The 228,736-nt window shown below is 43.7% G+C and overlaps 3 protein-coding genes across 4 annotated transcripts; all 3 read left to right on the top strand.

Annotated features, from left to right (window-relative positions):
* The first annotated feature begins 15,901 nt into the window (after positions 1-15,901).
* LOC124037674 (single-stranded DNA-binding protein 3-like) lies at positions 15,902-153,540 on the top strand. 2 transcript variants are annotated; one of them, XM_046352620.1, is made up of 18 exons: positions 15,902-16,077; positions 34,947-35,019; positions 48,427-48,488; positions 69,980-70,064; positions 123,900-123,989; positions 134,449-134,532; positions 137,040-137,099; positions 137,236-137,302; positions 138,845-138,912; positions 143,649-143,713; positions 143,934-143,979; positions 144,100-144,135; positions 145,654-145,708; positions 148,230-148,300; positions 148,444-148,522; positions 149,038-149,066; positions 149,274-149,375; positions 149,974-153,540. In XM_046352620.1, exons 1-18 carry the CDS (start codon positions 16,022-16,024, stop codon positions 150,133-150,135), a joined length of 1,290 nt encoding a protein of 429 aa, XP_046208576.1. In that variant the 5' UTR covers positions 15,902-16,021; the 3' UTR covers positions 150,136-153,540. The 2 variants fall into 2 exon arrangements, with proteins under 2 accessions (XP_046208576.1, XP_046208577.1); XM_046352621.1 differs by having other exon boundaries at positions 15,903-16,077; positions 149,750-150,113.
* Positions 153,541-159,704: 6,164 nt separating this feature from the next.
* Positions 159,705-168,619, top strand: LOC124037673 (peptidyl-prolyl cis-trans isomerase FKBP8-like). Its single transcript, XM_046352618.1, has 9 exons — positions 159,705-159,837; positions 161,937-162,195; positions 162,282-162,451; positions 162,661-162,749; positions 163,542-163,762; positions 163,854-164,026; positions 164,116-164,193; positions 167,289-167,429; positions 167,582-168,619. Exons 2-9 carry the CDS (start codon positions 161,949-161,951, stop codon positions 167,666-167,668), a joined length of 1,206 nt encoding a protein of 401 aa, XP_046208574.1. The 5' UTR covers positions 159,705-159,837; positions 161,937-161,948; the 3' UTR covers positions 167,669-168,619.
* Positions 168,620-169,338: 719 nt separating this feature from the next.
* Positions 169,339-211,660, top strand: ell (elongation factor RNA polymerase II). Its single transcript, XM_046352617.1, has 12 exons — positions 169,339-169,529; positions 186,751-186,795; positions 191,610-191,731; positions 192,721-192,884; positions 194,047-194,297; positions 199,914-200,038; positions 206,278-206,404; positions 207,454-208,036; positions 208,424-208,490; positions 208,648-208,819; positions 208,982-209,026; positions 209,120-211,660. Exons 1-12 carry the CDS (start codon positions 169,395-169,397, stop codon positions 209,234-209,236), a joined length of 1,953 nt encoding a protein of 650 aa, XP_046208573.1. The 5' UTR covers positions 169,339-169,394; the 3' UTR covers positions 209,237-211,660.
* Positions 211,661-228,736: the final 17,076 nt, after the last annotated feature.

Raw genomic sequence — 228,736 nt, 5'->3', positions numbered from 1 at the left:
TGAGATGAATAATAATGTAGGGTAAGTAACATTATATAAGGTAGCATTGTTTAAAGTGGCTAGTGATATATTTACATCATTTCCCATCAATTCCCATTATTAGAATGGCTGGAGTTGGGTCAGTGTCAATGACAGTGTGTTGGCAGCAGCCACTCAGTGTTAGTGGTGGCTGTTTAACAGTCTGATGGCCTTGAGATAGAAGCTGTTTTTCAGTCTCTCGGTCCCAGCTTTGATGCACCTGTACTGACCTCGCCTTCTGGATGATAGCGGGGTGAACAGGCAGTGGTTCGGGTGGTTGATGTCCTTGATGATCTTTATGGCCTTCCTGTAACAACGGGTGGTGTAGGTGTCCTGGAGGGCAGGTAGTTTGACCCCGGTGATGCGTTGTGCAGTCCTCACTACCCTCTGGAGAGCCTTACGGTTGAGGGCGGAGCAGTTGCCGTACCAGGCGGTGATACAGCCCGCCAGGATGCTCTCGATTGTGCATCTGTAGAAGTTTGTGAGTGCTTTTGGTGACAAGCCGAATTTCTTCAGCCTCCTGAGGTTGAATAGGCGCTGCTGCGCCTTCTTCACGACGCTGTCAGTGTGAGTGGACCAATTCAGTTTGTCTGTGATGTGTATGCCGAGGAACTTAAAACTAGCTACCCTCTCCACTACTGTTCCATCGATGTGGATAGGGGGTGTTCCCTCTGCTGTTTCCTGAAGTCCACAATCATCTCCTTAGTTTTGTTGACGTTGAGTGTGAGGTTATTTTCCTGACACCACACTCCGAGGGCCCTCACCTCCTCCCTGTAGGCCGTCTCGTCGTTGTTGGTAATCAAGCCTACCACTGTTGTGTCGTCCGCAAACTTGATGATTGAGTTGGAGGCGTGCGTGGCCACGCAGTCGTGGGTGAACAGGGAGTACAGGAGAGGGCTCAGAACGCACCCTTGTGGGGCCCCCGTGTTGAGGATCAGCGGGGAGGAGATGTTGTTGCCTACCCTCACCACCTGGGGGCGGCCCGTCAGGAAGTCCAGTACCCAGTTGCACAGGGCGGGTCGAGACCCAGGGTCTCGAGCTTGATGACGAGCTTGGAGGGTACTATGGTGTTGAATGCCGAGCTGTAGTCGATGAACAGCATTCTCACATAGGTATTCCTCTTGTCCAGGTGGGTTAGGGCAGTGTGCAGTGTGGTTGAGATTGCATCGTCTGTGGACCTATTTGGGCGGTAAGCAAATTGGAGTGGGTCTAGGGTGTCAGGTAGGGTGGAGGTGATATGGTCCTTGACTAGTCTCTCAAAGCACTTCATGATGACGGAAGTGAGTGCTACGGGGCGGTAGTCGTTTAGCTCAGTTACCTTAGCTTTCTTGGGAACAGGAACAATGGTGGCCCTCTTGAAGCATGTGGGAACAGCAGACTGGTATAGGGATTGATTGAATATGTCCGTAAACACACCGGCCAGCTGGTCTGCGCATGCTCTGAGGGCGCGGCTGGGGATGCCGTCTGGGCCTGCAGCCTTGCGAGGGTTAACACGTTTAAATGTCTTACTCACCTCGGCTGCAGTGAAGGAGAGACCGCATGTTTCCGTTGCAGGCCGTGTCAGTGGCACTGTATTGTCCTCAAAGCGGGCAAAAAGTTATTTAGTCTGCCTGGGAGCAAGACATCCTGGTCCGTGACTGGGCTGGATTTCATCTTGTAGTCCGTGATTGACTGTAGACCCTGCCACATGCCTCTTGTGTCTGAGCCATTGAATTGAGATTCCACTTTGTCTCTGTACTGATGCTTAGCTTGTTTAATAGCCTTACGGAGGGAATAGCTGCACTGTTTGTATTCAGTCATGTTGCCAGACACCTTGCCCTGATTAAAAGCAGTGGTTCGCGCTTTCAGTTTCACGCGAATGCTGCCATCAATCCACGGTTTCTGGTTAGGGAATGTTTTTATCGTTGCTATGGGAACGACATCTTTGACGCACGTTCTAATGAACTCGCACACCGAATCAGCGTATTCGTCAATATTCCCATCTGACGCAATACGAAACATGTCCCAGTCCGCGTGATGGAAGCAGTCTTGGAGTGTAGAGTCAGCTTGGTCTGACCAGCGTTGGACAGACCTCAGCGTGGGAGCCTCTTGTTTTAATTTCTGCCTGTAGGCAGGGATCAGCAAAATGGAGTCGTGGTCAGCTTTTCCGAAAGGGGGCGGGGCAGGGCCTTATATGCGTCGCGGAAGTTAGAGTAACAATGATCCAAGGTTTTACCACCCCTGGTTGCGCAATCGATATGCTGATAAAATTTAGGGAGTCTTGTTTTCAGATTGGCTTTGTTAAAATCCCCAGCTACAATGAATGCAGCCTCCGGATAAATGTTTTCCAGTTTGCAAAGAGTTAAATAAAGTTCGTTCAGAGCCATCGATGTGTCTGCTTGGGGGGATATATACGGCTGTGATTATAATCGAAGAGAATTCTCTTGGAAGATAATGCGGTCTACATTTGATTGTGAGGAATTCTAAATCAGGTGAACAGAAGGATTTGAGTTCCTGTATGTTTCCTTCATCACACCATGTCCCGTTAGTCATGAGGCATACGCCCCCGCCACTCTTCTTACCAGATAGATATTTGTTTCTGTCGGCGCGATGCGTGGAGAAACCCGTTGTCTGCACCGCCCTGGATAGCGTTTTCCCAGTAAGCCATGTCTCCGTAAAGCAAAGAACGTTGCAGTCTCTGATGTCCCTCTGGAATGCCACCCTTGCTCGGATTTCATCAACCTTGTTGTCGAGAGACTGGACATTGGCAAGAAGAATACTGGGAAGTGGTGCGCGATGTGCCCTTTTTCGGAGTCTGACCAGAACACCGCCGCGTTTCCCTCTTTTTCGGAGTCGTTTCCTTGGGTCGCTGCATGCGATCCATTCCGTTGTCCTGTTTGTAAGGCAGAACACAGGATCCGCGTCGCGATCCTAGTGAAGTTACTAGTTACACTTTGGATGGTGTATCAATATACAGGTGTCCTTCCTAACAAATATACAAATATACAGGCGTCCTTCCTAACTCAGTTGCTGGAGAGGAAGAACCACTCAGGGATTTCACCATGAGGCCAATAGTGACTTTAAAACAGTTACAGAGCTTAATGGCTGTGATGGGGAAAAAAACTGAGGATGGATCAACAACATTGCAGTTCCTCTACAATACTAACCTAAACGACAGAGTGAATAGAAGGAAGCCTGTACAGAATACAAATATTCCAAAACATTCATCCTGTTTGTAACGAGGCACTAAAGTAATACTGCAAATAACGTTTTGTCCTAAATACAAAGTGGTATGTTTAGGGTAAATCAATCCAATATATTACTGAGTACCACTCCATATTTTCAAGCACAGTGGTGGTTGCATCATGTATGGGTATGCGCGTAATTGTTAAGGACCGGGAGTTCTTCAGGATAAAAAAATAAAAGAATGGAGCTAAACACAGGCAAAATCCTAGAGGAAAACCTGGTTCAGTCTGCTTTCCACCAGACACTGGTAGATTTATTCACCTTTCAGCAGGACAATAACCAAAAACACAAGGCCAAATCTACACTGGAGTCGCTTACCAAGAAGACAGTGAATGTTCCTGAGTGGCCGAGTTACAGTTTTGACTTAAATCTACTTTATAATCTATGGCAAGACCTGAAAATGGTTGTCTAGCAAGGATCAACAACCAATTTGACAGAACTTGAAGAATTTTGAAAAGAATAATGGGCAAATGTTGCACAATCCAGATTTACCTAGAAATACACACAGCTGTAATCGTTACCAAAGGTGCTTCTAGAAAGTATTGACTCAGGGTTGTGAATACTAATGTAAATGATATTTCTGTATTTCATTTTCAATACATTTGCAAACATTTCTAAAAACATGTTTTCACTTTGTCTTTATGGAGAATTGTGTGTAGATGGGTAAGATTATTTTCTTTAACCTTTTGAATTCAGGCTGTAACACAACAAAATGTTAAATACGGCAAGTGGTATGAATTCTTTCAGAAGGTACTGTATATAACCTTAAGCATGTATATAACCTTAAGCATGTATATAACCTTAAGCATATATATAACCTTAAACATGTATATAACCTTAAGCATGTATATAACCTTAAGCATGTATATAACCTTAAGCATATATATAACCTTAAGCATATATATAACCTTAAGCATGTATATAACCTTAAGCATATATATAACCTTAAGCATGTATATAACCTTAAGCATATATATAACCTTAAGCATGTATATAACCTTAAGCATGTATATAACCATTATATAACCTTAAGCATATATATAACCTTAAGCATATATATAACCTTAAGCATGTATATAACCTTAAGCATGTATATAACCTTAAGCATGTATATAACCTTAAGCATGTATATAACCTTAAGCATGTATATAACCTTAAGCATATATATAACCTTAAGCATGTATATAACCTTAAGCATGTATATAACCTTAAGCATATATATAACCTTAAGCATGTATATAACCTTAAGCATGTATATAACCTTATGTATATAACCTTAAGCATGTATATAACCTTAAGCATGTATATAACCTTAAGCATGTATATAACCTTAAGCATGTATATAACCTTAAGCATATATATAACCTTAAGCATGTATATAACCTTAAGCATGTATATAACCTTAAGCATGTATATAACCTTAAGCATGTATATAACCTTAAGCATGTATATAACCTTAAGCATGTATATAACCTTAAGCATGTATGACAGTATGCCTGATTATGCTGTTCAAGGCCTCAGGTTTGTAGTTTTACAAGTACAAAAAGGAGTTTGAGTCTCCAAAGTGAAAGAGAGAGAAGGATCAGGGTGCCATTTGAGTCAGTGGTGAGCCAGAGAGGAGGTTTCAGTACTGCCTTGTGTTGACTTGTTTTGGGATCTGTTTCTATTTTAGTTAACCTTTATTTCATCAGGGAGTCATACCGAGATCAAGGTCTCTTTTACAGATGAGGCATAAAGGACAGAAATTAACAAAAATACATACGTCAAAATATAAATACAAATTGCAAGAAGAAAGAAAAACAACAAACACATTCAACAGTAAAAAGGTCCTTAATCAGCTTTATGAATTGGTCACCAAAAAAGAGACACCAAAACATCAAATTTAAGAACATTGTTCCACAAATAAGGTTCTCCGTAGAGGCCAAAGGAATTTCTAGTTAGCCATCCCTGAGATGAAAACATAACAAAGTATCAACCTACTATGCGTGACATCAAAGAGGGCCAACCAACTTTCTGGTAGAGAATGCAGTGATGAGTACTAAAATGGTTGCCTGTAATGAAACGCAGCATGATATAATAAACTGCATCTAATGGCTTTAAGGAAGTGGCAGCTGTGTTCATATAGATGATGTCACCATAGGCTAGGACCGATAGGAACCTGGACTGAATATTCTGCTTTCTACTATTTAATGAGAGGCAGGACCTATTTCTACAGAAGAAGACCATTTTTGTTTTCAGCTTCTCATCAATATGCTTTTTAAAATACAGCTTTTCATCTATCCAGATGTCCAGATATTTGTAAGCAGAGACACGATCAATATGGACTCCATCTAAAGTAAATACGCTAAAATAATCTGAGTTATTTTGATACACACAAGAGAACAATATACACCACATGACCACAAGTATGTGGACACCTGCTTGTCGAACATCTCATTCCAAAATCATGGGCATTAATATGGAGTTGGTCCCCCCTTTGCTGCTTTAACAGCCTCCACTCTTCTGGGAAGGCTTTCCACTAGATGTTGGAACATTGCTGCGGGGACTTGCTTCCATTCAGCCACAAGAGCATTTATGAGGTCGGCACTGATGTTGGGCAATTAGGCTTGGCTCGCAGTCGGCTTTCCAATTCATCCCAAAGGTATTAGATGAGGTTGAGGTCAGGGCTTTGTGCAGGCCAGTCAAGTTTTTCTACAGCGATCTCGACAAACCATTTCTCTGTGTGGACCTCACTTTGTGCACATTGTCATGCTGAAACAGAAAGGGCCTTCCCCAAACTGTTGCCACAAAGTAGGAAGCACAGAATGGTCTAGAATGTCATTGTATGCTGTAGTGTTAAGATTTCCCTTCACTGGAACTAAGGGGCCTAGCCTGAACCATTAAAAAAACAGCACCAGACCATTATTCCTCCTCCACCAAACTTTACAGTTGGCACTATGCATTGGGACAGGTAGCGCTCTCCTGGCATCCGCCAAACTCTGATACATCCGTCAGACTGCCAGATGGTGAATTGTGATTCATCACTCCAGAGAACGGGTTTCCAATGCTCCAGAGTCCAATGGCGGCAAGCTTTACACCACTCCAGGTGACGCTTGGCATTGTGCATGGTGATCTTAGGCTTGTGTGCGGCCATGGAAACCCATTTCATGAAGCTCTCGACGAACAGTTCTTGTGCTGACGTTGCTTCCAGAGGCAGTTTGAACTCCGTTTGGAATTCAGTAGTGAGTGTTATAACCAAGGACAGACATTTTTACGTACTATGCACTTCAGTACTCAGCGGTCCCGTTCTGTTTAAAAATATATATATTTGTACCTGGCCAAGATAAAGCAAAAATATATATATTTGTACCTGGCCAAGATAAAGCAAAGCAGTGCGACAAAAACAACAACACAGAGTTACACATGGGATAAACAAACATACAGTCAATAACACAATAGAAAAATCTGTATACAGTGTGTGCAAATTAAGTAAGGAGGTAAGGCAATAAATAGGCCAATAGTGGTGAAGTAATTACAATTTAGCAATTTACACTGGAGTGATATATGAGCAGATGAGGATGTGCAAGCAGAAATACTGGTGTGCAAAAGAGCAGAAAAACAAAAACAAATATGGGGATGAGGTAGGTAGTTGGTTGGATGTTCTATTTACAGATGGGATGTGTACAGCTGCAGTGATCTGTAAGCTGCTCTGACAGCTGACGCTTAAAGTTAGTGAGGTCGATATAAGTCTCCGACTTCAGTGATTTTTTGCAATTCGTTACAGTCATTGGCAGCAGAGAAATGGAAGGAAATGCGGCTTTGGGGATGAAATATACCTGCTGGAGTGCGTGCTACGGGTGGGTGTTGCTATGGTGACCAGTGAGTTGAGATAAGGCATGGCTTTACCTAACAAAGACTTATAGATGACCTGGAGCCAGTGGGTTTGGCGACAAATATGTAGCGAGGACCAGCCAACGAGCGCATACAGGTCGCAATGGTGGGTAGTATATGGGGCTTTGGTGACAAAACAGATAGCACTGTGATAGACCGCATCCAATTTGCTGAGTAGAGTGTTGGAGGCTATTTTGTAAATTACATCGCTAAAGTCATGGATCGGTAGGATAGTCAATTTGTTTGGCAGCATGAGTGAAGGATGCTTTTAGATTTAACTTTGGATTTTTTTTAGTTATTTTTTTTATTTCACCTTTATTTAACCAGGTAGGCTAGTTGAGAACAAGTTCTCATTTGTAACTGCGACCTGGCCAAAATAAAGCATAGCAGTGTGAACAGACAACACAGAGTTACACATGGAGTAAACAATTAACAAGTCAATAACACAGTAGGAAAAAAAAATGGGCAGTCTATATACAATGTGTGCAAAAGGCATGAGGAGGTAGGCGAATAATACAATTTTGCAGATTAACACTGGAGTGATAAATGATCAGATGGTCATGTACAGGTAGAGATATTGGTGTGCAAAAGAGCAGAAAAGTAAATAAATAAAAAACAGTATAAAAACAGTATGGGGATGAGGTAGGTGAAAATGGGTGGGCTATTTACCAATAGACTATGTACAGCTGCAGCGATCGGTTAGCTGCTCGGATAGCTGATGTTTGAATTTGGTGAGGGAGATAAAAGTCTCCAACTTCAGCAATTTTTGCAGTTCGTTCCAGTCACAGGCAGCAGAGTACTGGAACGAAAGGCGGCCAAATGAGGTGTTGGCTTTAGGGATGATCAGTGAGATACACCTGCTGGAGCGCGTGCTACGGATGGGTGTTGCCATCGTGACCAGTGAACTGAGATAAGGCGGAGCTTTACCTAGCATGGACTTGTAGATGACCTGGAGCCAGTGGGTCTGGCGACGAATATGTAGTGAGGGCCAGCCGACTAGAGCATACAAGTCGCAGTGGTGGGTGGTATAAGGTGCTTTAGTGACAAAACGGATGGCACTGTGATAAACTGCATCCAGTTTGCTGAGTAGAGTGTTGGAAGCCATTTTGTAGATGACATCGCCGAAGTCGAGGATCGGTAGGATAGTCAGTTTTACTAGGGTAAGCTTGGCGGCATGAGTGAAGGAGGCTTTGTTGCGGAATAGAAAGCCGACTCTTGATTTGATTTTCGATTGGAGATGTTTGATGTGAGTCTGGAAGGAGAGTTTGCAGTCTAGCCAGACACCTAGGTATTTATAGTTATCCACATATTCTAAGTCAGAACCTTCCAGAATAGTGCTGCTAGTCGGGCGGGTGGGTGCGGGCAGCAATCGGTTGACGAACATGCATTTAGTTTTACTAGCATTTAAGAGCAGTTGGAGGCAACGGAAGGAGTTTTGTATGGCGTTGAAGCTCATTTGGAGTTTTGTTAACACAGTGTCCAAAGGGCCAGATATATACAGAATGGTGTTGTCTGTGTGGAGGTGGATCAAAGGATCACCTGCAGCAAGAACGACATCATTGATATATACAGAGAAGAGAGTCATTGAACCCTACCCCTAGAGACTGCAGAGGGCTGGAGATTTGACACACTGAACTCTATTTATTTTATTTAACTAGGCAAGTCAGTTAAGTTCTTATTTTCAATGGCGGCCTAGGAACAGTGGGTTAACTGCCTGTTCAGGGGCAGAACGACAGATTTGTACCTTGTCAGCTCATTTGAACTTGCAACCTTTCTGTAACTAGTCCAACGCTCTAACCACTAGGCTATCCTGCCGCCCCTCTATCTGAGAAGTAGTTTTTGAACCAGGTTAGGCAGTCATTTGAGAAACCAAGGCTGAGTCTGCCGATAAGAATACGGTGATTGACAGAATCGAAAGCCTTGGCCAGGTCGATGAAGACAGTTGCACAGTACTGTCTTTTATCAATTGCGGTTATGATATCGTTTATGACCTTGAGCGTGGCTGAGGTGCACCCATGAGCAGCTCGGAAACCAGATTGCATAGTGGAGAAGGTACGGTGGGATTCGAAATGGTCGGTGATCTGTTTGTTCACTTGGCTTTCGAAGACTTTAGAAAGGCTGGGAAGGATAGATATAGGTCTGTAACAGTTTGGGTCTAGAGTGTCTCCCCCTTTGAAGAGGGGGATGTCCGCGGCCGCTTTCCAATCTTCTGGAATCTCAGACAATATGAAAGAGAGGTTGAACAGACTAGTAATAGGGGTTGAAACAATGGCGGCGGATCATTTTAGAAAGAGCGGGTCCAGATTGTCTAGCCCAGGTGATTTGTAGGGATCCAGATTTTGCAGCTCTTTCAGAACATCAGCTATCTGGATTTGGGTGAAGGAGAAGCAGGGGGGCTGGGTCAGCTACTGCGGGGGTGCAAAGCTATTGGCTGGGAAATGTTTCTTGATATTCTAGATTATCGTGGATTTATCAGTGGTGACAGTGTTTCCTAGTCTCAGTGCAGTGGGCATATGGGAGCAGGTGCTCTTATTCTCCATGCTTTACAGTGTCCCAAAACGTTTTGGAATTAGTGCTGCAGGATGCAAATTTCCATTTGAACAAGCTAGCCTTTGCTTTCCTTACTGACTGTGTGTATTGTTTCCTGACTTTCCAGAAAAGTTGCATATCACAGGGACTATTCGATGCTAATGCAGTATTCCACAGGGTGTTTTTGTGCTGGTCAATGGCAGTCAAGTCTGGAGTAAACCAAGGGCTATATCTGTTCTTAGTTCTACATTTTTTGAAAGGTGCATGCTTATTTTAGATGGTGAGGAATGCACTTTTAAAGAAAAAACAGGCATCCTCTACTGACGGGATGAGGTAAACATCCTTCCAGGATACCCGGGCCAGGTTGATTCGAATGGTCTGCTCGCTGAAGAGATTTAGAGAGCGTTTGACAGTGATGAAGGGTGGTTGTTTGACCACGGACTCATAACGGATGCAGGCAATGAGGCAGTGATCGCTGAGATCCTGGTTGAAAACAGCAGAGTTGTATTTAGAGGGCAAGTTGGTCAGGATGATATCTATGAGGGTGCCCATGTTTACGGATTTGGGGTTGTACCTGGTAGGTTCCTTGATAATTTGTGTGAGATTGAGGTCATCTAGCTTCGATTATAGGATGGTCAGGGTGTTAAGAATATCCCAATTTAGGTTACCTAGCAGTACGAATTCTGATGATAGATGGGAGGCAATCAATTCACATATGGTGTCCAGAGCACAGCTGGGAGCTGAGGGGGGTCTATAACAAGCGACAACAGTGAGGGAGAGATGGATCTTTAAAATTAGAAGCTCGACCTGTTTGGGCGTAGACCTGGATAGTATGACAGAACTCTGCAGGCTTTCTCTACAGTAGACTGAAATTCCACCCCCTTTAGCAGTTCTGTCTTTTCTGAAAATGTTGTAATTGGGGATAGAAATGTCAGAAGTTTTGGTGGCCTTCCTAAGCCAGGATTCAGACACGGCTAGGACATCGGGGTTGGCGGAGAGTGCTAAAGCAGTGAATAAAGCAAACATATGGAGGAGGCTTCTGATAATAACATGCATGAACCCAAGGCTTTTACAGTTGCAGAAGTCAACAAATGAGAGTGCCTAGGGACACACAGGGCCTGGGTTAACCTCTACATCACCAGAGGAATAGAGGAGGAGTAGGATGAGGGTACGGCTCAAGGCTATAAGAACTGGTCATCTAGTGCTTTGGGAACAGAGAATAAAAGGAGCAGATTTCTGGGCGTGGTAGGATAGATTCAGGGCATAGTGTACAGACAAGGCATTTAGTGACGATTAGAGAGGTTGCATCTCTGGAGGCGCCAGTTAACCTCTTGCTCCTACCTGACACGCAGGCGTCCCATCTAGACATCTGGAAATGCAAATGCGCTATGCTAAATGCTAATAGTACTAGTTAAAACTCAAACGTTCATTAAAATACACATGCAGGGTATTGAATTAAAGCTACACTCGTTGTGAATCCAGGCAACGAGTCTGATTTTTAAAATGCTTTTCGGCGAAAGCATGAGAAGCTATTATCTCATAGCATTTAACACCCCAAAAGACCCGCAGGGGACGTAAACAAAATAATTAGCATAGTCGTCGCTACACAAACCGCACAAATAAAATATAAAACATTCATTACCTTTGACCATCTTCTTTGTTGGCACTCCTAGATATCCCATAATCACTATTGGGTCTTTTTTCCGATTAAATCGGTCCATATATAGCCTAGATATCGATCTATGAAGACTGTGATAAACGGAAAAAAATAGCGTCTTGTAACGTCATTTTTTTAAATTAAAAAAGTCGACGATAAACTTTCACAAAACACTTCGAAATACTTTTGTAATGCAACTTTAAGTATTAGTACACGTTAATAAGCGACCAAATTGATCACGAGGCGATGTATATTCTTTAGCTGTCCGTCTGGAAATAATGTCCGGGTAAATCTCAACCAAAATATCCGGTCGGAGACCAAAAGAACTGCGCTGCCTTGCGTCTGTTTGACCAAGAAACAAATAGTAGGCAAATGACAAGACTCTAGACATCGTGTAGGAAGCTGTAGGTATTGCAACCTCAGCCCCATTAAATGTGGTTCACCTTTATCAATGGGTTCAAGTCGCGCATGGGATATATTTTTCCATTTTCAGTGATCAGATTTTCCTGCACTTTTCGATGAAACGCACGTTCTGTTATAGTCACAGCCGTGATTTAACCAGTTTTATAAACGTCTGAGTGTTCTCTATCCACACATACTAATCATATGCATATACTATATTCCTGGCATGAGCATCAGGGCGCTGAAATGTTGCGGGTTTTTTAACAGAATGTTTGAATAAGTAGGGGGTAGGAGTAACAGGTTAAGCTAGGTGCAGTCTCCGCATGTGTGGGAAGTGGGACAAGGGGGCTATCTGAGGCATGTTGAGCAGGATGAGGGGCTCCGCAGTAAAATAAAACAATGAGAGCTACCCTAAACAACAGTATTCAAGGCATATTGACTTTAGAGAGAGGCATAAAGCAAGCACAGGTGTAGATTGGGAGAACTAAGACAACGGGTGAGACAACAGCGGGTAAACAGCTAAGACAACAACAACAGGTTAATGGCGATGAATGGGCAGAGAGGGTCAGTTAGCTACACACAGGGCCTGAGTTCGAGGCTGGGGTCGACAAATAAACAAAATGAAGTACCGTGTTAATGAACAGTCCAGTAGGCATCAGCTGTGTAGCCGAGTGATCATAGGGTCCAATGAGCAGCACTAGATTAAACAGGGAGCAGTTCGGTAGTCGGTTATTGGGTGGGAGACACAACGTTCAGGAAGCTAGCGGGCTGGGGCTAGCAGATGGATCATGACCAACATCCATGATTCAGAGGCCGGTTGAGAGCACATCGGCCGAATTAAGTCAGCAGACCAGTCGTGTTGGATCGGCGGGGCTCCGTGTTGACAAAGGGTCCAGGCCAATTGGCAAGAGAGGTATTGTAGTTGGTGTACTTCGTTTGCTAGCCGGGAGATGGGCCTAGCTCGAGGCTAACTGCTGCATGCTTCTGGACAAGAGCGTTAGCCACAATAGCCACTCAGTAGCAGCTAGCTAGCTGTGAAGATCCAGTGTAATGGTCCAGAGCTTGCGGCAAGAATCTGGTGATGTAGTGGGGGAAAAAGCAGTCTGATATGCTCAGGGCTGATATCGCGCTGTGCAGATAGGCAAGTATTATCCGGGCTAAAGCGGCTGGTGTCCGAGTTAAAGTTAAAGACCGCTAACAATGACTAAATAGTTCATAGCTAATTAGCTGGCTAGCTTTTGATGTCTAGCTTCTGATGAAGGCTCCAGTTATAAGGTCTAAAAAATAGCAGATCTGTACCACATTGGGTGAGGCGGGTTGCAGGAAGGTATGTCTAATTCGAAAATGGAAGAAAGAAATTGAAATATAATGAAATGTATACAAAAAAGGAAAAAACGGAATATTTACATGGGACAAAAACAAACACGTCTTACTGCTGCGCCATCTTGGGATATGGGCTGTGAGCTTGTGTGGCCTACCACTTCGCGTCTGAGCAAAGTTTTCCAACATTTACTGTTTTCCAACATTTAGAAGGATCCCCAGCAGCTAAAGATAGAGCTTAAAAAGTAGCTTGATTTAGCTTTCTTAATCGAGATATTACATCTGTTTCTCAATTGTCTGAAAGTTGCCAGTCCACTACAGAGTCAGTTTTCCTTGCTTTGGTCCAGGCCTGATTTCTTGTCTGAATGAGCTGAGATAGATCTAACCCTTGGTTTTCTTCTGAGCTATCTTTGACTCTGAATTGTTTAAAAGGTGCGTGTTTATCTGCCAGAGGAATAAATATGGAGATATTTTCAAGAGCCAACTCAGGATCAGGAATACAGGAGACAGTGGCAGAGTAGAACATGTCAAATTCCTCGAGGAGAAAACTTTAAAAAATGTCTCTTATTAATCAATTAAACAAGGATTAGTATTTTGCTGTTTCATATCTCTAATATATACTATGGGAAAATGATCACTGAGATCAAATGCAAATTTTCCACTAGACAATATTTATAGGCGTTATTTGTAAGATTTAAATCAATCAATGAGGAGTTAATAGAGTTTTTCAAATTTCGCCGTGTGGGTTTTGAGATCAGTCGAGTCAGATTAAAATCAATGCATATACTCTTATATTGATTTGAGGCCGGGGATAGCCAATCTAGATTGGCTATCCCCGGCAAACTCCAAAGACAGAAAAGGTGGTAAATGCTCAGATATAGTACCCACAGCATCCGCAATGGCAGCAGGGGTCGGTAAATCCCAGCAACAATTAATGTGTATTCTGGTTTATGGACACATCTTCAACCAAATTTGTGTGTTTGATGACCTTGGGAACAGAAATATTTAAAGATTGGGATGCCAAGAACTTATATTTGACATATATGGCCACTCCTCCCCTTTCTGTAATCTGTCACATCTAAATACATTATAATAATTTACTTCAATGTCTTTATTAGAGACAGAACCATTTAACCATGTTTGAATGTCAGGACACGAGTCCTGTACCCAAATGTCAATTTCATCCATGTTTGAAATCATACTTTACACATTTACGTGCATTAGCCCAAGCCCCCTACAAGATGTGCTCTGCGCTCCCTGTCTCTGGACCCAAAAGAGGCCCCAGCACCAACACACACACACACACACACACACACACACACACACACACACACACACACACACACACACACACACACACACACACACACACACACACACACACACACACACACACACACACACACACACACACACACACACACACACACACACACCTTTCCTAAGGCAGGTGCTGAGAAATGTGCTGGGGAAGGAATCCATTGGCTCTGCATTAAATTATTCAACCTGTGATTAATTATCATTTGGCCCCCCCACAATGGGAGGTGCTGGGGGAATTCCTCTGCTGGACAGCAATTTATAGATTTTTTTCTTCCAACTGTAGAATATCTGAAATGGTTGCTACACTACACATATCCATTGTGTTTATATTGACCTTGTATAACAAAGACGTTTGCTACAGAGGAAGGTTGCTCTGTGCAGTGTGGTGGTCTATGAGGGTTATTTTTAACCATATCAAAAACATAAATAATTGAACCTGAGTAGCTTCACCCTCAGCCACTTAGGATCTTAACGATAGAGGCAGAACGTAGCTATTCAATTCGATCATTAGGTTGACAATGAGAGTAAGTTGAGGCAACAACTGACAATAAGAAGGGGGGGGTCAGTTGACTTTTTAGGTCTCTAGGTGGAGGTTACTCGACAGGCAAAGGCTACAACTCTCCAGACTAGCTGCCTGCTTTACATTCACTCCCCTTTAAACCCCTCTCATCATCAACCTCAGCTCTTTGATACAGGTCATGGCACCAATGTAACCGACTGGTTTACACCCTGGCTGTTGATGCTCACCACTCCAACTAGCTTTTGGTCTGGAGACTACAATGTTTTTTATGTCTCAGACAAGGTTCCTCATCATGTGATTCTATGAATCGCTAAAGAATTGCTACAACACAAAGCAAAAGATGACAACAACTGCTACAACACTAAGCACGCACTAAATATCTACTTTGGCTCACCAACAGGCAAACTTATGTCCTCATTCAAAAATAATAATACATACTTGACTCAGTTGCGAAGCACAACACTGTAACTGCTACATTTGGGGAGACTGCGACTCATTATTTTGATACGTTTTCACGCAGGCAGTAGCCTTTCACATCATGGTCAGTTTGGCTATTTGTGTAATTCAATTAGCTACCATGAAATGTATTTGTCCAACCCCTCAGCTACCTAGGACTGCTCAGTAAATTAAGTCAATGTTGCTGTGCGGATAAAACGGGCTTGAGCCTTTGGTCAATCCAGTAGTCTTTTTGAATTTATGATTTGAGAAATGTAAACCATCAATTAGTGATAGGGCAAAAACCAAAACGTGCCCCCCTTGGGATCCCAATGGGCGAGTTTGGGAAATGCTGGCCTAAATGGAAGACTTCAGTTTTTCCTACCTCAATTCTTACATGTTTCTGAGGTCAGTAAACAAGAAGCGTGTGCGTTCCCCTTTAAGAAGCCCCCACCTTCCTTTAGCGGAGGGAGTGTGAATGCATTCTCGAACAGCGGTTGAGGGGGAAAAAAATCCACCATCGGTCTGTTTCAAGTTCCCCCAATAGAAACTGTGCCTGATTTGTGGCCAATGTTGGAGATGTGAAAAAAAGGAGGAGGAGGGGGGAGGAGGAGGAGGAGGATAAGGAAAAACACTAAAGGGGTAGCTATGGAGATAGAACGTTTGGCTGGCTGCTTTCTTTGACAGGTGTTGAGTGGGGTAAAAGTCTTAAAACAGAATCCAGCATGTACGCTAAAGGTAAAGGAGCTGTCGTCCCTTCCGATAGCCAAGCGAGAGAAAAGTAAGTGAATTATGCACTATTTAAGAGTTTTACCTGGTTAAAAGGAAGCTCCAACTTTCTAAACTATAGCTACCATAATGTATAGGTCTGTACATTACTCGCTTGCTCTCCTGAGTGTTGTTTTCTCCCGCGATGGTACGTCTCTAACTTTTTTTTTTTTTTTTTAACTTTGTCGTTATTTTAGATATTTATTAAAACATGATCGCAACATTATCGCAATCAACCGAATAGTTGTTCATTTGGGGTTATAAATGTATCGTTGTCTAGAATTTAAATATCAAATATAGCGCTCATGCAGCGATTGCAATAAATAACATAATTGCTACTTCGAACAACGATGTTGTGCATGACATTCTATTTTAGAAGATATGGAATCTGAGTGTTGTTTTTCCTGTAAGCAGTTGCATGCAGCATGGACGCTGACTCACATATTGTTTGAATGTGCAAAGTTTTGAGACTCGTTTCTAGTGATTTTTAAAAATGCAATTGACCCATACAGTAGGTTTACTAGATCTTCTCTACACGTCTTATTATAGATTTCCTCTTACTCTATTCGTGTTAATGAAGAATTTGTGCTGGACATCCCACCTGAGCAAATGAAGGGAAGTTCTGACTTGTCTGTTAAATAAACTTTAGTTACAGCTACGTAAACTTGTAAGCGTGGTATATGTAAGCAATGCAGCCGAGCATCAATGTTAAGAGGAGTGTTACTGTAAAATGTGTGTAAATATACAACTGATACATGTTTGAAAAGCCTTGGACTAACACTTACAAACGAAATAACCTCAATCCTTTTGAAATAATTTGTCCAAATATCAAAGTGTCTAATGTATGTGGCTTTGAATATTAATAACGGCTATATCATAGTACAAGCTAAGCCTTTATCCTCTTTGGGGGAAGGCAAAGAAACTGCCATAACTTTTAAAGTGTCAAATGAACGATTTTGATTATAAGTGGAGGCACAGATTTTAACCAGTGCTTTGCATAAAGGCAACATCTCATGTACTTCGTTGCTTTCTTTGCGACACAAGCTATTGTGTTGTGATCCTGATATGATCTTCACTTCGTTACATTTTTAGCCTTCACACACGATGTAACGATGACTGTTACAACTATGAACCGAGTTTCTTGTCCCAAGATCACAAAGATAATGTGGAGACTTCATCAAGACACCCGTATAGCAGTGCTATCTCGTGTTGCTTTTTTTTTCTCCTGCATGAATAAATACAGTACGTTTATCATGGAGAAACAGTACCTAATTTAAAACTCTCCTATGTAGGTTTTTGATGCTTATCCAGATGTTTGTATTTTGTTTAAAATATACAGTACCAGTCAAGTTTCGACACACCTACTCATTCAAGGGTTTTTCTTTATCTGACTATTTTCTACATTGTAGAATAATAGTAAAAGCTCAACACTATGAAATACCACATGTGGAATCATGTAGTAACCAAAAAACTGTTAAACAAATAAAAAATATATTTTATATTCTTCAAAGTAGCCACCCTTTGCCTTGATGACAGCTTTGCATGCTCTTGGCATTCTCTCAACCAGCTTAACCTGGAATGCTTTGTCGAAGTTGCCTTCATCCTATGGCTGACTGTGTGGGGATCATGATGATGAGGATTACTTGTAGGCTTTCCTGGGTAAAAATTCACATTAGGAAATCAGTCAATTGAAACCAATTAGAATTAGTCCCCCCACACACACACACACTAAAGGGATTTATTACAGACAGATACTCCTCAGCACCCCCCTTGGGCTGGTGTGGTTACACGTGGTCTGCGGTTTTGAGGCCAGTGGGACATTCTCTAACATGACGTTGGTGGCGGCTTATGGTTGAGAAATTATCATTACATCTCTGGCAACAGCTCTTGTTGACATTCCTGCGGACAGCATGTCAATTGCATGCTCTCTCAACTTGAGACATCTATGGCATTGTGTTGTGACAAAACTGCACATTTTAGATACCTTTTATTGTCCCCAGCACAAGGTGCATCTGTGTAATGATCTTGCTGTTTTAATTCGTTTCTTGATATGCCACACCTGTTAGGTGGATGGATTATCTTGACAAAGGAGAAATGCTTACGAACAGGGATGTAAACAAATGTGTGTACAAAGTTTGAGAGAAATGAGCTTTTTGTGTGTATGGAACATTTCTGGGATCTTTTATTTCAGCTCGTGAGACATTGGACCAACACTTTCATTTTTTTGTTTTTTTTGTTCAGTGCCTTCGGAAAGTATTCAGATCCCTTGACTTTTTCCACATTTTGTTACTTTACAGCCTTATTCTAAAATTGATTAAATTGTTTTTTGTCCCTCATCAATACCTCATAATGACGAAGCAAGAAAAGGTGTTTAGAATTTTTAATAGATAATGGGTCATAAATAAAAAAACACTGAAATATTACACAATATTCAGTACTTTGTTGAAGCACCTTTGGCAACGATTACAGCATAAAGTCTTCTTGGGTTTGACGCTACAAGCTTGGCACACCTGTATTTGGGGAGTTTCTCCCATTGTTCTCAAGCTCTGTCAGGTTGGATGGGGAGCGTTGCTGCAGAGCTAATTTCAGGTCTCTCCAGAGATGTTTGATTGGGGTCAAGTTCGGGCTCTGGCTGGGCCACTCAAGGACATATCAGAGACTTGTCCAGAAGCCACTCCTGCGTTGTCTTGGTTGTCTGATGTCCTAAGAACTAAAGCAGGTTTTCATCGAGGATCACCCTCTGTACTTTGCTCCATTCATTGCCTCGATCCTGACTAGTCTCCCAGTCCCTGCCACTGAAAAACATCTGCACAACATGATGCTTTCACCATCATGCTTCAAAGTGCCAGGTTTCTTCCAGACGTGACGACTGGCATTCAGGCCAAATAGTTCAATTTTGGTTCCATCAGACCAGAGAATGTTGTTTCTCATGGTCTGAGAGTCTTTAGGTGCCTTTTGGCAAACTCCAAGCAGTCTGTCATGTGCCTTTTACTGAGGAATGGCTTGCATCTGGCCACTCTGCCATAAAGGCCTGATTGGTGGAGTGCTGCAGAGATGAGAACCTTCCAGAAGGACAACCATCTCCACAGAGGAGGAACTCTAGAGCTCTGTCAAGAGTGGCCATCAGGTTCTTGGTCACCTCCCTGACCAAGAATAATGAAGGCCATTGTGTTCTTGGGGACCTTCAATGCTGCTGAAATGTTTTGGGACACTTCCCCAGATCTGTGCCTGGACACAATCCTGTCTCGGTGCTCTGTGGACAATTCCATCGACCTCATGGCTTGGTTTTTGCTCTGACATGCACTGTCACCTGTGGGACCTTATATAGACAGGTGTGTGCCTTTCCAAATCATATTCAATCAATTGAATTTACCACAGGTGGACTCCAATGATGTTGTAGAAACATCTCAAGGATGATTAATGGAAACAGGATGCACCTGAGCTCGATTTAGAGTCTCATAGCAAAGGGTCTGAATAGGGTGTGTTTATTTTTAATACATTTGCAAAAACCTGGGGGGTATAGTGTGTAGATTGATGAGGAACAAAATGTATTTAATACATTTTAGAATAAGACTGTAACGTAACAAAATGTGGAAAAAGGGCAGGGGTCTGAATACTTTCCGAATGCACTGTACATACTATGAGATTGGAATGATACTGTGAAAGTTATGATAACGCTCTTTTAGTATAAGAGCTGTTTGAAAAGACTGCCTAAAATGTTTTTGCATTGGTATTATGGGGCATTGGTATTATGGGGCATTGGTATTATGGGGCATTGGTATTATGGGGCATTGGTATTATGGGGCATTGGTATTATGGGGCATTGGTATTATGGGGCATTGGTATTATGGGGCATTGGTATTATGGGGGGCATTGGTATTATGGGGCATTGGTATTATGGGGCATTGGTATTATGGGGCATTGGTATTATGGGGCATTGGTATTATGGGGCATTGGTATGGGGCATTATTATGGGGCATTGGTATTATGGGGCATTGGTATTATGGGGCATTGGTATTATGGGGCATTGGTATTATGGGGCATTGGTATTATGGGGCATTGGTATTATGGGGCATTGGTATTATGGGGCATTGGTATTATGGGGCATTGGTATTATGGGGCATTGGTATTATGGGGCATTGGTATTATGGGGCATTGGTATTATGGGGCATTGGTATTATGGGGCATTGGTATTATGGGGCATTGGTATTATGGGGCATTGGTATTATGGGGCATTGGTATTATGGGGCATTGGTATTATGGGGCATTGGTATTATGGGGCATTGGTATTATGGGGCATTGGTATTATGGGGCATTGGTATTATGGGGCATTGGTATTATGGGGCATTGGTATTATGGGGCATTGGTATTATGGGGCATTGGTATTATGGGGCATTGGTATTATGGGGCATTGGTATTATGGGGCATTGGTATTATGGGGCATTGGTATTATGGGGCATTGGTATTATGGGGCATTGGTATTATGGGGCATTGGTATTATGGGGCATTGGTATTATGGGGCATTGGTATTATGGGGCATTGGTATTATGGGGCATTGGTATTATGGGGCATTGGTATTATGGGGCATTGGTATTATGGGGCATTGGTATTATGAGGCATTGGTATTATGAGGCATTGGTATTATGGGGCATTGGTATTATGGGGCATTGGTATTATGGGGCATTGGTATTATGGGGCATTGGTATTATGAGGCATTGGTATTATGGGGCATTGGTATTATGGGGCATTGGTATTATGGGGCATTATGGGGCATTATGGGGCATTGGTATTATGGGGCATTGGTATTATGGGGCATTGGTATTATGGGGCATTGGTATTATGGGGCATTGGTATTATGGGGCATTGGTATTATTATGGGGCATTGGTATTATGGGGCATTGGTATTATGGGGCATTGGTATTATGGGGCATTGGCATTGGTTGGTATTATGGGGCATTGGTATTATGGGGCATTGGTATTATGGGGCATTGGTATTATGGGGTATTATGGGGCATATTATGAGGCATTGGTATTATGGGGCATTGGTATTATGGGGCATTGGTATTATGGGGCATTGGTATTATGGGGCATTGGTATTATGGGGCATTGGTATTATGGGGCATTGGTATTATGGGGCATTGGTATTATGGGGCATTGGTATTATGGGGCATTGGTATTATGGGGCATTGGTATTATGGGGCATTGGTATTATGAGGCATTGGTATTATGGGGCATTGGTATTATGGGGCATTGGTATTATGGGGCATTGGTATTATGGGGCATTGGTATTATGGGGCATTGGTATTATGGGGCATTGGTATTATGGGGCATTGGTATTATGGGGGTATTGGTATTATGGGGCATTGGTATTATGGGGCATTGGTATTATGGGGCATTGGTATTATGGGGCATTGGTATTATGGGGCATTGGTATTATGGGGCATTGGTATTATGGGGCATTGGTATTATGGGGCATTGGTATTATGGGGCATTGGTATTATGGGGCATTGGTATTATGGGGCATTGGTATTATGGGGCATTGGTATTATGGGGCATTGGTATTATGGGGCATTGGTATTATGGGGCATTGCATGTAGATTGCAGAGTTTATTTATTATTATTTTGAATCCATTTCATAATAAGGCTGTAATGTAACAAAATGTTGAAAAGTCAAGAAGTCTGAATACTTTCCGAAGGCACTGTAGATCCACTTGTCCCGTATGTCCCTTGTCTTGTTGTACATACCACTCCACACATTTCCCTAACAAGGAACATTCACTTATTTGATTGATTGTCATCAGTTTAAGCATCGAACCTTCTGACAGACACTGCTTCATGCTTGTTGGGTGTCTGTGTGTGAGTCAGGTAAGTAGCTGATGGCCAGAGTGAGGATTCAATGCCATTATCACCTAACTAATGACTCTGCCATGCACTGTAAGACAAACACTTGTTTCACTCTCTTTACACTATTGTTAGTCATGATGCTGTCCATGTTGTCTGAAAGCTTGTTAGATTAACTCCTACTTCATTTGGAAATTGAAATGAAAAACCCATATGGTCTCTGTTTGTGCAGGTAGTCCAATTTTTGGCAGAGCGAAGGGGAGACTGGAGAGTCAAGGTGTCTAGTGTATATAACCAATAGTAGAGAATATTCAAAATGGTATAATGGCTAATAAAAGCATTGGAGGAATCTAGGAGTTTGTTGACATAATTACTAACATGTTAAAAAATTAGGGTTGTCAAATGATTAAAATAATTAATCAAGGTGGTGGCATTAGTTAGTTACAAATTCAAATTTGGTCCTGAAGAATGACTTTTCCAGTTAAAAAGTACCTAATTGAGTTACAGGCATACTGTGCTTTGATTGTAAGGGGTGGAAACAATTCTATTCATCAGTATGGTTTAATATCATTTTCACCATAAACAACACAAAAGTCATTGTAACATACAGCTAGCTATATAAGTAGGCCTACTTCCTCTTATCAATGTTCTTGAAGTTTAACACTTGCACACATATTCTCTCTCTCACACACACTCACTCACACAGGCCTACACGCTCTCCCTCCCGAAAAAGACTGTTTCAATTACTGCTGCTTCACACACATCCTCTCACACACATGCACACAATCTTGCACACCCCATTCTTGCATATGCAGCCTACCTTTTGAAGCATCTCTTTGAGTAGCCTATTCCTTTTCAGTTCTTCCTGTGCCATCTAAATTTGTGCATAGCCTAGTCAGTGGTCAAGTTATCATGTTGCTAGCTAGGTAACATGACTAGCTAGCTAAACAATGTTTGTTATCAAACCAAAAAATATTGTCTTGAGTAGTTTAAAACATGTCTGCGACATTAGCACCACGAATACAAGGCAGAAATAAGAAACATAGTTCTGGTAATATTGGGTGTAACTTTTACATATTTTTGGCTAGAGGCAAAACAATGAGACTGATATTTCATCACATGTATAAATGTGAATCATCTGCTTTGTGTTTCCACTCACTACCAAATATGATGGTGAGAGGAAGCCCACTGGCCGGAAGTGGGAGAAGATGGAATGAGATTTAATTTTGTCTGACAAATTTTCTCATCGATGAAACATTTGATCTCAATACAGTTTCTATTCCCCAAACTAAAACCTGTTACGAAAAGAGTGGAATAAGTTTTGTAGAATTGACCCTTTGCCAAAGTTTTAAAAAATTGCATTGTTTAGGAGTGCAAAGGTGAATTGAGTTGTTGCACACATGCACTTCAGATGTATAACAGAAATATGCATTCTAGAACACGCCAGAATGATATTACTAGCTTGTGCTTGGCTCTGCCCGCCATCTTGCTTGTTCGGCCCACTATGACACATCCGTTCCCATTGGAAACGACAGACTATAGCCCATCTTGGGTTAGTTCTAAGAATGTTTGGGCACGGTCTTCAGCGATGTAAAGACGCAGCATTGACTATAGCTGTGTTCCGTGTTGTGTTCTGCACTTAAGTGTCTGTGTGGAAATACATGCACTTAAAATGTTATGTGTAGTGAAGAAATGGAGACGCAGATAAACATGTAACTTTGAAAGTCCTAGATTGAGGGATGGTGTCATTCAAGAAAGTGCTTGTGTAGGTGAGGAAGCGGCCGACGCCTGTGGAACAAGGTAGAACAAGAACGCTGTGCCCTTGTGACGAGAGGAATTAATTACACCTCACACTCACTCTTTCAGCATTGATTTAATTTGATTTGAACTGGGGTTGAATTAGAGGCTCCAACATTCATATGACCTGTTTGTTAACTACAACTCTTGAAGTGTGCTGAGAAACCGGCCATCGCTGTCACAGGGCCCTTCCATTGGATTAATAAAATATATGTTTTTCATCATGAAAGTTGGTAGTGCTTGACCCTGTCACACATGTTGTAGAAGATGAATCCATTTGATTTGAATTTGTGTCTTTACATCCACACCCTCCCCTCAACGCCCCTATATTTGTATTTAGTTCTTGAGGTCTGAATGCAGGGTTTTTGATTTGACACAGATGGTATTGCCGTCTGCGTTTTGGCCTTTTGAGAGACAAAGAACCACAAACTCACGTACGCAAAAACACGCCACTATTTTGTAAAGAACCTCTGATTTCCTCTGCTTTGCTTGAAATAATTATGCTCATATTCAGAGGTGTTAGCAGTCCATTAATTTAGCTTTTTGTTGGATGCTATTCATGCATCCGCACATATTTGTTTTCCCACTTGAAATAAGTGAGACAGTGTAAATATTGAGGCTACGTGCATTAAGTCAGTAATGGGGTTGGTCACAACACAGACAAACTTATGAAGTGCATGTGTGTATGCTGTTTATTACACTGGCCCCCGTATTATAGAAATGTTATAGAGACATGATACACTACGTGACATGGACACCTGCTCGTCGAACATCTCATACCAAAATGATGGGCATTAATATGGAGTTTGTCCCCCCTTTGCTGCTATAACAGCCTCCACTCTTCTGTGAAGGCTTTCCACTAGATGTTGGAACATCGCTGAAGGGACTTGCTTCCATTCAGCCACAAGGCATTTATGAGGTCGGCATGGATGTTGGATGATTAGGCCTGGCTCGCAGCCGACCTTCCAATTCATCCCAAAGGTGTTTGATGAGATTGAGGTCAGGGTTCTGTGCAGGCCAGTCAAGTTCTTCCACACTGATCTCAACAAACCAACTCTGTATCGACCTCGCTTTGTTCACGAGGATATTGTCATGCTGAAACAGAAAGGGCCTTCCCCAAACTGTTGCCATAAAGTTGGAAGCACAGAATGGTCTCGAATGTCATTGTATGCTGTAGCGTTAAGATTTCCCTTCACTGGAACTAAGGGACCTAATCCAAACCATGAAAAAAAACAGCCCCCTCCACCAAACGTTACAGTTGGCACTATACATTAGGGCAGGTAGCGCTCTCCTGGCATCTGCCAAACCCAGATTCGCCTGTCGGATTGCCAGAGGGGGAAGAGTGATTAATCACTCCAGAGAACGCATTTCCACTGCTCCAGAGTCCAATGGTGGTGAGCTTTACACCACTCCAGCCGACGCTTGGCATTGCGCATGGTGATCTTAGGCTGGTGTGCTGCTGCTCGGCCATGGAAACCCATTTCAAGAAGCTCCCGACGAACAGTTCCTTTGCTGTTGCTTCCAGAGGCAGTTTGTAACTCTGTAGTGAGTGTTGTCTGTCCTCGGTTACAATCTTTACACGCTACGCTCTTCAGCACTCACGGGTCTGTTCTCTGAGCTTGTGTGGCCTCCCACTTTGCGGCTGAGCCATTGTTGCTCCTATACGTTTGTACTTCACAATAACAGCACTTAGAGTTGTCCGGGGCAGCTCTAGCAGGACAGAAATTTGATGAAATGTGGCATCCTATGACGGTGCCACGTTGAGTCACCTGTGCTCCTCAGTAAGGCCATTCTATGGCCAATGTTTGTCTATGGTGATTGAATGTCTGTGTGCTCGATTTTATACACCTGTCAGCAGCTGGTGTGGGTGAAATAGCCAAATCCACTCATTTGGAGGGGTGTCCACATACTTTGTGTATATTTAATGTACCTTTTTATTTTTATGTAGCTAATTAATTATTACCTATAGACAGTGTACTGTAGTAGTAACTGTATTATTAACTTAACAAGACCTATTAACTGCTTATTCCATGTATAAACCCTGTATATTTATATTCTGTTGGTATTCTTTCCCACAGAATAAAACTTAAATCTTAATGTATCAATTGCCCCAAAATGAAGACTTTCAGGTTAGAATACAATGGCATCCTTTCAAGCAGAGCATGTCCATAGTTGTAGAGTCAATTTAGCTGCAGGCTAGCTCCTCCTGGTAAAGAAACAGATGACTTTGGCAATGGGAATCCAGCTCATTAAGTGTGTGTGTGTGGATGTGGATTAACCCATGCTGATTTAAGCCATGCAAAAAATGACCGCCAATGTAGGAAATGTTAGTTCTTAGGCTACCTGTTTATGGGATGGAACTCTTAACATATTGGGAATGATGTGCCTCGTCTACGCCTCCTCCTTTGCTTACAAAACTTGTCATTACACATAAATCAAATTGTATTTGTCACATACGCTGAATACAACAGTGTATTACTTACAAGCCCCTAATAACCAACAATGCAGTATAAGAAATAGTTAAAATATTTACAGAATAAATTTAAGTAAAAAATAAAGTAACACAATAAGATGACACAACAATAATGAGACTATGTACACGGGGTGCCGGTACAGAGTCATTTTGCAGGGGTACAGGTTAGTCAAGGTAGTTTGTACATGTAGGTTGTGGTAAGGTGACTTTGCAGAGATAATAAACAGTGAGTAGCAGCAGTGTAAAAACAAAGGGGGAAGGGGGGGGGGTCAATGTAAATAGTCCGGGTGGCCATTTGATTAATTGTTCAGCAGTCTTATAGCTTGGGGGTTAAGCCTTTTGGACTTGCCGTGTGGTAGCAGAGAGAAAAGTCTATGACTTGGATGACCGGAGTCTTTGACAATTTTGTGGGGCCTTCCTCTGACACCGCCTAGTATATAGGTCCTGAATGGCAGGAAGCTTGGCCCCAGTCATGTATTGGTCCGTACGCACTACCTTCTGTAGCGGCTGAACGGTCGGATGCCAAGCAGTTGCCATACCAGGCGGTGATGAAACGGGTCAGGATGCTCTTGATGGTGCAGCTGTAGAACATTTTGAGGATCTGGGTACCCATGCCAAATCTTTTCAGTCTCCTGGGCGGGAAGATGTTTTCGTGCCCTCTTCACACCTTTTTTGGTGTGTTTGGACCCTGATAGTTTGTAGGTGATGTCGACACCAAGGTACTTGAAACTCTCAACCCACTTCACTTACAGCCCTGTTGATGTTAATGGGGCCTTTCTTTTCCTGTAGTCCACCATCAATTCCTTTGTCTTGCTCATATTGAGGAAGAGGTTGTTGTCCTGGCCTCTGACCTCTCTATTGGCTGTCTCATCATTGTCGGTGATCAGGCCTACCACTGTTGTGTTGCCAGCAAACTTAATGAACTTAATGGTGTTGGAGTTGTGCTTGGCCACGTAGTTGTGGGTGAACAGGGAGTACAGGAGGGGACAAAGCACGCACCGCTGTGGGGCCTCGGTGTTGAGGATCAGCGTGGCAGATGTGTTGTTGCTTACCACCTGGGGGCGGCCCGTCAGGAAGTCCAAGATCTTGTTGCAGAGGGAGGTGTTTAGTCCCAGGGCCCTTAGCTTAGTGATGAGCTTTGGTGTTGAACACTATGGTGTTGAACTCTGAGCTGTAGTCAATGAACAGCTTTCTCACACAGGTGTTCCTTTCGTCCAGGTGGGAAAGGGCAGTGTGGAGTGCGATTGAGATTGCGTCATCTCTGGATCTGTTGGGGCGGTATGAAAATTGGAGTGGGTTTTCGGGATGATGGTGTTGTGAGCCATGACCAGCCTTTCAAAGCACTTGATTGCCGACGTGAGTGCTATGGGGCGGTAGTCATTTAGGCAGGTTATCTTCGCTTTGTTGGGCACAGGGACTATGGTGGTCTGCTTGAAATGTGGGTATTACAGACTCAGTCAGGGAGAGGTTGAAAATGTCAGTGAAGAAACTTGCCAGTTGATCCACGCATGTGCTGAGTACACGCCCTGGTAATCTGTCTGTCTGGCCCAGCAGCCTTGTGAATGTTGACCTGTTTTTAAGGTCCTGCTGTCATCGGCTACGGAGAGTGTGATCACACAGTTGTCCGGAACAGCTGGTGCTGTCATGCATGCTTTAGTGTTGCTTGCCTCGAAGCAAGCATAAAACGCATTTAGCTCATCTGGTAGGCTTGCGTCAGTGGGCAGCTGGCGGCTGGGTTTCCCTTTGTCCATAATAGTTTGCAAGCCCTGCCACATCCGACGAGCATCCGAGCCGGTGTAGTAGGATTCAATCTTAGTCCTGTATTGACGCTTTGCCTGTTTGATGGTTCGTCTAAAGGGGCATAGCGGGATTTCTTACAAGCGTCTGGATTATTGTCCCGCTCCTTGAAAGCGGCAACTCTAGCCTTTAGCTCAACGCAGTTGTTGCCGGTAATATAAGGCTTCTGGTTGGGATGTTTACGTACTGTCACTGTGGGGACGATGTCGCCAATGTACTTATTGATGAAGCCATTGACTGAGATGGTATACTCCTCAATGCCATTGGATAAATCTTTGAACATATTCCAGTCTGTGCTAGCAAAACAGTCCTATAGCATCCGCGTCATCTGACCACTTCCGTATTGAGCGAGTCACTGGTACTTCCTGCTTTAGTTTTTGCTTGTAAGCGAGAATCAAGAGGATAGAATTATGGTCAGATTTGCCAAATGGAGGGTGTGGGAGAGCTTTGTATGCGTCTCTGTGTGTGGAGTTGTTTTTATTTTTTTCTTCCTCTGGTTGTACATGTGACATGCTGGTAGAAATGAGGTAAAACGGATTTAAGTTTGCCTGCATTAAAGTCCCCGGCCACTTGGAGCACCGCTTCTGAATGAACATTTTCTTGTTTGCTTATGGCCTTATACAGCTCGTTGAGTGCAGTCTTAGTGCCAGCATCAGTTTGTGGTGGTAAATAGACGACTACGAATAATATAGATGACAACTCTCTTGGTAGATAGTGTGGTCTACAACTTATCATGAGGTACTCTACCTCAAGAGAGCAATTCCTAGAGACTTCTTTAATATTAGACAACGCACACCAGCTGTGATTCAACATTGGCCAGTAGAACCGAGGGTAATTGTGATTTATTCACTCGCATATGAATCTTAGCAAGGCACCCCGATCTTCTCCCTCTGTATCTCCACCTTTTTGTCATGCAAATTACTTGGATTTAGGCCTGGTCTCCGGAGAGCAGTATATACTTTGCGTCGGACTCATTAAAGAAAAAATCTTCAAGTTTTTTTATTTGATTTATTTAACCTTTATTTAACCAGGCAAGTTAGTTAATTAAGAACAAATTCTTGCAATGGCGGCCTACCAAAAGGCATCCTGTGGGGACGGGGGCTGGGATAAAAAAATATATAAATATAGGGCAAAACACACATCACGACAAGAGAGACAACACTACATAAAGAGAGACCTAAAAAGACAACAACATAGCAAGGCAGCAGCACATGACAACACAGCATGGTAGCAGCACAAAACATGGTACAAACATTATTGGGCTCAGACAACAGCACAAATGGCAAGAAGGTATAGACAACAATGCATCACACAAAGCAGCCACAGCTGTCAGAGTGTCCATGATTGAGTCTTTGAATGAAGAGATTTAGATAAAACTGTCCAGTTTGAGTGTTTGTTGCAGCTCGTTCCAGTCGCTGTCTGCAGCGAACTGAAAAGACGAGCGACCCAGGAATGTGTGTGCTTTGGGGACCTTTAACAGAATTTGACTTGTAGAACGGGTGTGGTTTGTGGAGGATGAGGGCTGCAGTAGATATCTCAGATAGGGGTTAGTTTTGTTAGGCGAGTAATCACTTAAGATACGGTAGCGTCAACTTTATGTGCAAAATAAGTTACAAACAATGCGAAAAAATTAACAAAATAGCACAGTTGGTTTGGAGCCCATAAAACGGCAGGCATCCCCTCTGGCGCCATTCCTGTCAACTGTGTCCACATTGTCCAATACACTCTTAATTACTGTAGGCTTTTGTGAAATGACTATCTTGCATTTACTTTCACTCCCTTCTCCATCACTTCTCCTGCGTACCTTATCTAACCAAGGCCATGCTTTCACTGCTGAATTATTGAAATCAAGACCGGAAAGTTAATTTGCTAACAGACTGTGCGTTAGCTGGCTAAACTTGGCGGAGGTGCTTTCATGTCTAGCGGGAGCGTAGTCTGGGAGCCTGGGGCGAGATGTCAGGACAGGTGTGTTCCTGGGTTGAGGTGGGAGATCTCCCCTTGAAGTGTGGACATAGTGCAAAGCTCCGAGCTTGCTGGAGGCTGCTGCCTCCCTCCCTGGCCCTCTAATGTTAAGGCTAGCACACATCGCACCATATTTGGATCACTTGTTCGTCTGCCAATTGTTCACCACACTGTGTTTTTAGGAACCACCCACTTTTCTAAGTGTAAAATCGTTTCACATTGCAAATTGCGTTCAGAGGTGCTAAGTACTCTCGTCCAGCGAACGCTATTGGTGTGTCTGAGCCCTTAGTCACTACAGAGGGGGACCAAACTCAACCACCTACTCAATAGTCATTCTCTGACTGAGAGAAGTCAGCTGGCCTCTGATTTCCTCATCTTTCCGCAGCATGTCATTTGTATGAACATTATCCATGATATGATGGTTTCAGTGGCCTCTGACCTCTTTACCTGGAGTGTCACAGCAGGGCAGAGATAATTAGGTGAGAGGGGTAGAGGGGTGGATAAGACCAGCTGATCAATCAACTAGGATGTTGAGATTCTTTTCTAGGCACCTGAGACAACACTATGACAGACAGGAGAAGAATGAGCAACACACTTGTTACTCAGGGGTTGTAAATATATTATTATGGAGATGTTCCCATTGGGAGGTCAGAGGACATGGTGTGTGCGCTAGCTGTTTCTAGTTTCAGAGAAGGCTTTTGTATGAACATATGCCTTGTGTTTGGTGTCGTGTCTCTGTCTCCTGTCATGTCTGGCCCTGTGGTTTCCACTACGGTCGTTAGCCCTTTTGTCATCACACAGTAGTCTTAACGCCTAGAGTTTCTCGCTCTCTCTTTCCCTCTCCACTGATTCATCTACCTGCACAGGAAGAGTCTCCACAACCCTCTTCCCTTGGCGGAGTTACACTCAGTGCTTCTGACAGTGCAACAAAAGGTGTCCCCCGAAGCCAGGATTGAATGAGTGTTTTTAAATAATGCATTAGAGAAGGGGCAGGTGCCCATCACCAGGGCATAGAACCCCAGATCACACCAGTCTAGCCATGAAAATTTAATCAACTCATAGGAATCTCATAGGAATCTCTGTTCGATCCAGTTCAGCGTGGACCAGCTTATATAAGCCGACGCATGCCGCTGGTTATTACACACAGCCAAGAGGTAGTCTTCTTACATTTTACACCAACTGCCTCCAGTCTTTACCAGAAAACAGAAGAGTTTAAACAGCCGCACTATCACTCTGAGAGGAAGAGCACAGGTACTTCCTGGTTAACCTCTCCGGGATATGTGGGACGCTAGCGTACCACCTGCCCAAAAGCCAGTGAAAATGCAGAGCGCCAAATTCAAATAAATTACTATAAAAATCAAACTTTCATGTAATCACACATGTAAGATACCAAATTAAAGCTACACTTGTTGTGAATCCAGCCAACATGTCAGATTTTAAAAAGGTTTTTCAGTGAAAGCAAACAATGCTATTATCTGAGGATAGCACCTCTGTAAACAAAGCGAGAAAACATATTTCAACCCTGCAGGCGCGACACAAAACGCAGAAATAAAAATATTAGTCATGCCTTACCTTTGATGAGCTTCTTTTGTTGGCACTCTAATATGTTCCATAAACATCACAAATATTTGATTAATTCCGTTGATATATATCTAAAATGTCCATTTATTTGGCGCGTTTGATCCAGAAAAACACCGGTTCCAACTTGCGCAACGTGACTACAAAATATCTCTAAGGTTACCTGTAAACTTTGCCAAAACTTTTCAAACTACTTTTGTAATACAACTTTAGGTATTTTTTTATGTAAATAATCAATAAAATTGAAGACTGGATGATCTGTGTTCAATACAGGAGGAAAACAAACTGTAGCTAGCTTTTCTGGTCACGCGCCTCTGTCTAACAGTACACTTGAAGTGACCCTCGTTTTGAACAGTGCTACTTCTTCATTACACAAAGGGAAAACCTCAACCAATTTCTAAAGACTGGGGACATCCAGTGGAAACGGTAGGAACTGCAAGAATGTCCCTTAGAAATCTGCATTTCCAATGAAATTTTGTTGGCACATTGAAAAAGAGTGACCTCCAAAAACAAATCTGAATGTTTTGCCTGCTACATAAGTGCTGTTATACTCAAAGACATGATTCAAACAGTAGAAACTTCAGAGTTTTCTATCCAAATCTACTACTAATATGCATATCTTATCTTCTGGGGATGAGTAGCAGGCAGTTGAATTTGGGCATGCATTTGATCCGGACATGAAAATACTGTCACCAAGAAGTTAAAGGAGTGCCTAATTTTTGACTGGTTGCATTAAGCTATTTCAGAGCACACTCCCAGCGCTCAGTTCTCGCTGGCTGGTTTGAATTGAAGGTGAGACCTGATTACTAAACAGCACCAAACATTTTGTTTTCCCAGGAACAGTAGTGTCATGAGACAGTCGTCTCTAAGATCAGATAAGTATGAAAATATTTCAGCCAGCAATTTGCTCCATCGCGTCATTGGGGGCGGCAGCGTAGCCTAGTGGTTAGAGCGTTGGACTAGTAACCGGAAGGTTGCGAGTTCAAACCCCCGAGCTGACGAGGTACAAATCTGTCGTTCTGCTCTTTAACAGGCAGTTAACCCACTGTTCCCAGGCCGTCATTGAAAATAAGAATATGTTTTTAACTGACTTGCCTGGTTAAATAAAGGTTAAAAAAAAATTTTTTTTTAAATCATTTGTTTATCATGCCATTACCTATAATCCATTGTTCGGCGACCATCACCTTTGACCTACCCTCTAAGAAGTCGCTCCTCTAAGCAGTCACTCCACCGTAAAGAATACACAACCATCAAACAGAGACCGAGCAGATAAAACACTCAAGACATAATTGCGTTCATTGCTTCCAGAACCGTTTGTTTAAAATTGATTACTGAATTTAAAGGTGTAATTAATATCTGATGTAACAATGAGAAATTAAGGTGCAGTATGCAGAAATCGCCCCGCCATTTCCTTTAGTTCACCTAATTTCAGTTTGTGACAAAACAAGCAATGAAGAGAATCATTGTACCATCTAAACCGCTGTGAAATATCTTTTCAATAACAACAAATATTGTATTTTCACCTGTTTGAAGCTGGTGTACAAAACTGACACAAAAACAAAACTTAACAATGGGAAGCATAGAAATAGCGCACATAGAATATATCTACCACTTCTTACACTTGCTTTCAATGAGAATGACAGATGAATTTGGTCAGGTACCCCAAAAGGTGACATTTTGCAGCTTTAAGAAGATAGGTCCCCCTTTAACTAATGTCTAACGTTAGTCAGAACTGGTTTTTGGCAGACAGTGGAAGAGAGGTCTCCCACATGAAAAACAGGCATATCGAAGGAATGATTACTTCGAGAAAATTATGTCCCTGGTGCTTGGTTCAACACAATTCATTATCATAGGCCCAAGTGTTTCTGAGCCTCTGCTGCTACAGTGGACGTAATCTGATGTGACCAGACTGACAGGGTCCCTGTCCTCCCTAAAACCACACTGTTACTGAGCTGCCTTGTTGTCCACTCTGTTCAGTCTAGCTGGGGAGAACAGGGGATGTTTCCCCCCCCTAGCAGTGTGGTTTCAGCATTAGTCCAGGAGCATTGGGAGCACAGTAATTGCCAGCACAGGCGGCAAAATGACAGTCGTAATGGATACCAAAAATGACAAAAATGCATGCGGCAGTGTGGCTTGTCAGATAGTGTGGCTCCGAGCCTTACTTGGCTGTCTCTACTTGCCTCTTGTTTTCACCAGCCTTCATGTTAAAGGAGGAGCTCCTTAAACCACAGAGTTGTGGCATCATGCCACAAAGTTTAAAACATGTTTTTTTCTAGAGCGTCCCAATGGCTGTTCCTTAGAGTCAGCAATGTTTTTCTGCCTATCCTCATAGTGAAACAGTCTCTGGTTCTTACTGTACATGTCAATACCGTGTGCATCAGGGTTCCCTAACTGGCGGCACGCGGGTTTTCTGAGCAAAATATTTAAATATTGAAGATGCCTTTTTGTTGAATTTTCATTTTTGGACATAAACTGTAAAAACACCAAGAAATTTGCTCTAATGGATTTTAATTTGGGAAATCTGTTCCCCAAGTATTTCCACACATAATAGAGAGAAACGTGATCATATACAAATGTAAGCAAGATTTGAAATGTTTCAGTCAAATATTATACAGTATCATGGCCTCCCGAGTGGCACAGCGGTCTAAGGCACTGCATCGTAGTGCTTAAGGCATCATTACAGACCCGGGTTTGATCATACGCTTTCACAACCGGCCCTGACCGGGAGACCCATGAGGTGGCGCACAGTTGGCCCAGCCTTGTCCAGTTTAGGGGAGGGTTTGGACCGACCGGGATTTATTTCTTCCATCATGCTCTAGCGGCTCCTTGTGGTGGGCCCGGGGCGCCTGCAAGCTGACTTCGGGCGCCAGCTGGATGGTGTTCCCTCCAACACATTGGTGCGGCTGGCTTCCGGGTTAAGGGAACAGTGTGTCAAGAAGCAGTGAGGCTTGGCAGAGTTGTGTTTCGGAGGAAGCATGGTTCTTGAGCTTCGCCTCTCCCTAGTCCGTCCGGGAAATGCAGCGATGGGACGAAAGCACAAGAAAAAGAAACGTATACAGTATCTGTGTTGGCTTCTTGTGGGCAATTTGCAGTCTATAAATGATTTGTAATTATGTTCCGACCATCCGCTCAAGAAAAAAATTGGCTGTGACTGAATCTAGTTGATGGTCCCTGGTGTACATACTACAGGTCTGAACTCAAATACGATTGTGTTTGTGATTGTGACAAAGCCTTCCTTCTCCTGGTTAATTCCACTGGCCTGTAAGGAGAGATCCAGTAAAGCCACATTTTTCACCTGAGTACCAGTGGGTTAGGCTGCCTGCTACCCCAGGAGGGAGGGTGAGAGATTCTCCAGAGTGAGGAGGAGGGGAAGGAGGAATGGAGGAGGTGTGAGATGGAGCCTCAATGCTGACACTTTTCTCTTTGTTTTACAGGTTAGCTTTATATGTGTATGAGTATTTGCTGCACGTCGGTGCACAGAAATCAGCACAGACCTTCCTGTCAGAGGTAAGAAACAGCTTTAGAATAACTTTGAGGTGAATGGATGAATGGGATTTTTCTCTGTTGTATAGCGAGGGATGGAATTTACATTTAGAGGTAGCTGGGGTCAAGGAACAGTTTGGTAATCTCTGCTTTGTAACACCAAGTAATCGGATCCTAAAATGTTGTATACAATGATTTAAATGTAATGGGCCAAGACTAAGCTGATGAATAACAGCAGTATTAGTCTTAAGATTTCTATAAGGACAATACAATAGCTATTCTATTTGCTTTCCATAACAACACCTAGGCCACACACTTCCCCTATTAGTCTGAACTGTCAGTGAGGTAAAGCCCTTCTAATGTTTTGCATCATCTTCCTTAATGGACATCCTTCCTCATAATGGCCTAGTATTCAGGCCTTCCCCTCTATAACACCTCCACGTCTTAAGCAGCTTACTTAATATCATACCGTTATAGCTGTGGATACACAAATCACTGTGGACTATATTATTCATGTTAAAGACAAATATTTATATTATGTGGCCGATGTTCCCTTTCCCTAGGGCCAGGAGAATTCCTGACCACTTATCTTGTGCAGGAAGCCATAAGTAGGGCCAAGAGTTTTTCCTTCCCAGGTTACTTGGTCAGGACAAATTCATGTCCCCGCTTATACCTCTCTATGTGCCTCTGAAACATTTAGCAGTTAGGTTAAAACCTCTTAAGGATCCACCCCTTTTTAAAATTTTCACCTAAAATGACATACCCAAATCTAACTGCCTGTAGCTCAGGACCGGAAGCACGGATATGCATATTCTTCATACCATTTGAAAAGAAACACTTTCAAGTTTGTGGAAATGTGAAATTAATGTAGGAAAATATAACACATTAGATCTGGTAAAAGATTAAAAAAACGAAAAAAAACTACCTTTTCTTTTGTACCATCATATTTGAAATGCAAGAGAAAGGCCATAATGTATTATTCCAGCCCAGGTGCAATTTAGATTTTGGTCAATAGATGGCAGCAGTGTATGTGCAACAATTTAGACTGATCCCATGAACGTCCCATTTTCTGTTGAAATGTTTGTATCAAGATTGCCCAAATGTGCCTAATTGGTTTATTAATAACTTTTTAAGTTCATAACTGTTCACTCTCCTCAAACAATAGCATGGTATTCTTTCACTGTAATAGCTACTGTAAATTGGACAGTGCTGTTAAATTAACAAGAATGTAAGCTTTCTGACAATATCAGAAATGTCTATGTAATAATATATAATAATATATGCCATTTAGCAGACGCTTTTATCCAAAGCGACTTACAGTCATGCGTGCATACATTCTACGTATGGGTGGTCCCGGGGATCAAACCCACTACCCTGGCGTTACAAGCGCCATGCTCTACCAACTGAGCTACACAGGACCACAGGACGTCCTGGGAAATGTTCTTGTTACTTACAACCTCATGCTAATCACATTAGCCTACGTTAGCTCAACCGTCCCGTGGTCGGGACACCGATCTGTTGAGATCCTTAAGAGGTTTAATTAAACTCCAGTATCCTTGATCAGTGATACCCTGAATGCTCATACTAGTCTATTTAGCTCATATATTCTTTACCATTCATTTAGCCAGCAGTGAGAGCTTGACACCTCTAGAGTGGTGTTGATGCCTCTGTTCATTTGTTTCATAACTGTTCTTAAACACTTGCCTGGCTACCCAAACTACTTGTTCCTGCGAAACGCCAAGACCACAGACATTAGATTTACTCCGCAACGAGTCTGGATCGGAGTACCTCTTGACGATTTCTAGAACGCAAACATGTTCTAACTGTTCTGATTGGTCCCAGAAACTGATGGTTTGAGCCAGAACACGCGTAGGTAAAGCAGCCTTTTAGAAAATGTGTCATTGGCTTTGATACTCTGATTGGTTAGACATTATCCAATTGCTGATGACTTTGTTTTGTACAACACCCCTAATTTTGTGATCACCACAAACAACTTCAATGATGGCAGTCTTCGACAGACGTATGTAGCGATCATAGAGCAGCTGAATAATTCAGTTTGAGTCGTCAGGCAATTTAAACACTCCCATGTGTTAGTCAGATTAAATACGTGTAGTTTGATGGGTGAATGGGTACACTTAATAATAGTTAATAATAGTGTTCTTAAACCCCCGGACCTGCTAAGGTGATCCCTTTCATGTGCAATGAAAGGTTGCGAGGTTTCTAATTTATTGAATATAAAACACTCTCTGGCCTGTGTTCAAGCACAGAACTATGCCAGTGGTGTGATTCACCCAGCTCACATTTCCACATTTCTCCTCGCTGTATTATAATCTGTTCAGCTGTTATCGTGTATTACAGCATTGATGTTCCACTACTGTTCATGACTGTACCTGTGTGTCATTGTGTTCAAACATGCTTTGAGGTACAGGTATGGAGCATGGCCCAGGCCTACATGAAATATTTGGAAGATACAGACACAACATTGTTTGCCTCAGTTGGGTTTTCCTTTGTCAACCACACAGGAGGAGGAACATTAGACGACGGTTTTCTAAAACGGCCTCATTTTCTTTGAGATACTCTCAAGACGCACAACGTTATACACAGTATGCTATATTAATTGATTTCCCCTCGAGCCTTACAGTGTAGGTAACATAAACGTCACAACATGTAACATATGGATTTAGATTACTATACACATCAAAAGTCCCAGTGCAAAGTTACACCCCAATTTTTCTATTTTTTGAGTTATAACATAAAACCAATCTAAAAGTCTTGTCGGAAAAGTTTTTTTCTGGGGTGTGGTGTAATACGTAGGCCCCGACAAGCCAGCCTATACCCTATAATGTAAACTCCAACAGAAATAACTTTTAAATGTATAACTTCAAATTGTTTGCGCTGATGACAACTAGTTTCAATTACATTTTCAACCAACTTACAAGCAAATACGTAATAAATGTATTTTTACAAATCAACCTGTAAGGTTGCTAGCCAACTAGCCTGCTAACATTAGGCTTACCAGCCTGCCAACCTTACATTAGCAGTGCATGAGGTAGCCAGTTGCTATCAACCCCTAGCTTACAGCTACATTAAAGTAAACCAAAGTTTTGGAACTACATAATGCCATCTAACCAGTTATGAAGGAATATTAACTGCATATAGCCATCTTAGCCAGCAGCCAGCCAACATTAACTATTTAGTCAACTAGCTAGTAGCCTACCCAACTACCACAGTCATGGTCGGCAAGCTAGAGCCCAACTACTGGAGATGAACTAGAACACAACTAACACAACACAACCAAAACATAACCTCAGATTGAAAGAGTTAGAGCTATTGATCGCTGGGGTCCATCCGATTTGTAAAACTTTTAAAAGCGTGCATGCTGAGTTGGCTACCAAAGCAAGGGGGAGGCGGGCACTTCGCCGGGCAGAGGGAGAGTCAGGGAAATATTAAATGGATAGATTCCAGATGTCCGTCAGGTAGTGCGCTAGAACTAAGCTAAGGTGGAAAATCCTCCATTGATCCTCCATATGACATTGACAAATAGTGCATTGTGGGTAGCTTAGAAGATATCGGGAAATAAGTTCATAAATATGTAATATTCCAAAAACATAACTGTTTATACTTATAGGTAACCCGATCGTGACTACAACTAAGTTATTTACTAAGTCTTTGACCACACTGTTTTATTTATTACATTGGTGAGTAAAACTCAAGGTTCCTACCCTTTAAGCTTAATTGTTGCTCGTTATCTTTCACAATTAATCATAAATTCCATATATGTGGAAGTATTATAAAAACATAACTGACCTGTTATAAGAGAGCAGCCTTCAATGGAACTGAAATCTGTCACTCTCAGGTTAATGGTCATATTATAAAAGGGTGGATATCAAGGTAGCTGTTCAGGTGTTAAGTGTGTTTGCAAGGCTAAATCAAGCCACAACCGGGCCAAGTTTGGTCCTGTGTAGCTCAATTGGTAGAGCATGGCGCTTGTAACGCCAGGGTAGTGGGTTCGATCCCCGGGACCACCCATACGTAGAATGTATGCACGCATGACTGTAAGTCGCTTTGGATAAAAGCGTCTGCTAAATGGCATATATTATTATATTATATTATTATAGAACGTCATACAGTAGTCGAGTCAATCACAATGCTGAGAAATCAATCCATCAAACACCTAACTTGCCCAAATGCTTTTGCCTCCCTCTGCCTTAAACCTTTCAGTACAGCAGCAGGGTTTGACTAAGTGCCAACAGGGCACAGAAGTGGACTAAAATATTAATTACAGATCTGGGACAAGCTCCGAGTGATTAAAGGACCAATGCAGCCTTTTTTTTATCTCAATATCAAATACAATAAATTCTTATTTACAATGACATGAGGTGATGGCGGCAGATGAATGGCATGACAATGGGCCTCAGGATCTCACCACGGTATCTCTGTGCATTCAAATTGCCATCGATAAAATGCTATTGTGTTTATTGTCTGTAGCTAATGCCGGTCCATACTATAACCCCACTGCCACCATGGGGCACTCTGTTCACAATGTTGACATCTGCAAACCACTCGCCCATACACACTGTCTGACATCTGCCATGTACAGTCGAAACTGGGATTCATCCGTGAAGAGCACACTTCTTCAGTGTGCCAGAGGCCATCGAAGGTGAGCATTTGCCCACTGAAGTCAGTTACAATGCTGAACTGCAGTCAGGTCAAGATCCTGGTGACGATGACGAGCACGCAGATGAGCTTCCTGAGATGGTTTCTGACGGTTTGTGCAGAAATTCTTTGGTTGCACAAACCCATCAGCTGTGTGGGTGGCTGGTCTCGGAAGATCCCACAGGTGAAGAAGCCGGATGTGGAGGTCCTGGGCTGGTGTGGTTAGATGTGGTTTGCGGTTTGTAGGCAGTTTGGACGTTCTGCCAAATTCTTGAAAACGACGTTGGGAGGCAGGTTATGGTAGAAAAATTAACATTTAATTATCTGGCAACAGCTCTGGTGGATGTTCCTGCAGTCAGCATGCCAATTCCACACTCCCTCAAAACTTGAGTCATTTGTGGCATTGTGTTGTGACACAACTGCACATTTCAGTGGACTTTTATTGTCACCAGCACAAGGTGCTTCTGTGTAATGATCATGCTGTTTAGTCAGCTTCTTGATATGCCACACCTGTCAGGTAGCTGGATTATCTTGGCAAAGGAGAAACACTTACTAACAGGGATGTAAACAAATGTGCTTATGGAACATTTCTGGGATATTTTATTTCATCTCATAAAACATGGGACCAACACTTTACATGTTGCATTTCATATTTTTCTTTGGTGTAATTTATGGCCTGGTGATGTCATCAGGCAGGTGTCATGACTCTCCTGTGAGGATCCAAGAGATCAGGTTTACAGTGGATCAGCTCTACAGAGCTCTCCCTCTCCCGTAGAGGGGGAGAGGGATGGATGTGGGGGTTTTATGACACCTCACGTCGATCGTAAACCATTAGGCAGCAGACGAGTCCTTTGGGGCCTAGTTTTGGTGATCGGAATGTCTGCTTGCCTCATGAAGTGTTAACCAACCCAAAACTAAAACATCAAACAATGGCCAAAGGGACAATATTTCATCCTCAGAAATTTTGGTAATGAGGGATCTCAGTGCAAGAAGCATCACTACAGTCCCTGGTTCAAATCCAGGCTGTATCACATCCAGCCATGATTAGGAGTCCCATAGGGCGATGCACAATTGGCCCGGCGTCATCCAGGTTTGGCTAGGGTAGTCTGTCATTGTAAATATGAATTAGTTCTCAACTTGCCTGTGGGGCAAAAAAGTATTTAGTCAGCCACCAATTGTGCAAGTTCTCCCACTTAAAAAGATGCGAGAGGCCTGTAATATTCATCATAGGTACACTTCAACTATGACAGACAAAATGAGAAAAAAAATCCAGAAAATCACATTGTAGGATTTTTAATGAATTTATTTGCAAATTATGGTGGAAAATAAGTATTTGGTCAATAACAAAAGTTCATCTCAATACTTTTTTATATACCCTTTGTTGGCAATGACAGAGATCAAACGTTTTCTGTAAGTCTTCACAAGGTTCTCATACACTGTTGCTGGTATTTTGACCCATTCCTCCATGCAGATCTCCTCTAGAGCAGTGATGTTTTTGGGCTGTTGCTGGGCAACACAGACTTTCAACTCCATCCAAAGATTTTCTATGGGGTTGAGATCTAGAGACTGGCTAGGCCACTGCAGGACCTTGAAATGCTTCTTACGAAACCACTCATTTGTTGCCCGGGCGGTGTGTTTGGGATCATTGTCATGCTGAAAGACCCAGCCACGTTTCATCTTAAATGCCCTTGCTGATGGAAGGTTTTCACTCAAAATCTCACGATACATGGCCCCATTTATTATTTCCTTTACACAGATCAGTCGTCCTGGTCCCTTTGCAGAAAAACAGCCCCAAAGCATGATATTTCCACCCCCATGCTTCACAGTAGCTATGGTGTTCTTTGGATGCAACTCAGCATTCTTTGTCCTCCAAACACGATGAGTTGCGTTTTTACCAAAAAAGTATATTTTGGTTTCATCTGTTCATGTAACATTCTCCCAATCTTCTTCTGGATCATCCAAATGCTCTCTAGCAAACTTCAGACGGGCCTGGACATGTACTGGCTTAAACAGGGGGACACGTCTGGCACTGCAGGATTTGAGTCCCTGGCGGCGTGGTGTGTTACTGATGGTAGGCTTTGTTTCTTTGGTCCCAGCTCTCTGCAGGTCATTCACTAGGTCCCCCCGTGTGGTTCTGGGATTTTTGCTCACCGTTCTTGTGATCATTTTGACCCCACAGGGTGAGATCTTGCGTGGAGCCCCAGATCGAGGGAGATTATCAGTGGTCTTGTATGTCTTCCATTTCCTAATAATTGCTCACACAGTTGATTTCTTCAAACCAAGCTGCTTACCTATTGCAGATTCAGTCTTCCCAGCCTGGTGCATGTCTACAATTTTGTTTCTGGTGTCCTTTGACAGCTCTTTGGTCTTGGCCATAGTGGAGTTTGGAGTGTGACTGTTGTGGACAGGTGTCTTTTATACTGATAACAAACAGGTGCCATTAATACAGGTAACAAGTGGAGGACAGAGGAGCATCTTAAAGATGGTCTGTGAGAGCCAGAAATCTTGCTTGTTTGTCAGTGACCAAATACTTATTTTCTACCATAATTTGCAAATAAATTCATTAAAATACCTACAATGTGATTTTCTGGATTTTATTTCTCATTTTGTCTGTCGTTGAAGTGTACCTATGATGAAAATTACAGGCCTCCCCTCTTAAGTGGGAGAACTTGCACAATTGGTGGCTGACTAAATACTTTTTGGAGAAATGTCCTCTGGTCTGATGAAACATTATGTTTGGAAGAAAAAAGGGGGTGGCTTGCAAGCCGAAGAACACCATCCCAACCGTGAAGCACGGGGGTTGCAGCATCATTTTGTGGGGGTGCTTTGCTGCAGGTGGGACGGGTGCACTTCACAAAATAGATGACATCACGAGGCAGGGAAATTATGTGGATATATTGAAGCAACATCTCAAGACATCAGTCGGGGAGTTAAAGCTTGGTCACAGATCGGTCTTCCAAATGGACAATGACCCCAAGCATACTTCCAAGTTGTGGCAAAATGGCTTAAGGACAACAAAGTCAAGGTATTGGAGAGGTCGCCACAAAGCCCTGACCTCAGTCCTATAGAAAATTTGAGCAGTACTGAAAAAGTGTGTGCGATCAAGGAGGCAAAGAGGAATGGCCAAAATTCACCCAACTTATTGTGGGATGCTTGTGGAAGGTTACCTGAAACATTTGACCCAAGTTAAACAATTTTAAAGGCAATGATACCAAATGCTAATTGAGTGCATGTAAACTTCTGACCCACTAGGAATGTAATATAATAATAATAATATATGCCATTTAGCAGACGCTTTTATCCAAAGCGACTTACAGTCATGTGTAATGTGATGAAAGATATAAAAGCTGAACAAAAATCATTCTCTACTATCATTCTGACATTTCACATTCTTAAAATAAAGTGGTGGTCCTAACTGACAGGGCATTTTTACTAGGATTAAATGTCAGGAATTGTGAAAAACTGAGTTTAAATGTTGTTGGCTAAGGTGTATGTAAACTTCCAACTTGTATGCCTGCCTGCCTGCCTGCCTGCCTGCCTGCCTGCCTGCCTGCCTGCCTGCCTGCCTGCCTGCCTGCCTGCCCTGCCTGCCTGCCTGCCTGCCCGCCTGCCCGCCCACCTCTGGAGAGTCCTGAAAATACAGTGCCTTGCGAAAGTATTCGGCCCCCTTGAACTTTGCGACCTTTTGCCACATTTCAGGCTTCAAACATAAAGATATAAAACTGTATTTTTTTTGTGAAGAATCAACAACAAGTGGGACACATTCATGAAGTGTAACGACATTTATTGGATATTTCAAACTTTTTTAACAAATCAATAACTGAAAATTTGGGCGTGCAAAATTATTCAGCCCCTTTACTTTCAGTGCAGCAAACTCTCTCCAGAAGTTCAGTGAGGATCTCTGAATGATCCAATGTTGACCTAAATGACTAATGATGATAAATACAATCCACCTGTGTGTAACCAAGTCTCTGTATAAATGCACCTGCACTGTGATAGTCTCAGAGGTCTGTTAAAAGCGCAGAGAGCATCATGAAAAACAAGAAACACACCAGGCAGGTCAGAGATACTGTTGTGAAGAAGTTTAAAGTCGGATTTGGATACAAAAAGATTTCCCAAGCTTTAAATGATTGTGTCCCACTTGTTGTTGATTCTTCACAAAAAAATACAGTTTTATATCTTTGTTTGAAGCCTGAAATGTGGCAAAAGGTCACAAAGTTCAAGGGGGCCGAATACTTTCGCAAGGCACTGTACATGTTTTTCTTTTATCACTATGGGGTATTTTGTGTAGATTGATGAGGGGGAAGATTTTTTTTATTTTATATATATATATATATAAGTCTGTAACATAACTGAATATGAATTCAGAAAGTGTTCAGTCCCCTTGACTTTTTCCACATTTGGTAAAGTTAGACTTATTATTCTTTAAAAAAATCTTTTACCCCTTTTTCTCCACGATTTTGTGATATCCAATTGGTCGTTACAGTCTTGTCCCATCACTTCAACTCCCCTACGGACTCGGGAGAGGCAAAGGTCGAGAGCCATGCGTTCTCCGAAACACGACCCTGCCAAGCCGCACTGACACACGGATGCCAGCCGCACCTGTGTGTCGGAGGAAACATCGAGCTGGCAACCGAGGTCAGCTTGCTGTCGCCTGTCCCGCCACAAGGAGTCGATAGATCACGATGGGACAAGGAAATCCCGGCCGGCCATACACTTCCTAACCCGGATGATGGCCAATTGTGCGCTGCCTCATGGGTCTCCTGGTCACGGCCGGCTGTGACACAGCCTGGGATCAAACCCGGGGCTGTAGTGATGCCGCAGACACTGCGATGGAGTGCGTTAGACCGCTGCGCCACCCGGGCGGTCCTTCATTACAGCCTTATTCTAAAATGGATAATATGACCGGTGTCAGTAAAACTTAGGCAAAAAAAGTAATAGTTAATAGTCACTATAGAACATGTAAGCAGCCTAACCAGCTCTACTAGCACGAGTAACATGGTCAGTGAGGTATTCTCAGTTGTATCTGGAAGTAGCTAGGCAATTCGTTTTGGTGCTTGGTTGGGACAACGCATGCATTGGCAGGCGAGCTACAGAAGGACGTGCAGGCTATTCCCCATTGTTTATCGGTGCAATTTCGATGGTTAACTATACTGAAAAAAATATAAGGGCAAACATTCTTGATCCCATGTTTCATGAGCTGAAAAACAAATTCCAGTGTATTTTCCGTACTCACATTTTCCATATTCTTCTCTTATTTTGTTTGACTCACAACCTTGATTTGGTCTTGTGTAGCAACATTTGAAATTGTGTTTTTTTTTTACATTGGATAAAAGTTTTGACTTTTTGAAAGTTGATAAACTTATAAACTTACTTTTGAGAAAATGGCCTTTGAATGTTTTAGTATCTAGTGAAGAGCTCTTCTTTGTTGTCTACACCCATTCAGCATAGTTTACACCCGCTTAAGCTTTAGCCTCACACATCTCGTTTCGCTCTTGGAGTGTTCCGAGCACACACTTGGCGTTCTGGCCGATGGTTTGTTTACCTCTGGATAACATGAACAGCCTAACCAGCTCTGCTAGCATCAATTTCATTACTCTTTTTTGCCGACGTTTACAGACACTGGCCATATTCAATTGGCGTTGTACCCTTTAGCTTAAGACACGTAGCTAGGTAAACAACATGTAAGATCACACACGTAACGTTAGCTAGTTAAACAACAATGAACATAGTGCCAAATCATGTCGTTACTAACCTGCATAAATCTGCTGGGATCTAACCAACCAGGTTCAATGTCAGCTAGCTAACATTAGGCTCTAGCAAATCAAACGGTTTGGGATACGAATAATGTCATACACTTAACGTTAGCTAGGGAGCCAGCCAGCTAACGTTAGCTAGCTAACAGTACACTTTAGCTTGAAATGAAACTACTTTCTGTCTCGAAGGTCCTTTTGTGAGGAAAAACTCATTTTGATTGGCTGGGCCTGACTCCCCAGTGCGCCCCTGCCCAGTCATGTGAAATCCATAAATTAGGGCCTAATGAATGTATTTCAATTGACTGATTTCCTTAACTGTAGCTAAGTAAAATCTTTGAAATAGTTTCATTTTGCATTTTATATTTTTGTTCAGTATAGCTGAAAACGTTTGAGAGGGTTTATCTAATGTTCCTTTGTTAGATTTGAGCTCCTCTTGCTCTGGCTAGCATTAAATGTTGATATTGTTGATGTGCATATAGGGAAATATAGCCAACCTTTTTCATTGTTGTTTGATCAATAGGACTGTAAAGTTCCCAAATGTAGGAGGACTCAAATCAAATCAAATGTTATTGGTCACATACACATGTTTAGCAGATGTCATTGCAGGTGTAGCAAAGGTGTGCTTGTGTTTCTAGCTCCAACAGTGCAGTAATATCTAACATGTAATATCTAACAATTTCCCAACATATGCACACAAGTCTAAGTAAAGGAATGGATTAAAGAATATATAAATATATGGATGATCAATGTCAGAATGGCATAGACTAAGATACAGTATGTACATATGAGTTGAGTAATACAAATATGTAAACTTTATTGGAGTGACTAGTATTAATTTATTCAAGTGGCCAGTGATTTAAAGTATATGTATATAGGCAGCAGCCTCTAATGTGCTAGTGACGTCTATGTAACAGTCTGTTGGCCTTGAGATAGAAGCTGTTTTTCTGTCTCTCGGTCCTAGCTTTTATGCACGGGGTGAACAGGCAGTGGCTCGGTTGGTTGTCGTCCTTGGTGATCTTCCTGTTACATCGGGTGCTGTAGGTGTCCTGGAGGGCAGCTAGTTTGTCCCTGGTGATGCGTTGGGCAGACCGCACCACCCTCTGGAGAGCCCTGCGGTTGCAGGCGGTGCAGTTGCCTTACCAGGTGGTGATACAGCCTAACAGGATGCTCTCCATTGTGCATCTGTAAAAGTTTGAGGGTTTTAGGTGACTCCTGTGGTATTTAGCTAAATATTTGCTTTCCATTCAAGTGTATTTTATGGCTTTTGATGAATGCGTTCTAATCTAAAGTCACGCTGTTGCAACTGCTTGTAAACACGCAGTCCAGTTCAAAGTGAATAATGGCAGGCCCTTGTGGCAAATGGCTTGTTTGCATGTAGGCTTACTGTACCTCTGCGCAGATTGTGGTCCTGGACGAGACAATGTTTTTATTAGGTTTTGTTTACTGCCATGTCTATTAATTGTCCAAGCGCACAGCCACTTTCCCACACTATATTGCTATAGAATTTTCACAAATGCATTAGTATATGTAATACCCAAACACGCTTGTCAGAAAATGTAAAAATATATATATATATATATATTCCTGGGAGTGTATATGAACAGATTTGAATGTTGCTAAAATGCTGTCTGTTCCACTTTAAGAAGCAGGGCTGAAGTGAGGTTCTGATAGCAGAACCCTCCTGGGTGAATCTCCTCCCTGAGATGGAGTGTTAATGGTGTGCTGCTGGATAGGGGTTAAGTTATGGGTCACAGGCAATGGGACGAAGACACCGATCCTCACAAAGTCCACGTCCATGAGACATGCATGCAGAGGACAGGGTCAAGGTCATTTGCTTGTCCTGTAGTTGTGTCTTGAATGTATGAAATCTCATACAAAGTATAATGCAGAGATGCTTATCAGGGATGTTTTCAAACCATTATTTTCTGGTACTCTGCTTGTCCTTCATAGGCTATGAGTAAGTACACAATATAAAAAATAAAATGCTTTTATAACTTATCCTGGTAATGATACTTCCAACTATATTGTCTCTTTCATTCAAATAGATGTCAACAGTTCTACAGTCAGCCACGTCACTCCCATTCAATTACTACATTAATATAGGCCTGTCAGTCTCAGGACCTCTCCAAAGCATGTTCATCCCGTCCCATTCCAACCCTCCTCTCCCCCCACCCTCCCTGAACAGATAAGAAAATTCAGTCCCCACAGGTACGCTGAAGAAAAACACACCTGCTCAGTGCATCTAATGAGAGCTATCGCTTGGACTCTCCTACTGCCTCTCAATTAACCTCCCCCTGCACACGGCCCTGTCCCCCAGGGACACAGTCAGTCCCCACAGCCCCTCCCCTTCACAGCAGAACACCTCCTAAAACAGCTTCTCTGTCCCACACACAACTCAGTCTCGTCCACCAGCTGTGGGGTTTATAGGAGATTATCCACCTACAATATAGTGTAGATCACAAGACATATGCCTTAGCACTACAGTGCATTGCAGGTAGCCTCTATTACATGCCACGTTTTAAGGCTCACTTGTATGAGTTTTTGCCCGATCATGTGACCCTGACCAAGAAAAGGTCCTGGCCCTAGCTAGTTACATGAACTTTTCCTGGTCAAGTCACAAAGGCAAGAACCCTGGGTCCTACTTATGAGATGAGAGGCAGAGAAACCTTCGTACACAAGGGAGGCTACGCACAGTACCTGCAATATACTGAAGCTTACACAGTGGCCACAGACGGTGATAATAGGGCTGAGTGTGGTTGCTAGCAATCTCTGGGTTGATCTTATCTCAGTGACCAGATATGGGGAGTAGGTGTTTGAAGCGTGAGGAGCTGCTCCTAAGATGTTTTTAGAGTCAGAACCACACTCTCTGCACTCCATTCTTACTGCGTGTCTGTCTGAGGTGGAAGTGGAGTGAGATGTGGTTTTTTTATGCATTATGGATGCACATGCAGTGGAGTCTTAACTCTCTCTCCCTCTTTGTATCACTCTCTGTCTCTCCACTATCTTCCTCCTCTCCTAGATCCGATGGGAGAAGAACATTACACTGGGGGAGCCCCCTGGATTCCTTCACTCATGGTGGTGGTACGTGCACTGTCTATGTACATTTGACATTTGAGTCATTTAGCAGACATTCTAATCCAGAGCGATTTTTACAAAGATGCCCATTTAACACCACACACTGTAAACACACTCACAGCTGCAATTTATTCACGACATGAAAGCACACATCATGACATGAAAGAATGTGTAGGAGTGAGGAGGAGGTCATTTCTGGGGAATGCTAAGCGCAACGTCTTCTGACGTCAGTGCTGTGGGTTCACTGTACTCTCTTCACTGGAAGATGAACTGGCCCTGATAATAAAATGGAACCCAACTCAAATAACTTCCATTTCCCTCAAATTGGAGCATAGTCAGTATTACTTTAAAAGTGAAGTTATGCTTACTGCGTATGTACCGTAGTGGCCAAAAGTTTTGAGAATGACACAAATATTAATTTTCACAAAGTTTGCTGCTTCAGTGTCTAGATATTTTTGTCAGATGTTACTATGGAATACTGAAGTATAATTACAAGCATTTCATGAGTGTCAAAGGCTTTTATTGACAATTACATGAAGTTGATGCAAAGAGTCAATATTTGCAGTGTTCACCCTTCTTTTTCAAGACCTCTGCAATTTACCCTGGCATGCTATCATTGTGTTCTGGGCCACATCCTGACTGATGGCAGCCCATTCTTGCATAATCAATGCTTGGAGTTTGTCAGAATTTGTGGGTTTTTGTTTGTCCACCCACCTCTTGAGGATTGACCACACGTCCTCAATGGGATTAAGGTCTGGGGAGTTTCCTGGTCATGGATCCAAGATATTGATGTTTTGCCTTATGGCAAGGTGCTCCATCATGCTGGAAAAGGCATTGTTCGTCACCAAACTGTTCCTGGATGGTAGGGAGAAGTTGCTCTCGGAGGATGTGTTGGTACCACTCTTTATTCATGGCTGTGTTCTTATGCAAAATTGTGAGTGAGCCCACTACCTTGGCTGAAAAGAAACCCCACACATGAATTGTCTCAGGATGCTTTACTGTTGGCATGACACAGGACTGATGGTAGAGCTCACCTTGTCTTCTCCGGACAAACTTTTTTCCGGATGCCCCAAACAATCGGAAAGGGTATTCATCAGAGAAAATGACTGCTACTTGAACTCAATCAGCTTAACAGAGTGATCTCCAGCCTTGTCCTCGTCAACACTCACACCTGTGTTAATTAGAGAGTCACTGACATGATGTCAGCTGGTCTTTTTGAGGCAGGGCTGAAATGCAGTGGAAATGTTTTTTGGGGATTCAGTTCATTTGCATGGCAAAGAGGGACTTTGCAATTAATTGCAATTCATCTGATCACTCTTCATAACATTCTGGAGTATATGCAAATTGCCATCGTACAAACTGAAGCAGCAGACTTTGAAAATTAATATTTGTGTCATTCTCAAAACTTTTGGCCACGACTGTATACCTGTTATACTGTAAATAGCTTTTATAGATTCTGGCCAGAGTAAAAAAAACAGATAACTCATTATGATCTCTATCCATGATATTCGTAGAACCAGCTTGTGCTGTCTATGTTTTAGCCGACCTTTCAGAGTGTTAATGCCCAAATAATTCTTCAGTGTATTTGCTATCTGGAAGTGGTCTGCCTCTGGACTGACAGGCTGACACGTATTTCTCTCAGTCTCACTGGATGAGAAGGAAACGCCCATGCCTGGGTTCTCCTCCAGTTGACAGATGAAGAGGCAGAGAGAGATCGAAGGAAAGAGAGAGAGACTGGGAGAAAGAGAGAGGGAGTGAGTTCACAGGCAGTCATTGTTTGTCCAGCGCTGCTCATCCCGAAAAGCCCCTCTACCCTCAATCTCTGAACAGGGGTCTTTCAGCTGCATTCTTCTCCCTGAATCGCCAACATGCTTTAATTGTGAATCATGTTTACACAGCTCATAATGGCCCTTAAGAGAGCCTGTGTTCCCTCTGTCTGACAGATTTCACTTGAAAAGCTACCAAAGTTGCAGACAGATTGACATATACAAACATACCTTTTTTAGACAAAGTTTACTTTCACGTTGCCTAACCCTCTAGAGAAGTTGTAAAGTCTCAGGGTTTGTTGATGTGCTGAGACATGGTTTGAGGGAGCCTCGTGTGTGTGTGTGTGTGTGTGTGTGTGTGTGTGTGTGTGTGTGTGTGTGTGTGTGTGTGTGTGTGTGTGTGTGTGTGTGTGTGTGTGTGTGTGTGTGTGTGTGTGTGTGTGTGTGTGTGTGTGTGTGTGTGTGTGTGTGTGTGTGTGTGTGTGTGTGTGTGTGTGTGAGCAGTCGGAGAGTAGGCAGGTTATTAGCTGAGCAGGGCCCCAGTGGAGGGTTCCCAGCTAGCACAGTTGGTTCATTGGAAGTTGTGGGAACGTATGTATTTGGGTTTCGCATTGGTTGTGGTAACGAAGCCATGTTTTCTGACTGTTTAAAAAACATTCAATTTTACTGTCCTTATTATAGAAAATATTTTTTCAGTTGCAGGGAGGTTCAGAGAGCATTTTACTCCAGTTCCTTAAGTTTTCCTGGGAGGTTTTATTGACGCTCTGAAAGTGTTTTAATAACACAGCTAGCATATTTTGGGTTAATTTTTTAAAATACCAAGCACTGCTACTGAATAGGACACATTGAAATTAATTTCCTTAGGCATTAATCGTGGAAATGCATTCCTTTTTTTATCAGTGAGATTCAAAGCTATAATCTTCTGTTCTCTATCCATGGAATGAGTCCACTTCGCCATCAGGAGTTAGCATGCCATGTTTTTTAACATATACAAAGCTGTTACATTTTTGTATATTCAAACAGACCCCATTTCAAACTAAACAAGCACTCATTAAGGTGTGGCCAAGATTAGTGGCTGCGCCAACACACCTGAACACACTTAACAAGAGTTGAAAAAAATATCCTAGAAATTGTCCATAAGCATCAAAAGCTTATTTATCTCAAATGTTGTGCAGAAAATGGGTTACATCCCTTTTAGTGAGTCGTTTTCTTTTTCCAAGATCATCCATCCATCCAACTGACAGGTGTGCGTGCCAAGAAGCTGATTAAACAACATGATCATTACACAGGTGTACCTTGTGCAAGGGACAATAAAAGGCCACTCTAAAATGTGTAGTTTGGTCACACAACACAATGCCACAGATATCTCAAGTTTTTAAGGAGCGTGTAATTGGAATGTTGACTGCAAGAATGTCTATCAGAGCTGTTGACAGATCATTTAATGTAAATCTTTCTAGCATAAGCTGCCTCCAACATCGTTTTAGAGAATTTGGTAGTATGTCCAACACGTGTAACCATGCCAGCCCAGGACTTCCCCATCCGGCTTCCTCACCTGCGGGATCGTCAGACCAGCCAACTGGGTTTGCACAACCAAAGAATTTCTGCACAAACTGTCAGAAACATCTCAGGGAAGCTCATCTGTGTGCTCTTCGTCCTCACCAGGGACTTGACCTGACTGCAGTTTGGCGTCGTACTGGCACGCTGGAGAAGTGTGCTCTTCACGGATGAATCCTGGTTTTAACTATACTGGGCAGATGGCAGACCAGAGGTATGGCGTCATGTGGGCGAGCGCTTTGCTGATGTCAACTTTGTGAACAGAGAGCCCCATGGTGGCGGAGGGGTTATGGTATGGAAAGGCATAAGCGATGGACAATGAACACAATTGCATTTTATCGATGGCAATGTCATTTTTTAAAATTTAACCTTCATTTAACTAGGCAAGTCAGTTAATAACCTCTTAGAGCTACCCCCTACTTTTTTCAATTTCCGCCTGAAGACATACCCAAATCTAACTGCCTGTAGCTCAGGCACAGAACCAAGGATATGCATGTTCTTGTACCATTTGAAAGAAGTTTGTGTAAATGTTAATTGAATGTAGGAGAATATAACACAATAGATCTGGTTTAGATAATACAATGAAAAAAACATGTGTTTTTTATTTTTATTGTTGTATCATCTTTAAAATGAACAAGATAAAACAAACAGTCAGATAGGATGATGGGGACAATTTCAGTGAAAAACATAAGAGGGCAACAGTACTTGTGCAAAGTTTCAGAATGATAACTTCTAAAATGAGTGTGCTACATGACATTTATCATGAAGTCACCCAGGTGTCCCACACAAGTAGCCCAAATGTACCAAAGTGGCCAAATTGGTAAAGTTATACATTTTGAATGGAATAACTATATACAAAATACCAAAATGGTATTCAAACCCCCCCCCCAAATGGAGAAAAAACATGAAAAAAAGATATACATTTACTAAAAAACACTTTCAATATTAGGAAGACCCTCAGTCCTCTACACAATATTATTCTGCTGATGCCAGGTGCCATAGCACATCCATGCCTGCAGAAATACATTTGGGCAGATGAACACCACTTGTGACAGGAGCTGGATGAACCAAGTTCAGTGGGGGATGGACACCTTGGCACTGGGGGCTCCCATTCAGAGTCAGTGTCACTGGGAAAGAAAATGTTCAGTTAGAATTGTAGAGTAGAGGGAACATAAGGTTGAATATATTATTATAGACCTGCTAGATCTACTGTCTCTATTATATTATGACAGACCAGCTAGATCAAATCAAATCAAATCAAATCAAATTTTTATTTGTCACATACACATGGTTAGCAGATGTTAATGCGAGTGTAGCGAAATGCTTGTGCTTCTAGTTCCGACAATGCAGTGATAACCAACAAGTAATCTAACTAACAATTCCAAAACTACTGTCTTATACACAGTGTAAGGGGATAAGGAACATGTACATAAGGATATATGAATGAGTGATGGTACAGAGCAGCATACAGTAGATGGTATCGAGTACAGTATATACATATGAGATGAGTGTGTAGACAAAGTAAACAAAGTGGCATAGTTAAAGTGGCTAGTGATACATGTGTTACATAAGGATGCAGTCGATGTTGTAGAGTACAGTATATACATATGCATATGAGATGAATAATGTAGGGTAAGTAACATTATATAAGGTAGCATTGTTTAAAGTGGCTAGTGATATATTTACATCATTTCCCATCAATTCCCATTATTAAAATGGCTGGAGTTGGGTCAGTGTCAATGACAGTGTGTTGGCAGCAGCCACTCAATGTTAGTGGTGGCTATTTAACAGTCTGATGGCCTTGAGATAGAAGCTGTTTTTCAGTCTCTCGGTCCCAGCTTTGATGCACCTGTACTGACCTCGCCTTCTGGATGATAGCGGGGTGAACAGGCAGTGGTTCGGGTGGTTGATGTCCTTGATGATCTTTATGGCCTTCCTGTAACAACGGGTGGTGTAGGTGTCCTGGAGGGCAGGTAGTTTGCCCCCGGTGATGCGTTGTGCAGTCCTCACTACCCTCTGGAGAGCCTTACGGTTGAGGGCGGAGCAGTTGCCGTACCAGGCGGTGATACAGCCCGCCAGGATGCTCTCGATTGTGCATCTGTAGAAGTTTGTGAGTGCTTTTGGTGACAAGCCGAATTTCTTCAGCCTCCTGAGGTTGAATAGGCGCTGCTGCGCCTTCTTCACGACGCTGTCAGTGTGAGTGGACCAATTCAGTTTGTCTGTGATGTGTATGCCGAGGAACTTAAAACTAGCTACCCTCTCCACTACTGTTCCATCGATGTGGATAGGGGGTGTTCCCTCTGCTGTTTCCTGAAGTCCACAATCATCTCCTTAGTTTTGTTGACGTTGAGTGTGAGGTTATTTTCCTGACACCACACTCCAAGGGCCCTCACCTCCTCCCTGTAGGCCGTCTCGTCGTTGTTGGTAATCAAGCCTACCACTGTTGTGTCGTCCGCAAACTTGATGATTGAGTTGGAGGCGTGCGTGGCCACGCAGTCGTGGGTGAACAGGGAGTACAGGAGAGGGCTCAGAACGCACCCTTGTGGGGCCCCCGTGTTGAGGATCAGCGGGGAGGAGATGTTGTTGCCTGCCCTCACCACCTGGGGGCGGCCCGTCAGGAAGTCCAGTACCCAGTTGCACAGGGCGGGGTCGAGACCCAGGGTCTCGAGCTTGATGACGAGCTTGGAGGGTACTATGGTGTTGAATGCCGAGCTGTAGTCGATGAACAGCATTCTCACATAGGTATTCCTCTTGTCCAGGTGGGTTAGGGCAGTGTGCAGTGTGTCTTTATTATATTACAACAGACCAGCTGTATCTACTGTCTCCATTTCACTTTGGCCATTGTTGTGGGCCTGACCTCCCCTCAACAGCCTCAAATAGGCTATTTCATTTCACAAATAATATTTTATATTATTAATTTCAAACAACGGCATTAGCATGCGAAGAACTTACCAGTCCAAAACGATGTCCTCTCCGTTCAAAAAACATTCCTCCATCTGGGAATCGCTAAATGAATCGTCCTCCAACAATCTCTGTCTCACTTTCCCGATCAATTGAATCTAAAATTGTGTGTACATCTGTATATCTAGACTTAGATTTAGCTTTTCCTGACTTAGTCACCATACTGATTGATATATGAACAGCTGAATATGCACTTTACCAAAACAATGCTGTGCGCAACATGCGTTGCTCCTTCCGGTATGAATCGTCAATGGCGAATGAACCTCTTCACGCCGGAGTTTACTACATGGGTTGGTCTTCCAACACATAAACATTACATATTGCCGTTTACCTCAGCTCATTGGCTATCGACCCAGCTAGATTTCAAGACGATCAGTGGTCATTGGGTTAAAATACAGTCAATCAACGAAACAGCGGGCAAATCATTGGTGCACAATGATGTCATTACTTGTTGTCTTCAAATCGGTTTCTTTCAGTCAATACATCCCGCGAAATGACCCATCAGGTTTGGTTGTGTTACAAACAAACAAACCAGTTGATTGCAATGAAACCGAACATGACTGGAAAAGTCACGTTTTGTGTGTGTATTTACCTCGAATGTGCCGTCGTCAAATGGAATGAGACGGAATTCACGACACAGGCGGTTCACAAAATGGATTTTATCAAACAAAAGACCATTCATTGTGTAACAATTAGCATTGGGATTGCAAACAGAGGAAGATCGTCAAAGGTAAACTATTTATTTTATTGCAGTTTGTGATTTTGTTACGCCTGTGCTGGTTGAAATAGTAGTTTTTTTATGGGGCTTTATCCTCAGATAATCACATCGTATTCTTTAGCAGTAAATCCTTTTTTAAATCTGACAATGCAGTTGGATTAGCAAGATTCTAGGCTTTCGAAACACGTGAGACACTTGTATTTTCATGAATGTTTAATATGACTATTTATGTAGCGATCACCGTACGTTGTCGAATTTCATCCCGCTACCGGGTTCCGTGCTCAGAGATGACGAACAAATTCTTATTTACCCTGGCCAAACCCTCCCCTAACCCAGACAATACTGGGCCAATTGTGCGCCACCCTATGGGACTCCCGATCACAGCTGGTTGTGATACAGCCTGAGATCGAACCCGAGTCCGTAGTGACTCCTCTAGCACTGTTAAAGTAATGAAATACCAAGAAAATTGTGTTTTTTTCAAGTGCCTTAAATGTGCTGAGAATGTTACAGAGCCAAGCAATTATTCTGCACCATTTCCAGTTGTTTGCAAAATAACCATAGGACAACCACATTCTAAGAAACATATGGTTCTCAGAATGTTATGTGCTAGCTGGGTTGTCTGTCTGGGGCTGCAGCACTGGATGGGGAGGCTCACTGGCCCCTCCCCCCTTCACCAGGACACCTCCCCCTTCACCAACCTCCTCCCCCAAACAAAGGGTCCAGATGGTAAGGGAAAGCCACCCCCCCCCTCTGCTCCCACTCCCTCAACCTTTGTCTGGAGGCTTGTCCTTTGTTTGCAGAGAGACCCCTAACAGATTAACTCCTTGCATTCCAGTCTCTTTTGTGTTAACCCAGGGTGGGGGATTTGGCTATTTTTCCCTGATTCTGTCTCAAGCAGTTTCCAGTTTGGCCGTGCAGGCCTGAATGGGCTGAGGGGGGGGGGGGGGGGGGGGTACAGGTTGCGGTGGGTTGGAGGTGGGGGTAGGTCATCCACATCTGTTGTTATGGACGCAGGGATAAAGCCAGGGTTCCGAGAGGGGTGCAGGTGTTGATTGTTTCATTAGCCCTCTTCATTTGTTGACCAAATGAATTGTTTTAACCAGTTTTCAATGGACATCCACTCGGTCACCCTCTCAGAACCTCACCACAATACTATGTACACGGATCATCCCTCAAATTGCTTCCAGCTGAAATTCATCCTTGTAAGGGGCCAAGAAAAGAAGTCAAGCAAAACAGACTTACCCCAACCTAAATCGTCTGGTTATATTTTATAAAACAGGTATAATCAGGCTGAAAGTGGGGCTTTGTGGTTACTTTCAGCCCATACAGTGGGGCAAAAAAGTATTTAGTCAGCCATCAATTGTGAAAATTCTCCCACTTAAAAAGATGAGAGGCCTGTAATTTCCATCATAGGTACACTTCAACTATGACAGACAAAATGAGAAAAAAATTCCAGAAAATCACATTGTAGGATTTTTAATGAATTTATTTGCAAATTATGGTAGAAAATAAGTATTTGGTCACTGACAAACAAGCAAGATTTCTGGCTCTCACAGACCTGTAACTTCCTCTTTAAGAGGCTCCTCTGTCCTCCACTCGTTACCTGTATTAATGACACCTGTTTGAACTTGTTATCAGTATATAAGACACCTGTCCACAACCTCAAACAGTCACACTCCAAACTCCACTATGGCCAAGACCAAAGAACTGTCAAAGGACACCAGAAAACAAATTGTAGACATGCACCAGGCTGGGAAGACTGAATCTGCAATAGGTAAGCAGCTTGGTTTGAAGAAATCAACTGTGGGAGCAATTATTAGGAAATGGAAGACATACAAGACCACTAATAATCTCCCTCAATCTGGGGCTCCACGCAAGATCTCACCCCGTGGGGTCAAAATGATCACAAAAGGGCCTAGTGAATGACCTGCAGAGAGCTGGGACCAAAGTAACAAAGCCTACCATCAGTAACACACTACGCCGCCAAGGACTCAAATCCTGCAGTGCCAGACGTGTCCACCTGCTTAAGCCAGTACATGTCCAGGCCCATCTGAAGTTTGCTAGAGATCATTTGGATGATCCAGAAGAAGATTGGGAGAATGTCATATGGTCAGATGAAACCAAAATATAACTTTTTGGTAAAAACTCAACTCGTCGTGTTTGGAGGACAAAGAATGCATCCAAAGAACAGCATACCTACTGTGAAGCATGGGGGTGGAAACATCATGCTTTGGGGCTGTTTTTCTGCAAAGGGACCAGGACGACTGATCCGTGTAAAGGAAAGCATGAATAGGCCATGTATCGTGAGATTTTGAGTGAAAACCTCCTTCCATCAGCAAGGGCATTGAAGATGAAACGTGCCTGGGTCTTTCAGTATGACAATGATCCCAAACACACCTCCCGGGCAATGAAGGAGTGGCTTCGTAAGAAGCATTTCAAGGTCCTTGAGTGGCCTAGCCAGTCTCCAGATCTCAACCCCATTGAAAATCTTTGGAGGGAGTTGAAAGTCCGTGTTGCCCAGCAACAGCCCCAAAACATCACTGCTCTAGAGGAGATCTGCATGGAGGAATGGGCCAAAATACCAGCAACCGTGTGTGAAAACCTTGTGAAGACAGAAAACGTTTGACCTCTGTCATTGCCAACTAAGGGTATATAACAAAGTATTGAGAAACTTTTGTTATTGACCAAATACTTATTTTCCACCATAATTTGCAAATAAATTCATTAAAAATCCTACAATGTGATTTTCTGGATTTTTTTTCTCATTTTGTCTGTCATAGTTGAAGTGTACCTATGATGAAAATTACAGGCCTCTCTCATCTTTTTAAGTGGGAGAACTTGAACAGTTGGTGGCTGACTAAATACTTTTTTGCCCCACTGTATATGTCAAGCAGAGTAGATCTGTTATAACTGACAGAAAGAGAGAGACACTAGATCAGGTATGGGCAACTTTGATCGGAGTCGGGGCCACAAAAAATCTACTCATCATAAGGGGCCGCAGTGGCTCGCGGGTCTGCATACCCACGTCCATAACCACACATTCAGAAAGTATTCAGACCCCTTAACTTTTTCTACGTTTTGTCACATTACAGCCTTATTTTAAAATTGATAAAATACATTTACCCTCATTAATCTACACACAATACGCCATAATAACAAAGCAAAAATAGATTTGTGTACATTTTTGCAAATGTATTAAAAATAAAAAATACCTTATTTTCATTAGTATTCAGACCCTTTATGAGACTTTAAATTGAGCTCAGGTACTTCCTGTTTCCATTGATCATCCTAGGGTAGCCTAGTGGTTAGAACGTTGGGCTAGTTATCGAACAAGGCAGTTAGCCCAAATAAGAATTTGTTCTTAACTGACTTGCCTAGTTAAATAAAGGTAAAATAAGAAATGATTGGAGTCCACCCGTGGTAAATTATATTTATTAGACATGATTTGGAAATGCACACACCTGTGTATACAATTGAAGTCGGAAGTTTACATACACCTTAGCCAAATACATTTAAACTCAGTTTTTCACAATTCCTGACATTTAATCCTCGTAAAAATTCCCTGTCTTAGGTCAGTTAGGATCACTACTTTTATTTTAAGAATGTGAAATGTTAGAATAATAGAAGAGTGATTTATTTCAGCTTTTATTTATTTCCTCACATTCCCAGTGGGTCAGAGGTTTACGTACACTCAATTTATATTTGGTAGCATTGCCTTTAAATTGTTTAACTGAGTCAAACATTTCGGGTAGCCTTCCACAAGCTTCCCACAATAAGTTGGGTGGATTTTTACAGAGCTGGTGTAACTGAGTCAGGTTTGTAGGCCTCCTTGCTCGCACACATTTTTCCAGTTCTGCCCACCATTTTTCTACGGGATTGCGGTCAGGGCTTTATGATTGCCACTCCAATACCTTGACTTTGTTGTCCTTAAGCCATTTTGCCACAACTTTGGAAGTATGCTTGGTGTCATTGTCCATTAGGAAGACCCATTTGCGAGCAAGCTTTAACTTCCTGACTGATGTCTTGAGATGTTGCTTCAACATATCTGCATTATTTTCCATTCTCATGATGCCATCTATTTTGTGAAGTGCACCAATCCCTCCTGCAGCAAAGCACCCCCACAACATGATTCTGCCACCCCCGTGCTTCACGGTTGGGATGGTGTTCTTCAGCTTGTAAGCCTCCCCCGTTTTTCTCCACACATAACGATGGTCATTATGGCCAAACAGTTCTATTTTTGTTTCATCAGACCACAGGATATTTCTCCAAAAAGTACAATCTTGGTCCCCATGTGTAGTTGCAAACTGGCAGTTTTGGGGCAGTGGCTTCTTCCTTGCTGAGTGGACTTTCAGGTTATGTCGATATAGGACTCGTTTTACTGTGGATATAGAAACTTTTGTACCAGTTTCCTCCAGCATCTTCACAAGGTCAAAGCTCAAACCAAGCCATGAGGTCGAAGGAATGGTCCTCGAGCACCGAGACAGGATTGTGTCGAAGCACAGATCTGGGGAAGGGTACCAAAAAGATTCTGCAGTATTGAAGGTCCCCAACAACACAGTGGCCTCCATTATTCTTAAATGGAAGAAGATTGGAACCACCAAGACTCCTCCTAGAGCTGGCTGCCCCCGGCCAAAGTGAGCACCTGAACCTGATGGTCACTCTGGCAGAGCTCTACAGTTCCTCTGTGGAGATGGAAGAAACTTCCAGAAGGACAGCACTCATTCAGGCCTTTATGGTAGAGTGGCCTGGTGGAAGCCACTCCTCAGTAAAATGCACATGACAGCCCACTTGGAGTTTGCCAAAAGGAACCTAAAGACTCTCAGACCATGAGAAACAAGATTATCTGCTCTGATGAAACCAAGATTGGCCTGAATGCCAAGCGTCACGTCTGGAGGAAACCTGGCACCATCCCTACGGTGAAGCGTGGTGGTGTCGGCATCATTCTGTGGGGATGTTTTTCAGTGGCAGGGACTGGGAGACTAATCATGATCGAGGGAAAGATGAACAGAGCAAAGTACAGAGAGATCCTTGATGAAAACCTGCCCCAGGGCGCTCAGGACCTCAGACTGGGGTGAAGGTTCACCTTCCAACAGGACAATGACCCTAAGCACGCAGCCAAGACAACGCAGGAGTGGCTTCGGGACAAGTCTCTGAATGTCCTCGTGTGGCCCAGCTAGAGCCCGGACTTGAACCCGATCAAACATCTCTGGAGAGACCTGAAAATACCTGTGCAGCGACGCTCCGCATCCAACCTGACGGAGCTTGAGAGGATCTGCAGAGAAGAATGGGAGAAACTCCCCAAATACAGGTGTGCTTGTAGCATCATACCCAAGAAGACTCAAATCAAATCAAATTTTATTTGTCACATACACATGGTTAGCAGATGTTAATGCGAGTGTAGCGAAATGCTTGTGCTTCTAGTTCCGACAATGCAGTGATAACCAACAAGTAATCTAACTAACAATTCCAAAACTATTGTCTTATACACAGTATAAGGGGATAAAGAATATGTACATAAGGATATATGAATGAGTGATGGTACAGAGCAGCATACAGTAGATGGTATCGAGTACAGTATATACATATTAGATGAGTATGTAGACAAAGTAAACAAAGTGGCATAGTTAAAGTGGCTAGTGATACATGTGTTACATAAGGATGCAGTCGATGATGTAGAGTACAGTATAAACGTATGCATATGAGATGAATAATGTAGGGTAAGTAACATTATATAAGGTAGCATTGTTTAAAGTGGCTAGTGATATATTTACATCATTTCCCATCAATTCCCATTATTAAAGTGGCTGGAGTTGGGTCAGTGTCAATGACAGTGTGTTGGCAGCAGCCACTCAATGTTAGTGGTGGCTGTTTAACAGTCTGATGGCCTTGAGATAGAAGCTGTTTTTCAGTCTCCCGGTCCCAGCTTTGATGCACCTGTACTGACCTCGCCTTCTGGATGATAGCGGGGTGAACAGGCAGTGGCTCGGGTGGTTGATGTCCTTGATGATCTTTATGGCCTTCCTGTAACATCGGGTGGTGTAGGTGTCCTGGAGGGCAGGTAGTTTGCCCCCGGTGATGCGTTGTGCAGACCTCACTACCCTCTGGAGAGCCTTACAGTTGAGGGCGGAGCAGTTGCCGTACCAGGCGGTGATACAGCCCGCCAGGATGCTCTCGATTGTGCATCTGTAGAAGTTTGTGAGTGCTTTTGGTGACAAGCCAAATTTCTTCAGCCTCCTGAGGTTGAAGAGGCGCTGCTGCGCCTTCTTCACGACGCTGTCAGTGTGAGTGGACCAATTCAGTTTGTCTGTGATGTGTATGACGAGGAACTTAAAACTTGCTACCCTCTCCACTACTGTTCCATCGATGTGGATAGGGGTGTGTTCCCTCTGCTGTTTCCTGAAGTCCACAATCATCTCCTTAGTTTTGTTGACGTTGAGTGTGAGGTTATTTTCCTGACACCACACTCCGAGGGCCCTCACCTCCTCCCTGTAGGCCGTCTCGTCGTTGTTGGTAATCAAGCCTACCACTGTTGTGTCGTCCGCAAACTTGATGATTGAGTTGGAGGCGTGCGTGGCCACGCAGTCGTGGGTGAACAGGGAGTACAGGAGAGGGCTCAGAACGCACCCTTGTGGGGCCCCCGTGTTGAGGATCAGCGGGGAGGAGATGTTGTTGCCTACCCTCACCACCTGCGGGCGGCCCGTCAGGAAGTCCAGTACCCAGTTGCACAGGGCGGGGTCGAGACCCAGGGTCTCGAGCTTGATGACGAGCTTGGAGGGTACTATGGTGTTGAATGCCGAGCTGTAGTCGATGAACAGCATTCTCACATAGGTATTCCTCTTGTCCAGGTGGGTTAGGGCAGTGTGCAGTGTGGTTGAGATTGCATCGTCTGTGGTCCTATTTGGGTGGTAAGCAAATTGGAGTGGGTCTAGGGTGTCAGGTAGGGTGGAGGTGATATGGTCCTTGACTAGTCTCTCAAAGCACTTAATGATGACGGAATTGAGTGCTACGGGGCGGTAGTCGTTTAGCTCAGTTACCTTAGCTTTCGTGGGAACAGGAACAATGGTGGCCCTCTTGAAGCATGTGGGAACAGCAGACTGCTATAGGGATTGATTGAATATGTCCGTAAACACACCGGCCAGCTGGTCTGCGCATGCTCTGAGGGCGCGGCTGGGGATGCCGTCTGGGCCTGCAGCCTTGCGAGGGTTAACACGTTTAAATGTCTTACTCACTTACTGCAGTGAAGGAGACTCGACTGTAATCGCTGCCAAAGGTGCTTCAACAAAGTACTCAGTAAAGGGTCTGAATTCTTATGTAAATGTGATATTTCCATTTTTATTTTTGGTAAAGTTGCTGAAGTTTCTAAAAAAAAAGTTTTTGATTTTGCTTATTGGGTATTGTGTGTAGATTGAAGGTGGAAAAAAACAACTGAATACATTTTTGAATAAGGCTGTATATATTTCACTACTGTATACCCCTTTTGGCGTGGCAGGTAGCTTAGTTGTTAGAGCGTTGCACCAGTAACTGAAAGGTTGCTAGATCGAATCCCGAGCTGACAAGGTAAAAATGTCGTTCTGCCCCCAAACACTTTTCCCCGGTAGGCCGTCATTGTAAATAAGAATTTGTTCTTAACTGACTTGCCTGACTTTCCGAGTTAAATAAAATAAAAAATATCCAGAGGAAATTCAGGTGTCTTGTCACAGCTGTGTACATACCGCCACAAGCAAGCAAGCACAGCGCACTCAGCAAACTGTACAAGATCATTAGCCAGCAATGATACTCTCATCCGGTAGCAGTCTTTGTTGGTGGTGACTAAAACTAAGCCCGTCTAAAACACATTTCCCCAAAATATCACCAACATCTATCCTGTCACACATGAGGATTCAGTGTGCTTGACCATGTATACACCAACATCCGTGACGCTTACAACACCAGTCAGAACACGTCTCTCTGTTCCTCCTCCCCGCCTACAAGCAGCAACTCAAGAAAGAGCCATCAACACAGAGAATATTGAGGTGCTGGACAGATGAGGCAGTCTCAATGCTGCAGGATTATTTTGAGAATGCTGATTGGAACATGTTCAAATTTTCACCAAGGACTCATCCATCAACATTTGAGGAATATATATTGTCAGTCACAGGCCTCATTAGGAAATGTGTTGTTGATGTTGTACCCACAATTACAATCCGGACATACCCTAACCAAAAACCCTGGATGAACAGAGATATCCGTACAATGCTGAAAGCCTGAACTGCAGCATTCAATGTCAGTAGAACAAACCCTGATGAGTCATTCAAGGCAAGCAGGTACGTGCTCCGCAAATCCATTAGGGATGCAAAAATACAAAGGCATATCCAGCAGTGCCCACTGAAGCCTTCCTCCCAGACGTGCTTAACACATTCTATGCTCCCTTCAAGGCAGACAATACCGAGCCATCCAGGAAGAGACTCGCTTCTCCAGACCACTAGGTGCTTTTACACACTGAGGCTGCCATGAGTAAAACTCTCAAAAGCTTGAATACTAACATAGCCACCTTGCTCAGGTGGCATCTCTGGCCGCATCTTCCAAGTGGGTGCCAACCAAATGGGTGGTGTCTTCTCAGACATCTTCATCCTGTCAATCTGCTCCGGACCTCTCACTAAACGGATCTCCGTTTTGCAGCATGCGGCTGCCTTTGCTTTCCACGACTTGTGACATGGGACCAGTGCTGATTGGAACTATCCTCTTGCTATTCTCCATCTACTCCACTACAAGATGGAGGAGAAGCAGATTGAAACAACTTCCTTAGCAGGAAAATTCCAGGTAGCATAGCCCATTCGGATAGGGACAGATGACAATGCAGGGATACATCCATTAAGCCCAAGCTGCGTCTTGCCACAGGAGCTGAGGACTTTTTTTGCGTTTTCCCCATAAGTTCACGCAGAATTTAAATTTGCTTGCTAAGGATAGCCACCTGATTCCTGTAATCCCCCCCGCAAGCAAACAATTGCCACATTTGAAATTCCGGATTGTTAATATTGTCCCGGACAAGAGCATAATAAAGACTGCTTCTACAGCATTGGAAATATTTGTTAGCCATTCCAGGCGTAGCGGGCTCCATTGCTAGCTAGCTGGCTAGGTAACTAGCTAGCTGGCTAGTTGGTAAACATTCAGTCCAAACCAGCAGGTTTTAACACAAACACTTATGAACAAAATAAAACTTCTGAAATAAATGGCTGAAACAACAGGTCGAGGCACAGGTGTCATAACAACCTCTCCCTCAACGTCAGCAAAACAAAGGAGTTGATTGTTGACTTCAGGAAGCAGAGTAGGGAATATGCCCCAATCCACATCAACGGGACTACAGTACAGAGTCACGAGTTAAGTTCCTGGGCGTCCACATCACCGAGGACTTGTCATGAACCAACAACACCACCTCTCTTGTCAAGAGGGCGCAACAGCGTCTCTGCTTCCTAAGGCGGCTGAAGAAATTCAGAATGCCGCCCCGGTTCCTCTCCAAATACTACCGCTGCACCATTGAGACCATCCTGACCAGTTGCATCATGGCCTGGTATGAGAATTGCTCCTTCACGACCACAAGGCCCTTCATCGGGGGGTGAAGACTGCCCAGTACATCACTGTGACCGTGCATCCACACATCCGGGACATCAACCCAAAACGGTGCCTGAGGAAGGCACGCAGCATATTCAAGGACCCCACACTCCCCAGCCACAAGTTGTTCTCTCCCTTACCACCGGGCAGACTATCGGAGTATAATGTCTGATAGAAACTGTCTCTGAGTCTGTTGGTATCTGCCAGCCATCAGACAGCTGAAAATTGAACTGGACTGACCCCCTGCTCTGATTCTCCACACCATAGCACACATGCACTTACTCATGCACACACCCACACAAACATACACTGAGTGTACAAAACATTAAGAACACCTTCCTAATATTTACTCTTATTATACTGCTCAATTCATACACTTGCCCCTCCTTTCCCCCAATACACATTTATATCTTGGACTGGAAATTGCGCCTTCCTGTATTATACTAATGCTAAAATGTATATTTCTTATAGTGTTTGTTTGTATCATTGTCGAGAAAGAACCTGCAAGTAAGCGCTTTGTTGGACGACCAAAAAAACTTGTAACTTGAAATTCTAACTCTCAACAGTAAGTTGAGGTCCTGACTGAGTTGCAAAATAAGAATACTTGTTTAGGGTGGAGGGAATTGATCCGGGGTCCGCCAGTTCCCCATCCCTGCGCTAGAGCATCTGGCCTGACCATTGAGCCTCCCCATGTTACAATAGAATAATAAAGGAGTTATTCTATCTCTTCTTCAACAATATGCACACAACATACATTCCCTTTTATTCTTTCCTTCTTTGGCCCTTGTCAGATGTTGAATATATTAGCGAAGTCCGAGGGGAGTGTTCCCAGGGAATTATAGAACAGCTGATTTACATGGCGTGCTGTTTTAAGAGCTACGGAGTGCCTGTTTCTCTTGTTGCCGCACAATGCAAGCATTAATACCAGGAGAATAGCAAACTTCAGTGGTGTAGTAAACACTCTGAAAGGTTTTGTTTTCTTCTGCCTTTGATTGTAGTGTTTTGTCCCATTAAGAGCAGCTCAGGCTGATAAGAGTAGTAGCAGCCATAGTCAACCTGGCTTTCCCTCTTCTCTTCTTTCTCCTCTCCTTAGCATGGCTTCTCTGTTGCCTGACAGGAACTCACCCCAGCCTAGAGTGTGTGGATTAATGCCTAGGCCCCTTCAACCATGTGTCTCTGTTTACTCTGCCCATTATGGCGGAAGGCACATTGTTACCTCCAGGCGTTGTCAGACTACAGTTAATTGCAATAATTATCATGATGGTATTTAATTGTTGTAATTGTCTTGTGAATGTGGATGCTAATCCGCTGTTCGGGACACAATGAAGTGGAAAGTGTGTATGTTTTGTTTATGCTGTCAGTCCACATTTCCACATTGTTTTGACTGGCATTTAATTTGAATATGGCAGAATTTGCATGCCTTCTAACCTGGACTATGAATCTCACACCCAGATTGATTTTAGGGATTCCACACAGCCTAGTAAATGTATTTAAAGGAGTCTGAGGAGAGAGTGCATCCACAGTATGGAAATCTTCAGTTGACAAAAAGAAACTGCTGACCTTCTCAACCTGTAGGTAGCTAGTCTTAACTAGTCGTGGTGTACCTTTTTAGCCGTGTTGCATGAGCAGTCCCACCCAGATATGATCTACTTAAGCAATAAGGCCCGAGGGGGTGTGGTATATGGCCAAAATACCTCGGCTAAGGGCTGTTCTTAGGCACAACGCAACATGGTATAATGACCATATACCGCAAACACCCAAGTTACCTTATTGCTATTATAAACTGGTTACCAGCGTAATTAGAGCAGTGAAAAAACGTGTTTTGTCATATTCGATCTGATATACCACGGCAGTCAGTCAATTAGCATTCAGGGCACAAACCACACAGTTTATAAGTTACTATTTGAAACGTTGGTGGGTGTCAGGTTATGATTACCCTGCTCTCCAGTCCCCATCCCCTGTTTGCACCTAGTTGTGGCTTTTCAGTAACAAACTCTAACGTGTGTCTTATTTCATTTCCCAGAGAGCTGATTGGATTTGAGATGATCCCGCTGTCTCCCTCCGGCAGGCAGGCACGGCTCTGACAAAGCTGCAATCTCTTTAACGGCAGTTGATAGATATGATAATGCAGCCTGGCTTTATTGTCAAGTGACTGAGGGGCAGGCTTCATGACCCCTTCAACACACACGCATGCACACATAAAACATGCACGTACGTACGCACGCACAAACACACACACACCTCTGTCCTCGATCTCTCCCTCTCCTCTCTGTTTCTCTGTGCTGTGCATCAGCCTGTCCAGCTGACCCAGACAGTGCACACCTGAGAGCAAAGGCCAGGGGCTTGTAGAAAATAGCATTTCTTCAGCAGAAATGCTTTGTTGTGATATAAAACAGGGAAGTTGTATATTCACTACTTTACTGTGCTTACACAGTAAGAAGACAGTACATGTAAATGTACCTTCCATATGCAGTAAATACATATGTTTAGTATCACTCTATATGAATTGTAACAAAATATCTTACACACGGTTATGGGTGATCAGCTAATGTTTTCTGCTCTATTTTGCAGTCATATCAAGTGCTCAGTGTATCACACGTTGTTAGAAGTCTGGTTTCGCCGCCTCAGCAGAAAGCATGCATATCGTGGAATCTTCGTCTTTGAAATGATTGGAAAAAGCGTAACATTGGTCTTGAGCCCAAGTCAGATCAGCAGCTTTTATGTGCTATCCATTAAATCAATATCTTAGGTGAAAGAACAATTTAATGTGGACCAGTTAAACAGGTGCTTAATTAAGTAATTAAGAGTGTATTTGGATTAGAACTTGGTGCCCCTTCCAGCCCTTAAGTGCTGGATTTGCCTTAATTAACAAATATAATGCCTAATAGATCATTAGCCTGCAGCTCTGGCCAAGCAGAACGACAGCTACATGAAATGGTTCGATTAGATGACCTCACTTTGCTGAAGCTCTGAGGCGAGCGGTGGACTAAAATAGTTTTTTTTTCATTCCCTTTATAACTTCAGCTTGATCAAGTTTCACTTTGTGATAGATGGTATTTTAGCGTTACGTTTCACACATACACATGTATACAGTCAGTATGTGTCCCATGAGGGAATCAAACCCACAATCAATCAATCAATCAATCAATCAAATGTATTTATAAGCCCTTTTTACATCAGACGATGTCACAAAGTGCTCTACAGAAACCCAGCCTAAAACCCCAAACAGCAAGCAATGCAGATGTAGAAGCACGGTGGCTAGGAAAAACGTCCTAGAAAGGCAGGAACCTAGGAAGAAACCTAAAGAGGAACCAGGCTCTGAGGGGTGGCCAGTCCTCTTCTGGCTGTGGCGGGTGGAGATTATAACAGTTCATGGCCAAGATGTTCATAGATGACCAGCAGGGTGAAATAAGAATATTCACGGTGGTTGTCAGTTGGCTTTTCATAGCCAATTATTCAGAGATAGAGACAGCAGGTTGCGGTAGAGAGAGCGAATAGAAAACAGCAGGTCCGGGACAAGGTAGCACGTCCGATGAACAGGTCAGAGTTCCATAGCCACAGGCAGAACAGTTGAAACTGGATCAGCAGCACAACCAGGTGGACCGGTGACAGCAAGGAGTCTTCAGGCTGGGTAGTCCTGTGGCATGGTCCTAAGGCTGAGAGAGATTTCTCAAATAAAGACTTAAAGGTTGAGACAGAGTCTGCTTCTCTCACATAAATAGGCAGACCATTCCATAAAAATGGAGTTCTATAGGCCCTGCCTCCAGCTGTTTGCTTAGAAATTCTAGAGGCAATAGGAGGCCTGCGTCTTGTGACTGTAGCGTACATGTAGGTATGTACGGCAGGACCAAATAGGAGAGATAGGTAGGAGCAAACCCATGTAATGCGTTGTAGGTTAGCAGTAAAACCTTGAAATCAGCCCTAGCCTTAACAGGAAGCCAGTGTAGAGAGGCTAGCACTGGAGTAATATGATCACATGTTTTGCTTCTAGTCAAGATTCTAGCAGCCGTGTTTAGCACTAACTAAAGTTTATTTAGTGCTTTATCAGGGTAGCCGGAAAGTAGAGCATTGCAGTTGTCTAATCTAGAAGTGACAAAAGTATGGATGGACTTTTCTGCATAATTTTGGTACAGAAATGTTCTGATTTTTTTATTCGGCAAAAGAGAGATCGGGGGTCCAGAGTAACGCCGAGGTCCTTCAGTTTTAATTGAGATGACTGTACAACCATCAAGATTAATTGTCAGATCCAACAGATCTCTGTCAGATCCAACAGATCTCTGTATCTTGGGACAAAGAACTAGCATCTCTGTTTTGTCCGAGTTTAAAAATAAAACATTTTCCGCCATCCACTTCGTTATGTCTGAAACACAGGGTTCCAGGCAATTTTGAGCCTTCACCATGTTTCATTGAAATGTACAGCTGTGTATCGTCCGCATAGCAGTGAATGTTAACTTTATGTTTGCGAATGACATCACCAAGGTAAAATATATATTGAAAACAATAGTGGTCCTAAAACGGAACCTTGAGGAACACCGAAACTTACAGTTGATTTGTCAGAGGACAAACCATCCACAGAGACAAACTGATATCTTTCTGACAGATAAGATCTAAACGAGGCCAGAACTTGTCCGCATTTTTTATGTTCAACATAGGAGGGCCAAGCACAGTAAGCAGCTCTTTCAGTAGTTTAGTTGGAATCGGGTTCAGTATGCAGTTCGAATGTTTAGAGGCAATTACTATTTTCATGAATGTGTTAAGAGATGGGATTAGCACCATGCTCCAACCAACTCAGTCATGTGAACCATCCCCAACTGTTAATAATGTTGTGTAAACTGAAACTATCTGCGTGTTTGCTGTACTCTGATGTCTATGTCCAACCATGTTCTCTGTCTCTCCTCTTCTCCCCATAGTGTATTCTGGGATCTGTACTGCGCTGCTCCAGACCGGAGGGAGACATGTGAACATTCCAGCGAGGCCAAGGCTTTCCACGATTATGTGAGTCAACCTGTCACTGGTGTTGTGTCAGAGGCACGGGTGGCCATCGTGTGTGTGTGTGTGTGCGCTATAGAATGTCTATCTGTAATCCATGTTAGTTTCTCAATATCAATTTAAGACATTTGCATACATGATTGTTTTAGTCACAATATGAATGTAGTTTTGTTTTGTAGCGTCTCTTACTGCAATAGGTTCTATCCTCCTAAACTCGGCGAAACAGTGTCTGGGCCTCCCTCACTTCCTCCCTGTGACCCCTTAGAGCTTTACCTAAACTGTCGGCTGAAGGTGAAATGCCAGGCTGCTACAAGGCTTTTATTGGCCTTCTCATGTTTTCAATAAAGGTCGGAGCAAATAAAGCAGCTGGGTGAGCTGTTGGCCTGGATTAAGTACAATGCTGTGGCCGATGGATGGGGGACGATTGGGGGTGGCTTGGGGGTCATGGGCTTGCCCTCCCTGACCCTCTCATCTGTAGAAGAGCTGGAGCTTCCACTGATGTGCTGCTTGAACATGTGTGGAGGGCCTCAGAGTGGCCTGCTTACAAAAGGAGGCTCTTTGTTGACACAGCCCTTGGACTGCAAATGACCATGTTAATGAGCCCACTAATTGTGACCTCTAACTCAGTGCCAGGACCTGAATGATTGAAGGTTAAGCTGCAGTCCTCTTACTTCATCTGCCTCACTCAAGTCAAGTCCGTTCAAGTCACTGCTATACTTTAGCGTGCAATTATCATTTTCTGGTGTTTTGGCTATGCTAAGTAGTGGTATTAAATACATACCCTTTAATACATTTAAAGTAAGGATTATGCAGCTAATAGGTTATGTTGGTCAGACTGTATTACTACTAGCTTATCGTTCACCTGGGCCGTTAGGGAAGGAGCTCTGGAAATGGATCATGATGGTTCTATTCCTGCACTGGACATTAAATTTAGCCGGTTTCTAAATTCTCTGCAGTTCCGCACTCCCATGTAGTCTGATAAGTATGAACAGACCAGACCTCATCAGAACAGACTCATTTGTTGTGAGTGTATATTACACCAGCATAAGATTAATTACATGGTTAATTAAACCCCATGGTTAATTAAATCTGACAAGTGTCTCCAATTAATCTATATGCCTAATCATTCCCAACACCTAGCCTATCTCCCGAGGTATCTAGCTACCTGGGTGTCTCAACAGTCAGCTGCCCTGCATGCTAACTCTGACCACCAACTAACTAGGTTGGTAGCAGGACTGGTGGTTACGACATCCTAGAAAAGAGAGTACTTACACACATCTAAATGTGACATAAGGCACTGAACAAATAAATAAAGCAACAAGCTTTTAGTGACGCGCGCGCACACAACGTTTCTCATCTAACATGGTCTTCGTTTGCCACCACACACACACACACACACACACACACACACACACACACACACACACACACACACACACACACACACACACACACACACACACACACACACACACACACACACACACACACACACACACACACACACACACACACACACACACGCGTGTCCTTGAGACTTCCTCCCTCTGCTCCATTGTCCAGATGTGGGGCTCCATTCCAAGGTCCTCTGAGGGGGTCTGTCCTACCCAGTGGTAGGGTGGTCAATCAGTGTGGACGCAGTGGGTCTCTGGGGAATGTCACTGGGGCTCAGATGTCCTGCTCTTTTGTTCTAGTTCATGGATTAAAGTCCAGTTTGCCTTGACCTCTGACCTGGCTGAAGTTTAAAGGGTCAGAGTGTATCGGTCTGTCCGGCGACCTCCAGATTGATGGACTGAGAGGGCTCTGTGTGTGCGAAAGGAGTACATCAATATCACTGGTCATCAATATCATTAGACAGTAAATTATTGTTGTTGTTGGTCGGCAAGTTTGTTGTAATTCGAGATGTTTATCTGTATATTTGTATTGGATGGATTGAGCAGGTTATTGAGAAGGTTGGACTGTATGAAAATGTATAACCATGAAATGTTTCAATGAGTTTGTCTATAGTCAAATCTTCCCCATCCGCCAGTCCTGTTCATTTCCATAACTCTGTCAGTGTTGCTGGTGAACCCGGCGTGTCTGTGTGTGTTGGCGTTATGGACAGACAGACACAGGGCTAATGTTGTGCGAAGAACCTTATCTGGGGCTGTGACGTGGCTGTGGCGGGGGGACCGGGGTGTGGGGGTGGAGGCGTGAATCCCCTGGGTCGCTGCTCTGCGGCCTGTCTCTGTCTGATTAACTCCAGCCCCTCCGATCCCTCTGGACCAGCAGCCTGACCAAGTAGCTATCGCGGCCCGGCTGATAACAGCCCTAATCCCTCGACGTGTCTCCCAGGATCACATGGACTCGAAAAAACACGACTCCAGTAAGTCACTCTCACAGGAGAAACAGAAGACCTACTCTCTGGTGTTAGACTGGATATGTATGGGTCCACACATTTAGATGCCGTCTCTGACTGACTGGTTCAGTGTCAGGGTATTGTTGAGGAGTGGGGCTGTTGTCCACAGACATGATGGTGGCCCTGGCTGGGTTAGAAGGAATCCACCATGACCCAGGGTGGAAGACTTTGTAGGCCCTCCAGTTTGGAGAATATAATGTGCTAATCTTAAAATCTGAGGGATGGTTCATGGCTAATCCCTGGATTTTGGTGGGATTGTGACTCTGGCTGGGCTCCCGGAACTGGAGGACTCTGCACCCCTGGATGGGAGAACCAATGTGGTACAAACCTACACACACACACCCTAAACATACCACAATGTTATACTGAACATGGAAGTGAAACACAGCCTTAGTAGATTTGTTTAAGTTATATTTTCCTTTCTTCCTAATTGTTGAAACTGTTTACTTACTGAGAGAAAATCCACACTCCTATGTCATTCCCACTTGAATGCGGATGTTCCTCAAAAGAGGAGTGGTTTGTGGAGTAAATGTTTTCTTTATTGAAATAATGAGACGTCTTTTGGTAATTCAGACTGAGTGATGAGCGGAATAGAGGCATAAATGATGAAGAAAGTCAGAAACGCACGACACACACAAACACACTAGCAGGAAATCATCATGCTGGGAGGCCCCCATCGTTACAGACTTTGTTCTTTGCACAAGCTAGAGGTCATGACCCCACACATCTGCGGTTCTTGCTACTGTGACATCAGCGTCTCCGGAGTGTCACTGATTTACTGACAGTAGTGCGTCATTGTAAAAGCAATGCCTTAGTGCTCCTCTCTGCATAAAGCTCCATGCTTGTCTATATGATTTGTGGATTGACTGATCATTCAGACCGCTATGAGGGAGACTCTCCTGTCAATGGAGGTGGGGAACCTTTCAATGAACAAGTAAAGGCAGATAATAAAGGCATTTTTTTTTGTTTCTGATAATTATCAATGAACTCTCTGAAGTTTTCATTTTAAGCGTTGATTTGGCTTGTCGCTGGGCCGTTGAGTTGTGAGCCGTGACCAGAACTCCTCAGCCACACAAAGAACTCCAGAATTCTCCTCTGTCTACTGTGTGCCTCAAAACAGGTCCTCTTGCATCAGGCAGTAATGACATTCATTATGTTGGTCTGTGTGACAGGATTTTCTATTGTAAAATGTCACTTTGACACCTGCGCTGACTTGAATACCGAAGTGTGATAACACTTATATACAGTCCAGGATGGTATAATGTAGGGGTTTGCTGGGTGTCAGGGCAGGCAAATGACGGGGGATGTGTCTGGGATTACACTTTTCTTTTCCCTTTTATGGTTCAGTCAGAAGTGCACTTGATAGGGAATAGTGTGTCATTTGAGATGTAGCCAAGCTGTAACAGACTTGAGTGTCCAGCAGGACTGAAACAGGTGGCTGGGGGGGGCTTCTCTGTAAGCAACAACCATTGAGAGGCCACCCTTTTCTCTCATCCACAACAGGTGCTCACTTTAAAACCATTCTCTTTGCCTCTATTCCCTCCCTCTCACCTTCTGTCCTTGAAAGAAAAATCTCTCATCCTACGCCTTTCTCTTGCCTCAATTTCTCTTAGGTGTAGAACACAGTCTTTCTCACTCTGCTACCCCCCCATTCCTCGTCTCTGTCCCCTCCTTATTCCTCTCCATCTCGTCTTCCTCCCTCTCTCTCTCTGAGGAGATTGATTGGGTAATCTGTCTCGCTCGGGGGGGAAGGAGAGAAGCGGGATGACGACATGGAGGAGAGAGATCTTATTCATACATATCCCCCTGCATTACGGTGATATGTACACACTGTAATGGCATGCTCTCTCTCTCTCTCTCTCTCTCTCTCTCTCTCTCTCTCTCTCTCTCTCTCTCTCTCTCTCTCTCTCTCTCTCTCTCTCTCTCTCTCGCTATCTCGCTCTCTCTCGCAGCGCTCGCTCGCTCTCTGTGCTACTCTTCTCCTCCTCTCTTCCTGTCCTCTGTTTTCCCTAGCTTTCAAACAGTTTGTCTCTTGGCTGTGGGCTGACACCTGTGAATGAGTGGGGCTTTCTTTCTGCTTTGTGTTTACTGTTGTCTCCCATCCTCTCTCTGCTTGGAATGAAAGAGTCAGTCCACTTCTCATGTCTCTGTATGTATCTCTGTGTAGACGTTTCCTAGCTGAACTTCAGAACAAACGGTTGAAATCTGTGCCCCCGAGCTGTATGGTCGACAGTAGTTCTGGGATTACACAAATAATGCTGCTGCGTCTGCTTTTGGGAAGCTTAACATTTCCGTAGGCAAAGTTCTGACACGGGCCACCCTCTCGCTGAGGGGGGAGACGGGAATAGAGGGCAACCTGTTGTTATTACGGTGCACTTACCCCTCTTGCTAGGGGGGAGATGGGAATAGAGGGCAACCTGTTGTTATTACGGTGCACTTACCCCTCTTGCTGAGGGGGGAGATGGGAATAGAGGGCAACCTGTTGTTTTACGGTGCACTTACCCCTCTTGCTGAGGGGGGAGATGGGAATAGAGGGCAACCTGTTGTTATTACGGTGCACTTACCCCTCTTGCTAGGGGGGGATATGGAATAGAGGGCAACCTGTTGTTATTACGGTGCACTTACCCCTCTTGCTGAGGGGGGGATATGGGATAGAGGGCAACCTGTTGTTATTACGGTGCACTTACCCCTCTTGCTGAGGGGGGAGACGGGAATAGAGGGCAACCTGTTGTTATTACGGTGCACTTACCCCTCTTGCTGAGGGGGATATGGAATAGAGGGCAACCTGTTGTTATTACGGTGCACTTACCCCTCTTGCTAGGGGGGGATATGGGAATAGAGGGCAACCTGTTGTTATTATGGTTCACTTACCCCTCTTGCTGAGGGGGGAGACGGGAATAGAGGGCAACCTGTTGTTATTATGGTGCACTTACCCCTCTTGCTAGGGGGGGATATGGGATAGAGGGCAACCTGTTGTTATTACGGTGCACTTACCCCTCTTGCTGAGGGGGGATATGGGAATAGAGGGCAACCTGTTGTTATTATGGTGCACTTACCCCTCTTGCTGAGGGGGGATATGGGAATAGAGGGCAACCTGTTGTTATTACGGTGCACTTACCCCTCTTGCTGAGGGGGGAGACGGGAAGAGAGGGCAACCTGTTGTTATTACGGTGCACTTACCCCTCTTGCTGAGGGGGGATATGGGAATAGAGGGCAACCTGTTGTTATTACGGTGCACTTACCCCTCTTGCTGAGGGGGGAGACGGGAAGAGAGGGCAACCTGTTGTTATTACGGTGCACTTACCCCTCTTGCTGAGGGGGGATATGGGAATAGAGGGCAACCTGTTGTTATTACGGTGCACTTACCCCTCTTGCTGAGGGGGGGATATGGGAAGAGAGGGCAACCTGTTGTTATTACAGTGCACTTACCCCTCTTGCTGAGGGGGGGATATGGGAAGAGAGGGCAACCTGTTGTTATTACGGTGCACTTACCCCTCTTGCTGAGGGGGGAGATGGGAATAGAGGGCAACCTGTTGTTATTATGGTGCACCTACCCCTCTTGCTAGGGGGGGATATGGAATAGAGGGCAACCTCTTTGAGATGGTAATGAGTGTCCACACCAGCTCTTGTGTAGAATGCCCATGGTCAACCTGCTCATGCCATATAATCACTCCAACACCTGCGAGGCTAGGAAGAAACACAGTGGAGGTGCCATCTCTGATTAGAGAGCAAACACTGATGGTTCTATGGATTGTCAGTTAATTCCACGGGAATGAAATGGATCTTCAAACATACGTTTGTTATTGCTGTTGGGAGTTGTAGAGGGAAGGCTTTTTTTCTCCCACACAAATCCCCAATTGAATCTACTCATGTTTGAGCTACTGCTTCAGTTAATATAACACAAGTTTGATTGCGTTTTATGGTCCAAGAGTACACATCACAATCCAGCTAGGTGTATGACAACTTTAAAAAGATGAGCAGGGGAGTATCTAGGCATATGAAGTGTATACAGAGTAGTGGTTTGTTGCTGATTTAGTGATTGAGCTAACATGCATCTTTGATATTATCTTAGCTTTTTCCCATTCTGACCCCTTCTACACTTCCTCTCCTTGATTAACATCATCTGCTTTTTTTTCCTGTTTCAACTATACTCTGTTTGTTCATGATTCTCTGCTCAACAATCTCCTCACTCACTCTCACTCCCAGACAGCGAGAGAGAGGGGTCAGTGGGCAGCCGTGTAGTTGGCAGGGTTGGCAGTGCTGCTATGTTGCTGTAGTGCTGCCTAGCTGTGCCACTCAAGGCCTACCAATGTAACAGTCTCAATTACCAGCTGGGCACCCCAACTCATAATACAAATAAACTTGCCTCTTTTAATATCTGTGTGTGTGTCAGTTGTATACCATACTTATTAAGTAGCGACACAAACCCACTCCTCCTGAGAATGAATGGCAACTTCACATTACACTGACGCCCTCCCTGCTAGGATTAAAGACAAAAACAATTAGTCTTATTTAAATTCTCTAAATGCAGACGTAATCCCCATATTTTGAATAGGCAGAGTAAACACAGAGAGATTGAATTCAAGCCTCTGTCTGGATATTACTTTGTTGCTATAATAACATTTAAATGTTATAATGGATAATGAAGGTGCTTTTGGTTAGGTTTGTCTATATTTGGAAAACAACATTTTCCTTGTTGAAGCGTTTTGCCAATATGATGGAAAGAATGCAAAAGAATCAGGATGAAAAGTGAGTACCTCATCCCTCACAGCTCCGCACACACATCCTCGGGGCCTTGAGAAGAACCTGGGGGTGTTGGCGAGGCGTCTCTCCAGTAGGTAAAGGAGGGAGCCAGGGGGAGGCCGGCGTGGGGAGCCAGGTACTTTGGAAGCCAACAAGGTAATCACTAGGTCAGTGGGGAGCTGTTAGACTCTCAGTAAAAGGCTGAGGAAATACATGGTATAAAAATAGTCATTACTGTGCATTAAAGTCACTGTCTGTAAATATGCCCAGGATAGCAGTAAAGGGAAGCATGTGCGCCGGGGTAGAGCTTCTATCAGCACCTCATCCCCACGCACACACACACACCATGTGGGAGCTACTGGGCCCTGTGTGTGTGTGTGTGTGTGTACTCTCGAGAGTGGGTGTGTGAGCAAGCAAGTGCCTTTTCAGGAGCTTTGGCTCCAATTCATGCCGAATCAGCCAAAATCGCACAAAAACATGCAACAACGTATTTTTTTCCATGATTTAATCCAGCTCTCTCCCTTTGGTCAGTAAGAAGCAGTACTCATTATCAACATAACAGTGCGTCTTCATCTGTGTGGTGTGACACAGCCATGTGTTTTATTAGTCGTATGTGCAGGACACACATGGTATACACCGTCCATGAAATGCTGACTTGCAGGTTCCTTCTTGACAATGCAACAACAATAAGAAATATAGGAACGTGAAGTAAATGGTTCAGTAGAATAGAGTAAATGTGTGTATATGCTTAAGTATAGTACAGAAGGGCACAAGTTATCGTCCAATATTTACACATGTTTGGAGGAATGGGGGGGGGCAATTGAAATCTCTTCCTATGGCCTGTAGTTAACTTGTCATTAGCCTGGACCTCGGACAGAGGTGTAGGAGATGAGGTGACACATCTGACAGCACTGAGGATCTCTCTCTGGGTCTCTGCCATGGGCGCCCAGCACTCCTCTCCCCCCAGACAGCAGATCACATAGAATCAGGCTGGGCTAATGGAAGACTGGCAGGACACACATACACACACACACACACGCAGAGTTAGACCACTGTCCCAGCATGGTACTGTTCCCTGTCAAGTCAACCACTGTGTCCTAACATGCTGACCAAACCGGCCACTCGCGCACGCATGTTAATTTTGTCCACCCACACCAGAGGCTATCAGGACATACACGTTGAAATATTAAAACAAACTCTTGACCAATTCAATTAATTTGGGGACAGGTCGAAAAGCAAACATTTAAGGCAATTTAGCTTGCTGTTGCTACCTAATTTGTCCTGGGATCTAAATGTTGTGTTGTTATTTTACCTGAAATGCACAAGGTCCTCTACTCTGACAATTAATCTACAGATAAAATGGGAAACCGAGTTTGTTTCTAGTAATCTCTCCTCCTTCAGGCTTCTTCTTCTTTGGACTTTATATGGCAGTTGGCAACCAACTTTAAGGTGCATTACCACCACCAACTGGACTCTGTGGAGTCGTGTTGTTGCCTACCCTTACCACCTGGGTGTGGCCCGTCAAGAAGTCCAGGATCCAGTTACTGAAGGCGTTTAGTCCCAGGGTCCATAGCTTAGTGATGAGCCTTGAGGGCACTATGGTGTTGAACACTGAGCTGTAGTCAATGAACAGCATTCTCATATAGATGTTCCTTTTGTCCAGGTGGGAAAGGGCAGTGTGGAGTGGAGTGGAGTGCGATTGAGATTGTGTGATCTGTGGATCTGTTGGGGCGGTATGCGAATTGGAGTGGGTCTAGGGTATCTGGGATGATACATAGCACTCTTGCACTGTGTAAAGAGTCATGTCATCCTGTGCCGTCAGTCCCAGTTTGTGTTTTTTTATGTGGCTTTTGCTGCTGTTGTGTTGTGTTCGTCAGGCAGGCCAGGTGTTATCCAGGGGTCAGAGCAGAGCTGTCCCATTGTTAATCTTAGTTCTTTTAATTCTGAGAGGACTGGAATCCTACATTTTAAATCACACATTGCTTTAACTTTGCCATGTCCTCGACGGTACATTGCCTGAGCTTCCAACCTTTTGTAGTTCAGTTGCTGAGTGAAAGCTTTAGATCAGATAACGTTCTTTATAAACTGTGTGGTTCAAGCCCTGAATGCTGATTGGCTGACAGCTGTGATATAGCAGAACGTATACCACTGGTATGATGTATGGTCAATATGCCACGGCTGTATCCAAGCAATCCGCGTTACGTCGTGCATAAGAACAATCCTTAGCTGTGGTATATTGGCAAGACACCACACCCCTCAGGTCTTATTTATATATAAGATGCTGTTGTTATATAGTAGCACATGGCATTCTTGCATGTTATAGACTAAGCTGGTTTTGACCCATCTGGGCTGATCTATGCTGGCCTTTGCCATACACTGGGCTGACCTGGTTTTGGTGGCTGCTGTGTTGATCTAGGCTGTACTTACTGGACTGGATTAGTCCGGACCGAGAGAGGCTGGTCTGACCTGGTTTAGGGGCTGATATGCTGTGCTGTGCAGTATTTGCCTTTCTGCGGAGGCTCTGTGCTACGTTGGGACTAGCCTGACCTTGTTTGGGGGCTTCTGTGCTGTGCTGTGGAGGCTCTAATCCCCTCAGTGCATGGCCAGATTACTGTCTGCTCCATATTGTCTGGGGGCGGCAGGAGGCTGCTCTAAAAGGCTCAGCATGGATCTCCCCTCCGACAGGGAGATGGCTCTTTATTTATGTATACTGCTAGCCACTTGTTTAATTATTTGTTTATTTATGCACATGTTGACTTCACAACATCACATATTCAAAAATAATATGGGTTCTATAGTAGGAGAGTTTAGGTTACGGTCTGGTCCCATATCCACTGTTTCCATGGTATTGAATATTGCCTTGACTTTATTCCTCATTTAGTCTAATCAATAGTAGTGGATGTACAGTAAGTTTATTAGCAGTGTTAATGTGTGTCTGTTAACTGACTGACTGGTACACTAATGAAGTAACAATAGAATATTCACGTGTACATTTCAATGACAAAGGTGATGATGTATTTTCATGGCCACAGTTATACCTATGATGATGTACTACATGTGTATTGAGAGGTGAACCTCTTTCAAACCGAACACTCTTGATGTTGGTTGTTCATATTTCTGACCTCTCAATACCAGAATAATTTAGTGTTATGTTTTACAATGTATTTTCATATGAATTTGTAATATGTCTTATACTCTGCACTTCATGGACTAAATCTCTAAACGGTATGTGTTTTTATACTTTTATATTATACTGAAGTATTATACCAAAATCTAGATTGATTACACCACCTTCTATCATACAATTAACACTGGCAACTATCAAATAATTGTCTGTAGATCTAGAGCATAGACTGCTACCCAAATAACCAACTTTACACTCCTTATGATAATATACTGAACATCTCAATGCCATGAATGTTAAGACTTCTCTCTCTCTCTCTCTCTCTCTCTCTCTCTCTCTCTCTCTCTCTCTCTCTCTCTCTCTCTCTCTCTCTCTCTCTCTCTCTCTCTCTCTCTCTCTCTCTCTCTCTCTCTCTCTCTCGTGCACTCCTCCTCTCCATAGCTCTCATCTCCTGTGCACTCCATGCAGAAATGATTTCAATTTCTGAATTAATGAGGTTCTGCTGAACTGAGAAACGGCAAACACACACACACACACACACACACACACACACACACACACACACACACACACACACACACACACACACACACACACACACACACACACACACACACACACACACACACACACACACACACACACACACACACACACACACACACACACACACACAGCTTTTAAATACCAGTAGGTGCACACTTACATGCAAACTCCTGCAAATCCACATTCCTATATGCACATGCAAACAGACTCTTACTGATGGTTGAATGCTCAATACAATTTATATTCACATATATTATTTCTCCTAAAAAGTTGGCATGAGTAAATATACACATTGCATGGAAAAATAGGGGGGAAATCAAAACAACATATGCGTGTATATATATATATGCGTTGTAGTTGAATCGTAGTAAACATGTTTGCACCAAATCTCTCAATTGAATCTGAAGACATTCATGCGTTCCACATAGAACCCTTACATTGCCTATTTGTATTTTATATATTTGCGAGTCTCCAAGTGTACTGACTAGTATACAGGCTCAGATCACAGTACCATACAGTACATGTACAGAGGCAGGCACTGCCTCATGGGTCAGGCCCCAGAACTGGGCCTAGTCACTATGGTAACACTGTGCCCTGTATGTAAAACACTACAGAGCTTTGGGATCGGTGGCGGGTGTTAACCCCCCTTCTGCACACACACACACACACACACACACACACACACACACACACACACACACACACACACACACACACACACACACACACACACACACACACACACACACACACACACACACACACACACACACACACACACACACACACACACTTCCACCCCCCTCATTTCTCAGCAGCCTCTTCTCCCCCTTCTCTCTGTTCTTTGTGCTACAACCTTTCTAAGCAACGCTCCCATGATGAGGAGTTGATATGATCCACAGCCACTCAGGCTGTATGTTAGTACAGTATATCAAATCAAATCAAATGTATTTATATAGCCCTTCGTACATCAGCTGATATCTCAAAGTGCTGTATATGTTGGTCTGAGATCCCAGGGGGTAGAAGGCTGTGTTGGCACGGTGTTTCATTATTTTTATTGGACTCCTATCTACATCAGCTAAACTGTGGTTAGTAAGTCTTTAAACAGTATCGAACCGGCACACTTCTTCTCTCGCTCCACGTGCAGTGTGTCGATGCTGACTCAAGGACAGAGCCTAGCTTCTAATCCAATTTTGTATTTGTAAACCTGCAGAATTTGTGGAAAAACAGGCACAGAGGGAACCACAGGAGCGCACACACTCTGTCCTGCCTCAGTGTGCTTTCCTATCCCATTCATCATCAGTGATCCACAGGAACAGATTCCAATTTCATTTGTTTTCATTTCATTATTTTATTAGCTTATTTCTCTCCATTCCCTTTTATTTTAAACCCTGGAAGAACTAGTCAACAGTTAATAATCTGTTAAAAAGCATTGATCGCCACCATTTAGTTTCCTGGCCAGCAACTTAGGCTCTAAAGCTGATCAATGCGTTTGAATGGGAACCGCCAAGATGGGGGATTGACTGCTGTGCTCGCAGTGCAATCATACCATTTGTCTTCATTTGGCATTCAATTATTTGTTGTAATGGCTTCCGTCAGAAACGGCCTCATGCAGCCCGGACGCAGACACACACTCCCTCTCCAAACTGGAATGTGTGTGTTGTATGCACCCCTCCTTATCCCTCCTCACCCCTCACCCCCTCCTTATCCCTCCTCATACCTCACCCCCTCCTTATCCCTCCTCACCCCTCACCTCCTCCTTATCCCTCCTCACCCCTCCACCTCCTCCTTATCCCTCCTCACCCCTCACCCCCTCCTTATCCCTCTGCCTAGAGGTATCTGCCCTGTGTTGCCCAATAATGGCTGTCACTGCTTTACTGACGTGTGTCGGTGTGTGTGTCAGCCTGTGTGTTTGAGTATGTTCAGTCGTGGAATGGTTTGATTATATGCTTTCTGGTAAAAATATATACAATATGAAAAATGAAAAAAGTGGTCTGTGTCTCTTGACTGCTGTGAGGCGTTGTGTGGAGAGTGTAAGTGTGGGGATGAGGTGGTGGCCCTCTGAGCACGTGCTGACGGTGCCCATACCGAGGCCAGTGTCTGTGGACTGTGACTGACCCAGAATGGACTTTCCGAGCTGAAGAGTCCTTTCCTGAACCCATCAATCCCTAACCTGTGTGTGTGTGTGTGTGTGTGTGTGTGTGTGTGTGTGTGTGTGTGTGTGTGTGTGTGTGTGTGTGTGTGTGTGTGTGTGTGTGTGTGTGTGTGTGTGTGTGTGTGTGTGTGTGTGTGTGTGTGTGTGTGTGTGTGTGTGTGTGTGTGTGTGTGTGTGTGTGCGCAGGGGGTGACAACCCCTCAACACACCAGCCCTTATCCACTCCACACGACAAGCAGCCCTGTTTCCATCACTCCGATTTGAAATTGACGTTCAGAAAACTGTTGTCGGGGTCACTTGACGTGGCTCATTTCAACATAAAAGGCACCCATTGGTGTCAGTCTGTAGGTGCCCCCTACTATACTCACACACAGCTTTACTTTGAGGGGATTTTCCAAAGTGCCATTTTTATAGCATGCTATAGGGGACTATCACTTCCTACCTAGAAACATTAAAGGACTCCCCCCCCAGAGGAAGTTGCCGTCACTATTTCAACCTAATTCCTGCCCTAGTGAGGAAATGCTTGTTTTCTTCCAAACCCCGAACACCGACTTCAGGCTCCATTATAAATATTGGCATGTCTCCACCTTCCTCCGAGTGCACAGCCCATATGTTCTCAGGCACAGCCAACACTCCGTGATCTGTAAACAAATCAGAAAAAGTCAGGGTAGTTTCGCTAATCACTACGGAGCACAGCTAACGGTAGCTACGACAAGGAAAAGGAACATTCACTCTCCTCTCTCTTCTGCAATGGAAATGAATGACCAGGGATGAATACAGAGTTTAGCGGTAATGCTGGAGTTTTATAGGCGACGCGAGAGGCTAGCTAACCTAGTCCCTGCACCAATAAAGGACCAAACCATCTTACCAGCCAAACTTGGGTAGTTAGGGAGCAAGCAACTGCTACTTGCTAGCTAACTCCACTCTTGCTATAACATGTCTCCAGAAATGACGACGAGTCCCAGCTGTGTTGACATTTCAGCTATCCACGTCATCCACTCATCAGAATAATATAGCTATTTTCTTAACATTTCACTGGTATTAGCCCATCCGACATCTCCCAACAGTCGAAGTGCATTGCTGACTGGTAGTAAGCCACAGTAGCCGGTTTCCACTAGTCAAAATTGCGTTAAAAAAATCATGAAAACGAAAATGTCTTCCTTGGTCTTAATTTAAGGTTGGGGTTAGGAATAAGGTTAGCAGTGTGGTTATATTTAGGGTTAAGGTTTGGTTTAAAATCACATTTTAAGAAGATAAATTGTAGCAACAGTTTGTCAACAGGAAGTAAGGAGCCCACACGTGTTAGCTCTAACATTTTGTAGGTGGTTCAAAAATAATTTAAGCCAGCACTATAACGATCACGGCCTCTGGGCATCGTTTTCCAGCAACAACAAAAAGGTTTCTGGCCACCGTCTTGAGCACGAACTGAATCTTACTTAGTGCTTTATCCAGGTAGCCAGAGAGTGGGGGCTGCAGGGTAGCCTTGTGGTTAGAGCATTGGACTAGTAATCGGAAGGTTACAAGTTCAAATCCCCGAGCTAACAAGGTACAAATCTTCTGCCCCTGAACAGGCAGTTAACTCACTGTTCCTAGGCCGTCATTGAAAATAAGAATTTGTTCTTAACGGACTTGCCTAGTAAAATAAAATAAAAAAACACACAAAAAAAACAATAGCCTAATATTATTAATATACCATAAACTGTTGTTTTTTAAGTTTCGCTAATTCATTCTAATTAACTGAATCATTACGACACACCCCTCACTATTTGCATCGTTTGTCTACATAACCTGGTTCAAGTAGTCATGTCATTACCCTGAAGAAGGAACAGTGATCCCGAAACATTGGTAAATACCCAATAAATAACTGGGAGTTTATATATGGAGTTTGCGACTCTTCTTTATTTTGATAGTTTCAAGTTTGAAAGGAAAACATTTGTCGCCATCCACTTCCTTAAGTCTGAAACACAGGCTTCCAGGGTAGGCCATGTTTCATCGAAATGTACAGCTGTGTGTTGTCTGCATAGCAGGGAAACTTGACATTGTGTTCCAAATTCCAAATTATATCACCAAGAGGTAGAATATATAGTGAAAACCATAGTGGTCCTAAAATGGAGCCTTGAACATCGACACTTACCATTGATTTGTCAGAGGACAAACCATCCACAGATACATTTCTGACAGATGAGCTCTAAGCCATGCAATAACTTGTCCCTGTAGACCAATTAGGGTTTCCAGTCTTTCCAAAAGAATGTGGTCATCGATGGTGTCAAAAGCAGCACTAAGGTTTAGGGGCACGAGGACAGATGCAGAGCCTTGGTCTCATGCCATTATAAGGTAATATACCGCCTTCACGAGTGCAGTGTCAGTACTGTGATGGGCTCTAAACCCAGACTGGAGCATTTCGTGTACATTATTTGTCTTCAGGAAGGGGATGATTTTTATTTATTATTTCAAAGAGTTGGGTCAAGGTTTGGCTTTTTCAGCAGAGAGTTTATTACTGACACTGTTAGTGAGGTTGGTACACATCCGAAGGATAGATAGCCGCTTATTATGTTCAACATAGGAGGGCCAAGCACAAGAAGCAACTCTTTCAGTAGTTTAGTTGGAATCGGGTCCAGTAGGCAGCTGAAAGGTTTTAGAGGCCATTACTATTTTCGTGAATGTCTCGAGGGATACAGGATTAAAAAACGTGAGTGTCTCCATTGATCCTAGGTCTTGTGCAGACTCAGGACAACTACAAAACTCAGAATTACACCGATTCAAAGTCAGTAATTTGCTTTCTAATGATCATGATCTTTTTGTCCAAGTTCATGAATTCATTGCTGAAGTGAAGGCCATCCTAACTTTGGGGATGCTGCTTTTCAGTTAGCTTTGAAACAGTATCAGAAATAAATGTTGGATTGTTTTGTTGATCAGGTTGGAAAAGTAGGCTGATCGAGCAGCAGTAAGGGCTCTTCGATATTGCACGTTACTGTCTTTCCAAGCTAGTCTGAATACTTCTAGTTTGGTGGAGCGCCGTTTCCATTCCAATTTTTTGGAACCTTGCTTCAGGGCGCGGGTATTTTCTGTATACCCCTCCCCTCTTTTTCTCACAGGATATCCTCCTACTTCCTGTCTGACTCTCCCTAGGCTAGCTCTATTCCCCCTCTCTCTCTCTCGTTCAGCCCACGGGATAGAGGTATGGAGGGGGGGGGGGGGCTGAGGGGAATACCTGTTAACTCTATTTCTTCTCCACACTTTAGCAGTCTTCCCAAATACCCTGCGGAAATGCTCCCACAACCAGAGAGAGAGGATGTATAGATGCTTAGAGTATGCTATTAGGAAGGAGCAGTCTTAGTTCTGTATTTTTCGATTGAAGGTCTATGTTGGTTCTACTTGGGCCCATCTATTTCATCCATCGTTGTCAATTATATGACAATGAACATGCAGGAGGTCTTATGGCTGGTTGAGATGAAATCAAATTGTATCTGTCACATGCGCCGAATACAACAGGTGTAGTAGACCTTACAGTGAAATGCTTGCTTACAAGTCCTTAACCAACAATGAATGCAGTTCAAGAAATAGAGTCAAGAAAATATTTACAAAATAAAGTAAAGTAATAAAATCAAATAGTAACACAAGAAAATGACATAACAATAATGAGGCTACATACAGGGGGTACCGGTACCGAGTCAATGTGCGGGGGTACAAGTTAGTCGCAGTACTTTGTAAAGTGACTATGCATAGATAATAAACAGTGAGTAGCAGCAGTGTAAAATAAAAACAAAGGGGGGGTCAATGTAAGTAGGTCAGGTGTCAATTTGATTAATTGTTCAACAGTCTTATGGCTTGGGGGTAGAAGCTGTTAAGGAGCGTTTTGGTCCTAGACTTGGCACTCCGGTACCGCATGCCGTGCGGTAGCAGAGAGAACAGTCTATGACTTGGGTGATTGGAGTCTTTGACAATTTTTTGGGGACCTTCCTCTGACACCGCCTAGTATATGTCAGGAAGTTGGCCCCGGTGATGTACTGGGCCATATGCACTACCCTCTGTAGCGCCTTACGGTCAGATGCCGAGCAGTTGCCATACCAGGCAGTGATGCAACCGGTCAGGATGCTCTCGATGGTGCAGCTGTAGAACTTGTTTAGGATCTGGGGACCATTGCCAAATCTTTTCCGTTTCCTGAAGTGGAAAAGGTACTTCCATGGCCTCTTCATAACTGTCTTGGTGTGTTTGGACCATGATAGTTTGTTAGTGATGTGGACACCAAGGAACTTAACTCTCAACCCGCTCCACTTAAGCCCTGTCGATGTTAATGGGGGCCTGTTTGGCCCTCCTTTTCCTATATTCCATAATCCGCTCCTTTGTCTTGCTCACATTAAGGGAGAGGTTGTTGTCCTGGCACCACACTGCCCAATCTCTGACCTCCCTATAGTATAATCGTTGTCAGTGATCAGGCCCACCACTGTTGTGTCGTCAACTTAATGATGGTGTTGGAGTCGTGCTTGGATATGCAGTCGTGGGTGAACAGGAAGTACAGGAGGGGACTAAGCACCCACCCCTGAGGAGCCCCCGTGTTGAAGATCAGCATGGCAGATGTGTTGATGCCTACCCTTACCACCTGGGGGAAACCCGTCAGGAAGTCCAGGATCCAGTTGCAGAGGGAGGTGTTTAGTCCCAGGGTCCTTAGCTTAGTGATGAGCTTCATGGACACTATGGTGATGAACCATGGTGCCCACTCAGGCTCCCGGGTAGCGCAATAGCCTAAGGCACTATCTCAGTGCTGGAGGTGTGACTACAGGCCCTGGTTCGAATACTGGCTGTATCACAACCTGCCATCATTGGGAATCCCATAGGGCGGCGCACAATTGGCCCAGCGCCGTCCGGGTTAGGGTTTGGCCGAGTTAGGCAGTCATTGTAAATAAGATTTTATTCTTTCCTTACTTGTCACGTTACATAAAGGTTAAATTGTAAGAAATTAAAGTCAATGAACAGATGGTGTGGTCTACAGTTGAACCTCTCTGGGATATTCGGGACGGTAGCGTCCCACCCTGCCAACAGCCAGTGAAAGTGCAGGGCACCAAATTCAAAGCAACAAAAATCTCACAATTAACATTCCTCAAGCATACAAGTATTTTACACCATTTTAAAGATACAATTATCATTAATCCATCCACAGTGTCTGATTTCAAAAAGGCTTTACAGCAAAAGCACCACAAACGATTATGTTAGGTCACCACCAAGTCACAGAAAAACACAGCCATTTTTTCCAGCCAAAGAGAGGAGTCACAAAAAGCAGAAATATAGATCAAATTAATCACTAACCTTTGATCTTCATCAGAAGACACTCACAGGACTTCATGTTACACAATAGATGTATGTTTTGTTCGATAAAGTGCATATTTATATAAAAAAATCCCGGTATACATTGGCGTGTTATGTTCAGTAGTTCCAAAACATGCAGTGATTTTGCAGAGAGCCACATCAATTTACAGAAATACTCAAAATAAACATTGATAAAAGATACAACTATTATACATGAAACTTTAGATAAACTTATTCTTAATGCAACCAGTGTCAGATTTTTAAAAAACTTTATAGAAAAAGCATACCATGCAATAATCTGAGTACGGCTCTCAAGAGCAACAAGCCAAAAATATATCCGCCATATTGTGCATTCAACAGAAGTCAGAAATAACACTATAAATATCCACTTACCTTTGATGATCTTCATCAGAATCCACTCCCAGGAATCCCAGTTCCATAATAAACTTGATGGAAGTTCATCATTTATGTCCAAGTGGTTGTGTTAGGGCATTTGGTAAACAAATCCAAACGCGCGTGCAAATCCAGCAGCGAGGTCAGACGAAAAGTCAAAAAAGTTATATTACAGGTCGTAGAAACATGTCAAACGAAGTATAGAATCAATCTTTAGGATGTTTTTATCATAAATCTTCAATAATGTTCCAACCGGAGAATTCCTTTGTCTGTAGAAAAGCAATGGAACGCAAGCTAACTTTCACATGATCGTGCGTCACGAGCTCGTGGCAATCTGCCAGACACCTGGCTCAATCCCCTCTCATTTTCCCCCACTTCACAGTAGAAGCATCAAACAAGGTTCTAAAGACTGTTGACATCTAGTGGAAGCCTTAGGAAGTGTAACATGACCAATACCCCACTGTATCTTCGATAGGCTATGAGTTGAAAACCTACAACCTTCCGATTTCCCACTTCCTGGTTCGATTTTTCTCAGGTTTTCACCTGCCATATGAGTTTTGTTATACTCAGACACCATTCAAACAGTTTTAGAAACTTCAGAGTGGTTTCTATCCATATATGCATATTCTAGATTCTATGGCTGAGTAGCAGGCAGTTTACTCTGGGCGCCTCTGGGCACCTTATTCATCCAAGCTACTCAATACTGCCCCCCAGTCACGAAGAAGTTAACATGAGGTATTCGATCTCAGGCGAGCAATACCTCGAGACTTCTTTAATGTTAGACATCGCACACCAGCAGTTTTTGACAACTAGACACACACCCCCGCCTCTCGTCTTGTCAGACGTAGCTGCACTGACCTGCCAATGCACTGAGAAGGCAGCCAGCTCTATATTATCTGTGTCATTGTACAGCCACGTCTCGGTGAAACATAAGATATTCGTTCTTAATGTCCCGTTGGTAGCGTACTCTTAATCGTAGATCGTCCAGTTTGTTTTCCAATGATTGCACGTTGGCCAATAATAGGGAGGGTGGTGGTGGTTTCCCTACTCGTCAGTGAATTCTTACAAGGCACCCTGCCCTCCTCCCCCTTTTTCTCTGTCTTTTCTTCACGCTGATGACAGGGATTTGGGCCTTGACAAAGCAGTATATCCTTTGCGTCAGACTCATTAAATAAATCATCTTCGTCCAAACTATGTTTATTGAGATTATCTAAACTATGTTTATTGAGATTATATAGACTATGTTCATTGAGATTGTCTAGACTATATGTTTATTGAGTGGCACTGGTTACAGTGTATATTGTTGTGCAATTCGCTATAAGAATAGACAATCCTTGCTAAGGGCCCACATCAGGTTTCAATGCTGCGATGGATATTATTACATGGTCTGCAACTGTTACGTTCTTACCCTCCGTTTCCAGCGTTCCTCCTCTCTTCTACACTCCCTTCATATGTCTTTTACAGCATTCATTATTTTGAAGCTCTTCAAATTCTTCCGTGAGTGAAAAAATTGTTCTTCTGTTTTTCTCTGTGCCCTTATTGTCATTTACCTCCCTCTCATCTCCATCTCACTATTCCTCTTCCCTCCCGCTTCTTCTCTCTTCCTCACCCCTTTCTCCACCTCTTCTCTCTCTCCACCTCCATCTCGCTCTTGTTCGCCCTCCGTCCCTCTTTCCCTCCAGCCCTCTCTCCCTGCGTCCCTCTCTCCCTCCAGCCCTCTCTCCCTGCGTCCCTCTTTCCCTCCAGCCCTCTCTCCCTGCGTCCCTCTTTCCCTCCAGCCCTCTCTCCCTGCGTCCCTCTTTCCCTCCAGTCCTCTCTCCCTGCGTCCCTCTTTCCCTCCAGTCCTCTCTCCCTGCGTCCCTCTTTCCCTCCGTCCCTCTCTCCCTGCGTCCCTCTTTCCCTCCAGTCCTCTTTCCCTCCGTCCCTCTTTCCCTCCGTCCCTCTCTCCCTGCGTCCCTCTTTCCCTCCAGCCCTCTCTCCCTGCGTCCCTCTCTCCCTCCAGTCCTCTCTCCCTGCGTCCCTCTTTCCCTCCGTCCCTCTTTCCCTCCAGTCCTCTCTCCCTGCGTCCCTCTTTCCCTCCGTCCCTCTTTCCCTCCAGCCCTCTCTCCCTGCGTCCCTCTTTCCCTCCGTCCCTCTCTCCCTGCGTCCCTCTTTCCCTCCAGTCCTCTCTCCCTGCGTCCCTCTTTCCCTCCAGTCCTGTCTCCCTGCGTCCCTCTTTCCCTCCAGTCCTCTCTCCCTGCGTCCCTCTTTCCCTCCAGCCCTCTCTCCCTGCGTCCCTCTTTCCCTCCGTCCCTCTCTCCCTGCGTCCCTCTTTCCCTCCAGTCCCTCTCTCCCTGCGTCCCTCTTTCCCTCCAGTCCTCTTTCCCTCCGTCCCTCTTTCCCTCCGTCCCTCTCTCCCTGCGTCCCTCTTTCCCTCCAGCCCTCTCTCCCTGCGTCCCTCTTTCCCTCCGTCCCTCTTTCCCTCCGTCCCTCTTTCCCTCCGTCCCTCTTTCCCTCCAGTCCTCTCTCCCTGCGTCCCTCTTTCCCTCCGTCCCTCTTTCCCTCCAGCCCTCTCTCCCTCGTCCCTCTTTCCCTCCAGCCCTCTCTCCCTGCATCCCTCTTCCCTCCAGTCCTCTCTTTCCCTCCAGCCCTCTCCCTCGTCTCTCCCAGCCCTGCGTCCCTCTTTCCCTCCAGCCCTCTCTCCCTGCATCCCTCTCTCCCTCCAGTCCTCTCTCCCTGCGTCCCTCTGTCCCTCCAGTCCTCTCTCCCTGCGTCCCTCTTTCCCTCCAGCCCTCTCTCCCTGCGTCCCTCTTTCCCTCCAGTCCTCTCTCCCTGCGTCCCTCTCTCCCTCCAGCCCTCTCTCCCTGCGTCCCTCTCTCCCTCCAGCCCTCTCTCCCTGCGTCCCTCTTTCCCTCCAGCCCTCTCTTCCTGCGTCCCTCTTTCCCTCCGTCCCTCTCTCCCTGCGTCCCTCTTTCCCTCCAGCCCTCTCTCCCTGCGTCCCTCTTTCCCTCCAGCCCTCTCTCCCTGCGTCCCTCTTTCCCTCCAGCCCTCTCTCCCTGCGTCCCTCTTTCCCTCCAGCCCTCTCTCCCTGCGTCCCTCTTTCCCTCCAGCCCTCTCTCCCTGCGTCCCTCTCTCCCTCCAGCCCTCTCTCCCTGCGTCCCTCTCTCCCTCCAGCCCTCTCTCCCTGCGTCCCTCTCTCCCTCCAGCCCTCTCTCCCTCTCCCTCGTCCCTCTCTCCCCTCCAGCCCTCTCTCCAGCCCTGCGTCCCTCTCTCCCTCCAGCCCTCTCTCCCTGCGTCCCTCTCTCCCTCCAGCCCTCTCTCCCCTGCGTCCCTCTTTCCCTCCAGCCCTCTCTCCCTGCGTCCCTCTTTTCCCTCCAGCCCTTCCCTCCAGCCCTCTCTCCCCTGCGTCCCTCTCTCCCTCCAGCCCTCTCTCCCTCCAGCGTCCCTCTTTCCCTCCAGCCCTCTCTCCCTGCGTCCCTCTTTCCCTCCAGCCCTCTCTCCCTGCGTCCCTCTTCCCTCCAGCCCTCTCTCCCTCGTCCCTCTCTCCCTCCAGCCCTCTCCCCCTCGTCCCTCCCTCCGCCCTCTCTCCCTGCGTCCCTCTCTCCCTCCAGCCCTCTCTCCCTGCGTCCCTCTTTCCCTCCAGCCCTCTCCCTCTCCCTCCGTCCCTCTCTCCCTCCCCTCCCCTCCAGCCCTCTCTCCCTCCGTCCCTCTTTCCCTCCGTCCCTCTCTCCCTCCGTCCCTCTTTCCCTCCAGCCCTCTCTCCCTGCGTCCCTCTTTCCCTCCGTCCCTCTTTCCTCCGTCCCTCTTTCCCTCCGTCCCTCTTTCCCTCCAGTCCTCTCTCCCCCTCGTCCCTCTTTCCCTCCAGTCCCTCTTTCCCTCCAGCCCTCTTTCCCTCCGTCCCCTCTCTCCCTGCGTCCCTCTTTCCCTCCAGCCCTCTTTCCCTCCGTCCCTCTTTCCCTCCAGCCCTCTTTCCCTCCGTCCCTCTTTCCCTCCAGCCCTCTCTCCCTGCGTCCCTCTTTCCCTCCAGCCCTCTTTCCCTCCGTCCCTCCCTTTCCCTCCCTGCGTCCCTCTTTCCCTCCAGCCCTCTCTCCCTGCGTCCCTCTTCCCTCCAGCCCTCCTCCCTGTCCCTCTTTCCCTCCAGCCCTCTCTCCCTGCGTCCCTCTCCCCTCCAGCCCTCTCTCCCTGCATCCCTCTTTCCCTCCAGCCCTCTCTCCCTGCAGTCCCCCTCTTTCCCCTCCAGCCCTCTCTCCCTGCGTCCCTCTTTCCCTCCAGCCCTCTCACCCTGCGTCCCTCTCCCCTCCCTCCAGCCCTCTCTCCCTGCGTCCCTCTTTCCCTCCAGCCCTCTCTCCCTGCGCCCTCCCTCCCTCTCCCTCCAGCCCTCTCTCCCTGCGTCCCTCTTTCCCTCCAGCCCTCTCTCCCTGCGTCCCTCTCTCCCTCCAGCCCTCTCTCCCTGCATCCCTCTTTCCTCCAGCCCTCTCTCCCTGCATCCCTCTTTCCCTCCAGCCCTCTCTCCCTGCGTCCCTCTTCCCCAGCCCTCTCCAGCCCTCTCTCCCCTGCATCCCTCTCTCCCTCCAGCCCTCTCTCCCTGCGTCCCTCTCTCCCTCCAGCCCTCTCTCCCTGCGTCCCTCTTTCCTCCAGCCCTCTCTCCCTGCGTCCCTCTCTCCCTCCAGCCCTCTCTCCCTGCGTCCCTCTCTCCCTCCAGCCCTCTCTCCCTGCGTCCCTCTCTCCGTCCAGCCCTCTCTCCCTGCGTCCCTCTTTCCCTCCAGCCCTCTCTCCCTCCAGCCCTCTCTCCCACTCTCTTCGGTTGAGGACAAGAAGGTGAAAGCCAAGCCGATTACAGTGGCAGTTTAATCTGGCCGTCCCACCAAGGGATTTCTCTCTATTTTTCCTTGATGCTGCAGGGCTGCATGAGGGGAAGGCCTTTGTTTAGAGTATTGTTCCTGTTTGGACCAGGTGAAGCCGCAACACACACGGGCGCACGCATGCACTCACGCACCCACACACTCACACACATACAGTGGGAGGGTGGGTGGCAGGCAGGCACATGACAGTTAGGGGAGTGTTGGGTTGGGGTTTAAGAGATGGAATATTAATGCTACTTTGCCATTAATCTGTATCTATCTGTTATCAAGTTGTCTTACGTCTGTGGTTGTACGTTGCTCAGATATTACAACACCAATAATTAAACACAGCATATCAAAGTAGATATGAAAACAGATGGATAAACAAATATATTTTTATACATCAATATCACATTTTTCTGTCTTGTCAGAATCATTCTAATTCCACCATTAGTCAAATTTGTACTTTTAATTGTTACTTTTATAAATTATTATGTTGATGTGAACCGAGGTTTGAGCTATTTATTTTTGACATTTTGGTGGTAACAACCACCGCAGTAGTAGAACATTTGTTCCTGTAGACAGAGGTCTGTCTTAATAGCTGTATCAGGTGGCTTTTAACATTCACAACAGAGGCTCGTATCCAGGTATGTGTTGGATGGCTGCCCTTCTCCAAATAACAAAATGACTTGAAGCATATTGTACCATTTTAATGATTTAACTAGCATATTGTACAGTGGCACAACACAATGCTGGCTAAACGCAGCTGCGCCCCAGCCTCTCCAGCCTTTCATGTGCTTCGTATCACTCCCTCTTTCATCAGCGGCACCCCGCTATGCCATTTCAGGGGAGGAGTCCGGTCGCCAAAAGGGATTAGCTTCCAACTGGTACTTGTCCAGTTCTGTTCTGATTTTCTGAAAAGGAGCTTAGCTAACCTCCACCTTCAGAAGGGGTTCCTGTGGGGGTAATGTGCCTCTCCAATAGTTTACATTACAATTAACGCCTCGGATAAGCTTTGCCAAGGAAAGAGGCATATCCTTGACATCGATGGCAGCGATACTGTAGCAGTGGATGATTAACAAGCAGTGTGAATTTTTGGTAATGTAGTTCCCTAGTTTGACTGCATGTTGGAGCTCTGTTCCCTTTCACCTTTGCAATAATATCACCATTACGATAGCTTGTAGCTCAGACACAAAGGTAGGATTGTTAACGTTTGCCTGCTGACAGTACTTCGGCAGTCAAGATCTTTTGTGTTCACACAGCAAAGAGCTAGAAGTTGTCAGCCCCTCAGCATTGTTAAAACACTCCAATCCAGAAGGTGGCGGTAGCGTTGTTTGGTAATGCATGACTCTGTGTTGCTTAGTTTATGGTCTAGATTTCAATGTTAGCTAGCTAGCTGCGCAAATGTTGCTATTTTGTAAAACGCCTTTGGTACAATATACAATTTAATTCACTCTTCATAATCCCATACTGATAGTGCCAGCCCATAGCCAAATGTTTAGCTAGCTTGCTAATGTTCGCATATTCACTAGCTAGCACCAGCGGTTGTAACCAAAAGAATCCTTAACTATCATTGAAAAGTGAATCCATTCTTCTCCAATTAAAAATCTCTCATTAATTTCTGAGTCACGCCTATGCTTTGCAGGGGAGGGCCAGGCAGCCTACACACGCACGTGCACGTGCACGTGCACACACACACACATGCTGGTGTTGTGTCTTTGGCATCCTTAAAGTGAAGACTGTTATTTTATCAAATCAATTCTCTGTAATTATTATTACATGATTAAACTAATCATGTAAATGTAATTAACTAGGAAGTCGGGGCACCAAGGAAAATCTTCAGATTATAAAGTAAAATGTTCCTAATATAACTCTTCAGATATTTGAATATCTGATCAATTAGTCTTCTAATTAATTAATTATTCTTTACTTCACGTTAGTTTAATTCCAAACATCGTAAATTGTTGGTTATCTGCACGAACCCACCCTTTTCTATGAATCATACAAACACCAATTGTCGTAATCATTTATTTGCTAACTAACTAAATGGTCATAGAAATGCATAAACAAACAACAGTTATGGTTACAAGGAAATGATAGGGGAGGTTCCCTAGTGGGCAAGGCCATAATGACGGCTTGGTGGACAAAGGGAAGTGGGTGTGGACTGAAAAGGCGGGAAATAACAGAGGGCTCACTACACAGTACTACTGTCATTATATTCATTGAAATGCTAATCCTTTGCACATGAACGCTCCCTCATTTGGGAATAATTGCAATCAATAAACAGTTGAAGTCGGAAGTTTACATACACATAGGTTGGAGTCATTAAAACTCATTTTTCAACCACTCCAAAAAATTTCTTGTAGTTTTGGCAAGTCGGGTAGGACATGTACTTTGTGCATGACACAAGTAATTTTTCCAACGATTGTTTACCGACAGATTATTTCACTTATAATTCACTGTATCACAATTCCAGTTGGTCAAAGGTTTTCATACACTAAGTTGACTGTGCCTTTAAACTGCTTGGAAAATTCCAGAAAATGATGTCATGGCTTTAGAAACTTCTGATAGGCTAATTGACATCATTAGAGTCAATTGGAGGTGTACCTGTGGATGTATTTCAACGCCTACCTTCAAACTCGGTGCCTCTTTGCTTGACATCATTGGAAAATGAAAAGAAATCAGCCAAGGCCTCCACAAGTCTGGTTCATCCTTGGAAGCAATTTCCAAACACCTGAAGGTACCACGTTCATCTGTACAAACAATAGCATGCAAGTATAAACACCATGGGACCACGCAGCCGTCATACCGCTCAGGAAGGAGATGTGTTCTGTCTCCAAGAGATGAACATACTTTGGTGCGAAAAGTGCAAATCAATCCCAGATCAATAGCAAAGGACCTTGTAAAGATGCTGAAGGAAACCGGTACAAAGTATCTACAGTGGGGAGAACAAGTATTTGATACACTGCCGATTTTGCAGGTTTTTTGTAGTGGTCCTTCTGTAGCACAGTTGGTAGAGCATGGCGCTTGTAACGCCAGGGTAGTGGGTTTGATTCCCGGGACCACCCATACGTAGAATGTATGCACACATGACTGTAAGTCGCTTTGGATAAAAGCGTCTGCTAAATGGCATATATTATTATATTATTATATTATGTAGAGGTCTGTAATTTTTATCATAGGTACACTTCAACTGTGAGAGACGTAATCAAAAACAAAAATCCAGAAAATCCCATTGTATGATTTTTAAGTAATTAATTTCAATTTTATTGCATGACATAAGTATTTGATACATCAGAAAAGCAGAACTTAATAATTGGCATCATGAGGAGCAACATCTCAAGACAGCAGTTAAAGCTTGGTTGCTAATGGGTCTTCCAATTGGACAATGACCCCAAGCATACTTACAAAGTTGTGGAAAACTGGCTTAAGGACAACAAAGTCAAGTTATTGGAGTGGCCATCACAAAGCCATGACCTCAATCCTATTAAACATTTGTGGGCCGAACTGAAAAAGCATGTGCGAGCAAGGAGGCCTACAAACCTGACTCAGTTACACCAGCTCTGTCAAGAGGAATGGGCCAAAATTCACCCAACTTGTTGTGGGAAGCTTGTGAAAGGCTACCCAAAACGTTTGACCCAAGATAAACAATTTAAAGGCAATTCTACCAAATACTAATTGAGTGTATGTAAACTTTAGACCCACTGGGAATGTGATGAAAGAAAGAAAAGCTGAAATAAATAATTCTCTCTACTATTATTCTGACATTTCACATTCTTAAAATAAAATAAAGTGATCCTAACTGATCTAAGACAGAACATTTTTACTAGGATTAAATGTCAGGAATTGTGGAAAAAGTGAGTTTAAATGTATTTGGCTTAGGTGTATGTAAACTTCTGATTTAAATTGTATGTGGAGAAAAAAAGGCACAGCACACCAACATCAAAACCTCATCCCAACTGTAAAGTATGGTGGAGAGAGCATCATGGTTGAGAGACGCTTTGCTGTCTCAGGGCCTGGACAGCTTGCGATCATCGACGGAAAAATTAATTCCCAAGTTTAGAAAGACTTTTGCTCAACAGAAGCCAATTGCTCAACAGAAGTTGGGTGATGCAACAGAGGTAAATCAACAATAGAATTTCTTCAACAGAAGAAAATACGCCTTCTGGAGTGGCCCAGTCAGAGTCCTGACGTCAACCCGCTTGAGATGCTGTGGCATGACTTCGAGAGCAGTTCACACCAGACATCCGAAGGATATTGCTGATCTGAAACAGTTTTGTGAAGACCAAAATTCCTCCTGACTGTTGTGCAGGTCTGATCCGCAACTACAGAAAACGTTTGGTTGAGGTTATTGCTGCCAAAGGAGGGTCAACCAGTAATTAAATCCATGGGTTCACATACTTTCCCACCCTGGACTGTGAATGTTTATACGGTGTGTTCAATAAAGACACGAAAACGTATAATTGTTTTTGTGTTATTAGTTTAAGCAGACTGTGTTTGTCTATTGTTGTGTCAAATTTTATGACCAATTTATGCAGAAATCCAGGTATTTCCAAAGGGTTCACATATACGTTTTCCTGCCACTGTACATCACAGAAGACTGAAATACAGTATAACAAAACCGTTTGATATAGAAACACCTGATTTTTGTCCCCCCCACAAAAGTATTAATTATTTTTTTTAAATAACCATCCTCCCATGAGGGCAAAGAGGGCGCTTTTGGTCATTGACTGCAGGAAAGGGCTACTGCATGTGCCCTTTCCTGTATTAATAATTAATAGTTTACTGTTCTCATTCTTGGAGTGGAAACATTTTATTTCCAGAGTTCACAACTTGCTACACTTGTGAGAATCATGTTTTGGTTTATTTCTTAACCATCATTTACAAGATTTGTCAATATTTTCATCGTCTTTTGCTTGGAGTGCTCCCATGTGAACAATGAGCAGGTGTGTGGTTTTTCGGTGCTGATAATGTTGAGGGAGTTCTGATAATGTTGAGGGATTGCACGCGCCTGAGCAGGCATAGAAGTAGCCTAGCCTGCTGTGTGGTGATATGTAGGAAAGGGTTTTTTGAACATCCCATTGCGAATGATAATATATTCCAAATATAGTGTGTCAGAGTAAGCTATTTTGAAAAATCTTTACAACAATCTCCCCCTCAATAATCGGCCATCCTCAGTGTGAAAGAGCAATGGAAGTTATAGGCCTACTGCTGCATTGGCCTATACTCTACGAGTTCCATGCGCTCATTTCTTTAGCCACCGTTGGATCGTGGTGTATCAATGTGTCTATGGCAGAGGCTGGGGATTTCACATTAACTTTTTTACGATTAACCATGTGACAAAGCTTTTGAGAAACAAAGACGTTATTATTGAAATGAAACTGTTCCATGAAAATGCGCATTTTGAAAATCATAACTGGTACACAGAACAGTAGAAAGGGTTGGCTAAATTGTAAGCTTCCCCAAAGTCACACGTCGCCTATGAAGTCTTTATGAAAGATATTCACGTTTCCATGGTGAGGTTTTGCCTATAGGCTACTTTGAAGCAAGGGTAAGGCATGCCTCACAATAGGAAATAAAACATGAAGGTTTCAAACAATTAAGGATAGGGTTGTAATTATTGTTTGGGATAACCTTATTGACTATTATGTATTGATGTATTGTATTTTTGTTCACTCTTTATGTGATGGGCAATGCAGAGTACTCTGGAAGAAGAATTATCATTGAATTACCATGGTGAATTATTGGAATGTTTGTTAATGTGGCAATTAATCCCATAAGGGATGGGTCGCCAATTGGCGATTTGACACGAAAATAAAATGTCATTCGTTAAGTATATTTTCAAAATGGATACTGCTTCCAGCTCACATTGTAAAGTGGTGTGTGACGCCTTGATTGCCTGTTACCTGCACATGAATGGTGAGTCGGAGGCAAGCTTCAATTACTAGTAGAAGCTCTTTTTAATCGTGCACATAACTGTTTTTAACACGCAATTGCGTTTTCAATTGTTGAGCAATGAATGAGCTTATAAAAGCCCCGTTTTACTCCAGCAGCAACCAGCTGAGGATCTGCAGGAGAAATCCCACTCAAAATAGGTTCTGTATGCTATGCACTTTTGATAGTTGGATAAATAAGAATGTATGGTGAAAATGTAATGTAATTTTTGTTATCACTCCTGTTGGCTCCCCCACGTGGGGGTTCATGCTCTCTGATTGGCTCAAAGTCATGTTGTTGGCCACTGACAAGCATTGCCATTCTACAAATAGAAAGGGCAGGTTTGTTGCTACTGGGTCGGCACACAGCAGGTACCGCTTTAGTTCTAGCAAGAGAAGGAACGGCCTCCCGCTGTGATAAGTGCCTATCAGCAGTCTATCTGCAGTGAGATTCTTTGTGTGTTTCATTCTTTAAAATAATGGGTGACCAGGAAGATGGCCAAGCGGCTATTAGCTCATATCTGGCTTGGCTAGTATGTTCTATGATGGCTATGGCATGGTTAGGATATGATGTTGCTGCCATATGATAGTGCCATGTGTGTCCCTCCCCCTGGTGCTGTGTGTGTCTGGGATGTTGTTCCGTGGTATCAGGCTGTGGGTGAGGAGTCTTCCTGATGGAGCCCTGGCGTTGACACAGCACCACTGAGCAGCCTGTCGTCGTCACGCCACGGATCAGCGGCTGGCGACTTTATTTTAGGCGACACCAGGTGCCGGGTGTTTAGTGCTTGTTACATGATCCAGAGCAAATGTGCAGGGGGTCCATGTGCGACCCTGAGGGATAGAAGGAGAGAGTAGGAATAAAAGTGTGACTGGTCCTGTGACTGGGTCAGCCTTGTCTGTATGCTGGAGTTGAGGAAAGGTCAGAGATTGGGTTGAGGTGCCAGGAATAGGGGTGTGAGATGCCTGGGTGTCTCCAGGCCATGTGAGCCCCCCAGCAGGGAGGCCTACCCCACCCAGCCCACACACCGCCCTCCCAAACCCCAGATCAGCAGAACAATAGCTGGTCAAAGAAGGACAGTTTCAACCCCCTCCTTCCCCTCTCTGTCCCTCACATCTTTCTCTAGTTCTGTTTTTCTCCCTCTCTCTGCCCTCATCTCTAACCCCTCCTTTTTCTTTCTTTCTCTCCTCTGTCCAGCACACACAGATTCTCTCTCCTCTGCGCTCCCTCTCTCTCTGCCTCTCTTTCTCCTCTCTCTCTCTCTCTCTCTCTCTCTCTCTCTCTCTCTCTCTCTCTCTCTCTCTCTCTCTCTCTCTCTCTCTCTCTCTCCTCTCTCTTCCTCTCTATCGTAAACATGATGCTTTCTCGATCTGAGATGCCTGAGGGACAGAGCACAGACAGGAGCTGTCACCATGACAACGGCTTCTGTGAGCTGCCTGACACCCAGACTCTATTGGCTTGGGGGGGTAGGGGTGAAGAGGGGGTAGGAGAGTGGAGGCAGACGACCCCATTTCTCCTCCAGGGACTCTGCGACCTGCTCATGTTCACATGCAGAATTAGCATAAAGAGAGGGAGAAGGAGACAGTTTGGGCACTGTGTGTTAAAGGGTGTGGGGGCGTGTCCATAAGGGATCTCCCCTAGGTCCTAGTGGCCATGTCTGTTCTTGGCCAGACTGAAGCCAAGAGGCTTGTGGTGTCATTTTAGAAGCTGTGATATGTTATTTTATATAGGCCTAGTATATGAATCATACATCAGTTTCAATGTACTGTAAGATGGTACTCTCAAAGTGCCTTCTAGCGCATGCAGTTATCTCTGTGTGTGTGTGTGTGTGTGTGTGTGTGTGTGTGTGTGTGTGTGTGTGTGTGTGTGTGTGTGTGTGTGTGTGTGTGTGTGTGTGTGTGTGTGTGTGTGTGTGTGTGTGTGTGTGTGTGTGTGTGTGTGTGTGTGTGTGTGTGTGTGTGTGTGTGTGTGTGTGTGTGTGTGTGTGTGTGCGCCTCCGTGTGTGTTTGTTCACTAACTGACCCCTGCCGACTGTAAAACAAGGGATGTCTCCATAGCATTAGTTGGCCTATGTGCGTTTCAACAACAGTAGCTTGTGAATGGCCTGCTCTAGTCTCCTCAGATCAGCCCTCTGAGTCCCTCCTCCCCATCCCTCTTACACACCCTTATCTGGAGAAGCATCTAGGATCAGATCTAAACTCACTGGATTACTGGGGTCTCACTGCCTCTCCCTTTCAAAGTTAAAGACCCAACGTTCTGGGTGATGGTTTTGCTTGTTTTGTGGAACCCTGGTATATGTGCTGCACCTGCCAATTCTGTGGCTAGCTGTGAGTTTGGGCTGAAAGATATTGTGTTCATTGATGAAGAAAAGATGGAAGCCTTGCCTTGACTTCTGAAATATCACCATGGTTCTGATGTGACGTGAGGCCAGAAACCAAGGACTGACTCTGGTTCGAAACACTTTTGCAGCCCTAAAATGTGTGCTTTCCTCCTGAATTAATATCATTACGATTGTTTCCATTTCAATGTATTGCATTTGATCCAGAGAACGCTGGAAGATCCACTTTTCTTAAATTTCATGATCACATGTTCATGGAAACTTTCTCAATTGATCTTGCAAGATTAAATTCAAAGCACAGAGGCAATGGTTCTGACTGAGATACAGTGGACTGTTGATGTGGCTGAAATCTTTTCAGTGTTTGCATTACCTGCGGAATGGCTGTGAAATGCAGTGCACCGTGTTTATGTGGAGTTTGGCAGGCTGCCGCCTCAGCTCTAAGTGAACATAGCTAATGAAAACTGTATGAAAGAGGGAGAAAAGAGAGCAAGAGAGATGAGAGGAGATTGAGGGGCTGGAGGGAGAGGCAACGAGAGGCAGGAGGAGGAGGGAGAGGCAACGAGAAGTAGGAGGAGGAGGAGGAGGGAGAGGCAACGAGAGGCAGGAGGAGGAGGAGGAGGAGGGAGAGGCAACGAGAGGCAGGAGGAGGAGGAGGAGGGAGAGGCAACGAGAGGCAGGAGGAGGAGGGAGAGGCAACGAGAAGTAGGAGGAGGAGGAGGAGGGAGAGGCAACGAGAGGCAGGAGGAGGAGGGAGAGGCAACGAGAAGTAGGAGGAGGAGGAGGAGGGAGAGGCAACGAGAGGCAGGAGGAGGAGGGAGAGGCAACGAGAAGTAGGAGGAGGAGGAGGAGGGAGAGGCAACGAGAGGCAGGAGGAGGAGGGAGAGGCAACGAGAAGTAGGAGGAGGGAGAGGCAACGAGAGGCAGGAGGAGGAGGAGGAGGGAGAGGCAACGAGAGGCAGGAGGAGGAGGGAGAGGCAACGAGAAGTAGGAGGAGGAGGAGGAGGGAGAGGCAACGAGAGGCAGGAGGAGGAGGGAGAGGCAACGAGAAGTAGGAGGAGGAGGAGGAGAGAGGCAACGAGAGGCAGGAGGAGGAGGGAGAGGCAACGAGAAGTAGGAGGAGGAGGAGGAGGGAGAGGCAACGAGAGGCAGGAGGAGGAGGGAGAGGCAACGAGAAGTAGGAGGAGGAGGAGGAGGGAGAGGCAACAAGAGGCAGGAGGAGGAGGGAGAGGCAACGAGAAGTAGGAGGAGGAGGAGGAGGGAGAGGCAACGAGAGGCAGGAGGAGGAGGGAGAGGCAACGAGAGGCAGGAGGAGGAGGGAGAGGCAACGAGAGGCAGGAGGAGGAGGGAGAGGCAACGAGAGGCAGGAGGAGGAGGGAGAGGCAAAGAGAGGCAGGAGGAGGAGGGAGAGAGAGTGTGAGATCAGGGCGATCTGCCTCTCTGTGAACACTGACATATTTAGACTAATAATCGAGGAGGGGGAGCATGTGGCTATGAATATGGTCCCTTGTGTTGATCTGTGTGTGTGTGGGCTCATGTCTTTGCCTGTTTGTTGGTGTGTATCCATACACCCTAGAAGGAGTAAACGTCTCTAGTTGTGCCTGCAAACGCGTTTGAGTATCCCTTTCCAGTTGTCAGCAATGTACAGTGTCACAGAGAGAGGGTCAAAGGGCGTTTGCTACCAAATCAAAACCAGAAGTTGAAAAGGAGGCACAGAGAGGGGGTCGCAGCACTGCCACAGGACAGCCTGTGGGGTTGGGGAGGTAAGACCCAGGGGTCGGATGGGAGAGTGGCTGGCTGGGAGGAGGGTTGCTGTTAGGGGGGGAAATACTGAGGAAACCGCTCAGAACAAACCAAACAGGAGTAAACCATAAGCATGTTTCACTCCTATGAATCCCCTCCTCTGAGGAGTCTACTAATCTTCTTAGCCAGCTACTGGAGCCCCTCTTACAACAAAAGTAATGGGGGGGGATCTCTGACCCCTCTCTCACTCATTCTCTCTGAGGAAGTATGATAGTGGTGTGCTTTATGCAGGGTGAGAAATGTTTCTATTAGGATGTATTTATTTATGGTGAATCTGGTGCAGGTTAGCCCACGAGCATGCACACGCATGTTAAGAGGTGCTCTCTGAAAATCTTACCGATGTCCTCTCTCTCCTCTCCTCTCTTTTCCTCTCACATCCCCTCTCCCTCATTACAATCATCTTGGTAGGTGAATATTTACCAGATAGTGCCCAAATGGCAGTTGGAACCCAGGAAATGTCAGGGTGCTGGCTGTTTGACCTGTGTGTGTTTGCCTGCCTGCCTGCCCCACCGCCAGCCCAGTGAACTCTTCTAGGGAACGTGGTTCTGCTGCCAGTCGCTTGTCTCTCCCCTGTGCTCCAAGGGACGCGGGCCAGAGTGGATGGACAGAGACGTGGTTTATGGGAGTGCCACTCACAAATAACTCCTGCCTTTTACTCATGTAGTCCTCAGTGACCGCTAATGACAGAGGGATTTTAAATGACCATGTGTGTATGCTTGGTGGTGCGGCGCACAGAACAATTTGTCTTCCCAGAGTTCTGTAATGGCTGCACAGGTAGGCAGGCAGGCAGGCAGGCGACGTGAGAGAAAGGGAGCGAGAGAGATGTTCTGTTCCTCAGCTCTCCTACCCTGTATTCTTGAAAACTAGCTCCCTCCTTCTTTTTTACCCTGCTCTCTTTCATCCCATTTTATCCTTATCACTTCCATACTACAGCCGTGCCAACCCTCACTCACTCTTACACCTCCTCCCGTGTCCACACTCTCCTGCTCTGTCTCTCCCTCTGCCCTCTCGTTCTACTCTGTTTACTCCCTCTTTCTCTCTCTCTTCTCTCTTTCCTTTTCTCGCTCTCCTCCTTCATTCTTTCTCTCTGCCACTCGTTAATTCTTCGTACCCCAGAGGCCCCTCAAAGGTCCAGGCAGCTCCACAGACCCTCCATTGTCTTGGGAATGTGGTAGCTGTCTCCCTCCCCATCTCCTTCCCCCTCTCATCCTCCCCCTCTCTCTTGCAGGAGCTTGGGGTGCTGTGCTCTGCTGTGCTCCCGGGTCCTGATGGCCACTAGGTTACTGACTCTGACCTGAGAAACAGCACAGAGACCTGGAGAGGAGTGGAGCGGGAGGTCTGTGTGCGTGGGGCGTACAGGGGGAAACCTTTGTCTCGGTATGCTGAAAAGACAGCTGCTCTTTATTAGGAGGTCCCACATTTTTGCCTTTTTCTCATCGCCTGTGAATTACTCGTCTGATTCCTGTTCCCTCTAGCTCCCTTTGTCCTTGAAAAAAAAATGTTTATAAACCTACTAGTTGATTTTCACTTGGATCATATTCAACAATGGCTTTCTGAAATGTATGTGCATCGTGGGTGAGCGCAAGAAAATTCCTACCTATGCTTTTTTGTGTTTCTTCGAAAATCACTTTCTTAAGAGTAGCGGTCGAAGACTCTAAAGTGCATCCCTAGTATTATGTACTTACCAAAATGTTTCCAGAAGCTGGTGTCACAGCAACACTGACATGAGATGGTCAACAACAGCCAGGGGTTCCCCAAGTAGTCACACAGTCGTCACTAGGTATACCATTAGGTGTATGAGCTGAGGGTTAGTCAACAAAGGACTGGTGCCTCCGTTGTGGAGGGTCAGAGGGGAGATAGGGACAGTGGTGCTCCTGAGTGAACGGTTGGCAATCGCCCCTTGCGCCTTACCCCCCTCTGGATTTGGAGCAGACGCCTGCTCCCCTGAGAATGCCCTTCCTGCCAGCCAGGCCCGTAGTACTCCCTATCTGAAATAGGTTGGCTAACCTGGAACTGGATCAGACTGGGCTGACTTGGACCGGTTTAAAGGTCTCAGCCTTCCACACGTAGCTCAACCCCCATCTATCGCCTATCCAATTAGGAGGTGTATGTTTGTTAATTGGAGATGTGTTACTTAGTTCTTTATGAGCATTTCTCAAGCACTAGTTGCAGAAAATGGCCACAACATGTATGCTCATTTCTGACAATACTGACAGCATGCAAGTGATACTGTCCCTGAAAGTAACTCTCAGAAACCACACGGTTGAGAGAACTGCTCCTGCTCTCGCCTCTTCCCTCACCTCTCTCTCCTTACTCTACATTAGTAGGAGTAATATATGGTAATTATTTCATTGTTGCGATTTATAGACGTCTCGTTTAGGCTTTTAAGGTTCAACCACATTGCCTTTGGCGTTCTGGAATGTTTGCAACTCTCTCTAACTTCCTTGCTCTTTCTTTCTTTCTCTAATTTATTTTCCCTCTTTCTCCCTATCTAAGCCTCCCCTCACCTCCCTCCATCCTCCACTTTCGCAACTCTGCAAATCCAGTTGTGCAGGGATAGTGAGAGAGGAAAAAGGAAAAGGGAGAGGGTGGATTTTGGTATCCAGACTGCCAGAAACTCTTCATTTTTAATAAGTCCCAAAGGAGGTCTTGCCCATAAAGTATATTATATTATACAAACCTTCTGGCCAAGTTGGGGTACTGGGATCCCGGTTAGGAACTACACTGGCCCTTTAAGTGTTGGAGAGAGAGGAAGTCTGTCTGAGGCCTACAAAATGTGCCCTTTATTCAGGCAGCCTGCAGGTAGGAAACGGTGCATCAGAACTGCCGTGATGATTTCTGTAGACCTCATTGGCTATCTCATTGGCAGACAGGGATCATACAGTTCACTCTGGCTACCCTATCTGAGGTCTGTGTGTAGTATTCAATGCCAAGGTGCTGGACTTGTTGGATTTGGTGTTTATATTGTTAGTCGTATTGTTCCGAATTGCTTCATGCCTCATTCTCAAAATAACCTTTTTAGAAAGAACATGCACTTACTATTCCAGCCGTATACTACCATTGACGGAAGTTAACTCATGAGGGAGAAAGACAAGGAGTGTTTCTCAATATGCATACTACCGTGCACTGTCACGCTCCAAGTGCATTCTCAGAGGACGTTCTCTTGAGTACGATCTTGTGTGGAGAATGCATAAAACATTACTTTAGAGAAACACTCGCACTCCCCCTACTGTATTACCTAATGCTGCACCTCCCCATTCACTCAACCTTCTTCCAGGAGGGACAAGTACAACAATTGAGACAAAAGAATATATTCACAAAGAAAACGTTTTATGACATAATTATCAGCTAGCTATATGTGAATCATAATAATCTAGCTAGCCATCTAGTTAAACAGGCAAAAATGACCTAAAACTAATGTTATGTGAGGTAGATGTCTATTCTTCATGGGTAGCTAGCTACAGTGGCTTGCGAAAGTATTCACCCCCCTTGACATTTTTCCTATTTTGTGGCCTTACAACCTGGAATTAAAATATATTTTGGGGGAGTTTGTATCATTTGATTTACACAACATGCCTACCACTTTGAAGATGCAAAATATTATTATTGTGAAACAAACAAGAAATAACACAAAAGAAAACAAAAATCTTGAGCGTGCATAACTATTCACCCCCCCAAAGTCAATACTTTGTAGAGCCACCTTTTGCAGCAAATATAACTGTAAGTATCTTGGGGTATGTCTCTAAAAGCTTGGCACATCTAGCCACTGGAATTTTTGCCCATTCTTCAAGGCAAAACTGCTCCAGCTCCTTCAAGTTGGATGGCTTCCGTTGGTGTACAGCAATCTTTAAGTCATACCACAGATTCTCAATTTGATTGGGCCATTCCAAGACATTTAAATGTTTCCCCTTAAACCACTTGAGTGTTGCTTTAGCTGTATGCTTAGGGTCATTTTCCTGCTGGAAGGTGAACCTCCATACAATTCTAATCTCTGAAAGATTGAAACAACAGGTTTCCCTCAAAATAATCCTGTATTTAGCACCATCCATCATTCCTTCAATTCTGACCAGTTTACCAGTCCCTGCCGATGAAAAACATCCCCACAGCATGATGCTGTCACCACCATGCTTCGCTGTGGGGATGGTGTTCTTGGGGTGATGAGAGGTGTTGGGTTTGTGCCAGACAGCATTTTCCGTGATGGCCAAAAAGCTCAATTTTAGTCTCATCTGACCAGAGTAGCTTTTTACATAAGTTTGGGGGAGTCTCCCAAATGCCTTTTGTCAAACACCAAACGCACTTGCTTATTTTTTTCTTTAATCAATGGCTTTTTTTCTGGCCACTCTTCCGTAAAGCCCAGCTCTGTGGAGTGTACTGCTTAAAGTGGTCCTATGGACAGATACTCCAGTCTCTGCTGTGGAGCTTTGTAGCTCCTTAATTAAGGGTTATATTTGTTCTCTTTGTTGCGCCTCTGATTAATGCCCTCCTTGCCTGGTCTGTGAGTTTTGATGGGCGGCCCTCTAGTAAAAATTCCCTTAAACTGTCCTTAAGCCATTTTGCCACAACCTGGAAGTATGCTTGGGGTCATTGTCCATTTGGAAGACCCATTTGCGACCAAGCTTTAACGTCCTGACTGATGTCTTGAGATGTTGCTTCAATATATCCACATAATTTCCCTGCCTCATGATGCCATCTATTTTGTGAAGTGCACCAGTCCCTCCTGCAGTGAAGCACCCCCACAACATGATGCTGCCACCCCCGTGCTTCACGTTTGGGATAGTGTTCTTCGGCTTGCAAGCCTCCCCCTTTTCCTCCAAACATAACGATGGTCTTTATGGCCAAACAGTTTTATTTTTGTTTCGTCAGACCAGAGGACATCTCTCCAAAAAGTACAATCTTTGTCCCCATGTGCAGTTGCAAACCATATTCTGGCTTTTTTATGACTGTTGTGGAGCAGTGGCTTCTTTCTTGCTGAGCAGCCTTTCAGGTTATGTCGATATAGGACTCCTTTTACTGTGGATATAGATAGATTTGCACCCGTTTCCTCCAGCATCTTCACAAGGTCCTTTGCTGTTGTTCTGGGATTGTTCTGCACTTTTCTCACCAAAGTATGTTCATATCTAGGAGACAGAACACGTCTCCTTCCTGAGCGGTATGACAGCTGCGTGGTTCCATGGTGTTTAAACTTGCGTACTATTGTTTGTACAGATGAACGTGGTACCATCAGGCGTTTGGAAATTGCTCCCAAGGATGAACCAGACTTGAGGAGGTCTACAATTTTTTTTTTGAGGTCTTGGCTGATTTCTTTTGATTTTCCCATGATGTCAAGCAGAGGCACTGAGTTTGAAGGTAGGCCTTGAAATACATCACAGGTACACCTCCAATTGACTCAAATGATGTCAATTAGCCTATCAGAAGCTTCTGAAGCCATGACATCATTTTCTGGAATATTCCAAGCTGTTTAAAGGCACAGTCAGTGTATGTAAACTTCTGACCTACTTTTCATTTCACTTCATCAATTTGGACTATTTTGTGTATATCCGTTACATGAAATCCAAATAAAAATCTATTTCAATTACAGGTTGTAATGCAACAAAGTAGAAATAATGCTAAGGTGGTGAATAGTTTTGCAAGGCACTGTAGATAGCCATGAAGAATTGTTATCTGGCTAACGAACAGTAGTAGCTAGCCATTTAGCCCTATAGACGTACTATGGACTTGCGATCTATGCCCACCACAGTGGGTATTGTAGGCAGGTGAACATGCCAAAATAACATGGCATGTATTTATTAACCTGCCAATATAAAATATTATATTCAGGCAACATATGAGATGTGAATAGGCAACATTCATTCCAAAGTCGGAGTGTATTTACTCTGTCTTCAGCTCAAATAATATCCGACATTGCTTTCAAGAAACGTCATTGTTTTCTCTGCATACTTTCCGTTGAATCTTGCATCGATGTACATATTTTGAAGCATGCAAACAGAGTACGGCATTTGAGAAGTGCCCTCCATGCTCCAAATTACATTTTTTTTATTTGTTCTCTCCCGTGCTCGGAGCACTGTAGAGTGCATTTGGAGAAATCCCTAGGATCTGTCTGTCTGTCTGACTCAGTCAATATAGTATATATGGTCCCCGTCAGAGCAGAGCAGTGGTGACACCTACAGTATGTGAAAGCAGTTGTAAAGGATTTGAAGAGGCGGGGATCAACATCACACTCTGTGCTCCTGTATATGACACATACAGTGGAGTCCTCTAGCGCCAGCCACCCTATTCCCTAATTAACCGTGTGTGTGTGTGGCCAGTGGCAGTCAGGAGAGGTGCCTTGTCCTTGTTTAGACTGGAGCTGCATTTTTGGGAAGGGCCCGTAAGTAAGCATTTCACTAGTCTACACCTGTTGTTTACGAAGCATGGGACAAATAAAAATGGATTTGATTTAATTTAAATTGTTTAATTAAGCTCCATCATGGCACCTTTCTCTAGTGGCTGACACTGACCTAATGAGGGAGGGAAAGGTCACAGGCAGAGGAGGGATGCTCACCTTTCACACTACGAGGGGTGGGTGTGTGTGTGGGTGTGTGTGTGTGTGTGCAGGGCTCTAGTGTGAACATTTTGGTTGCATATGCTCAAATATTTTGCTAGCTAGCTAAGTTGTTAGCTAGCTAGTTAACAACCTGGTAACTTTACTGGTAGGCTATATTGAACATTTTGGGGACACAGAAAGAAAGGAAAATGAATAGCTTCTTCAGTAGATCAATGATCATAGCAATAAATGAATCACTGATCTCTTGCATGTCCTCACTCACAGTGTTCTTAAAGAGACAGTGTACAATTGTCTATATAATGTATCTCAATAGGAAAATAGTGCTTTTACACAATGTGGAAACCTAATATTCAACAAATTACTTCAATAACAGAGCGCCAAATTCTAACAAATTACTATAAAAAAAACTTTAATTAAATCAAACATGCAAGACAGCAAATCAAAGCTACACTTGTTGTGAATCCAGCCAACTTGTCCGATTTCAAAAAGGCTTTTCGGCGAAAGCAAACGATGCTAAAACTGAGGATAGCACCTATGGAAACAAAAAGAGAAAATCATATTTCAACCCTGCAGGCGCGACACAAAACTCAGAAATAAAAATGTAATTCATGCCTTACCTTTGACGAGCTTCTTTTGTTGGCACTCCAATATGTCCCATAAACATCACAAATTGTATTTTTGTTCAATTAATTCCGTTGATATATATCCAAAATGGCCATTTATTTGGCGCGTTTGATCCAGAAAAACACCGGTTCCAACTTGCGCAACGTGACTACAAAATATCTCAAAGGTCACCTGTAAACTGTGCCAAAACATTTCAAACTACTTTTGTAATAAAACTTTAGGTCTTTTTTTAACATAAATAATCAATAAAATTGAAGACGGAATGATCTGTGTTCAATACAGGAGGAAAACAAACTGTAGCTAGCTTTCTGGTCACGCTCCTCTATCTAATAGTACACTTCAAGTGACCCTCGATCTGAACAGGGCTACTTCTTCATTACACAAAGGAAAAACCTCAACCAATTTCTAAAGACTGGTGACATGCAGTGGAAGCGGTAGTTACTGCAAGAAGGTTCCTTAGAAATCTGGATTCCCAATGAAAACCATTGAAAAGAGAGTGACCTCAAAACAAACAAAAAATCTGAATGATTTGTCCTCAGGGTTTCGCCTGCTAATTAAGTTCTGGTATAGTCACAGACATGATTCAAACAGTTTTAGAAACTTCAGAGTGTTTTTTTAAATCAAATCTACTAATAATATGCATATCTTATCTTCTGGGGATGAGAGGCAGGCAGTGGAATTTGGGCATGCATTTAATCCAGACATGAAAATACTGCCCCCTGTCACCAAGAAGTTAAGTATCTAGGGTACAACATGTGCTTCAGAAGTAGCTAGAATACGTAAAGGGCCAATATAGGGTATATCCCAATCTATTTCAAACATTCTTTCCTGGTGCTCCTAAATGTGATGTTTTGTAGCTGTGTGTATGTGGGCAGGGTTCAGTGTCCTCCCCTCTCAGTAACTAAAGAGCAGGCCAGCAGGGGGGACCAGTGGAATGGGGTCAGTGAATTAAACAGAAGGGTATCCTCACCACTGCTTATTAACATCTGACGCGGCCAATAAAGGCCTCCACAGCCCTGTGCGTCCGGACTGATGTTGCATCCCTCTCACGCAGTTTTGTGTCAGTTTCACTTAGTTGTAATTTAAACCCGACAGACAGAAAGGCTCAGGTAAGTAGCTGCTCCTTGCTCTCTAAACGCCAACGCAGGGAGAATGGAGAGAGGTGTGTTTGTTGTTTTTACACCTGTAATGGGGGCACACACACATCCCCAGAGAGTCTGTCACACGTTAACCCTATCAAGAACACACACACACACACACACACACACACACACACACACACACACACACACACACACACACACACACACACACACACACACACACACACACACACACACACACACACACACACACACACTACAACCTCATGTACAGTGGGGCAAAAAAGTATTTAGTCAGCCACCAATTGTGCAAGTTCTCCCATTAAAAAGATGAGAAGCGGAGGCTACAGTGAGCGCAACTACTCAAGTCTCTCCATCAAGAGGCCTGTAATGTTCATCATAGGTACACTTCAACTATGACAGACAAAATGAGAGAAAAAATCCAGAAAATCACATTGTAGGATTTTTAATGAATTTATTTGCAAATTATGGTGGAAAATAAGTATTTGGTCAATAACAAAAGTTAATCTCAATACTTTGTTATATACACCTTGTTGGCAATGACAGAGGTCAAACGTTTTCTGTAAGTCTTCACAAGGTTTTCATACACTGTTGCTGGTATTTTGACCCATTCCTCCATGCAGATCTCCTCTAGAGCAGTGATGTTTTGGGGCTGTTGCTGGGCAACACGGACTTTCAACTCCCTCCAAAGATTTTCTATGGGGTTGAGATCTAGAGACTGGCTAGGCCACTCCAGGACCTTGAAATGCTTCTTACGAAGCCACTCCTTCATTGCCCGGGTGGTGTGTTTGGGATCATTGTCATGCTGAAAGACCCAGCCACGTTTCATCTCCTTCCATCACCTTTGCTGATGGAAGGAGGTTTTCACTCAAAATTTCCTTTACACAAATCAGTCGTCCTGGTCCCTTTGCAGAAAAACCACCCCAAAGCATGATGTTTCCACCCCCATGCTTCACAGTAGGTATGGTGTTCTTTGAATGCAACTCAGCATTCTTTGTCCTCCAAACACGACGAGTTGAGTTTTTACCAAAAAGTTATATTTTGGTTTCATCTGACCATTTGACATTCTCCCAATCTTCTTCTGGATCATCCAAATGCTCTCTAGCAAACTTCAGACGGGCCTGGACATGTACTGGTTAAGGAGGGGGACACGTCTGGCACTGCAGGATTTGAGTACCTGGAGGCGTAGTGTGTTACTAGCGGCGGCGTAGTGTGTTACTGATGGTAGATCAGGGCGGCAAGGGGGTTCCTTCTTCCCTCCCTAGAAGATTTGTTTACTGATACTTAATTTACCTGATTGACACAACAGCTGCCAGATCAGTGGGAGGAAAGCCAGCGGTGTGCCGAGCCGGCCTCCTCTCTCCACTTGTCATGGAGGGCTTTCCCATGTCGTCATGTTTGGAGTCAGGTTCCTGCGCCACGCTTCTCTCTCTCCAATTGATTAAAGGGCACATCTGTAAGCCAGCAGCCCTGATTACGCATTCCAGCCTCTCCAGCTAATCTTTATAGAGCTGACTTCAGTGACAGAGTTATTGGAGCAGTTCAAGCTGGGTCTGAGGACAGGAGGAGAGAGGAGGAGAGGGAGGGGCGGTGATGACAGGCAGCAGTCGCGTGGCCATGAATGCAGTGGTTTGTCATGGAGATCGACTGAGGCTTTCCAGCCCCAGTCCCAGGCAGATGCATGGCCAAGCAGTCTGTCTGCCAGCTCCACTCTGATCTACTGACTACTACAGTCCCGCCACTGGCTGAGTGTATGACTGTGTACACACACACACACACACACACACACACACACACACACACACACACACACACACACACACACACACACACACACACACACACACACACACACACACACACACACACACACACACACACACACACACAGCACCATCTTTCCGAAATGAATTGATTCCAACCTGTCTGGAGCCTCTCCCACCTGCTCATCAGCTCCAGATGTATTTCTTTCTGAATCCTCCCATCCCCCATAAACCTCAGCGTCTTACCATGAATTAACTCCACTCTGCTGTCCATCTCCAGCTCCAGCTCTGATATTCATATTGTTCCAGTAGCAGAAATAGAAAAGCCATAGCATTGGTGGATATTGTAGGCTTAGCCGAGTGGCTAAATCCACTCCTCGATATGTGCAGAGTAGTGTGTGTTTCTGCAGGAGTCTGGCGGTCTGTGTCTGTGTGTGTTGTGGTCAGCCAGCAGGTGATCAGTGTTGCCCTGCTTGTCTCGGAGCAGATAAGACTGGATCCATTACCCCCCTGGAACCGATGTCCAGATCAATGGGGCAGATTGCAGCGCTCACTCACTGTCTCATGTCCAGCTAGGCAGCAAGTGATACTGATAATTAAAAAAGCAGTAGCTAATTACTTCAGAGTGCTCACAGAACAATCAATGGGTTTGGGTTGGTTGTGTGTTCCTTCTTAGGAGATATACAGACCCACTGGAAGAAAACATCATAAACTTTATTATTGATGGCTAGGAGGGAGGGCATAGTGCTGCTGCTGCATAAATACAGGAGAAAGAAGGAGCAGAGACAATGGTGTGTTTACGGGTTCAATACTGTGGGGATTTTGTGTATCCGTTTGTGTGTTTGAGAGATTGAGAGAGGGGGAGATAGAGGTGGCTAACAGACCAGCTATCAAAAGCCACAGGCTCCTTTAAACTACATCGCGCTCTCTCTCGCTCTCTCTCGCTCTCTCTTGCTCGCTCTCGCTCTCTCTTGCTCCCTGGCCAGGCTGATGATTGACGGCCTGAGGGTTTTAATGGGCACTGGAGAGAGAGAGCTGAGGTTGGTGTTGTCATGGCAACAAGGAGAACGGGCCTTTTGCTGCTTTACCTGGGAGTGCAGTGGAACATCGCTGGCTGGCTGGCTGACTGGCTGTGTGCTTCACAAACATGTACCCCTCCTCTCCTCCTCATCCCCTCCCCTCTTCCTCTCTCCTCCTCCCTACCCTGACCAGTCCATGTCAGCTTCTACTGACCAACTGGCCGCCTGCGGTCAGCACAGCTACCCAGAATGCCTCTGATCACACTGCAGATTATGCAGATGAGCCCGCTTGTAATTCTCTCTGCTCAGACAGACTCGCTACTGTCTACCTCTTGTGTGTGTGAATATCCTCTATCCACAGTATCCTCAACTGACTGGACATACAACTACCAGTAGTTTATTTGGGGTCACCAGTGAAAATTCTTTATTCCCATGTGCCTCCATTATACCTGTTTTTGTTTAGTCCAGTCTGTCTCTCCATTGATCTTCCACTGGCTCAGTCCTCGCTCAGTCGTACATGTTTAACATGCTGAGGGCTGCTGTGTGTGCTTGGCTTTCTAGCATTAGTTTTTTTCAATTGTTTAAGCACAATTTTGAAAACAGGGCCCGGTTTGTCAAAACACTACACACAATTAGCACAACCCTACAAAGTAGCACAACACTTCAGATCATTTGCAAAATGGAACACTTTTGTCAAAACTATACACGACTTCATAAAAACAATATTTTGTTACCATAAGAAACACACACATTTCATATGACTTCAATCTTTTTGAACCAGTTACACACTGCTGTTGCTAACCTAAAACACTGCTGTTGCTAACCTAAAACACTGCTGTTGCTAACCTAAAACACTGCTGTTGCTAACCTAAAACACTGCTGTTGCTAACCTAAAACACTGCTGTTGCTAACCTAAAACACTGCTGTTGCCAACCTAAAACACTGCTGTTGCTAACCTAAAACACTGCTGTTGCTAACCTAAAACACTTTCAGCAAGTATAATTGTCAGTGATTAGAGTGCTGTAAATGAAGTACACAGAGAAAGTGCAACTATACAAACACTGCACAAGACCAATGCTGCAGACTGAGGAAATCATTTATTTCTCTCCATATACCCAAATCAGTCAACATGTCAACATGGAGAATCACAACAAAACATGTCCCAGTTTTCATACTACTACAGTAGTGTGCATAACACTGTTAGCTCAGCAAACAGACAAACGTAAAATACTGTATCCAGTACAGGTTACAATTACAGTAAGTAAAAACAAACATTAAAAATAATCTGAAAAAAACGGACAATATTGTACAGAAAATACTACAGTAAACATACTATACATTATCTCTTCTCCTAGCTGGATCTGGCCAGAGAATTTAATCAACATCACAAGCAATATCGTCATTAGTAAGACAACGCGGGAAGAACCGTCTTGAATGTTGAATCCATCCTTGCACAGCTGCGGCGTCGACTTGGTCACAGGCGTCCTCCATGGCCTGAATGAGGGGTACCTGAGCCTGGGGCTGAAGATCGTAAACCTTCCTGGCCTGAATGAGGGGTACCTGAGCCTGGGACTGGAGATCGTAAACCTTCCTGGCCTGAATGAGGGGTACCTGAGCCTGGGGCTGGAGATCGTAAACCTTCCTGGCCTGAATGAGGGGTACCTGAGCCTGGGGCTGGAGATCGTACTCCTTCCTGGCCTGAATGAGGGGTACCTGGGGCTGGAGATCGTAAACCTTCCTGGCCTGAATGAGGGGTACCTGAGCCTGGGGCTGGAGATCGTACACCATCATGGCCTGAATGAGGGGTACCTGGGGCTGGAGATCGTAAACCTTCCTGGCCTGAATGAGGGGTACCTGAGCCTGGGGCTGGAGATCGTAAACCTTCCTGGCCTGAATGAGGGGTACCTGAGCCTGGGGCTAGAGATCGTAAACCTTCCTGGCCTGAATGAGGGGTACCTGAGCCTGGGGCTGGAGATCGTAAACCTTCCTGGCCTGAATGAGGGGTACCTGAGCCTGGGGCTGGAGATCGTACACCTTCCTGGCCTGAATGAGGGGTACCTGAGCCTGGGGCTGGAGATCGTAAACCTTCCTGGCCTGAATGAGGGGTACCTGAGCCTGGAGCTGGAGATCGTAAACCTTACTGGCCTGAATGAGGGGTACCTGAGCCTGGGGCTGGAGATCGTAAACCTTCCTGGCCTGAATGAGGGGTACCTGAGCCTGGGGCTGGAGATCGTAAACCTTATGACAGATGCCACTGTATATCTGCTAAGATTTGGCTGAACTCTCAGTCCAGCCTCCCTCAGCGTCAAGCCATGGTTCACAACATGGTCCACTAGTGTTGCACGAATGTCATTTGATAAGTTTGGTCCTCTTCTTCTTTGTGCACGTTCTCCTCCTGCTTCAAGTCTTCCTCGGCCTCTGGCTCGGCCTCTGCCTCTGCCTCTTCCTCCTCCTCCTCTGTGTACTCCTCCTCTCACCCTCTGTCATGCAGGTGATAGAGGACCCAAAAGCGACTTAACAGAAACAGAGTTTATTCAAGTCCAAACAGGGAATAACAGAAATCCTCTAGTCTGTAGAGGGGAATAACAAGAGAAGTCGGCCACAGACTGCAGGTCTCCCATTAAAAAGATGCGCAGGCCGTAGTTGACAGAGACACCTGCTCACACGCAGCATCTGATGAAGGCAAAAACACGACAGGACAGGGCGAAACACAATCACAGCTAAAACACGACAGGACAGGGCGAAACGCAATCACAGCATGGTGAATACTAAACAAGGAACCGACACAGGAACGGAACACAAAGGAATAAATAGGGACTCTAATCAGGGGAAAGGATCTGGAACAGTCTTCACAAGACGAAATGATGATTAGGGAATAGGAACATTCTGGGAGCAGATCTCCTCTAGAGAGAAGAGATGTTTTGAGAGAGCTGAGAGAGGGAGGGGGAGAGAGAGGGATAGAAGGAGGGAAGGAACCAAATAAGACCAGCAGGGGTTGAGATCTAGAATGGGAGCACAGGGACAAGACATGATAATAAATGACAAACATGACAGTACCCCCACTCACCGGCGCCTCTGGGATCGTCACTCGAGGAGGAATCCTGGCGTGATGTTTCAACGGAGGAAATCATCGATGAGTGAACGGTCCAGCACGTTTCCCTTTGCTGACGGAACCCAACTCCTCTCCTCAGGACCGTAACCCTCCCAATCCACTGAAGTATTGGTGACCCCGTCCTTCAGAACGCATGTCCATGATCTTATGTACCTTGTAAATTCTTGCGCTCCAAGGACGGGAGGGGGAGGAAGTTGAGTTTTTGCGAAAAAGGGCTTAACACAGGAGACATGGAAGACAGGATGGAATCTTCTTCTGGATGTCCAAATGCTCTCTAGCAAACTTCGCACAGCCTGGACAGGATTGAGGACCTGGGAGACACGGAACGGACCAATGAACCGGAGTCAACTACGAGTTACTGTCGCGGAGGAAGGTTTACGAGTGGAAAGCCACACTCTCTGGCCGCAACAATACCTTGGACTCTTAATCCTACTTTAATTTACCGGCTCTCACAGTCTTCCCCGCAGACAAAGGCAGACCGGTAATGAAGTCTAAGGCGATGTGAGACCATGGTCGAGAAGGAATGGGGGCTTTCTGAGACGACCGGTTTGGAGTCAGAGTTACCCGACTTAGTCTGCGCGCAGTCCGAACAAGCAGCCATCGAAAGCCAGCGCCCTGTCACGCTCCTGAGTCGGCCACCAAAGAGCGCTGGCGAATAGACGCAAGAGTGCCTCGAACACCGGGATGACCAGCTAACTTGGCAGAGTGAGCCCACTGAAGAACAGCCAGACAGTGGAAACAGGAACGAAAAGGAGGTTTGTCTAGGACAAGCGCTGAGGCGACCAGTGTGTCCCGTGAGTGCTTGGCCAACCTGTCTTTCAGCTCCCAGACTGTTCTACCCGACAACACGCCCATAAGGAAGAATCCCTGGGATCAGTAGAAGCCACAGAAGAACTAAACAGACGGGATAAGGCATCAGGCTTGGTGTTCTTGCTACCCGGACGGTAAGAAATCACAAACTCGAAACGAGCAAAACAACGCCCAACAGCTTGACGGGCATTAAGTCGTTTGGCAGAACGGATGTACTCAAGGTTCTTATGGTCTGTCCAAACGACAAAACACTCCAGGTCGCCCCCTCCAGTCACTGTCGCCATTCGCCTAGGGCTAAGCGGATGGCGATCAGTTCACGGTTACCTGCTGTCCATCATAGTTGCGCTCAGATGGCGATAGGCGATGAGAAAAATAGCGCAAGGATGAACCTTGGTCGTCAGACTGGGAGCGCTGGGATAGAATGGCTCCCACGCCTACCTCTGAAGCGTCAGACAATGAATTGTCTCTGCAGACGTCAGGAGTAACTGAGTAGGAGCGGACGTAAAACGTTCTTTTAGAAGATCAAAAGCTCCCTGGGCGGAACCGGACCACTTAAAACACGTCTTGACAGAAGTAAGAGCTGTCCAGAGGGGCAGCAACTTGACCGAAATTACGAATGAAACGCCGATAGAAATTAGCGAAACCTAAAAAAGCGCTGCAACTACACGTGACCTTGGAACGGGCCAATCACTGACAGCTTGGACCTTAGCGGAATCCATCTGAATGCCTTCAGCGGAAATAACGGAACCCCTGGAGAAAATTAACGGCTAGGAGACATGAAAAGAGCACTTCTCAGCCTTTACGTAGAGACAATTCTTTAAAAGGGTTCAATACTGTGGAACACGTGTACGTTTGCTGTTTGATGAATCTCGAGTGAGGGAGAAAAATGGCTAACAGACAAGATAGACAAAAACCAAGATGTTCAGCATGTCTCTCAGAACATCATCTAACTTGCTGCCTGAAAAACAGCTGGCCATTGGCTGAGACCGAACGGCCTGAACCCGGTTTCAAATGCCCTGGACGGAGTGTTAAACTGCTTTTCCACTCGTCCCCCTCTCTGATGGCACAAGATGGAAGCGTTACGAAGGTCCAACTTTAGCACCTGGCTCCTGCAGAATCTGACTGATGACATAAGGGTGCGGATAACGATTCTTAACTTATGTCATTCAGCCTTCGATAATCCACGCAGGGGCGCAGAGTCCGTCCTTCTTCTTAACAAAAAGAACCCCGCCCCTCCCCCGGAGAAGAAGAAGGCACTATGGTACCGGCGTCAAGAGACACAGATAAATAATCCTCGATGAGCCCGCTTGTAATTCTCTGCTCGACAGACTCGTATAGTCTACCTCGAGGAGGAATGGTCCCCGGAAGGAGATCAACTACTGGACAATCATACTACCAGTGAGGAGGAAGGGTCACCAGTGAAAATTCTTTATTCCCATGTGCCTCCAGATCCTGTTATTCCTCCAGTCTCCTGTCCATTGATCTTCCACTGGCTCAGTCCTCCTGAGAAGTAGGGACAGCTGAAACTGCTGTGGGATGGCAGACATTAGTTTTTTCACATGTTTAAGAAATTTTCCAGGATAGGATAGAATTACTAGACCAATTAATAGAAGGATTATGACATACTAGCCAGGGATGACCCAAAACAACAGGTGTAAAAACTAAAATCAAAAAAAATAGTCTCACTGTGTTACCAGATACTGTGAGAGTTAAAGGTAGTGTCTCAAATTTGATACTGGGAAGATGACTACCATCTAAGGCAAACATGGGCGTAGGCTTGTCTAACGGTCTGAAACTGAATGTTATGTTCCTAAAACACTGCTTTGCCCTGAAACAACCCTCAGCCCCAGAGTCAATCTAAACACTGCATGTAGCTAACCTAAAACACTCCTGTTGGACCAACCTAAAACAAGATCTAGATGAAAGACACAGAGTAGTAACCTAAAACACTTTCAGCAAGCCCTCCGCTTACTGATTAGGGCTGTGAAGTACTTACTGGACATGAATTAACAAAACTGTCCAGCAACTGCTGCAACTAGAAACAGGCGGTTGGTGATCCTCCGTTCCCTCTCCTTAGTCGAGATGCGAATCCCTCCCAGCATGTCCTCAGTCTCAAAGCCAGAGGAGGGCAGATGGTTGCTGTTAGCGGAGCAAAAGACAAACGTAAATGCGAGCTCTCTTCCAGACCCGGTGACAATATCTACCCGTATTTCTAAACCATAATGGCATTAAAAATAATCAAAGAGTCCACATCTGTCCCAGGAACCTCCCGGGAGTAGAATCTCATCCTAACCACTGCGTGGAGTCCCTCTCAGAAAACGGAGACAGCGAATTTAATCCACTCACAGAGGCAATAGTGCGAAACTCAATAGAATAATCCGTTATGGACCGTTCACCTTGGCATAAGGAATCCAGGGCCCTAGAAGCCTCCTACCAAAAACTGAACGGTCAAAAACCCGAATCATCTCCTCTTTAAAGTTCTGGAACTTGTTAGAGCAATCAGCCTTGCCTCCCAGAATAGCTGTGCCCCATTCTCGAGCCCGGCCAGTAAGGAGCCTGAAATGACGTAAGCAACCTGGCCTGAATCTAGGGTATGTGTTGGGTTGGAGAGAGAACACAATCTCCACTGGCCTGAATGGAGGGGCACTCAGTGGGCTGCCCGGGGCTGGGTTATTAACCCTAGGTTCTGGAGGCTCGGCAGGCCAGGAAGTAACAGGTGGCTGGAGACGTAGACTCTGGAACTGTCCAGATGAGGTCGGTAAACCTGAGCGGCCAGGTTCTCCACGGCATGGCCTGAGCAGACAATTCCTGCTCGTGTCTGCCGAGATGGCTCCTGGATCTTGACGGGTGTAACTGAGCCTGGGGCTGGGTCCATTCCTTGGTCGGTTCCTTCTGTCATGCAGGTGATAGAGGACCTGAGCCTGGGGCAGAAACAGATCGTTATTCAAGTCCAAACAGGGAATAACAGAAATCCTGAGTCTGGGGGGAATAACAAGAGAAACCTTCCACAGACTGCAGGTACCTGGGCCTGGGGCTGGAGATTGACAGAGACACCTGCTCACACGCAGCATCTGATGAAGGCAAAAAACACGACAGGACAGGGGCGAAACACAATCACAGCTAAAACACGACAGGACAGGGCGTAAACCAATCACAGCATGGTGAATACTAAACAAGGAACCGACGGGACAGGAACGGAACACAAAGGAATAAATAGGGACTCTAATCAGGGGAAAGGATCGGGAACAGGTGTGGGAAGACTAAATGATGATTAGGGGAATAGGAACAGCTGGGAGCAGGAACGGAACGATAGAGAGAAGAGAAGCGAGAGAGTGAGAGAGGAGGGTTCAGAGAGAGGGATAGAAGGAGGAATGAACAAATAAGACCAGCAGAGGGAAACGAATAGAATGGGGAGCACAGGGACAAGACATGATAATAAATGACAAACATGACACCCTCACTCTTCTTCTGACTCCTTCCATTTTGGTTGAAGGCAGGTGGATCTACATGCTACATTTTTATAGTGCTTAAACCTGATTGGTGTGTCTACAATTTAGCAATCATGTGTTTGTGCACCTGATGGCTGTGTTTAACAGATTGGCTCATAGGTGTGATAATACAGTCAGTGCTTTGGAATTGCAGGGAAGTGACATCATGATATACTTCTGTGTCTGATGTATACAAGTGTGTTTGGTGTTTTGCAAATCACTGTGTGTAATGTTTTGCAAATAGTGTGAAGCTGACAATGTGCTTACAGTTGTGCAAATCTAGCCTTGTGTTTTGCTCCTTTAGTGTAAGGTTTTGCTATTTGTGGGAAAAGTTCAATTTTAGTGTGTAAGCAATCGTAAAAAACTGTGACATGATGGTAGTAGTGTGGCCTTGGGTTCCATTTTCAATCAGCCAACATGGCGGCTCCACTGTACTGGACAAACAGCTGCCATTGACTAAATACTGTACATGCTGACAAACCCAGTTAACCACCTCTCATCACTCACTCCCCTCCCCTGTGCCCTCTCTCCATTCATTCTGTTCTCCCCCTCACTCTCCTCTCTCTCCTCTCCCACTCTTCTTTTCTCTCCCCTCACTCCTATCTTCACATCCCTCCCGTAGTCACACTCTTTCCTCTCCCCCTCTCTCCTCTCTTTTATCCCCTCTCCCCCTCTCCATGACCAAGCATTCACACTGCTGCCTCCCATACATAGTATGCACTAGAAGTCGTTGAGAGGTAACTAAATGGTCAGCAGTTGGTCCTCGCCCAGATAGGGCAGGTTTGAAGCTATTTGAAGACATTTATAATCTACCACTTATGCAGTCACTATATTTTCTTTGTCTACTGAATAAAGCAGTAACTACATAGCCTCTGTTCCCTGGCAACTGGTTCAACTATATGTAATGAAAATACCTTCTCACTACCATTATCTTACAATCACATCAAGCTTTTTTATCCGCTTAGTGTGTGTGTGTGTGTGTGTGTGTGTGTGTGTGTGTGTGTGTGTGTGTGTGTGTGTGTGTGTGTGTGTGTGTGTGTGTGTGTGTGTGTGTGTGTGTGTGTGTGTGTGTGTGTGTGTGTGTGTGTGTGTGTTGCACACACACACGGCCTGCCCTGTGGCCCCAGGGCCCGTTAGTGAGTGTCTGGGCCGAGCGGGTTAGGGATGGAGGGGCTGTTTGCACTGTGATGGCTGGGGGGGTCTGGTTACATGGGGTGAGAGGGGAGGAGAGGGCTCTGGGCAGCTGTGTAATCCCCTTCACTGGGTGCCGCCTGGTGAATAGACAGCCTGAGAAACATACAGCAGACTCAGCCACTGCCTTACATACCTTGGGGGAGGGGGTTCAACCCCCTGCTTAGGAGAGATTTCACCACAGCTAGCCAAACACAAACAAAAGCACACACAACATATATTTCATTTATTTTGTATTTCTACTCAGCATAAATGCTTACAAATTCATAAAGAGAGACAGATTCTTGTCTTTTTAATATGGTCTGAATGCAGCGAAGAAGAAGCAATCTGAGCCAGACGGTCAGGTTGCAGATAATGTTACGCCTTACACTCCACCCATTTCTTCTGTCTGAAAACGCCAAAACCACCCAAAACAATCCACATCTTTCCTCGTGTGGAATACAACCCCGAGCAGTGGAGACTAGGCTACATCAGACTATTGTGGTGAAGGGACAGATTTATGTCATTGCCTTTGTGTGTAGTATAGTGTATAAGATATGTGAGTGTGAATGACTTGTGTGTGCGTGTTTGTTTCAGAGTACTAAGTGTGTGTGTGTTTACTTTGTGTTTTGCAGAGTGCAGCTGCTGCCCCTAGTCCGGTGATGGGTAACATGCCCCCCAACGATGGCATGCCTGGTGGACCCATGCCCCCGGGCTTCTTTCAAGTAAGATCTCTCGCTCGCTTGAGGTAGACTAGGTCTGGCTGGCCAGGGACAGGGAGGTTGGGATGGGAGGGAGGGTTTTCTCTGGGTTGTGTTACTCTGCTAATTCCTCCTGTCATCACTGCTGTCTGATGGCTGTCTGGGAGGTCACCTGATGATGGGGGCGCGCACCCTATCTGACTACACACACACCGTCGTTTAAACATACTGTATCCTGAAAATATACTCTTGTTGATCAAATGTCATGAAGCTACTGCAAATATGGTTTTCAGTTTTGTCCAGTGTGTGGGTTTTTGTCCAGTGTGTGGGTGTTTGTCCAGTGTGTGTTTTTTGCGGGGCTGGCTGTTGTACTGTCTTCTGTCGGTCCTGTTAGCCATGAGCGTGTGTGACAGAGAGAGGGGGGAGAGGGAGAGAGAGAAGAGGCCGAGAGGGACTGAAAGATGGAGAGGGAGAAGAGGCAGATATGAAAGAACGACTGAGAAAGAGAGGGACTGGGAGAGAGAGGAGAGATGGGGCAGCGAGGGAGGAAGAGGCAGAGATGGATAAGTAGAGGGAGGGAGTGAAAGAAGGGAAGTCTTACTCCACTGTTCTCCACTGCAGCAATTGCCTCCCTGCTCAGCGGCCAGTCAGGCAAAAGAGAGTGTGTGTGGGGGGGGGTTAAACAGAAGCCTACACACACACACACAAACACACACACAAGCACGCTGGATCAGTGTGTAGTAGTAAAGTATGGAGCAAAGATCACACCAGTTATTCCCATGGCATCGTTTTACAATGGTGTACTGTAGACACACACACACAGACAGAGCTCTCTGACAGACTGCCCCTCGGAGTCATTTAGTCTGTTGTCTATGTACAGTCAGATCTTACTAATCATGTGTTCTGTTTCCACTACTGTATTTGTTATCCAAGCTTAGCCCTCTGTAGAGGTTTCTCCAGCAGAGTTGTGGTGTGTTCTGAAAAATGATAACCCCTTCACTGTTATGGACAAACTCTGTCTTCTCTTTACTAATGACCTTCCTTCTCTCCCCCCTCCTTCATGTGCCTGCTATCTTTCTCTCATTCACTTTTGTTCTCTATCTCTCCCTCACTCTCTGTCTCACTCTCTCAACATCTCAAGCGACACACACACACACACACACACACACACACACACACACACACACACACACACACACACACACACACACACACACACACACACACACACACACACACACACACACACACACACACACACACACACACACACACACACACCCCGACACACACACCCCGACACACACACCCCGACACACACACCCCGACAACAACTCAGTGACTTCTGTCTCTGCTCCCTCTTTCTTCTGCTAATCTCTCCTCCATGCAGGATTCAGCTACCTTCCTCACTTTTTACACCATCACCCATCATTCCTCAATATTCCTGCTTATTTCTCTCTCTCCTCAGCTGACTTGTCTGTTTCTTTCTGTCAGGGAAAAAAGTACAAGAAAAAGTATTAAAAAGTAGTGCATAAATCAGAGTTTTTGCATGTGCTTGCAAGGTTGTACAGTACTGTGTGGGTGTGGCTGTGTGGGTGTGGCTGTGTGGGTGTGGCTGTGACTGTGTGGGTGTGGCTGTGTGGGTATGGCTGTGTGGGTGTGGCTGTGTGGGTGTGGCTGTGTGGGTGTGTGAGTGTGCATGGCTCTGTGAGTGGCTGTGTGTGTTTGTTCAAGGCTGTGTGTCTGTGTGGGTGTGTCTGTGTGGGTGTGTGAGTGTGCATGGCTCTGTGAGTGGCTGTGTGTGTTTGTTCAAGGCTGTGTGTCTGTGTGGGTGTGTCTGTGTGGGTGTGTGAGTGTGCATGGCTCTGTGAGTGGCTGTGTGTGTTTGTTCAAGGCTGTGTGTGCGTGTGTGTGTGTTCAAGGCTGTGTGTGTGTGCATGGCTGTGTGTGTGTGTGTGTGTGTGTGTGTGTGTGTGTGTGTGTGTGTGTGTGTGTGTGTGTGTGTGTGTGTGTGTGTGTGTGTGTGTGTGTGTGTGTGTGTGTGTGTGTGTGTGTGTGTGTGTGTGTGTGTGTGTGGCTGTGTGGCTGTGTGTGTGTGCATGGCTTTGTATTTGTGTGTGTGGCTGTGTGCGTGTGTGTGTGTGTGTCTGTGTGCATGGCTGTGTGTGTGTGCATGGCTGTCTGTGCTTGTGCATGATTGTGTGCGTGTGCATGAATGTGTGTGTGTGTGTGTGTGTGCATGAATGTGTGTGTGTGTGTACGTGGCTGTGTGTGCGTGTGTGCGTGGCTGTGTGTGCGTGTGCATGGATGCGTGTGTGTGTGTGTGTGTGTGTGTGTGTGTGTGCATGGCTGTGTGTGTGTGCATGGCTGTGTGTGTGTGCATGAATGTGTGTGTGTGTGTGTATGCATGACTGTGTGTGTGTGCGTGTGGTGTGTGCGTGTATGTGGCTGTGTGTGCGTGTACGTGGCTGTGTGCATGGCTGTGTGTGTGTGTGTGTGTGTGTGTGTGTGTGTGTGTGTGTGTGTGTGTGTGTGTGTGTGTGTGTGTGTGTGTGTGTGTGTGTGTGTGTGTGTGTGTGTGTGTGTGTGTGTGTGTGTGTGTGTGTGTGTGTGTGTGTGTGGCTGTGTGTGTGTGTGTGGCTGTGTGGCTGTGTGGCTGTGTGGCTGTGTGGCTGTGTGTGTGTGTGTGTGTGTGTGTGTGTGTGTGTGTGTGTGTGTGTGTGTGTGTGTGTGTGTGTGTGTGTGTGTGTGTGTGTGTGTGTGTGTGTGTGTGTGTGTGTGTGCAAGGCTGTGTGTGTGTGCATGGCTTTGTATTTGTGTGTGTGGCTGTGTGCTTTGTATTTGTGTGTGCATGGCTGTGTGCGTGTGTGTGTGTGTGTCTGTGTGCATGGCTGTGTGTGTGTGCATGGCTGTCTGTGCTTGTGCATGATTGTGTGCGTGTGCATGAATGTGTGTGTGTGTGTGTGCATGAATGTGTGTGTGTGTGTACGTGGCTGTGTGTGCGTGTGTGCGTGACTGTGTGTGCGTGTGCATGGATGTGTGTGTGTGTGTGTGTGTGTGTGTGTGTGTGTGTGTGTGTGTGTGTGTGTGTGTGTGTGTGTGTGTGTGTGTGTGTGTGTGTGTGTGTGCATGGCTGTGTGTGTGTGCATGGCTGTGTGTGTGTGCATGAATGTGTGTGTGTATGCATGACTGTGTGTGTGTGCGTGTGGTGTGTGCGTGTATGTGGCTGTGTGTGCGTGTACGTGGCTGTGTGCATGGCTGTGTGTGTGTGTGTGTGTGTGTGTGTGTGTGTGTGTGTGTGTGTGTGTGTGTGTGTGTGTGTGTGTGTGTGTGTGTGTGTGTGTGTGTGTGTGTGTGTGTGTGTGTGTGTGTGTGTGTGTGTGTGTGTGTGTGTGTGCATGGCTGTGTGTGTGTGCATGGCTGTGTGTGTGTGTATGCATGACTGTGTGTGTGTGCGTGTGGTGTGTGTGTGTATGTGGCTGTGTGTGCGTGTACGTGGCTGTGTGCATGGCTGTGTGTGTGTGTGTGTGTGTGTGTGTGTGTGTGTGTGTGTGTGTGTGTGTGTGTGTGTGTGTGTGTGTGTGTGTGTGTGTGTGTGTGTGTGTGTGTGTGTGTGTGTGTGTGTGTTTGTGCAAGGCTGTGTGTGTGTGCATGGCTTTGTATTTGTGTGTGTGGCTGTGTGCGTGTGTGTGTGTGTGTGTCTGTGTGCATGGCTGTGTGTGTGTGCATGGCTGTCTGTGCTTGTGCATGATTGTGTGCGTGTGCATGAATGTGTGTGTGTGTGTGTGCATGAATGTGTGTGTGTGTGTACGTGGCTGTGTGTGCGTGTGTGCGTGGCTGTGTGTGCGTGTGCATGGATGCGTGTGTGTGTGTGTGTGTGTGTGTGCATGGCTGTGTGTGTGTGCATGGCTGTGTGTGTGTGCATGAATGTGTGTGTGTGTATGCATGACTGTGTGTGTGTGTGTGCGTGTGGTGTGTGCGTGTATGTGGCTGTGTGTGCGTGTACGTGGCTGTGTGCATGGCTGTGTGTGTGTGTGTGTGTGTGTGTGTGTGTGTGTGTGTGTGTGTGTGTGTGTGTGTGTGTGTGTGTGTGTGTGTGTGTGTGTGTGTGTGTGTGTGTGTGTGTGTGTGTGTGTGTGTGTGTGTGGCTGTGTGTGTGTGCGGCTGTGTGTGTGTGCATGAATGTGTGTGTGTGTATGCATGACTGTGTGTGTGTGCGTGTGGTGTGTGCGTGTATGTGGCTGTGTGTGCGTGTACGTGGCTGTGTGCATGGCTGTGTGTGTGTGTGTGTGTGTGTGTGTGTGTGTGTGTGTGTGTGTGTGTGTGTGTGTGTGTGTGTGTGTGTGTGTGTGTGTGTGTGTGTGTGTGTGTGTGTGTGTGTGTGTGTGTGTGTGTGTGTGTGTGTGTGTGTGTGTGTGTGTGTGTGTGTGTGTGTGTATTTGTTCAAGGCTGTGTGTGTTCAAGGCTGTGTGTGTGTGTGTGTGGCTGTGGCTGTGGTGTGTGTGTGCTTGTGCATGGCTGTGTGCGTGGCTGTGTGTGTGTGTGTGCGTGGTTGTCTACGTGGCTGTGCGTTTACGTGGCTGTGAGCGTGTGCATGGCTGTGTGTGTGTGTGTGTGTGTGTGTGTGTGTGTGTGTGTGTGTGTGTGTGTGTGTGTGTGTGTGTGTGTGTGTGTGTGTGTGTGTGTGTGTGTGTGTGTGTGTGTGTGTGTGTGTGTGCAGGGCTGTGTGTATTTGTTCAAGGCTGTGTGTGTGTGTGTGTGTGTGTGTGTGTGTGTGTGTGTGTGTGTGTGTGTGTGTGTGTGTGTGTGTGTGTGTGTGTGTGTGTGTGTGTGTGTGTGTGTGTGTGTGTGTGTGTGTGTGTGTGTGTGCATGGCTGTGGTGTGTGTGCTTGTGCGTGGCTGTGTGCGTGGCTGTGTGCGTGGCTGTGTGTGTGCGTGTGCGTGTGTGTTGGTGTGCATGGCTCTGAGTGTGTGCGTGGCTGTGTATGTGTGTGCATGAGTTTGTGTGTCTATGCATGAGTGTGTGTGCCTGTGCATGTGTGTATATGTGGCTGTGTGTGTGTGTGTATGTGGTTGTGCCTGTACATGGCTTTGTGTGTGTGTGTGCTTGTGTATGGCTGTGTGTGCTTGTGCATGGCTGTGTGTGTGTGTGTGTGTGTGTGTGTGTGTGTGTGTGTGTGTGTGTGTGTGTGTGTGTGTGTGTGTGTGTGTGTGTGTGTGTGTGTGTGTGTGTGTGTGTGTGTGTGTGTGTGTGCATGTGTGTGTGTGTGGCTGTGTGTGTGCATGGCTGTGTGTGTGTGTGTGTGTGTGTGTGTGTGTGTGTGTGTGTGTGTGTGTGTGTGTGTGTGTGTGTGTGTGTGTGTGTGTGTGTGTGTGTGTGTGTGTGTGTGTGTGTGTGTGTGTGTGTGTGTGTGTGCGTGGCGGTATATGCGTGCTTGTACAATAGTAGCGAGTGGTGTGTGTTCCAGCATCCCTCCCAAATTCAGAGGAGAGGGGTAATTAACATAGGTGACCCCAGCACTGATGGGGTAGCCCCGAGAGCAGCCCTGAGAGACTCCCCTAATCTGTACCTCATAGGCCAGGGCTCACATCAGGGTCCTGCAGCGGAGGGGAGGGAGGAAGGGAAGGAAGGAGGGAGAGTTTGGGGAAGGAGGACCACAAAGCCTGTGTGTTGGCATCTGGCCCGGATCTGCGATTCTCCCTGATATAGAAGGGGTCGGCCCGCTTAATAATCCTCACGGCAAAACTTCACTGGAATGGGCAGGCCCAACGCACACTAGGAGAATGGAGGACTAGGAGACTGCTGGCACACAGTAACAAGCAGGTTACCCCAGTGAGGTTAGCAGAAAACATTGTTAAATTATTACATTTTACATTAAATATATATATATATTTAACCTTTATTTAACGAGGCAAGTCAGTTTTATTATTTACAATGACGGCCTACGCCGGCCAAACGACACTGGGCAAATTGTGCGCCGACATTGGGACTCCCAATCACGGACGGCTGTGATACAGCCTGGAATCAAACCAGGGTCTGTAGTGATGCCACTAACACTGAGATGCAGTGGCTTAGACCACTGCTCCACTCGGAAGCCCCAAAATTATCCAGAGCAATTCGTGTTCAGTGCTTCGCTCAAAGGCACAACAGATTTTTCACGTAGTCGGCTCAGGGATTGGAACCAGAGACTTTTCGGTTACTGGCCCAACGCTCGTAACTGCTAGGCTACCTGCCGCTCCTATGTCAATCCATTGTTATTTCAAACCATACTCTTAAAGCCGTAAACCGTGGTCATAAATAGAACAGAGCTGGTTTCCAATCTTCAGTATATGCACTGTTACAGGAATGTCTCTCCATAGTCAGAGACAGCTAGCTAACTGTCATCTAAAATTGGATCACTGTTGGTGCGTATCGTAGTTATGTCGCCTGGGGCTGAGTTTGTTGGTCAGGTGAGTCTTAAGAGTCAAGGTATTGATAGGTGATAATGTCTAGCTTGGGTGTAGTAGCTACTCTCTTCTAGAGAATCATCCACAGATGACGCAACCACTATTGCACTCCACTCTGCCCTTTCCCACCTGGACAAGAGGAACACCAATGTGAGAATGCTGTTCACTGACAACAGCTCAGCTTTCAACACCGTAGTGCCCTCCAGACTCATCACTAAGCTAAGGACCCTGTGATTAAACACCTCCCTCTGCACCTGGATCCTGGACTTCCTGACGAGCCTCCCCCATGTGGTGAGGGTAGGCAACAACACATCTGCCACGCTGACCTGATTCAGAGGAGTTGGGTTAAATGCGGAAGACACATTTTGGTTGAATGCATTCAGTTGTACAACTGACTAGATATCCCCTTTCCCTCAACACGGGGGCCCCTCAGAGGTGCATGCTTAGTCCCCTCCTGTACTCACTGTTCACACTAGCCAGAACAATCTCTTCCTCAATGTCAGCAAGACAAAGGAGCTGATCGTGGACAACAGGAAATGGAGGGCCGTGCACGCCACCATTCACATCAACAGGGCTGTAGTGGAACGGGTCGAGAGATTCTGTGTCCATATCTTTCTGGATCTATTATGGTCCACACACACACACACACAAGGCAGTCGTGAAGAGGGCACAACAACGCCTCTTCCCCCTCCGGAGGATGCAAAGATTTGGCATGGGCCCTCCGATCCTCAAAAAGTTATACAGTTGCACCATTAAGAGTATCTTGACTCGTTGCTTCAGAACTTGGTATGTACTGTTTGGCAAGGCTCTACAGAGAGTAGTGTGTACGGCCCAGTACATCGCTGGGGTCGAGTTCCCTGCCATCCAGTAAGCATTTCACTGTTAGTCTACACCTGTTGTTTACGAAGCTTGTGATTTTAATAATATTTTATATGATTTGATTAGAACTCTGTTGGGTTGATGGACTACCCATTGTGTTTGAACATGTCTTGATCTCTATAGTAGAAGGTTAGACTGGATCCTATGGGTTAAAGTTTGAGAATGGCTGGTAGAAGTTATATGTGAATAGGACCACTGGAGAAGGAGTATTGGCATTCCTGGGCCAACTCTTTCTCTCTCTCCAGTCCCAGTCTGTTGTTCACGTTGTCAACTGTCTCTCTGTAGCCTAGTCTGGCAATAGCATATTATACGAGTGGTTCAACTAAACCTGGTTTGGATTTTAATGACGAAGACTCGTGAGCTGTTGATTCAGGATTCTAGTTTATGTTCAACCATTGCAGAGCCTATTCCAGGTCTGCCACTGAAACGAAGACTGACATTCCTGACCACTGTGGCAGGAATCACAGATACACGACAGTGACTCACGGCTTCATACCATAGTAACACGCTAAATCAGCGCACTATTCTTCAGTCTCCTCGGGGAGCAAACCCTCATGGCAGTCTTTCCCTACTGAGCTGACAGGTTGCCATGCCATGAGCCTGTAGCACTGCTGCTGGAATGTAGAAAGGAATGACAATGAGTGTGCGTTGTGCTGTTGTTCAACCAGGCTTTGTTTGTTGTGTTTCAGTTTGCCTTTTGTGTTCGGGCCTGTCTATGGTAGATCTGCACTGCCCTCTAGTGGAGATGGAGAAGTACTGCATATGCATACACACATGACAGGCTCAGTATTGCCATCCAATCTGTGTTCAGTTACTGCCCCTTCAGGGAAAGCAGCAGAGTTGTTGTGTTGTTCCTAAAGCAGATCTGGGGAGGGTGAGTCTGGGACACTGGGTGGCTTTTGTTGATGGGTTTGTGGTACACTGCCAAGCTGTTATCTCCTTAGCTGTGTAGAAAATTATTTTATTAATTGCTTCATTTAACCCCCACCCCACCACCCTCTTCTTCCCCCGTACAGACGCACCCGTACAGACACACACACACAGTCCACCACTACAGCGACAGCCCTCCACTTTAAACTGCTGGGAGGCCAGGTAGTGCAGCTGGTGTTGACCACCATCCAAAAAGTTGCTAGCTAACACGGCCCTATGCTCAGCCATTGCCGCAATGCTACTATTTACATTTGACATTGTAGTCATTTAGCAGACGCTCTTATCTAGAGCGACTTACAGGTGCAGTTGGGGTTAATCAACATATTTTTCACCTAGTCTACTATCATGACTTGTGACATCTGTCTTTTTCATAACACTTACTCAGATCCAGAACTCTACAGCTGCAGTCATATTTATTACTGATAAAAAATATGTCATATTTTTCTCTTCTCTAGGTTAGAATTGTAAATGAAAGCATTAGGCTGCTATGGTAAGTGGGATTTATACACAACACACACTTGTAAAAACCTCTCGCTAGAAACACTTAATCACAAGAGCTCCTCATAAGTCCACAGCTATGTGCCTTATCAACACGGCCCTCACTTGGAGAGGCCTGTACATGAGGTGGTCGATGAGGACGATGGTGACTTAGTGGGTACATATACCTCTAACACTGTACACCTCTAAGTCAGCATTGGTTGACTTGCTGCTTGCCTCTTAGGGCTGAAGCATTGTTGTACTGTGTAGCTCAGTTGGTAGAGCATGGCGCTTGTAACGCCAGGGTAGTGGGTTCGATCCCCGGGACCACCCATACGTAGAATGTATGCACACATGACTGTAAGTCGCTTTGGATAAAAGTGTCTGCTAAATGGCATATATTATTATTATTATATATTGTACTGCTAAAAAAAAGTAGTTGAAATCATTAGAGTTGAGGTTTTATTTATTTTCATTCTCAAGCTCAATTTTTGTACATTTTGTTTCACTGCTCTCCCCTCTGTCAGCGCACCACCATTCTCCCCAGTGCCAGGGCTTCTCAGGGTGGTTGAGCAGGAGAATGGGAGATACTGCTGGTGTCTGCTGCTGCCTGGTCTGTCGGAACTGAAGAGAGTTTGTTTGATTTAGTAGGAATTAGGTTTCATCAGACAGGTTGGATCTTCTAGTGTTAGATAGAAGGATTGTCTCCTGGCCAGGTGCAGACATGTGTAGTGTGTTAGACAGATAAGTGTTTCTGCTCCCGTGGGCAGACATTCAGTTGAAATAGGTGTGTGTGTGTGTGTGTGTGTGTGTGTGTGTGTGTGTGTGTGTGTGTGTGTGTGTGTGTGTGTGTGTGTGTGTGTGTGTGTGTGTGTGTGTGTGTGTGTGTGTGTGTGTTTAGTTAGTGCTCATACAGGTGTGTGTCTGGTGTTGCAGATTTGAAATGGCAGGATTAGGGGATTACCAGTCTGTTACATTACCTGAAGGCTTCAGCAGGGTGTGTATGCATGCGTGACTGGTGTGTGTGTGTGTGTGTGTGTGTGTGTGTGTGTGTGTGTGTGTGTGTGTGTGTGTGTGTGTGTGTGTGTGTGTGTGTGTGTGTGTGTGTGTGTGTGTGTGTGTGTGTGTGTGTGGTGTGGGGGGGGGTCTGGTGTGTGTCTGCTTTGAAATGGCTGCACATGGTTACCTGAGAGCTTCAGGCGTCATCGAGGCTCTGAAAGACTGGCTGATAAAACAACACTTGACTGTGAATGTGTGTGTCTCCTCTGTATGATTGGGTCTTTACATACTCTGTGTTCAAGTGAGAACAGGAGGTGCTTTCTAAATGGGTTATCTAGGTATACCTATTTCTGAGGTTAGATGTTTTATGTCATGTATTTACGTACATAGTTACTGTATGTGGTAAGATTTCCTTTCCTACACTGTCAGTTGGGAATGACTTAAGTATGACTGTGTTGCTAAGAGATTAATTAAATGAATGATATTTAAGGTGACATATATTATTTTAACACATTTCATGAATAAACACACAGTACACACACCTGAATTCTAAACAGTTAGCCATAGTGGTCTAGTGTGTTTAAAAGCACAGCTGATCCATGAGCCAGAGGTTGTATCGTGCTTCTATCCTGGGCGGGTGTTATTATGTGTGCTAGATGTAGAGGGAGCATCAACACCTATAGCTAGCTCAACTCCATGGCCCTCCGAGTCTCACTGTGTCACTCATCTCCTTCTCTCTTCTCTCTTAAAGGGACCTCCCGGCTCCCAGCCGTCACCCCACGCACAGCCACCCCCACACAACCCCAACAACCCCATGATGGGACCTCATGGCCAGGTAAGACACACTCACACACACCCTTCTCTCTCACACACGCTTTGCCCCCTCTCCCTCACCTCTTGCTGCATAGGCAGGCACTCCCCCTTTCACTTCTCACTCACTATCTCTGCCTGTCCACTTCACACTGAGAGGCCTCTGTCTCCCTTGGTCTCTTCCTCTCTGCCTGTCCACTCACATTGAGAGGCCTCTGTCTCCCTTGGTCTCTTCCTCTCTGCCTGTCCACTCACACTGAGAGGCCTCTGTCTCCCTTGGTCTCTTCCTCTCTGCCTGTCCACTCACACTGAGAGGCCTCTGTCTCCCTTGGTCTCTTCCTCTCTGCCTGTCCACTCACACTGAGAGGCCTCTGTCTCCCTTGGTCTCTTCCTCTCTGCCTGTCCACTCACACTGAGAGGCCTCTGTCTCCCTTGGTCTCTTTCTCTCTGCCTGTCCACTCACACTGAGAGGCCTCTGTCTCCCTTGGTCTCTTCCTCTCTGCCTGTCCACTCACACTGAGAGGCCTCTGTCTCCCTTGGTCTCTTCCTCTCTGCCTGTCCACTCACACTGAGAGGCCTCTGTCTCCCTTGGTCTCTTTCTCTCTGCCTGTCCACTCACACTGAGAGGCCTCTGTCTCCCTTGGTCTCTTCCTCTCTGCCTGTCCACTCACACTGAGAGGCCTCTGTCTCCCTTGGTCTCTTCCTCTCTGCCTGTCCACTCACACTGAGAGGCCTCTGTCTCCCTTGGTCTCTTCCTCTCTGCCTGTCCACTCACACTGAGAGGCCTCTGTCTCCCTTGGTCTCTTCCTCTCTGCCTGTCCACTCACACTGAGAGGCCTCTGTCTCCCTTGGTCTCTTCCTCTCTGCCTGTCCACTCACACTCACATATGTCCATACAAACAGCCCTGCTCTCTAGTTGTGGACAGACAGTGGCCATGACGCTGTAGATTGGATAAATAATTCAGCTGTGTTGGCCCAGCTGTATCGAATAGAGGAAGAGTGGGGGTGCATCTGGCCAGGCTGAGCAGAGCAGGCATGCTCTCTCCTCTCCCTGACCCCGGCACTCACTATCCCATATCCCATCAATATCCCATTCATATCCCATTAATATTGCACTGTGGAACGCTCGCACACAAACTCACCACAACTTGGCTTAGACAAAAGCAGAGGGGGAGAGAGGGATGGGAGAGAGGAGAGCGGGATTGGAGAGAGGAGAGAGAAGGGAGAGGGGGGAGAGAGAATTAAGGACAGCTAGATGAAGGGATAGAGGGAGAGCGATGGAGAGTAAAGGGGAAATGGCAGTCTTTCCCTCCAGGGCCTGGTCATTACTTAACCTGTCCTCCAGCTGGCCTCGTCTCCCTTCGACCAAGTAGTACCTTGCGTTTAATTGGCTCTGAAAGCCTGTTTCTGTGTTGTCATGGCGTCATGTTTCGCCTGACCGTACACATCTCTCATAGCATGATAATTTGTGTGTTATGTCATTGTCAATAACACTGGTTAGTTGCGCTCTTAATGATTATTATATTTTGTTTTCCCTTGATTAATGAAAGTCTTTTTTGGATACAACTTTTTTTTATGTGTCCGCATACTTCTCAGCCTAAACAGTTCAGAACAGTCCGTGCAGATATTATGACAACATTTTGTGACGTGTTGGATTTTTTCTCGAGGCGAGCTGAAGTCAGCAGCCGAAGTCTACGCCCCCCACATCTGCCATTATTCAACAGTAGGAATTCTTGAATGAAGAGCCTGTACTCCTGCATGTTTTTTCACTTGAGATATACTGAACCAAACACCTTATTTAGATGTCAAATTGCGCGTCTAAGATCTCCTTGGCAAAAACGTCAAAATAAATGACAGATTTCTTGAATTATCTTAGATTAAGTCAGACTATTTTGTGGAAGGGTATCCTGGCTACGGTGTCTTAAAATGGACAAACAGTACTATTGCTGCTGTTTTCTTGTTGTTCAAGCCAAGGTCTTTTTAAAGGAGTATGCGAGCACAACTCGGCTAGGCGCCAGCCGAACTGAAGCATGTTGACGCCTTTAGATACACCTCTATCACACTGTCAAAATGTTGTCTGGTAGCTCTGTTGGACAATTGATCAATACAGTCAGTTGTGTTTGTGTGTGTGGGGGTGTGTGCGTGTGTTAAAACCGGTATAGATGTGTATTCTTCCACTACCCTCCTGCACACACACTAACATCCTCATCCCTCATCCTCTACAGTTCCCTCATTCAACATGCTGACATCACCCACGCCCATCCTCTACTCCATCTTCCTCTCTTCCCCCCTCTCTCTTTTACCTTCCCTCTTTATTTCCCCTGTTCCATTCTGTTCTATTAGTCTACGGCATCTGAGGACTATTGTTCAGACTGTTGTTCAGACTATTGTTCAGACACAACCTTTGCCTTGTGTAGAATGCAAACAAAGCTCACTTTCTCCAGCACAATGGTTCCCCCTGCTGACAGCTGAAAGTCGTACAGTAGCATGACCGGACAAGACTGACGTTGACATCTGTCCTCCTCCCCACAGCCTTTCATGTCCCCAAGGTACCCAGGTGGACCTCGCCCATCGCTCCGCATGCCAAATCAGGTAAAGTACCCCCACCCCACCCCCAAAAAAAGGTGTTCTCTACTAGAAGTATGTGTCTTACATGTGAGTAGTACATTGTCAGGGAGTTGAATGCTCTGTGCTAATGTTAGTCTCTCTCTTACCCTTTGTCTCTCAGCCCCCTGTGGGAGTCCCAGGGTCACAGCCTCTCCTGCCAAACAGCCTGGACCCAACCAGACCACAGGGTAAACACCTCACACTTCTATTCATTTTGTAATGTGTAATATCTATTAGCTTAAAGCTGGAATCAGTACTTGGTGAAACTGCCACAACGAACACTGTTTTTCTTAACTTCGGACATCATTGCTTTCGAGATAGAAAGGGGTATGTACTGCATATTCATCTGCCTCTGGGTAGAAAAACAACCTCAGCCCCCTAGAGTCAATTGACACACCACTGCATCAATCTAAATGACATAACAAGGTGGCAGAGCTATAGAAGGCAGCAGAGTTAGAATGGTGTTTGTCAGACCATGAGATATCCAAAAATCGGTCTTCTTACGAAAACATCTGTAGCGTCTGAACAGTTTGACCTAGAAACCATTACCACTCTATGGAAAGAGGACACTCTCACGATGGTGTTCTCAGTTTTGCACTACGGCCCTCCCAAGTGTCAGGGGACTTGTCTGACGTCGGTACCGTCGATGTGCCAACTTCTGTTAGTTGCATTTGGGCTACAAACTAATGTGACCCCACTGTGGAAAGGGAAGATTCTCTTTTTATTTTTTTTATTTTTTACCCCGTTTTCTCCCCAATTTCGTGGTATCCAATTGTTTTAGTAGCTACTATCTTGTCTCATCGCTACAACTCTCGTACCGGCTTGGGAGAGACGAAGGTTGAAAGTAATGCGTCCTCCGATACACAACCCAACCAAGCCGCACTGCTTCTTAACACAGCGCGCATCCAACCCGGAAGCCAGCCGCACCAATGTGTCGGAGGAAACACCGTGCACCTGGCAACCTTGGTTAGCGCGCACTGCGCCCGGCCCGCCACAGGAGTCGCTGGTGCGCGATGAGACAAGGACATCCCTACCGGCCAACCCCTCCCTAACCCGGGCGACGCTAGGCCAATTGTGCGTCGTCCCACGGACCTCCCGGTCGCGGCCGGTTACGACAGAGCCTGGGCACGAACTCAGAGTCTCTGATGGCACAGCTGGCGCTGCAGTACAGTGCCCTTAACCACTGTGCCACCCGGGAGGCGAAAGGGGAGATTCTCACGATCACAATGGGGTTCTCCAAGTGTCACAGGACTCATCTGAAGATAAAATTTATGGAAGTATAAAGGTAAATTTGTGCCTACCCCCAAAAAGGAGTTAAATACAGGGGTTAATTTCCAGAATCCCACAGTATCCCTTTAAAGGTGCAATATGCAGAAATCACTCCGCCATTTCCTGGTTGCAAAAATTCCAATAGTTCTGTGACAAAACAAGCAAAACCATCTAAATCGCTGTATAATATTTTTTCAATAACCACACTTTTTTTTTTCAGCTGTTTGAAGCTGGTGTACAAAACCGAAAGTAAAAGACGCAAAAACGGAACTTAAGAACGGGAAGCATAGAAATTGGACACATAGAACAGATCTACTGCTTCTTAGATTTGCTTTCAATGAAATTGACAGATCTATAACTCACATTGCATATTGCAGCTTTAGGGATATGTGATTGTAGAATGTATTTGGTCTGAAATTGTCCAATGCTGACGGACTTCCTCTCGATCATCCCTCCTCCAGGACATCCAAACATGGGCGGCCCGATGCGGATGAATCCCCCCAGAGGGATGGGTGGCATGGGCCCACAGGTACAGGCAGACACCATGACTCCCCCTAAACTCTGCTGCTCCACCCCTCTATCCATGTTCCCCATGTCCATTTACAGCATAACACACTAAACACACAATGTTGCTTTCATCGCTACTTATTCACTAATGTCTGTCTCAACCTAAAGTATTTCTATCTGGAAAAGCTCAATTAAAAATGTATAACCACAAATACACTATTTTTTACATGAAATCTCTATAGACAAATATTTGCAGTAGAATGGCCTTACTGAAGAGCTCAGTGACTTTCAATGTATCACAGTCATAGGATGCCACTTTTCCAACAAATCCGTTTATCAGATGTCTGCCCTGCTAGAGCTGCCCAGGTCAACTGTAAGTGCTGTTATTGTGAAGTGGAAATGTTTAGGAGCAACAAAGGCTCAGCCGCGAATGGGTGGGGCTAACAGAATGGGACCGCCGAGTGCTGAAGCGCGTAGTGCGTAAAAATGATCTGTCCAAGGTTGCAACACTCACTACCGCCTTCCAAACTGCCTCTGGAAGCAATGTCAGGACAATAACTGTTTGTCCCGGAGCTTCATGAAATGGGTTTCCATGGCCGAGCAGCTGCACACAAGCCTAAGATCACCATACGCGATGCCAAGCATTGGCTGGAGTGGTATAAGCTTGCCGCCATTGGACTCTAGAGCAGTGGAAACGCCTTCTCTGGAGTGATGAATCACTCTTCACCATCTGGCAGTCCGACGGACGAATTTGGGTTTGGCGGATGCCAAGAGAACGCTACCTGCATAGTGCCAACTGTAACGTTTGGTGGAGGATGAATAATGGTCTGGGGCTGTTTTTCATGTTTTGGCTAAGCCCCTTAGTTCCAGTGAAGGGACATCTTAACGCTACAGCATACAATGACATTCTAGATGATTCTGTGTTTCCAACTTTGTGGCAACATTTTTTTATATATTTTTTTAACCTTTATTTTCCTTGGCAAGTCAGTTAAGAACAAATTCTTATTTTCAATGACGGCCTAGGAACAGTGGGTTAACTGCCTGTTCAGGGGCAGAACGACAGATTTGTACCTTGTCAGCTCGGGGATTCAAACTTGCAACCTTTCGGTTACTAGTCCAACGCTCTAACCACTAGGCTACCCTGGGGAAGATCCTTTCCTGTCTCAGCATGACAATGCCCCCATTCACAAATCAAGCAAGTCCTTGCATCAATGTTCCAACATCGAGTGGAAAGCCTTCTCAGAAGAGTGGAGGCAGTTATAACAGTGAAGAGGGGACCAACTCCATATTAATGGCAATTATTTTGGAATGTGATGTTTGTCGAGGAGCTGTCCACATACTTTTGGTCATGTGGTGTAATTGCTAAGTGTCATAAAAAAATCCAGGTCCAGACACCTTGATGAAGTGTGCGTCACCAAGATGGCATAGCAGTCAGACGTCCTTTGTCCTCATCTTGTCGTGTCCCGTATATATGTATATTTGCAACTTTCTTCGCATACCTTTTTATATATATTTTTTATTTTCCATAAACTCAACTTCAAAACACTCTCCTGCAACCCGCCTCACCAATTTATAAAAAAAAGTATTATTTACCTCAAGTCTGTAATCCTCCATAGAAGCTAACCAGAAGCTAGCCTGAAGCTAACCAGAAGCTAATCAGAAGCTAGTCTGAATCTAGTTAGCTTCTTTACTGGCTAATCGTTAGTATTCAGCTAACCACGGTTTGTGGTCATCAGCTATCCTTTAGCTCGAAAATCTATCGCCAGTTTTGTACGGCGCGGCTCGGACCGGAACATACCGGACCTATTTTTCTCTCCATGTCCCCAGATTTCAACCGCAAGCTCCGGACATTTTATACCTGGATCTCGCAGCTAGCTAGCTGCTATCCGTGTGACTATTGGCTTACGTCAATCCCGGAGCAAACATCAATTATTCCGGAGCTAGCCAGCTAAAGAGTTCCATCAGCCACTCCTGGGCTACAATCACCTATCCGGACCCGTTTTACTGCCAACGCGGAGCCCCACCGGGCCTTCACAACTGGACTACCGACGTTATCTGCCCGAGGGAGTTATCCAGCTAGCTCCTCCGTCGCGACGTTACCTGAACGCAATTTTTTTTTTCTTGGGCCTCTATAACTATATCTATTTTTTTTTGTGAATTGGATTGATCCCCTCTACCACACGGGACCCCACTAATCTTACTGACGGAAACGCACGAGGTGGCTAAAAACAGACCTCCATCCTATGCTAGCTTTCTACCGATTGCCCGGCTAGCTGTCTGAATCGCAGTGACCCCAACCAACCTCACTACTCACTGGACCCTTTTCTTCACTCGACTAAGCATGCCTCTCCTTAATGTCAATATGCCTTGTCCATTGCTGCTCTGGTTAGTGTTTATTGGCTTATTTCACTGTAGAGCCTCTCGTCTTGCTCACTATACCTTATCCAACCTATTAGTTCCACCACCCACACATGCGATGACATCTCCTGGTTTCAATTATGTTTCTAGAGACAATATCTCTCTCATCATCACTCAATACCTAGGTTTACCTCCACTGTTTTCACATCCTACCATACCTTTGTCTGTACATTATACCTTGAAGCTATTTCATCGCCCCCAGAAACCTCCTCTGTTCCAGACGTTCTAGACGACCAATTCTCATTGCTTTTAGCCGTACCCTTATCCTACTCCTCCTCTTTTCCTCTGGTGATGTAGAGGTGAATCCAGGCCCTGCAGTGCCTAGCTCCACTCCTATTCCCCATGCGCTCTCTTTTGATGACTTCTGTCACCGTAATATCCTTGGTATCATGCATGTTTGTTTTATTCACTACTTTAGCACACTCTGCCAACCCGGATGTTCTAGCTGTGTCTGAATCCTGGCTTAGGAAGACCACCAAAAATTCAGAAATGTTCATCCCTAACTACAACATTTTCAGACAAGATAGAACTGCCAAAGGGGGCGGTGTTGCAATCTACTGCAAAGATAGCCTGCAGAGTTCTGTCCTATTATCCAGGTCTGTGCCCAAACAATTTGAACTTCTACTTTTAAAAATCCAGCTCTCTAAAAACAAGTCTCTCACCGTTGCCGCCTGCTATAGACCACCCTCTGCCCCCAGCTGTGCTCTGGACACCATATGTGAACTGATTGCCCCCCCATTTATCTTCAGAGCTCGTGCTGCTAGGTGACCTAAACTGGAACATGCTTAAGCACCAGCTGTCAGAGCAGCTCACAGATTATTGCACCTGTACATAGCCCATCTATAATTTAGCCCAAACAACTACTTTCCCTACTGTATTTATTTTATTTTATTTATTTATTTTGCTCATTTGCACCCCATTATTCTTATTTCTACTTTGCACATTCTTCCACTGCAAATCTACCATTCCAGTGTTTTACTTGCTATATTGTATTTACTTTGCCACCATGGCCTTTTGCCTTTACATCCATTATCTCACCTCATTTGCTCACATCGTATATAGACTTGTTTCTACTGTATTGTTGACTGTATGTTTGTTTTACTCCATGTGTAACTCTGTGTTGTTGTATGTGTCGAACTGCTTTGCTTTATTTTGGCCAGGTCGCAGTTGCAAATGAGAATTTGTTCTCAACTAGCCTACCTGGTTAAATAAAGGTGAAATAAAATACATTTAAAAAATGAAGGCAGAAAACGCATTGGTGTATTTTAAGAGTGAAGTAGCCCACACTTTAAAGGCTTTTTGACTTTAGCCTTTAACTCACGCAGGTGCCTGGACTTGGATTTCTTTATGCCACTTAGCATTTATTTGTGGTTATAATTTGTCCTTAAGCCTTTCTAGTACTATTCCCCTCCAAGAGCACCTGCGGTTGTTTTGGAATACCTGAATCGCTCTTGCTACTTTTCCCCCCCAGCTATTTCTATCTGCTTTGTCTCAAAGCGTGCCCGACATCATACCCCTCAAGTAGCACCCCTCTCCTTGTTAAGTATAAATCCACAGTCTCGTTTCCAATCACCAAGTCAGTTTGAGCTTCATGTGCCATGCTGCCCTTCTCCCTGCCTCTCACTGCCCCTCCCTACCATTCTCCCTGCCCTTCTGCCATTCTCCCTGTCCTTCTCCCTGTCCTTCTCCCTGCCCTTCTCCCTCACCTTCTCCCTGCCCCTCCTTCCCATTCTCCCTGCCCTTCTCCCTCCCCTTCTCCCTTCCATTCTCCCTACCATTCTCCCTCCCCTTCTCCCTGTCCTTCTCCCTGCCCTTCTCCCTCACCTTCTCCCTGCCCCTCCTTCCCCTTCTCCCTGCCCTTCTCCCTCCCCTTCTCCCTTCCATTCTCCCTGCCCTTCTCCCTCCCCTTCTCCCTTCCATCCTCTATGCCCTTCTCCCTCCCCTTCTCCCTGCCTCTCCCTGCCCCTTCCAGCTACCCTCATTGTGTAACTTTGGCAGACAACAATTCAGCAGCTTGTGCGACATCTGCTCGACCAGTGTAATCATCCACTGAACAAAACTCTACCTCTGAATGGAGCTACTCTGTGTTCTGCTCCACGCTACTGTCCTGCCAAGCCCCCACTGTGCAACCATCACAACACACACACACACGTGCACACACACACCACATATTCAGACACACATGCCCCTGTTATCATTATACACGTACATTGCTGATCAGGATCAAGTCATTAAAAACTGGCATCTGTCTTAAACACAACAAATGAGAAGGTGATCCCTGGCATGTGTTGTCCTCACTAGTGCCAAGGGTTGACACGGTGTATTCCTCTCTCTGTGTAGAACTATGGTGGTGGAATGAGGCCTCCTCCCAACTCCATGGGCCCAGGAATGCCAGGGATGAATATGTGAGTACAGTCATTCTCCAAAGGCATTTAATCACCTCCATCTACTTACCATGATATTTTTTGGTCCAAATATCTGAAGTACGATTGGAATTGCTATTAATAGCACTGATAGGATGTAAGAATATTTGACAAGTAACAATTTGAGCAAATACAAGCTCTAATTTGTTCCACAGTGAGCCTCTCTCACACAGCCTATTTTCCTCCCCTCTCTCTGTCTCAGGGGTCCTGGAGGTCGTGGTCCCTGGCCCAATCCCAACGCAAACTCAGTAAGTCATGCTCACTCACCTTCTCACTCACTCTAATGCCTCATTGATTTTAGAGGCGTTTCTTTGTTGTGAAAGTCATGAGTTCACTGATTGTTTCCCTTTTCTATTCTCTTTCTATAGATAGCCTATTCCTCGTCATCTCCTGGCAACTATGTGGTAAGTCTCAAGCCTAAACACTGGTTAGTATTGTTAGCCATAGCTGACATCTGACTGGCATGCTACTGTATACAGTGCGTTGAGAAAGTTTTCACACCCCTTGACTTTTTCGACATTTTGTTGTGTTACAGCCTGAATTTAAAACCGATTTCAATTGAGATTGTGTGTCACTGGCCTACACACAATACCCCATGATGTCAATGTGGGATTATGTTTTTCATAGAAAATGAAAAGCAAAAATGTATTGCGTCTAAGTATTGAACCCCTTTGTTATGGCAATCCTAAATAAGTTCAGGAGTAAATATGTGTTTAACAAGCCACATATTTAGCTGCCTGGACTCACATTGTGTGCAATAATAATGTTAACATGATTTTTGAAGGACTACTGAATCTCATCTCTGTACCCCACATATACAATTATCTGTAAGGGTCCCTCAGTTGAGCAGTGAATTTCAAACATAGATTCAACCAAAGACCAGGGTGGCTTTCCAATGCCTCGCAAAGAATGGTGCCTGGTATCAATACACCCAGTCACTACAAAGATACAGGCATCCTTCCTAACTCAGTTGCCTGAGAGGAAAGAAACCGCTCAAAGTTCAGTTAGAGTATTGGCTGTGATAGGAGAAAACTGAGGATGGATCAACAACATTGTAGTTACTCCACAATACTAAGCTAAATGACAGGGTGAAAAGAAGGAAACCTGTACAGAATAAAAATGTTCCAAAACATGCATCCTGTTTGCAATAAGACACTAAAGTAAAACTGCAAAAAATGTGGCAAAGAAATTAACTTTGTCCTGAATACAAAGTGTAATGTTTGGAGCATATCCAACACAACACATCACTGAGTACCACTCTTCATACTTTCAAGCATGGTGGTGGCAGCATCATGTTTTGGGTATGCTTGTCATCGACAAGGACTAGGGAGTTTTTAAGGATAAAAATAAACAGAATAGAGCTTATAAATTCACCTTTCAGCAGGACAATAACCTAAAACACAAGGCCAAATATACACTGGAGTTGCCTACCAAGACAACATTGACTGTTCCTGAGTGGCCTAGCAGTTTTGACTTAAATCAGCTGGAAAATCTATGGCAAGACTTGAAAATGCCTGTCTAGCAATGCTCAACAACCAACTTGACAGAGCTTAAATATTTCTTTAAAGAAAAATGTGCAATTATTTTCTAATCCAGGTGTGCAAAGTTCATGGATTTATCCAGAAAGACTCACTGCTGTAATCACTGTCAAATGTGATTCTAATATGTATTGACTCAAGGGTTTTTAATACTTATATAATCAACATATATTAGTGTTTTATTTTTCATAAATATTTGTATTTTGTGTAGATCATTGACAAAAAAAATCACAAGTAAATACATTTTAATCTCACCTTGTAACCCCACAAAATTAGGAAAAATTCAAGGGGTGTAAATATTTTCTGAAGGAACTGTATGTCTAGATGTTTTGGAAATATCTTTCCTCTAAATCTCTCTCTCTCCTCCTCTCGTCTTTCTCCCAGGGTCCTCCAGGCGGCGGAGGCCCACCAGGAACTCCCATCATGCCTAGCCCAGGAGGTACGCAACACTTATGTCTCCATATCACTCCTCAATCTATTTAACCTCTACTGACTCCCCATCCCGCATGCGGGAGCGTAATCATCGCCTGAAACTAATTATCATAACGCAACGGACATAAATATCCCTAGAAAATATTCCTACTCATGAAAATCACAAATGAAATATATTGAGACACAGCTTAGCCTTTTGTTAATCACCGTCATCTCAGATTTTCAAAACATGCTTTACAGCCAAAGCTAGATAAGCATTTGTGTAAGTTTATCGATAGCCTAGCATAGCATTATGCCTTGCTAGCAGCAGGCAACCTTGTCATGAAAATCAGAAAAGCAATCAAATTAAATAATTTACCTTTGATGAACTTTGGATGTTTTCACTCACGAAACTCCCAGGTAGATTCCCAAAGTTCATTTTTTCTCAAAAGATCATTTTTTTTAGGCGAAATAGCTCCGTTTGTTCTTCACGTTTGGCTGGGAAATCACCCGGAAATTGCAGTCACGAAAACGGCAAAAAATATTCCAAATTAGCTCCTTAATATCGACAGAAACATGGCAAACGTTGTTTATAATCAATCCTCAAGGTGTTTTTCAAATATCTATTCGATAATATATCCGTCGGGACAATTCATTTTTCAGTAGGACCGATTGGAGTAATGGCTACCTCTGTATTTTACACGAGAGTCACCCTGGGAGGCATCAGGTGACCATTTACGAATGAAGCCGCCTACGGCTATTCTTCAACATAAATGCGTAAAACTACGTCACAATGCTGTAGACACCTTGGGGAATACGTAGAAAGCGTAAGCTGGTTGATGGCACATTCACAGCTCAATAGGGACTCATTGGAACGCAGAGCTTTCAAAATATGGGGCACTTCCGGATTGGATTTTTCTCAGGCTTTCCCCTGCAACATCAGTTCTGTTATAATCACAGACACTATCTTTAGAGTTTTGGAAACGTTAGAGTGTTTTCTATCCAAAGCTGTCAATTATATGCATATTCTAGCATCTTGTCCTGACAAAATATCAAAAAATGAAAATACTGCCCCGAGAGTCTCAACAGGTTTTAAACTGGTTGTTTCATTCACTATTCTGCTGTCAGTCACACTTGTTGACTTTGTTTACCTAATAATTTTTATCTTAAGTAATCTTAGATTGATATGTGGATAGCTACATATTGGATGTGTATACATTGGCAGACCACCAAGCTGCGATCATCTGTTGTTCTCACTTATGCTGCATCAGTCTGATGTTCCTGTTGAAAGTACTGTCAGAACACACCGCTCTGGACAAACATCCTGTGGATGTGCTGTTTTTGTTGGGATGTGGAGAGGTTTTTATTTTTAATCCACTATTTATTATTTACATACACCTATTGTGATGTGTTGCCGGGGCAACATGTGCACAACACTTCTCACATGCTTTTCCACTGCAGTCGCCAAGACCCCCCCCCTTCCCCACACACACATACACCCAGTCACGACTGCACACACATACACCCAGTCACGACTGCATATACTACACCCAGGACCAGAACCAGGCAACAAACCCCACACTCCCTACCTCTTTCTCTTTATTTTTCTCTTTCTCCCGTTCTCCTGCCCATTCTTTTGCCCATTCTCCTGCCCGTTCTCCTGCCCGTTCTCCTGCCCGTTCTCTTGCCCATTCTCCTGCCCGTTTTCTTGCCCATTCTCCTGCCCGTTCTCTTGCCCATTCTCCTGCCCGTTCTCTTGCCCATTACATTTACATTACATTTACATTTAAGTCATTTAGCAGACGCTCTTATTCTCCTGCCCGTTCTCTTGCCCATTCTCCTGCCCGTTCTCTTGCCCATTCTCCTGCCCATTCTCTTGCCTGTTCTCTTGCCCTCTTTTTCCCTCTCTCTTTCACAATTTTGCGATTCCTTTATTTTTTTATGTTCATCTATCACCTACTCTGACCACACTACAATGTCGGATCAAGGTCCCTTCAATTCTCATATTCTATGCAGGATGGAGACACAATGAGAGCAGCATGATGTGCTGGTCCTGTTTACTTCCCACTGGCTCTGTAGTCATCAGGATTTAACCCCAAGTTCATGGGAACATGAGATTTGAAAAGTGTGAGACATTAGGCATTGGGTAGATGAATTATAGCCTGCATGTTTAAGTGTGAATCATCGTCATATTTTGGTGGTTTAGTAGTGTTCAATCTCAAGGCTGTTCATTCATGTGGGAGAAGGCAATACAGTACTGTGTAGTTCTGCTCAAATATGATTATTTTGTTATTTTTATTTAACCTTTATTTAACTAGGCAAGTCAGTTAAGAACACATTTGTATTTACAATGACGGTGTATACCGGCCAAACCCGGACGACGCTGGGGGAACCACCCTATGTGACTGCCAATCACGGCCGGTTGTGATTTAATTAGGATGTCTGTAGTGATGCCTCAAGCACTGAGATGCAGTGCCTTAGATGGCTGCGCCACTCGGGAGCCCTAAATATACTGTAGGCTGGACTAACTGTTGTTTCCTTTTCACCAGACTCCACAAATTCCAGTGAAAACATCTACACAATGATGAATCCTATTGGCCCTGGTGGTAACAGGCCTAATGTAAGTAGGCTCTTTGTTTTTCATGGGGTTCCTGTTTTCAAATGGGTAGAGGCACTGATTATGCAATTTGATATGATAATGACAAACATCATTAAGTTGTAACTCTGTCATTTCTGTGTTGTTCTTTTGTTTTTCTCTTACAGTTCACAATGGGGCCGGGCCCTGAAGGCCCAATGGGAGGAATGGGAAGCATGGAGCCACACCATATGAACGGATCGCTAGGTGAGTTTTAATAGCAGCTATCAGCCGATCAATGTGATGATATTCTTCTCATCTGTCAGCAGCACGTAAAACTGTTACCTGGAATTCATTCAATCATTCTGGCAAACATGAACATTTACATTTCTGAAACTTTTATATAAATATTAGGCAGTAATTTAGAATTACTGTACAATAGTAATGTGGTCATCCGGCTTGAATTGTTGAAATCCGGCTGCTGAGTTCCTTGAGAAGTAGCGCTTTCTAGTGTGACTGTACCCCCTTGTGGACACTAGAAGGATCGTTCCTTTCATAATATGGATTGAAGTGGAAGCAGATTATATGGGCAGCAAGCAGGCACATTGATTCTGTAGGCAGGTGAGACATGAAGCCAATGAAGTTGGGTTTCATCTGTATTTGAAACAAATAGTTTAATTAAAGCATATGACCTGTGATCCCCGACCAGAGGAGCAGTTGATCATAGCTTTATATTGATGAGCTTTTCTCCCATGTCAATCTCTCTCTCTTGTTGTTTTCAGGCTCTGGTGACATGGATGGCTTGCCAAAGGTGAGACTTTAAAGACTCCACACCAGATAAACTTGCATTCATTTCAATGCAGACCCATCAGCTAAAGTTTATCGAAGGCACTTCTAATACTGATGACTTGGTTTGGACCCAAAGCAGGCATTCATTAAATAATGGCACTTTATAATGAAACATCCATTCACTAGAAATGGCAAGCCTAAATCTGGATTTATTTCCCTCTTGGTGTAGAATTCTCCCAACAATATGGCAGTCATGAACAACCCTCCGGGAACTCCGCGGGATGATGGGGAGATGGCAGGGAACTTTTTAAACCCATTCCAAAGTGAAAGTGTGAGTACTTTACAGCACTACAGTCCTTCTCTTCACTAACCCGCTAACATCAGGCAGTGTGCTTCTGAGAGGACATTCTCATCTCACTGCTGACTTGATTCCTTTATCCTAAACACTTTCCCTTCAGGCTTTACCTTACTTTGTCGAAATTAGATTTGTTTTATAATGTCAACATAGAAAATATGTATAAGTCTTACCTGGCTGTCTTATATAAACTTCTTATGCATGATAACAAACTTATACATGGACAGAATCGTAATTACATTGAGTGGAGTTTCTTATTGCTTGCATCTTGAATTTTGTAGCATCATATAAACAGTGTAATCTAGCATTGGCTCATCTATTTCCCCCCTTCCCTTCTTCTCTCTTTGCAGTATTCACCCAACATGACGATGAGTGTGTGATTTTATTTTTTATTTTATTTTTCTTTATTTTCTTTCTTTTTTTTCTCCCCCTTTCCCTCCCACCCTGCTGCATCTTGCGTTTCCCTCTCCCCCCTACTCTCCCTCCTCTTCCTCCCCCTACTCCTCCTACCCCCCCCCCCCCCCCCCCACACTCTCCCTCCTCCTCCCCCTGGATGGCATGCTGTGTTTCACAGCCCCCTGGGATGTCACTGGATCGCAGGATTCCCATCAAGGCCTCCCATCCCAGTGTTTGCAAAGTGGGGGTTCAGGGCAGGAAACAGTCTCAGAGCCACAGGAAGAGCCAACTCAGTGATTCTTCCTGCCTGCCTGGCTTCCTCACAGGCCCAGGACAGTGAGAATGGGGGACTCTGTCTGTCTGGCTGTCTGCAGGAACTCTCCTCAGCAACAGGCCTTTCAGCATCAAGGCTGGTGGCTCCACTCTGCTCAATAATTGTATTCTTATTTTATTGAAATGTTGTTTTTGCATGCAGCAGTTGAGTGAGAGGTTCAAAGCTCACCCTCATTCAATTCCTGTGTCCTTTTGTTGAAATGAAAAGCTGAACTGGTGATATATTAGGGCAAGAACAGTTTTCATGATATGTTTGTATTTTATTAATAATATTATTGTTATAATTTTCATAATTGATATTGCTATAATGTTGTAGTTTTGATTTCCTGTTAATGGCACATTGTATCTCAACAACATCCACAACAGAATGAGCACACACTCAAAAAATGCACAATGACACTTCTGTTTACATGATTTTAGGTATTGGATGTTTCTTGTTTGTTTTATTTGTCTCAACCCCTTACACATACCTCTGTCTTCTGTTCTTTGCAGAATTTGTGGCCAGTGTCTTTACTACCAGAAAAATATGGCAGAAAAAATGTAAACACTCAAGCAGGGTGTGATAGGAATACAAGGATAGCTGTTTGAAATCGCTCTCATCTAAGAATTATCCTTCCTAAAACTCCCATCCATCCATCCATCCATGGGAGTTCCCCAAAACTTCTGAATGTGAAAAGGGTGGCGATCTCAGAAACGTCTTTATCTTTTGGTACTCAATAGTCTGTCAATCTACATGTCTGATCACACACACCCCTCCCAAAATGTAATGTCATAATATATGTATTTCTACAGGCTTGTTACTGTGCAAGGAGGGACTGATCGAATGTAATTTGGACAGTTGCTCCTAATTCTACTTTCAGTTCAGGTGGCTTGGAACAATAATGTTTCTGTCTTGTCCTTCCTATTCAGTAAAGAGAAAGGGTTGTTAGACCCTCTATGCTCTTCTATGGCTTTGTTCTTGCCCTGTAAATACAACATATTGAGCTTGTATTGTGCTTGTTTATTTGTTGCTTTGATATACAACTTGAGAATCCTGAAAGTGGTTCCTTCTCCTGCATTGATTTCACTGTTACCCTGCATACAAACTCAAGGCTCAGTGTTATTTTACTGATCTGATCCCGTGATACAGGCCCCTTGCTACTGGTTTCCATGTTGTCTTTGGTGTACAGACCTCTAGCTGCTTCCTTCCAGTTAGGGTTGACCTCACGGATCCTTATGATCCGGTGTCTGACCCCTCTCACATGCAACCATAGTTTAGCGAGGGGCAAAAGGCGTCCGCATGCTTCCCATCTGAAACCGTTCCATTGAGTTTGTGCATATATTATGACATTTTGTACAATTTTTTTAAATTGAGAAATAGTGCACCAAACATCTTTGTTAGATGTAAAATTGCATGACTAAGATCTCCTCTGCAAAAACATAAAACTTATTGACAGATTTCTTGAGTTATCTAAGATGAATTCTTACTATTTTGAGGAAGTGTATACTGGCTACAGCGTCTCAAAATGGACAAACCTTACTATTGCCGCAAAGGTATTTTTGTTATAGAGTATGAGATCACACTCGTTCCACTAGGTGCCAGCCGAACTGAAGCATGCTGACGCCTTAACACCACAGAGCTCCCATCCACCAGTTCCCTCTGTGGGTCTAGGCCTTATCCATGGGCTGTTAGATCCGGTGTTTGGGGGGGCTGTAGCACCACTGGTGATGGGAGTGTGAAATGACTGGAGTGACTACACGGTGGGGCTTCACTCTCCCACTACAAATAAAGGAGTGCTCTACAGAGCATAGACTACCTTTAAGTCCAGCTGCTCACCTCAAATACATACTTTGAGAAATGAGACAATTCTACCTGGTTGGACTGAATTGTGAGTCAAACTATTTCTTTTATTCTAGTTTATTTGTTTGATATTGTTTGAATTTCTATTAAGTGTATTTAAGATGATTATTTTTTTAAAGCCCATAGAATCTGCACACCTAAGGAAAGACTTTGCCTAAGTTCCTCAAACTTTCATATGAAATGGTTATTAATCCAAGGGGTTCGACTCTCTTGCGGAGACGTGTTGTGCTTTTTTGAAAAAAAGTAATTTATCAACAAGTTACATATTTTTGTTCTTATTTAAAATCATTCTGGCCTCTGTCTGTGATTGGTCTTTTGCCAGTGACCTTGCTATAGTGTTGGCAGATCCGGTATGGAGTAGCTTGGATTCGGAGCTAAACAGATTCAGAGCTAAACAGGTCCATCTTCTGGGTAGGTTGTCTTGAGGAATGACTCGCTCCAGTGTTCCTCTAGCAGACTGACTGGCACACAGCCCTCTGTCCCGCACCCGCCCCCTACAGCCCCATCCTCACTCTTGAGCCCTCCTTTCCTTTAATTTCCTTTTTGTAAATACTGTATAATGCATTTTGATATCATTGACATGTTTTGATATGTCAGTCACTACCAATGAATACAGCTTAAAGTAAATTATAAGTGAACTGTCCATGTTTTCATAATAAAGAGACGATGTGCTTGACATTTGATTTAAGTTGGCTAAAAACAAAATTGTGGTAAAAATTAAATATGTATGTATATTTACTTGAACATGTGAACATGCAGTAACTGCATCCTAAACACTATTGTTTCTGGTCAGTATACATGTAGGAAATGTGAAAACAATCTACCGTTAATTTAGCTGTAAGGACAGAGAGAGGTGAAGGGGATGTCTGATGTCATTGATACAGTTTATTCTTGCAACTACAGCGTCCTCACTCTGTCCTTGACCCCTGTTGCCAATGGAAATAATCTCAAATTAGTTCTAAGAATGGTTATTGCCTACTCAAAGGCCATCGTCTCGTTAACATGCGACCACATATTACAGTTTTTAATATGAAGGATTTTTATCAATTGAAGACAAACTTTTAAAAGGAAAAAATACTAAAGGAACCTAATTTTAATTTTAAAGACTAGATAAAAGTCAAACGTATGGGGGAAACTGTGTCCTTTCTATTACTCCTGATGAAATAGCGTTGTAAAGATTGATGCTCACTGATCCTCTCTCAGTCCTCTGTGTAATACAATTGTTGGCCATCTCTGTACTTATATTGTGATATATAATACTGTAACATTAGAAAGATTTTTTTTTGGGGGGGGGGGCCAAGGGGAAGGAAAAAAATATTATCTTGTATCGTTCATTGTCCTTTCTGACGACTTGGCAGTATTCTATATGAAGCAGTCTGTCTCTTAGGTTTGCTTTGTATTTCATGGTAGGATAGTTCAGATCTTGTCTTAGGGACTTAGGTGTCTTGTGTAGGTAATAAAGATGTCCTTTGTATGTTTCTTTATATTGTAAAGTTTCTTTAGACTGAAAGAATAAAATATTTGCTTATCAAAAGAAACGACTGCATCAATAATAAATGTAATTTGATTTTTCCCAATTGTTTGAGTCTTCTGTGCACCTCTTTGATCTTCAGCTAAAAAAAAGAGTATGATCTCCCAAAGTATTTTATATTCCATTATCTCAAAGCCTGTGAGACAACTACACTTACTAAATTATAAATAAATGTGTGGTTTGAGCATGTTTGAATGCATTTGATAACCCTATAAATGCATGAATTTACTTGATGTGTTTGAACCACAGGTACAGTTGAAGTCAAGCCCATGCTAACTGCTTGCTAACCCGGCCTGCTAACTGCTAGCTTGCCCTGGTCTACTAGCTGCTAGCTTGTTTAGCTCCGGCCTTCTAACTGTTACCTTGTTAGCCTGCTAACTGTCTGAATCGCCGTGTCCCCAGCCAGCCCAACCACTCACTGGACCCATACGTTCACTTGGCTACGCATGCCTCTCTCTAATATCAATATGCCTTGTCCATTACTGTCCTGGTTAGTGATTACTGTCTTATTTCACTGTAGAGCCTCTAGCCCTGCTCAATATGCCTTAACCAACCATGTTGTTACACCTCCTACATATGCGATGACATCACCTGGTTTAAACATCTCTAGAGACTATATCTCTGTCTTCATTACTCAATGCCTAGGTTTACCTCCAATGTACTCACATCCTAACTTATCTTTGTCTGTACACTATGCCTTGAATCTATGCTATCGTGCCCAGAAACCTGCTCCTTTACTCTCTGTTCTGAACGTGCTAGACGGCCAGTTCGTATAGTCTTTAGCCGTACCCTTATCCTACTTCTGATGTGGAGGTTAATCCAAGTCCTGCAGTGCCTCGCTCCACTCCCACCCCCCAGGTGCTCTCATTTGTTGACTTCTGTAAACGTAAAAGCCTTGGTTTCATGCATGTTAACATTAGAAGCCTACTCCCTAAGTTTGTTTTACTCACTGCTTTAGCACACTCTGCCAACCCAGATGTCTTAGCCGTATCTGAATCCTGGCTTAGGAAAACCACCAAAAACCCTGAAAACTCCATTGCTAACTATAACGTTTTCCGCCGAGATAAAACTGCCAAAGGGGGGCAGTGTTGCAATCTACTGCAAAGATAGCCTGCAGAGTTCTGTCTACTATCCAGATCTATACCCAAACAATTTGAGCTTCTACTTCTAAAAATGTACCTTTCCAGAAACAAGTCTCTCACTGTTGCCGCTTGCTATAGACCTCCCTCTGCCCCCAGCTGTGCCCTCAATACTATATGTGAACTGATTGCCCCCCATCTATCTTCTGAGCTTGTGCTACTAGGTGACATAAACTGGGAAATGCTTAACACCCCGGCCATCCTACAAACTAAGCTTGATGCCCTCAATCTCACACACATTATCAATGAACCTACCAGGTACAACTCCAAATCAGTAAACACGGGCACCCTCATAGATGTCATCCGAACTAATTCGCCCTCCAAATACACCTCTGCTGTTTTCAATCAAGATCTCAGCGATCACTGCCTCATTGCCTGCATCCGTAATGGGTCTGCGACCAAACGACCACCTCTCATCACTGTCAAACGCTCCCTGAAACACTTCTGCGAGCAGGCCTTTCTAATCGACCTGGCCGGGGTATCCTGGAATGACATTGACCTCATCCCGTCAGTAGATGATGCCTGGCTATTCTTTAAAAGTACCTTCCTCACCATCTTAAATAAGCATGCCCCTCTCAAAAAATGTAGAACTAGGAATAGATATAGTCCTTGGTTCACGCCAGACCTGTCTGCCCTTGACCAGCACAAAAACATCCTGTGGCGTTCTGCATTAGCATCGAATAGCCCCTGTGATATGGAAGTTAGGAACAAATATACACAGGCAGTTAGAAAAGCTAAGGCAAGCTTTTTCAAACAGAAATTTGCATCCTGTAGTACTAACTCAAAAAAGTTCTGGGACACTGTAAAGGCCATGGAGAATAAGAGCACCTCCTCACAGCTGCAAACTGCTCTGAGGCTAGGAAACATTGTCACCACCGATATATCCACTATAATTGAGAATTTCAAAAAGCATTTCTCTACCGCTGGCCATGCTTTCCACATGGTTACCCCTACCTCGGTCAACTGCCCGGCACCCTCCACAGCAACCCGCCAAAGCCCCCACCATTTCTCCTTTACCCAAATCCAGATAGCCGATGTTCTGAAAGAGCTGGAAAATCTGGACCCCTACAAATCAGCCGGGCTATACAATCTGGACCCTCTCTTTCTAAAATTATCTGCAGAAATTGTTGCAGCCCCTTTTACTAGCCTGTTCAACCTTACTTTCGTATCTTCTGAGATTCCCAAAGATTGGAAAGCTGCCGCGGTCATCCCCCTCTTCAAAGGGGGTGTCACTCTAGACCCAAACTGCTACAGACCTATATCTATCCTACCCTGTCTTTCTGAGGTCTTCGAAAGCCAAGTTAACAAACAGATTACTGACCATTTCGAATCCCACCGTACCTTGTCCTCTATGCAATCTGGTTTCAGAGCTAGTCATGGGTGCACCTCAGCCACGCTCAAGGTTCTAAACGACATCATAACCGCCATCGATAAGAGACATTACTGTGCAGCCGTATTCATCGACCTGGCCAAGGCTTTCGACTCTGTCAATCACAAAATTCTTATTGGCAGACTCGACAGCCTTGGTTTCTCAAATGATTGCCTCGCCTGGTTTACCAACTACTTCTCTGATAGAGTTCAGTTTGTCAAATCGGAGGGCATGCTGTCCGGTCCTCTGGAAGTCTCTATGGGTTTGCCACAGGGTTCAATTCTCGAGGCGACTCTCTTTTCTGTATACATCAATGATGTTGCTCTTGCTGCTGGTGATTCTCTGATCCACCTCTACGCAGACGACACCATTCTGTAATACTTCTGGCCCCTCCTTGGACACTGTGTTAACTAACCTCCAGACGAGCTTCAATGCCGTGCAACTCTCCTTCCGTGGCCTCCAACTGCTCTTAAACGCAAGTAAAACTAAATGCATGCTTTTCAATCGATCGCTGCCCGCACCTGCTCGCCCGTCCGTAGCACGCGCTCCAGCAGGTATATCTCACTGGTCACCCCCAAAGCCAATTCCTCCTTTGGTCGTCTTTCCTTCCATTTCTCTGCTGCCCATGACTGGAACGAATTGCAAAAATCTCTGAAGCTGGAGACTCACATCTCCCTCACTAGCTTTAAGCACCAGCTGTCAGAGCAGTTTACAGATCACTGCACCTGTACTTAGCCTATCTGTAAACAGCCCATCTATCTACCTACCTCATCCCCATACTGGTATTTATTTTGCTCCTTTGCACCCCAGTATCTCTACCTGCACATTCATCTTCTGCCGATATACCGTTCCAGTGTTTAATTGCTATATTGTAATTACTTCGCCACCATGGCCTATTTATTTCCTTAACTTACCTCATTTGCACTCACTGTATATAGACTTTTTGTTTTCTTTTGTTCAACTGTATTATTATTGATTATTGACTGTATGTTTTGTTTATTCCATTTGTAACTCTGTGTTGTTGTATGTGTCGAGTTGCTACGCTTTATCTTGCTTTATCTTGGCCAGGTCGCAGTTGCAAATGAGAACTTGTTCTCAACTAGCCTACCTGGTTAAATAAAGTTGAAATAAGTTATTTTTTTGAAGTCGGAAGTTTACAATACACCTTAGGCAAATACATTTAAACTCAGTTTTTCACAATCCCTGACATTTAATCGTAGTACAAATTCCCTGTCTTAGGTCAGTTACGATCACCACTGGCTTCCAGTTGAAGCTCGCATCCGCTACAAGACCATGGTGCTTGCCTACGGAGCTGTGAGGGGAACGGCACCTCAGTACCTCCAGGCTCTGATCAGGCCCTACACCCAAACAAGGGCACTGCGTTCATCCACCTCTGGCCTGCTCGCCTCCCTACCACTGAGGAAGTACAGTTCCCGCTCAGCCCAGTCAAAACTGTTCGCTGCTCTGGCCCTCCAATGGTGGAACAAACTCCCTCACCGTCGTGAGGGAGTTTGGACAGCGGAGTCCCAGGACAGCGGAGTCAATCACCACCTTCCGGAGACACCTGAAACCCCACCTCTTTAAGGAATACCTAGGATAGGATAAAGTAATCCTTCTACCCCCCCCTTAAAAGATTTAGATGCACTATTGTAAAGTGGCTGTTCCACTGGATGTCATAAGGTAAATGCACCAATTTGTAAGTCGCTCTGGATAAGAGCGTCTGCTAAATGACTTAAATGTAAATGTAATGTATTTTAAGAATGTGACATGTCAGATTAATAAAGAGAATGATTTATTTCATTACATTCCCAGTGGGTCAGAAGTTGACATACACTCAATTGGTATTTGGTAGCATTGTCTTTAAATTGTTTAACTTGAGTCAAACATTTCGGGTAGCCTTCCACGAGCTTCCCACAATAAGTTGGGTGAATTTTGGCCCATTCCTCCTGACAGAGCTGGTGTAACTGAATCAGGTTTGTAGGCCTCCTTGCTCGCACACTCTTTTTCAGTTCTGCCCACAAATGTTCTATAGGATTGAGGTCAGGGCTTTGTGATGGCCACTCCAATACCTTGACTTTGTTGTCCTTAAGCCATTTTGTCACAACTTTGGAAGTATCTTTGGGGTCATTGTCCATTTGGAAGACCCATTTGCGACCAAGCTTTAACTTCCTGACTGATGTCTTGAGATGTTGCTTCAATATATCCACAATTTTTCTTTCTCATGATGGCATCTATTTTGTGAAGTGCACCAGTTCCTCCTGCAGCAAAGCACCCCCACAACATGATGCTGCCACCCCCATGCTTCACGGTTGGGATGGTGTTCTTCAGCTTGCAAGCATCCCCCTTTTTCCTCCAAACATAACAATGGTCATTATGGCCAAACAGTTCTATATTTATTTCATCAGACAAGAGGATATTTCTCCAAAAAGTACGATCTTTGTCCCCATGTGCAGTTGCATACCGTAGTCTGGCTTTTTTATGGCGGTTTTGGCGCAGTGGCTTCTTCCTTGCTGAGCGGCCTTTCGGGCTATGTCGATATAGGACTCTTTTTACTGTGGATCTAGAAAATGTTGTACCGGTTTCCTCCAGCATCTTCACAAGGTCCATTGCTGTTGTGCTGGAATTGATTTGCACTTTCGCACCAAACTCTGTTCATCTCTAGGAGACAGAACACTTCTCCTTCCTTATGACAGCTGCGTGGTTCCATGGTGTTTATACTTGCGTACTATTGTTTGGACAGATGAACTTGGCACCTTCAGGTGTTTGGAAATTGCTCCCAAGGATGAACCAAACTTGTGGAGGTCTACAAAAAAATTTCTGAGGTCTTGGCTGATTTCTTTTGATTTTCCCATGATGTTAAGCAAAGAGGCACAGAGTTTGAAGGTAGGCCTTGAAATACATCCACAGGTACACCTCCAATTGACTCATTTTCTGGAATATTCCAAGCCGTTTAAAGGTACAGTCAGTGTATGTAAACTTCTGACCAACAAATTCTAATACAGTGAATTATAAGTGAAATAATCTGTCTGTAAACAATTGTTGGAAAAATGACTTGTCATGCACAAAGTAGATGTCCTAACTGACTTCACAAAACTATAGTTTGTTCACAAGAAATGTGTGGAGTGGGTGAAAAAGGAGTTTTAATGACTACAACCTAAGTGTATGTAAACTTCTGACTTCATACACTAGATGACTATAGGGGGCGCTGTGTTGAAGTCACTGTGCTTCCATCTTTATCACTCCGCCACGGCGTAAAAATGTTTTGGAAGCCATAGAAATATGTCTATTAATGTCGACATTCGTTTTTGCCACGATTATTCTTTTAAATTATGTGAGTTTCACATAAACATTTAAAAAATATATATAAAACCATTTCTTTTAAAGTATATATTTTTTAGAGATGACTAATGTAATGTCCCCACTATAACAACAAAAATGCTTAAATACATGTATTTTAGTCCTTGAAACATTTAATTGAAATACTGCAGAATTCCATTCATTCCTATGGAGGACTATTCCTACTGGGGAGTGCCAATATGGCATACTGGCTGCTTCAAACACTCTCAAGGGCCAATACATATCTTTGCAATCCAGGGTGTGTATACATTATTGGTTTGGACAGTCAGGTCATTTGTTTGACTGTCGTTGGGATCTACCAATCGTGTGATTGATTAAATATTATAAGCCAATAGAAATACAGGAAAGATGTCAGGCCCAAGGTGAACAGGAAGAGCCTGCTGAATTTACTGAAGGATCAAGCTAAGCTATCATCACAAACGCTTCTTCAATCAAGCGTTCAGTCTATTTACCAAGCATATAATATTTTATAGGTAACGTGTAATTTAATTGATTCCTTGTTGTCATTGTGTTCTTCATGTTCATTTGAACGAAGCTACAGTTAAGTAATTTTGTATAAGATAACGAAACTGGCTAGCTAAATACTGTAGTTAAGTAGTCTCTCAACAAGAAACTTCTCAAAGTTTTCGAAACATCCACTGAAATCCTGTACATTCTTATCACCAAAATGATTTTTAAAAATGTGAACAGTTGGCTAAGTAATATGGCTAGTAAGCGGTAGTAGTTACCAATGGCTAATGCACAGTCCTAGTTAGCTACATTGCTTGCTAGCTAACGCACTAATTACCTAGCTAGCTATCTGTCTGTTTTCTGACGTTTCTCGAAATCAAATCATGCTTTATTTATACATCGCATTTCAGACATGGATTGCAACGCATTGTGCTTTACAGGAAAACGATTATTTAAAAAAAATGAAGATAAAAGCTGAAATATTTACTACACTACAGACACAAGATAAAACAAACTGAACAACTAAGAAGTACCCTTATGAAAAGCAAAGCTAAAAATGTTTTAAGATCCCTTAAATATGTCCACAGTTTTGGCCCCCTCGTGTTCTAAGGCAGGCTATTCCAGAGGCTGGGGGCATAGTAACTAAAGGCTGCCTCCCCATGCCTCTTGGTCCTAGGCTTTGTGATAGTTAGAGGGCCAGTGCCAGAGGACCTGAGGGACCTACTGGGTACATAATTTAAAATCATGTCTAACTTGTATTTGGGTGCACAGTTGTGGATTGATTTAAAACCAATATAATAATCTTTAAAGTATTTCTAAAGCTCACAGGCAGCCAGTGCAGAAACCTTAAAACCGGTGTAGTGTGTGTGTGTGTGTGCTCTCCATCTGGTCTTGGTCAGTTCCCATGTTGCAGCATTCTGTATGTTTTGCAGTTGACCAATGGCTTTCTTGGGCAGACCAGACGAGAGCATTACAGTAGTCAAGCCTGCTTTTAATAAAAGCATGGATGAGTCTCTCTAACACTCTAAAAGAGAAACGGCTGCATCTTGGCAATGTACCTCATGTAGTAAAAAGCTATTTTGTTCACATTCCTAACCTGTGATTTGAAATTTAGTTCAGGATCTAAAATAACACCAAGGTTTTTTTTTACCTGGTGTTTAATCTTTATTACCCATGAATTAAAATGTGTGGCTAGATTCTCTCTCTGCTTTGGCTCCAACAATAAGTGCCTCGGTGTTGTCTTGATTTAGCTGGAGGAAGTGTGCCAGCCAATTATTTAAATCACTAATAATTTATCTGTGGAGCTAAAATCCTCTGGTGACACAGAAATAAAAATGTTATCATCTGCGTAGCATTGAAAATCAATGCTGTGCTTTCTGATAACGCTGCCAAGGGGTAATATATATCTCTCTATCTCTCTCTGAACAGTACCGGACCCAAAATCGAACTTTGTGGAAAGCCACGTGAGATGTATTTTCTTGAGTTATGTTCACCAAGGGTGACAACACACTCTACCGGTTAAATAAGACCTAAACCAATTTAGAACTGGACCGGCGAGACCAAACCACCTCTCCAGTCTGTCCAAAAGGACATCATGGTCAGTGTCGAATGCATCACTTAAATCCAAGGACAGAGAGCTGTTTGGCGTCTATGTTGGCTCTAAGATCATTTGCCACTTTAACCAAGGGTCTCTCTGTGCTGTGGTGGGCACAAAAAAAAAACAGATTTGAATTTTTCAAAAATACAGTTTAGCTGTTTAAACACCAATTTCTCCAGACTTTTGCTTAAGAATGGAAGGTTGGCGATTGGCTGAAGAATCTAGATTACTTTTCTTCAGAAGGCGTTTCGCCATAGCAGTTTTTAGTGCAGTGGGAGTGAACGTCAATGCGCCATGAACACCATGCGTCTTCACTGTCGTGGTATCTAGCTAACGTTACCAGACCCAGAATCATGGCTGAATCTGGCCAAACCACAGCAACCCATTCTTTCCAAACAAGCTGCATGGTATGAAGCCAGAGAGTGTGTGTATAGCCAATAACACCCCTTAATTAGCAGCACAATTTGTGCTGCTAATCAAATTACCGCTGTTTATTCTCATCTGTATTTCTAAATTGCATTGAAGGCATTTCAACAGATGACTGACAAAGAGGAGGTGACTGGTGCAGGGGATAACCCGGAGATGGTTCTCTTAGGGAAGAAGTCAGGGAAAGCCTCGCTGCTGGACAGTGGGGAAGACTTTGAGATGCTGGATGATGACATTGATGACAACCCTCCTCCTTTGGAAGATGCTAGGGGTGGGAAGAAGACTAAAACAGAGGAGCCTGCAGAGGATCAAAACACTGGCACTTCAGCTCCACTAGATGAATGGATGGATATGCTAGGTAACAAAATGACCTTTTCTATTTTTAGGTCAAAGAGAAAGGAACATCACTGGGTGACCGTCATATTCTCACGTATCTATTTGCAGGTAATGGCCAGCTAAAGAAGAAAGTCCTACAGGCAGGGAATGGGCCAGACAGCAGGCCCACAAAAGGCCAGAATGTCATGATTCACCTGAAGACTTCACTGGCTGATGGGACTCTTATAGAAGAGCAACCTGAGCTCTCTTTCACTCTGGGAGATGGTGATGTCATCCAGGTACATTCAGTATTCACTTAAAATACTCAGTATTTTATGTGAAGGCAAATCCGATCTGATTGCATACAAGGTAGTGATGAAGTTAGGTGATCTCAGAAGTGTAAATGGATGGAATGTGTATTTCAAGTTCAGTGTCGCGTTTATATTCACCAGCAATGCATCCAAACCAAGATGGTGAGAAGTGCTTTAAGTCTGTTGTGCTCTTGCAGGCTCTGGATCTCACAGTGCAGCTCATGGAAATGAGGGAGAAGGCCCTTGTCCGAGCCAATGCTAAATATGCATATGGTGCCTTGGGGAGGTATGGAGGATTTCTTAATCTTGCTGGTTCTTTGTGGTTTCACTGGCATGTCTTGTTACACAAACAAGCCATCTATTCTGAGATTGTAATTTCCTATAAAGATAACTCTGAAATTCTCACTATGCTTCATGAAGTCGTAGTAGATGTCATGAACTTGTGCCTGATATAGTTCTTTGTAGCTGCACCTTTTAATGGGAGAAAAGCTAAACACCTCAGTCCTCTTCCATTCTCAGAAAGAGCAGTGAGTGAAATGGTGCATACCACCCTGCATCTCACTGCTGGCTTGCTTCTGAAGCTCAGCGGGTTGGTCCTGGATGGGAGACCAGATGCTGCTGGAAGTGGTGTTGGAGGGCCAGTAGGAGGCACCCTTTCCTCTGGTCTAAAAAATATCCCAATGCCCCAGGACAGTGATTGGGGAAATTGCTCTGTGTAGGGTGCCTTCTTTCGGGTGGGATGTTAAACAGGTGTCCTGAATCTCTGTGGTCACTAAAGATCCCATGGCACTTATCGTAAGAGTAGGGGTGTTAACCCTGGTGTCCTGGCTAAATTCCCAATCTGGTCCTCATAACATCACTATTCCCATAATCATCCGCAGCTTCCAATTGGCTCATTCCTCTCCTCTCCTCTCCACTGTAACTATTCCCCAGGTCGTTGCTGTAAATGATAATGCGTTCTCAGTCAACTTACCTGGTAAAATAAATGTCAAAATATCTAGAGCTCAGTGCTTATAGTACACGTCCTGACTTTGCGCTCTGATTCTGTGCTCCGTGCCCTGGCCTTCACCGCTGGCAGTCTTGCCCCTGATGTGCCTCCCAATGCGGAGTTGGCCCTGGAGGTCCAGCTGCTTGATGCCACTGAGGCCCCCGACCTTGAGCTCCTGTCCCCCCAGGAGAGGATCGCCCTGGCTGGGCAGAAGAGGGAGAGGGGAAATGTCTACTACCAGAGAGCGGACTATGCCTTCGCTGTTAACTCTTATGGCATCGCCCTGCAGGTCACGGAGTCCAGCTCTAAAGGTGACAGAGATATTTGTTTTTTGCAAAATAACTGTTTTTGGATGTGGCTGGGCTTCCTGTAGCTTACTGTTGCTGTGTGTGTCTGTTTCAGTGGACATTAGCCCGGAGGAAGAGGAGGAGCTGATGGACGTGAAGGTGAAGTGTCTAAACAACATGGCAGCTGCCCAGCTCAAGTTGGATCACTATGAAGCAGCACTACGGTCCTGCATTTCAGTACTGGCCCACCAGCCAGACAACATAAAAGCCCTATTCCGCAAAGGCAAGGTAGGTCTCACACAACTGACCAGTTGTGTAATTGTGAATATGACTGTCCGTCTCTGAAAGTATCACCATGGACACATCTGTGTCTCTAGGTATTGGCCTTGCAAGGGGAATATGCTGAAGCTATAAAGATTTTGAAGAGGGCCCTGAAGTTGGAACCAAGTAACAAGGTATTGCACTCCACCTTCACAAAAACATTATTTAGAAAGATGGAGAACGTAAACAAATTCTCAGGACCACAATTTGTTGCAGTTTTCACTTACATCCACCAGGTGGTACCACATTCTCTAGTATTGATGACAAGGGGAAACCAGGTGGACTGCATACTCATTTTGGTGGATCTGAGTTTGTTGTCTCTGTAAATAGGTTGGTTCCTCTGTTCCCAGGTGATATCTAAGGCACTGCTTAGACATGAGGCTCAGTGACCGGGGCAATCTGACAGGGCGCACTACAGAGCGTGGTCTTCTTGGACCAGCTGCATGTTAATACTTACCACTCATGTCCAACCCTTTTCCACTCATGTCATTTTCTTTTCAGTCCTGCACACCAACCTGTGAAATCGTGCTTTCGCTGAATGTCTTTTATAAATGTCCCATACAGTGTGTTTTGTTTCTCGGGCTCTAATGTAGTGCACAAGTGTGTTTTGTGGGTGGTTAAGGATTTTCAGTGGTTCAAGGGGCTCCCGAGTGGCACAGCGGTCTAAAGCACTGCATCTCAGCGCTTGAGGCGTCACCACAGACATCCTGGTTCAAATCCAGGCTGTATCACAACCGGCTGTGATTGGGAGTGCCATAGGGCGGCGCTCAATAGGCCATCATTGTAAATAAGAATTTGTTCTTAACTGGCTTGCCTAGTTAAACACATAATAATTTTAAAATCTTCCATTCGCACTAGGCATGCTCTTGCCATCTGAACTGTGATGTAGAGTGTACCACTGACGAGTTGGTTGTATACTCTCTAACGTGTAGCTACCCGGGCATGTTTGTGGTGATGTTTTCACTGAAGTGTTTTAAGATTAGGAGCAATAAACCATTACAGATCTAATTTCAAGGGTCTAGATTAAAAGCTTGCAGATTTAGATGAAAAAATGTTGGTCCACTCCCTACTTATTTTTATATGGATGTTATTGTTTTCTTGTCCAAATACATATATTAAAGTAAATGCAATTAGCTTTTATCTTCTCAAATACCTTTTTTTTGTGAAATGGGGAAAGATGACAACGGCAGCAGTTGTCATTTCTGTCTTCAAACATTACTGGTGTGTACAGTCGTGGCCAAATTTTTGAGAATGACACAAATATACATTTTCACCAAAGTCTGACTCTGTTGGTATGATGGCAATTTGCATATACTCCAGAATTTTATGAAGAGTGATCAGATTAATTGCAAAGTCCCTCTTTGCCATGCAAATGAACTGAATCACAAAAAAACATTTCCACTGCATTTCAGCCCTGCCTCAAAAAGACCAGCTGACATCATGTCAGTGACTATTTAACACAGGTGTGAGTGTTGATGAGGACAAGGCTGGAGATCACTCTGTCATGCTGATTGAGTTCGAAAAACAGACTGGAAGCTTCAAAAGGAGGGTTGTGCTTGGAATCATTGTTCTTCCTCTGTCAACCATGGTTTCCTGCAAGGAAACGTGCCGTCATCATTGCTTTGCACAAAAAGGGCTTCACAGGCAAGGATATTGCTGCCAGTAAGGTTGCACCTAAATCAACCATTTATTGGATCATCAAGAACTTCAAGGAGAGCGGTTCAATTGTTGTGAAGAAGGCTTCAGGGCGCCCAAGAAAGTCCAGCAAGCGCCAGGACCATCTCCTAAAGTTGATTCAGCTGTAGGATCGGGGCACCACCAGTACAGAGCTTGCTCAGGAATGGCAGCAGGCAGGTGTGAGGGCATCTGCACGCACAGTGAGGCGAAGACTTTTGGAGGATGGCCTGATGTCAAGAAGGGCAGCAAAAAATCCACTTCTCTCCAGGAAAAACATCAGGGACAGACTGATATTCTGCAAAAGGTACAGGGTTTGGATTGCTGATGACTGGGGTAAAGTCATTTTCTCTGAATCCCCTTTCTGATTGTTTGGGGCATCCGGATAAAAGCTTGTCTGGAGAAGACAAGGTGAGCGCTACCATCAGTCATGTCATGCCAACAGAAAAGCATCCTGAGACGATTCATGTGTGGGGTTGCTTCTCAGCCAAGGGATTGGGCTCACTCTCAATTTTGCGTTTGAACACAGCCATGAATAAAGAATAGTACCAACACATCCTCCGTGAGCAACTCCTCCCAACCATCCAGGAACAGTTTGGTGTCGAAAAATGCCTTTTCCAGCATGATGGAGCACCTTGCCATAAGTTTGTCAGAATTGGCTCAGGGAACAAAACATCAATATTTTGGGTCCATGGCCTGGAAACTCCCCAGACCTTAATCCCATTGAGAACTTGTGGTCAATCCTCAAGAGGTGGGTGGACAAAAAAAAAACACACACATTCTGACAAACTCCAAGCATTGATTATGCAAGAATGAGCTTCCATCAGTCAGGAATGTGGCCCAGAAGTTAACTGACAGCATGCCAGGGCGGATTGCAGAGGTCTTGAAAAAGAAGGGTCAACACTGCAAATATTGACTCTTTGCATCAACTTCATGTAATTGTCAAAAGCCTTTGACTCTCATGAAATGCTTGTATTTATACTTCAGTATTCTATAGTAACATCTGACAAATATCTAAAGGCCCTGAGGCAGCAGATTTTGTGAAAATTCATATTTGTGTCATTCTCAAAACATTTGGCTACGACTACATGATCAGAAGTATTGCAACATGGAGAAGCCAATGGTGTCCTGTAGTATTACATTTATATCAAGCACCCATTTAGTCTTAGTCTCCTCTCCCACTGCTGCTAAGAGCAGCCACTTACTCAAAGTCTATACCGTCCTCTGTCCACAACAGTGCCAGTAAGTGGCTACTCAGAGGCTGTGTAAGACATTTTGACCAATGCTGTGAAAATGTCCTGAATTGCCAACTTACCAACCTTTCAGAGGAATGAGTCAGACTTGATATAAAGTCATGTTTATTTTATTTTATTAGCAAGCAAATTAAATTCACAGTAGCATCAAGGGCCAATAATCAAGCAATCTGCAGTTACCAGAACACCTGATGATTATGGTGCACAAGCCATTGGGAAAGTGTTGTGAGTGAATGTGTGATATACATGTGGGGAGTAGTACGCCTGCAGATTATTCTCACACTTTCTGTCTCCTGGGGTAGACCATCCATGCAGAACTCTCCAAGCTGGTGAAGAAGCACTCGGAGCAGAAAGGCGCAGAGCAGGCCATGTACAAGAAGATGCTAGGCAACCCAGCCAGCGGCTGCAGCGGCATGCAGAAACACCAGGCCAGGTCGTCATGGGTGAGACCATCCTCTCAAGATGCTTCACCTGCTCATGTCAACAAACTGATGCTGGCATAAACACTAGTTGATGTAAAATCAGCTGGGGATCTGAAATGGATTTATTCCAGGTGTCAACAGAAAGCCTTACATTTCTTGTATATTGTCCACAGGTTGTCAGCTGGAAATGGCTCTTCGGTGCCACTGCAGTAGCCATTGGAGGTGTCGCCTTGTCAGTTGTCATAGCTGCCAGAAATTAGATGGGAGAAATACTTTTCTGGTGATTGCCTGCTCCATGCAAAGTGGGACCCACATAAAGCAACTGGACATCTGGCGGTGCCTTTTGGAACTAAACAAACAAAAAAAAGGGGATAAATGGGTCTTATGTCACCTCTTTAGTGTGGCTGTCCATAGGTTTGTCACTCTATTCTGTTACTCCTTGGGAGAAGGATAATTATACGTGACAAATACCATACAATCAATATTTCTATATGAAATGTTCTAAATAATCTTCAAATGTATGTCCATTTGACAGACACTAATTGTTAATTGCTGCCAATGTCTTGAGCTCCTCTGGTAGTGATTCTAAATATTAATTGATTGAGCACTCAAATTATAATTCTAGGAATGATCTGTCAATTGTCTAAAATTAGCTAATGTGGTCATGTGTGTTTTTCCTGTTTTTCCTTTATTTTTTTAAGTGTACAATTCTGTAAAAAAAAAGAAAGTAATTGTTAAAGGTATTCTGCTCTTGTTCGTTTTAGTGGGATGGTGCCAATGTTGGGGGGGGATTAATCTAGGTGGTGTATTATCTGGCCCTGTGATCCACACTCAGACAGTCTTGGTCAAAACTGTCACATTCCTTTAAAACCCATGCTTTAATATATAATTCGTTATTTATAAAGTAAATGGAATGTACCTCACTTTTGATGATTCTGAGACCAAACTTTGAAGGGTGTACATTCTAATACCAATTTTAGGTTTGGTCACTTTGCTTGTTTTGTAGTTTTTGACAACTTAAATTTGAAGTGTTTCTATTTTGAGGTGTATTTTTCTATAATTTTGTTGTCACATGAGAATTTTTTTTTTTTCTACAATGGACCGTATGTAAAAAGACAGAGTTAAATGTTGCAGATATTTGTTGCTTTTGAGTTTCTCACATTCTCGCACTTGTCGCTTTTGTATTTATTTCAATAAAAGTTTAAACTCTTTTACTATGAGCCAAATAAACTTTAGGATTGCAACAACCCTAGGTTTATAAGCATGGATATCGATGCTGTTTCATTACAGTATTATCAACCTTCTGGACTCTAATCTTGTAGTTCTTAGCTCGACAGTTGTATGGATGCCATCTTTGACAGGTTGGAAGTACTTCTTCTTCCACTGTTACTCTCCTAGTAAATGGATTGACAGCACTATAGAAGGTAGAGACCACTACTGTGATGTTTTTTGTGTCCTTGATTTTGTTTATTTTGTATTGTTTGACACTCCTCTCCTTTCAACTAACTGTATCTGTCTGAAGACCGATAGTCATTGACTTAGTGTTTCCTCTCATGTTCCATTTCTTTGGTACCAATGTGTTAGACTGGACATTCCCAACTCATGGATTCAGTGAGACGTTGACGTAGTCCAGTGACCTAATGTTTCCTTCTTCCTTCCTACGCACATCTCTGATATGCTTTCCATTGGTAACCAGTGGTCAGACATGTCTCATGTTTTAATGATTCATATTTTCTCCTCAGTGCTTCATTATATTGAAGTAAAGAAACAGTTTATGATAAATCCTCCTGATACAATTGAACTTATTTGTCGCGCATAAATGTTCTGTTTATATATATATTATGTAGCATGTTTCAATGTATTATTAACTTATGACTTCATCACGCCGTGTACGTAACATGTATATTCATTAGAAAGCTGTGGGAGTTTTTCTGCGTTTACGACAGAGTGCTGCTCGTGCGCGAGCGTGGAGGCAATGGTAGCAAGATGGCGGCGTTGAAGGAGGAGCAGTGCTACGGACTGTCCTGTGGACGAGTGAGCAATGGCAGTAATGTCTCCGTCTTTCACGTAAAACTCACTGACAGCGCCTTGAGGGCATTTGAAGGTTACCAGAGTAGCAAGGTAATTGAACAACTCAAGTAAATGTAACTACATATTAGGTATATTTTGCTCGTTGGCTGACATAGCTAGCTGGTTAGCAACTGGCTACTTCGCTGCCATGCCAGCAAGCTTCATTAGCTCGATAGCCATCGTTACTTATTTATTTAGCTAGCTACACGAGTTGGATGCATGTTTATTACTACACACAAACGAGTCATTTTAGGATTACCGTTCAGCTACCTTTTTAAATGAACCCAGTGTTAAACGAGGCTGGTAGCTTCCAGTATGTGTGTGTTTTCAATATAAAACTCAAGCCAATCAGCCTTTAAAGATTTGCTAGCTAACGTAACAAGTGCGCTAGGTATGTTGGCAGGCAAAGTAAGAATTCCGCAAGGATTCAGGTTGTTAGCTCGTTCTGTGTCTAGTTTTTCCATTACCACCATTAATTGGAACGATCAAAACGGTCAACTTGATTCGCCAACTAGCAAACATTTACATAACGTTGCAAACTAAGGTACTTTAACTAACGTTCGCTTACCAGCCAATTAGTTAAGTTAGCTAGCTTTGATGTCAAACCTTTGATTTAGGGTCAGTAATGAAGCTAGGGGCGTATCACAACCAACTAGCTAAAACATAATTAGCCATGTAGTGATGTTGAACAGCGATCGATGACATTTGGCAAAGTTTAGTAGCAAACGTGAGGCTAGGTAAGTTTGCTGAGCTGACGCTAAACTCAGGCGAGCAATGTCGTTTGTTCAACGTTATCTAGCTAACTAGCCATGTATGAATTGCAGTCAACAAGTGAAGTGCAATAAAACCCTTGCGTTACGTTGCTTTGCTTATATTACTTCTGGCAGTCGTGAAAAGTGAGACATCTTGGAGGCTAGCCACCAGTAGCCCAAATGACCATATCGAGCTTGCTGTATTTTTTTGTCAGTTTAACCTCCCACGTACAGCATTTCCCTGACTGATTTTTTTGTTGTTGTTGCCAGCTGGTAAATAATGTTATTGTGATGATGTTACTCAGTCATGGACTTAAGAGTTGTTTTGAATTGCTAGCGAGATATATATGGTTCCCACCGGTGGCTACATTGATCCTGGCTATCTATATTTTATTTTATTTATATATATATATTTATTTATTTTCACCTATATTTAACCAGGTAGGCTAGTTGAGAACAAATTCTCATTTGCAACTGCGACCTGGCCAAGATAAAGCGTAGCAATTCGACACATACAACAACACAGAGTTACACATGGAATAAACAAAACATACATACATTTGACTGAGAAAGCCTGGCAGGCCAGGAAACCAACTACAAGGTTTGTGTTCATGCACATCTAGCTACAGTCTAACACCCAGTAGTATGGCAAGTAGTTTTATTATTCTTGTCTTTAAATTGATTACGTTAGGGAAGAGGAAGTGGCTAACATAACCAGTGTGCTTTGAAACCGTTTGGAAAGAAAACAAAACAGTATGTACCTAGCTTGATAGCAATGGAGCGTCCTTGATATAGCTAATAAGAACATAGATGGTATCCTGCTGTGCTTTTCTTTGAAAAATATGGCCTATTAGTATTAAAACATTTTATTTGTAACACGTGCTAATCTTGCTCCAAATATGTGGTAATCATGCTGTTCATGCACATTTTTGCCCGCTAAAGAAACATTGATTTAAAGACTACATTGTTAGTTACAGTTGATGTTGGATACACAAATATTGTACATTCAAGGGTTTGAAATGACAGGAATCTGTGTATGGTATTTGTGCTTGAGAAATGTATTTTGTGATGCCTAGTCATTGGAGAACTGGCCAATTCTGTTGAATGAAAGCTGCAGTCGTTCAGCTGGAGGGATAGTACTGTAGCTTTTCTCTTTTATTTCCCTACCCCAGCTTGGCTCTGATTTCAGAGGATGCAGACATTACGCAGCTTTGTAGTTGATGAATAGAGGCACTTTTTTTATGCCTTTCATCCCCAGGCTCCATTGTCCACTGTACTGTTGTCTAATTGCCAATTTGTGGGAATCTGGCTTTTTTGTGTGTCTGTGCTTACTGCACACGAGTTAAAGATACAGCCTCTTATTATTTCTTAACTCTGCATGGTTGGGAAGGTGTCGTAAGCAAGCATTTCACAGTAAAGCCTACACCAGTTGTGTTCATCACATGTAACAAACATTTGATACTTAATACTAGGGCTGGGAATTGCTAGGGACCTCACAATAGGATATTAATACTACACTTAGGTGCCCATAAGTATTGTGGTTCTCACAATTTTGTATGTATTGTCATTGACATCAGTAACGACCCCCTCCCCCAATCACTACTTAGTATGATATTTTCATATTGGAGTATCTGCTGATTGAGGTGTTGAAATGTATCCCACTTTAAGCCTTTTTACAGTTGATCTTCAAGTCCTCCTGTACAGACATGCCTGAGTAAGCACTTAAACTGTGTCATCGTATACCTCGTCCTATATTCACTGGTGTTTAAGAATAAACCCTTAGTCACAGTTTGGCCTAGCTAGACATCTTCTTTTCCTGTTAGAGGGAGCCATTGATTCCCTTTTGACCCCCCCCCCCTTATGGAACACTGTGGTTTGGAAGCTGAAGCTGAGAGGGGTGAGAGGTCAATCTTTCATCATTTAGGGGGTGTTGTCCCTCAGCCGCAGCCCTGTAGTCGACTGGCCACAGAGACAAAAACACAATAAGAGCCATCTTGATAAAGCCCATAAACCGCAAAGAAGGGAGGGATGTTAAGATGACAAGCAATGCCTTGTGCTCCAGTTTTGATATCTGTGCCCAGGATAAACAGCTGTGAAGTGATTTCCCAAGGTCTGACTGGTCCCCTTTTCTCTGTCTGGGGAGTTCTATGTCTATTCCAAACACAAGGTAGAATTACTTAAATATTTTGTGGTTTTGTAGATTAAATAGTTAAGTACTACCTCTGGCCCTACATTGACCAGGAGGAAGTCGATAACACATTTAGGGTGTTCACCCATAAAATTATTAATTCAAGGTTTATAACAAATGCAGAATTGCTTCAGAAAAATAATCCAAACTCCATGTCTTTGCTATATACGGTTCAAAAGTTACAGATTTACTCTGAGAATTTAGCATGTTTAGAGTGAATGGAATGTCATCATGGGCATGATCAAAAAGTGTTCACTGCTCAATAGAACTCTGTGGCGCTGTTTCGCGGCAGAACGGCAATAACTTTGGTTGTCAGCTGACATTCAAACTAGTGGCTACAGGTTCGTGAGTGAAAACATGGGATTTTTCTAAATTAAATCTGCTGAATATAAAACTAAATGGGGACTTAATATATATTTAACAGACTGAATTTCAATATCTGACCTTGGACATTGTGTATTTCTGAGTCTTGCCCTTTAAATCGCCATAGAAATGGCCTCAATGTAGATTGATTGCCAATATAGCCAATGAAAGACAAGAATCTGGAAATTAAAATGATGACGTATTAAGTTCATTTTGATTGGTCCAACCCACAAAAGCACCTACAAATGGTACCACCTGCCAATGCCAAATATGGAGGAGATGCAACCAAGAGCAGCATGGTCAAAACAAGCAACTGTCACAGAAAATTAACGCTCTTATTTAATCAACACTGTCAAGTACATTAAGGTTACAATATTGTAGAGAACGATCTAATTAATTCTGGCAAAGAACTACGTTTTGACATTTCTTAGCACCCTCTTGAATTGCGCTGTTTTTCTCTACATTCTAGAGCAGTGAGTGATACCCCTAACATATGGCATATAAAAAGTTTTGTTTTAACACCATGTCCTTTTTCACCATCCAGTGATTCATTCATTCTTTGTCTAGGTCAAGTCCTACTCAGAGAATGGTATTATAATATACAGCCTTTCGAGCATTGTGCTTTGTAAGTGCATTGTGCAATATTCCTCAGGTAGCATGGCAGGCAGACTGTTATCCATGTCTGACGTGAGCAGTGCCAATGTCAACCCGTTGCTCTGTTTGCACATCTGATCAGAAGGACAGAGTGAACTGGAGCTCCATGCTGGGGATTCTCAGCCTGGAGACTGACACACATGAGGAAATAATGTGCCTTCAGTTGAAAATTACTATATATATATTTTTGTTGTGTTTGTTTAATCCTTGGGCTGGTCCCTAGGCAACCTGAAAAAGGAAGAGAAAAAAAAGTCCAGAAATTATTATAAATACAATTGGAAATGACATCTTCGCGATGTAAAAATGCTTTGTGCAAACTTAAACCTCTTAAACTAGAAAGTATGTGTCAATGACAATGGACCTATAATATCTTTGAGAACTAAAAATGACTAAAGTAAAAGCTAGACAGGGAGAATTGAAAATTCCAAAAACACAGACTTAAACAGTATTCATTTGATTGTTTGAACAAAAGCACACTGCATTAGCTATGGCAAAATTCATAGGATGTCAGGAAACTAGCTTTAAAACTATACAATTTTATCTCAGCTCCTTGGCAGAGTATGTAGAATCTTAGAAAAGTGTCTTTAAAAATGAACAAAATTCTTTACACAGCCATAAATGGGTCCTGTAAAATGTAGAGGAATCAGTAATTCTCTTGCCTAGATTTCCCCTATTGTCAGACTAGCCTCTTGTAAATAATTTAATACCGGTCCAAGACCTTTTCAGAACATCCTATTACTGTACAATCTTCTGTTGATAGGCAGTGTTTATTTAACTTGCTGCCTGTTTCTGTTTAAGTATATTTAGCTGCCAGATGCCTCAAGTTACTTCAGCAGTTACCTTTTTATAGAAAAGCAGTCATTGTATCAAATCATGCCAGGACCTTTAAGATGGCACCTAAAATTGGCAGCTAAAATGGCTCCTAAAATGTGCTATTTCAGCTAAATGGATTTAAAGAGTTGAACTTGGTGTCCCTCTGTGGTATGATTGACACTAATGTTTTGGCCCAATGCCTTTTGGTGTCAGTGGGTTAGGTAATGGCCAGGTTATTCTTGGATTCTGTGCAGGCAGTGAATTTTTACATTACATTCCTTACACAGTACATCAACCCTCAGACCCCTGGTATGTGTAGGGCATTTAGCTCAATGTATAATACAAGGGTGAACAAAGTGTTTCTAATTTCAAATTAGTTTTTCATTAAAGCTTAGCCAAAAGTTTTACACATTAAGTTACTCAGAATACAACATGAACATTATGTGTTTCTCACAAGTGATCCAGTCTTGCTAGTAGGCTTCCAGAGATATTTGATATATGTTCCTTCACAAACTAGCCTCGTCTTTGTGGAGCATTTCCATCCAGGCTAAAGCCTTTTAGTTTACTGACGGGCACAAGGAGTGACATTAGTGCTCTGGGCTGATTTTTTTTTTTTTACCTTGACACCAGAGACAAGGAACTGTTTGAGCTTAAATGAGAGCTGTCCTCTATCCCACTTAGTATGAGCTTTTGTTACCTCTCCTGGTGAAATCCTTCAATTCTGTCACTGGCAATGTGTCTTTATAAGAATGGAATACACAATTTCCACCCAATTGCTCAATCATCCCATGAAGTAAGACTAAATGGAATGTATATTTTTACATCTTGTTGCTGTTTTTACAACATAAATACCCACGCTTTGGATGAAACCAAATTTGTAACTGTATCCCATATATTGTGTTATCTGAAACTCAAATGTAATTTGCTTAATTGACAAAGAACACACATTGGAAGTTTTTGTTTCATGTGCTCTGTGATGCTTCAAGGTAGGTTTAAGTAACAGCGACTGGTACAGGTTTTGTGCAGGTCTCCAGTGCGTACGTACAAAATATACCCCAAAACATGTGCACCAATTTTCACGCAAAAGTTGACGTGAGAATGTGCTTCGCTTGAACTTTAGACCATGTGTATGCACCGTTTCTATTGGTTGAAGTATTGCATTGCAAGTAGCTTAGTATTTTGAGAAAATGGGGGATATGACCACATGCTTATTCATAACAAAAAACGGGGAAATATAATAAGATGCAAACATTTGCTGTTAGTGAGAAGCGCTGAGAATTTGGGGCACTTTTGCATTCTAAAATAGTTAGAAATGGGCATCTATTTAATTTCAATGTTCATTTCAGAATAAATTCCTAATCTTTTCTGACTGATGGTTTCATACTCCTGAAGTAACATATAGACCTACAAAGTGCCATCTCTCTCTTAATTGGGTCAACTTTACACTAAATATAAACACTTAAGTATTTTGATCTATCTGATCCTGAGCACAGTTTAACGGTAGAACAGACTATTTATTTCCATTTGTGTTTTAGGCTACTGTATATGTCTCTGAATAGCCTACTGTCATTTCTAATATCGCAAGTAAACAATCTTTTCTGAATAAAAATAATACATATTTTCATAACATTACACTAATTCCTCACTGCTTTTTCTTGTCATAATGGGTTCATATTCCCGATGACCGTTTAACTTGCAAGAAATTACCATACTCATCTCTCATTTAATTGGGTCAGTTGTATGCTATTACACTGAACAAAAATATAAATTCTACAATTTCAAGAGTTTACAGAGTTGCAGTTTTATATAAGGATATCAGTCAATTTAAATACATTAATTAGGCCCTAATCTATGGGTTTCACATGAATGGGAGGACGGATACTTAAAAAAAAAAAGGTTTGTTCGTGGATCAGAAAACCAGTCTGTCTGGTGTGACCACCATTTGCCTCATGCAGCGCATCACCTTTGCATGGAGTTGATCAGGCTGTTGATTGTGGCCTGTGGAATGTTGTCTTGCTCATCTTCAATGCTGTGAGAAGTTGCTGGATACAGGCGGGAACTGGAATATGCCGTCATGCATGTCGATCCAGAGCATCCCAAACATGTTCAATGGGTGACATGTCTGGTGAGTGTGCAGGCCATGGAAGAACTGGGACATTTTCAGCTTCCTGGAATTGTGTACAGATCCTTGCAACATGGGGCCGTGCATTATCATGCTGAAACATGAGGTGATGGCGCCAGATGAATGGCATGACAATGGTCCTTAGGATCTCATCACGGTATTTCTGTACATTCAAATTGCTGTTGATAAAATGCAATTGTGTTCGTTATCCGAAGCTTTTTCAGGCTGAGTTTTAATGCTCGTTCACGCACACAATTTCAGGATGGGTCTGATTTATACAGTGCCTTGTGGAAGTATTCGGCCCCCTTGAACTTTGCGACCTTTTGCCACATTTCAGGCTTCAAACATAAAGATATAAAACTGTATTTTTTTGTGAAGAATCAACAACATGTGGGACACAATCATGAAGTGGGAACGACATTTATTGGATATTTAAAACTTTTTAAACAAATCAAAAACTGAAAAATTGGGCGTGCAAAATGATTCAGTCCCCGTAAGTTAATACTTTGTAACGCCACCTTTTGCTGCGATTACAGCTGTAAGTCGCTTGGGGTATGCCTCTATCAGTTTTGCACATCGAGAGACTGACATTTTTCCCCATTCCTCCTTGCAAAACAGCTCGAGCTCAGTGAGGTTGGATGGAGAGCATTTGTGAACAGCAGTTTTCAGTTCTTTCCACAGATTCTCGATTGGATTCAGGTCTGGACTTTGACTTGGCCATTCTAACACCTGGATATGTTTATTTTTGAACCATTCCATTGTAGATTTTGCTTTATGTTTTGGATCATTGTCTTGTTGGAAGACAAATCTCCGTCCCAGTCTCAGGTCTTTTGCAGAGTATTTGGCTCCATCCATCTTCCCATCAATTTTAACCGTCTTCCCTGTCCCTGCTGAAGAAAAGCAGGCCCAAACCATGATGCTGCCACCACCATGTTTGACAGTGGGGATGGTGTGTTCAGGGTGATGAGCTGTGTTGCTTTTACGCCAAACATAACGTTTTGCATTGTTGCCAAAAAGTTCAATTTTGGTTTCATCTGACCAGAGCACCTTCTTCCACATGTTTGGTGTGTCTCCCAGGTGGCTTGTGGCAAACTTTAAACGATACTTTTTATGGATATCTTTAAGAAATGGCTTTCTTCTTGCCACTCTTCCATAAAGGCTAGATTTGTGCAATATACGACTGATTGTTGTCCTATGGACAGAGTCTCCCACCTCAGCTGTAGATCTCTGCAGTTCATCCAGAGTGATCATGCGCCTCTTGGCTGCATCTCTGATCAGTCTTCTCCTTGTATGAGCTGAAAGTTTAGAGGGACGGCCAGGTCTTGGTAGATTTGCAGTGGTCTGATACTCCTTCCATTTCAATATTATCGCTTGCACAGTGCTCCTTGGGATGTTTAAAGCTTGGGAAATCTTTTTGTATCCAAATCTGGCTTTAAACTTCTTCACAACAGTATCTTGGACCTGCCTGGTGTGTTCCTTGTTCTTCATGATGCTCTCTGCGCTTTTAACGGACCTCTGAGACTATCACAGTGCAGGTGCATTTATACGGAGACTTGATTACACACAGGTGGATTTAGGTCAACATTGGATCATTCAGAGATCCTCACTGAACTTCTGGAGAGAGTTTGCTGCACTGAAAGTAAAGGGGCTGAATAATTTTGCACGCCCAATTTTTCAGTTCTTGATTTGTTAAAAAGTTTGAAATATCCAATAAATGTCGTTCCACTTCATGATTGTGTCCCACTTGTTGTTGATTCTTCACAACAAAAAATACAGTTTTATATCTTTGTTTGAAGCCTGAAATGTGGCAAGAGGTCACAAAGTTCAAGGGGGACGAATACTTTCGGCACTGTAATGGGAAATATGTGTATATATGGCGTGCAGCAAGTTTATATGTCTATTTTTGTAAGTGCGCAGTCTTTTCTAAAATTGCTCAAATATTTAGTGTAAAATGTACGCAGCGGTTATATTTGAGGCCCCTGGTGCCATGGATATTTATGTAATGCTGACTCCCCAGTTTGAACAGAACGAATGGGGCACTAGCTAGCGAGATCATAACCAGAGCCAAATATGACTCCAAAATGTCATGGATGGTGTGGCCCTCAGTCCCGTGGGCTAGTCACACTGGATGGTCTGGTATCACTGTGTACAGAGCTGACCTGCATTCTTGCTAGGTCTCATGTGTCTAGTCATTGCGCTGTGAATTTCCCAGTAGTCAAGTGTTGGGAGCTGCCCCAGATGATGTCCTGTCCTGCTGAGTGCTGATCCGGTGCCATCACTGTGTGTGGAAATGAGCGGTTGGTGGATCTTAGCACCATGTCCCAGGCCCTGGGCCAACGTGGGGAGCTGCTCCGTTCCACTGGCCCCCTAGATGAGTCCTGGAAAGTTCAGGGTTATCCTCATAACAGCGTCTGTTCTTACACTCGTGTCACAGGTTTAGTTAATGTCACATATTTGTATGGTCATTTGATTTGACATGCGCTGATATTTCAAGTTGGAGTTAGCTGGTGCTTTGTCACATGCTGAATAGTTTTCCCTCGCTCCTACCTACAACTGGAACTCCCAACTGTTGATTTTTTGTGTCATTGGGTGATTTCTCAAAGTTATTTAAATAATATGCAGATTACATCAAGTTCCAATTTAAGATGATTGTAGAAGCTTTATAGAAATTCTCACCTTCACGTTGCAACTTTTTATTTATGGAATTTTTGATCAATTCCTCTGCAGACAGCTGTTGTAAACTACCTGAGTGTGTTGATTTAGTGTTACAGATCTTCCCAATGATTGGAACTTTGGTGCTACGCCACTGTGGTATTTCTAAAACACATTTCCATGTGGAGACTGCCTCTTATGCAGTCAATCATAATTTTAGCTGTTTTAATGTTGTTTAATACATTTAGCAGTTATATAACTTGATTTCTGTTTAAAAACAATACATTTTTATTTCAAATATCTGTGCCAATATAGGGAGACTCCTTTGATGTGATTTTAAGCCAACTCAATGATTGACTTTTGTGAGCATTGATGCTACATTCAATTTAAAACTTGAACCGGAGAGGTGAGGGAAGTCTCATCACTGCACTGTTGAGATTATCTACAGGCATGTTGATTTGGTACAAAATGCACAGTGAAAATTTGCCACCTGCAGTGTTTTAGGACGAGGTCTCCTAATGACCCTGTGACATTTTAGTCCTTGGATAGTCTGGTTACCGGCAGGTCCTGTGGATGGGGATTAGAACTCACTATTCTATTGCAGGACTGTAATCCAACTAGAGGCCTAATTTTAAAAGGGGAAAGCACTGGTGAAAACATTGCTGTGTCTTTTACTTTGGCACGGTCTGTGCATGTAATCTGCCTGATCTCTTTGCATGCAGATCAGCTGACACTTTGCCAACTAATCTGCACGTCAAGAACTTCCCAGTGTCCAAATCACCCATTAAATTGCCAATAACAGTTGAATGTTGAAGGATCACCATCCCTAAATTTAGGGCTGGGTGATTTATAGCCTAAAAATCACATGTATATATACATTTTTTCAAATGAATGGATTTATGATATCTGTATTCTCTATGCTTTGTTGTACAATCAAAGGTAAAAATGCACTGCTTTTCAGTCAGGAATAATCTTAAATCAGGTCCTGTGAAATTATACCTAGGCTAAATATACAGTACAATGCTTTCAGAAAATATTCACAGGCCTTAACATTTTCCACATGTTATGTTACAGCCTCAATTTAAAATGGATTGAATTGAGATGTTGTCAATGGCCTCCACACAATAACCCATAATGTCACCGTGGAATTATGTTGTTTTTTTTTGTTGTTGTTTTTTTACAAATGAATAAAAATGAAAAGCTGTCTAGAGTCTAAGCATTAAACCCCGTTATGCAAGCGTAAATAAGTTCAGAAGTAAAAATTTGTTCGTCACAGGTTGTGCAACATTTTAACATTTTATTTTTGAATAGCTACCGCATCCCTGTTCCCCACATATACAATTACCCGTAAGGTCCATAATTCGAGCAGTGAATTGCAAACTAATTCCAGGGAGGTTTTTCAATGCCACACAAAGAAGGGCACCTATTGGTAGATGGGTAAAATTTAGATTTGTATATCCCTCTCAGCATGGTGATATTTTTTGCACTTTGGATGGTGTATCAATACACCCAAAGACACATGCATCCTTCCTAACTCAGTTGCTGGAGAGGAAGAAAAACACTTAGGGATTTCACCGTGAGGCCAATGTTGACTTTAAAACAGTTAGTTTAATGGCTGTAATAGGAGAACTGAGGATGGCTCAACATTGTAGTTACTCTATAATACTATCCTAATTGACAGAGTGAGAAGGAAGCATGTACAGAATACACATATTCTAAAACATGCATTCTGTTTGCAATAAGGCACTAAAGTAAAACTGCAACAAATGTGGCAAAGAAATTAACTCATTGTCCTGAATACAACGTGTCATGTTTAGTGCAATTTCAACAAGCATGGTGGTGGCTGCATCATGTTATGAGTTTGCTTGTCATCTGCTAGGACTATAGCGTTCTTTAGGATAAAATTAAATGGAATAGTGCTAAGTACAGGCAGAATTCTGTGGGAAAACTTGGTGGTCTGCTTTCCAACAGACACTGGGAGACAAATTCACCTTTCAACAGGACAATAGCCTTAAACACAAGGCCAAATATACACTGGAGTTGTTTAGCAAGACAACATTGAATGTTCCTGATTGGTCTAGTTACAGTTTTGACTTAAATCGGCATGAACATTTATGGCAAGACTTGAAAATGGCTGTCTAGCATTGATCAACAATCAACTTGAAGAATTTAAAATAATAATGTGCAAATATTGTGCAATCCAGGTGTGCAAAGTTCAGAGAGATTTACCCAGAAAGACTCACAGCTGTAATCGCTGCCAAAGAGTCAGATGTGAATACTTAAGTAAATAAGGTTTGTGTATTTCATTTTCAATAAATGTTCTAACATTTCTCAGAACATATTTTCACTTGGTAATTCTGGTGATTGCTTGTAGATGGGTGAGGAAAAACATACATTTAATCAATTTTGAAATCAGGCTGTATCACAACAAAATATGGAATGAGGAAAGGGGTGTGAATTCTTTCTGAAGGGCCTGTAAGTCTTCCACAACCACAAGACCCACTAACAACTCATTATTCTATCATCATAGTTCAACCTTTTTTATTGTAATCACTGATCTGGCTTTCAAACTGTCTATTAATATGCATTTTTTTTAAATGACCAGAACCATGCATAATGCACATTCACTAATAATTACTAACTTCTTGTAGCAGGCATTATAAAAAATGTACACGTCTCATAAACAATCTCTCAAGCACAGGCCCACGTGCTAGTAAGTAGCCAGCTAATATATATATATGTTTAATGTTTAGCCAATTTGGATCTATTTGCTAGCTAACAAGGCAGAAGTTTAATTATTATGTACACACGCTTTTGTCCGTCTCCAACTGTTTGAACAGCATGCTAGCCTGTCCACTTTGTTCAGATGTTGAAATCAAGTGGTCTACCTTATTTCTCAAAATGGGAACGAGTTGCCAATTCCTTTTATATAATTGTGTTTTAAGCGTATTGCACATTTATAAAACAGACTAGACAGCAAAACAGTTCAAATGCTGCTTGCGGGATGTGGCTGTGCAAAAAACTGAGCATTCATTTTCCATAATTAAATGTTAATTGATAATCCTGTTTTGGTAGTGTCTGCATGCAACTTGAGCAGTTGAGACATACAAATTAGTATTGTTAGCCTTTCTATGCTCTATTACAGTAAAATAAAGTCTGTTTCTGTGTCCATACGACAAATTCTGTTGGACCAAACCTCCAACGCAAATAGTGTCTTGAAACCACTTGTCAGAGAGGAAGAAGTGATCTCTCATCTTTGTTTTAAATGATTGGGACGGGCTTGGTGGGTGTGTGTGTGTCTCACCAAAATGTGTCCAAAATAAGCCCAATGCGTTTCTATGGGCTTATTTTAGACATAAGCTTGCTGCCTGCCTTCCCGCCTTTGGGAAAACAACTCCCATTGTTAGGGCGGAGACATTATATACAGATCACTGGGGAAAATGGAAAGGTGCACAGAGGGAGTGAAGGAGACAAGACCAAAAAGACATGAGAACATGTCATAAACACTCCGTGTGTGTGTGTATATATATATATATATACACACACACACACACACACACACACACACACACACACACACACACACACACACACACACACACACACACACACACACACACACACACACACACACACACACGGAGTGTATAAAAAAACTTGATTCTTGCGACACAAGCATTTGGAATCGTGCAGAAGCATACATTTGAATGAGTCTAAATAATTATATTTATCGCCCAGCCCTACCCCAACTCTCTGTTCTAGCTTCATCTTCGTCATGCCAAGGTACGCCCCAGAATAATTTTGGGCTTAGACTCGTTGAGGTTTCTCTTATTTGCGTGACACCAGCTGATGGCCGTTCTCCAGTTTTGTGAACATCCATGGCCCGTTCAGGAGCCACACTCTGTCCTACGGTTAGCTCTGTGGAACATTCTTGGCTCCAGTCCCAGAGAATAGTGACATATCAGCAGCCCATTCAAATGAACAGGCTGAGTGTTGCACTATGTCAGTGGGGGGAGGGGGAGCTAAATTCGGTGCTCTGTTTTACGTTGCAGTGGTGGGGTTGACGGAACGTGCAGGCTCCATTGAATGGCTGGCTGGTTCAGATTGAGCACAGGTCTGGGTAAAACTAGATCTCAGGAAATGGTCTCTCTACAGACTGGTTGCCTCCCGCAATGCACTAATATTCCAGCTTACACGTCTGTAGAAGTTCCAGCGTCAGTTGGAAATGAGAGGCGTGTCACCCGTGACTTTATTGCTGTATTCGCTTGTTACCCTAGCTAAACATGAGCACAGTTCCCGCCTTTATTTTAACCCCTGCATACCCGAACTCATGGTTTGTTGGTAGAGTTGTCTGTGAAGAAGACCCTCCCTGGATAAAAATTGTTCCCCTTTCCAAATGTCCTAGAGAATCTGATATCCTCCCCAGACCTAGTGCTCAGGTTCCTAGGTCTGGGTTTTAGACTAGCCAGTAAAGGCCAGGGTTGTACTGGGAAAATATCTCTATTCTGTTGGTCTGAAATTTGACATGCATGTTTCAATGACTATGGGATTCGAAATTACTTGTGAAATTCTCATGTTGCATCACGTATTCCACTCCAAATCGTCCAGTCACAATTGGTTTTGATACATTGTGCATCGTGTTCTTTATGCCCAATTGCATTCATCATAAAAAGTGAGTTCAGCCAGTTAGCACCTTACTTACATAGGGCCCGTTTCAGACTTAGGAAATGTATTCCTTTTTTACACGTTTTGATTTGAGCACAACCACACAAACTTGAGAGGAAAGAAAGGTAAACTAACATTGTAATGGAATAATGCAAAATGTAAGGAAACTACCACTAAAGTGACAGTTAATAATGTATGTTGGTATAACTGATGGTCGACCTTATTCATTGTGCGTAAAGGTGGTGGAATTATGAGGGGAATTAAGTCACGGTCAGAATACGTTGCATCTGTAGACACCTCCGCCATACCTTAAATACTTTGATCTCCACCCAAAACAAATAGCCAGTGAAAAGCATGTGTATCTCATGCTTCAATTTAAGGTCAGAATACATGTGGAGAAAAAGGTGCATAAAGGGAATTGCCTTCGATTATGTGAACTTAACTCTGGTCGGAATCTGCCCTATACTACGGATGTGGTTGAAAACACAAATTACCTTTGTGTGTCAAAATGTTATCCATGATTAGAATACACTTTCAGACCGCAAATAAATGTATAGAACTTCAACCTGTATTTTACATTGGGTAATGGGAAAGTCCACAGACCAGGGGGCTACCCTGTTCACAACGTGCCATTTTCACATCTGCCAGTGTGAGTGGGCTCAGTGTCAGCCGTTGGATGTTCTGCAGTGCCACCATCTGCTCAATGGCAGCGTCACCCTACTCTTTCCAAAGGCTCCTCTGTGCTCCGGGCAGGCTTGCCTCTCTTCCTGATTCACATGTGATCTCCAGAAGTGTCAATGAGGAAGGAAACCAGAGGGACTTCCTCTATTGCTTGTCAGAGTTGTCAGGCATGTTCCTCCTTGAAGTTTGGCTATGATTAGTGGAAAACATGTTGTGCTTAGTCTCCTAGACTAGCCAGCAATTGCTTGGCATCCTGTAAGGCGCTACAGAGGGTAGTGCGTACAGCCCAGGCCAAGCTTCCTGCCATCCAGGACCTATATACTAGGTGGTGCCAGGGGAAAGCCCAAAGAATTGTCCCAAGACACCTGTCTCTCAAGTCATAGACTGTTCTTTCTGCTACCACACTGCAAGCGGTACTGGAGCGCCAAGTCAAGGACCAAAAGGCTCCTTAACAGCTTCTACCCCCGAGCCATAAGCCTGCTGAACAATTAATCAAATGGCCACCCAGACTATTTGCTTTGACCCCCCCCCCCCCCCCCCTTAAACTGCTGCTACTCACTGTTTATTATCTATGCATAGTCAATTTTCCCCTACCTACATGTAGAAATGACCTCGACTAACCTGCACTCCTACACATTGATTTGGTACCCTCTGTGAATAGCCTCATTGTTTTGTGTGCCTTTCTATTTTATTTTCAACTTTAGTTTATTTAGTAAATATTTTCTTAACTGCATTGTTGGTTAAGGTCTTCTAATGAAGCATTTCACGGTATGGACTACACCTGTTTTATTCGGCGGATGTGACAAGTAACTTTTGGTTTGTTCAAGTAAATCATGTTCTGCTCCTGTATAGTCTCCTATCATGCAATCAATGGTTTGTTCAGTAGTGGTGTGTTTCTTGCTTTGTCTGCTTGACTTGATAGAGTAAGCTCTATGCTGATGAGCCCAGTGGTCTGCTGTACTGCAGAACATGGCTTCTTTAACAGTGTAACCCATTGTGCCATATGTTTAAAGGTTTACCTTAGGTGAAAGGGGTAACTTGTTTTGATTCAACGCCAGCGCCTGTTCTTAAACCATCTAGTTTTTCTTCCACACATTCGGACACTGTAAGGCTTGTAGATGACTACACTGATGGCGTTCCAGAACCGCAGTGCTATGGATAAAAGTTTATGTACAAGTTGTTACTTACCTAAGCTACTATACTGAGAACAAATATTTGGTCACAACTATTTTTTTGTTGTGTGTTAGGCTTTTTGTGCGGTAATTCACATGGCTATACACAACTCAGTTGTGTGAATAGTCTGCCTTTAGTCTGCCTGTGTCATTATGAAATGAATATGATTGGCTGTACTCTTGAGTACATTGATCAGGCAAGTCATATGCTCATTGCTCATCTGATTTTATGCAAGTGCTTTGCAAACATCTATGGAGTTTTGATTTCTTTAATGTTTGTCCCCCATAACTTCACCATATTTATCTGAGCCTCATCTGGTGGCTGCTAACAGTGGAAAATATCAACAACAAAATTGTCAGCACCAGGAACACCATTCTGATTGGCTGGCAGTGTACCAACTGCTTACTGGTGCACTGAATAGTCTGAGTGATGAAAAACAAATGAGGACACCACATATTTATTTTACAGCAGCACAACTGGCATGCTTCTTTTTGTGTACAGATTGTTTTGCAGGAAATGCCTGTGTATGTGAGTTTTTTTTGTCTGCCTGTGTGCCTATGTAGGTGAAATCTGAAAATAGGGAAGGGAGCGCAGTTGATTGACGTGGATGGTCTGCTGTTTGCTTTGCATTTCTATCCTGTCACCCTCTAAAGACTGTTTTAATATGTTGAGTGATGGCAAGGCCTTGACATTTTAGGGAGGCTAGTTACAGCAGCACAGCAAGTCAATTTCAAGAAAAACCTCTGTAAACTGAGTGCTTGATATGAAATACAGAAGGCTTTTACCTCATCCAAACAGGACCATGTTTTAAAGGTTCCATGCGAGCAGCGGTCCACTGTGAGTAGTATGCATATGGCAGAACAACTACTTCCTCACCTGTTACTGCTGTGGGAAAGGTGACGCTGCTTGACAGATTAGTCCCATCATAAAGGACAGCTAGATTATCCAGATTACTTATCTGGTTTCTGTACGTTTTAGACTAGTTAAATATTCATAGTAATCCGGTGGTCATTTGGATGTGGTTCAAATTAAATTGTAATGTACAGTGTTTATACTGTTTAATGTGCCTGTCTCCTGAATGGGCTTTACTGAACGGTCCTCTTTCTTGCCCACCAAGCAGGATCTATGAAGTTTGACCCATTAAATCCATTTGTTCAGTAGGATCAGTTTTCCATGTGACTGTGTTTATTTGTCCTCTATCTCTCTCAGGACCTGTCTTCACAACCGCTGATCCGATTTACTGGAAACCAAGGGGTAAGTGCATTTCAGTTATAAATAACAACTCTTTATATTTTGCACTAAAATTATGTGATCACTGTCTGCAAATGAGTTTGCACCACAGACTACATTTTTTTATCGGTAAAGCATTAACTCAGGGAATGTGTTCTGTGTGTGTATAACCAAGTACTGACTAGACGGCCTCTGTAGCTGCAGTGAGCTCTGTTGTCTGCGAGCGACTGGCAGGATTAGATTTCCTATCATATTTTGGCAGCGACGTGCGTGGCTACAATTACATCTGCACTGAACTGGACGAGAGCGGCTGTACTAGGAGGCCTAGATATTCCCCTCACATGGTGGACAGACGGACAGAACGTCTGTCTGAGAGACAAGGAACTTGCCTGGACACACTACCCAGACAAGTCCCATCACATGCTCTTCTACTATGGACAGCATCAGCCTGTACAAATTAGCCTGTAGAAAAAAATATATTTTCTTCAAGGCGAGCATTGTCATTCTCAGTATGAGCAGCACTGTATACATTCCAGACATTTACCGCTGCTGGTTCAACATCTCTCCATCATACAAACAAGCCCTCACTAATGTGAGTCAGTTTGTTAGTGACATTTACACTGTTAGTGTTGACAGTGTAAATTAGATTTGTTTTCATTTCAGACATCAGAACATATAAACTGGAGCGGTGCCACAGATGTTGCTAATGTGTCAAATTTAAATTGTTTGGATAATAAGTACTGTTTAGGCCTAGATAAGCTAAAGCTAAGCAAGTTGTCTGAACAGTACCGTGTACAGAAGGTAGGTGGGTCACATGCAATCCAGTGTCTAACGTGGTTACAAAGTGAGGTTTCAGTGCCATTGGATTGTGCTTTAAAAGTATTGAACAGTCTTTTCTCTCATTTGAAGCAATGCACGACCATGTTTTTGTTTTTAATGAACCATTTGTAAATATGGTATTGGAACTGACCCTATATATAGCTTACTCCCTGTTTTCTTATTTTTGTGTTTTTGTTCTACCTTATGTTATTTTTAGTACTACATTAATATTGATTTCTGCATTGTTGGGTTTAGCGCTTGCAATAAAGGCGTTTCACTGTACTTGTACACATGACATTAAAATTTGAAACCCTCAGTCTAATATTTGATAAAGCTGGAGAGTGTTTAAAGTGTCTGTGTTTTTCATATGGTAGTTAAATCTTCATCAGATGCCTGTACCCCCCCCCCCCAATTCATGCTTCTAGTGTGAGTATCTGTAATTGCTCCCATCAACTTGAGAGATCAGATGGTTAGAAAATATGGTGTTTTTTCTTGGGTGTTTGAAGTGCTGAATTATGCATGTGTTTAATGGCTGAATCATGGCTGGGCCGGATAGGAACCTGTTCTATTAGTTCACCGGAATGCTAATGAGAGCGGGGGAGTGAGGGGGTTTGCTGCTAAATGATGTGTTGGCTGCTCAGTGTGACCATAGCATTTACATTCATTCATATTGGCAGAGCTTTCATTCAGTCACTTCCAGGGTCAAGGTGGCATAATAGAACCACCTCATAGAATAGTCAGGAAAGGTAAACAGGCCAGGGATGGTAAACATCCTGTGTGGGTGGACGACAGTGTGTGTGTCAGAGTTCCTCAGGCTGTATGTCTGGCTGTATTTGGACAGGCTTGTGTCAGCAATGAATGACCCCTGCTTTGCACGGCCTCTCCCTCAGCTGTTTCATTAATTACAGCGCTAAGGAGGAGCTGCTGTGAAGGGCCAGTCCTCTCCAGTGCCCCTGGCCTGAAAAGAGGCTTTGTTTGCAGGACTGTGCAAAAGATGAGGGGAGCTGGAGGCAGAGAGAAAAGGGGGTTGGAAATAGCTGTTAAAATCCATTTGCTTTTCAGATGGAAGAGGGGGTAGGGTGGGTGACCGTGTCTGCGGTGGAGAGGGTGCGCTGGAGTGTGCTGTTCATTCAGCTTTTTGTTGAGGATGGACTACCCCTCTTTCCATGCTCCCCGTTTCTCATTTGAGTACATGTTTTGGTAATAAAATGCATCCTTTTGGCTTGGCATTTCCTTTGAGAGAAGGCAGCTTCCGACCTGTCCGGTTGGTTATGGCTAGATGTAGTGTGGGTTTGAGGCTCGCTGGTTTTCATGTTGATAAAGTATTTTTGAGAGGGTAGTAATTCACCACCTGACTGTAACGTCTGTGTGAAGTTCCAGTGTCCATAGATAACTGCCAGTAGTCTCAAGCAGTAGCCCATTGCTGCAGAATTACTGTTGGTTGGCCCCGGCCTGCCTGCAGTGGGTTCAGGGCATCTGTTGCGTGGAGCCTCAATCAGCCCACATTCACAGCTGGGACCCGACTCTGTAATCCTGTACTGTGTCAGACTGACTCACCCCTCCTTTGCCTTCCAGTGAGTTCCACTGCCTCTTAATCATCGCAGGTTGTACATATACACTCACACTCACTACCCTTGTAAATTGTGTGTGTGTGTGATTGACATAGTCTTACTGATGAGAGGGGTGTCTGGTGTGCACATCTGCAGTCACCTCAGTTATCAGGAAGTGGTGAATTGATGATATTCAGCAGAACGTTTGAATCAGGAAGTGGTGAATTGATGATATTCAGCAGAACGTTTGAATCAGGAAGTGGTGAATCGATCATATTCAGCAGAACGTTTGAATGAGGAAGCATGATCAGGAAGTGGTGAATCGATCATATTCAGTAGAACGTTTGAATGAGGAAGCATGATCAGGAAGTGGTGAATCGATCATATTCAGTAGAACGTTTGAATGAGGAAGCATGATCAGGAAGTGGTGAATCGATCATATTCATTGGAACGTTTGAATGAGGAAGCACAATCAGAAATGGTGAATCGATCATATTCAGTAGAACGTTTGAATGAGGAAGCATGATCAGAAATGGTGAATCGATCATATTCAGCTGAACATTTGAATGAGGAAGCATGATCATTTTCCTTTTTGTTTTCTTCTTGCGAAGTAAGTTTATTGCAATATCCAGGCTACCTCAATTGGACATAACAATAATGGGTTCAATCCCTTTCAGAGTTTCTTATAAACACACAAGGCAATGGGTTGATAACTCCACACTGTGAAAGGATAGATCTCTTCATGTGGAGCATAAAAGGCAGGTTTGTACTGGAGCTGAGGCTGAGCGTCTCACATAACCGAGAGCCCAGTGTTTATTTATAGTTGGCCACCTGCAGGCTCCACACGTGTTAGGAGCTTGGGTAAACCGAGTTGGGCTGCTAGCGAGAGAGGGAGAGAGACAGAGATAGAGGTCTTTGAGTATATCAGCCCCATTGTGTTAAAGGAGCAGTGGGTCACAGCTCTCCAACACTGCATGGAGCCAACAGACCAAGCCAGGGGTCATCCTGCTCAGCAAGCCTGCCAGAACTCCCAACAACACCACCCTCTCCCCTTCCATGCCTCGCTCTACCCCAGCCAACACTCTGTTCTTCTTTCAGGCCTGGAGCTCCACTCCTGTTAGACAAGTCAGACTTGCTCACATACCCATCTACCCTCTACCCCAGCAGGCGTAGGTTTAAAAAACTAAAATCATCATGGGAGTCCAGGCCCAAATTCCAGAATTTGTTTTCCATTGTAGGAGAGAGAGGCATATGGCTTTAAAATCGGTCTTCATTTCTCCAAACTCTCACTACCAGTTTAACCTACTCACTGTTTGAAGAATATTAGTGTGTTTCACTGAAAACGGAACTTTGACAGCTCAACCATCACCTGTCTATAGTGATAGTGGAATCGGGATCCGTTTTACAAGAAAACCCAATATCTGCATCACATGGGTCTCTTAAAAGCAGCCCAGTGTTTGGCTAATTATTTTCCCTCAGATGTGTGGGCCAGCTACGAACCCTGTAATTAAGAGGCCTCTGCGCTGGGCAGTAGTCTAGGTGGTAATTTCACTCATTCCCAAGTTTGCCTAGAAGCTACACCTGTAACGTGGGAGCAGTAGAGCAATTATGGCTAAGCAGGCTTGACTACTTAAGAAATACCTATGTGTAACGATTTACTCCTTGTTACATTTACTTCCATTACCAGTTAAACAAGCAGAATGTCACAGATCAGTGGGGACTTGTAGACTAGCCTAGCTCAGCTATGAATTCCCATCTTTTAGCCTCAAGCCTCACCCTGTTACTCATCATCCTCCCACATCGCCACCATGCATGCATGATAGACACCTACCTATGCTGTACATTTGTTTTTACAGTACACATACAGGTAACTGCCAAAATAAAGGAAACACTTGAGTAATTGAGGGATACTGAGTATATTGAAAGCAGGCGCTTCCACACAGATGTGGTTCCTGAGTTAATTAACATCCCATCATGCTTCATGTATAAAAATTCTCAGTAGCCCATTATTTGGGCTACCATGGCTAGAAGAAGAGATCTCCGTGACTTTGAAAGAGGGCTCTCAAAGGTTGTGTGTGTCGGCCATCAGATCGCAACCCAATTGAACAATTCTGGAGCGGTGCCTGAAACAGCGTTTTCCACCATAAACAAAACACCAAATGATGGAATTTATTGTGGCAGAATGGTGTTGCATCCTTCCAAAATAGTTCCAAACACTTGTAGAATCTATCCCAAGGCGCATTTAAGCTTTTCGGGATTTCGGTGGCCCAAACGCCCTACTGACACAGTTGGGTTGAGTGAGACGTTCAGCAAACAAGACTGTTAGATTTGTTCTCTAAATCTGTGACATCAGCTGCTGGATATATTGGATGGAGCAGATTTTGGATGACCTTTCCTATATTGATATTTTAAATGCACTCTTGTGTAGAATGTCGGCCATTGATTTATAATTTTCTCCTCCGTCCACAGAAAATCTCAATACCACGGTCGGAAAATCCAAATGAGCTGCGGACGTTTACTTTCTACTTGTCCAATGTTGGTAGAGACAACCCACAGGGAAGTTTCGACTGCATTCAGCAGTACATCACCAGGTGAGTGAGCACAGAGGCACTGGCCTCATCCTCTTCAACATATGAGACATTCATCACTCATATACATGCATAATAAGCATTGATGCATGCAAACACAGTTGACACTGTTTATTTCAAATGAATTCTGTTTTGGAATGAAGCTACCATGACTCCACTCTGTCAGTAGGTTTGAAAAAGTATATTTGGACAGGCTAAATTGAGTTAAGAGATGGTTAAGAGATGAACTGGATTAGGAGAGTTCTGATAAATGTTTGGAGGACAACTTCCTGATCACAGGCTTTGGTGCAGTGAGTGCCATCTGCTCTCATGTGTGCTTTCTGTCCTATTTGCCTCCCAGTCTGATCAAAGACAAATGTTGAGCAAATTAATTGAATTGGGCCAGATGTCTGCGTATTGAGGTGGAAGGAGAGGAACTGAGTCCTGGCTCTGACTGTCTAGTTTTTTAACACCCGTCCTCAACTATTTCTAATGAGAGACTGGGTCGGCTGGAGTTCACCCATCGACCTGGATCCTCATGAGCCACTAATTCCGCTATAAACCCGGGGCAGAGCCACTGAGGGCTGCCAATTCCGTTATATCCCCTGCCAAACCGTCATCAACGTGAGGAGGAATCAAAGGCAGGGAAAACCAGGAAAGAATAGGATTTGGTGCAACATTGGTTTGATAATGTGGGAATCCACAGTTGAATAGACAATCACACGATGGTGCACTCAAGGCAGTGGTATGTCATGAATATTAGCACAGCAAGGTGCGTTGGGCAGCATAAAGAAAGGCTAAATTGTTTCATTTTTTTTAAAGTATTCATTTTTTTTGCAATAAAAGCACTGATTTAGTTTCTGTTTTCGTTACATGTTCCTCAAACTGGAAGATAATGCCATTTGGATGTCGACTCAGTTTTTGTAGGGAAGCTAAGATAATCTCCCCAAGTGTGGGAGTGAGTTGACCTGTTGGTCTTTGTTTCTGTGTAACCCTCTCCTCCGTTGTCCCAGTGAAGGGAGCATTCAGCTGGACTGCCTGGGTGGGATCCAGGACAAGATCACTGTGTGTGCCACAGATGACTCCTATCAGAAGGCCAGGCAAAGCATGGCTCAGGCAGAGGAGGAGACCCGCAGCAGGGGTGCGATCGTCATCAAGCCTGGGGGGAGATACGTGGGTAAGGCCCTAAGACATTACGCTTTACACTCAGCTGTGGTAAGGCCCTCAGTTGAACAGAACACAGGCTACTAATTTAAAAGGCCTGTAGCCCTGTCTAGGATATGTATACTGCATGCATACTGTATGCATACTGTATTAGAGGTTTTGCATTCCTGTTTTTGTTTTGTGACACTTTCCCTCATGTCGGTTCAAATCCAGGGTGAATGCTGATGGTGAGCCGTCTCATATTAGGGCGTGTTTGGGTCCCGCGACAGTGAGCCAGAGCAGTGGCAGGCTCATCAGCTAGGCTATAATTCAATATGGTGTTATTTCCGCATCAGTCAAGCAGCTCTTCGTCCTCCTAGTGATGCCCTGTCCAGTGGCAGTTTTAGCCTCCTATCCTAGCTGCCTCCTGTCTAGAGATTGTATTTCCACACTGAAAACACACGCGCGCACACACAGAGACATGCATGGCTGCTTCAAGTGAACATCAGACTGTGGGCTTTTTACTAGTCTCAGGAGAGCTGCATACTGAAACTGTTTCTGCTGCACTTCAGTAAAGACCATAGTAGCCCTGAACAGAAATGAAGTAGAAGTGTACCTAGAACCGAAACACCATAATCTGTTATGCATTTTTTTTTTAAGCTTCTAGGATACGCTGTAATTGACTTGTTGGAGAGGAAGTCAGAAACAGTGTGGTTTAATTTATTTTGAGTCCCAAGCTGTGCCTTAGTCACACTATATCTCCGTATGACCTTAATTCTGGTGAAAATGGCTGAGCTCACAGCGTAGGGATAATTGCATGCTCATGGATCCCTGTGTGTTGGCCAATGGGCTGGCCGGATGGTTAGGTGCTCAGAGCTTCACACAGTTACGTCTCTGACTCAAACGAACCAACTAACTGCCCAGTCACCACAAACACCATCACAGGTTCACAGATGTCTGATTAATGTGGCTGTTTTGCCAGGAAGCAGCTTGTTCAACTAATTGTACTGTGGTAACTTTCTAGACAACGTAGGTTCTCTCATAAAGTTCACCCTGATAGGAGTGTTTTCTTTTCTCTGTTGAAGAGAACTTCAGATGACCCTAGAACTTCTCATAACAAACCCAACCTCTCATGGTTAGATGTCACAAAGGCTCAACCTTTCTTACACACAACAATGTTGCTTTTCTTGTCTCAGGTAAGAAAGTGCAGATCCGGAAACCAGCGCCTGGCCTGTCTGACATCGCTCCGTCGCGGCGGACGTCGCGGCCTGTCATAATCTCCAGCAGCACGGGGAAGAAGAGCACGGCGCAGCAGAGGCCCCTGAGGGAGCGCCTCATCCACCTGCTGGCCCTCAAGCCCTATAGGAAGCCGGAGCTCATCCTGCGCCTGCAGAAGGACGGCCTCTTGCCCTTCGACAAAGACTCTCTTGACAGCCTCCTGCAACAGGTTAGTAAAGTCAGTCACACTCATAGGCAGGGGTTTTCTAGACATTTTTTTAATGTGGGGGACCAAAAACTAGTCATGGGTTCTTGGGGTATCACAAATAGCTTTGAAAATTGATGCATTGTGATGCATTGTGTTAATTTGTATCTGCCCTAATTTATTAAAATAAATTCATTTGAAAATTAACATGGGGAAAATATTCAAGTTAGTTCAGTGGTTTCTTCCCCCCAAGAAATGTTGTGAAAGCTGCATTTCTATACAGTTTTAAAGCTAGTCACCGCAATTGAAACAATAAAAAATGGGCTTAGGTTTGCTAAAAATCTGATTGATGGGCCTGAAGAAATGTAACCATTCAAATTCGTAGATAGCGCTATGGATGCAAGGAATTACCTTTCATGAAATCAAAATGATAGTTTTAACCATGTTTTGAGGCTATACAGTGTTTGTTTACATTTACATTATTTTACGACAATGTTTATAAACAATCTTTTATTTTGGGTTCTGATGGGATACAACAGTTGAACTAAGCTCCTATTCATCAAGAATCAAGAGGTGTATCTGTAATTTATTTATACTTTTAAAAAACTGATGTAGCAACTAAGGATTTCAGCTTTAAAATGTGATTTCGAGAACAGCAAAAATTATTCCAGACATTATCAACTTGGCTGCTGTAGCTTCATTCAACTCAGTCGATAAGGGATGCTTAACATTTTAGGACAAATGCATGCCACACAGCAATTAGCTGCATCACACTAGCTGAGCGCTGGGATTAAAAACAATCGTTTAGTTTCCTGTCAAGTCAAACAGCAGTTAGCTATCCATCTTCAACCTCGCACTATTCAGGTTTCAGTCAATGCAGCTGCACTCTCCATGGTCCTAAAGCCAGCCAGTCTATCCAACAGCCTTGGCACCTGCTCCAAGGCATCCGCATGTTCCTAAACAATGTTCCTGCGTGCAGAGCCCTTGATTCTGCCGCACAGAAGAAATTTCAGCCCGAGCAGAGAAGCATGAGATTGAACTTCAAACACTTGTCCCTGTTAACGTAGTAAAACTATGATATTGCGATCTCTGGAGTAACATATCGTAGTGTTCTACCCAAATATCACCCAACCTTAATGCAAAACTAACAATGCAGGAGATTTTGCAGAGCGTGTCGGAGTTGGATTCTATTGCATTGACAGGCACAAGCGGTCAGGAATAGATGCACTTGTTTTGAGATTAAAACTAAGGCTCCATGTAGCCATATGTTTGTATTTTTTGCTAGTTGATGAGTTATTATTCCAGTTAGCTCATTTCCGGTCACAATGGGGGAGTGGTTGCTTCCTACAAGAGCACAAAACGTGTACATTCCTAGACTTCTTTGAAAAGCAAGTCAAGCTTTTTTATGTCTTATTAAAAGGGTATTGTATTTCTAGACAGGCTTGAATAAACTAAGTAGCCAATACGCAGAGTAGCATACATTTGTCATATACTCTATAGTGATGATGGTATGTGATTAATGCATTTTATTTGATTGTGGTTTCTTGCATCAAACACAATAAAACATGGCTGGAAATGTAGGCTGAAGGATAGAACAGCAACTTCCATGTTCAAATGTTGTGGGATGGATTTTCTGCATTCTTTTTTATGGTAGGCCACTCTGGTAGGCCTACATTATCAAAGACACAGTCGTCTACTTGGCCACTGTTAAAATTAGGACTGACCCGGTTTGGTCGATAGGCTGTTGGTCAACCGAGATTTCTTGAGTCGAGCAAGTTGCAAAAGAAATGGTGGTCATTGTGTACAAGAGACCTGTCTGATTGGCACCTGTCTGAGTGGACTGATCCATTGTGGAGGCTGTGGGGATGGCACAGTCCATCACTCTAAGACATGTGCTACTGAAATAGTAAACTCAGCAAAAAAGCAACCTCTCACTGTCACCTGCTATTTGTATGAACATAACAAGATTCAACAACTGAGACATAAACTGACAAAGTCCACAGACGTGACTAACAAATGGAATAATGTGTCTGTGAACAAATGGGGGAGGCATCAAAATTAAAAGTATCGGTCAGTATCTGGTGTGGCCACCAGCTGCATTAAGTACTGCAGTGCATCTCCTCCTCATGGACTGCACCAGATTTGCCAGTTCTTGCTATGAGGTGTTACCCCACTCTTCCACCAAGGCACCTGCAATGTCCTGGACATTTCTGGGGGGAATGACCCTAGACCTCACCCTCCGATCCAACAGGTCCCAGACGTGGGATTGAGATCTGGGCTCTTCTCTGGCCATTGCAGAACACTGACATTCCTGTCTTGCAGGAAATCACACACAGAACGAGCAGTATTGTTGGTGGCATTGTTATGCTGGAGGGTCATGTCAGGATAAGCCTGCAGGAGGGTACGACATGAGGGAGGAGGATGTCTTAAACGGCAATCCGACCATCACCCCTGGTGAGACAAAACCGTGACTCATCAGTGAAGAGCACTTAATGCCAGTCCTGTCTGGTCCAGCGACAGTGGGTTAGGCAACGTTGTTGCCGATGATGTCTGGTGAGGACCTGCCTTACAACAGGCCTACAAGCCCTCAGTCTAGCCTTTCTCAGCCTATTGCGGACAGTCTGAGCACTGATGGAGAGATTGTACGTTCCTGGTGTAACTCGGGCAGTTGTTGCCATCCTGTACCTGTCCCACAGGTTTAATGTTCATATGTACCGATCCTGTGCAGGTGTTGTTACACGTAGTCTGCCACTGTGAGGACGATCAGCTGTCCATCCTGTCTCCCTGTAGCGCTGTCTTAGGCGTCTCGCGGTACGGACATTGCAATTTATTGCCCTGGCCACATCTGCAGTCCTCATGCCTCCTTGCAGCATGCCTAAGGCACATTCACACAGATGAGCAGGGACTCTGGGCATCTTTTGTTTGGTGTTCTTCAGAGTCAGTAGAAAGGCCTCTTAAGTGTCCTAAGTTTTCATAACTGTGACCTTAATTGCCTACTGTCTGTCTGTAAGCTGTTAGTGTCTTAACGACCGTTCCATAGGTGCATGTTAATTAATTGTTTATGGGTCATTGAACAAGTATGGGAAACGGTGTTTAAACCCTTTACAATGAAGATCTGTGAAGTTATTTGGATTTTTACGAATGTTTTGATAGACAGGGTCTTGAAAAAGGGACGTTTCTGTTTTACTGAGTTTTATATGGTTATATGTAAGAACAATGGCGCAACAAATAACATGTTTTCTCCCGTGTTGGATAGCGATTCTGAAACACGTTGGTGCGCTGTTGAATTGGCGCCTTTTCGTAGACCATGTTGCTATGTGCATAATTCAAAGGTATCCAGCATATTGGTATTGAGAACAATGCACCGGAGGCGGCAGCGGAGTTATAGAGATGAGACAACAGCCCTTGTCTTAATTGTCTAAGAAAAGTGAGGAGAGAGGAAACCCCAACTTAATTAGGTCTTTAATAAATAGCCTAACTGTTAAATGTGCCTGGCTTTATAAATCATCCTTATCTACTAAAATAAGACCGATCCTGCTTGTTTGTGTGTTTAATAGCCTACTGGCTCTGTGAGCACCAAGCCTCAGGCAACCACAAATGAGTCTGTTTTTAATCTTTGCTATGCTGTAATAAAGGCTTCACACTTTTTTCCATTAGATAATATTTATAATTAAATTTGTGTTTACACTGTTCATAATAATTATAACCTTGATCTCCTTATTGTTATTGCTAATGCTAATTAATTTCATTATCATTTAATAGGCTTAGTATAGCAGCCTTAAATATATATTTTAAAACTAGGCAAGTCGGTTTAGAACAAATTCTTATTTACAATGACTGCCTACCTCGGCCAAACCCGGACGGCGCTTGGCCAATTGTGCGCCGCCCTATGGGACTCCCAATCACGGCCGGCTGTGATGCAGCCTGGATTCGAACCAGGCTGATAATGCAGTGCCTTAGACCACTGCGCCGCTTGGGAGCCCCCAGCCTTGTATAACCACCATCAAGCTGTAGGCCTAAGAGCGCATCCTGTTAATTCTTAATACCGTAACTTACTTAGGTCTATATTTCAATACTTTTATAGGCTACTGTATCAATCATTCATTTTTAGTTCGTCATAACACCGCATACAGTCATTCATGATTTGAAATGCAATCAAAGCATTTGTTTTTTTTTTATAAAAAAAAGCAAAGTGACCATTGAATATTAAATAGGCCTAAACTGTTCCATTTCAGAAATTACAATTACAAATGAATGACTGTTTTTAGTATTTGCTGTAATAAACAGCCTCTCTGGTACGCTTCATTTTTTTTTTTTTTTTTACATTGTTCCAATCGCTCAAATGTTGTATTGTAATATAACAGCACCTGTTTGACACACCTAATAGGGATGTAGCACTTGCTCCTTTTTCTTGATCAGTATTTTCCACAAGTCAATTGTTTTCCACACATCTGACTTCCCCTTTACCTCCTGAGCAACTAGTAAACTTTCCCCCATTTCAGGTTTATTTGTCAAGTCCTATGCATTCATTTTGCTGTTATGTGTTCAGAGTTTGTTATAATATATTTATTTATGTGAATGTGATATGCTATAGGTCAGGCCCTGTTGGTCATCTGCATACATCACGTAAAGAGAGCAAGGGTTGAGGGAATAGGGATTGTTTTTCCTAAACAAATTAGGGATTTCTGTAACAACTTCTCAGTCAGAAATAGCTGTAATTATGATGCAGCTTCAGCAGCACGATACACACTGTTGATGTTCTGTGGTGGTCGCAAGCAGCAGGGAAGAGAGACAACTGTTGCTTGTCAGTGCGGGCAGACTAAATCTAGTCATTTTTGTGTCTTAATTATTTAATTGAACAGTTCGCTTAAAACATCATACAAGCTCAGTGCATATAGTTAATTTGATTTAAAAACATAGGATGTCAATTTCCTATATATCTATATATTCGATTGGTCGAAAGAACAGACGACTCTTGGTTGACCAAGATTATTTTTAGTCGGGACAACCCTAGTTAGTTTTAATTTAAAGCAGGTACAGCCTCTGTGCTCACAGCGAACCCATGCTGGAAGTTGCACTGACTTTTCAAGACATCCAAGTTTGTGCTCAGCAGACCTGAAATTTGCTTGGTGCTGGAAATGGAGGGAACATTGGTCCCAAAGCCAGCCCACTAAACTGCCAGAACAAACGCACTGTATTTTCTCTCTAATCTGAGCCAGATTGACAGTGCTCTGGCCACCCTTAGTGCCCCCCCCCCCCCAATTCACATGGGGTCAATCATATTTCAGGCCGGTGCCACCCATCTTATAACACCCATGCTCATAAGGTAGAGTGCCTTTCACAACAGGTTGGGTATGCTGGACCTTGGCAAACTGAGGGCCCTTCTGAGCTCTGTCCCACAACTGATAAATTAGTCACAGGACCCAAGCCTTCAAGACACTTAGAGCCAGGGCTTAGCCTGTAGTTACAGGTAAGTCCTAGTTGGCCCTGAAGCCCACTGGAAACAAGTCAGTCACTGCCAGTGGTGCAGGGTATTTAATAATGGTGCATTTCTTGAGAACAGGCTTAGGAAATGCGTTCTTCCAGAATACTGCATCATGGCATTATTGTAATACACTGATTGCTGTCGCTTGTCTCTAGGTGGCTAACCTAAATGGGAGAGACAACACCTTCACATTGAAGGACTCTTTGTTTAAGGACATTCAGAAGGACTGGCCAGGCTACACTGAGGGAGACCAGCAACTTCTGAAGCGGATCCTTGTTCGGTATGTGCTAGTTGGTGCTATATTATTATACCGCATGCCACATTAAACCAATGATTTTGTGTGTAGCTCCACATGTCAATAACTGCCAGCAGCATAAACCAGCAATAATGGGATCATCCCCACATTGGTTTCTGGAGTTTATCACCTCTGCTTTGTGTGTTGGTTTAAACAAACTTCCATAGAATCCCAGGAGCTCCAGGTATGCTCAGGGAATAGTAGATTCTAGTCTGAAACCAGGCACTGCTCTCTCTGTGTGGATCCCTGCTCTGAGTATTCCCTCTGCCCTGTTTTGTTGACAGAACTAGCTGGCTTTTTTTCTTGGTGGGACCCAGTGGAAAAAGTTGTTTTTTAAGATCTGGGGCAGTAAGGAAATGCACATCCCAGCTAAATTTAGAGCAGGCATTGCAGAGGTCTTAGCTGGGTTTACGGAGTTGACCCAAAGTTTGTTGGACTCAATATGGCAGGGAATATTTCACACACTCAATTATTAAATGTTTCTGTGGAAGTCATCCCAAAGCAATATATTTCAACCATATGTCTTTTTGGACTGGACTTTAAGCTTGGCTAGCTTATGAGCTGACCACCCTCCCTCCCCTAAAGTTTGAACACCAGCTGTAGTCATGCAAGAGTAGTGAGCAAAATGATCAGAAGGCCTGTGATGCAACACTGTTCCAGCACATGCTGATCCATGTGTGAGGTGGCACTAGTCCAAGGTCCAGGCCTGGGCTTGCTCGTCTTCAGTGTGCTAGCCTTTCCCCTAGTCTGCTCTCCCCACCCCTCTAGCGCACTCTCACTTTTTCTCTCACTTTTTCTCTCTTTTTCTCTCACTTTTTCTCTCTCTTTTTCTCTCACTTTTTCTCTCTCTTTTTCTCTCTTTTTCTCTCTTTTTCTCCTCCCTACCACTCGCTCTCTGTCGGGGTGGGGTTTGGAGATTTCCCCAGTGTATCCCACTGCCCCCTACTGTCCACACTACCAACATACACAAATAACCTTCTGTTTATGTACACATTACACACCCTTTCAATTTTTTTTATGCAACTGTAACTTCATCTCACCCAAGGCTGTGTCAATGATCTGTTTACGATGTCTGACTTGTGTTAAACCAGGTCAGTTTTATTTGTATCTGTCTGAGACTGAATGGCATTGAGTTGAGGAAAATAACAATGTAGAGCAAGGCCACCATAATGCTGTCAATATGTGTCAATATGTCACAGGTCCATTGGAACAGGGAATAGAGTTAAATATGGAGTTGGTGCTATGAATTAACACAACCACCTAGTACTAGTTTCATTGCAGACTTGCCAACTCAATGGGGCTCTACTTGTGAACATGTTAGAGGAATTAAATTCCTATATGTTTAATACCCAATTAAATTAATACACTCCGCCCATTTCTAAGGATTTGTAAGAAACGTATTTGCATAAAATGGGTGGAGACCAGTCTCAAAATCAAGCACTAGCGTTTATTCTCGAGAGTACTGAACATGATACAATTTACAACAGGTTATAAACTGAAAATCACTTCATTAGGTTTTGAACTGTCCCGTCTCTCCTCCACTCCGGTACAATGGCAGTTTAGTTCTCAAGTCTTCCTACATCGTTCCCACCAATTTAGATCATTTATGACCGAGCCAAGGTCTTCCTGTGTAGATAAGCATTCTAGCCAGTCTGACGATAAGTTCATTCGTTTCTACCAAGGAACGGACAGTCATTGTTCTAATTCTTGATTATAATTACACACATTATATTCAGTACTAGGATTAAAATAATATTCATACATCTATACAGTAACATAATAGTATTCTGATTAGTCAGTCCTGATTGAAATGTATACATAATTAGTCATTATTGATTTTTAAAAAATCCCTTAACAGAACATTAGAAAAGGTTTGTTTAAACTTTTTCTCCATCTCAATGCGCATTAGTAATTTAAAACCGTCAATGTAGTTGCTCGTGAGCACACACTATGTTATCTGTTCCCCGCCGGTAACCTGGCTGATTTAGCTCTGTGTTAACCTGCACAGCTGGTGGTGATTTTATATAGGATTCAAATTCCATATCATCCAATTAAACACGTTGATGTAGTTGGACATTATCCAACACTTGTTCCTGAAAGCGAACGGCACGTTCTGATTAAAAAAAACAACTAGATCTCATGTTTGACTGACTGGTCAAATAGTTCTATGTAGTGCCTAGCTCTGCATAATTGTCACAGATTATGGAAAGGGTTTGAATCTCACATTCATTTTTTCCCCCCCTTTTTGAAATGTGGAATTATATTTATTGTGTTGCTGTGTTGAGAAGTGGAGCCAAAATCTTGTAAATAATTGTTACAAATACATTTAAATATAATCTTGTTGACACACAGGCTACTGGCACTGCTACCTAAATAATAATCGCTGCTAATATTACATAGATATGTAGGCTACACTTTACATGTACAATATTTTATATGCCTAATTATAATCACATGAGCTATTTTGAATCGAGGACAACAGTGAACAGTGTTTTCCTTAACAAAAATGTTTGTTGAATGTTATATTGTTTTTGTGCATCTCTGATCTGTTGATTACCTGGGTCATTTAATGTTTTCATGTGTATCTGTGAGTTATTGGCATTCAAGCAGGCAGAAATCCATCCTGCATGATGTAGCACTGTGATGAAGTCTCTTTCGCTACATTGGAAGTTAATAAGAATACGACTTTAAGATGGCGAAAACGTCTATCATACATGTCAGATTTCAATACTATCTGATGTCACAACTCTTGAATGAGCCATTGATCATATTTTTAAAATCTTTTTTTGTTGATATTCTGACCTCAGGAAATGTGTAATTTAACAGAGGGTCTTGCAAATGTTTCCTATTTGTCTGCCCCTTTAGTCCAGGGGGGTGCATCGCATGGTGCCAAATCCTAGAGATATTATAGAAAGGAGTTATGGATCCAATGAATGAAGGAACGTAGAACGCCCCACCCAGCAGATTGTCGACCAATCGCGTTCACGTTGTCATTATGGAGACACCTATTTCCAACCTTTCTTCCATAAAACATTAACGCACAAGAACTGATGCACATCAAGAAATCAGGCAACAAAGCACAGGAAAAACGACTATAGGCGCTCTAGAGCGCATTGGATATATTTGCAAAATTCTGTTCATTCCAATGTCAACTTTTCTCATGGAAAACCATATAAAGCGAAGGGTTTTACACATGTTCAATTCTTGGGTCTCGGGGGCTGGCCAAGAGAGAATTTGAAGTGGAAGTTATGGACCTCCTTCGCGTGGTTCTTTTCATGGACAAAAGTCCTCAATGAAACTTACATTAAATGTGGAGACTGATACATTTTCCTCTGGCCATCAAGTAGCCTATTAATTTATATGCCATTGTGAGTAACCATTTGATACAATACATATGTTGAAATTACGATATCACTGAAGTCATTGCAAATCAATTTGTGCCACTTGTGTAGCCTACCTGTAGCTGGCAAACCAATTTAATAAAAAGCCTAACTTCAATGTTATTATGCCATTATTAAGGGTCATGTTTAGTTAATTAAATTGGAAGCCTTCAAAGCTCTCGCAATTGCCGATCTTTTGACTGTAACAGCAGTCAGATTAGGCTACAAGTTAAAACAAAACAAAATACTTTTGTTGACAAGCATATTCACTTCATATACATTAATATTTAATTCCGTGATTTAAAGTTATGACCCCATCCTCAGTAGCCTATTCCAGCATGGTTTGGGAAACACAAGCACTTCTTACCTCAAAATCGCCTCGCTATTTATGTTGAATAAATCTTAATTTGAACTAAGCAAGCTGCTAAATCATTGAGTTTACATCTTGACTACATATAGTCTACAGTTGCTTAGACAATCTGAAATGAGATGTAGGCCTATAGGTTACCTGCCTTTGTCTAAGCAAACAATGGCAAAGTTGAATTGCAATCAGTCTGTAGCCTATGCCTATTGAAATGACAAGTCAATCTCACAAATGGGCTATTTTATAATGGTTTGTAGTCTTACCTTATCTGGCAAATAACAGCACATTTGGCAGAAAATAACCTAGCATGAATTTATTATGTTCGTCCAAGTATTTCTTGCTCCGAGATTAAGATCCTTTGTCCAACTTTCATCACTCAAACTCTCCTGTCAGATATCTATGGTTATGCATATCCGCAAAGGGGATTTATTTACAGTTATAAATCTGGTTTGAGCCCTGAATGCTGATTGGGCTGAGAGCTGTTCATATATGCGTAGTCTCTTTAACTATACATTCATGTACATACTACCTCAATTGGGCCGACCAACCAGTGCTCCCGCACATTGGCTAACCGGGCTGTCTCCATTGTATCCCACCACCTGCCAACCCCTCTTTTTACGCTACTGCTACTCTCTGTTCATCATATATGTATAATCACTTTAACCATACCTTCATGTACATACTACCTCAATCAGCCTGACTAACCGGTGTCTGTATGTAGCCTCGCTACTGTATATAGCCTCGCTACTGTATAGAGTCTGTCTTTTTACTGTTCTATTTCTTTAGCTACTTATTGTTCACGTAATACATTTTTTGCACTGTTGGTTAAAGCCTGTAAGTAAGCATTTCACTGTAAGATCTACACCTGTTGTATTTGGCATACATGACAAACTTTGATTTGATATCAGACCATATACCACAGGTATGACAAAAATATACTTTTTACTGTTCCACTTACATTGGCAAACAGTTTATAATGGCAATAAGGCACCCTGGGGATTTGTGGTAGATGGCCAATATACCACGGATAACAACTGTATCCATGCACTCCGTGATGCTTCATGCTTAACAGCCCATAGCCGTGGTATATTGGCCATATTTTTATTTAACCTTTTATTTAACTAGGCAAGTCAGTTAAGAACAAATTCTTATTTACAATGACGGCCTACTGGGGAACAGTGGGTTACCTGCCTTGTTTGGGGGCAGAACGACAGATTTTTACTTCGTCGGCTCGGGGATTCGATCCAGCAACCTTTTGGTTACTTGCCCAACACTAACCACTTGGCTCCCATACCCACTTGTGTCTCACTGCTTAATCATAGCATTCAATCGAGTTAAATCGACATCCATTGATGGGAAATAATCTGGCGAGTTAAGTAAGGGCAAATTATTCTCCTGCAACATATTCAAATTACTTCATGTCATAGCTCACTGTATTTTTTTCACAATATAATAATTACTGCATTTCTAACGCCGTTACAAGTTTCTACGATATTCTTAATTGGCTTGAAAAAGAGTTTATTGTATTAATATGGCAACTCTCTTGCTGTGGAAAAAAATGAGCTAGACTTCTAAATTGATAGTGCAGTTTGTTTAGGTGATTTTACAGTGAACTAGCTACTTTGCATGCTGATATTGTCTTTGAGATTATTGTGTGTAGCTACATTTTCTGACTGGCTACCTAGTTAGCTTTTTTTTGTCGACTTGAGCTGGTACAGGTTTCTACAAAGATTTTCCATGTTGCTACCAACCTTATTATAATGCCAAAATGAAAACATTTGTTTACCAAACATATTGTTTTTTTAACCACTTTTTTTCTATTTTTCAGTGTTGTCGGATTTGTCCTTTTAATGTACACTGTCAATTTAGTCAAACTCTTTGGCAGTGTGTACCACCAGGATGCGATGATGGTACATGACTGCCAATTGAAAAGGCCATGGCTCTTTGACTCTTTTTTTTGTTTGTTTGTTTTTGTTTTTTTCCCATGTGCATTAAATGTTGTATAGACCTTGATCTTTTTCCCACAGAAGTGTGTGTGTGTGTAACAGATAAGCAAAAACTAGATTTTTGTCATAGGCCTATATGCGAAGACTTGCCTTTGGCATTTTGTCTAATGTTAGTAGCCTAGTCAAGAATGCATCATGCTATATTGGCATTCAACACTTCAATCTGGAGGTTTAAAATATCCTGCTGGTGGCCAATTTGACCTATTTTAAGAAATGCCATTGGTTGGTGGATATACAGTATGTAGTATTTCATCAAGTGCAACTACGCTGATTGATTTTGAGACCTGAGAAAGTTTACACTTTTCTAATATTCGCAGGTATGGCCCCAATGTGCCTCGACCTACTTCAGCAATAGATTTAACCCGAACTCAAAGTTTTCGCCCAAATAATGAAAGTCAAAATTTAGGCCTCTCTGCAATGTATTATTTATGTCTCACTGTGTGGTGACTCAGTTTGTGACTTGCTTGGTTTTAGGAAAATGAGTCAGGCCCAAAGTCAGACTCCGAACACGACCACCACCACAGTGGCTCCGCCACCTCCAGTTGAGGTCCCACTCCCAGTGAGCCCTCCCAAAGAGCTGTCCAGCAGCTCACCGTTGCAGGTAAGCCTACTCTTCTTCCTCCATTTCCTTCTCTTATATTTGAGTCATTTAGCAGACGCTCTTATCCAGAGCAACTTACAGTAGTGAGGGGTGTACATTTTCATACTTTTCCCCCATACTGGTCCCCTGTGGAAATCGAACCCACAACCCTGGCATTGCGCTCTACCAACTGAGCTACACGCGCCATGCTCCTCCACCCCTTTATTCTTTTCCACCGTCCTCACAGAGCGTCCTCTAAGGAGGAGTTACCAAAGATTTTTATAACTAAACCAAGAGAGACCACAGCTTGTCGTTTCCAATGGGAGCAAATTAGTCATAGTGGGCAGAACAAGCAAGGAGCATTTATACATCCAGGGAAATATCTGTCTCATTGTTCTCTGCGGAGTTACTATAGATGTTATTATTAGCTCCTTCCCCTCTGGGTTTTCACCTCAGACACCTCATGTCCTTTCCCTTCCGTTCCCTCCCTTAAACATGAGCAAATACACACTCCAGTCTCCCCCTCCTTCGTACACACAAAGGTGCAATGGTGTTGAAAAGAGGGAGTTTTGGAACACTAGCTGTAAACAGAAACCCACAGCGGAGCAGTTGTCTATGTGGCCAGTCTGGTTTGGCGAGAGACGTTCGAGGAGTTCTGCCAAACTAAACAGGTTAAGGAGCTGTGCCGATCCACAGGCCTTTAAACTGGGCCTAGTATTATTTCAGAACCAAGGACTTCCTGCTCCACTGTGATTAGGTCAGCCACTTCTAAAGTTGTTAGTGTAGGCCGGTTCAAATGAAGTCTGTTAGTAATACAATACCATGCATTGTGTGGAAAGGGCACGGTTATCATACACTCAGTGTAGCTGAGTTCCCTTTCACTCTGACTACTCTGACCTTCTCCTCTACTTCTCACCAGCACAGCACATTAACTTAATTTTTGTATATATTCTTTATCTTGATGTGTCATCAATAGAAACTATAGCTCATAGTTTTTCTCAGAATCCTTAGAGGTGAAATGAGTCCACATTCCCAGTTTCATTTTGTGCCTCAAACTCTGTTTCTGCCAGAAACGGCCGGCTGCAGATTTCATCGATCCACTGGCCAACAAAAAGCCCAGGATATCACACCTCGCCAACAAGGCAGCGGGACCAGTAAATGGCAAGCTGAGTTCCTCTAATGGGAAGGAGGTGAGCGGGGCCGTGGTCACGGCAGTAGGAGACAGTGTGACATCCAGCTCCCAGCTCCCCCTGCTGGACATCCCCCGGCCCTTCGACCCACTCTCTGACGTCAGCAATGACTCCAGCCACAATGGCCGGGACTGTGAGAGCCAGGAGGCAGCCATGGCCGAGAGACTGAGCCAGCCACCCGTCTTCTCTGGGCCTACAGCACTCTCTGTACCAAGCCTGGGCCACTCGTCCCCCAGACACATGGGCCTCGACAGGCCCCGAGGCAAGAGCTTCTCGCCTTCCCTGCACGGCAAGTCCAAGAAGAAGTCCAAAAAACACAAAGACAAGGAAAAGTCCAAGGAGAGAGAGAAAGAGAGGGAGAGGAAGGGAGTGGAGGAGCGTATTCCTGAACCAAGAAAGGCCTGTGACATCACCTCCAGCCCTGACAACCTGAAGAGCAGCAGTATTCCACACAGGAGCACAGGTGAGTTGTCATAGTATAGAGATCTATAGTCATTGTTTGTAGTAATCACATTGGTACTCAGTTAAATCAGGTGACCGATTGGCAAAATTGGGAAGCTCTACTGCTAAGCATGATTCTAGCTCATGAGTTTTAAATCGGGTAATTCATGAGACATTTTGCACAATGGAAAGACAACACATACTCATCCTTACAGTTCAAATATCTGATTTTGTCCCAATTGACATGAATTGATCAAATGTATATATGAACACTATACCTAGATTACTGCAGTCTGCGTTCTTGTGAATGGAAGCCCTGACTGATGTAAGTGATAATAAATAGAGTCTTCATGTATCTGCTTCAATGGAGAAGGGTTATCTTACAAAGTCACCTTGTGCTTCCTTTCAGATCTCAATGGAATGTGCAACAACACCAGTGTTCCTTCGTCATCGACTGAGATGGCAGACTATTTATCGTAAGCACTTCCTTCTTACAAAACCACAATACATGAATAATGAAATGACTGTTTCCAGCAACAGATCTTGACGACATGGAAAGTGCGCAATTGAAAGGTATTTCATTGAATCACTCCTCTTTCTTAGTTCTGCATTTCCCTCCCCCCCTCTGAACAGGAAGTATACCGTGATTGGCTCTTCCGAGCAGCGTCAGACCTACAAGAATGACTTTAATACTGAGTACAGTGAGTACCGTGGCCTCCACTCTCGGATAGAGGGAATCACTCGGCAGTTCACTGTGCTCGACACTGAGCTCAAGCAGCTCCAACAAGGCACAGACCAGTACAAGGTACACCCCCTGGAGCATTGTGACTACTGTTCTGCCTAAGCACTTCAGCTGCACTATGGTGCCGTCCGGAGTTTTTGTTTTCATGTTCGACTTCAGGATTAAAATTTGAATGAAATCACTGATTGATCCATTTTATAAATTGTTTTGTATTTTCTTTTACAGACAATCCACAATCAGATACTCCAAGAGTATCGTAAAATAAAAAAGGTAAGCTTTGCATCTGATTCCTTTGTTTTTCTTTTCGTAAAGCTGCTCAAGGAATTTCTGCGCAAATACTGATTGTTTTTCTATCCCTCACAGACGAATCGAAACTATAGCCAAGAGAAGAATCGCTGTGAATATCTACACAACAAACTGGCACATATAAAGAAACTTATAGCAGAATATGATCATCAGCAACTTCATAACTGGCACTAGTTTGACATTTACTCTTTTCTCTCTGGAAACCAGACAGAGAAAGAAACTGGATTCTGCTTGCTCTAAAAGTACTTATTAAAGATGCCATGAAGGGAGTATTCCCCTCATTGGGGCCAAAAGCACTAGTGAGGACAAAGCAGACCACATTATATTTTCTTTTTTTAAGACTGTGGCATGTTTGGCCAGATCGTTGTGTAGCTACATTGCATCCGGAAAAGCTTTGTGGTGGTGTTTCTCATACTCTCAGCCCACCTTAGTGCACACAGATTTCTCAAAGAGTAGAAATGGAAAATCCACATTCTTTGGTCATCTCCAAACAGCCTTACCTGGTTTGTAGACTGGGGGGGTGATAGTGACACTGAAAGTCAGCAGATCTTAAGCCAAATGCAAATAGTTTCAGAGAAAAAAAATATGGATTGTGATATCACGTTTTCTGATCAACTATTTTACTATGTTTTTCTTTTTTAATTTATTTTTTTCTTTTTGGACATAGGGGTAACAAGATCTGTTTATAATTTTACACTCCTCAATCAGTACTACAAGGCAGTGTCTTGTTTTCTTCTTCATCTTGAATGTCAGCCAGTATTTTATGCAAAAGCTGCCATCAAATTATCCATCTGTTGCTGTTCATAATTTGTTTCCTTTTAAAGAGATACAACTCCCCATCAATGAATAAAGACAATGCTATAAAAACTCCAGTCAGGCCTGCACAGGTGCCTCTGTTTGGCTTTTCTTACTCATTGTTCATATGTCTTAACCAGAAGGACATCATGGAAGAGCAGCTGCATCCTCGGCTGATAGGAGCTTAATGAATATAAAGGGTTACCACAGGCTGGTCAAGTATTTTTCATAATTGGTCATGGTAAACTGTAATTATAGTTAGTGATGGTACTTGGCTATGCCGATCTGCTGTGGGGCAAGGTTGTTTTCAGCTTCCCTACGCAATTGTAAAGCCAGTTCACTGTCAGAAATGTGCAAAACCCACTCTCCTCAGGCAAAATTGTATCACCTAATGCAAACAGGGAAGATGGAATAATCAGCTTCAACAGAATGTTTGTTTTAATCATAAATTGGAAGATATTAGTATACCCCATGCAGCAGCATTTACTATTGTAACTTTTCTCTGTTCAATGTAGTGGAATATGTTGGTTATAATTTCCCTTTAGTCAATACAAAACATTTGCTCTTAAAATAGTTTTTTTTTTTCAACCCCGTGTTTGTTCATCAATATGATTGTCAAGGTGACTGTTAACCCAGGACCAGCCTCACATCTTCCAAGTGGAGTGGATGACTCAATTATCCTTCTTGTGTATCTGCCAGGCTACAGTATTTACAGCTCTTCAACGTGTCCCGAAAGCTCCTGAAATGATCAGAAAAGCTGTAATGTTTTGTAAACTGTTCTTCACTAAGCTCTCAATCCCTTCAGTCAAGTTTGGTCTAGTCAACTAATGCATTTCTGATATTGACCATTTTATGTGAATATGAAAAGTCCACTTTTTTGTTGCAAATATTAGTTACTCTTACCTGGGTTTTGTCAAAATGTGTATTTTCACTTTGTCCATCAGTGCATGCTTTCCGAATGTCTTAAAATGACCCGTATTAGTATCTTTACTTGAAACAGCTTCCCAACGACATGCAAAGCCCTGATTTAAACATCAATATGGAAACTATTTGACTGTTCTGACCAGCAGTAATACCAAAACAAGATGCTCTCCCAGGAATTGACCAAATGGCATAATCCATTTCAGAGCAAATGTTTGGTTTATTTTGAACATCCCATTTTAAACCAGTATTGCCCTATAACATGTCATCAAGCCTTTGGTTAAGATGTGAGTGGGGCTCTTATTCACTTGAAATGGATCTACATGCCTCTGCTTAGATGTTTCCATGTAAGTTTACTGTTTCATCGCACATGAAATCCAAACACTACGCAACATGGCTGATGCTGAAAGATTCATTTGACAGATTGCATCTGGAAAGAGAACATTGGGGTCTGGTGAATGTTTTGTGACCAGAATCCATTCTTGTCATCACCCAGTAATGATGAGCTCTTTAAATAAGCAACTTTTCGCTGGTCTCATACTCTCATTGCTGTTTTATAGAGACATTCTGATATGATTACTGTATACATTTCACTTGCGGTCAATCCATTCTTTTCATCAATAAAGATGGTAAATGCATTTGCTTGGATATGAAACAAGTTGTGTTTTAAGTATTAACTGCCAGAACAGTACACCATGGTATGAATTGGATGTGCCAAGTGACCTGTCGTATAAGTTTTCATATGATTACAAATGCTGCTGTTTTGGCAAAGAGATTGCTTTGGAAAAGAGTCTGGGATGTTGTCGCTTAAACCCAAAGCCTGCTTTTTGAAACCATAAGGGTCTGGGACTGATCTTTCAATAAAATTATTTAAAATCTTTATTTTGGTCATTCTGAGCCAGTTTTTGCAGGTTATTGTATGGAATTTCAAACACACAAACCACATTATGCGTAATTGAGGTTTGGGGACAATTTGTAAAGAATTACATGTACAGAGGCCAAACATGATTTCACCCCCTGCTGAATACACAAAATATCACTTTCTATTGCTGTTCCCATAGCTCTAAATTACACCTCATTTCTGGTACTTGAATTGCCCAGTTTCATAATTTGTTTTACTGTTGAATGTACTGCGTTTCCTGCCCCATTTCTAGATAGGATTTCCTCATAATTGGGCAGGAAATCTATATTTAGCTCTGTGGACATGAATCATTGAAACATGTTTTCTTGATAAACTCATGTGGAATGTATGTTCTCTCTTCATTGTATATTATCACACCTGTCCTTGATCAATATATGTTTACTTAGCATTGTCATGGCATGTAGAGATGACAGCAGTGCAGTAGTTAACAGTGAAACAGGAGCTGTGTTCGAATACTCACTAACCGTATTAGTTATGACATGAATCTAGTAGTATGCTTATTGGTCATAGTATGGCTATAGTTAGTATGCCAAAAGTTCCCGGATGTTGTACTAAATTTGCCAAAATACGGAGTATACATGAATATATTAGCCACAATATACAGTGGGGGGAACAAGTATTTGATAACCTGTAAAATCGGCAATGTTTCCTACTTACAAAGCATGTAGAGGTCTGTCATTTTTATCATAGGTACACTTCAACTGTGAGAGACGGAATCTAAAACAAAAATCCAGAAAATCACATTGTATGATTTAAGTCATTCATTTGCATTTTATTGTATGACATAAAATATTTGATGCATCAGAAAAGCAGAACTTATCATTTGGTACAGAAACCTTTGTTTGCAATTACAGAGATCATACGTTTCCTGTAGTTCTTGACCATGTTTGCACACACTGCAGCAGGGATTTTGGCCCACTCCTCCATACAGACCTTCTTCAGATCCTTCAGGTTTCGGGGCTGTCGCTGGGCAATACGGACTTCAGCTCCCTCCAAAGATTTTCTATTGGGTTCAGGGCTGGAGACTGGCTAGGCCACTCCAGGACCTTGAGATGCTTCTTACAGAGCCACTCCTTAGTTGCCCTGGCTGTGTGTTTCGGGTCGTTGTCATGCTGGAAGGCCCAGCCACGACCCATCTTCAATGCTCTTACTGAGGAAAGGAGATTGTTGGCCAAGATCTCGCGATACATGGCCCCATCCATCCTCCCCTCAATACGGTACAGTCGTCCTGTCCCTTTTGCAGAAAAGCATCCCCAAAGAATGACGTTTCCACCTCCATGCTTCACGGTTGGGATGGTGTTCTTGTTGTCATACTCATCCATCTTCCTCCAAACACGGCGAGTGGAGTTTAGACCAAAAAGCTCTATTTTTGTCTCATCAGACCACATGACCTACCATTCCTCCTCTGGATCATCCAGATGGTCATTGGCAAACTTCAGACGGGCCTGGAAATGCCCTGGCTTGAACAGGGGGACCTTGCGTGCGCTGCAGGATTTTAATCCATGACGGCGTAGTGTGTTACTAATGGTTTTCTTTGAGACTGTGGTCCCAGCTCTCTTCAGGTCATTGACCAGGTCCTGCCGTGTAGTTCTGGGCTGATCCCTCACCTTCCTCATGATTATTGATGCCCCACGAGGTGAGATCTTGCATGGAGCCCCAGACTGAGGGTGATTGACCGTCATCTTGAACTTCTTCCATTTTCTAATAGTTGCACCAACAGTTGTTGCCTCCTCACCAAGCTGCTTGCCTATTGTCCTGTAGCCCATCCCAGCCTTGTGCAGGTCTACAATTGTATCCCTGATGTCCTTACACAGCTCTGGTCTTGGCCATTGTGGAGAGGTTGGAGTCTGTTTGATTGAGTGAGTGTGTGGACAGGTGTCTTTTATACAGGTAACAAGTTCAAACAGGTGCAGTTAATACAGGTAATGAGTGGAGAACAGGAGTGCTTCTTAAAGAAAAACTAACAGGTCTGTGAGAGCTGGAATTCTTACTGGTTGGTAGGTGATCAAATACTTATGTCATGCAAATTAATTTCTTAAAAATCATACAATGTGATTTTCTGGATTTTTGTTTTAGATTCCATCTCTCACAGTTGAAGTGTACCTATGATAAAAATGACAGACCTCTACATGCTTTGTAAGTAGAAAACACTGCCGATTTTGCATTGGCTCTTTGCTTGTCAAAAAATATATGTCAAATAACACTATTTGAAGTGTCAAATAAACTTATTGACCAATCAGGACCTGGATATGACTGCACGTCACAATAATTGAACACGTTAATAATTGTTTTTACGTAGTGTAATCAATGCGTAATATCTATCACTCGTATTTCTTATGTCACAACGATTCACTGATACTTATGCTATGATGATGGTAAAGTTGTCCCGCGCACCTGCTGCTGCCGCACGAACGCAGACACTTCCACCAAGCTATGGACAGTGCTGTTTATTTTATTTTAAATCTAGCTATCTGATGGATGCAAACAATGTTATTCCCCAAAAACATAGCAAAATTACTATCTGTTTCAGTAGCTATAGTTAGGTTAGCTAGCTATCTTGGTGTCGTCATTTAAAATGCCCCAAATTTTTAAGACCGTTCCTATTTGATTAAATGGTGATCTGACCCACCTATGTGAAAGCTAGCCACAATAAGGATTAGCCACAATAGTGGAATTTACGATTCGCCTTCAAAATAAAAGTATTGCAATGAAAATAATGCAAATTAATACAAATAGTGGTATCATGCCATAATGGAATAGATCATGCTAAACGAGGTTGGAATGTTCTTATATAAATTCAACAAAAGACAATTGATTAATTTGACAAATCTCTTGAAATCAAACTGTGAATGTGTTATGACTATAGAATTGCATTTGGGGAATACCTATTTCACTGTACAGCCTTACCTATGGATTTTGGATCAATGACCTGGGGTATCAGTCTACTCAGCGACATCTAGTGAACATTAGCGTCATAGATCTTATTGCAGGACACTTAAACAACTGTGAATTGAGCCACATTATATTACCAGTGAACCTACTATGTGTATTAAACACAATTCCAGAGGAGAAACTATGCAATGTGGATGTTTTGGAGCCTGATCACTCTGAGGAGTACTTTGGGGGGAAAAAAAGCACTTGTGTACTGAGTAGACTGATACCCCATTTCATTGATCCCCAACCCTTAGGTAAGGCTGTACAGTGCAATTTGAATGTCAATATGCACAATAGGCTGACTGGAGAGGTGATTTCCCATAGTCAACGTCCCACAATAAGAGCTAAGATGCTAATATTTGCATAAACTCTTCACAATTGTGTTCTGTATGTGTCACCGAGTACTTATACACCATTTCATTGCTCCACATTCCAACACTCCAACCTTGTTTAACATGATCTGGTCTAAATATGGCATGATTCCACCAATTGTAACCTTCTCCATCACTTTCTAATATTGACTTTTATTTTCAAGGCGAAACACAAATTCCATTATTGTGGCTAATCTTTATTGTGGCTAGCTTTACAACGCATAGCCCCGTCCGGTCGAGCAATACTAGCCAGATGAAGCTAACTGGCTGCTTATAATGTTATAATGTGAGCAATAGGGTTAAGTAGCTGGCTAGCTAGTTATTTCAATAGGAGAACAATAAGTGGCTACCTAGTGTTAAGAGTTGAGTCAATCGAATCTGTTATCTTGATAAGTATGACACTGAGTCACCGAATTGTATACTATGTACTTTTTATTAGCTAAGCAACGTGGTAAATGCAATTTTTGTATATACGGGCTCTCTGTCACACCTCGCAGGGCAAACCGAGAACTGACTTGTTCCTGACAAAGTTATTATAATATACTCTGACAGAAGTAGTTCCTGCTTCCGAGCCGGCCTGTTAAAGTAGAGACTGGGCGTGGTTTAAACTTACTCAGCCTATCGTTGATTGTTGGCGCACGAGCTGGTCCCAGCCCCCGAGGCGCTTCAGCGGTCAGTCGTTGTAGTTGTGTAGAATATCTATGCGCCCATGCACTCGATACAGTTATCACACACTTGGCTATCTAACAAAACACCATTTGTTCCTGTTTTTATGTTATTCTGTATTTTTCCATCCCGAGAAAGTCCCATGGCCCTGAAACTGTTGACAATGTCTCAAGTCAGCTATGTTGCATAACATATACATCCACACAAGCCAACAGCAGATAATATTCAATCACATATATGGTAACGGCCTATAGTGCATAACACAGAATCCTCACACTAGCTAATACTTACTAACATGAATTCCTAAATCGTTGCTAAGAATATTGAAAATGACTGCAGTTTCCAGTTTCTACTGGTCACTGTTTTCAGGCTGGTTGCATTGGTGCTAGCTTGGTACCAATCTAAAGCTATCTAGATACCGATGTTTTTAGCAACTTCTGGGGTATCAAAGATATTTGCAAATATTTTTCTTCCTGGTCTAATTCCAAATGCTCACACCATCGTTTTCCCATTCGGTTTAACAAATAATGCCTTATTACCAACACAGTATTGTACAACTTGCACATGCAAATTTATAATGTAATTGTGTTATTTGACATGTTGGGGAAAAAAGCTTATTTGACCCATCAAACACTGTTATTTAACGCGTGTATTTTTTTTTGACGCGCAAAGATCCAACGGCGTTCCATATTTAGGGCCGATAATGCAATTCTTCAGAAAATGGGTGTGGCTTCAGCTTTTCAGATTGGCGGAAAATACGCAGCCAAAGTCTGACGAGAATGGATACAAATTCATTGATTTAACTAATTATTGAAAATAATGTAATAAAGTAATGACTTAAGGCTGACAATTTGTAAGCTACGCTTCCTTTACAGCGGCAGTATGCTGAAATTGTTTCCACCCCTATTACTAGCCTGTTTAACCTCTCTGTCGTGTCGTCTGAGATTCCCAAAGATTGAAAAGCAGCTGCGATCATCCCCCTCTTCAAAGGGGGGGAGACTCTTGACCCAAACTGCTACAGACCTATATCTATCCAACCCTGTCTTTCTAAGGTCTTCGAAAGCCAACAAACAGATTACCGACCATTTCAAATTCCACCATACCTTCTCCGCTATGCAATATGGTTGTAGAGCTGGTCGTGGGTGCACCTCAGCCATGCTCAAGGTCCTAAACGATATCTTAACCGCCATCGATAAGAAAGAATACTGTGCAGTCGTATTCATTGACCTGGCTAGGGCTTTCGACTATGTCAATCACCGCAGACTCGACAGCCTTGGTTTCTCAAATGATTGCCTCGCCTGGTTCACCAACTACTTCTCTGATATAGTTCAGTGTGTCAAATCGGAAGGTCTGTTGTCCGGACCTCTGGCAGTCTCTATGGGGGTGCCACATGGTTCCATTCTTGGACCATATACATCAATGATGTCGCTCTTGCTGCTGTTGAGTCTCTGATCCACCTCTACGCAGACGACACCCTTCTGTATACTTCTGGCCCTTCTTTAGACACTGTGTTAACAACCCTCCAGGTGAGCTTCAATGCAATACAACTCTCCTTCCGTGGCCTCCAATTGCTCTTGAATACAAGTAAAACTAAATGCCTGCTCTTCAACCGATTGCTGCCTGCACCTGCCCGCCTGTCCAACATCACTACTCTGGACGGCTCTGACTTAGAATACGTGGACAACTACTAATACCTAGGTGTCAGATGTTTGACTCACATCAAACATCTCCAATCCAAAGTTAAATCTAGAATTGGCTTCCTATTTCGCAACAAAGCATCCTTCACTCATGCTGCCAAACATGCTGCCAAACATACCCTTGTAAAACTGACCATCCTACCAATCCTCGACTTCGGCGACGTAATTTACAGAATAGCCTCCAATACCCTACTCAATAAATTGAATGCAGTCTATCACAGTGCCATCCGTTTTGTCACCAAATCCCCATATACTACCCACCACTGGGACCTGTACACTCTCGTTGGCTGGCCCTCGCTTCATACTCGTCGCCAAACCCACTGGCTCCAGGTCATCTACAAGACCCTGCTAGGTAAAGTCCCCCCTTATCTCAGCTCGCTGGTCACCATGGCAGCAACCACCCGTAGCATGCGCTCCAGCAGGTATATCTCTCTGGTCACCCCCAAAACCAATTCTTCCTTTGGCCACCTTTACTTACAGTTCTCTGCTGCAAATGACTGGAACGAACTACAAAAATCTCTGAAACTGGAAACACTTATCTCCCTCACTAGCTTTAAGCACCAGCTGTCAGAGCAGCTCACATATTACTGCACCTGTACATAGCCCATCTATAATTTAGCCCAATCAACTACCGCTTTCCCTACTGTATTTGTTTATTTTGCTCCTTTGCACCCCATTATTTCTCTCTACTTTGCACATTCTTCCACTCCAAATCAACCATTCCAGTGTTTTACTTGCTATATTGTATTTACTTTGCCACCATGGCCTTTTTTTTGCCTTTACCTCCCTTATCTCACCTCATTTGCTCATATTGTAGACTTATTTTTCGACTTTTTCGAGTAAATGAGAACTTGTTCTCAACTTGCCTACCTGGTTAAATAAAGGTGAAATAAAAAAATTAATAAAATAAATGTACCGGTATGTTAGCTAACTTAGTTACTTAACGTTAGTTGGCACCTAATCAACGAACTGGCTAGGCAGTATATTAAAGTATATGCTATCTAACTAACTACACAACGTTTATTGACATGATTATTCACATTAATTCTTAGCTTAGCCGCGTTTCATCGTGCGTTTCATTTGGCATTGTTAATTCTGGCTATCTATTCCGATTTCAGAGAACTCTCGTGCAGAATAACTGATTCATTTATGAACACAAAGTTGAAAATGGACAGTGTCAGAAAAGTCCTAAAAACAGCATTATTAAATTGTTGCCAGCAACAGTTAGTCACCAACCCTCTGGATAACAGGAAAACAGCCTAACCAGCTCTGCTAGGGAGAGTACAATGGTCAGTGAGGTGTTCTCTCATTTGTGTCTAGAAGTAGCTAGCCAACGTTAGCTTAAGTGCTTGACTGCCATTGAACGCTTGGATCAAACTTACAGGCTATTCCTCGGCCAGAGCGTCCAGTGTGTGCTCTGAATTTACTAACAGACAATCTGACAACTAGCAGAATTTACAAACACGCAGAGCGCACTCTGTCACTCCAGATTGGATTTCCAAACACACCCGAAAATATAAAATGCTAGTCATTTGTTATGCTATCAAGCCACTAAGAGGTTGCATAGCAACATCATCAACATCTGGTAGACAGGCGAAGCTCTAGTACGCTCAACTGAAACGATACTGTTCGTTTACAGTATACTAGAATTGACTAATAGTATGTAGTATATAGTCATTAAGTATGTAGTATACAGTATGTTAGTATGGGTATTCGAACACACCTTGGAAGTCTCTCCTCAGAATCCTCTAGGGGGCAGCAGTACTTCATTTATAAACTGCAGATTATGTCTCCTTTACGTTTTCAACCTGGAGAAGGCTTCTATGTGAGAGGTTACATTATTAAATCAAGCTTTATTTATACAGCAAATTTCAGACATGGAAAGCAACGCAATGTGCTTCACAGGAAAAAACAAATACAAATCAATAAAAATAAAATATTATAAATGATATTATATATTTACTACACAGCAAACATAAGAGGATAAAAAAAATAATAATAACAAAAACTGAATGACTAAAAAGATCCCTAAGGAAAAGCTAAGCTAAAAAGGTGTGTTTTAAGATCTCTTTTAAATATGTCTACAGTTTTGGCCCCCCTCATGTTCTATGGCAGGCTATTCCAGAGGCTGGGAGCATAGTAACTAAAGGCTACCTCCCCATGCCTCTTGGTCCTAGGCTTTGTGATAGTTAGAGGGCCAGTGCCAGAGGACCTGAGGGACCAACTGGGTACATAATTTAAAATCATGTCTAACTTGTATTTGGGTGCACAGTTGTGGATTGATTTAAAACCAATATAATAATCTTTAAAGTATTTCTAAAGCTCACAGGCAGCCAGTGCAGAAACCTTAAAACCGGTGTAATGTCTAGGCTTGGTCAGTACCCGAGCTGAAGCGTTCTGTATGTTTTGCAGTTGACCAATGGCTTTCTTGGGTAGACCAGACAGGAGAGCATTACAGTAGTCAAGCCTGCTTGTAATAAAATAATGGATGAGTCTCTCTGTATCAGCCTGAGATAGAAACGGCCATACCTTGCCAATGTTCCTCAGGTGGTAAAAAGCTATTTTGGACACATTCCTAATGTGTGATTCGAAATGGAGTTCAGAATCTAAAATGACACCAAGTTTTTTTTACCTGGTGTTTAATCTTTATTGCCCATGAATTAAATGGTGTGCCCAGATTCTCTCTGTGCGCTTTGGCTCCGACAATAAGTACCTCGGACTTGTCTTGATTTAGCTGGCGGAAATTGTGAGCCATCCAAGTATTTAAATCACGAATAGTCTAATCATTTATCCATGGAGCTTAACTCCTCTGGTGAGACAGAGATGTAAAGTTGTGTACTGTCTGCAAAGCAGTGAAAATCAATGCTGTGGTTTCTGATAACACTGCCCAGGAGTAACATATATAAACTGAACAGTACACCACGTGTGATATGTATTTTCTTTGAGTTATGTTCACCAAGGGTGACAAAGAACTATTGACCAGTTGAATAGGTCCTAAACCAATTTAGAACTGTCTCAGAGGCCAACCCACCTCTCCAGTCTGTCCAGAAGGACATCATGGTCAGTGTAGAATGCATCACTTAAATCCAAGGACAGAGAGCTGTTTGACATCTATGTTGGCTCTAAGATCATTTACCACTTTAACTAAGGGTGTTTCTGTGCTGTGGTGGGCACAAAAACAAGATTGACATATTTAAAAATATATATATAAACAAAATAGAGTTGGCAGTAACTTAGCTGTTTGAACACCAAGAATGCTTAAGAATGGAAGGTTGGAGATTGGCCGTAAATTGCTAAGAGCTGAAGAATCTTGATTACATTTCTTCTTTCACCATAGCAGTTATTAGTGCAGTGGGAAAGTGCCTGTGAACAGAGAGTGATTAACAATAGCTTGCACTTCTTTAGTTATGCAATTAAAAACTGTTTTGAAGAAAATGGTGGGGATAGGATCGAGAAGGCAGGTAGAAGTCTTAAGTTGTGATATCACTTTCCTGAGCATGTCTGTGTCAACCAGGAAAAATAAATCCATAGTGGTTTTGTGTGGTAGGCTAGGGCACATATCACATTTTTTAACAGGTCTTGCTTTTTGATTTATTTCTTATTTCACCTTTATTTAACCAGGTAGGCTAGTTGAGAACAAGTTCTCATTTACTTACAACCGCGACCTGGTCACAATAAAGCAAAGCAGTGTGACAAAAACAACAACAGAGTTACACATGGAATAAACAAACGTAGTCAATAACACAATAGAAAATCTGTATACAGTGTGTGCAAATGGTGTGAGGAGGTAAGGCAATAAATAGGTCATAGTGGCGAAGTAATTACAATTTAACAATTTACACTGGAGTGATATACAGTGGGGCAAAAAAGTATTTAGTCAGCCACCAATTGAGCAAGTTCTCCCACTTAAAAAGATGAGGCCTGTAATATTCATCATAGGTACACTTCAACTATGACAGACAAAATGAGGAAAAAAATCCAGAAAATCACATTGTAGGATTTTAAATGAATTTATTTGCAAATTATGGTGGAAAATAAGTATTTGGTCACGTACAACCAAGCAAGATTTCTGGCTCTCACAGACCTGTAACTTCTTCTTTAAGAGGCTCCTCTGTCCTCCACTCGTTACCTGTATTAATGGCACCTGTTTGAACTTGTTATCAGTATAAAAGACACCTGTCCACAAACTCAAACAGTCACACTCCAAACTCCACTATGGCCAAGACCAAAGAGCTGTCAAAGGACACCAGAAACAAAATTGTAGACCTGCACCAGGCTGCGAAGACTGAATCTGCAATAGGTAAGCAGCTTGGTTTGAAGAAATCAACTGTGGGAGCAATTATTAGGAAATGGAAGACATACAAGACCACTGATAATCTCCCTCGATCTGGGGCTCCACACAAGATCTCACCCCGTGGGGTCAAAATGATCACAATCGCAAAAATCCCAGAACCACACGGGGAGACCTAGTGAATGACCTGCAGAGAGCTGGGACCAAAGTAACAAAGCCGACCATCAGTAACACACTACGCCGCCAGGGACTCAAATCCTGCAGTGCCAGGCGTGTCCCCCTGCTTAAGCCAGTACATGTCCAGGCCCGTCTGAAGTTTGCTAGAGAGCATTTGGATGATCCAGAAGAAGATTGGGAGAATGTCATATGGTCAGATGAAACCAAAATATAACTTTTTGGTAAAAACTCAACTCGTCATGTTTGGAGAATAAAGAATGCTGAGTTGCATCCAAAGAACACCATACCTACTGTGAAGCATGGGGGTGGAAACATCATGCTTTGGGGCTGTCTTTCTGCAAAGGGACCAGGACGACTGATCCGTGTAAAGGAAAGAATGAATGGGGCCATGTATCGTGAGATTTTGAGTGAAAACCTCCTTCCATCAGCAAGGGCATTGAATATGAAACGTGGCTGGGTCTTTCAGCATGACAATGATCCCAAACACACCGCCCAGGCAAAGAAGGAGTGGCTTCATAAGAAGCATTTCAAGGTCCTGGAGTGGCCTGGCCAGTCTCCAGATCTCAACCCCATAGAAAATCTTTGGAGGGAGTTGAAAGTCCATGTTGCCCCGCAACAGCCCCAAAACATCACTGCTCTAGAGGAGATCTGCATGGAGGAATGGGCCAAAATACCAGCAACAGTGTGTGAAAACCTTGTGAAGACTTACAGAAAACGTTTGACCTCTGTCATTGCCAACAAAGGGTATATAACAAAGTATTGAGAAACTTTTGTTATTGACCAAATACTTATTTTCCACCATAATTTGCAAATAAATTCACAAAAAATCCTATAATGTGATTTTCTGGATTTTTTTCCCTCATTTTGTCTGTCATAGTTGAAGTGTACCTATGATGAAAATGACAGGCCTCTCATCTTTTTAAGTGGGAGAACTTGCACAATTGGTGGCTGACTAAATACTTTTTTGCCCCACAATGTGCAGATGAGGATGTGCAAAAGAGCATTAAAAAAATATGGGGATGAAGAAGGTAGTTTGTTGGATGGGCTATTTGCAGATGGGCTGTGTACAGCTGCAGCGATCGGTAAGCTGTTCTGACTGCCGATGCTTGAAGTTAATGAGGGAGATACAAGTCTCCAGCTTGACTGATAACCAACCTAATGTTTGTTATCATATCTCTAAAATATGCCACAAACTCATCACATACAGCATAGATGTGGAGGAAAGTTCACAGGTTTGCGAGGATAGGATTTATCAGGCCATCAATGGTCGAGAAGAGCACTATGTAATTATAAGTGATCAAGTTAGAAAAATGACCCCGTCTGGCATTTCTAATTGCCTTGTTAAGATGCCAAGATGCTCGCTCAGAATATCACAATGGACCTGAAACTTTGACTTTCTCCACTTACACTCTGCAATTATAACCCCTAGCCACACGCATCCCAATTCTGTTCAATATTCAGGGACGGCAAAGGCCATAAAAACACAATCAGTAAGTACACTTATCAGAATACCATTCCATAGGTTGTATGTGCTGTGCTTTTTATGGTGCTGTTGAGCTTCACTGTATGCCACAGGATTGTTTACCATTTTCCTGCCTGCCACACTCTTGGGTGAGACTGAAAAGGCATCGGCATGGCTGTGTGGGCAGGAGTTGGAATTGTGTGGCGATCAGGGGCAGCAATCTGACTCACTGTGTGAAAGATCTTCGAGATCCATAAGTGTTCCAGTTGGCCAGGTTTAGCTGCCTCGCCCCCGTCCAAATGTTGGCATCAGCTCAGGGACCTGGATGAGTGAGTGTCAGCGAGTTCAGTTTGGCAGCCTACCATCTTCCTATGCTCTTGGTGGACTCCAGGTCAAACCCCTCAACATGCAACACCCCTACACACTATTCAGCATATCTACAGAGCCGCTGCCATGTTTATAACCACACCAGAAGTTAAGGACTCTCTTGTCTGTGTGTTCATGGGTCTGCCAGCAAGGCACAATCCTTTAATTTGTCTCAGTCTTAAGGATAGGGATGAGATATATTCTCTACACAAGTAGCACAGATCAATACCCTAATTCGGGAAAGTCGGTCATGTTTAAGTGTAACCGGACAGTTGAATGACCTTTATACATCTCCATGTTTGTTAACCATTACACAATGGGCCCATGTACACTACTGTTCAAAAGTTTGGGGTCACTTAAAAATGTCCTTGTTTTTGAAAAAAAAAAGCACAAAAAAATTGTCCATTAAAATAACTTAAAATTGATCAGAAATACAGTGTAGACATTGTTAATGTTGTAAATGACTATTGGAGCTGGAAACTGCAGATTCTTTATGGAATATCTACATATGCGTACAGAGGACCATTTTCAGCAACCATCACTCCTGTGTTCCAATGGCATGTTGTGTTAGCTAATCCAAGTTTGTCATTTTAAAAGTCTAATTGATCATTAGAAAAACCTTTTGCAATTATGTTAGCACAGCTGAAACTGTTGTGCTGATTAAAGAAGCAATAAAACTGGACTTTAAAAAACTGGACTCCAGTATCTGGAGCATTAGCATTTGTGGGTTCGATTACAGGCTCAAAATGGCCAGAAAGACCTTTCTTCTGAAACTCATCAGTCTATTCTTGTTCTGAGAAATGAAAGCTATTCCATGCGAGAAATTGCCAAGAAACTAAAGATCTCGTACAACCCGGTGTACTACTCTCTTCACAGAACAGCACAAACTGTCTCTAACCAGAATAGAAAGAGGTGTGGGAGGCACCGGTGCAGAACTGAGCAAGAGGTCAAGTACATTAGAGTGTCCAGAAACAGAGACCTCACAAGTCCTCAACTGGCAGCCTCATTAAATAGTACCCACAAAACACCAGTCTCAACATCAACAGTGAAGAGGCGACTCCGTGATGCTGGCCTTATTTTGTGAAGTGCACCAGTCCCTCCTGCAGCAAAGCACCCACACAACATGATTCTGCCACCAGCGTGCTTCACAATTGGGATGGTGTTGTTCGGCTTGCAAGCCTCCCCCAGTTCTATTTTTGTTTCATCAGACCAGAGGACATTTCTCCAAAAAGTACAATCTTTGCCCCCATGTGCAGTTGCAAACTGTAGTCTTGCTTTTTTTATGGCGGTTTTAGAGCAGTGGCTACTTCTTTGCTGAGCGGCCTTTTGACTCAAACACCTCCAATTGACTCAAATTAGCCTATCAGAAGCTTTTAAAGCCATGACATAATTTTCTGGAATTTCCCAAGCTGTTTAAAGCCACAGTTAACTTATTGTATGTAAACTTCTGACCCACTGCCATTGTGATACAGTAAATTATAAGTTAAATAATCTGTCTGTAAACAATTGTTGGAAAAATGACTTGTGTCATGCACAAAGTAGATGTCCTAACCTACTTGCCAAAACTATAGTTTGTTAACAAGAAATTTGTGAAGTGGTTGAAAAATGAGTTTTAATGACTCCAACCTAAGTGTATGTAAACTTCTGTATTCAACTGTAACTATTGGATGGCTCCATTGGTGATTTTTCAAGCAAGCTATGGAGTGAGCCTTACGTTCTTAACTCGGTTACATATACATTGTGAAGTGTATATGATACCAACCAATACGTAATTTGCGATGAGTGCAAAAGAGTTGTTGCTGAGAAAAGGCTTTTAAAATTATTCAGCCTTTTTATTGGTGTCATCATACCATTGACTCACTATTTCCATACAAACATGATCAACAAGTCATTAAGGCCTCCTAGATTACAAAATAAAATAATCTCAAATAATCTCTGATATTTAAATTAATTCACAATGTGGACGGTCTTACAAAAGCTAAACAAAATTAATTAATTCAAATCATTTGCCTTATAAAGACATCAGGATTTCCATTTACAAGTTCTGGGACACTGTGGAGAATAAGAACACCTCCCAGCTGCCCACAACACTGAGGCTAGGAAACACTGTCACCACTGATAAATCTATGTTACTCAAGAATTTCAATAAGCATTTTTCTGGCACCTACCACAGTCAACAGCTCTGCACCACCAACAGCAACTTGCCCAAGCCTCCCCATTTCTCCTTCACCCAAATCCAGATAACTGATGTTCTGAAAGAGCTGCAAAATCTGGGCCCCTACAAATCAGCTGGGCTAGACAATCTGGACCCTCTCTTTCTTAAATTATCCGCTTTCTAAAATGATCCGATTGGAAAGCTGCCGCGGTCATCCCCTCTTCAAAGGGGGAGACACTCTAGACCCAAACTGCTTCAGACCTATATCTATCCTACCCTGCCTTTCTGAAGTCTTCAAAAGCTAAGTTAACAAACAGATCACCGACCATTTCGAATCCTACCGTACCTTCTCCGCTATGCAATCTGGTTTCCGAGCTGGTCATGGGTGCACCTCAGCCACGCTCAAGGTCCTAAACGATATCATAACTGCCATCGATAAGAGACAATACTGTGCAGCAGTCTTCATCAACCTGGCCAAGGCTTTTGACTCTGTCAATCACCAAATTCTTATCGGCAGACTCAACAGCCTTGGTTTCTCAAATGACTGCAACACCTGGTTCACCAATCACTTCTCAGAGAGTTCAGTGTGTCAAATCGGAGGGCCTGTTGTCCTGACCTCTGGCAGTCTCTATGGGGGTGCCACAGGGTTCAATTCTCGGGTGATTCTTTTCTCTGTATACATCAATGATGTCGCTCTTGCTGCTAGTGATTCTCTGATCCACCTATACGCAGACGACACCAAATCAAATCAAATGTATTTATATAGCCCTTCGTACATCAGCTGATATCTCAAAAGTGCTGTACAGAAACCCAGCCTAAAACCCCAAACAGCAAGCAATGCAGGTGTAGAAGCACAGTAGCTAGGAAAAACTCCCTAGAAAGGCCAAAACCTAGGAAGAAACCTAGAGAGGAACCAGGCTATGTGGGGTGGCCAGCCCTCTTCTGGCTGTGCCAGGTGGAGATTATAACAGAACATGGCCAAGATGTTGAAATGTTCATAAATGACCAGCATGGTCAAATAATAATAATTACAGGCAGAACAGTTGAAACTGGAGCAGCAGCACGGCCAGGTGGACTGGGGAAAGCAAGGAGTCATCATGTCAGGTGGTCCTGAGGCATGGTCCTAGGGCGGAGACAGGAGGGGTCAGGAGACACTGTGGCCCCATCCAATGACACCCCCGGACAGGGCCAAACAGGAAGGATATAACCCCACCCACTTTGCCAAAGCACAGCCCCCACACCACTAGAGGGATATCTTCAACCACCAACTTTCCATCCTGAGACAAGGCCGAGTATAGCCAACAAAGATCTCCACAACCCAAGGGGGGGCGCCAACCCAGACAGGAAGATCACATCAGTGACTCAACACACTCAAGTGACGCACCCCTCCTAGGGACGGTATGAAAGAGCCCTAGTAAGCCAGTGACTCAGCCCCTGTAATAGGGTTAGAGGCAGAGAATCCCAGTGGAAAGAGGGGAACCGGCCAGGCAGAGACAGCAAGCGCGGTTCGTTGCTCCAGAGCGTTTCCGTTCACCTTCACACTCCTGGGCCAGACTACACTCAATCATATGACCCACTGAAGAGATGAGTCTTCAGTAAAGACATAGGTTGAGACCGAGTTTGCGTCTCTCACATGGGTAGGCAGACCATTCCATTAAAATGGAGCTCTATAGGAGAAAGCCCTGCCTCCAGCTGTTTGCTTAGAAATTCTAGGGACAATTAGGAGGCCTGCGTCTTATGACCGTAGCGTACTTGTAGGTATGTACGGCAGGACCAAATCAGAGAGCTAGGTAGGAGCAAGCCCATGTAACGCTTTGTAGGTTAGCAGTACAACCTTGAAATCAGCCCTTGCCTTGACAGGAAGCCAGTGTAGGGAGGCTAGCACTGGAGTAATATGATCCAATTTTTTGGTTCTAGTCAGGATTCTAGCAGCCGTATTTAGCACTAACTGAAGTTTATTTAGTGCTTTATCCGGGTATCCGGAAAGTAGAGCATTGCAGTAGTCTAACCTAGAAGTGACAAAAGCATGGATTCATTTTTCTGCATCATTTTTGGACACCATTCTGTATACTTCTGGCCCTTCTTTAGACACTGTGTTAAATTAACAAACCTCCACACGAGCTTCAATGCCATACAGCACGCCTTCCGTGGTGTCCAACTGCTCTTAAATGCAAGTAAAACTAAATGCATGCTCTTCACCCGATCGCTGCCCGCACCCGCCCACCCATCTAGCATCACTACTCTGGAGGGTTTTGGCTTAGAATATGTGGACAACTACAAATACCTAGGTGTCTGGTTAGACTGTAAACTCTCCTTCCAGACTCACATTAAGCATCTCCGATCCAAAATGAAATCTAGAATCGGCTTCCTATTTCGCAAAACAAAGCATCCTTCACTCATGCTGCCAAACATACCCTTGTAAAACTGACTATCCTACTGATCCTTGACTTCGGCGATGTCATTTACAAAATAGCCTCCTACACGCTACTCAGGAAATTGGATACAGTCTATCACAGTGCCATCCGTTTTGTCACCAAAGCCCCATATACTACTCACCAGTGCGACCTGTATGCTCTCGTCGGCTGGCCCTCGCTTCGTGTTCGTTGCCAAACCCACTGGCTCCAGGTCATCTATAAGTCTTTGCTAGGTAAAGCCCCGCCTTATCTCAACTCACTGGTCACCATAGCAGCACCCACCATAGTACCCGCTCCAACAGGTATGCTTCACAGGTAATCGCCAAAGCCAACTCCTCCTTTGGCCACCTTTCCTTACAGTTCTCTTCTACCAATGATTGGAACGAATTGCAAAAATCACTAAAGCTGGAGTCGTATATCTCCCTCTCTAACTTTAAGCTGTCAGAGCAGCTTACCGATCATTGTACCTGTACACAGCCCATCTGGAACTAGCCCACCCAACT

The sequence above is a fragment of the Oncorhynchus gorbuscha genome, linkage group LG06 (genome assembly GCF_021184085.1).
Source record: "Oncorhynchus gorbuscha isolate QuinsamMale2020 ecotype Even-year linkage group LG06, OgorEven_v1.0, whole genome shotgun sequence".
NCBI lineage: Eukaryota > Metazoa > Chordata > Actinopteri > Salmoniformes > Salmonidae > Oncorhynchus > Oncorhynchus gorbuscha.
Note: the sequence above shows the minus strand (reverse complement) of the source record. Positions and strands in the feature narration are given on the sequence as shown.

Bases quoted from the DNA above. Each gene is read 5' to 3' on its own strand.
- LOC124037674 (XM_046352620.1), top strand. From the start codon at position 16,022: ATGTACGCTAAAGGTAAAGGAGCTGTCGTCCCTTCCGATAGCCAAGCG. The intron at 137,100-137,235 runs GTAAAGTACCCC...TTTGTCTCTCAG, and splicing joins CGCTCCGCATGCCAAATCAG to CCCCCTGTGGGAGTCCCAGG. The intron at 143,980-144,099 runs GTAAGTCATGCT...CTCTTTCTATAG, and splicing joins CCAATCCCAACGCAAACTCA to ATAGCCTATTCCTCGTCATC.
- LOC124037673 (XM_046352618.1), top strand. From the start codon at position 161,949: ATGACTGACAAAGAGGAGGTGACTGGTGCAGGGGATAACCCGGAGATG. The intron at 162,452-162,660 runs GTACATTCAGTA...GTGCTCTTGCAG, and splicing joins GAGATGGTGATGTCATCCAG to GCTCTGGATCTCACAGTGCA. The intron at 163,763-163,853 runs GTGACAGAGATA...TGTCTGTTTCAG, and splicing joins CACGGAGTCCAGCTCTAAAG to TGGACATTAGCCCGGAGGAA.
- ell (XM_046352617.1), top strand. From the start codon at position 169,395: ATGGCGGCGTTGAAGGAGGAGCAGTGCTACGGACTGTCCTGTGGACGA. The intron at 186,796-191,609 runs GTAAGTGCATTT...CTCCGTCCACAG, and splicing joins GATTTACTGGAAACCAAGGG to AAAATCTCAATACCACGGTC. The intron at 200,039-206,277 runs GTATGTGCTAGT...GCTTGGTTTTAG, and splicing joins CTGAAGCGGATCCTTGTTCG to GAAAATGAGTCAGGCCCAAA.